General features: G+C 41.3%; 1 protein-coding gene across 1 annotated transcript; it reads right to left on the bottom strand.

Annotated features, from left to right (window-relative positions):
• Positions 1-12,788: 12,788 nt before the first annotated feature.
• On the bottom strand, positions 12,789-232,775 carry LOC125885939 (voltage-dependent T-type calcium channel subunit alpha-1I-like). Its single transcript, XM_049571799.1, has 36 exons — positions 232,542-232,775; positions 221,139-221,272; positions 191,885-191,982; positions 177,154-177,313; positions 165,814-166,156; positions 163,631-163,723; positions 147,086-147,425; positions 146,602-146,999; positions 133,387-133,538; positions 130,619-130,804; positions 129,142-129,259; positions 128,138-128,293; positions 125,559-125,640; positions 121,854-122,020; positions 112,601-112,671; positions 111,863-112,364; positions 111,112-111,212; positions 105,977-106,100; positions 105,121-105,189; positions 95,126-95,304; positions 93,387-93,513; positions 90,290-90,415; positions 88,913-89,002; positions 84,966-85,158; positions 82,036-82,187; positions 77,848-77,957; positions 73,238-73,371; positions 67,438-67,508; positions 56,334-56,412; positions 54,355-54,476; positions 50,099-50,548; positions 31,785-31,925; positions 23,768-23,902; positions 21,199-21,373; positions 17,651-17,865; positions 12,789-15,275 (listed from the first exon to the last, which is right to left on the bottom strand). Exons 1-36 carry the CDS (start codon positions 232,632-232,634, stop codon positions 14,607-14,609), a joined length of 6,555 nt encoding a protein of 2,184 aa, XP_049427756.1. The 5' UTR covers positions 232,635-232,775; the 3' UTR covers positions 12,789-14,606.
• Between the last annotated feature and the right edge of the window lie 41,723 nt (positions 232,776-274,498).

A 274,498-nucleotide genomic window follows, 5' to 3' on the forward strand; every position in this document is an offset into this window, starting at 1 on the left:
TGAGGTACTAACCTAGCCAACATTTGTATGTGGGGCCCATGTGGGTAGAATATGAGCTGAAAATGGGCCCTAAATGGAACTGTACATGGGTTCGATGATGGCCTCATGCCACTTGCCCACTTGGGTTTCATGCAGGGTTACACTGGCTGTTAGGTGGGCCCCAAGTGGACAGCCTAAGCAAGACCAATCTTGGTCCCAGCTTTAAATTCTATGTGGGTATGACATGGCCTGAAATATAGGCTATAGGTGGGTTTGTCCCAGGGTTCCATAATGGCCGGATGGTGGGCCCCAACTGCACAATATATGCAAGACCCATCTCGGTCCCAGCTTTAGATTCTATAAGTTGTAACGGGTCAAACCATTGCTCTTTCATGGTGTGTTTTTTACAAAAAAAAAGGGGGTAGAATTAATATAAGTTATCTGATGTATAGCAACACAATCTATGTGCAGGTAATATTCAGTATAGGAGTACTGTTTGTTTCTGAGCTTTAGGCAAAATATAATTAAACCACATTGTGTGGTCTGCGGGGTGCACTGCACTTGATGGGTACTTGAAGGCGACAGGAAACATATGCATTGCATTGAGAATCGAGGGAGGCAACCACAGCTCATTTTTTCCCCGGGGCTCCCTGCTGTTTTAATCCAGCCATGCTTACAAATGTAAATGTGTTCTCATTCAGACCAAAGACAGAAACCATATAGGTGTGACTGCATGCTTTATTTCGCAGTGTGATTTATAATTATCTCCATACATGTTCCTTGTTGGTGCCACATGTCCGCTGGAAGATTTATGAGAAAGGTTCCACTGCTTTGTTATCCAGAAATGGGGAAATGAGCAGAAAATAGAGTTAGAATTAATTTCTATGGGGGTTTATGTGATAGCAAAGCTGTGTCAAATATATTTCACCAATGACATTTCTTTTGCAGTTGGCAGCTCCGGAACTGTAATGGCCCAGGCCTGGGTGAGATCAGAGAAGAAAATAAGAGATGAAAGGGAGCGAGTGGCATCAGAGGGAAAAGCGGAGGCGCTTAATGTGGATTTGAGTGTAACTGAGGATGGATGAATGAATGGGGGGTTAAACAGGGAAAAATAAAAAGTAAAAGAGAATATGCACATGGAGGGAACACAAGAGGGAGAGCAGTTAGATGAGTTTCTGGTATACTGTGTTAAAGTTTGTGATTTCACGCTGTCTGCTGCAGGTGTAATGTACAGTATATATATATTTTTTCAATGTTATTTGACACTGTTGTTAAGCACTTTGGGTACCTTTGGCTTTTGTAAAGGGCTATAGAAATAAATGTTGATTGATTGATTGATTGACATTTACCTTAAGAATGCTAACATGCTCACAATGACAAAGCTAAGATGCTGATGTTAAGAGGGTTTAGTTTAGCATGCTGACACTGGCTAATTAGCACAAACAGCTTGTTCTCAATCCCAAGTCGTCAAGTACCATCCCTCGGTGCGTGATAGACACCAAAGGCACCCTTTAGCCTGTTAATGAGACACGTCAGGCTTCATGCTAACTCAAATGTAAACCCATCCATGGAAAAATTGACGCTGAGAGTGACTGACATAGTATAGAGAGCAAGAAAGTCCACATAGGGTGCAGGGAAGAGGTGGATGGGTCAAACAAAACATGACTTTCACCCAGGAGACCACAGTTAGTGTCCCATTTAAAACTACAAGTAAGCGTTGCTTTGTGATATAACTTATGTACTTATGTTCTGTTGTTTTAGTGTAATGTTACGTAATTTACGCACAGTCTTCATGCTCTACCTTTACTCACATCACGTATTTATGTCAGTTACATCATGAAATGAACGCATGTATTTTAACCTATAACATGATCCTTTTCTAACCGCGAACATTTCACATTAACGACATGTTACAATGCGTTCTGGCTCTGTGTCACATAAGCCCTGTTTCCTCCAAACAGTCCAGTTCAGTTAAAGGGATAGTGCACCCAAAAATGAAAATTCAGCCATTATCTACTCACCCATATGCCGAGGGAGGCTCAGGTGATGTTTTAGAGTCCTCACAACACTTGCGGAGATCCAAGGGGAGAGGAGGTAGCAACACAACTCCACCTAATGGAGGCTGATGGCACCTCAGATTCAAATGTCCAAAAACACATAATTGAAACAGAGTTCAGATGACGTTTTCAAAACAGCTGTTATGTTGGGGCTTCAGGACACTTGGATCACTACAGACGAGCAGTATGGAGATATTTTGTGGTTTCAATTATGTGTTTTTGGACATCTGAATCTGGGGCGCCGTAAGCCTCCATTAGGTGGAGTTGTGTTGCTACCCCTTCTCCCCTGGGATCTCTCTGTTGGGTTACCAAGCACACTGATTTGGTACCAAAAGGTGGAGCTAAAAACGCTGCAGTTCGTTAACTGGTATATATAGAGCTGTCACACTTGCTCAGGGCTGAGTTGTGGCTGGTTTAAGGCTATGTAATCACTGCTCATGGCAAGTTTTCCATGCATTAGTAAACTATAAAAATGAAAGGATGTTTTGCTGCCTCTTGCAGCAGCTGTATACTGAAAATCAGTCTTGACCAGGTTATGTGAGCTGAACATATTTTAATCCTCACTTGGAGAAAAACCAGAACACTTCGGATACCAAACACAAACCTGTAATTTCTAAAATATTTCATCAAGAGAAACCTTCACTCAAGCCTGGTTTTTTTTTGTTCTGAAAATGTCAGTGTACATCGAGAGCTGGATGGAGCAGCAACAACAACCCCCATACATAGAAATGCTTAATAGATCTAGATACATGTCCGTAGGCGGTACTTACAGTTCTACAGGTACTATAGTGAAGGTTTTTGGTGGAAACAGGGCTACAGAGACACTAGCCTAAATGGTGCCCTATGCGTTGCTATCACACGCCAAGGGGTGTGACAAGGCATTGGTATTTGATGACCTGGGAATGAGAAGAGGTTGGAACTAACCACAAAGTACAACTGAGGCTGCTGGGAATGTCATAAGTTTTGCAGGTATTTGGACATGAACCAAATGATTGGACGTACGATGATGATAATGTGCTTCATATAAAGTCTGGAACATCAGTGATGTTACAATGCATCCAGTGGAGGAAATGAATGCGCATACAAAATTTCTTGGCAATCCATTCAAAGGCTGTTGGATCATTTCATTTAAAACCACAATACCAACCTCAGGGTGGTTCCAGAGGAAAAATCAGGGGCTCCACAAAGTCAGTAGGGTTCATCCTCTGGAAACTGTGAAGTACTAAATGGCATGGTGATCCTTTCAGTAGCTGTAGAGATATTTCACTCTGGAACAAAATGGTAGACCACCGGCCAAGAAACTAACACTGCCAGAGCCACTGATGCCACTTGCATGGTTAAAAACAATTATATTGATGCTGAGAGTTCTAAAACAAGCACTGGTTTCCTTATCAAGTCTTTAATCATGTAATAATATTGCTTTGGAGATAAGAGAGAAAATAAACATCTGACATCATGAGTGCAGAGCCAGAAAGAATAAATTTAGTGTCTGAAATTCCCAAGATCAAAGTCTAATCAAATGAGTGATATGAGCTCAGAGCCTCCATTGTGATTAACTTTGCCTGGGTCAAAGCTTTTCTGTCTTGGAAAACAGACATTTAGAACATTCCAAAAAACAGTCCAATTCTCTTCATCTTACAGCAACAAAAACACGCTGCAGGGTTTTGCAAAAAATCCAGCATGGTTTCTAAAGAGACCGGAGATTTTAAAGGCGGACAAAAAGAAAACAATATGAAGCAGTAATATCAGAGCACAAATCTACTGACTACAGTGTATCAATATTTGCCAAGGAGAGAGATTATTTCCCAGGATCCCATTAGACTAAGTACAGCAGAAAAGACAGCAGAGACCATTTCTTATTGTGTGTGGACACTGGGGCAGCACGATACCAGCTGAGGAATCTGTTTGCTGAGCTGAGGCTAAATAAAACTGGGGGTAAAAAGCTCTTCCTTCAGAGTGGTTATATTTTTATCCAGGTAGAGAAAAAAAAAGCTGTATCAAAGAATCAAAAGCCTGTGTGACTTATTAGAGGCAGTAACTGCTCTAGATCCACAAACGACGTCACGTTTTTAATGCATGAACTGCTATCGCTCTTTTGATCCAACCCAGAAAGGAAACCAGCAAATATTCTAAGTAATAGACAGCTGAAGGTGTTACACTGTAATCTCTGTTCAGGAAAAAAGAGCAGCAAAGCACAGGCAACCAGTCTTTGCATGTGATCAAACACAAAGAGGTAGAAAGATGCCAAACAGCAGCATATGGATGTTTTGCTCCTGTAGTCATTTTATCTGATGATATGAAAGAGGAAGACGAGGGTGTTTGAAGACTGATTGGGCAATACAGGTGTATGTCATAATATGTACTCCATGATTAAGACCAGGACTAAAACATGCCATGAACTAATGTTAAAAGAGCCTTTCTGAGGGGCTTCTGCATGAAATTTAGATACAATTTAAAACATTTTTTTTTTGCCTTTTAAATGGACAATATTAGTATGTGTAAGCGCTCCAAGAAAGCTGAAAGAAAATGGATGGACAGCTATTTTCATGATCTATCAATTGTGAGGGCAAAGTCAAAAGTTTCATACAAAAGCAGCTGAGGGGACGGTGGAGGAGGTCAAAATATTGTACCTTCAAATGGAGGCAGTATTTTAGACAGTGGTGGTCTGACATGTGGACGGAGATTTTTTCTCACTATTTCTATCATATCTTAGTCTATATTACGGATTTGTTCCATTCCACCATCATTTCATTTATTTATTTTTTTGCTGTCTGTGATGGTTGCCTCTGGCTCGAACTACGCTTCACTGCCTCCAAGATCTCCGGTGGTACTGCTCTATTTTGTGTGTATCCATAAGCTTTCAGAAAAGGTGCACGAATATGGACGAAATGAATGCAGAGTACAGACAGAAGGTTCCGTCTGTCTCCATCTCTGTATTTAACGTTGAGCATAAATGAGCCATAACTCTGTTTGTGGTCATCTTCACAGAGAAATGAAACACCCTTCATTAAAGGATAACTTCGGTATTTTTCAACCTGGGCCCTATTTCCCCATGTGTATGTGTGCGTATGATTCATAAGTACAACTCGTTTTAAAATTGGTGTCCCGTATAAGTTTGCGCATTAAAAGTGCTTTCTTTCGCCACTATATACTGTATGTAAACAGCATACTCTCAAATACTCTCAAATATCAAGAAAAGGTTTTACGCTCTCATGAGGTGGTTTTTCAGACGTGTCAACATAGAAGCATATTGCAAAAGTATAATGGAAACACTTTTTTCGCAAATGTACGTCACCAGACATTCAAGTCCTCTGTGAATTCCTCGTTCACGATCCTCTCCCAGAAAACCTTTATCCATGGTCTCTGCCACACATAAGGACTTTGCCTTTGGAATACCACTCGCTCTCTTCGTCTTCGATTATAGACTGCTGCAACAGCAGCAGTGGCAACCGAGATGATTGTTCCAGTTCGCAAGAGATTTGGAATGTCCATCTCGCGGGACGAGATTTTACAAGAATTACGGCTCATACGCAAAACACATTTTAATGGAAACACCTGCAAGTCGCAATTGTACTTTGTCGAAACTTTAGGAATATCGCATTTATTTTGTGCAAAACTGTAATGGAAATGCGACTACAGTCAGTCCCTTTTCTCTTGTCACTTGCCAGATTGTTAATGTTACTTAAATCTTTGATTTCCACCCACCATACCTGTCAAGTTGGTGGGTACCCCCAGCGCCCACTCCACTAACTTGATGTGGAAATGAGTGGTAGTCTAGAAAACTGGCGAGTTTTTGGTTTTTTTTGGTTGTTTGGGGTTTTTTTGGAGGGCGCTTGTGCGCCCTCACATAGATTGCGCCCTGGGCAGTCGCCCACATTGCCCATAGCAAAAACCGTCCCTGGGTGTACAGGAATTCTAAAATAACCACTTGTCAACCAGACCCACTGTCGACACTAACCTTGCGACAACTGCCACCCAGGCTACTGCAGGTGGCAGTTCTCGCGAGGCTAGTGACAGAGTTCAGATTGGAGAGGGAGAGGAATGTTTTCTTTTTTAAAATTATATTATAATACGGGAGATTTACGGGAAAATACTAATACAGGAGGACGGTGGGAAAGAGGGGTAAAATACGGTAGTTTCCCGGCCAAAAAGGGAGACTTGACAGCTATGCCACCCACCTGTACCTGTGCCCTTAACATAGAGTAGAATAGAATAGAATAGAATAGTCCTTTATTGTGGAGACTGTACTTGCATACAAGCTTATGTGTCCTCACTTTGTCAATAAATTGCTTAACTCCTCTTGTCTGACTAGACTTTCTGCATGTACGCTCTTCCCCTGCTGCCTAACAACCACTCGCTTGATGGATAGTACATACTGTGTATTTGGGACGTAGCCATACTGTAGGCTTAAATGTCAAAGCACCTTGTGTCTTAGCACCCCATTATTAGGAGGGAGTGAGTGCAACTGTCAGTACAAAGATGTTGATACCAGAGCTGCATCCATGTAGGCACCAAGTTTTGATGAAGGTGGTCATTTGTGAGAAAAAACAAGAAGTGTGGTCACAGTTCACCACCACCATGTGCAAAGTACAAGACCCAACATAGTGGAGTGCAAATGTGAAGCATAGGGATCAATCTTTTTTAAAAAAATAGCTTATAATGTGCTCTAAACTTCAAACATAAGAGCTTTAGCAATATTAGTATCATGATCCACAGCAGAGTTGGGAGGCTGACTAAGGCTGTGGGCCTTTATGGTGAAAGAAATACCCAACATCCACATTATCAGAATCACCGGGCTGTGCTGATGGCCAAACCCTTCCATTTACCTTTTGTCTTAGTGCCAGAGTGCCGTTACTGTCACGATCAGCTCAGATGCTTCCTCAATAACAGAAAATTGGGTGCAAAGGAGCCGGACAAATCCTCTGGGTGCAACCTGATATTTAGGACAAAATACGACAACAGTAATAAAACTCCACCACATCATTTGTGTCTACATCTGCCAACAGAAACATTTTGTATGAACACAACAATTAATCTCCTTAATCTACATTAATTACCAATGTGTGTTGTACAGGTGTTGCCAGCAGTGAGCAGGTTTTTAGCTGTCACGCTGTGTTTGGTGACCTCAGCGCATGTCAGTCATAACCCTAAAAGTGAACGCTGTAGGAAAAAAAACAACAGGGTTAAGAATGAATTAAGCAAGACTGGTTAAATCGTGAAATTTACATTTTTTAAAGGCTATTTGTCTGACGAGTTTGTGCTGTGTATGGATTCAAGTTAGTTTAGGGGCCGAGCTCTACGCTGCCTCAAGGTAACGAAAATTGATTAGCTGTGGAAAAGAGGAGAGAAATAGCAAAACACTTCCCTGCTTAAAGCCCCAAACACAAAATGCTAAGAAGTTAAATGCTCAGTCTAAATTATTCATTCAGATCAATTTAATTTAGCAGGATGCCACTAGCAATCATTTTGGATATTTGCAGCTAGCCATTCCACTTGGGACAATAAGATAAATTAAGATTTTTGACTGTGAATGAAGACAGAACAGAGACCAACATTAAACTTTTACACAACCTTGGAGGGAAAAAAGTAATTTCTAAAAAAGACAAACTTCAGGAGTCAGAGGGGTTGAAAAGCCATCTCACTTTTATATGACACTAGAATGACATTTAAGGAAACAGAAAAAAAAAACTACATGCATTTTGGAGAAATAAAATTGGGTCGGGAAGATGGACGGGCAAAAAGAGAAAACGCACACTCCAACACTCTGGAATACATGAATACATCATCATCCTTTCAGTGACCTTTGAATCTTGGTGACATTTTATTCTAATACATGAATTCATAAATATAATCTTCTCTCACCATATTGTCTATCTATACGAGTCTCATACATCTAACTGTACATCTACTGTAGCATATTGCATATCTCGAATAGAGGGGGGGTAGTCAATAGTCATTTAATACTCCAGCTTCCCTGTGGAAGGGAGATAATATAGTTGAATGAGAATAAGGAGGGGAATGAAGACAAAGTAGAGGAAGAGATAAAGACTGAGGATTCTTCTGTCTCATCTCTACTGAAACATCCTGCAGTGTTTTGACGTTGACATCTTTGTATGATATGTGTGACTGTGGATGTATGTAACATGTCCTGTATGTGCTTCATTGTGCTGTATGTGTGATGCTGTGTATGAGTGCATATAGGTCCACCTGAGGTCTACCTGCTCTGGATTTGACACAACTATATTATATAATGGGTCATTACAATCTGTCAAAATGTCTGACAAACAAGTGCTTAGAGTCACACGTTACACCAATCTGTACCACATTGCTTGCCATAGTATAGGGTATCTTCTAGTATCTTGCTACACTCAAGCAGACCTGAGTCAAATAATCATTTGGGTTTAATGCAGCAAACAAAAACTGTGAATCCCATCTTCTGAATTCCTGAAAGTCTGAAACACCGACCACACACTGAACCTGCTGCTGGGCAGCATCCCCAAGTATATCATCGGCTGCTAAAGTACAGCATGTTCTGGGCCATTAAATGATGGCAGAGGGTTATAAAGGCAGTTTGATGTCATTCAGTTCACCCTGAATCTCCAGGCTGGTCCCACAGAGCATTCTTGAATTGACCAAAATAACAAAGCTGCAGTGACTGGACCACAGAAATAAAATGACTATGAAAGACAGAAGAAATATTTGCTGTAGTCATTTGATTCGTGCAAAACAAAATGGCAAATGTTGTTAGCTGTTATGGCGACAACACAGTGGTGGACCATGAAGTGTTTCACGCTCACTAGTTTGATTAAGCATAGTGTTAGTTCAGGTAGGACACGATGTCAAGCTCAGCTCACACCCCAGCTACATTAGCTGATCTCAAACAGTCCAATCACCTGATGGAGCAGCTGATTGATGGAAGGGAGTCAGCTGATAGATCACAGGATTCCTTTCTATGAAACCAATTGGTGAATCTCATTCAGGGAGCCCTATTTAAACTGCTCTGGCCTGCCTACTGTTGCTGCTTCCTCTGCAAGCTGCTTTGCAACCTGCCTCCACCCCAGCTCCTCCTTTTCATGCTGTGTCTGACTTATCAATGTCATTTCTGTTTGTCATTGATGCTGCTCTGTTCTGTTCCTGGGGCCTTTGCTGCTGCTCTCCCTGCCTTAGGCTTTCCATGTAGGCGCATGGAAGGGCAGGGAGGTTTGCTCTCTCTGACATAAGGTTTTCAGCATAGACCTGAGGAAAGGCAGAGAGGCCCCAAAACAGAGCCATACTGCCAAATATAATACTGCAAATGGAAATAGTTTTCTTTGACTAAAGCGTTCGTGACTGAACTCTGTTTTAGCCTGTTCTTATGACTATTTTCCTTCTTAAACAGAGAAAAAAAAAGTACACCAATCCCAGGTTCCCTCGTTCACCTAATTAAGACTAATGTCAGTTTAAATGCCTTGTTAACTCATTGTAAAATACATTTCATTCAAACTTGACAGAGTTAAAATAAATCTCACAAAAACCGTCTTAGTTAGTCCTCTAGATAGTTAGAGTACGGTTCCAACAATTACCAGCTTTGGTCTGATCAAAATAAATCCTTAATTCACAGAGTTACATTTAAAAGGTATGCTGGCTACTTGCTGTTTATCCCGGCGGTCTCGCTCTGCCTCTCAGGAAACAGGACAAAAACACTAACAGTGATATTTTAAAAGTATTGAATTGCTTATTTGAAAAGTGTAACATTAATACTCCACTGCTCATTTGATCATTAATGCAAAACCTAAGTGAGTTCAAGACCTGCCCCAAGTCAGTTTGTCGATACAGATGTTTATACAGAAGTTAGCCCAATACAATGATTGCAATGGTTCACATAAAAATAGCCACTGTTCCAACCATCTTGCTTATTGATTTGAATGGGAGTGTCTGCTCTGTTTCATTTCTATGGATTGGAAACTACACTGAACCACACCAGATTCATCTTTATAGTAGTCAGTTATTTCCTGACTTTTCTTTGCTGTGGCTCTGTTGGAGTTTGATTCAAAGGCCAAGTGTGTTGTGATGGCAACAGGCTAAGAGAATTAAACCAGTGCTGTGCCTCAAGCACCACTTACAATTCCTATTTAGAGTGCACTTAGAGTGTTTACACTTATGCACTGCACCATACACCAGTATGGTAAAATGCAGTGCACTTTGAGTGCCTGTGTGGTGTATTCATAATGGCCAAAAAGTTAAGTGTGGAACACTGGACACTTCTCAACCTAAATGGACACCATCTTGGCTACATAGTGGAAGGAAAGGAATCACCAAACTTGTAAAAATGGCGGCAGAGGAAGCTGCAGCGATTGCATTTGCTCCGTTGGGCAAGCAAAAAAGCTTGCAGATACTTTGATGAGCGACGATTGTGGTCAAACGGTTGTGGTGACACGCACTGTGGTTACAAATTGTCATTCAAAAGAAGAAGAAGTGATCAATTGTTGCGATCGTTATTGCCAGTAAATGTACAACAGCATTGCATCCTTAGCTGTTAAAATTCATCCATTACACAAGTTAGTACATAGTGTACACAGGACACTACATGGAAGTGTACTTAGAATCTGAACGGAGACAGTACAAGAGTCTACAGGCGTGCTAGCAACTCTGTGAGGCTGTGCTTGGGCACAGTGGTGCTTTGAACTGAATGCTAACACTAGCAATCCAATGACAATGTTGATGTTAAGCAGGAATAGTGTTAAGCATGTTCATGAACTTAGTTTGGAATTTTAGCATGCTAACATTTGCTGATTAGCACAAAACAAAAGGTACAGTTAAGGCTGATGGGAGTGTCATTTAATTTTGCAGGAATTTGGTCATAAACAAAAGTATTGGATGTTGGAGAAGATTCTCAGTCATCCAGGCCATGGTAATCTTAAGTGCTATATTGTAGGCAACTTGATGTGCTTGTTAGTCCTGAATTCAGTTCAGAACAGAAGAAGCCTCTTAGATGAGAGGTGAAATATCTTCAAGAATCTCAAGCAAGTCCAGCTGTCTATGATACAAACGCCAATCCATTTAGTAGATGCTGAGATATTTCAGTCCATAAGACCTTTCAACTGCTGGTATTGCTATGTGAAAATTTAGGAGATTACCAAAGTTAGGAGGGTCCATTCGCTGTTTTTCCATATTCATGTGCTGTCGAGCTTATTACTCGGCACGTCAGCCCAGCGAGGCAGGGATTTGCGTCTCCATTATAACAAGGCTACCCACTTGAAGGTGTGTCTTCGATGACAACTTGTCTTGAGTGGATGACGTTTAAATCTACAGCTTAAGTTTCACTTTATTTTGCTGCAAGTGGTTTTCCATCACACAGCATGGCAGGTAGAGGAAGTTCACCTGTTGGAGGTAAGCTGTTTACAGAGGTGCAGGAAGAGCCTGATGTCTGTATATGGGGCCATTATGGTAGCAAAATAGCTGCAAATGCATATTTCAATCTGTGTGTGCGTAATCAGATATGTAAATGTGTACAAAAATCTCCAAATCTGTATTCAGATTTGCAAGTGTAAGGCGATCTGTAAATCTGTACAGAGATCTGTAAATGCGTACAGAGATCCATAAATAACAGATTTGTAAATACCTATGTCTTCAGCTTTAACTCAGTCGGGCCTCTCAGTTGGCTCTCTTTGTACACCTGATTTTTGCTACTCTTCTGCCCTGTGAGATCCACAAATGTGTAAGAAGATTTGTGTGTGTAACTCAAGTGTGGGTCACCCTGAGCACAGGCTGACAGGCTCAAGCTGGCGAGACCTTCAGATTGTTTTACCCTGAGCACAGGCTCACAGGCGTTAGTTTGCTGCACTGTTTTGTTGTTGTATGGACAGGCTGCAGCCTTGAGGCCTATGGATTCTTGTTTGCTCTCTGTAAGTACATGTTCAGGTTTTTTGCATTAGTTGTCATGATTAACTTAGTATTGCCAAGCTTTGTTAAAATAAAGTCAGTAACTCAATCTATGAAGACGTTGTCTGCTCAGCCTCAGCTCACCGAGCAAAAGCTAGTGGGCCTAGTAAGCTAATTAGCAAATTAGCTAATGTTAAGGTACATCAATCTGAAAATGTCGGTGCCACAGAAGTACAGAAGAATAACTGTTCTAGCTGAACAATAATAATTAATTTAATGAATTGTTAGCTAGCTTTTGCTCGGCTGAGCAGAAAACGTCTTCATAGATGAAGTTACCGACTTTATTTTAACAAAGCTTGGCAATACTAAGTTAATCATGACAACTACTGCAAAAAACCTGAACATGTACTTACAGAGAGCAAACAAGGATCCATAGGCCTCCAAGGCTGCAGCCTGTCCATACAACAACAAAACAGCGCAGCAAAGTAGCACCTGTGAGCCTGTGCTCAGGGTAAAACAATCTGAAGGTTGCGCCAGCTTGAGCCTGTCAGCCTGTGCTCAGGGGGAGGCACACTTGAGTTACACACACAAATCTTCTCACACATTTGTGGATCTCACACGGCAGAAGAGAAGCAAAAATTACGTGTACAAAGAGAGCCAACTGAGAGGCCCGACTGAGTTAAAGCTGAAGACAGAGGTATTTACAAATCTGTTATTTACGGATCTCTGTACACATTTACAGATCATTGTACAGATTTACAGATGTAATACACTTGCAAATCTGAATACAGATTTGTAGATTTTTTTTTTTTACACATTTACATATCTGATTACGCACACAGATTGAGATATGCATTTGCAGCTATTTTGCTACCATAATGGCCCCATATCTGTAGCTCTTCATCTAACATCTCATTGTGACTGTTTTTGCTTCTACTCTACATTTTTTTGTTATGTAAAAGCTTTTATAGTGAAGCAGCAAGTTTTCATCAACAGTAACTTAACATGATTGCTAGACATCTGTAAGCCAACATGGAACAGCAAAGGCAGATATGTAAAGTAAAATCAGGGGTGCAGAAGAGAAAATAAACTCTGAACCACAGAGATTCAGTTAGAAGCTTTTACTGAGAGCTGAACACAGAGACTCTGGTCTCCTGCACAGTCAGAGGTGAGTTGAGTCTCGCAACACATGCTTGTTTCAGTGGGGAAATGGAGCACCGTTTGATTTGGCGCAACCATAAGTGGCAATGGGAAAGTCCTAATTTTCTGGACACCATGGAAAACAAAATTTCATGGCAATCCATCCAGTAGTTGCTGAGATATTTCTGGAAACCAGGTTGGTGGGCTGATTGACAGATCAGCGATGCCATCCCTGGAGCCATGCTGCATCATGGTGAAAGCAGAGACACTGTTGATGTGTTGCGCAGAGGGACAACTTGGAGGACTCAAGGAAAACTGTAAGACATCAAACTGTCTCTACTGTTGTGAAACCTATAAAGTTATATTTAAACTTTTTTATAATATTTCATTTACCTACTGCCTTGCAAAGTGTATTTTCTACCTGTGGGAATCACTGCTACCCATCTAACATGTAAGAAAAGGGTGCAGCTGCTGAGAAAATCTTTAGATGTGTAGGATATACCTAATTTCGGAGTTCTCCCTTATCATCAGGAAAGCCTTTTAAAATAATGGATGTACCTTAAAGACACTTTTAAACAGTGTGTTAGGTTACAAGTGTGTTATTCGCCAATAGGTTTTGGCCCAGGTCTGCACTCAATACATTTTAGCCCTTTCATGGGTATGTACAAAGCACAAAGAGTCCACTCTGAAAGTGGCCAACGCTCCACTGACAACCCACATGTATTCTCAGCAGCAGTCACAAATCCAGTCTTCTATTCAAAGAGGCCCTTTTGTCAATTTTCAGACTAGCCAGGCTCCTTGCTTGTCTCGGTCTCCCTCTCCCTCACAAACGGAGACAGACGTGTGTACATTCACACAACTTCAATACATTGAAGTTGAAAAAGAACACAGAAAATATACGACCTTTCAATTCTCTGTTACCCAACATATCTGCTAAAGAGGAAAAAAGGTTGGTCGATGCTACTGTTAGCGATGGTTATTACAAAAAACACTGTACAAAGTTCAGTTCTTCCTCAAAAGAAGCTTCAGTTTGCCATCTGTCCAATGTTGACAATACTGTTTTTGCTCAAAGGTTGAGGGCACGTTGGGTCAAGCAATTTCTGTTTTTGAAATTGATTTTTTTTTATATAAATAACATCACTTTAGTAATGTTCATCAATCACTGTAATTTTCAGGCCTGTCTCCCTGATGGCTTTCTAAATATTCTGTATTTCAGAATGGCTTAAATGTAAAGCCCAGGACTGCCACATCTTTCAAGGCTGAATCCCGGTTATGCTAAGAGGCTAAGCCCCTTGTCAATATCGTTAAGTTCTTTCAAAAAGCGGCCACATATCCTGTGGAAAAGAGAAGATGTCAAAACTCAGAAGCAACTGTGTTCTTTTGAGAAATGACTGATCCCAAGCAGCCAGATCCGGACAGGAAAGAGAGAGAACAGACGATTCAAAGACAAGGGAGAGTTTCAGAATCGGGTTCACGGGACACGTATGAAAAGTCTCTTCGTCCTGTTGAGCTCAAGGTCCAGAAATGCAAATGGTTAAAGAGTTTCACTACAGAGAGGCAACAAGTGTTTCATCTATTTTTCCTTGAGCTTGTGTCTGTGGGCCGGCTGCTGCTTTTCATGCTGAAGCCTGTGATATCACTGTCCTCCCCCTCACCTCTCGCACTCCCCTCCGTCCAGGTGTTGGACAAGTAACCGTGGGCATCAATGCCGCAAAGGTGGCGGACATCTTTACTCCGGGCCGATAGATTGGTTTGGTCCAGTGAGCCTGTGCTGTTACATTTCTTCACCAGCGGGGGCGCCAGAGAGCCTGGGGTGAGCAGTGATGTCAGTGAGAGGCTGTTCAGTGTTTCTGACAAGTGTTCGCTGTTGAGGGTCTGGCGGCAGCTGTCCCCACCCGTCCCCGTGCCCACGTCCTCATCTGAGGGGTCCATGGAGTCCTGCCTGGGGCAGCCGGGGCTAGTGCTGCCACCACCGCAGCTGCTCTGGCTTCTTTGATGCCCTCTGGTGGCTTGTAGGGTAAAAGTAGTACTGCGTCTCTTTAATAAAGGAGGGCCCTGGTCTCCTGTGGCCGGTCCCTGGGGGTGTAGGGGGTGAGTGGGGAGGGGGCAGAGGTGAGGCATGGGGAGATCCAGATCTCGAGGTGGGGACACGCTGAAGCTGAGCCCTTCCTCCAGAGTGGTCTGCAGGCTGCCCTCTGAACTGCCTGTGGCCAGGGAGGAGTCACTGTGGGACGGGTGCTGCACACAGGAGGAAGGCGGTAACAGAAAACGAAAGGAAGCAATTAGTCTCAGTAGACAAAGCATGAGTGGTGGTTTGCATCAACAGGACATATTTTACTAATTTTAGGATTAATAATCATTTAGCTAAACTTCATTTAAAATGATAATCCCGCTTTAAAGATAATCCCATCTGTGCTGCCAAAGCATTCTCACTCCCAACTCGTTAAACACCAACGCTTGGTCAGTGGCTCTACACTTCAAACTATGACTCTCTAGGTACCCCTACAGTGTCAGTTTTGGATGCCCAATTACGCTTATTACATGCAATGTCCTCTGAAATATGGTTTTGTTTGCACAGGACATGTCTGTTTCCTGCACCTTTGATGCATACAGTCTCTTTTCAAAATAAACTTTAACGTAGGTTTCATTTCCAGGTTTACTTCCTTAGGTTTAGGCAACAAACGTATGTGTTTAGGTTTAAAAAACCCATCACGGTTTGGCTCAAAATAAGTCACATGAGTGACTTAGTCTTGCTACCAAAATAACACTTTTGGTTTCACATTGGACACAAACAGTCGTCTCCTGGGTAAAAGTCCATAGTCTGTTTGACTAACCCTTCCTATGCGGACTATCTTGCCCTTTCATACCCAGTGCATCTCAAATGGATGCTAAAGGGTGCACTGATACATCGGTATCTGACACCGAAGACCACTGCTCAGCCATTGGTATTTGATGAGTTGGGTTAATATTGCACAATTTAAATGAAATACTGCATTAGTACAATTCAGTTAAATAACTTAAATCAAAGTTGTATATCAGCTTAAATCTCCATAATCACGGTATAAGTTACTTGTCTTGACAGGTGCAACAGGAGAGATATCAATAAAACATGGTCTATCTTTGCACACACAATCTTGAGAAAAGGTCAAATCAAGCAAAAAATATAAAAAAAAAATACAATACCTGTGCAAGTGAACCGCTGGCATTTCACACAACTAGCGCTCAAATGTCCTTTTTTGAAGAACTGTCACGTTAAAGCAACAGTATTAATGACAAAAAGAGGAAATAGCTCCAAATACCACAAGATCCCATGTTTGCCAGCAGGTCCAACTCTTGTCTTTTAGTTTCATTATACTTCTGTTCAAATTATATTCAGAATCTGATAATGATTCGTTTCCTTAATTTGTCCAGGGACTGCACTCGTTTTGGCTCTTTCCATGCAGCCTGTCAATGCCGCCATTGTTGAAGGGTTTTTAAAAAAGCACTTTCACAGTTCAAAGTTAAACAGAGATGAGAGTTTAAATTGGAATTTGAAAAGGTGGAGAAAAAGGGCGGATTTTGAATTAAAAAGTTTGGTGAAAACAAAAATATCCCTGGTTTAAAGTTCACCCTGATTAGTGTAAGCCACTCAATGTGTCAAATAGCATTTGTTTCATTGAAAAGAGTACACTGGGGCAGCAGGGTGTTCGTCATTATTCTTAATCCCAGCACTGTTACCGCCACACTGTCAGTATACAAGACCACAGGGGAGAGGAAGAGATTAGGAAAAAGGAGAAACGGAGGGATTGGCAGAGAAAGAATCAAACGAAAGAGGACAGGAAGAGGAAGCTTTGAGAGACAGGACACTGGAGAAAGACATAAAGAGATAAAGGAAATACAAGAAAAGGGACAGAAGAGAATGTGAAGAGCGTGAGCCAAGAACAACAGTGTGCACAGAGTCGGTATCAGGCTCAGGGCTGGCCAGGCTAATTAGCTGAGTGCCGCAGAGCATTACTGTAGCAGCTGAGGATCACAGAGGCACTCAGGCACAAGCTAAACAAACCAAACAGGTAGAGGAGAGAGAAAGAAAACTCTGTCTCCATGGTTACACAAGAACAAGAACTAAAATAAGGGTCTTTTATTCCCGTTTGTTTCATGCAGAAGCCGACACAGGGGAGGTGTTAAATCCAATACGAATGACATCATGGTTTTAATTATAACTAAATAATTTATCGGGAGTTTCACACAACAGTAGGACATCAATGGAGAGTGGTAAATGTCACACAAGTTGCCAAGAGGATGTTGCAGCTCAGTTACTGCGATAAAATAATTTTAAATCAGTATTTTTGTCAATGACTAGTATCTTTATCACTGTGCGTAATCATGTGTTACAGTATTAAGCTTCCAGATCACTGTATCTGGACTCATAATCTCAGTCAACATTTTACCACATTCGGCAGATCCCATATGCCTGAAGTGTTTCTGATGCATGACAGCTTTGGTTCATTGAACATTCTCTCAGGAATTATCTATTTCCACTGCTCCGTCATGCCACTGATGTGTAACAAAGACAAACTGATGTCAGGTCCTTTTTTGTCTACACATCCATCCATCCATTCATCTGTCTATAATACCTGAGAGCTCAGGGGCCTGCTGTTGGCTCCGGGTGAGCGGAGGGAGGCCCAGGAGGCTGGGGAGGGCAACCTGGATGGCCCTCTGTCTCCCGGGCTAACACTGCTCCCAGGGCTGCCCGGATGAGCCGCGGCAGCTGGGTGGAAGAAGTCTGCTGGTAGGTGGAAGACGGGTGAAGACCCGCCACCGCCTCCACTGCAGCTTCCTCCATCCCCATCTGAAAAGAGAAGGTTATAGTTTAATACATTTCTGTCAGTGCTAACATGCCTGTTTTGGTTTTAGTGTATCTTACAATGATTAGCATTTAGCTGGATTCAACTGATATTTAGGAAATTAAAAGTCTTATTATAGTTTGATCTTTTATACGGGTCTCTGAGATGGAGACTAAAGTGTTTTGGTTTTTTTGGCAGGAAACGTGTAATCATGTAAACAAGTCCTTCACGTCCTCAGTAACACCATGTCTACCACAGTCTGATATCGTGTGCTTCTGAATAATCCCCCTGATTGACTTTGCCTTTTATCGCTCCATCTGTTTCCGTGATGACGGTCATGTTACTGAGGGCGATGAGCCATCAGCATACCATAACATGTCATTCATCAACATCTATGTGTCTGCATTCATCTAACCTCATCTATCACCGCTTTAATTGCAGTGGAAGTCAATCAACGGTGTGGCATATGAGGCATGTCCTTGCGCGTCTGTTTCGGCTCCAGAGACGATCGGCAAAAGCCTCCTCTTATTTAGATGATACTATCAATGTCACGTCAAAGTCAGGGTTTAATAAAAGCGTGGTGGTTAAATACCAGTGAGGGTCACAAAGAACACTGATAAGGATAATAAGGAACGCTGATGAAAGCTAACCCTGAGAGGGATTATGTTAATATGATGGGCGATGTGAAAGATTCAATTGAACCATTTTGCTGCTGTTGGATGAAAAGTGATCTACAAAGAGCAGGTTTTACTTAAAAGTAAAACTGCTCAGATTCTAATTTACATTTTCATTATAGACATTACATAATGGGAATCTATATAGTGGTGCAATAGTTTGAGCCACTCATGAAAAGTATCTAAAAAAGTGTATTAAAAATTGATTCAACCTTAACAAGCTGCATTAATATAAGCATGATATTATAAAGAGTTTACGTTCTGTATTCTCACCAAATTGCATGGTGTGTCTCCCTGATTTTTTTTTTTTACACATTGATTCTTTATATCTATCTAACTACAAAGCAGTGAATCTCTGTATGTCTGTGTGTCATTTGCATATTTTGGGAAATGTTCATCCAGCCTCATTCACACCGGTGGGTTTATTGCTGGGGACCAAAGGGCAAGCAGTGTTGAATTTGCTATAATTTGGACGTGCAACGCATTCAGTGTTATAAAGTTTGAATAAACAACAGTACAGCCCTTCTGCTTTGAGGGGCATTGGGGGCGGGGCTTCAGGGCTTTGTGGGGAGTCATGCCCTGCTAAGTGCATTTTTTCCTGACCACGATTAGCTTTAACTTGGGTGTGTTTTCCTTTGACATACTGTACTAATGTAGCACACTGATAATGTTACTGCCGGCACATTTTACTTCATAAACACAGTGGTTATATCAAAGTAAGCCACGAATACATCAATTTGGATACTAATATTTCCACTAAGAGTGTTACACTGGTGTTTTTGACTGCGAATAGCCATGAAACGCGTTTTCGAGGGTTAGATTTAGTCATCTGTGGGCTGTAGGCAAACACCACTGTTGGAGCCATGTGTTTGATTTGTGTTAAATGCATTATCCCGCCACGCAACTAGGTGGTTTGTGTAACAGGCTGTGGCAGGCCATGGTATTTAAGGTCATGCCAGTTAGCGCAGGTGTTGCTGGTGGTGGGAAGCAAACAATTTTTGCTCAGATTAAGATTTATATGGCTGCACTTATTGGAACTTTGTGCTGAAACCAATCAGAACTTATATGGACATTACGGACACTGGTGAGAAAATGAATGTATGATGATAAAAAGCATTAGTAAATATTGGGAGTAGTTTCAGAGTACACGTCCAAACAATTCAGCCAATTAGCATCCATCCATCCATTTTCTGGGTGGGCTGGAGCCTATCCCAGCTGACATTGGGCAAGAGGCAGGGTACAACCCTGGACAGGTCACCAGACTATCACAGGGCTGACACATAGAGACAGACAACCATTCACACTCACATTCACACCTATGGACAATTTAGAGTCACCAATTAACCTGCATGTCTTTGGACTGTGGGAGGAAGCTGGAGTACCCACAGAAAATCCACGCTGACACGGGAAGAACATGCAAACTCTGCACAGAAGGGCTCCCACACCCAGGATTGAACCAGGAACCTTCTTGCTGTGAGGCAACAGCGCTAACCACCACACCACCGTGCCACCCAATTAGCAACCAGTAGCGGCTGAAGTATAGGGCTAGTCACGGCAATCGGCTTGCTTTCTTTTCACCCTTTCTCTAACTGGGAACACTGGTAGACTTCTGGCATTGGTAGTCCAAGTAGGATACTTCTTTTTTTTCCTGATGTAAAACAATTGGCATTTAATAGTCAAAGTATCAACACCACACAGTAAAAGTCCCACACTAAAATTTCTACTTGAGGTGAAGAGTGAAAGAGAGGCATTATCAAGGTGGAGCTTTCAATTCTAATATCATGCTGGATACTTTAAAGCAGTGGTTCCCAACTGGTTCAGTTATGGGCTCCAGATTTATCCTTAGTCTTTGGTTCAAGGTCCACGGAGTCTAATATTTTCTGCATCATAACTCGTTGAGAGCTGTCTCTGTCAAGTGACTGTATGATAGCCGCTCACTCCACAGCAGGAAACTGCACTTCAGAAACACAGATCACCAGTTGGGAGCCACTGGTTTAAAGAATAATAATGCATCTTATTTTAAGTGTGATATGTTGTGAGTTAAAATCTGAATCTGCAATGTAACCACTAGCATGTCCCTGTTGGGTAAATGTAGTTGTACAATGTTTTCCTCCGTGGTAGAATGATACAGTGAGGAAGCAGTATACTGTTTGGTTGCATACTTTCTAGGTGCTTTGGGGGTCTTCTGTCTGTTGTTTCAGGGTACAGTGGTTGAGAATGGCAACATAATTCAGTATTTTCATATCTAAACATCATGTCGGTGGCCTTGTGGGTAACCTGTGAGGGTGTGATGTGTACTTCATGGTGTATGTGGAGGTTAGCAGCTCTCTTGGGTGTCATGGTGAAGACAGCAGGTGGAAAAGAGTGATGATAGTCGGCAGAATTAAACGTCTAGATAAGCTCAGGGCTACTGTTAAACCTCGTGAGAAGGCCATGTTTATTGTTTTGTGGTGAAGACTGCACTAAAACCATTGCTGGGGAACGGCACCCGAACGCCTCACCATCCTTTCTTCTGCATAGTGGTCCCGACTGCTAGAAGCTTGTTACCAGCTAATGTTAATAAGTCATTGTGTTCCCAATGTGTTGATGTTGAATACAAAATAATTTGACATAACTAAACACAGTGTCTCAGATGTTGTGCTACCATCATGCGTGCTACAGTACCTGTGTAATGTGCCGGGCTCGGCCGCTCAGACGAGGGAGGATTCAACTGAGGATGGACGCCCACCTCAAACAACTCCTGGATGCTCTCCTCACTTCCTGAGCTGGCGGGATGACGCCCCGTGTAGCCCCCCTGGATGGGCAACTCCTCCGAACTATGGGAGTCACTGCTGCCCCTCTGAGAGTATGAAACATGATGGGAAAAAGGAAAGAAATTGAAGGTAGATGCATGATTGAAAGAGAAGAGGACAGACAAAGAGATGCAGGGAGAATAAGCATGATATCCAGGTGCACTGATGTTCACCGGAGCAAGAAAGATATCACACTGAAGCCTTTCATTTCGCCTTGTCATAATGGAAATCTGAGTACAATTTGTTTCCAATTTCAAAAAGCTCCCTTTTCATGTCCCCTCCTTTATCCATCTATACATGCCTGATTAAAATTGGATGTGGTAAAAAGAAAGTAACGGCAGGCTTCAAAGCTTCAAATTGCTTGGCTGTTGTTGTTGGTTGTAAACTGGATCAAATGAACTGGCCTTCAATTACACAGTGATGAATCAGGCCAGGTGGAGCCACAGTGAGCTGAGAGCGAAGTGTTCATGGGAAGATGGAGATGTGAAAGACACACACTCACACACACTTATCCCAGCATGGCCATATCAAGAGCATGGAGGGAGGCAGGTGTTTTAATCAGGCAGTAAAGCATGTAAACAGTAATTAATGATGATTAGCAAGATGGAAGGGCTTTGTTGATGTGAGCTGTGACTCCCTAAAGACAAGCACTTGTGTGTATGTGTGCACGATTATTACAGCTAATGTTCATTTTTATTACACATGTCAGGGTTTGATCTCACAAAAGCACCTTTAATGCATGACTGCTTTAAATAAAACTGTTTGAAGATGATGAAACATTCACAGGTTGGTATGATTTCCAGTACAGCGCAGGCTCACACACACATCTCGACAATTTCAATTGAACATCTTATCTGAGCAGTCTTGACATTAGTACGCTGCCACTGTAACAACCTTGACTCCTCTGGGAAGACTTGAGAAAACTTTGGAAACTGGCTGCAGGGATCTGCTCCCATTAAGCCACAAGCGTTAACACCGTTGTTAGGCGATGGGGCCTGCCTTCAGTGTCCAAGTTAATCCCAAGGGTGTTGGATGGATTGATTTATATAGATGCCACTTGACAGGCATCACCTACCCAAACACTGCTACAGACCAGAAACGCCCCCTCATGGCAACAGCACTGCTCAGTGGCAGTGGAGCCCCAAGGAGGACAATAGGCCGTGCCGCACCTCAAAAACTACTCAGAAACAACCTGAGGAATGTGATAAGGCATCAACCTGGCCTCTAAATTCCCCAAATCTGAATCTGATCAAGCATCCCTGGGATGTATCAGCACTGAGGTTCTGTGTCCACGCCTCTACAGGTCAGAGCAAAGTCGATCAACGCTGAGGCCTATGACCTGTCAAGGCATGGACATAGGACCTCTGGGGAGTGCCCCGTGGTCTCTGGCACCAGGGCATTGGTGGCGGATCTGTTGAATCCTGTAGGTGTTGAGTTGCGGTACGTCCAGTGGATGCTCAAGAAGATTGGAATCTGGGTAATTTCAAAGCCAGGTTGACACCTTGAGATCTTAAGGACCGTCTGTCTGTCTGTCCTTCGCGTATCTTGAGAACCATTCATCTGATCTACTTCACACTTGGCGAGTGTAATGCGGGGAATCCGAGAACGGCCAGCATCAACTCTTTGTGCAATTACGACACATGACAAGTTTAACATATTAATAACCTTTGAATAGACAAGCAAAGAGCGTTACGACAAACATCAAAACATTGACCTTAAAACTGAAAGTTTTCTTCACTTACCTGGAGTCAACGAGCACGAGCCCATCGTCTACAGAAACAGCATCACTCTACCATTGCAACTCAAATTGTGCAAGTTTGCCTTAATAACTTGGAACACTGATAACGTTACTGTCGGAAAAATACCTCTGTTAATTAACTCCATGCTCTACTTTGTAACAGTGGTGGTTATGTCAAAGTGAGTCACAAATATGCATATTTAGTACAGTACTAGTAGCCATAGTAGCAAGTACTTTTCAAGGGCGGACTTAGTCATTTGTGGGCACCAGGCAAATGCCATCTTGCTTTACTTATCGTCCTTTTTCGAACTGGGAATGTTGGTATTGGCAGTGGTAGAAAAAGTGGCTTTGACTCCACTGAGGCCATAAAATGTTCTTGTGAAATTTTGCACAAAAATGAGGCACAAACTCTTACATTGCTAGTAGACGTAACTACGTCATGGCAGGTTTATTGCTCAGGATTCAAAGAAGCACAGTGGAGAGTGTGAAGTTGTTCTAACAGGCATGTTAACAGGCACTGCACTAGTTCCACTGAAAGTCAATATATGATATTGAATTTTCACAAAGCCTGAAGTATGTGGATGTGTGTATTGTGTGTTTTTGTGTTCACACATGTTGCCACGTGTCAGCTGTATGTAAGACTAAAACTTGTGTGAAATGACAGTGAATGTGTGTGTAGGTGTGTTTCTGTGTGCGTGGTTACCTGGCTGTCTCTTACCAGCAGCTGGTAGCTGCTGTGTTCGTCCAGGCTGAGGTCATCAGGCAGAGCCGGGGACGACGACTTGTCTGACAGCTGTTCTGACATCAGTGATGCCTGCTCCACCTCCGCCAGCTGGATCTGTCCCACAAACACACCGTAACCAGTCAATCTGCATCGACAGTATGATTTGTCAACAGGTAGTGATGTCACCTCATCTTGCCACTGAATCAGAATAAGAGGAAAAGCCGTGTACAAGATGGCATCACAATAAATATATGCACACTATCAGATTTAGTAAGACAGTAATTCTCAGACTTCTTACACTGCATACCACCTTAGAAAATATTAGGCTCTGCAAGTGCCACCGCTATGATCGATGTTAAAATACAGGGATCATTTATTGTTGACTGTTGTCAGTCTCAGCCATGCTGTACAAAGTAGTAGCACTAGAATTGGCACTTAAACTCTTCTCCCCCTCATCAAGTGCTGTGGAGACTTCACTGCCGCTGCTTAGTCGCCTCGAGCATTTGTGCTTGTTTGACTGTCTTCCACTTCAGTTTCAACAGGGCTACTCCAAATATTGTCCTGCTGATCTGCACCTCTCCTCCTAATAGTCTCTGTTTGGGTGTTTTAAAACCATTTATTTTACCTCCACTTACCATCACAGTTGAGCTCGTAACTAATCGTGGACAAATGTGCGTGGTATGTTCATGAACATCGCCACTGAACTAATATCAAAACAAAAATATTTGCACCATTGCACTATTTTAATAGCATTATATCAAGAGATTCCTCAGTGTACCACTAGAGTGAGCCCCCCTTTTCCACCAAAATAAGAATCAGAATCAGAAATAATTTATATTATCATTATATAATTAATATGAAATATAATTAATTACATATATTTTTATAATTGCAAGCTAATATTGATTTACAACAAAAAAACTATACTGATTCTATCTTAATAATTTGCCAGAAAAAAATTAGTGAAGTTGGTAAAAAATAAGAAAAATAAGACACTATCAGGAGCAATGACAGGCTGCATCCACAGTCAGCACAGTCTTAATTACTATTTAGCACGAGTACGCTAGTACTCCGTCTTGGACAGGGTTTTTTTTTTTCTTTTTTTTTTTTTTTTTTGAGACCGACCGGACCGCATATTCGGGCGGAACGTACGCAGAGCAGACGTCGCGGAGGTCCGCCCTGTAAAAGTGGATGTCCGCAAGCCCTGTGTGTGCAAAGCACTACTGTGCGGACTCCGCTCCAGGCACCAGTGTCACACAAAAGACTGTTCGGCATGTATTTTTTTCACATCGCGGGTTTTTTTTACATGGACATTTTTACACGTAGTCCGTTCCACTTATAGTAAGCCCGAGTCTGTGAGCACCTGTGTCTGCCTCTTCACCAAGCGCACAGCGAGCAGGAGAGAGAGGAGGGTGGGGCGGGGACTGAGCTAGGGGGTGCGAGTGCGCATGCGCCGAGGCCTGACGCGGAGTCAATAATGGCGGACAATTTAGTCTCGACGAAATCAAAGAATGCGCCACTATGGCAACACTTTGGCTTTGAGCCAGATGAAGGAGGCAACCCTTGTTTGCACTGATTGAGTAAGCTGCAAAATTTATTTGTAAGGAATAAAAGAAACAACGTGTTACTGTCACTCTGTTGTCCTAACATAGTTTTTTATTTTAAATGAGTCAATTGCGCCCCCAAGTGGCGAAAATCCGGTATTACAGACTTGATGCGTTTTTTTTTGTTGTTGTTGTTGGGTTTTTTTTTTTTTTTTTTTTTTTTTTTTTTACAAAAACCGGACCGTTTTTTTTCTCATACCGACCCAACCCTAGTGTACGCAAGGTTTTTTAAACACAGGAAAACCTGCTAAAAATAGGCTATACACCCGTTTCCCACTGTCAGTAGTCTAGAGCCACGTACACGGCTCTGCAGGGGTCCAGTTTTCAAGATCCGCCCCGACCCGACCCGGCGATGTACAAACCCGCACCCGAACCGCAAACCCGCGCATCAGGCCAATTAGTATCACAGCCCAGTCCAACCCGTTGAAACATGACCCGCAGCCCTATTTCAAACTCAGTGCAGACTAATTTGAATTACTGTTTGAGTGCTGCTTGGGCAAAGACAGATGGTATTTTGTGGTGGTGCGTCATTGCATCGTTAGGAGGTGCGTTCACCCAGGTGTTGTGTTTCGATCAATGCCAAGTGTTACCGGAGCCGGTAAATACCCTAGAGCCATTTCACCTGGGGATGAATGTCATTGTAACCTTTCCCATTGCAGTAAAAAGCCAGATGTTAGCAGATGTTAGCAGGTTTTTTGTGCAGTGGGAAACAGTGTAGTAAGCAACATAAGCAGCTTTGATCAATCAAACACTGGTGTAAGAGAGAAAAAAGACATTTATGTTGTCACATGTCAAATGCAGCACCAAAATTTAAATGATTGATGGTATGAAAATGTCATGTATGTAAAATAAATACTTATTGAAAGCATAGATTCAACAAAAATCTTTAACTCAAAGTCTATAGTGGATGGAGGGTGGTTTGAAGATAAATTCAAAGATTACCAACATTTTTCACCTCGCTGTGGGGAGAGAGCATCAAATAAACATGAGATACAGCTTTAATTTTGAGGGCTGAGGGAAAAGGAACAGAAAAGAAAAGACAAGAAAGGAGAGGGGGTAAGAGGGGAATAAAGATGAATGCACTGCATAAGAAAGAGAGGCCACGTTACATTATATTATTTTCATTCCAGCCAACCTCCATTCACGTCAATACCTTTTATTTGTGGAGAGAGATCAGTAAATATCCTGCCATAGAGTTCCCGGGCGAAGTAGTCATTATATGATCGTTGATAGTAATTTAATGCCAGAGGCGCAAGAGCTACCCAGTTAGGTCATACTTCTTCATATACGTCCTAAAATCTAAAAACCATTGACAATAAGCTGCTGTGACACACACACACACACACACACACACACACACACAGAGCTACAGATTGAAGTATGTAATCTGCACATATAAAAGGTTGAAATCATGGACTCACCTTCTCTCTGAGCTAAAATTGGTTTTAGTTCTAATGTGTGACTGATGGTCTCACATGACAGTGTGCGTCATGAGTGAGTACACGTGGTGAGCAACCCGTTTTAGAGTGTAAATCATTTGAAATGTATGATTGCACCTTTGAGATAGACATCGCATGATTGTACAAGGCAGAGAAAATGTCTGAACCTTCTTACCAGCTCCTGAAATTAATACAGTGCGAATTCTTGACAGCTAAGCCCTCCAATATTGGATTTAGCTATTTTCTTTCTTTTTTAAATACAATCTGGGTTTTAACTGTATCTGATTTACTTTGAATGAAAATGAAAAAGTGCGAATCAGAATGATCAGATTTCGATAACTTTGAGGGATAAAAACGTTATTTCGTCAGCAAGTCCTCAGCATCTTTCACTCAGTACTGTCAGGATCCAGATGTTTGTGGTCGAAGGCGGTGCACATATTGCATAGTGTGTTGAAGGACGAGGACACTGTGCACAGCAATGTTTTTTTTTCCAATTTGCTCAAAACGCACACAGCAGTGCTACAGCTGTGAAAATACTATTACAGTACTGTACAGTGTCTTGATTGCAATGCAATGGCAATCTGCATATCTATTACAAAGACAACACAGTCACCTTCCTCTCACCTTGCTGGGCTCTTAATGGGAAAAACAGTTTTAAAGGTCCAGTGTGTAGGATTTCAGGGGAAACAGTGGCAGAAATTGAATATAATAAGTGTATTTTCTTTGGTGTATAATCAACTGAAAATAATTGTCACGTTTTCATTAACTTAGAAGGACGAGGCTATAAATAAAGCCAGTCACATTTTCACATTGTCCACCAAAGTTAGTAGCCCCTCCCCAACTAGCAGTGTTGGAAAAACACAAAGTTTTGTAACATGAAGCTGCTCTATTCAGTGTTTTTACCAGTTTAAGTCACTGGGTCTGTCTGAATTGGAGAGGGAGAGACCTCTGTGGATAATTTGACTCCAGGTTAAACCTCCTGAATGTCTGGATCAGAAATAAGGTGAGCACACAGTTACAGGTGCTAGGGAACACAAATTTGTAACGTGAACCTGCTTTATTCTAGGGCTGCCCCCGACTAAGAATTTTCCTAGTCAACCAATAGTCGTCATTTAGGGCCATTAGTCGACTAGTCGCCTGCATGTTTACGATATTAATTTAATTATTAAATGATATATTCTGGTGGTTTGAGTTGAAGGTGTGAGAAAGAATAGTATCAGTAACATTGTTAACACTGTGCTACATTACAGAGAAATACAAAACCATACTAATGAACCTTCATTAATATAGGCCTATATTTTATCTCCAAGTGCACGTCACACACTGAGCGAGCCGCCTGTTAATGACGCTGTGGGCTAATGGGCATGTAGCTACTTCCATGTTTCAGATGATACGTCATGTTTGTAGTCGACCAATGAAGGTGAGTTTACATATCACCTTGGGTTCGTCCTTCACCTTCTCAAAATGATCCCACACTTTGGATTTCCTGCCCGACATGTTATTAACTAGCCTGTGGAATAACCGCAGGTACCAGCCCTGGAAATTAACCTGACTCCTGTCTGACTGCTGAGCGTGGACACTTCCTGTGTCTGTCCTTTCAAAATAAATTCCCATGGTCCAGTCATATAGGTTTTGAGTTATTGTAGCAGCTCCTAATAGAGTTTCACGTTTATGTGTATTTTTCTTTTTTTTTTTTTTCTGTGATTAAGCAACCAATGAAATCTTGCCCACTAATGATCTTTTTGGTTGACAAACATTTGGTCAACTATTTGGGGGGCAACCCTACTTTATTCAATACTTTATTCAAACTTCACTTGGTCCATTTGTCTTGTGAGGAGAAAGGAGACCTTTGTGGATAATTTGACTCGCCTCTTCAACAATGAACGCTAAAGGAATTCTAACCAGGAGAAGTTTCAGCTGATTGCAGTCTGTACCCTCACCACTAGATGCCACTAAATCCCCCAAAATCTTACAGACAGGACCTTTAAGGGATATGTCACATATCGTACATCTGAACAGGGTATTATCTCAATCTTAGGCATTATGGATTGCACGGGACTTCATTTTGAAATCATAACACGTGATACAATGATACCTTGAAAAAATGTTTTTGAATTTTCATCATAATGGAGCTGAAATGAACACAGCAGTAGTCTCATTTCATCAAAGCAGATCAATATTTTCAGCAGTTTTTCTGACATTCTGACCCAGAACAACAATGAATACGTTGGTATGTAACAGGTTAAATATATACAGCTCTGGAGCATGTGTAGGAGTATTCACAGCTCCTGTTAAATATGTGTTGCGTCTTTTGAGTACCCTGGCTTTCTGTCTGGGGATAGTTAGAAACATGTATAAATAAACTGAATTTTCTGGAGGACTAAACAACCTGGGGGAAAGGAAGGTGATGGGGATTCATTGAGGTGTTTGATCTTATACAGACTTGGGGATTTACAGATGCATTTGTGGGATTAACGCTCACATTCTCTGCCTCCATGTAGTGTGTAGACCTCCACACATTAATGAGATTTAATCATATGAGCATTTTCCCTCTATTTACTCACTTTGCATACCGTGGTTAATGTGATGTATTGCCACATATATTTATAGAACATGTTTCTTGCTCCCTTTCTATGTATTTCACACAGCAGTGTTTGTATTTTTGTTGATTTCTGCAGACATGGTTTGTGTGGAAAATCAAACTGCTTTGAAGCTTTGAGTTTATTTTTTGTTTATTGTATTTTGTGTGAATTTTGAAGTGCAAAACCTTCTCACTGGGGCAGCACCCTATACAAGTACATCAGACAGGTTCTCAAAAGTCTTTAAAAGTTTGTAAATTTGAGGGAAAAAATCAAGACCTTCAGAGTTTTTGAAAATAGACATAAATAGACAAAGGTCATTGGAAGTGCATGAAAGTATTTGTTCTGTGCGAGAATATCAATTTAAAGTCTTTTTTTATTTTCTTCTAATTAATGTGAGTAAATAGGCTCCATTCTGCTGTCTACATATGTGACTACCTCAGTTGCGGAAACGTCAAGAGCATGCATTAGTGATGGAAGTTGAATGATGCAAGTTAAATAGGGTCAAGCAAGAGAAAAAGCTCCACCACCAGCCACACCTGGAAAATGTAAATTCCAGTAATCATGGCTCATCCAAGACATTTACAAAGACTGACTTGTTAAAGATAGGCAGAACATCCATATCAACAAAACTTCACACCATGGGCAAAGCAGCTTGGATGAGCCATGCTGCTGGAGCATCACACAGGAAAGCACTCCCCAGTTTAACTGTAATTAGCCTTGATTCGTGTCACAACTATGCCATGATGGGTCCTTGAATTTGAGAGCATTGGGAACTGGAAAGACTTTAAAAAATCTTGAATGTGATGTTAAGGAGGGTGTGGGGACCCTGATTAGAGTACTCTTGTCTCTCAGTCAGTCATTTTTTCCATAACCACTTATCCTTTTGGGGGTTGTGGGGGGCTGGAGCCTATCCCAGCTGACATTGGGCGAGAGGCAGGGTACACCCTGGGCAGGCCGCCAGACTATCACAGGACTGACACATAGAGACAGACAACCATTCACACTCACATTCACACATACAACCAATTTAGAGTCACCAGTTAACCTGCATGTCTTTGGACTGTGGGAGGAAGCTGGAGTACCTGGAGGAAACCCAGAGAACATAAAAACTCTGCACAGAAGGGCACGCTGGGTTCAAACCCCCATCCTGTGTCTGATCCAGGAATCCTCTTGCTGTGAGGTGTCAATGCTAACCACTGCACCACTGTACCGCTCTCCCCAGCTTAACTGTAACTAACCTTGATTCGTCGTAAACAGGGAACTGGGTAAGACCTTGAAAAGTCCTTGAATTTGATGTTTAAGAAAGTGCGAGAACCCTGATTAGAGTACTCTGTCTTTCAAATTAGCCATTTTCCTGTATCTCAAAAATGAAACAATATTGGTAACATTTTTCAGATACACTTTTACTCCCCATCTAGAATGACAGATTTCCCCTGCACTGCTGCTCTTGTTGCTGCTAACTTCTACTCTTGTCCTGAGGACAGACTGAGGGAGACAGTGTCAATAGATCAATCAGGACTCCCTCGTACTGCAGCAAGAATGTGATCCCTCACTGGCTCCCCACTAGCAAAGGCTTTTATGTAACCAATAACTAAGGTTGATGAGCACAAAGCAGCCATGCAGAAACACAGAAACCAGGTCTCTGTGCTGGTGTTCAAGTGTTTTCCCCTGCACCACCCAGACGCTTCAATCAGCATGCTACAACATTTTTTATTAAATATTAACTTGCACATTGCATTTCGGATGTATTTGGGGCTCAATGTGTTCATTTTACAGAAACACCTGGGAAAGATGAACTTCATCAGACAGAAACACACTTGAACCTTCATATCCAAATGTTGGATGTTGTTTCTGCGCTGCATGTTCATGTTGTATGCAAATTTAAGTGAGGACAGGGATGCTGCAAATCAGGGATGCTCAACTTGCTTCTCCCAGGGGCCACTTTTCTAAAATGTCGGAGGCCAGTTGATAAACAAACAGTAATTAAATCACAAATAATTAGCCTGGACCTCTGTCAGGGGCTTCGGCGAATCCTCCCCAGGCACTTTTTTTGACAAACAAGCTCTACTTTGATGCTTTTTTATGCACCTTGGTACCTTTATTACATTCAAAGTACATTGACAATAAAAATAATGATAATAATCCCCAGCGTGCATCAATTAATATTCATTGTGAATCAGAAGATGGTCATCAGACCTGCAGGCACCCAGCTCTAGATGACGCAGATTTTGTATGATTTACAGTTGTGAGCTGCCTCAGGTTAATCCCACCCACTGGTGACTGAGTCAAGTAAACTAAGACCAAGAGCTTGTTAGCTAGATGAAATAAAGAGAAGTGGTGTGTGTGTGTGTTTCTGTGTGACCCCACTTACCTCTTGTGGATGACTCTTACAGTCCTTACAGACAGGAGGCGAGCAGTAGTGGTGGAAAACTGAACCAGACAGGTTGTCAATCATGTCCCCTTCCAACGAGTCCTTAATCAGCAGAGACACACTGTCCAGCCACTGGCTCTCCTGCAACACACACACACACACTGCACTGACCTTTTGATCTGTTAATAATAAGCACAGAGAACAGTACAGTAACATTCAGTAAAACTCCAGAAAAGGCATTAAACGTTTGTAGTGGAAAGCCACAATGTGCTATGTATACATATCATTGTTAAACCAATTAAAGATGCAATAATAGCTGCTATGTGCAGTGAGTCGGGAGGGCATGTTGAGGAGGAGGAAGAAAGTAGAGGAAGAGGAATACGATGAAAAAAGCAAGAAAATACAGCAGGGTACAGCAGCAGAACTGCCTGGACCGCCTGTAATTCACACAACACAATGCTTGATTCGGAAGAAGATGTTCATTGTGCATCACACAGGTCTTTAGCTCACAGCCTTTGCCACCAATGGCACGTCGTGATCATGGTGAGATACCCGCAGAAACGGATCAATCAGAGGTGGCTTCACACCAAGACTTATGCGACCACCAGGGTTGCCATAAGAGTTGTCCGTGCATGTAAAGGCAGACAAATAGACTCCAATTGACCCTTCGCTAAGCTGCGCCTCATTATCATGGTCCATCAGCTGTCAGAGCTAGCATGGAGGCCACACTGTAACTGACTGCACACTTGGGAAAAAAACAGTAGACAATGAATATGAAGGGAAACATTGCTGATATTCAACCAGCTGTGTGTTGTTCCAGTGTGCGCGGATGAATGTTGTTAGGCTTCCCCCAGAGCTTCCCTTCTATCCACAGTTGGCAGCACAGTCGGAAGTCAAACAACATTAATCTGCACACACTGCAACGACACACAGCAAAGTTTCCCTGCTTCCCTTCACTCGTTCCTGTACAGCAGGGTGAGCAGCATGTGTATACATTCAGTAGGCTACCTTCAGTAGCTAGCTAGCTAACCCTACACTTTTCAGGGTCTGATTTGAACAGAGATGAAATGTATACCTCCCTCCAACCTCTGGAGGTAATGTGTATCAATAGCCCCTTTTACACTGCCAGATTTTCAGCGAATGTTGGACCGTTTTGCCGGCAAGCTGCGAGCGTTTATACACACAGAGCCGGATTGGCGAGTTGATCAGAGGGTAGTCATATTGGTGGAACCTTTTTGGTTAAAAAAGAATGAGGCGCCCTTCCACCACGGGAGGGGCTGTTGATGACTTGTGGGAGGAGCTGTTAATGATGCTGCACGTGCGAGCCACTGGCGGTGGATAAACAGGAAACAGCTGATAGCAGGAATTAGCGAGCAGCTAGTAGCAAGAGGGAAACACAAACCTGACAGACACTGTAAACATGAGCAACTGGGGAGACAAGGAATTGTGCGCCCTCCTTGCCCTCGCAAACAAAGAGGCCATTAACTGTCAGATGACGGGGACGGTGAAGAACGGACCGACTTATGAGAGAATCGCTGAAGGACTGACCAGCCGTGGCTTCCCTCCCACGTCACTGTTTACGTCACACGCTGAGCTACATGTTTTGTTACTTGCTCACGCCCCCCATTGCCCCGAAAAAGGCGCATTCTGTATGAACAAAAATAGGTGCACTCCCTGATTTTGTTTTTATACTGCCAATGCTGAAAGAAGACTGATGGGCTTTCCTGCAAATTTGCACAATTCCTGTTTAAAAAGGGCTATCTATACACGTGAACCAGGCACAACATTTAGCTCCAAATCCTTAAAACCAGCTTGAAAATCATGAAAATCTGAATCAGTTGCATTAGAGTCAGTGGAGCACGGCCATGTTGTTGTCAGACTCTTGTCCTTGGAGCTGTTGCTACACTATGATTGGACAGTCTGCGTCGAGGGGCAGGACTTAGCAAAGGGTCAGTTATGTTATGTTGCACATACTGCACTCTCATGTATTGAACAGCAAGTAGTTTGATGCACATATTATATGTATTTAGAATACACCAATGCTCGCCGAGCCTACAGAATTTCTTAGCATTTTGGAAACAAATCAAATGAAAGCTTCTTTTTCAACTTTCCTTCAAAATCTGTCATCCCAATCTTGAAATTCTATGTCTGTAATCCACACAGCACATTGCCTCAGTAGGAATCAGCATGTTTATACTGTATCACCTAGTGCTCGAACTTACAACCTTAAACTCTAAAGGCAAAGCATGATGTTATTGAGCTGCTTACCAAGTGAGAAACCATAGATTGGCTTCACACTATGACTTCAGCAATCACAAAATTCTGACAATTTTTGTGCTTCATCTGGAAAACATAGAGATGTCTGTACTTTATACTTACAAAAACTGATTGCTCCACAAGTGACACATTGATGTTTAAAGATGCTCTATTTCCACTGACTGCAATAGTTCAGATGAGAATAGAATTTAAAATACTGTCAACAATTCTGTTTCTGAGATACAACTCTTCGCTTTCTGTCCATGAATTATGTGAAGAGATTGATGCCACTGTTTCCTAGCAACCATTGCGGAGACCTCAGGAAGTCACTGATTTCAGCCAAAAATTAGCCCAGATCGTAACCCCTAGTAAAATGGGAATTGTTGTTTATGTGCTCCATTGTCTGTACAGACTACAGACTTATTCTACACTGTATATTGTATATTGTGTCCATTTCTCTTCTCTCCCATTTCTCTCCTCTCTCTTAATCTTCCCTCCCTACTTCTTTCGTACAACATCTGTAATGACTACATCTTGTGTTATTTAATTAACTGCAATCTGTTAGAGCAGGTGTTATTTTCAGCCGCCGCTGGCAGGTGCAAAACAGAGATCAATGACTTTTGCCTGCTTTAAGCCGAGCCACAGGGGCAGATAAATGTCAGTGTTGTAAGATTAATTGCATGATCTCTTAAAAATCTACACTGTTCTAGGTGAGCTGTAGATGGCTTAGAATTCCCACTGTGTGGCACTGAAGAACCTCAAGTACCTGGCAGATTCCTGTGTAGAGATTTTACACAGTCAGCAGGATGCTTTGGCGAAATCCAATGAGAAATTAAATGAGGGAAAGGTGTCAAGGGATGGATTTGGACGATAAATAAGGAGGAGTTAAGCTGCTGAAAGAACGTTTCTCACTGTGCTTTGCTCTCCGTCTTTCTCCTTGTCTCTCTTTTCTCCTCCTTGTCCTCTATTTTTACTCAGGTTTCCCTGTGCGGGATCACTGGCTGTCCTGGGACCCTCTCCCCTGTCTGCCTCATTCCAGGTGTTTGGGATCTGGATCTTCATCTCCTGAGAGATTCAGGCTCGACTCTATCTCTCCCTTGTGTGCTTATTTACGTTCTCCTATCTGTGCAAATGGTGTACCTGGGCTTTGACTACTGTGTTTGAGTAGTCTGTCCTCTTTCCAGGTGTCCATGTTGGAGAGGAGGTCGTGTGGCTCAGGTCTTGTCTGTTTGGCGACGCCTGGAAGTTGCTCAATATACTCCCTTATCCTGCGTCATTTATTATATGTTTACAATCTATCTATAATTTTGTCGGCCTGAAAAGCCAAACTGTACACACAGCATCGGTGGCATGTCTGTCCAGGGAGAGGGATCCGCCTCTGTTTCTTCCATTTTTCCACAGTTATTCCTTTATATTTTGTTACTCGCTTATCCGAGTCTTGGATCTAAGCTTAGAGGGTGTCATATGCTGCACAGATTTTAAAGCCCCTTGAGACAAACTTGTGATATGATATTGGACAACATAAATAAAATCGACTTGACTGTTCAGTTTTTTTGCAAAAAAATCAATTTTTGGAAGTGAAGCTCACTCAACCTTGGATAGACTGAATCTGTCTGTAGTGAACTTCAAACGGCATCATGACTCTGACACTGACTATGTGAGCAGTTATAGATAACAAGGCAAAAAGTAGGTCTTTAAAGACAATAAAACAGCGATACTCAACTTGCTTTGCTCGGGGGCTACTTTTGCAAAATGACAGGACACCAGGGGCCAGTTAATAAACACACAATGATATCTATCAGTATACAAATTGCCTATTTTCAGCCTTTCAACCTTTGCACTCCTCACTCATTTTTGCTAAGAGGCAAATCCAGTCGCAGTAGTCGCACACAGATCGGCTGTATGCAGGGGTGTTTCTCTGGACCTCTGTCTGGGGGTCCAAGGGATCCTCCTGTGCACTATGGCACCTTGTTGACATTCAAAGAACCAAAAAAAAAAAATGAATCAATGAATCAATTTATGTTCACTGTGGATTACAAAACTGGTTGACACACCATCCGGCACCCTGTCACAGGCCAGATTTAGCCCACAATCCACAAGCTGGGTATCGCAGCAGCAAACCAAGAGCAATCCTTAAATCCACACACAACATCTTCCAGATAGAAATGCCTCCATTCTGTAGCCTGTTTCTATAAAAGCTTAGCTTTTCTTTGTCATCAAGATGAACACAGGCCCCAGTTACATGTCCCAACCTCTACATTGCATGTATTTGACAAGAATGTGATTCACCCAGGACAGACCATCTGCCTAAGACTATAAATGAGTTAGTAATGGCAACTTTGGGGTCCACTGTGGAGGATATAGTAGCATCTAGAGGTGGGGCTGCAGAACTGAGAGTTCTCCTGTGTTAAGCCTGTAGGACAGTGATCAACTTGTGGCCTGTGGTCCAAATCTGGCCCCTGATGGGCTACCGGATGGCCCCCCAACCATTCTTTGTAATTCACAATGAAAATAAAGCGATTCACACTGGGGGTTTTTGTACTTTCAATGTAAATAAGGTGCAAGAGATGCAAAAGCATCAAAGGTCAAGAGGTCAAGGTGAAATGCCCCTGCATACAGCTGATATGTGTAAGATTACTGCGACCAGATTTGCCTTTTAGTTAAACTGAGTGAGGACAGGAAGCATTGAAAGGCTGGAAACAGGCAATTGTTATACTGATAAATATTACTGTTTGTTAATTAATTGGCTCATGGTCTCCTGTCATTTTGCAAAAGTGGCCCCTGAGCGAAGCATATTGAGTATCTCTGGTGCAGGAGAAATACGGTGGCCGACGCAAAAATAGGAATGGCCCTATCTCAAGCCAGTGTTGGTTTTGTTTGTTCTGGGCTACATGACATGGAAGAGGACTTGCTTATGATTATTTAAATATCTCATTCTAAGGTAACAAAAACACAAAGGTCCCCTTTTTAAGGTGATTATACACTAATGAAAACACAAATATTCCATTTCTGCCGACAGAAGTCCCTCAATCCTACACACTTGACCTTTAAGACTGCCCACGTTCGACAGTGTTGAGGGAAAAAGTAATACACAAGCAGGACTTGGCAGCCAGACACAATGTGACAGGTTTTAAACACACAAACAGTTACTGCTAATCATCTAAATCTGTTTAACCTCAAAGTAAAATTACAGTAATTGCACCCTAAGTGTCTGCAGTAACCACTGTAATACATCGGGTCAAAGTTGAACTGTGTCTGTAAAACATAATAGATGTTTTCAATGAACAGCTGGTGTAATCATTTTACAGTTTTCCTTTGTTTACTCCTTTGAATAAGTTTGACCCGAGGGCTTGTTTAATACCTGTCTGATTGTCTAATGCTCAAGTTCCTTTGCCCGTCAGACTTCTTTTCAGTGACTTTGCAGCAGTTCAAGATTGCAGTTAACCTGACCAACACCACGTTGTCATAGCTTTGGCATCAATTGTCAAAGTTATTCAAATATTATATAAATTTTTTGCATCCAAAAACGAAAGCTATTAGTAAGAAGGTGGACTTAAATTTGGCCTGTATTTCATATTTGTTGCATAATTTAAATACTGTACACTAATTCATGTTTGTGTGGTGTTTTTTATACTCTTTGGATGAGTTCTTTTGTTCACGATGCTTACATTATCCTCTTACGTGAGAGGAAATACAGCTGGAAGCAAATAAACGCCTCTCAGACTGGCCTCTGTGTTTGTCTTTCACATGCATTTTTTGTTTTTAATATTATTACTCTCCGTCAGATCGGTTTCTGAGTCAACTGTTATCTCTCTCTCATCTCTTTCATGTTACATTTTTCCAGCTCACCTTTTCCTGCTGCCATGTCTAAAGTTTAAACTGCTTGCTTCCCCCCAGTGCCTGATCTTTCCTACTCCGTCTCTCCATGAGAGTTACTGCTAAAGGGTGCAAGGTGAAGAGGGCAACCACAGTCGATAGCCAGACCTTGGCAGCACCCACTGATGTACTATACGCACACACATAGACATTGTTTCGAGTGTCGTGTGATGCACAGTGAGGGGCGAGGCAGCCTGATTGATTGGCCAAGCTGGGAGCCTTGGTTGTGGTAAATAGTGCCCATGACCCCTTTTGATTCACTGCACTGCCGTCTGGTTCTTATCCACTCTGAACCCCACATTGTGGATACTCTTTATTTTACAGACATTTTATGTACAAGATTTTTCATTCAAATTATCTGAAACCATTCTTCTGCATATCTATTTGAAGGTCATAACTACTGAGTCAGTCCTTCAGTATTTTGAGAATATCAAGGATCCGCTCTGTAAAAGAGATTTTGCCATGATCAAAGCTGCTTACTGAGACACAAAAATGTCACTTGCTGCCTATTGTGAAACAGTTAGAGCATCACTCAACCACGGCTCCACATGCCTTTTAAATCTGTTATATGACAATACGAAGTGTTTACAAAATTTCCATTCGTTTCTGTATCAGGATCGGCATCAAAAATAATCACTTGGTTTTTGACCCATGGTCCACCTTTCCAGCATATTTCTTTAAAATCTGTTCACAAGTTTTTGAGATATGCTGCTAACAGCAAACAAACAGGACCCAAAACATAACCTGTCTGGTGGAGGTGCAGTAATAAGACCTATATTATGAATGCTGTTGGAAAAATAATCTAACCGGGATTCATGCTTCACACACTGGATTCTATGATAGAATTGCTACTTACTACTTATTACCTTGTACTGCTGTTGGATAAGGACTTTAAGTAACAGATTTTTAGCTCCTCACTCATACAGTCACTGTTTATCACTCATTATCATAACTGCCCTGTTACCCTTAGGCCTCATTTTGGATGCAGCACACTATATTTATGGTTTGGAAATCGTTGCTGTGGCCCTCTGTTACTCACTCAGGTCACACACTAAGACATGCTGATGCTATCGCCTGCAGATCAACACATAAATAATAGTTCCAACTCACATGGAATGGATTATGATTATTATTATTATGCAATGGTAGAAAATATAGAGCTGATATTTGGTATCCAGGCTCTGACTTTGTCACTTAGCTCAGCAGTGAGTGGGGAGTGAAGAGGATAATAACGTGAACTCAGAGCCTATATGTGGATGCAGGGCTGCCTCATTAATGCTATATGAAAAGCAGCAGTAGCAGCAAGTGATTAGGGAAGGAAGAGCGCTGGCAGCTTACGTACACTGTCACAACAAAAAGAGTATATTGGATATTTCATAGTGAATATGTTTTGTGATTGTAGCAGTGGGTTTGAGTTGTCTGCCTGAGCTAGCTTGCAGGCTTTGCTTCATTTATGTGCCACTCATTGTTGTTAACAATTTGTCTGCAAGGGGACACACGAGGACAGCAGCGATAGATCACATGATTCCTTTCTATGCAACCAATTGGCAAATCTCATTCAGGACGCCCTATTTAAACTGCTCTGGCCTGCCTACTGTTGCTGCTTCCTCTGTAAGCCGCTTTGCAACCTGCCTCCACCCCAGCTCCTCCTTTTCATTCTACATCTGGCTTATCAATGTGATTTCTGTCATTGATGCTGCTCTGTTCTGTTCCCATGTAGGCGCATGGAAGGGCAGGGTGGTTTGCTCTCTGCCTCAGGCTTCCCACATAGGCATGTGGAAAAGGCTTTCTGCATAGGCCTTGGAAAGGCAGAGAGAACAGAACAGAGCCACACCACCAAATATAATACTGCAAATGGAAGCAAAGTTTTCTTTGACTTAAGTGGTCCTGACTGAAATATGATTTCAGTGAAATGCAGCTGTCAGTTCCATCAGTTTGTACATTCAAAATAGTGTCGTAATGATAAATAAATGTTAGGGTTTGGGATTTCTTGACTCAGTATCTTTGTGTCCTGAAGGTAGAAGCTCTTCATGAGCCTCTCAGTGCTGACCTAGGGTATCTGGCACCATCTTTCCAATCTCAACAGGGAGAGAAGGCCATTATCTGTGTGGTTGGGATCTTTAAATATTCACCTGGCCTTATTTTTACAGCGTCTGGTGTAAACATCATTTATGCAGGGTAGAACAGCACCTATAGCAGGGGTCAGCAACCTTTACTATCAAAAGAGCCATTTCTGGCTTCTTTTTTTAAATTCTGGAACATAATACATATTTGCGCTTTATAATAAAATCAACATAGCTTATTAGATCTAAATTAGCTTATCAATATTAGTAACAGTAATACGACTCTGCAGGGGGCTATTTATGATTATCTGGTACTTAAACAGTGCAAAGTCGGCGGTGAAAGCAAAGAAATCTGTCCACTTGCTGTTAAGTTTCTGTTTTCCTGAGGCACCAGGTTGTAGACGTATGATGCACACTTCAGTTGATGGAATGTTATTCTATTTTTATTTTTGATTGTATAGGCTGCACATTTTTAAACCTGTAAAATACAAGAACCGCTGTGGGCCTACAACAATGAAAAATGTTCTTCACTCCCATATCATTTTTGTAAAAGCCACACAGAACCACTTCAGAGGAGCGAAAGAGGTGCATGTGGCTCCAGAGCTGCAGGTTGCCTACTGCCTATTTGAGTCTGATTGCAATGATCCATGTGGTAAAATGTGAATTTTGCCTTTGTGCCAAGACCACAATTGGCAGAAAAATGCCAGAGAGAAAAAGAAAACAGAAATTTTCACACCACAAGCTACAGGTCCTGATTGACTCCTCAAAACTACACGCAAGGAATTTGATCACTTGAACGTTTGGGTGTGTCATCCCTTATAAATGTAGTTCAGTTACCACCATCTATCTGACAACACTAATAATTATTTCACTGTAGCTTCGTGTGGCTATTAGCGCTGATCTTTGTGAACTGGACTGTTTTTGCAATGAAGCTCATTTGTACATAAAGAGGCCAGTGTTGGTGTGTTTAACCCTTTGCAGGTGCTTTAACAATGACATGGTTTCCTTTTGTCTTGTTTGTGCAGATTTAGTGACTGCAGAAGCTACACAATCCTTTGTGAAATTGCACCTCAATCTGTTCAGCTAAAATACTGCTGCACTCAGAAGTATTCTGAAAATGTACAATCAAAGCTTTTTAAGTTAACAGAAAAAAAGTGTGAAGCCTAAAAAAAGATACTTGGAGACGACATTTGACACATTATGTATTTGGTACGTGAGACTATCCACAAATGGAGCTGAAAAGTTTCCTGCAAAGCTGAATCCAACCTTTGTTTAAAGGTCTGGCTCCTTTGCACCCATCAAGCAGACTACAGTTAAAAATCACCAGGGAGTTGTAATTTAGCACTCTATAAAAAGTGTTTGTCTCTGTTGGTGTCTCTAACTCTCACTGTCTGATGCACTGGAAGCTTTGTATTAACTGATTTCAACTAGTGTGTGTCCACTTAATGACACTTGATTTCCTTTTTGTAAATGTTTTGTTCACAAATCAGCATGATAATCTCCAGCTGCAGCCATCACAAAGTTAAGTGTTTCCATCCAGCAGTAATCTGAATAATACTGGTCGGCTTTGTTACGTTCCATTTTTACATAACTTGGATAGACATTTTCTATTCTGCAGGCCCGGAGTTAAAGGTGAGACTTGTATTCTACACCTGAGCTCTTATCTTCATTATTAGCATACAGCCGAGACAAAAGGGAGAACTTCACATTTTGGCAGGGCGTCGTTTCTTTTATGGACTCTGGACTTCCTCATATGAGCTGTACAATAAACAGTCTCCACAGGGAGCATAAATGATCTCCGCAAAGAGATGGTGTGCGTGTGTACAAAGTAATAAGACTGAAATAAGTTGTTATAATGAGCATTGTGTTTCTGCTGGCTTGTTTGCCCTCTCCACTTGTACACTTGTGTGTACCGCTGATTTGTGCTCTTGTTTGGAAGAAACTCAATTTGTTTATACTCACAACTTGTTTTTCTTATTCATCCCTGAGAAGAGAAGTAAATAAGGCCGAAATGCTTGACTGCCTCTCAATCACACTTCAAAATAATTCAAATCTTACAAGGCTGGGATTTATTTTTGACTTTAAAATTTTAATCAAATAATTTATGACAGAGCCATTCAGGGATTTGGTGACAGTATCAGCAAGAAGCTGTAATTTCCCCTTTGTAATAAAAGTTGTATCCATTAGGATTAGGTTTCTATGGAAATAATATAGGGCCAAAAGTATTGTAGCTGTGAATGACCATATCTAAATGTGTGAAAACTTTTTGTATGAAAGCATTTAAATGTGAAAAACTATTTTATTCAAATGTTTGAATGTGTAAAATGTTTTGATCAGATTTAATTTTTTAATCTGTAAGGAGATGTGTAGCTGTGCATGACATTTCGTGAACAAATGAGAAAGATTTTCACAAAATTTTCCAATAATTTCTCGCATCCTTGCTCTGTGATTAAAAAGGTAAAATACATTCACCAGCCACTTTATTAGGTACACCTTGCTAGTACCAGGTTGGATCCCGTTTGCCTTCAGAACTGCCTTAATTATTTGTGGAATAGATTCAACAAGGTGCTGGAAACATTCCTCAGAGATTTTGGTCCATATTGACATGATAGCATCACACAGTTGCTGCAGATTTGTGGGCTGCACATCCATGATTGTATGTATTTGTACTATTTGGTTAAATTTGTACTCATAGATTTGATCTGTAGCTGTAAACTTGGGATTCAAACATACAATCTTTTCATCTACAAACATAAATGTGTAATTGGAAACTTTTTTTCTTAGCTGTACACCTCTGTGCAAACTCTCAAACATTGGAAATGATTTGTGCAGATCTTTCTCATTTGTTCTCAAAATGTTATACACAGTGATATGAAATCTATTTGTTCGGATATTGAATTCATATGATCAAAATATTTTTTTTCACATTCAGATATACTGATGCGTAGATATGATACTATAATACTTTTGACCCTATTTTACTCCCATAGACTTACCATAGACTTCTGTGTGTTTAAGTTTACAGAAAGTTTTATGTCACTCTTAAGTAGTTGTTACTGTTTGTATTTTTCTTTGGTGTACTTATTTCCCTTTAGCCGTAATGTTTGTCATGATTCAGGTTTTATTGGATATCTTCTTTAGGAAAAACAAATCTAAATCTCCATATGAATGCACAAAAAACAGCTTTATTAAGACAAAGCAGTGTGCTGGCTAATCAGAATAGCGATTTAAAATACAGTGCATGTAGAAAGACCCATGAAAAGAGTTCCTCCTCTATCTCATCCCTCTTTTTTACGCCGCTTCTGGTTAAAAATACCAGTAGGCTGACAGACAATGAGCTATAAGCACAATGAGACTGTGGCGGAGCCTGCCACCCACTCACTGTGTCTTCCAACCCTTCCGCAGTCAGCCTTTCTCTCTGTTCTCTCCTCCCCCTTCTTTCACCCATTGATTCAGTGTCATTCTTTAACATGCATGACATATACATTTTCTTTTGTCTGCACCAAAGTTAGCATGTTATACTTGGGTTCACTGGGTTCAGACTGCACAGTTTCAAACTAACCAAGCCTTAATGGTTAAAAAAAAAAAAAAAAAAAAAAAATCATCTGACCAGAGACCAGATAATTTAGCTAGACGGGTGGACACACATTTCAGTTGTTAGGCTGATAATAGTTATGACAAGTGATCGGAAAGTCGGAAGTCTGAGTCTATTTCAGCCTTGGCGACATGGTGCTGTTGGTGGGGAGATACGATCACACAGAGCGTAGCAGTAATTCTTTTTTTTTGCCACTTGGGGGCAGCAGAACAAGCTGTAAACACAATACTGACATACTACATTCTACTAGCTACTATATTCTTTTATAGCTAGCTATTCTATATTCTAGCAAACAGCGAAATAGAGCATAGCGTTAGTTCAGGCAGGACACGATGTCCAGCTCAGCTCACATCCCAGCTACATCAACTGATCTCAAACAGCCAAATCAACTGATGGAGCAGCTGTATGGCGGAAGCGAGTCAGCTGATAGATCACATGATTCCTTTCTATGCAGTGAATCTCATTCAGGGTGCTCTGGCCTGCCTACTGTTGCCGCTTCCTCTGCAACCTGCCTCCACCCCAGCTCCTCCTTTTTTATGTTGTGTCTGACTTATCAATGTCATTTTCATTTGTCATTGACGCTGCTCTGTTCTGTTCCTGGGGGTCTTTACTGCTGCTCTCTCTGCCTTAGGCTTTCCATGTAGGTGCATGGAAGGGCAGGGAGGTTTGCTCTTTGTGCTGCAGCTTTCCTTGTTTGCATGTGGAAGGGCAGAGGTGTGTGCTCTCTGCCTTAGGCTTTCCATGTAGGCACATGGAAGGGCAGGGAGGTTTGCTCTCTGTGCTGCAGGCTTTCCTCGTTTGCATGTGGAAGGGCAGAGAGGTGTGCGCTCTCTGCCTTAGGCTTTCCACATAGATGCGTGGAAAAGGCTTAGCACATAGGCCCGAGGAAAAGCAGAGAGGCCCCAGAACAGAGCCATATCGCCAAATATGATACTGCAAATGGAAGTAAAGTTTTCTTTGACTAAGTGTTCCTGACTGAAATATCATAATTTGCTGCAAGTAAGAATTAATTCATCTTATAATTAATTTCACCAGGTTTTCATTCAGAAAATGGCGTCCCACAGCAGAGGGGGTGAGTAATGGTTTAAGGAGATTATGATTTGTGACAGGTAACTGCGTGGTGACTGCTCCTCTGCAGTGTGTCAGGCCTGGATAGTCAATGGTTTTCTTTAAATCCTTTAAGTTGTAAAGAAGATTTTGTTTTCTTCAAATGTGTGGTCCTTTTTAAGGTGGTGTACATGTCAGGAAGATTTCATAATCCTCAGAATTCTGACTGCCTGCTTCTTTTTTCTTTCTTTTTGTTTACTTGTACTTCTACTTTTAATACTTAAATATCATAAAATTATTTTGACCCTTAAGTAATAATAATTTGAAACTTTTACCTAATATTCTAATAGGTGACTTTAACTTCTACTAAAGTCATTTTCTGGTAAGATTTATTTACTTTTATTTCAGTATGGCTGTCATGTAATTCATCCACTACTGCTTGATGAATTTCGATGGTTGCCTAGACTCCACTGTGTCCTGCATTTACTGAATTTCATTCATTTGCTCAGTATGGGTTGCTCTCTGTGCATGTTGGTGGTAATGTTTGGGTTTCTTGTCTTGAATGTCTTTAATAAAGGTATGTTTCCAGCTTTAACATGACAAATGAACTTAATCTGCTGAAAAATCCAGACCCCATTAAGAAATAATACATGAGCATTAGTGCAGACAGCCTCTTTGTTGTTAGAGGGTATAAGGCACAGCTGGCAGTCAGATGCCAACAGCCAGCTCCTTCTACTGCCACTAATCAGTGTTCATGTTTACGGGGTCATTTCTAATGAGCCACCTCGCAGTCTACTTGGCACTGTTGTCACCTGCTCAAACACATTAAAGGTAGGGATTTAACATTCCGCTGGGTGCAAATGCACCTTTAGTTACTTCCCACAGCCAGTCAGTAAGTTGCATCGAGGCAGTAAGCCATTCAGTGAGTCAAACACAGCTAGTCACTCAGCCACTTGCTGCAACAGTCACTTGCTTTCCAAACTCCCAACTCCTCACTTTCTCCCTCTCCTTATGTTACCCCCAATTTAAATTTAAATTTGTTCTATTTTTCCCTCTCTACATTTCCTGATTTCACTCATTTCCTCCGCCTCCCCTTTGTTTCTGCTGTTGTTTGTTTATTTACATGTTTCTTTCTTTCTGCCTCAGTGAGCGTACTTCTGAAAATACCTGTTCTCAGCTGCAGGTGCTATAATTTTATGTGAGTGTGATTACGGATGTGGCTTGTACCGACTTGCTGTTTGAGATGCAGCAATCAGGGAGCTGAAGAATGAGAGCTACGTCCGCCATGGCCCCCCACTCATGGTATTTTTAGAATGATGGCGACAGCGGCCATTTAATATCCCGCACGTGTGTTTGAGTGTGTGTGCACGTGGATTCTCTGCATACATTTATGTGTGTTTTTTAACCACGTTTGTATGCCTGTGTGTAAAAGTCATTAACACCTTGTATTTGCACAACTAGGGCAGCAGTATTTCATGAATAAGAATAGCTCCAGATGTTGTGCTATGCCACAGTGTCTGGCTGGATGTGCAGCACCAACTGTTGCTGTCGATGACGTAAATTAAATCTTAAAATAACCAGGATAAACCTGCCAATCATATATTGTTTAGTTCTGTTTTCTATGAGGCTTGTTGGTGTTGATGCTCCAAGTCACATTAACCAAACTTAACCACACAAGTATGTCATAAACTTGTTTCAAGCTGATGCATGTCACCTGTCATGACATGCATAATCAATGCCCCTAAATTGCTGAGACTACTTGTGACATGTACATAATGTTTATTTATTTATTTATTTTTTTTACATATTTTTATTTTTATTTTTTATATACTTTATTAACCCCCCTGAGGGGAAATTAAATTTTTTCACTCTTTTTGTCGAAAGACACACACATGCACAAAGGGGAGAGATGTCAGAGTGAGGGGGCTGCCTTTGTCAGGCGCCCCCAGTGGTTGGGGGGTTCAGTGCCTTGCTCAAGGGGCGCCTCGGCAGTGCCCAGGAGGTGAACTGGCACCTCTCCAGCCACCAGTCAATGCTCCATTTTTGCTGCTAGCTACTGCCAAGTAGAAGTTGAAGTTACAGTTTACATCCATGTCTGTCCAGACTCCTTTGTAGCCATGACTGTTCACAATGCTTCAAATACGGATGCTGCTGCAAAGAAGCTACAAATTGTAAGGTGCAATCACACAGAAAGGCAGCCTTTTCTAATTCTTTTTAATGAGCAACTTATGACAACTGTTTTAATTATTTATTTCATTAGTAGTTGTTCAGTATATACATTATCAGAAAAGAGTGACATGCCAGAAGTTCTGTGAGCCCAACATGACATTTGCAAGTGACTTGTTTTGTCTGACTAGCAGTGAAAACAAAAAGCAAAACAGCAAATCCTCCATTTGAGTGGCAGAAACCATTGATTACACAGGTTGATTAATTAATTATTTCAGCACTCATTGGCTAAATTTTCTGTGTTTGACACTCTTGGTGAGCCAGCAGTGTCTGTTATTTCGCTGGATCAGACTCCAGAGGGACAAAACAACGCCTCTCAGGCTGTGACTGTCACTGAAGTGGCACAACACTGTAACTCATAAAATGCAGATTGGTGATCTTATGATTATATTGTGAAAAGTGATGTTCAATGGCTCATGACTCATCTGTTTGGCACAGCTATCTGAATTCTGACAGGATGTAATGCTGCAGGGAGTGTGCAGTTAGGAGATCATCAAAGCTTATCAGCTCGTCACTCATGATCCCACACGATTAGCTTGTGGTGAGAACTGGCCATGGTGTGGGCTGAACCAAAAGTTCCAGTATCGTGCACACAAGACAAATATTGGAACAGAATTCTCTGTGCATCTTCCACAATCATCAGGTGAATCAGATGCCTCTTGGCTCAAGGAAAGCAAACTTCCAAGGGAAAAGGAGGCACTATAGCACACTCATTGATTTGCAGTTTTTAATTGTGCAAACAGACACAATTAAAGGCAAATCAATCAGTGTGCTCCAGTCCCTTTTATTTCCCTTGGACATTGCAAATGTCTGTTTTGTCAATGCTACTCAGTCTTAAAAGGAAACTAGCACATTTTAAAGCCTGTATTTCATTGTTCCCTAACAGATGTATTCAAATGAAAGCAGACAGCTGCTGGTAGCCCCATAGCCACCTCCAAATTGTGCAAAACACTGCAGGTATGGCCTTATTGCAATAGTTACCTGTGGTGTTCAGAATTTATTCAAAATTGTTACTGCTTGTTTTTCAATCACTGAATAGCATTGTCCCTTCTTACAGTGCAATCTTATCCATTACATCCCTGCTCTCACTCTCAGATCTGCAGACCAGCTTTTTTATTTTTTGGCTTGAGACAGAGTGTAGTAGGGCATTTGCTCTTGTGGCTCCACAATTGTGAAATAACCTTCCATTGGGAATCAGTCAAACTACCTCATTATACTATTTTAAATCTCATTTGAAACGTATGTAAACTTATTTAAAATACATTTAAATTCAAGTTTTTCTCTGTTGTTTCATGCATTATTTTTTCTCAGTGGTGTTATTTATTGTCTTGAATTTATGTTTCTATTATTGGCTGTGTTAAACTTATTCTATTTCATAATTGTGCTGTGTATTTTATGTTTTCATGTCCGTGAAACACTTTGTAAACTTGTTTTTGAAAAATGCTATACAGAAACAAAATGTCATTTACTATGAGTAGTTAAGCAAGAAGAAGATGAACTGATCTACTGTACATGCTTTTAAACATTTTAAGTGAGGTCAGTGTATTATTTTTGTTTTGTACAATTTTAGGGTGAAAAAAGAGGAGAGGAGCACCATGCAAAAATTTCAGCACCCCAAGACATTTGAGCTCTCAGACAACTTTTACCAGGGTCTCAGACCACAATTAGCTTGTTAGGACTACGGCTTGTTTACAACCATTGTTAGGAAAGGCAAGGTGATGCAAATTTCAAAGCTTTATAAATATTCTGACTCCCTAAACCTTGTCCCGTCAGTCAGCAGCCATGGGCTCGTCTAAACAGCTGTCTAGCACTCTGAAAACTAAAATAACCGATACTCACAAAGCAGGAGAAGGCTATAGCAGGATAGCAAAGCATTTTTCAAGTAAATGTTTCCTCAGTTCATAATGTCATTGAGAAATAGCAATTAACCAGAGCTGTGGAGGTCAAGTTGAGGTCTGGAAGACCAAGAAAACTTCCTGAATGAGCTGCTTGACTGCTAGAAAGGCAAATCAAAACCCCTGTTTGACTGCAAAAGACCTGCAGAAAAATATATCAGACTCTGGAGTGGTTGTGCACTGTTCAACCGTGCAGCCACACCAACACAAATATGACCTTCATGGAAGAGTCATCAGAAGAACCTTTCTTGTATCCTCACCACAAAATTCAGCATCAGAAGTGTGCAAAGGAACATCAAAACAAGCCTGATGCTTTTTGGAAACAAGTCCTGTGGACTGATGAAGGTAAAACCAAACTTTTTGGATGCAATGCGCAAAGATATGCTTGGAGAAAAAAAGGATGCAGGATTTCATAAAATGAACAACTGTTAAAACAAGGGGGTGGATTGATCATGCTTTGGGCTTGTGTTGCAGCCAGTGGCACAGGGAACATTTCACAGGTAGAGGGAAGAATGGATTCAGTTAAATTCCAGCAAAGTCTGGAAGCAAACATCACAGCATCTGTAAAGAAGCTGAGGATGAAGAGAGGATGGCTTCTATAACAGGACAATGATCCTAAATACACTGTGAAACCCACAATGGACTACCTCACGAGGTGCAACCTGAAGGTTTTGCAATGGCCCTCACAGTCCCCCGATCTAAACATCATTAAAATCTGTGGATAGATCTCAAAAGAGCAGTGCATACAAGACGGCCCAAGAACCTTAGAGAGCTGGAAGCCTTCAACATGGAAAAATGGGTGAAACTCCTCCAAACAAGAACTGAAAGACTGAATAGCTGGTTCCAAAAAGCATTTAAGAGCTGTGACACTTGCCAAAGGGGGCGCTACTAAGTACTGACCACACAGGTGCCCAAACTTTTCCTTTAGGCCCTTTTCCTTTTTTTTGTTATCTTAAAACTGTAAAATATTGAAATTAAAACGTAATCTTGCTTAAAATTGAGAGAGATGTCTGTTTAGATGATCATCAGTGGTAAATCACTGGTACATACAGAAATGTCCAGTAATAGGAAACATAAAACATATGAGTTTAGTAAAAAAAAAAAAAAAAAAAGACCTTAATGTCAGGTATGATATCAATGATATACCACTTGAACTAATGTCACAATGATCTGCATAAGTAGGGGAAGTTACATGGTTTACATAAAACATTTATTTTTCTAAAAGCTATTTGTATGGTGCCAACATGCAGAAACAAACCTGAGAGCACAATATCACCTCTTATCTGCATTGTTAAAAGTAGAAGTGGAGTTCCATCAGCAGTAATTATTCTCTTGACTGTCTGAAGGTCCACTTACCTGAGCAGGAGAGTAGAGCCGACATCGACGGTGTGTGTGTCCCTCATGAGCTGCACCGCCTCCTCCTGGATCTCGTAGTGGTGCAATCACCCCGCTACTTGTACCCCCGACTGTCCCCACTGTAATTGCACTGGACGCTCCTCCGCCCACGCCGGCCCCGCTCGCAGCGGCACCTGTTGCTCCAGCGATGGCGCCAATGCCCCCCATCATGCAGCAGAGGCCCCCCTGAGCCAGCTCCAGCTCGATCTCTGCGTCCATCTCAGCGTCCTCCTGCGCCTCCTTGTTGGAATCGTCCAGGTGCTTCATCAGCACGGCCACCACCACGTTGATCAGGACAAACTGGGCCGTGAGCACGAATGATACAAAATACATCGGGGAGATGAATTGTAGTCCAGCATGGCAGCCATAATCAGTGTCAGGATGACTCGGTGGGCACTCCCTCAGTGTGTCCTGGTGGGTGGTGGAGTATTAGGAGAGTTTGGGGTGAGTGGGGAAAAGGGAGGAAGGGTCAGACGAAGGGGGGGGAGACAAAAGGGAAGAATAGTAAGATATTAGCGAAACAAACCGAACTTTTAGTAGGTGAAGACAGTGATAGGCTCAGGGTCTCCTTCTTTTCTGCCTTTGCTGGCACATCGCTATGTTTCTTTACATGTTACTTCCACCGTTGATGAGTGGAATGGCTTGAAACTCAAGACAGGACAGGTGCACAGGTGTAACCTAAAACAACCGTGATTGCTCTGTTATTTTCAAAGGTCACAGTGAGCCATGACGGTATGGTGGTGAGCATGCATGCACTGATCGAAATCACTGATCAAAATCAGCAAACATAACTGGTTGTTTTTTAGAGGTCCGTTACAGTGTTTCTTGCGGCTTTTTAGCCCCCAAAACCCGTCGCTATTTTTCCAGTGGGAATAGTGCCATGAAAAGCAATTGTTATTACTGAGGTGCAGCTGTGTTTTCTGCTGGGATACTGTCATGATGGAGACATCACTACTTCTTACAGCAGGAATTGTGTCCCTAAAACTGGGTATTTTAAGCCAAAATATGATCTTTTCCTAACCCTAATCATGACCAAGTGGATTTTGTCCCTGAACCTAACCACATGTTAACCACAGCATTATTGGAACATAAGGTTTCAGGGTATCTGCTACATAATAAACTGCAAATGTTACATATGCCTGGTTTGTAGAAATGTACAATGCCAGCATTTGTTCTGGCAACTGGGTTGACTAATCAACCATAAACGTATTGTTTAATAACTACTGTGATAAAAAAGCAGCGCAGCTACTCCTCTATCCCATCTCCGTCCCTCCTACCTGCGCAAGTCGGAAAGAGGGACGAGAGAATGTGTGGAGTGGGTTTTACACACATCACACCAATCAAGTGAGCCCCTCTCCTCGCCCTTAAATGCGCCGTGCGAAGGTGTAATGAGAGTTTACTCAATTCACCATGGCAGAAGAGAGCAGCAGCATCAGACGGCCAAACTTCTCAGGAGGTCCAAGCTCGCTCTCTCTTTCTCTCTCGCAGTCTCACTCTGTTTCTTTTCTTTTGACTTTTCTAAAATGACAGATGCTGAATATATACTCCCTATCTGATGCTGTGGCTGTTTGTGGTTGGCTGAGAGCAGCTGTGTTAATCAAATCAGGTTGGGTTTCCATTACGCGTGCCAAACGTGCCAAGCAGTGCCAATCCCCTTTGATCTGACATCAGATGTGACGGGACAGTCGATATAGAGATACATTTATGTGCTGATTGCAGGTAGTTGCATTGAATAGTTTTTTTTGGGTATTTATTGCATTGTTAATGTGCCTGATATTCTGGAAACCTGCCTATGAGGTTTTGGTGACGTGTGCACACTGTCCGCCGGTCAGCCAAACTTCCACTGCACCAGCTGAGCTCCCCCTACGCTGACAGTAGACCTGGTTTCAGCTGACGAGCTTTTAGCGCACCTTCTGCGAAGCCTTTTGGCACGAAACTGTCACTGCTCCAAGTTGGATCTGTCGACACCTCCCCCTGCTGCGCCGTCACACCCATCTCAACGCACCTCGGTCTGCCAAACTACCAAACTGAGCGCGCCTCAGGTTGCGCTGCTCGAAATTAGCTCTGTGCGGCGTTGGCCACCCTGCGCTGCGCCGGGAAACTTGAGCCCTCAATGTTAAGTAAAAGAGACTCATACAGAGTGCCATAGAGGCAAATTGTATCGTCTTTACGGATCACATTGTCAAACTTTTACAATCTTTCTCATTCAAGGCTCGAGGCCTGACAAATTTTCTGTCCGTCTTCCTCTCGTTTACAGTCAGTCACTCTCTCTAAGAACCTAATCAGCACTGATTAACTTTCTCTCGGATATGGGCTGTGATAACATTTTAAGAGCTCAAGGTACTTGGGTGTGATTAGAGAGTGAGACTTGATTGAGGTGATAGATGAGTGAATGACGAGGAGGACCAAATTGTGCAAATTTTAATCTTTATTCATCCTTCAAAGGTTTTGTCGAGTGCTCATTTACTTTTTCAACAGCATCTTTGCTAAAGGACATGCTCATTACTCACTCATTTCCCCTACTGAAATATCGTCTGGTCCTGGGATCTGAACTGAAGACCTTCAATTATTATTCTGCTTCTTGGCTCATGTCTGTTCTGAGACTGGTGTAAAATAGGTTTGGGCAGATCAGAAAATTGAAGAATATGCACATATGCTTCTTTAAACTCTCAAATAGCACTGCTTTAGACTCCCTCCTTTCTGATTGACCCTCATCTGAGAACATTTGTGCTGCCTCGACTGCAGGAGATGAGGTGACAGTGAGGAAAGTGAAAACCAATCAGCTTAGTTGATTACATAGCCCAGTCCTAATGACATAGAGATAAGAGTGACATGAACATGTCCTACTGCAGCTGTAAGCCAGTTGTGGAAGAAGTAGTCAGATCTTTAACTTAAATAAAAGTAGCAATGCTACACTGTAGAAATACTCTGTTAAAGTAAAAGCCCTTTATTCAAAATGTTACTTAACTAAAAGTACAAGAATTATAGTGTAAGTGACCTGGCATAAGCTCTTATTGTGCGAATATATGGTGTATGTGACCTGACATAAACTTATTTTCCTGACGCGACCTTAGCTAAATGATCTGGCTAATTCTGGACAAATTTGGTTATGTGGGGAGAAGCAATTGTTCTTGTAGCTAGTTGTTTGAATAACAGGAGAGCAGGCGCTTAAGTGACAGGAAACACCTTTTAATGTGTATTGGAAAGCTGTAGGTGTGTCAACTGATACTGCTGGAATTTATATAAAAAATATATAAAAATTATATCATATTGTAAAGTAAAAATGTACAGAATATATCTTTACATGATCATATATCATTGCATTCTAATTATTCATGCATTATTGTTTACTTTTAGCATTGTGATGTTGAAATGCTGTGTAAATTGCAAGACATAAGTGCCTTTTTAAAAAAAAAAAAAAAAAAAAAGCTAGGAAAAAAGTCCATTAAACTTTATTTCTAAATATGATAATTGTATATTTAAAATGATGTTACAGATTATTAGTATTTTTTTTAAGCTAGTCAGTTTCACTTTTGTGTTTTTGTATTATTTTTTTCTTTTCTCACTAATTTTGTGATAATTTTGTGGTCATTTCCTCTTAGGTTGCTCCTATTTTTTTTTTTTTTTTGTTTTGTTTTTGTTTTGGAAAAAAAAAAAATCAACCCTATTTGCTCAGGGTTCAAATGGTTAAACCATTCCTACTGCTGTACCCACTGTAACTTTGAAAGGGGACCTATTTTACTTTTCCTTATTTTCCATCATATATGTCACAATGTCAGATGATCGTATTAAACATGCCAAAGTTTCAAATAGTGAGTTAAACTTGTGTAAAAATAATCCCTGTGAGCCAAAATCTCAGGCTTCAGTCAGACAGCTGGTAAAGGTGGGTGGGGGTAATTTTAACTACTTTACATACTGCTAGCTTGTACATTTCATCCATTAATACATCATATTGTATCATATTGTATCGTATCGTATCGTATACATCATATTTCATTTGTTGATTAAATTTTCATTATTACTTAATCTGCAAAGTAACATAGTTATTGAATAAATATAATGTTGTAAAAAGTACAATATTTGCCATGGAAATGCAGTGGAGCAGAAGTATAAAGATGCAGAACATGACAATGCACAAGTACAAATCACTCAAAATTTTACATAAATATAGTACTTGAGTAAATGTACTTTCCACTACTGCTGTAAAACTGAAGTACCTTCATGATGCCATTCCAGTTGTCGCCGGTGGAAACCTGGAAGAGTGTGAGGAAGGCCATTCCAAAGTTTTCAAAGGTGGCATGTCGGCTCATTCCTTCACACGGGTAGTCAGCGTTACACACTGAAAGACGACATGATGAGGAAAAGAAAGGGTTTAGAGAGATAAACATTGGTTACATCAAAGTTTTATGAAGGTTGGTCAAAGTCGTTGCTAGAAAGTTTGCTTTGTTCTAAATTAGAGACGACCCAGATGTTGCAAACAAAATGTACATAAAGGAACAGGATGATATTGTTTTGCAGCATTTAATAATGCAAACATTATGGGCCCTATTTAAGTGATCTATAGTGCATGGGCGAAAGTTCATGGCACAGGTGCATTTGTCCATCCCCACTTTGTATGTTAAAAGGTACATAATCTAGGCACAAAGTAAGATGCAAGGGGCAAAGAGCTTATATTTAGTTCCTTTATTAATCAGCTGTGTGTTTTGGGCATATCACAAATTCAACCAATCAGAGTGTCATCTTCAATTCCCTTTTTAGAGCAGGTGCTGCTGCACCTGGAGCACTGCTACATTGTGGATTCTGCAAATTGGAGAAGCAAATGGTTTTCCGCTGAGATTAATGCAGTGATGTCGGTGCAAAATAGCAAATATTATGGGACATTTTAGCAGCAACACTAAAAAACTCTAGTTACAAACTTGACAGAAGAAACAGAACGACTTTAGAACTTTTAGCTTCTGGAAAAATCAATAAAGTTGCTGCTCCTCATGTGTAAAAATGCGTCTCTCTTCATTGGGAGTCAGAAAACAGCTCTGCTCAGCTCTCTGCTATATTCTCTTTTTAAAAAATGTCATTAATATTTTCCCCATTAATAATCTATTACTTCACCCACCTGCAACCTATCCAGTCATCCCTGTGTGCGCAACAAGCAGAGTGTATGCATGTTGAAGGCCTATATAGGAGCATCTTATTATCTGCTTTAAAATAGCAGGAGAATACTGTGCTGTTCTGACCGTAGACTAGGATTTGTTGGTCAATGGTGCAATTGTATTGCTGCCTGAAAACAGCAATATGTCAACATTGTGCCCTACCACACCTCATTTTAAGACCTACACGCCCATGGCTTTACAGATGGGACATTTGGGACCAAGACAATGTGGCCACTGGCCATGAAAATGACTACCGTGTCAATCTGAAACTAGCAATGACAGTTGTGCTACACTGTGTGCAACTTTAGGCTGGTTGTAAGATAGGGCCCTATGTTTGCAAGTGTCCAGCTGCCACATGCCAAAAGTCACATAGCTTCACCACAGTTCTGGAAACCTGTCAGTCAGTCAGATTAGAGATTTAATTGATGGAAACAAACCTAAATGAAGTCCCTATGACCTTGACTAAGAATATTGGACATGATTATTTGCAAATTATTTTCATTCCGGTGTTCATTACACTTAATTCTTCGGCTGATTGATTGTAATTACACATTGGCTGATTTTGAGTCAAGGACATTTTCTTCATTTTCACTCACAGCAGAGAGCTGGATCAATTTTTAAGCTCAATTGCATCTGTTTGTTTGCTTGTTAGCAGGTTTTGTCCATGATGTACAATTTAGAAGATTTCTAGAAACTGTGACAAATCCTGAGAAACAGTTTGTCATGAAGAAATGGACAACCAATTAACATTTCATAGTGACTGGTCAAAGAAACACCATGGCAGTGGACATAATTTTTTAAATGAGACTGTGGAGAAGTTCCCTCTATTTGACCAGCCAAACACAAACTGGGAAGCTAATTTTCAATTTAGACTCAACAGTGTGGTCTGGCAGAGGGGCAGCCCTGATGGCTGCTGAAAACACATGATGCTGATGAGCCACATGGTGTTGTGATAACTGGTGACATGAGTGACAATCTTGTTTTGGGAACAGTTATTAAAATGTTTCTGTCACTTGATTAGCAACAAGTCGGTGGTAGAGCAGACTCACCCAGCTCTCCAAACAGCTCCACTCCCAGAGCTGCGTAGATGAAAAACAGCAACATGAAGAGCAGACCGAGGTTTCCCACCTGTCACACAAAAAGGAACATTCACACGTTATTCTGACGGAGGTAACTCATTGTGTTCACTGTATTTAATCAGGTGTACTTCTCTAGGTACAGTGGGTCAGATTATGTTGATACTGATGGTATCTGAGGTTAACACTTTGAAACCTGAATTGAAGTCAGTTTTCTTGTGATGCGTTCAGATGCCTTTCACAAGTATTTAAACCTAACCCTAAGAAAATACATCTGTGGAAACATGGGAAAAAAGGCAATGAGTAACTTGGCATGAAATGTCACACGAATTGCAGGATAATCTGAAATCTGAAATAATTCAGAATTATCACAATAATATATTTAAAAGAATGTTATAGAATTTGTATTTTTAAAGCTATTTTTCAGGCTATTTTCTTGTTTTTTGTTTTGTTTTTTAATTAATTTTGTGCTAATTTCAATTTTCTTTTTTTTTTTACTTATGTGCAAATTTTAGGTCATCTCTTCTTAAGTTGCTCATTGCCTTCTTCTCATGTTTTTTTGGGGGAAAAAAAACATGTGTAATGAGTGTGGGACCTATTTTGCTTGTCTTATCTTCCGTCATATATATATATATAAAATATCACAATGTCAGATGTTCATTAAACATGTGAAGTTTCAAATAATGAGGTAAACGTATGTAAAAATAAAAACCATTTATTTTTGTTTCAGATAGCTACTGACTATTTGAAAAAAGGAAAAAGAGAACTATGTCAGAGGGGTTTGCCTTTTTGAGGACATAAACAGCAAATGGCACTGTTTTTAAATTAATAGTATTCTTTTTTAATCATTTATCTTTGAACACAGATATATTTCCAACATGGTAATCTGAATCACCTGCAAGAGCCCACTCTCTATGGGCTCCTCCACCCCAGGGGCCCCAGTGCAATCACACTGCTTGCACTATCTATATTTATGTCCCTGGCTTAAATCATGATCATATGTTGTTGTCCTTGGCACCAAAAATAAAAAAGATTCCAGTGTTTTGCCCACTGATTTATCATCTTTTCAAAGGTTTTAACAGGAATTACTGAAGATAGCTTAGGGGGCGAGAGGCAAGTGCCGATAAAAGCATTCACTAGGGAAACAAAATTCCCAGTTTTTCTGAATGAATCATCTCAGATATCTGAGAAAAATTCCGCTCTGTTTTTATAATTAAGGAAATTATTATTGCAGAACTATGAAAAAAGTCTTTGTTGAAAAGAAATCTCCTTTATTTATTTATTTTTTTAAAGGGACATTGTGTAGAATTTCAGTTGTTTATTGGCAAAAATCAATGTCTGCATTCATAAATATGTCATCGTTGGTGTATTATTACCTCCACCAATAATCTGACTTGTTCTCGTAAAAGGAGAATTCCAGATTTGTTTGTACATTGGGCGGGTATGTCGTTTGGGGGGTTCCATAACATTTAGCCATCTTGAAAATACATCCACCAGCAAGGGACATATAACACTACCAGGGAGTAGCCCCACCTTCTGTGTTTTCGTTGAGAGCCAGGCCAGCGCTGCGTGACTGAGAAGCCAAAGGAGAGGAGCAAGAGGTGCTTCGCTACTGCCCCGGCACTACTGCAGCATGACAAAGCCCCACTCTTTGAGCATAATGCAAGATCATGCATATGCAGCATCACAGGAGACAGAATCCTCGTCACCAAGAAAGCGCAAAAGGGAATCAAAAAGGCAACGTGACGGGCGAATTCACAGGCCAGTGCCGCAGTGATGCGAGAAGAGGGATGAGGTGTGAGGTTGAGCCACTTGTCAGTTGTCAAGATGTGATTGGTTTGTTTCGATTTACACCCGCCCCAACAGTCCTACGTTGTAAACACAGCCAGCATGGTGAGGATGGGGTTTGTCAGCTCACGTCACGTGTCTGTGTAGGAGCCTGAATGAATACTCCATGAAGTATCGGATGACATGATTTCATCAATGTCATCATAGCTTTTTGGTACACAGCAGCTAACGTTGTTGCAATACACGGTTGACACAGTGAGGTGCTAGAGTGCGCTATCCGTTTGAAGGCAATATATGAGTTTTAACGTTAGATGGGAGAAATTCCTACACACTGTGGCTTTGAATTAATGAGATAATAATACATTTCTCAGATAATAATCCCATTAATTCAGAAAAACTAAGTAGTTTTCTCTCATATGAACACATTACGCTTCCAAAAATTTCACTGAAGACGTTACAAACTACAACCAGAGAAGCTGCTAAACAATTCATGGTGTGTCAGATCTTCTGTGAAAAGAATCTCTCACTGTGTGGCCCACCCAGCTGCATGGACAAGAATCTGGACAGAAAGCCTGAGCTTTTCATGAAATATGAAAACAGGCTTATTGGTGCTCATGCATTTTTTAAATCCTGCAGTAGGTTTTGGATGGTTTTTTTTTTTAAGGGCTTAAAGGTCATGAAACTAAACAGGCACATCCAAGATCCTGATACGACAAACATTTCATCGAATCAGACACAGTTGCAAATAGCAAAACTGGAGGTTAACACACACAAAGCAAGCAACCACAACAAAACTCCTTCCTGCCTCAAATTAAGGATAATCACTCTCTTACACAATTTGGGGAAAATTTTACTCGCTGAACAGGCATGAATCCACCCGTATAGAGAAAGCATTCCCAGATAGTGATACGTATGCGTTGTAAATGGCTAAAGGACTCCCTGGGGTGCAATAGCAGGCACTAAGCAGAATGCCATTAGCTAAGTCACCTCACAGGGAAGGCAATGAGGTGCTTTCAAATAAATGAGTGTAGAATTCCATTATATAGGCAAATAAAGTGAGAGTGGATTAGTAGAAGGATAACACATATAGCTTTTATTGAAGGAGAGGGTGACGCTGGAGAAAGAGAAGAAATAATGAAGGAGGGTGAAATGGGGAAATTGGAGAGGTAAGGCAAAGCCCGAGGATAACTTCCTCTCTCTTCCCAGTTGTGCATGTTGATGTTTCCTGGCGGATATTAAAAGCAATGACTTGGCCTGAAGCAGTTTGCAGTATGTAATGTAAGCCCATCTGATGTCTTTAGATCCCTCAAGCGAGGTGTGAGAGCACACCGCAGAGATGGGGATGCTGTGGTATAAGAAACAGATCGTTGGAAGCTATGGAAGCATTAGAGCCGGCAACTAAGCAGCAGAGACTTGTGAGAAAGGACTTTGATATTTATACCTTTGGTTTCCACAGCAAACAAACTTGAAGTGATCTTCAGACTTTTGAAACAGTTTACTGAATGTGTTCTTTTCTGTTCTTAGAATTGAACCTGGATTAAGTAATCTGCATCATGGTGTGGCACTTTCTTTCATGCAAACACATGAAAGTGTATTCCATACTCAGTCCTCTGGGTAATTGCTTACACTTTTATGATGGATCTAATTTCCAAAAACAGGAGACTCAAAGAACAGTTTTTTCCAGTTTCTATTGTCAAAGGTGACCAGTTCTTGCTATCAAGCTGCAGTGGCTTTATTTTTTGCAGCTCATGTTAGAGCTTCAGTTATCTGCCCAGACCTGATTGAGCCTGACCCAACCCACTGGGTTCAAGCCGTGCTGGGCTGCATTTTCTGACAATTCCCCGGGCTTGGATCAGGTTGGGCTTGCTTTAATTTCCCAGTGTTTTGTTTGTTTTGTTTTTAATGCAGACCCTATAGCCAGTGAAATGTCATGAATTATGTATATGGTATGTGTTGCCAACAACCTATTCTGACTCCTGCCTCTCATTAATGAGGAGAAATCTTATACAGTCTCTCATAAACATGTACTTTATGGCGTATGATAGTTTTCAAGCTGTGTTGTGCATTTTATAAGACAGGATGTTGGAGATCGTGTCACAATGTTATTACATTGTTAAAATTTTAGTTGACTAAACTTGTAATAAATGTTTTAATATACACTCACTGGCCACTTTATTAGGTACACCTTGCTAGTACCGGGTTGGACCAGCCGTTGGAGTACAGTGAACTCATTGACTGTGTTTACAAGGTCTTTAGTATCCCGGTTTTGAGGCTTATCTGGGATATGATGTTTACATGGAACACAGAGAAACCCGGTTATTCATATCCCTGTATACATGATAAATACCAGTAACCCATTTTCTGATCACTGCATCCTATCTGCGCAGGCCTGTGTTACGTCTTTTACGTCTTTTGTTTACAACAGATTGAGCGGGAAATGTGATATATTTATTATATTTAGAAGTAAGACAAAAATGAGACCTCTGTGGCTTCTAGCGGGCTTAGCGTTAGTAAATACTCACGTCGCATTACAGCTATGGTTCATCCACTTCATCTTCAGCAATGGGAGGAGAGAGCGGCAACAAATATTGCATTTCTGTGTCTTCTGCTGTCTAAACACGTAGTTATGTTGAGTTCTTTCATCATTTTCAGGCAAAATTCAGTCTCTTTGTCGCTTCAAAAATGTGAAGCTCTCGTTGCCGCCATGTTGCTTGTATATCTGGTGTGTCACTCTGGTGCCTGCGCACACGGCGGGCAGCAGTCAGAGATCAGGATAAGATGTACACATGCTCCAGTATCCCTGCTTCTATTGGAGTACTCCAGGTGGCAAAACCGGGTTTCTTGAAACCGGGAAAAGGGCATAACCCAGTTTCTGAATTCGGGATATGGTGTTTACATGCACAAACACAAAAACAGGATACTTAAAAAACCCAGTCAAAACTGAGATACTAAAGACCTTGTAAACACAGTCACTGTCATGTTCAGGAAACAAGTTTGAGATGATTTGAGCTTTGTGACATGGTACGTTATCCTGCTGGAAGTAGCCATCAGAAGATGGGTACACTGTGGTCATAAAGGGATGGACACGCTCAGCAACAATACTCAGGCAGGCTGTGGTGTTTAAACCATGCTCAGTTGGTACTAAGAAAACTTCCCCCACACTATTACACCACCAGCAGCAGCAGCCTGAAAAGTTGATACAAGGCAGGATGGATCCATGCTTTCATGTTGTTTACACCAAATTCTGACCCTACCATCTGAATGTGGCAGCAGAAATCCAGACTCATCAGACCAGGCAACGTTTTTCCAATCTTCTATTGTCCAGTTTTGGTGAGCCTGTGTGAACTGCAGCCTCAGTTTCCTGTTGTTAGCTGACAGGAGTGGCACCTGGTGTGGTCTTCTGCTGCTGTAGCCCATCTGCTTCAAGGTTGGACGTGTTGTTGGTTCAGAGATGGTCTTCTGCACACCTTGGTTGGCACCAACAACCATGCCACATTCAAAGTCACTTAAATCACCTTTCTTCCCCATTCTGATGCTCAGTTTGAATTTCAGCAGGTCGTCTTCACCATGTCTTCATGCCTAAATGCATTGAGCTGCTGCCACTTGATTGGCTGATTAGCTACTTGCATTAACAAGCAGTTGAACAGGTGTACATAATAAGGTTGTTGATGAGTGTATATTTTTGAAAATTACATCGGAGATTCAAAGTTTGTAATCAGGCTCGAATCCAAAACTATCTCTGTGGCTCAGGCTCAGGTTGGGCCTGGACAGCTCGCCTTTTTGTTGTAAACATCTTGATAAACTTACTTTACTGTCTCCTATCTCAGGTTCAGGGACATAGCACCAAATTCTGGGCCCAACACAAAAGCAGTCTCTGTGGGCCCGCCACCCTTCTTCTCTTATACCATGTCTCTCTCACACTTTTAATTTTTTTTCTTCTTTGTAAGTTTGCTTTCCTTCCTTCTTTCATTTTTTTTTCTTTTTATGGAACCTGGTTTTACTTTCTTGGGGAAAGACATGAGCAGCATAAACAGTCATGAGCTGAGCATCAAGATGAATCTTAATGCAGGGGCGGACTAAACCATTTTGTGCCCTTAAAAGATGAGCGGGGCCTTTGGGAACTTCCACTACCTGTTATTTCAATACAAAGCTCAGTCTTTCAACTGATTTATTCAGCCAACTTTAATGTAGTTATGGCACTGATTATTCAGAAATAAAAAACTGCAAACAAAACCAAACTTTTCATTCCAGGGTTTTTGAGTCCCCCCTCCTGTTGGAACCCAGTCCCACTTTCCTCCCCACTATGACACCCCCTGACAGTGTTTTGTTGTACTCAGGACTAGGGATGTCCCGATCACATTTTTTCTGCATCCAATCCGATACCGAGTCCTTTATTTTAAAACTGAGTCCAATACCGAGTCGGATCCGATACTTTGCAAAGCATTAAAAAGAGAATAAAAAGAATGCATCCAAGTTGTCCCGTAAGGTTTGTTTTTTATTTAAATAGTATCCAAAAAGCTTAACGGTGGTTCAGCAGCACGAAATATAAACAAATTCTGAACTGTAAACACATTTTCCCTCCAGAGTTGCCGTAGGGCTGTGGTAGGCGAGGTCCCGCTGTTTGGTGTGGCTGTGCTGCTCAGAATAAAGAGAGAAGCGGTGGCCACTGAACCTGTTGTCTCGACTCCTGTCCCTTTATTGCTCATTAGCTGCACTCGGTTAGGCGAACCCAGGACGCTCGGTTACAATACACTGGAAAGCGGAGGCAACAATAAACAACATAGATGAAAAACCTGGCCATTTTTGTTGTTTTGATTCCTCCGATCTTTTATTACCGATTCTGATTTTGTAAAAATAACGTGATCGGTGCTTATACCCGATCCGAGGTAGCTCAGGACTACTGTCTGTATTTCAATTGCACCTCAGGGACATTTAAGTGTACCTTACGTCATCTTACCTTACCTCTCTCCGAAATCACAGAACTAGAGTGCTAAAACTCAAATTTAGGATGTCATAGGGTATAGAGTCTGCAGCTGTTGTATCATGGTTCCAAAAGACCTTTTCCCCAACAAACAAAACAGAATATGAAGTCTCTCAGAAACAAATCTATCAGTGAGTTTTTGCATCACCATAGATTATGGGAGACAGTATTTATATAATGTCTAGGTTGGAAAGCAGTGAGCCTACCTATATATTGATAGCCTATTGCGAAACAGTTTGGTGTATACAGAGTATTTGAAGGATTTGGCCAAAGCACAGCTGGTAATTCACAGTCTTTTTTGATCACATTTGTTCTTTTCTTTTTTTTTTATGGCGGGGTACTTTAGAAAAATAAGTCATGTGTGCTAATGGTCATGCTGACCCACTCTTAGCTCAAAGTGTTTTTTGTTGTGGTCTAAGCCTACACAGCAAAAACAAAACCTGAAAAACGCTGAAATCTGTCCAAATGAGAGAGCAGGGACTGGAAAGAAAACAAGTTAAAGTGGATGGAAAAGGGACTATTGATTCAAGGCACAACTGAAGCGGGGGAGATTTCTGTGACTGTAATTTTACCTCAGTGTGTGAGCCTGTGTTTATTTGTGTTAATGTGTATGTCTGTGTGTCTGTGTGTGTTCAGAAATCCTCCCAGAGGGCTCCAGACAGCAGTGATGTGGCAGTAGCGCTGGAAGAATCTACTTCTGGCTGTACAGACTCCTTTATAAATGTCTTTAATAAAAAGCTGTTTTAAAGAGAACAGTCGGTCCAGATCCATTAGCTTGTTTTTCTCAGGTTTTTTTGAGTTTTTTTTAGCTTAAAGCTTTGTTATGTCGGGGAACGGCAAAGAGAGGCAGAAGTTCAGTCACTTCTTTTTTATATGCAAAAAAGATGAAGATGCTGAAGATAATAGACATGTCATTTTATCTCAATAGCTATGGCAAAAAGTAATGAAGCTTTTGCTACAAAAAAAGACAGTTGAAAGAGATACTATAAAGCATCTTTATCTTTAGGGCTATATGCAGCTTGACAAAAGGTATTTGTCAGTTATCAAAAAGAAACCCAAGAACTTTACAAAATCTTCCCTATGTTTTTTTTTAATAATAATAATGATAATAATAATAAAAAAAATAGAAACTATTTGAAAAAATAATCATACATTTGATACATGGAACATACATGCATCTTTATGTTGTTATTTCTGTGGTGTATCTATAGTTGTTGACTTTGTGTGTTTTCATTTTTGTTTCTGTTCTCAGATCTGTACATTGCAGGTCATGTTCATGTTTCCTGGGGTCTTGCTGTCAAAGTGAGGCAACAGTTACACACATAATTCACTAATAAACAATAAACTAGAACCAAATTATTTTAAAGGGAAAGTTTGCCCATCTTCCTTTTCCACTGGTTAGCTTGCTTTGGCTGCACCACTCTGCACACAACCAGGATCAGGTGGGAGCTAGCTAGCAGTGCCGCAAAACCCCTTTAGCATGTTTAACTGTTAGCACCAGTTGCCATGTTGACAGTGCTAACAGCAGTGCTTAATTTGTAAAATTAGAAGTAGGGTAACACTTTGGGCCTCTGAGAGAACTCCAAATGGAATGGTTGTGACATCTAGTGTTGTCACGGTACCAAATTGGGACCCACGGTACGATACCAGTGAAAGTATCACGGTTCTGAGTAGTATCACGATACCACAGCAAAAATGAGGCAGATGTGCCTTTTGTCATTTATCAAAAGATAAATCACTTTTCTATAATACATCAATGGTATTTCAATAGAATGAATTACTTATTGACTTATTCATACTTCAAAAACAGCATCAATAAGTGATTAACATAGGGGGGATCAAAATAAAATAAATAAATAAAACAAAAATCAACCAGCCACCCTCCTCCTCTGACAAGTAAAGAACGGTCCCTTCATAAGTAAAGAACAGTCCCTAAAGTGCGGTTTGTGGGCCGTTACCTGCCACAAAGACAGAAATGTGAACGGCTCGTTTCTCCTCTGACACGCCACATACCTGTGTGCTGCCATGGCTCGGCTGTCCAGGTACTACTGGGCAGTCATGACACCAACCAAAGAGGAAATTAGGCTACTGGACCTGGAGTCGGACTTCACTGTCACCGGTAAGCCGTTATCTTGCGCCGCGGAGCCGCCGTAGGCTATTTGACCGCCATATTCCTGTCTGTGACCCCTGTTCAACCCACAGCTGGCAGGATTCGCCTTTCGTTTCTGCTGCTGGTTGAAATCTGTACTCGTACTGTGTGCTGAATGATTTATTTTGCTCGCTCAAAACTATTTTTAGTCGCAAATGTGAGTAAAATGCTCGCACGCAGAGCTCTGTGGAAAACAAATCACTGCCGACAAGTAAAAAGAAATAAATAATAACTTTCACTGCTCAAAGATACTCACATGTCTGGAAAACAAACCACTACAGCAGCATATTGAGTGCCAGGTGGCCAGCACGTGCCGTTATTGACCAGCGCGTGCCGTTATTGACCAGCACGCGCCATTATTGGACAGCACATGGACACTCACCCTCTTGCGATTGGACTTTGAACTTATCCCACAGTAGTGGTACGTGGGGCACCGTAGTACTACGGTACTCCACCCTGCAACACTAGTGACATCAGCCAATACTGTATGTAGTTTTTAGATGTGAAAAGTTCTAGACCCATGCAAATTAGTTCTGTAACGCACCAGGGCCTTTTCTGAAAAGATCCTGGTATGCGTTCCAGTACGTTCCGGCTCAAATTAAGCACTGGCTAACAGTGCTAATGGTACAAACAGTGATAACATAGTGAGAAATGCTAAAGGGGGTTTGAGGCTCACAACTGAGCTGCTTATTCACTGGGGCGACCTGGGGGGAGATCAGAGAGTGGGTACAATGTTTCTGCAGCAATGCAGGTGGGTTGGGCCAGCCTTATCAGTGGACATTGCCGAATGAGTGACGCTGCTAGCTAGCACCTGACTTGATTGGTGCGCAGTGCAGGAAACTGAAGAGAAGCAAATATTATCTATACTGTAACAGGTTTGAATATTCTTGGTGGTTAACCTAATAATGGTTAACCTTTGACATGTCTACTTAAGTGGGAGGGAATGGGCTTGTAGCTGAGAGCTAATGACAGCACAGGGAACTGAAGAGTACTGAGTAACGGACGCATCATTAATATTGATCTTTTTATGGGATTTCTTGACAGTAACGGAGCATAATAAAACATTACTTTCCTCGTCTTTTACACCAACTAAAAGCACCACCATTTATACATAGTAACGACAATGGGTATGTCATCTGTGGTGGGCTTTACTGGACAGATGTTTCTTTATTAATGTTGAAAGTCACTTATGATTAGTTGGGCAATCTGTCAAGCCAAATATGCCAAAGACACATCATCATTTATCTGACAAAAATCCTTTCTGCCACTAACTGGTCTGCGCTTAATCTTTCTTAAACACATTAAATACAGTGTCTGCTTCAGGCCAAGGAAACACAGCTAATTCATAAGTGAAGTGATGGAGGCAGACGAAGACAAAGAGAAGCCCAGACAAGGACAGAACAACAGGTCATATCTATGGAAAGATGTCCAGCTGCAGAGGCAGTCAGAACACAGTTAAGGAGACTTAACAGAAGGAAAACACAAGAAAAGGAGGACAAGGAAAGGAATGAGGCTCAGGTATAAACAACAAAAAATCTCACTTTCTAGTATGCTGATGGTGTTTCCCATTTTTGATGAAGTCTCCATCTGTTGCACCATATAATTCAACCACTATGTAAAACAAGCTTTCAATGACATTCTGGCAGTCCTATTAAAAACCCTATTCATAAAAGTCATTTACTGAGTTCAGTATATAGTTATTGCATAGCATGACAAAAGAAAACGTATGCAATTTCCCTGGCTGAATACTGCCAGTGCAAAAATCCACAGTATTCCAGAATTCCCAGAATGAGCAAAAACTTTGAAAGGCTAAAGAACAAAGAGCCTTTTTGTGAACCAAGGGAGCAGAACTTTTTAGCCGCTCTTGTCTCGTTAGCAGCAGTGGGGATGAAACATCTTAAATTAATGCCACAGAGGTCTTTATATTTCCTGAATAAATGAGAGGAACAGTGGAAAGTTAACAAGGTGTCGTAACATTGAGGGCAAAAATTTAGTCATAACCTGACTTCCTGAAAGTCATAATTCTCAGGGGTTTCTATCGGTGCTGATCGTTTATCATTCCACAAATGTTAATTAACTCCTGGATGTCCTTGTGATAGGAGGGAGGACGTCTGTGTATGTGTGTGTGTGCATGTGTGTATGTGTGTGATGACACATACCTGAGGCAGAGCCTGGACCACTGTATCTAGCAGAGCTCTCATCCCGGTTGCCATTTTCAACAGCTTCAGCACTGGAAAAGGAGCACAGAGTAAAACAGCTATAGCATGTCTGAGTGTCTGAGTGTATGTGTGTTGCTTTGGTAAGTGTTTCAATGATAAATAACAGCCAGTGAGACTCTACTGTACAGAAGGAGAGAAAGTGAAACAAAGGACAGAAAGACAAACAACACCACAGAGATAGAAGGAAACGATCAAGATAGATAAGAGGTGGGAAGAGAAAGAGGAGGAGAGACATAACAAATGATCGATAGATGGAACAGGTTCACGGCTCTCCATTAGGGACCCTACGCAATTCCCTGCGGTCCAATTTCTGGAGGAACATGGCGGACGATGCGGCTGGTAGCAGAGAGAAAAAGGCCGCAGCCGTATTCTGTTGGAAATGGCAACAGCCGCTCAGACAATAAAAGCTCCTGGGAGATGGAGTGTGTAAGTGTGTGTATGTGTGAGATAGAGAGAAGGTGGATGCAGTGGTGGTAGTGTATGGTTAGGGCAACTCTAAGGGCCCTATTTAGATGGTCTAAAACGCAAAGCGCCAGGCGTGCAGTGCATGGGCGTGTCCCAGTCACTTGCTAGTTAGACAGTGCGTTTTCAGACTGTGCGCCATGGCGGAGAGTCTAAAAGGGTTGGACTTACTCTGTGAATTAGTCATGGGTGTGTTTTGGCGGAGAGCTAGTTAGATGGCAGATCTACCAACTGGAAAGAGTGAGCGTTTTACAGCTGAGGAGACGATAAATGTATCTCGATATCAACTGTCCCGTCACGTCTGATGTCAGATCAAAGGGGATTGGCACCGTTTGGCACGTTTGGCATGCATAATGGAAACCCAGCCTGATTTGATTAAAACAGCTGCAATCTAATAAGTTCACATCCCTCTCAGCCAGCCACAAACAGCCACAGCATCAGATAGGGAGTATATATTCAGCATCTGTCATCTTAGAAAAGCCAAAAGAAAAGAAACAGAGTGAGACTGCGAGAGAGAAAGAGAGCACGCGCACGAGAGAAACGCTGAAGGAAGGGCTGGTCCCGTGGCTGCACCGCCTGGTCTGGCTGCGCGCTGGCTGCAGAGCTGGGGTCATCCTCCTTGTCATCCTCCTCCTCCTCCTCCTCCTCCTCCTGACAAGATGATCTTCAGTTTTACGTTCTAAAAGCTTCTTTTTTTTTTTTACATATACATTTGTACTTGCAGGGCTATAAGTTTACGTTTTTAGTTCACAGAAGCTGGTTATTGTTGTGTTTCTGTCAAAATAAAGTTTATCAAACATTTTCACATCTTTGATTTTGTGATTTACATGCCAAAATGATCTCAATTCAAGTGGGAAAGACAAGTTCATTTTACAGGCTATGCATCATCAGCCTGTGGAGGTCTGCTCGCAGTTCCGTTTATTCGGACACTGCAGCTTGGACCTCCCGGATTATGATGATCATTGTTACTGCGATTAGATCATTCTGATTAATGACTGACCATTAAGACGTGTTTCTGATAAATATTTTAATGTGCACAATAATAACCTTTCACATTGTAATCATATTTTTATTTGTTATCTTTTGCATATGTGTGGCTGCTCCGTGTGTGTCTGAGCAGAGTGCACGCACGTTGTGCACCCGCCTAGAGACGCATATTACTAACTTGTTTAACAGCGAAATACTGCGCCATTGACTTTAGACCAGGTTTTTGTTGGTCGCTGGTGCATTTGCTTTTTACGTCGTCTAACTAGCAACGCGCTATGACTGCGCCTGACCACTCCTCATTTTAGACCAACACACCCAGAGAAGATATGTTACAAATTGTAAGTTTCATGTGCATCATATCAACATTTCTAAGGTGAGCTAGTTAAGATTACATGTACAACCCCAGTTCCAAAAATTTGGGACACTGTATAAACATAAATTAAACAGAATTCAATGATTTGCACATCTGTTTTGACTTATATTTAGTTGAATGCAGTACAAAGACAACATATTTAATGTTCAAACTATTAACCTTAAGTTTTTTGTACATTGTTGGGACAGGAGCAACCAATGACTGGGAAAGTGGTGAAATGTTTAAATCACCTTGAACATTTTGCAGGTAAATAGGTTACTTGGTAACAGGGGATTGTATCACTGCCAGATTTTCTGTGAATGTTGGGCCATTTTGCCGGCAAGCTGCGAGCGTTTAGAGACACCAGATTGGCGAGTTGATCTGAGGTGCCCAATTTTCCGCCTCGTAGGGTAGTCATATTGGCGGAACCTTTTAGTTTAAACAGACCGAGGCGGCCTTCCGCAATGGGACGGGTTGTTGATGACTTGTGGGAGGAGCTGTTGATGATGCCGCATGTGCAAGCCACTGGCGGTGGATAAACAGGAAACAGCTGATAGCAGGAATTAGGGAGCAGCTAGTAGCAAGAGGGAAACACAAACCTGACAGACACTGTAAAGATGAGCAACTGGGGAGACAAGGAATTGTGCGCCCTCCTTGTCATTGCAAACAAAAAGGCCATTAACTGTCAGATGACGGGGACGGTGAAGAACGGGCCAACTTATGAGAGAATCGCCGAAGGACTGACCAGCTGCAGCTTCCCTCCCACATCACTGTTTACTTGCTCACGCCCCCCATTGCCCCAAAAAAGGCACATTCTGTATAAACAAAATTAGGTAGGTGGCATTTTGCTGCACTCCCTGATTTTGTTTTTATACTGCCAATGCTGAAAGAAGACTGATTGGGCTTTCCTGCAGATTTGCACAATTCCTATCTAAAAGGGCTACTGAGTACGAAAGGCACATCCTTGATAGGTTCAGTCATTCACAGACAAGGATAGCATAAAGTTCACCACTTTGTAAAAAACTGTGTCTGCGAATAGTCCAACAGTTTAAGAATGTCATTCCTCAAAGCGCAGTTGCAACGAATTTAGGCATTTCACCATCAACACTTCATAATATCGTCAGAGCTTCAGAGAATCTGGAGAAATCTGCGCACATTTAAGAAAAGACCAAAAACAATAATGAATGCCATGACCTTCAATTCCTTAGACGGCACTGCATTAAAAACTGTGATGATTGTATAGACTATATTACTGCATGGGCTCAGGAACACTTTGGAAACCATTGTCAGTAAACACAGTTCAACGCTACAAATGCAGGTTAAGACCATGCAAAGTGTAAGCCATATAACATCCGAAAACACCATTGCCTCCTCTGGACCCGAGCTCATCTGAGATGTATTGGCACAAAGTGGAAAAGTGTGCTGTGGTCTATTAAGTCCATATTTCAAACTGTCTTTGGAAATCATGGATGTTGTGTCCTCTGGCATGAAGACAAAAAGGACCATCCATACTCGTGCAAAGTATCCAGCCAGTATCTGTGAAGGGAGTCTGGGAGTATGGGAGTCTTTTAGTGTCATTGTGGGTAATGTGCATATGTGAAGGCAACATAAATGCTCAAAGGTACATGCAGGTTTTGGAGCAACATATGCTGCCATCCAGATACGCTTTTCTTTCAGGGACGTACCAACTTATTTGAGCAAGACAATGCCACACCACATTATGCATGTGTTACAACAGTGTGGCTTTGTAGTAAAAGAGTGTGGGTACCAGACTAACCTGCCTGCAGCCCAGATCTGTATCCAATTGAAAATGTATAGCACATTATGAGGAGTGCAAAATATAACAGAAGCCCCAGATTGCAAGAATAAGAAATAATTTCACTCTCAATACCCCAACAATTAGTGTCCTCAGTTCCCAAATGCTTACTGAGTGTTGTTAAAAGCAAAGGTGATGTAACATTGCAGTAAACATGCCTCTGTCCAACTGATTTACAAATGGTCATTCTTTGGGTATTTAAAGTATCCCTTTAAATATGCACATAATGGTTTCACACATTACATAATGCTGAATGACTCAGGCTTAAGCCACCAGTAGTGGGCAGAAAGTCAGCATCCTCACCAGCTGGTGATCCATTAAGAAGACATGGAAATGAAGGAGCAGCATTGTTTGGGTTTGTAGGCTACAGTTAGTAACCTAACACTATGGTATAGTATTATCAATAAAGAAAATGTAAAATGAAATGTTATTTATAATGACGTAACCTTTGCATGGTTGTAAAGCTTACTCTAAAAACTCAGTATGCATTACTTTTATAGGAGAAAATGATTCGTGGATGTGGAATAACTTTAAGTTTGCCTCTTGTAAAACTGTCTCATGCCTCGTGACCTGTAAACCCACATTATAATATGATTAGCAAATGCCTTGCCTCTAGAAATAACACTTGGTTACTGCCATGGATGCATTTACATGTAATTCATAATAATTATAATACACTGTAGGTGAAACTGGCATAGTTTTGTTTATGTAAAACAACGAAAAAGTTATGGATATAAATTAATCTGTCATAGCTTATAACAACTATTAAAAATATTCATCCACTGAATCCCTCCTTCTGTTCAGTGCATTTTTAAAATTCAGCTTTGTGAAAGAAGCAGATGATGGTGAAACATTTTAATATTCTTATCCCCCGGTCTCACAAGTAAGTTAACATTCAGGCAGTGTGTTAGAAAAAAAATGTTATGAGAGGAGAGGAAAGTCACCAGTAGCCCTCACACTCATCATCAAATACCCCACTTGCTTGTTAATTATCACCGGCTGCTGTTTGATTACCATATTACCCGTGGGTCCACTCAGTGGTCCCTTGGCAGTATCATGGAGGGCAGAGGGCAACGGTAAGGGTGCGAGGATTAAGTGAGAGTGATGTAATTAGTCGTTATCCTCCTCAGTGTGAAGTTAAGAGGAACTGGTACTGCCCAGAGAGCTACTCCTCTAATTTCCTCTGAATTATAAGAACAGAGCTACTAAATTAGAGACATATTAAAAAAGTAGAGACACTGAAAGATAGACAGGGATATCAGCTTACCTTCTTTTTTAGCACGAACAATGAGTGAAAAGTGTGTAATGTTTGAGTTTTAATGAGCCTTGTCTCCACCTTAAAAATAAATTGGAAAAGGCTCACAGTCTCAAAATGCAAAAAATGACAACTGGAAAAAGGAATTAGTTTCACTTTAAAAAGAAGTGCGGTTGTTGTGGCCAATGGGTGTTTTTGCCTTCAGAGAAATGGGTAATTGGGTTTACACTAACTAAACACTGTTCAGTGTTTGCATACTGAGATGCTAACCAAATCTACCAAAACAAAAACAAGCAATAAACAATGTTCAAATCTAAATCTTTCCCTTGTCTTACGAAAGTAAGATTAGGATAATGATTTTTTTACAGCAGTGATGCCAGCAATGAACAGCGACTTGAAATTTATCTTTGTAAGTGAAAAAAAAATATCCCAACTAAATACCTCTGGTTGCTTCTACTTTGCCATTTTTGTGATGCCAGTCGAGCTCAACACTTTCTGAAATCATGTCTGTTAAACTGCTGCAAGGCTTTTAATGTGAATTATTTCTGCAGGAAGCATTGAGTTTGAATTGCTTAACACCAAAAGAGAAAATGGAAATGCAGAAGTAAGAGGAATTAATTAGTGAAAGAGAAAAGTATTTTTATCCAACACATTGTTGTAATCAGTGAAATTAGTGCGATGGAGATGCTCATTATTTCTAAATTATCAAAACAAGTAAATATAAAGGAAGTGTTGAGCTTGGATTAAAAGCAAACAGCATCAGCAGGTGATTAAAACGAGAGCAGAGCAGATGTGAGAACATGGGTGTGCAAACCATGTTTATATTTAAAATTCGTCTTTTTGTGTGTGTCCTTGTCTGTGAGAATACCTCTTGCTATCCTGAGTACCCTCATGATCCTGATGATGGTGGGGTTGATGGGAAGGGAGGCGTTGATCTCAATCTCCTCCAGGGTAATGCCCATTACTGACAGCAGAACAATTGCCAGGTCCAACTGGTTCCACCTACACAGACACAGACACAGACACAGACACAGACACACACACACACACACATTTCTATATTACAAACAGTGGACTATGACGCTACACTACCAAGTGTGGACGTCTATTTCTGGTCATTTTAGGAAAAAAGAATCTACTTTTAAAGGATTTTTCCCCACAATATTACTGCAAATGTGGTCACACAGACACACACACACACACACAATGATTTTTATATCTACCATAATCTGTGGAATTTGTTCATAGTAAAGGTACGACATGAAGAGACTGAGCATGAATTTGGAGTCTCACCTCTATATGTGGCTCAGCACTTCATGGCTGCACATATCAGGGTCTGTGTTATGTTAATTTTTTCAATGAATATTAATGTTCTACATCAACTTCATGCATAATTTGCACGATTCTTCCACAACTGAATTGGCAGAAGAATCTGTATCATCCCACCATTACCTGCAGGTCTGCTCCTTTGATGAATATTTATGTTAATACTCGAAGAACACCATAACACTATGCAAACCTTGCCACCTCTGAAACATCACTTCCTGTGTTTATTATCTTGTCTCTTGTCATGTCAAGGCTGAACAACAAGCTGTGTGTTGAAATGTTTGAACGTGATCTTGGCTGCTACCACTAATGTTGACAGTACATGACACAATGAATGATGTCACCTGGACCACAGGAAATTTCAAGAAGGCCAAGCAAGGTCTCTGCTCCACTTACATTGATTTAGTGAACAAGCCAAAAGGCGACACCAGGGTGACAAAATTTACAATTCAGCAGATGTCAATGGGCAAAGTTATGGATTGTTTTTAACATCAGATGCTTCAATACTTATGAATGAAGTCATTTATAATTGTGGTATATTAGAGTTTGAACATTGCAAAACTTTGGTGCAGCCCTTTAGAAAATACACTCCAGTGCTGTCTGACATTTGAGCGCAAACAAATCAATCTCCAATAACAATGATTTTGAGAGTCATGTCTCTGTTAGCCAATATTTTTTGCCTTGTCACATAGACAAATGCCAACACACCGACAAGAAATAAGAAGGCACTCTTCAGATGCAAGAAATAATTTCATTTATTACATATCCTAAAGGTGAGAGAAGAAGTTGTGCTGAAGATGGTCCTATGACTGAAACTTGTCTTTTACATTTTTTACACTTTGTCTGATTCTGGATATTTAAAAAATGGTTGTTTTTCCACATTTGTAGAGTGTCCTCATGTTCTTTGTTACACTGCGGACTGTTTTTCTATGTGATTGTTCTTTTCTCTATCAGCAGCTCACAGAGCTGTGCACAGGACACAATACTCATTTTAAAGTAAACTCAGATTTCACGTGGCCCAATGCCATATTATAAGCAACTGAGAAAAGTCAGAAAAATGTGTCCAGCTGTTAAAAACTTCCCTTGGTCAATTCCTCCTCTTAGTCAGGGATACTGGAATTGCTTTGCCCAGTGGCCACTTTTCCAAAATGACAAATGGCCAAATGTCAGTTAATAAACATTTATCAGTATATTTAATAAAAAGATTGCCTGTTATCAACTTTTTGATGTTTGTTGTCCTAACTTATCTCCACTGAAAAGGCAAATCTGTTTGCAGATGCCCTGCACAGGTCAGGTTTATGCATGGGAATTTCTAGGATTTGACATTTGAGAAACCTCCCCTGGCACTTTCTTTTATAAACAAGCTGTATTTTTGTGCAGCCACCACATTCAAACTACAAAAACCCTTGTTTGAACCTTTTTCTTTTTCACTGTGAATTAAAAATCGTTGACAAGCCACCTGGCACGCTATTGGACCTGTGGATATTAACTTAAGTATCCCTAGTGTAACCTCATGGTTAGCACGGACAGTAGTCTAAAAAGCAGCTACACTTACTTAATTACAGATTTTCCAGATATGGCAAAGTTTATTTAATATTTAACTTGATTTACTGCAAAATTGCTGCCTGGGGTATGTTCCTTCACAGTTAATGCGTCTTGTCCTAGATAATATCTTGGTTCCAGAGCAGCAGAACTGGCACACACCAGACAAACACACACACACAAAGGGTCGCCTAATAAAGGGGTCGCCTAATAAAGCCAGGGCTTTCCAAAAACATACAAGAGTGTAATGGCATGAAAGCACAAAGACATAGGAAGAGAAAGTAAAATTAAAATGAAGGATCGAAGGAATAATATGGCTAAAAATGCATCTGTTTGCATAAAGAGGAAGACACAGAGAGAGAGAAACAGTAAGACAGGCAAAGAGCATTTGAATAGCTCGGAAGAAACAATTTTGAAAAGAAGGGGGGCAAAAAAAACAAAAACAAAACAAAAGCAATTTCCTCCAGCACAGCCACAATTCTAAAAATGGATTGGAAGCAGCAATAATAAAATCTACATAGCAGGGTATCTCAAATAATATTCACTAACACAATCACAGCTGCTCCACAGGCCTGTGCACTTGGCAGAGAAAGGACCCCCTCACTGGATTGTAAAGGTGTTGGTTGTAGATATTGAAATCTATTAATATTCCAAGGAGTTTCTGCACTTGCACAGTCTCAATGTGAATCATTTAATAACTCATATAAACAAAGTAAAAACAGTGTTTATATGAGTTATTTTTAAAAATAGAAATAGGTAAACATTTAAGTCTGAGTAACAACATTACCACTTGTTGTCACTGTTATCAAAATGTTGGTGTAATCACTTACTTTAGTTGTACTTTAGCTATCAGAGATCCAAATGCCTTTATAAACACATTTGATTCATTATCCATCTATCCATCCATCCATTAATCCATCCATCCATACATCCGAGGACCCAACCCTCTCTTCTAATGTGTAGCCTTATATACTACTAATTTGACACAGAAAGTATGTTTTGAATGGATAAAGTTTTTTTTACCATCATAATGAGAAGAGTTACATAATGGTGATGTCGAATGCATCTGCAAAATGTGCACTGGCAGTGTCTTTTATTTGTTTTTAGACATTCACAGCAGCGAATACCTCAACATAACAATTGAAATCTGGCTAAAAGCACGAGACAGGAACTATTTATTCACAAAAACTATCGTCTCTCTTTATAAGTGTTTTTGTTGCCTTAATTTACAGACTAAAGCCAGAGATATACTTACATTTAACTATTTAACATGGTGGCTGCCTCGTTTATCCTGCATCTGTTTGGAGTGTTGATTGTGCACATCAGAAGTTAACGCAACGTGTCCTCAAGATACAATATGTACATGAACGGTAGGAAAAGTGTCGGGGAAATATGGTGATCTGACAGGGTTAGAAGGCACGTCAGCAATGACAACACTGGTGGGAAGTTTTGAAGACAAGCTGACAGACCAATTTCACCATTACCCACATCTGCACAATGTGTCACTGCTGCTGCACTGTCAAAACAGCTGGTTACAGATCACAACCATTTTAGAATGTCCAAGTTCTATACAGTCTCAGTTCTCTGGTGTGCGCTCTAGCGTAATCTTCTAGTAATATATCATCCTAATTGGACATCAAATCAACAAACTTCAGATTGTTCCAGATTTCCCCAATCAGGATGTCCTAACCTGCTCTGTGTGCTGCAAACAGGCTGAGCAACATGTTGCTTTAAAAAAAAAAAAAAAAGCTTGCCCTGACTTCACAAAGCTTTGCGTACCACCAACCTGTTTTCAGAACAACAGCAAGCTGCTGCTTGGGATTGATCAGGGCTGGATAGGCTCCCAAGTCTCGACATTTTTTACCACTCCATCCGACACAGTTTGCTTGCTCGTTACATGTTAGGAAGAGGTGTTACACGTGTAGAACAAAGGCAAGTATACGAACAATTCTGTTCATAACACAATCAGTTGTCGACACAAACAAGCACTTAAAAATTAAGTATAACCCTGGTCTCCAAATCTGAGTCCTGTGCTTTGTACCTCCACCATCCACCCAACCACTTCCCTAGAACTTACATATGGTAGAAAATGAACAGGCAATAGGGTTGAAAGAGTAATCTTTATATTCTACTGGCTGGATATTTACCTTTTGGGACACTGAAGGACTCAAGTTTTGCTGCTTGAATCTGTGATCTCAATATTTGATGAGAGTCGTAACATGCATCAAAAGCAAGAGCTCTGTCTTCAAAATAATCTTTTAGCACCAATCCAATCCTAAAGATTACTCATGCCATATTATGGGATTTATGGGTGTTGATGTTTAAGGCTACCCCTCGCTGCTATTCAGAGCTGCCAATTTGTGAAGTAGATCCTACATAGTTCAATGAATAATGCAAGAAAATACATCCCTGTAAGGAAAATATATGAACCCCTACTGTGGGATATTTAAGAATGTGGTATATACCATCATATGCCAGGATAAATTTGCAGGGATTGTCCCGGTAATGGCAAAGACACAGTAAATACTGACATAGATACAAGCAGCTTTATATACCTCACCAACACAAATGTATACAGTCTCAATACAGCTGGGGGTGTCCCCTCTGTACCTGTCCTTGAAGAAGCGTCGAAAGCCAAAGGCCACCAGTTTCAGAGTGGCCTCAATCACAAATGTGGAGGTGAAGAAGTAGTTGCAGTACTTCAGAGCAGTCTCCAGGGACTGAGGTAGAGAGAAACAAGGGTTGCAGAGGCACAGAGGTTAGAAAAAAACAGACATCAAGAGGATTAGACAGTGAACGTATGTCTCCATCTCTGATCTTAACAGTTATAAACTAGTAAATTATTCTGTTCTACCACAGTTCATAGCATAACCACGTCTTTGTTCTCTGCACGGTATTGTAAAGTGATTTGTTGTTTAACTTTTGTAATGTCAATAATAGAACCTTTGTATTACTGAAGAGATGAAGAGGGGAAACACAACCAGTAAGGATGTTCAGAGAATCTGTTCTGTCAGTGTGAGAAAAGTAGTTTGCCAATAAATTTCTTTTTATAGATGAGAGCTTAATTGAGACAGACAACTAAATTATGTCAGACTCTGGGGAGGAGCAGAGAACATTTTTTTCTACCACACTGGTATTAATGAGTCACACAAAAATGACTTGTAATGTGCAATGCATATAATCAAACCTTATTATTACAGTCATCGCAGCCAATTTAAGGAAGAACAAAAAATGAAACACTAAGCGTGGGATGTATGTTTATGCACAGTTGAGTACAGGCCTACTGTGGTCTATGGTCAGTTCAAGTTAGTACTGTAAGACGTTACTGTTTTTAGGTCATTTTCAAAGAAATCACATCCAGAAATTACTGCAATCTTATGACTATTTGATATCATTCATATCATTAGTCTGTCCAAAGACTATTATCAAGGCAAAGCTTTTCAATAATTGCAGTTACATGGTTAATAATTAGTCAATCTGAGGGAAATCATTCTGATTAGAGATCCTTTCTTAACTGTTAACATGGATGCCAAAACAATGATCTGTTAAGATGTGCGTTTAAATGCCCCAAAGCATGTAATCAGATTATAACTCATTTTACTTATACAGTGCTTTTTTTTTTTTATTTTTCCAACCTCACAGAGAAAACTCAACTCATTCGCTAAATTAAATATAGTGAAGCAGTAGTTCTGCCTGTTAATACAATTTAGAAGTCAGTCATGTACATGAAACTGGTTATCTTCTGTAGCTACAAATTAATTTACAGATATTCCTTAACGTTTCTTATGTCCAGCAACTCGACACTACAGCCTTTACCAACAATGTTTCATAAGGCAATGTATTCTCATAGAACAGTTTGTATATATATCCTACGAAAAATGCACGCACAACAATGCATGTGATATCCTACAGATTTGCACCCCATGAATGACGTTATGTCTTTAACGTACAGTTACGTTATTAATGTAAAGTTACAGAGGTTAGCTTTTAGTCTGTTAGTCACTGCCGTTGGTTATGTGATAGCAGTCTTTTAAAATACGTGGAATATGTACGAATTTGGGTCAAATACTTTTCGTTGGAAAACTTACAAAAATTTGGAAGAACAGCCTGCATAAGTCTACTGTTTCACACATCAGATATGTCATCTAATGTTACCCCCATGTGGGGCAAACATGCACAGAAATTATGTATTTATTCCAACCAGACAGAAACCATCAGATTAAACATTAACATGGTTAATACGTGCTAATTTTATCCTATTACACAGATTATCAAAGGTTTACACCGCCCTGCCTTCCGATCAGGCTGGATTACTGCAGTCTCTAATGATTGAGGTGGTTACATGACACGCTCTTATTCTGATTGGTCTGTTATTCTGATTATTGGTGGAATATTGTGGTCCATGTAAACACAGCTATTTTAGAGAGTCATATCTTTTAAACACATTCATAACCAGAATGTGTATTCATCTGAGGAGTTTTCATGTGCTAAGTTTCTGATGTTGTACAGTCTCAGTCGAGCTATATTTAACTAGTGTTACATTTTAGAAGTCACTGTTATTTGCTAGATGACAAGATTGACCACTCTAATGTCTACATGGTAAATCTGAAGCTACTGCCAGCAGCTGATTAGTTTAGCTTAGTTATGCTTGTAGCAAGGACAATTTGCCCATTTACATTTGGGTTTTTGTAAGGATTAAAGATGTAATGTGTCAATTAGTGATCTTACAGGGTTTTTTTTACATCTGGACTGAGGATGTCAGTTTTGGTTAGTGTTGGCCTCAATAGCCCGATACCCATGAACTGTTAAGATAGCTGGTTAATTTTAAAGAAATAAATGCAAAACAATGTAAAATACAAGAGACCTTCCATGTTGGCCCGGCACTCCATTAAGTCATTGACCTTAAGCGCTGCACTTCAAAGCACTATCCATCAAGAGGTGGTGAAATGTTGTTATTGTTTCCTTTTACTGACTTTACTGTTTGCTTTGCCGGCAGACAGCTGACTAGCTGCATTAACATGCGAAAACATAGTGCCCACTGCCCACCTTCTGGTCTCCACTTGTTAGCTAACGCTAGCCTCTGCACTCAATCTGCTGCAGCTAGTAGTGCCGTTCATTTGGAGACCACCGTCGGTAACCGTGTTTTGGCATCAACATGTCCTATGATCAGGACAACACTACTGCTAAAACATGGTAGCCTCTCTTGGGTCCCCCCCGTTCCCACGTCACACCAGTGAGTAAGCAGCTCAATTTTGATTTGCACATCCCCTTTAGCATCATTGATAGCTTATTCTGTGGCAGAGATTTCTAAAGTTGAATGGGGAAAGACGTTTAAACACGGAGATCTGTAGAGTTTATTTAACACACTGGACACGGAATCTGACAAGCGTTTCCTTGTAGAGGTGTACTGCTACAAAGACAAAGCCCTGGCAAAGCTGCTCCGCAGACAAAAATAATCTTATTAGTTGACTTTCTCAAAATCCCCAATGTGTGAATTCAAAGAACAAGAGTATTTTAGAGCCCAAGCTTACTACCATACATTTGAATAGCCTTGTGAAGCTTGAAGCAACAGTGCCAACCTTTATAATAGGTTTTCAGCTACTCTACTGTTTTCACCGGGCTTCAGTCCAGTGTTATGTGGCAAAGGAACCTGCAGGTCTGTAGCCTCGCATGTGTGGGCATTTAGACGTCATTGGGAACTCAAATAGTTGTTGACTTGGAGTGTCAGAGTTGGTAAAAGCTTGTATGAACAGACTGAGAAGGTAAAGCTAACAGAAAATAATAAGCGGTGTAGGTTGTCTGTGTGCAGCCGGCCACATACGCTGCTAATATGTCATACCTCAGCTCAAGCAGATTTAAGTTTTGGTTCAACACTGAGACACAGTAGCCTCCAGACAAAACATGAGCGTACAGCGTACAGAGCGTCTTGCGGATGCAAAATTTGAGGAGAACTAATTATCATCTTAAAAATAAAGAATGGTTTCTCCTTCATTTTTAAATGGGCTCACTTAGAGTATTTTTTCTTCTATTTAAGAAGTTCCATTTCCATTTCTTTCATTTTTTTCCATTTCCTTCTGCAAAGGAAATAATAACTAATTGTGAAATAAGTTATAGATTATTCTATTTCAATACTACGCCCTGAAGGCATAATATTTAAATGTGTTCTGATGTTATTCAGCAGGACCAAATGAAAAATTTAATTTAACCCACGTTTTGCAGCCTGTAGTCTTAATAGCTTACTGCCATTGACGTGGATTTCATCAATCCAGGATGTAAAGAAAATGTTCTTCTTCTTCTTTTATTCTTACTTTTTGATTTACCATGTTATATCTGTTGGTACAGCTTTGCTGAGACATAAGCTCATGCAAAGCCTTAGACACATTTACCCAAGAGGACGATGAAGTATCAGAATCCGGATATAGCTGCACTGTTTACTGCTGTCAAACATTTACAGGCCTATTTTTTCTTTAAGTTTAACTCAAACTGGTTTCTTTTTCGTCCTCACGAGCATGTCACCCTCTGAGTAACGTTTTATATAACTGATACCCCAGTCTGCCAGATTGTTTGTATTCCAGCACGTGGATAAATGTTTTGGTTGTTGGCAGTTTTTGCTGCTGATTCAGAGCAGCAGGCTGGCAGTCTGCCTCTGGGAGTGCCCACTTTTTAAAAAAAAAAAAAAAAAAAAAATCCTGCCCAGATGGTACACCGCCACCCACTCAGGAGCCCTTAAACATGTCTGTCTCAGTCCAACACCCACACCCTGACTATTCCTCTATCCCCATCGGGAGATGTGTTCACCTGGGGCTGACTGTAGTGCTCCAGAGACATGGTGATGACATTGATACAGATGATAAAGGTGATGACCAGGTCCAGATAGTGACTGGTACACAGAGTGTGGATCGCCAGGCGGGCTTGGCCGTATGACGCATAATAGGGTAGCTTCTGGGCCTCTGGAGAGAGAAAAAGCGAAGAAGAAAGAAACAGAGAGAAGAACAACAAGGCAAGGAGGGATTTGGGTTGTTAGAAGGCAGTAAAAATATGATGGAAGGGATAGACAGATGGAAAAAAGGAGTTTAGATGTAAACAGGAGTAGATGAATGAGGAAATGAAAGCAAAGAATCAAGGAAGCAGCAGAGGAAAGACAGGAATGATATGGGAAAATGTGTATCCAGGAAGGAGGGGGATAGAGGTCAAGGGGGCGGAAAGCAAAAGAGAAACAGATATTTGGTTTGGAAGAGGAGGAGAGTGTGGAGAAAGCAAAACAAGGTGCAAGCAGAATGATTTATTTAATGATTTATCTTTTGCCAAAGGGGTGAAAAACAAGGGGCAGAGCAAATGGAGAAAAGGCGGAGAGGCAGATAAAACTGTGAGATAATATGAAGAGAAAAAGTTTGATAAATGTGAGAGGGAGGTTAAGGAGTTTTAAATGAGTTGAAATAATGACTCACTCAAAGTCATATCATTGAGGATGTGTAATATGAAAGATTATGAGTCTTGGACACATGCCATTTAGATTGAATTCAGGAAATAATACAGTCTTTCCAAAGCTTCAAGTCAAGTTTTACTTATTATTTTACATATTAATTAACTTGTGGAATCACATTTTAGTCCAAAGTGGCAAACACACATTTATGTGAGAAGAAATTAGTACTTCTATGAAGATATTTGTACTGTATACCGCTTGGATCTCTAGAAGAGGGGTTGTATGAGGTACTTATCCACAGTGTATTATATACAATAGATGTTGGTCGACACTACCCTAGTTTGGAGAAGCAGGCAGGTGTATCACCCCGGAAGTTAAGCAATGTACTTCTGCGCACAGGGGCAGCAGCAAACTGTATTTTAGCCATTTAAAAAATCAATATCAGTTGAAGTATATGTGATATGAAGAGCCTTTTCCAGGAGCTGAAGCCATTATAACACTCTGAAAAGCCAGACTCCAATGAGAAAAACAGTGATTTAACATCACTGAACACAGGGGCTGCTGGTTTACTGCTGCTTTGATCAGTTAGTTTATGCTATTGAGTGACTTTGCTGTTTAAAAGGGTTAGTCCAATGTTGCACAATAACACAATCAAGCTAACTGATTGTGGCAGTGGGCGACCAGCAGTGAAAATACTGTAATTATAGCATACAATTATGCCGGATTCCAGCACATTCTCAGTCCAACCTCGTCACATATCAACATTTGGTCGGATACGATGTGCAAGGTACCCTGGATGCGTTTGTTGTTGACATTCCAGGACGCCATGTTAAGTTCTGCCTGTTGCATTTTCTTCTTTCAAAATACACTTCTGTTTTCACAGGAAATGTACAGTTTGCATTGTCTCTTTAAAAATGAATGTACTACGTTGCTTGAATACTGCAAATTGCCGTTTATTTCCTTCAACAACAAACGCACACACACATAGTTGGGTTTAGGAAAAAACAACAGGCGCGACATTACAATCTTGCGGTAAGCAAACAGCAGCCTCCAGGGTGAAAGTCAGTGGTTGTTGGACCCATCCACCAACCCTCCCGCCTTAACTTAACTTTTCTTGTTGGCCTGCTGTGTCTCCCCATGACGCCGCTGGGCAATGTGTAACAATAACGGGGTCCAGCTGTGTATCACGCCTGCGTGAAAGGACTGCTTTTTTCGTTGGTGTCTGATGCCAGAAGCCACTGACCAAGCACTGGATTTCTACGAAGTTGGAGTGAGACCAGGTTGCAGATTCACACTGGAAGTGGAAGCACCATGAAGCGCACAGATTTGCTGCTTACTTGCTTTTGGTGCCCACGTTTTGGAATGGGCTGTTACACTATAGCCCCTTTTACACCGCCAGATTTTCAGCGAACGTTGGCCATTTTGCTGGCAAGCTGCGAGCGTTTAGACACACAGAGCCAGATTGGCGAGTTGATCCGAGGTGCCCAATTTTCCGCCTCGTAGGGTAGACATATTGGAGGAACCTATTTGGTTTAAACAGAACGAGGCGGCCTTCCGCAATGAGAGGGGCTGTTGATAACTTATAGGAGGAGCTGTTGATGACGCCGCACATGTGACCCACTGGCGGTGGATAAACAGGAAACAGCTGATAGCAGGAATTAGCGAGCAGCTAGTAGCAAGAGGGAAACACAAACCTGACAGACACTGTAAAGATGAGCAACTGGGGAGACAAGGAATTGTGCGCCCTCCTTGTCCTCACAAACGAAAAGGCCATTAATCGTCAAGTGACGGGGACGGTGAAGAACGGGCCGACTTATGAGAGAATCGCCGAAGGACTGACCAGCCGTGGCTTCCCTCCCACGTCACTGGTTACATCACACGCTGAGCTACTCCAACCTGGGGCCATGCCAACCCACATCTACTGTATGTACTACACTGATAAGAACTTGATACAACCCAACTTGAAAAGATCAAAACTGTACTTCTCTTCTCCACTTTTCCTCCACTGATTTATTGATCCCCTCTATTCCTTTTGCAAAAGGACTCCCATCCCTTCCATTTATCCATATTTCTGTTGACTCTTTCGTCCATCCTCCCATTCACCACCTCTTTCCTTCCTGCTTTCCCAACACTGCATTCCTTTTTTCCATTTCACCCCAATTTTTCCTCCAAATCCCTCTCTTCCTCTTTTCCCATGCATTTTTCATCCCTTCCTCCTGTACTTCAAAGCCTCTACTCCTCCCTCTACCAATTCTCCACCTCATTTTCTCCAGACATCATTCTCATTCCCCCCCTCCCTCCTTACTTCTCCTCTTCTTCTCCATTCGACGCTGGCGTTTCTCCTCCCGTCGCCTGGCCTCCTCCACCTCCTGGTGCTGGCGACACTTGTGGAAGTTCTCCACCACCACACCCACGAACATGTTGAGGACAAAGAAGCTGACGATCAGGAGGAAGGAGATGAAGTAGAGCAGCATCCATGGATTGTTGTTGGTCAAAGGCTGGAGGTGAAGAAGAGAGAATTGGAAGAGCAGAGTGGGGAAGGTAAAGAGAAGAACAAAGGAAAAGAGATAAGACAAGGGACTACTGGTATGGTAGATCGGTGAAGAGGAGTGACGAAAGGAAGCACTAGCAGTGTAGAATGTGCAAAGCAGAGAGGAGAAAGGGAGGTTATCAGGGCAAAAATATCGCCAGGAAAAGTAAAGAGCAGGGTAACTGTAAGTGAATGGATAATGAAGAGGAGATGAGGAAGAGGAAAGTATGAGGAAAAATGTAATTTATTGGAAAGAAGACGAAAAAGTAAAAAAAAAATCTGAGTGAGATGAAAAGAAGAAGAGTGGATGTGCAAAATGTAGAAGGCAGAGAGGATAGGAAACCCTGAAGGAGCCAGGATGGAGCTCAAGGTTGCAACAGCCCCCACTGGAGCCCTCCAAGCCAACAACAGCAGGTCTGTCTTAATCAATGGCACCCAGCACAGGGTGAACATGAAGAGGCAGAAGTTGTTTGAGTTAGTTATTTATATTAAATTTACACAGGTTGAATATTAGTAGACCACATTAGGAATTTATGTCTCCATGGATAAAGGCATATATACAGACTGTAGTGACAGTATATCAGGAAATGAGCAAAGACAGAGATGGGTAATGACCGGCAGTAAAGGTCCCAAGTTGAACTTTAACCGGGGATGTTGTGGTTCATGGCAGGTGCCTTAAACTCTGGGTAACAGGGCATCCCAACACAATATTCAATACATGGAAATGTGTCAAGTAATTTGATGGGAATATATGTCATACACATTGACTCATATCTATATCTGTAATAAAAAAATACTTCTCCCCCAAATAAACATTTTGTTTCAACCTAGTCTCACTCCGAAGTTGTTGAAATCTGACGTTTGGGCAGTGATATGCGGCGTCACACAGTGACGAAATAAACAGTCCTTTAACGTCAGCATGATAAGCCGCTGGTTGTCGTTATACTTTAACAGCGTTTGGCAGCGTCAGGAGGAAATGTGGCCGGACAAGGACTAAAGTTTTGAAAGTCTCTGTAGGACGGGTGGGAGTGGTGGTGGATGGGTCCAAAAAACACAGACTTTCACCCGGGGCAGCAGTGGCCGCATCCCATTAAGGGATCCCTCTGACTTTAATTCATCTATTTTTTCTTTATTTGGATCCTTTCTTCACCACAGGCATGCAAGAAAAACAAAGTTTACAAATTCAGCATAACACACAGTAAGTAACTGATATACAAATGGTCATTTAGGGGGTGGAGTATTTCTTTAAGGGTGCTTTCAGACCTAGAGTTGTCTTGCTTTGGTCTGAATCAGGGACTAATTTTGTTACAAAGTTGCATAATTGCCTAAAATTGGTTTGTGTTCTCACAGCAGCATTGAAAAGCATACTAGAACAAATGACTTGTGTGAGAAAGCTGCTCTTGATTGATCAGAATTTCCATGTGGGAAAAATCCAGGAAGTAAAGCAAACGTTGAAGAAGAGTACACTTGCAAGATAAATGTGACACTTTCTAATGTCACAATGGAGGGACAACTACGCAGGTTGATTTTAGCGCTGCTCATCGTGGACTATATTGCTGTCATTGTTCATTTTAGTCAAACCATACAGTTTGAAAACGAGGCGCGGCTCCAACTAGAAAACAATGTTTTGATGCATTGGATGTGCTGAATGTGCATATTAAGGCAGTACAGGAGGAGGTGCACATTAATAATCCTCCAGGACTGTAACATGCTCATGTTTAACCCAAACAATGTGTCATGTGACTGCAGTTGGTTCGGACCGAGGTCGGAACACCTTCTCACCACAAATGAACTGCACCAGAGTTCGTTTGTAACCTGACCACCTCTACAAGAAGGTCAGTTGTTTTGGTGCGCACCTAAGTGTGATTGCTGTGTTTACACCAAAATAACTGACCTTCCAAACAAACCACACTTAGGCGGCAAGTTCGGTTGAACTGAACCAAACAGGGCAGGAGTGAAAGCAATGAATTGAATGCACAGGTAAGCAGAATTTCCACTGTTTTGCTTGCTTCATATGTTTTGATATTGTACTCTAACACTAATTACTACTATGGGATGAGATGGCGGCTCAGTGGTAAGATCTGGTCCTTACTGTAAGGGATGAGTGGAGCTTGTACGTCCTTCCTTCGCCTACTTTGATTTCATCACACAATCCAAAGACACCATCACACTCACATTAAATTCACATCTTTTTCAGAAATGCTTTACAGTATTAGCACAGATACATAAATCCAGTCAGCTGCGGTGATAAGGAAACTACTATTTACTGTGCTGTCAGTAAATTGTCAGAAAAATTCTGGATTAGTTTATCACCACTACAAATTTGTCCAGTTTTGAGAAACATTTGAAATACTACTACAAGCCTCTCACGGTCTTCAAATTAACCGACCCAATCCACAGCCAGTATCGTCCAAAAATCCAGGAGCTGCCTCTGGAAAGAAAGGATGACAATGTAACCCAAGAAAAGGCAGAAAAGGGAGACAATGTGAAGAACAAATCAGGATGCTTGGATGGTGGAGGTAGTCATTGCAGGGAGTCATTACAAAACAAAGACCAAGTTCAGGTGCAATAAAACTGGAGATGAGAGTCAGATTTTCAATTTGGAAGTGCGTTGGGTGTTGAAAGCGCAGGGTGGAGTGCAAATAGGATTAGTCATTCAGAGCCATGTTGGACTGCAGCGAGGTTTTTCCCCGAGGCGGGGAAACTGAATCATCCAGAATAATGCCCTCTCTTTAATAGATTCCCTAATAGATTTTCAAATAAAATGAATTCTAAAGGGAATCTGTTCACTTTGAAGCCGCTTCAGAAGACTAATTTGCATCATGTCATCGTACTTTGACGTCATGTGGGTGAATGTGTGCATGATCTGTGAGGTTGAGGGGAAGTTTACTTAAATTTTGAACTTCTGTGAATCACTGCATTATACGTCAGGATGGCAAGACTATATTTTGCAACCTAAGAATCTCTGACAGCAATTTTTATCTTGGGTAAATTGGTGGAAATATTGGTTATGAGTTGTACTTTACCTTTCACATGAAAAGTGTCTGAAATATTCGTGTCAAGGATGAAAAAAAAAACCTGAGAGAAGTTTAATCCCTGGCTCTGCACAGCTGGCTAATTAGGATGTGAAGAGTGTGTCTGCGTCAAGTTGGTGGTTTTGAAAAATTATGGAAATTATTGGAGACACCCCCCCCCCAAACTGACGTTGGAAAGGTGAAGGGGGAGATGGTCTCTGAAGCTTTACAACTGACACGTAGTTCTGATGGAGTATAGTGGCAGTTTAAAGATGATGACATGCAGCAATGAACTGTATACTACTTGGCCATCCTGCTTTAACTCAACTTCAAGAATAAACTGAAGAGTGAGTATTTTTCTGCTGGAGCTAGTTGAGGTGTTTTGGTGATCTGATCAGGAAGCCTCCTTGTGGAGGCGTTGTGCGCTCATCCAACTGGGTGGAGATTCCGGCATGACCATAAGGCCAGATTTCATGTCCAATCTGGCCTAAAAAAGCGTGGGATTCCCTAGCAAGTGCTGAAGAAAGTGACTGGAGTCCTCGGCATGTGGGCTACTTTGCTTATTTTTTTGCTTTTGAGAGCAGGATCAGAGAAGTGGTGCGATATAGAAGAGTAGACTTTCTGTGTGTAGTGTTACTGTGTGTTGAGAGAAAGTGTAGTTAATTTGCACCACTGTTGTATGTGGCTGCAATTTGTTTCTGTTATTACCTGTTGGTCTATCCCCACTGCATCCAGTCCGTGGTACATGATGTTGACCCAGCCGTCTTTTGAGGCCAGCACAAACAGGGACATTAGAGCCTGGAGGAGACACACACACACAAACCCACAAAACTTTACTTAGCTCTAAACTGGTTGATGCTACTGATTATTATAAATGTGATGAAGTGCTTGCCATTAATATATGAAAATAACATAGTAACAATTTATAAATACACATTTCATTTTATGACTCAAAACGACTGAAAACTTTGAAGCTGAGCATTGATCTGCAGTATCAGTATCTCTCTTACTTTGTTAATTCATTACTTAAGCAATGAAGTTCTTTGTTTATTTCTTCCAAACAAGCTGCTAGATTCAAACCCTTCCTGTGTGCCGGAGAACTTTTACACTGCAGCCAGTGCAGCACAGCACAGCAGGCCAAGAAGCTGTCAGGGTGGTTTGAGTCCAGGGCAGGCTGTTAGATTAGCATTGATAAATCTGTTGCTTCAACTGCTGTCCGTGATGCTGATCAAAGGCTGGTTTGCAGGATGGGAGAGACGCCCTTCAGTTCAGTAATACAGGCGGCTGTTTTGACACACGCCACTCGGTGGCAGTGTATTTTGGCCTTACACAAATGGGGGGAGAGTGCGCAGCAGCTTGCGGATTGGCGCTGTAGCAACTAGACTTCAACCGGTGCAAAGTCTGACCCAAGACAGATTTTAACTACCTTTGCGGTCTGCCTGAGTAGAGTTTGTGTACCAGGGCCGTACCACAGACAGACCTGCCCATGAGCGTGCCTTCATGTGATATTAATCAGTAATACAATATACATGAGATAATTGACCTTTCGCTAACCGCACCCCTTTGTGATGGTCCGACAAGCTGTCGGAGTAAGCATGGAGCCCTGAAAATGAAGGAAATCTGAAACAGTTGCATTAGAGGCAATGGAGCACAGCTGTGTTGTTGTTGGACCCTGGGCTGAGCATCTGCATCTGTGGGTGGGACTTAGCGAAGGGTCAATTATTTCAGCTAGGAAAAAGTTTTTTGTTAGAATGCTGTTGTAGGACTTCACTCAAAACTGCTTTTTCCAGTGTCAAGAAAATGGCATTTTAAATTTCTTTATACATTAATAGTTGAAAACATTCCTTTTTAAGAATTGTAATACAAAAATCTTTTTCCGTAGATTTGTTGTTTTGTATTTGTTGCATGTCTTTTAGTAATTTCCCGTGCGCTACACAGTATAGGAGAAATTCTGTCTTATTGCGTATGCTCATTATTCTAATTTTTATGATATATATGTGCATCATTGTTTGCATTTCATCCATAATTAATACTTTCACAACAATCCAGATAGGTTGACAGGGATCTAGTTTCTCTCTTTTGTACCTGTCCAAGGTTGTCAAAGTTGTATTTGTGGTGAACCCATCGATAGTTGGCAGCCAGGCAGTCAGATTTGTTAGTGATGTTCTTCACGTCGAAACCCACACAGTAGTAGAACTTCCCTTTGAAGAGCTGTGAAGGAAAACACACACGGAGAAGGAAATGAGAGACACAGGCGCACAAAGATGCATTTCGATGAAGTCATGACAACGCTCGCGCTCGCCCACTTCTTTCATGCAGCTTTTGAAGTAATTTCATAATTAGTGTCTGTAACCAGTGTGTGGATGAAGCCTAAGTGGAGACTCCAAAAGCACTTGATATCAACAGTGTGCTTTTCCTCCCGAGAAAAGATGCTTTTAATTCTCAATCACACTGAACACTTCAAAGAGGGAAGTGAGTAAAATAATGCATAACAGCAGATGCAGAATGAATAATAACGTGAAACGATGTGGGGAAAAACAGGATGGGATTGACAACTGCATGCAAAAGGAAATGCACGATTGCACTGATGAAATAAAATTGAGAAAACCAAGTCAGTTGTACATTTGCAAAACTTATGAACTCACCGTAAACAGAATAGCTATAGCTGTAGAATACTAATGATATAGCCTGTTGTGCAGATGTTGTTAATACTGGAGCATTTATGACACATATCAGCTGTTTCTGACAGCACAGCAAAGGAGATTTATCATAGGAGAGATTTCAACTGTTTTTTTTTTTTTTTACTTTGTTGTGTGAAGATAAAATATGATCTATTAATTAATAGAGTATATAGTAGCCTGTTTCTATACTGTGCCTTGAGATTTTTTGTTGTTTAAATGTTAATGATGATATTTTAGGGTTAACCCATTCTGTATTCCTGGCCCCCATAAGCCATGTTCCACTGTATTTTGGCATTTTTATGATATTTCATATTTTTCTGAGACATTTTGATTAGCCACACTGTTCTCTAAATATTCTTGTGACAAAGTTTTTTGCTCAAAATTTAAACGGGAAGTTGATGTATCACTATAGTAGAAGCTGGGGTCATCCTCCAAGCTCATCGTGTCTCTTTGCTTCTGACTCGCCTAAAGGATAAACACCTTTATGAGCTAGCTCGTCAAATTATCTTGTATTTTGGTTACACTGACGACTTAACAACTGTGGACTGTTTGCAACTGAGCACCATCAATTTACGTCCACTAAAAGTGTGTGTTTTTGCCACCGACAGGCTCAGGATATTAGCAGTGATATCTTTTTTTGCTAACCAGGAACAGCCTTGAAATCGCCATCGCCAAACACACCAGACTCCATTTACATAGACAGTAATTCAAGTGTGTATAGAGCCAGTATGTTTTCATATTTAATTGTTCTATGGCTAAGTCCCGCCCTCAAACGCTATGAGCCAATCACAGTGCGTATAGCCATTCCCATACACTCAGACATTCTCTGCCTGGACGTCCATTGAAATGCATTACAGAAAGTCAGTTTTGTTTGGTTTTATGAGCTTTTTTCTGAGATTTGAATTTTAAAAATGGACAAACGGTGTGCATGGGGTACATGCAACTCCGTTACAAGGTATCCTGAGAGGCTGGGTGACGAGGTGTATTTTTTACCCTTTAAACCACATCTCAACCGAGAAAAGTGTCTCCTTTGGATAAAGCTGTGTGGTAACGTTAGACCACAACATCAACTCAACGTGAATAAGATTAACAATGATGCCTACATCTGTTCTAAGGTAAGTCAACATTGTGTTTGAGGCAACATATTGTCACTTTGCTGGAAAGAAATATAAAGTTATCTTTAACATCTCTAGCTAACGTTAGCTAAAGTTAGCCTAACGTTAGCTCCTAGCTGCATTGTTCATCATGTCACCTTGTTTGCTGGAAGTTCATTAGTCTATTTTGTTCTAGTTTTGTACTTTGGTGATCGTACATCATTGTTAGCTGTTGTCCAAAGGGCTCTAGTTAAGCTAACGTTAACTTCTGGAGCTTAGCTTCATTAACTTATCTGTAATCGCAGAGATAACAAAGGTTGGCAAACGTTATGCTGAATGATTGAGTGTAAATACTGTAGCACCAAACTAACGGAGAGACACTCTTGGTAAAGATGGTAAAAAGGCCGTTATCCTTTTCTCATATTCTGAGCCAAAAACCTTAACTTCAGTGGCACTTTGATGCACCAAAATTTGAGCCTGGTGAGTTTGGCAATGGTGATTTTGGGGCTGTTTCTGACTAAACAAAATGGATCTTACCCTTTAACGAAAAGGTCTGCTTCCGTAGGGATCTTATCCACTATGTTGCGAGACTTTTAAAAAAACAATCTGAGTATGTAACTGGCAAAAATGTGCACTTTCAGTGGATGTACAGTGACAGAGCATATTGGCCTGAGTGGTTCGGAGCAGCTTGTTTCGCTGCTGCTGCGCTCTTGCTTGCTACTAAACCAGTTTTAAAAAATGTTATTGCAGTTAGTCACATAGACACAAAATCATACAGTTACTCTTTAATTGAAAAACAGGAATTGACCTTGGCTGGAATGAGGCTTTAACTTAATCCAAAGTGTGCTGTATGTGTTTGCCTGTATTGGATTGGTAAGGCTGTGGCTCATTATGTAATCATCTGCAGGGATATGTGGAGGGTAAAACATTCTTTTAAACTCATCCAGTTCTTAGCTTTGGCAGGAAAATTACCCACACTTGCTGGATTTTTGGTAATGTGTTACCGTAATACCTTTTCCTGTTGGATTCTGCTCTAATTAGCGTTCTTAGCTGTGTTGTGAGAACGTGATCTCATTGTGGGTGCTAACAGAGCCATACAGCCTCATCTCATGTTCTTCACAGTTCATGTTTAATGATTTAGTTCTTGGCTTTCATTGTTGCTCTAGATGAAAGTTAAGAGCATAGTAATGGTCTGGCATATTTCGATGGTATGAAATCTTAATGGAGCCATGGTGAGCATAGGGGTCGCTATGTTAGATCATATCGCTCAGGTTAAATTAAAAAAATTGCAGACAGTCTGCGTAGATTGTTAAACACTTGCTAGATCGCCTGATTAATAAAAGACAAGGACAAAGAAGTGAAAGCGTACCATGGAGAATATACAAATCAATATCTGACTGTGTTTACCTGAACACCAAGAATACCAAAGATGATGAAGAAGGCACAGCAGATGAGGACGATGTTGCCGATGGGCTTGAGGGATGTGATGAGGGTTTCGACTACCAACTTAAGCCCTGGAGCTCTGCTGATCACCCTGGAGGGCAAAGGGAAAGACACAGAGAGAGATGGTGAATGAGAAAAAGAGCAAGGGATACAGAGAACGACACAAAAGGAGACACGGAAAAAGAAGGACTAGGACATGGAGCTTCCATTGAGTTCAAAATCAGAAATAACACCTTTAGCAACATTATCCTCTCCAACAAGTTCAATTTTAACTGGTGTTTAGAGTTATGTAAATGATGCAATGTCGACACACTGAGACTGTGTCGGGTCCAATGGTGCACTTTGGGAACTGACTGTATTCCCCTAAACCTAAAATGACCTAGGTAAATCTAATTTGAGCCCTCTGAACTGTGGTTCACAAGCTGCTTCCATCTCAGCTATAGAGTCTTACTCTTAACTTATAAACTTTTGAATGGGGGCCAAATAAACAACGTGAAAATATCTGGGGGCCATCTGATTCTCGCATTAAATGTTTTTTTTTTTTTTTTAAAAAAGTGAGACAAATGCAACCATTTTTATTGTTTAATGAACTATTACTACTTGATGCCTGTCTACAAACTGTATGATAGTCCTCATGATGGGTAAAAATGTGAAGTGATCTTGCTCAATTAACCATTATTGTGTAAAGGGCCCATATGGTACATTTTGAAAGTCAAGCCAAGAGTCGATTATAATTGGTCTGCGGGCCACAATTGGGCCCCAGGCCAGACTTTGGACATGCCTGGTATAGAGTAATATCATTAAATACAGAACAATATTGATTAAGATGAAAAGATCGATACCACTCTCATATTTGTACAGATAATATGAAACTACCACAAGTAGCCTGTTTGATTGGCACATGGGAAACAGCGAGCCTGGGTCCGTCTAATGATAAAAAAATTAAAAAAAACTACAAACCAGCATCTCTAAAGGTCACTAATTGACATGCCATATCTCATTTGTATGATCCATATAAAAAAACAAAATGTGAGGATGACAATTTGACAGTTTAATGAGGGGTAATGACTATTTCCTGGGCTGGAACCAGTAACAACTGGTAGGTAACATAGTAGGTATTTTCCAAAATGATAAATATCAGTGTTGTGTATGAATGTGTTTACAACTAATAATTGCGAGCATGTGTTTTTACAGCACCTAAAAATGTATGGGACCCACCATGCCGTTGTTGTGTTTCCCCCCCACCTAAATCCAAACCAAAACTCTTCGTACACACGCTACGCATTTTAACAGGAGGGAAATAATATTTGATGAGGGAACAGACTTCAACACAACTAGTGCAATGGGCAGTTTAGACAACGCAGCTACTGGTACTGCTAAAGCCCATTCATCTGGATATTTATAGGATGTTTTTGCACAAATCAGTACAGGAGAAAAATCTCATATTCATATGCAAATTGTGTTGCCAGGGTCTAAAAGAAACAAGTCTGAATATAAGCCACGTTAGCAATGAAATTGAAGTTAAAGTAATCTGAACAGTCTTGATATCTGTGAGTGAATGATGATCACAAGATTTTAATTTATTAAAAAACAAAACAAAAACTATAACCACTATAATGCACGCTACTGTCAAATTATTTCTTTTCAAATCAATCCAAAATGATCATGTTATTACAGAAAACATGGCAGTTTGTCCTTCTAACCTGAGGGGGCGCAGCGTCCTGAGCAACCTGAGTACCCGCAGAACCCCCAGGATCTTAGCCCCGCCCGCCATGGACACCACAATGTCAATCAGAGACACGAACACGAGGAAACCATCGAGAATGTTCCAGCTGCTCCTCAGATAGGCTTTCTCCCCCAGGTACAGACCCATGGACACCACCTGGAGAGATAAAGGGAGACAGATGCAGAATCCAGCACAGGTAAAACGACAGTGGCCAGATGCATGCACACACACACTCTCACTCTCTCTTTCTCACACACACACACACACACACACTTTGATATTCAGATTTCATATTTAGCTTCTCAAACAGGTATTTCATTTCACGTCAGCTGCTTTCCGGAGGAGAGAAGAGGAGACATTTGAAAATCACAAAGATGAAAAAAATATATATATTTGAGGATGAAAGGTGTGTGATGGAGGGAGAGAGGTGTTAAATCCAGAAGAGCTACATTTCTTAGGAGATGAAAGGAGGGAAGACAGACAAGCAACAGCTCTTAAACCCCAATATGAGAAAATGAATGTTCAAAAGGAAAAGGAAAGGAACAGACAAGGGGAGGAATAAAGGAAATGAGGGGAGGAGGGAAACGGAAAGGCGATTAAAAGGAAAGCAAATCTACTACAATTTCTGGCAGCAGTGGAAATCTCCAACACTGGGCTGACTACCAGCACATCCACATTCAAATTACACTTCAGAGTGGTTAAAATGATGAATCTGCAGCAAAATCAAAGTTTGTTTGCATGGTTAACTGGCTTTTATGTTGACACTGAATTTTGCCGACTGTACTGTAACTGAGGGAAACGTCTGTGATAAAAACTTCGAAAGAACATTTCGAGAAAAGGCTTTACTCTGTTTGAATTCCAGTTAAGACATACAGCATTTTGGACTGCTGACATTGCACTGTGCCTCTTCAGCAGTCTGCCCAAAATCCTCTTACATCAGACACTTCTACACCGCCGGGCCACACAAGACAAAATACCGAGAAGGTGTGCTGTTGTTGTCACTGGAGCTGCAAACATCACATATTTCTGTTTTGTCTTAGATTTACCTGTCACCTTCTAGCTACAGCTGAGATGGGAGGTCTCGCTCAATACGCAAGCCTAATGGAGACTGAACCAGAAGGAAGGAGGACGGGAATATTCTAGATACGAAAAAAGGAGGGGATGGGTGAGGTGGGGGAGATCAACAATTTTGTGGAAACAGTGAGACAGCTATCAGTGGGTGGAATGAGAGGCAGGAGTCAGGGGTGGAGGAGAAAGGCAGAAGAGGCACAAAGAGAAAAACAGAAAGTTTTGGAATCAAAAAGAGTTGCTGAGGTTGGAGGAAAAGTCACATGGCAGATGTTTCGACATCATTTGACATCTTCAGGGTGCTTTCATGGCAACAACAACTTGATGTTCTTGTCATGTCGAAACAGAGCAAGCGAAGATGCAGTGGGCTGGTTTGCCTTGTTTGGCAGAAAAATGCCACCGGAGAGATATGTGGAAGGATGGGAAATTCTGGAAAGGTGGGATAAGTGGTGTTTGGGAACACGGCGCAGAAATAATGATGGCACACTGCTGCAAAATAAACCGCTGAAAGTGTGTCTTTTGAGTATCATATAGGTGACACCTGTAGGCTCTGGAACTTTACAATAGATTCCAAAAGTGATCCAGAGTTGTTACTGGAAACGTGTCAAACCAAACTAACTCATTTCATCCATGGCCACATAAAACCAAATTTACCTCTTCTCCTGGCATATGTCCTTAGACTGTCAGCTGCGTTGATGCAAGCCAGTCCAGTGTGTCATCATGCAGGTCGATTAGACCAAGATCACCATTCGGTGGCTGGTATATGGGGCAGCTGCTTATTATATGTTGTACAGTTTGTAATTGATCCCCGCATTTGCAGTGGGCTGTCCGCAAGGCCCCATTTCTGCATTGCTGCACTGAAGCGTCCTACACCTATCCTCAAGTGGTTGAGGGTTGTCCATTGCTGTCAGGGCAAGATGCTGGCCAAGGATGTCCGTGGGATCTTCAATAAAGTGGTGAAGCCACTGACTTCCACTGGTCCCTCCATCTTGCCTTGACCCAGGAGGCTTTGTAGGTGACAGTTGGTATTGTGCGGAGCAGTCCTTGGGCATGTGTGGCAAAGGGATGTCGGGACTTGAGGCGCGTGCGTTGTGGTGACTCCGTAACGATCTTGTGGAGGAGGTGGGATTCACTTGTTAGTGCCTTTTGGGCAAGGGCCAACATAATAACAGGACATGTTCCTATAGAGTGCCGAAGTCACGCCCCTTCCGGTAGAGTTCATGGGACCTTAGATCAGAAAAAATATGAATGGCAGTGAATGGGGAGAGAAATATTATCTTTTGTTCCTGTTTGAGTTGCGATATGAAATCTAAATATGTTGTTAATGAATTTAAAACATACATTTTAAGGTCAAGAAAGTCATACTTTGTGGTAAAACTGTTGAGATATAAGCTTTTTAATTAGAAAGACTCAAGAGTACACAGGAGGAGGTCGCGTATGTGATGTCATAGCTTTTGCTCGCTGCCTGCAGCTTGGCCTCCCCGCTGAAATTCCACTGTTTCATGATTAATTGATTTTTGATTGAAGATGTCTGTGTGTTTTGTGCCAGGCTGCAGTCACTCCAAGCTGCTGGAAGCGAGCTAAAGCTATGACGTCACATACGCGACCGCCTCCTGTGTAGTTTTTCTAATTACGTTTTTTTCAAAAGCTTATATCTCAACAGTTTTACCACAAAGTATGATTTTCTTGACCTTAAAAGATAATATTTCTCTCCTCATTCACTGCCATTCATATTTTTTCTGATCTAAGGTCCCATGAGCTCTACTGGAAGGGGCGTGACTTCGGCACTCTATTTTCCCGTTCTGCCGATGCTGCATAAATGGAGCATTCCGAGCTAACTCTTGCACTCTTATTAGGTTCCTGTCACTCTGCTTCGCGTTCTAGAAATGCTTGTGTAAAACTCTGCTACTGTATCATGTGCTGGCAAGCTTTAGCAACATATCCCACCTGTGAACAAACACCCTGACTGTCACTGCAGTGACTCAAAGTGAGTGACGACAGCAGCAGCGGTGCAAGCACGATAACAGATACTGCAATGCCAGCTGTTGTCAGGACACTCTAACTCTATAGAAATAATGTAGCAGCTCGGTGCCAGAGGTCTGACAGAGACAGAAAAAGAGGAGAAATAAAGAAATGGAATGACATCAACACAAGGTGGAAGAAAAACAAGGATGGATAAGTGAGAAGGATGAAGAAAGAAAAGGGAGTTGTGCATCAAAACTAACTGAAGAAGTCAGTTTGCAGAATTCTTTATAGTTGTGTTTAGGAACAGACAATCTCACTGCCTTGTTTTGACAGCCAACACGGTCCAAAACTCTCACTATAAGAAAATATTTTATCTGTCCTCACTGCAAAGATCTGCACTGCAGCGAGTCACTGTCACATCCTATACGATAGGTCTTTTGTCACGATTTGACAGGCTGGATGGCGAGTTATAATACGTCTGCTCCGTTATTAATAGCAGCTGGCTATACTAAAACCTCTTCGGGACTATTGGAATGCCGTGGGGCCTCCATTAAGCAGATCAAATATCGCCATGATAAAACATGATGCATGGGAAATCTATAGCAGGTCGATGCCAGCGCTGTTATCAAAGCCTGCGCTTCTTCTCTCACACTACCAGCTGTCCTTTAGCTGACAGGGCGAGTATGTCACATTAAATTCAAATTCAAATTACACTCAAACTCCATTTGGAATATCACTTAGCAGAACATATGGCAACTATTGTACATGCCACTTCAGCTTTAGTTTTGCAATCTGATGTTTGAGATGGGATTTTGTAAGCTCACACTGTGATGGATGTCCACTATACTCTTTACACTTTCCCCACAGATATTTCAACAGTACTTTGTAGCCGAAAAGTAGTCTGATGAGTCTGAGTTGTTCCCATTCCAAGAGCATCAAACATGGCAGCGTGGTCAGTGGCCCTTGGCTTCTCTTACTGATGCACGAGGCACCTTAGGTTCCTGTATGAGCTGCACTACTTCATTTTCTTTTTCAGACCATCCTCTGTAAACCCAAGAGATGGTTGTGCGTGAAAATCCCAGTAGATCGACAGCATCTGAAATACTCAGACCAGCCCGTCACCCTTCTGCCTAAAAAACATCCATCTGCCTTTATTAATATGTAACTCAAATGTATACAATATATGTAGTAGGGGGTCCCTGCGCCATTTCTTTCTCAGCAAACGGTCTTTGGCCTTAAAAACGTTGAACAGAAATGTCCTAGCATATTGTTTTGCAGCACTGGGGCCAGCTTATAACATTTAATATTATTAATTCACCAACTTGCTCATTATAAAGCAAATTATTTTGGGATTTCCTCGGTGGTGACACTAATCATCCGGTAAATGAAATTAGTTAAATTTTAGTAAAATGCAAATTATTATATTTTAAACTTTAATCAGGTGCAATTGTAACACACACAGCTATCCAGTGCAACCATGGAATTTTTCAACACAACACCATGCAGCTCTGGATGGATAGTTTGGAAACTCTCAAAGGTACTAAGTTAAAGAAGTAATGAACATGAGTCACTCATTTTTCCTTGAAAAACGTCAGGTACTCACATTAGTTCGCTGCTGGCAATAAAAAAACAAATCAAGGTTCTTAATGGAGCCGTTCTGACCAGCTAACACAAGCTGTGAAGCCTTTGGAAGCACTTTAGCAAATGGCATTCATTGTGCTCATACTTGGAAAATAGACACATGGAAAGTCTTAATTCTGGACACGTCTCAAAAAAGTTTCTCAGTAGTGCATCTCAAAGCCAAAAAGCAAGATCTAAAACTCCCTTTTGACTGTTTCTTTCAGCTCGTGTCACTAAGCTCCTCAGTAAGTGTTGTGAGGCGGTTTTAAAAGAAAGGAAAAAGCATGACACGTTGATGTTGGAAACATCATTTTCTGCTGACGACCGAGCTTCGCACATTCAAAGCTGTGAAAGTTTTTGCAAGTTTTGCCTTGGCCTCAAGCTGCTGTAATATGACGACCTCAGAGCTGAGCTCAGTAACTACACTGAGGTAAGAGATGGACCACAGGAAAACGTAGAGCTGACACCACAGCATGTTATATATATTGTAACTTTAAATTAGGCATGATGATAGCGTAAGCACAGACAGTAGTGACAACACACAACGGCTGCTAAAATGCTTGTATGAAACGCATTCTGTCAGCCCTGCTTAGACCTCGTAACGGTCTGATCAGCTTTAGCAGGCAAAAGACACAGTGTGACAAGAACGAGTCAACTGTGAATAAGTGCGTACGAGTTCATGTGTACATCAGCGCTCATTTAAACGTGTGTGTGTGTGTATGTGAGAAAAAGAGAAAGACAGAGGGAGGGTGCAACGGAGAGAGACAGATCTACACCTCCCTCCCTGTTTCTAATTAGAGTGTGCTGTTCAAGGTCAAACTCACTGTGCAGGTAACACTGTTTACACTGATCACTACCGCTCATGTACCAGTGTATTGGTGTGTGTGTGGGGAGGAAATGAAAACAGTGATGAAGTGTGTCTCAGAGAGGAAACTCTGTTTAATTAGTGCTCCTCAGAGAGAGATCAGACTGACCAGCCTGCAACAGCAGATTAACAGCAACAAGCAGCGAAGGAGAGAGAAGGAGGATGGGAACTGGAAGGAGGGTGAGATACAGTGAGAACAAAATAGAGAAAAAATATGAGAAAATAAAAGAGCACTGCAGGAGATCATTACCTCAAGTGTCCACAGATTCTTAATTACAGCTTTGTGCAAAGAAAATGTCTGACATTGTTGAACCACACTGAGAAATGCATTTATATGGAGTGCAATTACATTTTTTCCACTCGGAAATGTTCCTAAGCGCACAGCTCACATGTGAACTGTGTGCAGATGACGTATAGGGTACCATAGGGTACTTATCTCATATTCCCAATGTCAGGAGATCAGGTATATGTTTAAAATTGTATGGAAGCTGTGAGAGCAATCTAAAGGATGCTTCAGTTTTAAAAATTAATTGAGGAATAAGGAAAAATCCTTCATCTGAAAACCTTAGAGAAATCATGGTGATATTGCTGTAGTAGTCATTAAGGCCATTAACGGAAAGCTCTAAAAATGACTGATTTATTGTGAACTTACGGATGTCTCCAAAGACTGGTTTAAAGTTAGAGGTGTAAGCTGTAAAACATATCAAGGAAAATGTAGGTTAATGGGTGACGGATGATGTGCTGGCAGGCTGGAACAGTTCATGCAGTTCCAGGACATGTGCGACTTTTATAGCAGTGCTGAGGTAACGTATGACCATGGCTTAAATATTTATGCATTTCAGTCATTCACTTTCCATAACCGGTCGCAGAGGGGCTGGAGCCTATCCCAGCTGACATTGGGTGAGAGATGGGGTACACCCTAGACAGGTCGCCAGACTATCACAGGGTTGACACATAGAGAGAAAACCATTTACACTTATATTCACACGTACGTACAATTCAGAGTCGCAAATTAACCTGCATGTCTTTGGACTGTGGGAGGAAGCCGGAGCACCCGGAGAAAACCCACACTGACATGGGGAGAACATACAAACTATGCACAGAGGAGCTCCCCCACCCCTGGGTTCAAATCAGGAACCCTCTTGTGATGAGGCGACAGTGCTAACCACTGCACCACCATGCTGCCTAGACTACGAGTCTATTCGAAATTTAGAATGTATCAGTTGTCTGGACATTTTTTTTTATTACATACATATATATATATATATATATATATATATATATATGTATATATATATATTGATTCAATTCAATTTTTTCACTCTGTTGTCAATTACACACAGGTCCGAACACACAAACAGGACCTATACATACACTAAGTGGAGAGATGTCAGAGTGGGGCTGCCCATGAGCGATTGGAGGGTTCGGTGCCTTGCTGAACTGGCACCTCTCCAGCTACCAGTCCACGCTCCATATTTTGGTCCGGATGGGGACTTGAACAGGCGACCCTCTGGTTCCCAACTGGAGTCCCTTTGGACTGAGCTACTGCCGCCCCAAACGCCTCAATGGTTCCCAACATGGAGGTGGCTGAGCCTGCAGCTGGCAGCTAACGGTGCTAACTCCAGAAACAGTGCTATACACAATGGCAACAGTGCTAAAGAGTTAACTGGGGGAACCTGGAGGGTTGGCACTACGCTTTCATAATGACGCTACCACGTTATCAGTGTAAAGTGGTGGTGATGAGCATAGCCAGTGGGATACACACATGTACTAACACGCAAACACGGCCAGACCGGCTTACCACAACAAACCACAGAGAAGTTCAGATTACAACACACAGAGAAATAGCGTGACTTCATTCTCTGCATACAGAACCTTTAACAACAAGGGTAGGACGTAGGTTTTAAGATCTGGCCTGGGCTTGCTCAGGAACTATAAATGTTTTGGGCCTTATTGTCACTGGGGCTGACACCTTCTGGTGGGTTGGTCGATTGGCAGACTAAATCCCAAGTACTCCTCTGAAAGCATGCTTTGGGGATGCAGTGTTTTTCGAGCTGAGATACTTTGGTTGCACCTGGCTGCTAAGGAATATCCAAGGAAGTAAAAATGTCGGCAGAAGGTAGAGTACTTGCTCTGGCCCTTGCTCTGGATGAAAAGAGCATGTAGACCCACTGGTCTCTATGTGACCAGCAATATTTGTTCTATCCCATTGCTGTTTTTCAGCACTTGTACATGCAGGATGTGACAGCTGGTCTTTGTGGTATTTGTCTTGTCCCTCTTTTCCCTGTGATTGGATGGCTGGGTAAGAAGTGACAGTGATGAGCACATAGTTCTACCCAAAGTTGAACAATTAATACACAAAATGTTTCTTCATTGATCATATGATAGCTTAAAGAGTAGGTAGAACTTTTGTCAACTGTGATTGTCTTTGGCTGACTGCAGCCTTTATTGACAAAGTCTATGTGATACTGGGTTATACAAACAAACTGCAACACAATAACCAGAATAAATGTTGGCATTGTATTTTTATTTTTACAAACCATGGATATGTAACATTTACACATTATTATGTAGCAGATAAATTGCAACTAAATGACTGTCAGTTTCAACAACACTATGGTTTACATGCCGCTGTGTTTAAGCACAAAAACCCCCACATAGTTATGGTTTTGAAAATATCCTATTTGGGCTTGAAATACCTGGTTTTGGTGGCATAAATGGTGCTGGAACAGCTGTCATGTCTCGCCAATAAAACAACCTGCATAGTTGATTGTTGGTGTTGAACAGTGGTCTGCAGCTTGGCAGCCATCTCGCCTGGTGTCACACCATCTACCATCCTCGCCTCCTTCTCCCCCTCCCTCATATACATGTACAAAATCTGAACTACTTTAATTTAGAATCGTATATATGATGCTGTATGTATAAAACCTACAAATGTAAAGTAACCGTGGTCTGCAGACACATAGAATGCCAACATTTTCTTCTAGCGGCCGGGCTGAAACTCAACTAGTTATGGGAATAAATGTTTTTCTTGCTCTTTCCTCATCAGCCCTACGCTGTCTCACTGAGGATATTATTCCTAAATTAGGTCCTTTCAGCCGTCTTGCCAAAGTTAATAACTGTGTTATGATTTAGAAAATAAATGCTGTCACAAGTACATTAGGACAAATGAGTGTGCAAGTGTGAGTGTGTGGTGGAGTCCTGACAACACTACAATACTACAGCTGAGATAAAGCTCATGTACAAATACAAGTGGAAGATTAGTCCCCTGATTTTGTGACAGTTCAATGACAGGACAAATGCTTCATTATTGAGGAGCTGCAAGAGTCACACCTTTGAGTGGAGCACGACACAGCCACTGATATATTATTTGAGATAAGAAAATGAGCTGCAGGAGAGTGCTGCAACCACATCTGAGTGTGCAAATGAAGCAGGGCACAGATAACAATGGAGCTTGCCTGATTCAATTACAAACTGAGGACAAAAGAGCAGACAGATACAGAACTGAATATGGAGTTCCTTAAATGAGTGGCACAAAGAAGATACAGCAAATGAACATATGAGTGATCGGAAGACTGATCCAAGGAATGGAGGTAAATAAAGATGCAATGAGGGAGATGGAGATACGGAAGAGAATAAATAACAAACCCAAGTTCAACCAGGGGCCAGATGCATATATGGGCACATGTGAACTCTGCACCACCACAGTGCAGAGATGATCTACATATCATTGTAGCACACATATCTTCATTATTCCTGGTCATAAATAAATCACTATAGGGTTTCTACCGATACGGAAAATGCCTGGAAGACACAATGCCCTTAATAATGGATGATTTCCAGTCATCTGGAAAGCAGATTAGTGGATTAACAAGAGTGTGAGTGTGTTTGTGTGTGCATGTGTTTATCGATGGGAAGTCCAGGAGTAGCTAAAGGCCAGCTGAGGAGCGATAGCCTTCTAATTAACTTCATTATCTAGCTGCCCATCGCTAATGGGACATGTGCAACTGATTAAACTGTTGTTGTCAAGAAAAAAGACATGGAGAGAGAGGAAGGGAGGAAAAAAGGATGGAAGGCGAGAATAACAGCCGGAGATATGGAAGAAGAAGAGGAGAAGATGAAAGGGGAAAAAATGAAGAGATAAAGGGTGTGAGAGGAGCAAACCAGATATGAAATGAGGACGTGGACAGGAGCAAGAGGAGGAGATGAAGACATAAGAGGATAAAAAAGACAGGAAGAGTGGAGACAAATGATGAACAGAAGAAAGACAAGAGACAATACTAGTAGAAGGATGGAGATGTGAGGGAGAGAGCAGATAACTGAGAAGAGAAGGGGGTGAGATACAAGGTCAAGACAGGAGGAGAAAGAGAAAAGAACAATGGAGAGGCGTGATGAGAGAACACTGAAGAAAGTAAAGAAAGTTGAACGAAGGAACAGAAGAAAGGACATATTACCTTGACAGTCATCTCCGCAACAAAGATGGCAGTAAAGATGTAGTTGGAAATAGTGAGAAACAGCCTTTCCTGTAACAAAAGGAGGGAAGACAAAGAGAGCATGAAGAAGGACTGCACGAGGAGGAGAAGAATTAAACGAGACAATAAGACGTGGCAGCTCGGGAAGAAAGATTGACTGCAGCAGAAGTTTCAAAGCAAGATATGAGACTTCGTTCGTGAGTGTTTTTGCTATTAAATTAGAATTAGATCTTGTTTGCAAATTAAATGCCAAATTTGAAAGAGCTGCTTTCATTTGAACGCTTCAGATGACTTGTTTTGAAAAGTGCCTGTCATTCAATAATTTTGGTGCTGCCTGATTGCTGGGAAGTGGCTTGATGCCAGATCTCAGTGAGAGCTTGGAGCAATGAAGGCAAGGCGTCGTTTTGAAGTAGCTCTTATTAATCAAAATAATTGCTTGTTTATAAATCATTTGTGGGATTTTTATTTTTTTTTTTCGAAAGGAGCAACAGCTTGTTTACAAGAAACAGAATACTTTAGAAACTGGTCATCATTACAACCAAAATTATAATTATGGAGCCTGTTCTAATATCAAATTGAAAGAGGCAGAAAAGAGGTCAAAAGTATTTGGTAGAGAAGAAGAATTTGTCGATTAAAAAAAACCCTCCATATGTATATAGAAATAATGGGAAGAACAGGCTCTGAGGATTTGCAGCCTATATGCCAAGAGTCTCATCTCAGACATGCAGACAGTAAGAGGATAATACAATGTTGGCTTCTATCAGTTACATCACTTAGCACTCAGCATTACATGGTTGATTGTTTGATGATAAGGGATACGGAGAAACGCGGCTCTTACCAGACTGCCTTGCATTATCTTGGGCCTCTCCAGAGCCACTGTGATGCAGTTGAGAAAGATGAAGGCCAGAACCACGTAGTCAAAGAGCTTATGGGCAATAATGGACTGGCAGAGCAGTCTGAACCTGACAGGAGAGAAACAGAGAGGGTAGAGGAAAGAGAGTGATATGCGGAGAATGTAGGAGTTGTTTAAGAGTTGTTTATGAGGGTTTATGTTCAGCTGAAGATTTTTCCATCCTGCTCCGAGAAAACTTAAGGCTGTTTCTTTTAGGAGATACTACAGTGTGCAGAGACTCATACAGAATCATCATTAATGACCGACTAGAATTATGAAAATCTTTACATACCTTTATAAAAAGGTAGTGACCTGGTGTTAGAGATGGAACGCTGAAAAAGCGCAAATATAGCGAGGCAAAACGCCAAATGACAGACTCTGGGGTTGGCATTTACTTTCACTTTCACGAGGGAGCATGCAAGCACAGTCACCAACAACCCTGCATAGTATACCTTTAAGATGCACAACAATACATGGTCTTATGAGTGAAAGAATCACGCTTAGTCAACGTTTTTGAGACTATAATCCTTTTAGTGTTGTCCCACATGGCCGTTCACTCATTCAGTTTCATTCATTTCTGTAACCACTTATCCTGTTTGGGGCCGCAGGGGGGCTGGAGCCTATCCCAGCTGACATTGGGCGAGAGGCAGAGTACACCCTGGACAGGTCGTCAGACTATCACAGGGCTGACACATAGAGACAGACAACCATTCACACTACAGACAATTTAGAGTCACTGATTAACCTGCATGTCTTTGGACTGTGGGAGGAAGCTGGAGCACCTGGAGGAAACCCATGCTGACACGGGGGGAACATGCAAACTCCAAGGATGAGAAAACATTGTAAAAAAATAAATAAATAAAAAACAACTTGTCATAGTTACAGAGATGAATCAATTAGTTGTCCAATATTTGAATTAATCACCAACTAATTGGATAATCTGGGGCGGCACAGTGGTGTGGTGGTTAGCACTGTCGCCTCACAGCAAGAGGGTTCCTGGTGCGACCCCGGCTGTGGGAGTCCTTCTGTGCGGAGTTTGCATGTTCTCCCCGTGTCAGCGTGGGTTTTCTCTGGGTACTCCAGCTTCCTCCCACAGTCCAAAGACATGCAGGTTAATTGGTGACTCTTAATTCTCCGTAGGTGTGAATGTGAGCGTGAATGGTTGTCTGTCTCTATGTGTCAGCCCTGTGACAGTCTGGTGACCTGTCCAGGGTGTACCCTGCCTCTCACCCAATATCAGCTGGGATAGGCTCCAGCCCCCCACGACCCTCAAAAGGATAAGCAGTTAGAAAATGGATGGATAATTGGATAATCAATCAACTGATTGAAATTTCCAGAAAGGAAAAGCCAGAATTCTGTGATTCATGTTCTTATATTTTACCACTCTCTGAAAGTTAACTGAATATCTTTGGACAGTCTTTGGGTTTTGGACAAATCAAGATATCTGAGGACGTTGTCTCAGCCTTTGGGAAAAACTGATCAACTTTTCTTTACCATTTCTTTTTTTTACATTTTATAGACCACCTACAACCTAGACACCAAATCAATTTAATCAAGAGAATAATCAGCAGATCAATTATTAAATTCTCAGTAGCCAAGCTTGATAGACATTGTAGTTTTTTTCTTTCAGTACTGTTTTCTTATTTGGGATTCGTTCTTGTAAGGACAGAATCTACACACAGTCAAGGGCACATTTACGTACATATTTTGTGTTGACACATTTGTGTAGCATCATTAGTTAGTGTGGTTTCTTCAAATCTACAGTTTTATAGTATTATGGGAATTAAACTACAGTACTATTTTAGAATTTATGATAATTTTAATAATTAGTGTTATTATTTTACAAAAAGCATCATGAGCTATTAAAATTAACACTACACTAACACTTAGGGTTAGGGTTACACCAGTTATGTTAGTGGGACTCATGCCATATAATATATTAGCGATTGGTCATGCCAGAAAATATCACGGGCAAGTGGGCCAAAAAGTGACAAGTAAGCGTTCTAATTGAGTATTTAATAACTTAAAGAAAAGTATGAATAGTTCAGTTTCCACCTTCTTAAGAACATGTAATGGACCTGATGTGGACTTTTCTTGGACCTTTCTGAGAACAAAAACACCTTAGGAAGATACTGGTGAATATTAATTTATGTTTTTTGTCTAGACTTTTCTCGAGATTTCTGTAAGTTAAGAAATGTTGAAAATTTTCCTCTGGCATCCAACAAGTATTCAAATGAAACTGAAAAGTTCTGAGTGGAAAATACTTCATGGTGGAACTCCTCAGAAGGCACAGACACACGTCTGCATCCTGTGATAAGCAGCACTGGTGTAGGGACTATCTCTGGATAGACTTTAATATCTTTAGACACCTGCAGTGTTGTTGACAAATCGTCAGCTCCAGAGCCAGTAAAGGCAGTAAGCCTTGAGTGAAGCCCTCACACATCTCATCTCATCTGCCAGCTATAAAGGAAGCAGAATACACCTACTGCTGCACCTGCTCTCTGGGTGAGAGAATCAATGTGCTAATCTGACTACTTTTCCTTCAGACCTGGCAACCCTGTCGCCTTTATCTATCGATTCAGATCTGGCGACCCCTGTCCCCTGATATCGATCGCAAGCAGCAGCATCGCTGGTGTAGGCACTTATCCCACCTGAGACACAACTTCTGTTGTTGGCTTGTTTATCCTTTTGTTTGTTTGTCTGCTTTAATTCTGCTTAGGTGCACTTATTAGAGTAAACACACACATATGCTTATACACACTGATATACACTACACTGAGGCATTCACAAGGCGCACATATGCTCACACATTCCCACATGCACATATGCAAACTTATCCGCAAACACGCAACATGACACTACCAGAGATATGGCCTAATGCGAGTACACACACCGCCAACACACACAGCCCTTGCTTGACAGATGGCACCTGCCAGGATGCCAAAACACAGCCCTGGGGCCTGGCTTCCCTTAAGTGGCTATCAGCACGCAGAGAATCGGGTGAGTGAGCGAGTGGATGACTGAGTGATTTTTCTTTCATGTTGCTTTCAGGGGCCTTTCCACCAGCGATGCACTGAAGGCTGGAACAAAACGTAATAACACAGACAAACACAGACGAACACGCAGACACACACAACTCGGAGCCCAGAGTCAATAACACTGTCTACAGACAAAAAAATGGTTTGGAGGAATCACACAGCAACATCACTTTAACAAGCCATTTGTGAAACCAGAAGACAGCAGTTTTCTCTGTGTGAACAGACAAATGGTTTGACTATGCAGCTTGCTGTTCTCCCATGGTATCAGGACAGAGCGGGTAACGCTTGCTAACATTTGTTTTCAGGGCCATTGGTCTTGCTTGTCGACTCATCTCTCCACACTTGGTTTGTCTGCGCTTTAGTGCTGAACAAACAGGCTTGGAAGAAACACTTTGCCAAAGCAAACTATCACACGTACTGACACATCCAGAGAGATGCTTCCCGCTTTGTTTTCTCACTAAAAGGTTAAACTTTGTTGCACATTTTTGGTTCCGATCAATTCCCACTGACCAATATCAAGTGGACCGTGGCTTTAAATAAAGGTCAATGGGTTTAACATCTCACTCGTTTATTGGAAAGACTTTCCATGAGGCTGGAGATATTGGGGAGGACAGTCACAATGGTCTGTGTAAGTGTATGGTGGACAGAAAGCCTCAGCACCTCTTTAACTATCAGTCCCAACTAAACAAGTAGGGCTGTGCCAAATAATGAATAATAATTCTAAGGCACAACTTAGCCCTTACCTCTCTGTTTTGCGTGGTCACGTCTAGGGATAGGGTGTCCCGAGGTTTGTTGGGATAGGGGGGTAGGGTGAAGTGTTAGGGCGACATGGCCCTCCAAACAGAGTTTTTTCAGAGGCACACTTTAAATCAAGTGTTATGAGAAATCATAACAAGATGAGTGACAAGATAGTGCTGTGGTTAGAATTGTCACCTCACAGCAAGAGGGTTCCTGGTGGGGCGTTCAGATCCCACCCTGGGGTCCCCCATAGGATGAGGAGCCTCTCTGTGCGGAATTTGTATGTTCAACCAGTGTCAGCGTGGGTTTTCTCTGAAGACATGCAGATTAGGTTCATCTGTGACTCTATATTGCCTATAGGAGTGAATGTGAGTATGATTGGTTGTCTGTCTTTATGTGTCAATTCAGTTCTAAATGACTGGTGCGAAGTTGCGGGCTATAAACCCTGTGTGGGTGGAAACCCTTGCAGAGTCATAGGGGTCACGTGAGCTCTTAGTTTCAGAGTTGGTAAGGTCACAGTGTGAGTCGTTGACCCACTTAGCCACCATGTGAGGGTTGAACTGAAGAAGCTTCTTGGATGAGAGGCGAAACGTCTTCAAGAGACACAAGCAAGTCCAGTTGCCTACGATATAGCACTTAGGATTACCATGACCTGGATGACTGAGAATCTTCACCAACTATTTAAAATTATGATAACAATCATGACAATAAAAGTCACTGGTAATATGTTCTCAGTAGCTAACTAGCTAGCTAACATTACATTGTAATTGCTGATATGTGCAAGGCAGTTCCACATTTGGACATATTTCCATATCTTATTCCCTCCTTTGATAGCAGATGATGCCTGAAATTGAACTTAAATCCAGCAGCAAAGTTGCTGTACTTGTTAGTGCTCCTCTAATATCAGTGCAGACTGGCAGGGTGGGAGCACAGGTCACTAACTCTAGCCTACAGACCACCGCTAGTGGCCTGGCAATGAAGCAGTGTTCTTTTTTAAGTTGATGACTTGTTTGATTGATTGACAGCAAGAAACTTAAGTTGTGAACGGATTACGAGGTCCAGGTGTTTTCTATCACCATTAAATAAATGGCAAATCTCAGTGTGATAATACCATTATTGTCTTAGGCCCATCTGTTTGCATAAATACCAGCTATAATGATGACAATACAATTCATTAAATTTAAAAGGACTAACTCATTTAACCCAAAGAATCTGTTTTCTCAAATACAGAGGATGTTACTTGAGGATTTTCTATCATTATTATTTTTTTAGGGTGGTGACGTCAGAAAATGTAAAGACACTCACTTGTTCTGAGGGGAGAACAGGTACACGGACCACTCCTCTCTAGTTTCACACCAGTCTGGCTTGTACACCTCTATCATTTTCTGGATACGGAAACACAAACTCTGGAGGAGGAAGAAGAGAAAGGGGAATAGAGTGAAGAACAATTTCCGCTTTTAGCTCATTAGTGCATTATTAGCTCTTGGTATGAGCGCTATCAGATGTTTTGCTAAGAGTGTCAACACTCACTATGTGCTACAGTATATACAGTATAATATTTATCTTTCCTTCAGATAACCCTTTATTTGATCCCCATTCTATCCATAACGTAAATGCTATTAAAATGATTGAATTTGATTTCTGCCGTGCTTTGAAATTTCATAAAGTGACTCCAAAGTCACCGCAGAGGTTAGACAAACCACTCCTGCTGCCTCATTTTCACAACAGTTCCCACAATGATTGTGATTTATGTTTTGTTTTGGTTTTCAGTATTATCTGGTTCTGAGAACCAATAAAGAATTCCCCATTCATGCACTACAGTAGCATCCCTGAGCTCCTCTCTCCTTTTGCCACATAAACTGCCATTATAGCATCTCTCTTAAATGTCAAGTATCTAGTTTAGCACCTGGTTGCTATAGCATTGACAGATTAAAGTGGAAACATCTTAAGAGGTGATGACTTTTTCATTTATTTGTGGCTTTTATGGCATTTCGTCTTTATTGAGTAAACCTGGTGTTTAAAGGAAGAGCCACTAAAGTAGATCTGTGCCACTCACATAATCTGTCTCTTCATCCAGGTCTGCTCTGTCCTTGCGTGCATTGACTTGAGGAAAAACCTCAGTCATGAGCTGCGTGTGGGGACCCGGTGCCTTGCCGTTACAATCCCGGTGGTCCACTCCTAAACTACCAGCCCCAGACCCTCCAGTGATGGATCCCCCTGCCCCTGCCCCAGACCCAGTCCTCCTCCCATGATCCGGGTGGAAAGGGGGCAGGCCCGGGGGCTGTCCACCTGCCCGAAGCAGCTCTGGAAGCTCCAGGGACAGAGCCCGTCGATCCCTTCTGGCAAAAGAGTGTCTGGAGAGGAACAGCGGGGGCGGAGGCGGATGATGAGGGGGTAGACCATGATGGGAGTGGGGTGGGTGGGAGAGAAGGGACTCCTGCTCGGCGGCATAGGTGTAGGAGTGGGGGGAACGGGTGCTGTGCACGCGGAGGCTGCCTCCCACCAGAGGAGCCCCACCAAACCCGTAGCTCCTCCGACCTAGACTGTTTGAGCTAGACCTGCAGAGCAGATAGGAAGTACAGTTATGAAATATTTAATATCCATGAACAAGCTTTAAAGTATAAATAAAAAGTAATCAACACTTCATGTATATTAAGAGTTTAGTCATGAAGCTAATAGGAGCATAAAACAACAAGAAGGGTTCCATGCAGGTAATTAAGGCTTAATGAAAGTATTAAGAATTCATTAAGGCAATAACTGAAATCAATTGCAGAGAGTCAATCTAATTGTGTACCTGCGGCTCCAAGCTGAGTGTGGAGGGAGAGGGCGCCCCCAGTTGTGGTAGTTGGGACTGCGACCATGACGCTAGAACAAACAAACAGCAGTTCATAGTAATAATCAAATTTGTGTACAGAAAAAAACAAATCAAGCCAAGTGTCAAAGACCAAAGCAAAGCAGTGAGACTGGGCAGTAAACAAGGTCGACATGAATATATCACAATGATTCAATCAAAAACGGTTGAAGCAAAAGGAGCCCAACATTTCCCAGTGGATGTGTGCTCTAATCGTGTATGTGGAAGTGCCAAGAAGAAGATGTAAACTGGCTTGTATAGGGCTGATTTTACTCTTTATCTTACTGTACGTGCTTTAATGTCATCCTTCTTTTGAATTTGTTTCATGTGTTCCATCAACATCAACCTGTACATACATAGGTATATTAGCATCTAACTACAATGGAAGGAGTCTCTATCTGTCTCTATGTACGTATGTTGGTGTATGTCCTTGGAATTTCTCGACAATCATTCATCTAATCAACTTCACACTTCAAAGGTGCATTGCTGAGGACCCAAGGAAGTGAAGTGTCGAGTGTTAGCTCTTGAGATCTATGACACATTGATCTTAAGTAGTGTGTTATGTACACACTGTGTAGTGTATTGAGAGGGGATATCTAGGAATTACCCTGCTGAATGAAATGCTTGGTACAGCTTGGTCGCGACAGTACATTCATGTACAAATGAAGAGAAACCAGAGATGGTATATTAAACTCAAACATTTCAAGCATCAGTGATGTAATGTTTGAAATAAACACTTGTTTTTCCAGCTGTTACACTACTGTAAACCCTCGTATTGTAAGGGTGTGAAACTATGTCATGGCAGGTGTATTGCTCAGGACCTAGGGAAGTGCTGTGTCGAATGTGAAGTTGTTTAGATAGGTAGTTCTTAAGAAAGCTGCCAACGGTAAAACTGGAAGCTAAGCAATCAGCGTGCTCTGGATGGACACGTTTTGGAGGGGCACTGCTCTAGTCAAGATGATGCTAGATAATGTTAGTATATTACAGTGTGTATACTGTTGTAGTGTTAGCCATAATTCTTAAGGTTGTGGCCACAATGGTGACACAGTGGTGCAGTGATTAGTATTGTTGCCTCATAGCAAGAGCATTCCTGGTCGAACCTGTGGTGGGGGAGCCCTTCTGTGCAGAGTTTGCACGTTCTCCCTGTTTCCTCCGGGAACTCCAGCTTCCTCCCACAGACCAAAGACATGCAAGTTAGGTTAACTGGTGACTCTAAATTGTCCGTAGGTGTGAATGTGAATGTGAATGGTTGCCTGTCTCTATGTGTCAGCCCTGTGATAGTCTGGCAACCAGTCCAGTGTGTAGCCCACCACTCACCCCGTGTCAGCTGGGATAGGCTCCAGCACACCCGTGACCCCGAACAGGATAAGCGATTATGGATAATGAATGAATGGATGAACGGCCACAATGTTAAGAAGTCTGATAAGGTAAGAGACACGAAGGGTCAGACCATCAGACATGTTGAAAATAAAGTTCTTGACTGACCAAGTCATGAGGGTGAAAAGTAATATGAATTCAACTTCCTGGTTCAGCTTTGACTATACTGACCATAGTTGTGCAAGCACACTTTTACATTGCCTTGAGTGATAACTACCACAATTTCGGGCAGAGTGGTTTATATACAGTATGTGGATTATTTGGCTAAAGTGTTTTTTTGCCCTGACAGATGTTATTTTAATAATATCACCATATCCCCAGATCCTGGGGATTAACTTACTGAGTACAAAGTTATCATAACCAATAGAAATGATGCCCAAACTAAAGAAAATATAGGACTATTCTTTAATGTGCATTGTCCTTAATGAAAAAAAAAAAATGAAGTTCAACTTTCAAAGCATGTTTGCAGCTGTAATCTGAATATAGTATGCCATGGCTGCAGTAAAGGAACCCCAGAAACATTTCTTAGTACCTGGATCTATTGTGAATATACTCTTCCATGGTGTTAATGTATTCATTTCAATGCATGTGGGATTGGATGTATTTCAATGCATGCTTCACTCTAAATGATTTTTTGCTGTGTAACTCACTCCAAGAGATTACTGCTTGTCTTTAAACCCATCAAAGGTGAATTCTCCTTTACTTGTTAGCCAAATGCTCTTAAGCAAACATCTCCCACCTGCTACAGAGGAGCTGCTTAGTGGATGCCAGTGAAGGAGTGGATGTACTGGGCAGCATCAGCATATAGGCGCCTATAGAGATAAGTGGAAAAAAGCACGCCTGCTACTGTAGGTTAATATTTTATTAATAAATAATTACATGAGTAGATGGCAGAACAAATGGAATATCAACTGGGCTTTTCAAATGAAATTGCAGTGCACTCAGCAGTCTGTCATGAAGTTTAATATGCAAACCCTTAAGTGCCAGTTCCACTTAGAGGAACATAACCAGTTCTGTTTGTTTCCGCATGTCTAACCCTCTAACTGTGATAGACCTAATTATGTGTTTTACCCTTGGTAACGTACATGTCACCAGTCCAAGCATGAGTCGATGCCATGAAGCAGGGACTCTATGCATCCGTCTCTATAGAGACTGTAGTGAAGCATGCATGCTAGCTGTTAAATAACTCCTCAGTCCACACACAGCTGCACTGCGGATCACTCAAGAGGAACATTGAGTGTGTGTTTGTGTGTATTTTGTGTGTATTACTGTCAAGACAATTTGTTCCACACTATATAGCATAAAGCACCATCAAAAGCTGGTACTAATCTACTGTATATTGTGTAGTCAGGCTCTTTCTTTGCTGCCAAACATACAGAAACCGCTATGACTTTTTTGTCCCAGAAAATATAATTGAATATCAATGACTTTATCAAATCAAATTGTCATCACATCAAACAAACTGTTTATCTCAAGATATACTGTACAGCTTTGCACCAATGCAATGTGTTAGTGAGGAAATTGCTTTTTTTCCAGTCAGTGAATTCTGCTTATTGTGCTATATGTTCTATCGATTTCTGTCTACTGCTCACACTGAACTGAGGCTAACTACTGTACTGAAAAGAAATGTCCCCAGCCTGGGTCATTTGGTCATTAACGAAATAGGCCTACTTCACCCAGAAAATGATCATTTGTATATTAATTACTCACCCCATATTAAGATAAATCTATGAAGAAAACTTTGCTTTTCTTGTGTGCCTCCAGTGAACAAAGAATCCAAAATCAGAGAAAATTCCTTTAGCAACATCAAACTCAGGCAGTATAATTCAAGTCTCATTTGTCCATTCATATGCTCACTACTTCCCTAACAGACAGCCCTTTCTGACAGGGAACTGAACACAAAGTTAATTTTATCTTTGCTCTTTTCAAAGCCAAATTTTGTGGACAAAATCAGTAATTTTACCTCAGTGAACATGGGAGCTGCTCTACGGCTGGCTCGATCATTCAGTTAGTTTGTGTTGTTTTGTGAATTTGGAGTTTTAAATTGTTAGTTTGGGTCTATCAAAGTCACACAATAAAGCAAACAAACTACCAATAATGGTATTAGTAGACCAGCAGCTCTCATGTTCAGTAAGGTAAAATGACTGATTTTGTCAACAAAGTTTGGCTTTGAAAGCAGCATAGATAAGTTTCACTTTCCGTTCAACTCCCCGTTGGAAAGGACTACCTGTTTGGGAAGTACTGAGCACATAACCGGACAAATGAGACTTAAATTAGACTGCAGGAGTTGTGTGAGAGTTTGTAAATGGACATTTTGATATCATTTTGCTGTTGTTAAACCCCTTTCATCAGTTCATCAAGAATTCTTTCAGTTTTTGGATTCTTCGTTCACCATGGAGGCACGCGAGAAAAGTTTTTTTCATGAATTCAACGTAACACAGGGTTAGTATTTGACAAACGAATGGTCATTTGGGGGTGCTGAAGTATTCTTTTAATACTTCAAGTGAAGTGATTGAATGGCAAAGTGTTTTTGTATATTATTCTTTTGACCAATAAACCCTCTCCCTTTCACTACTGTTAACATTTAAAAAAAATTAGGGTGCTTTCACACCTGCCCTTTATGTTTCAGTTCAGTCAAACTTAATATATTTGCCACCTAAGTGCGGTTCGTCTGGGCAGGTATGAACACAGCAATCACACTTGGGTGCGTGAGGTGTCTGCTCATCAGATGTACATTAATGCTGATTATTTTTTGGATGCCTTTAGAGACTGCTGTCCACCCAGACTCCCGTTGTTTTTGATTGTAAGGATGAATCCATCATTCTAACTGTGCTGTGGGGCCTACAGCTCTACAGATGCAAACAGGAATCCATGAGTCTGCCCAGATACAAGGGGTCATCCACAGGATACATACTGTACATATAGGGTAATTGCATGGCACATACGCGAAGGCTAAATGCATTGTTTCTCGTAAGGAACGTCTTAAAGGGTTTGGGCCTTATGATGTGCAGTATAGACTCACGGGTAGCTTGCCGAGGAGCAGCAAGGCGCCACTGTCATGTTGTGTTTACGCATGTAGAATTTACATCCAGAACCCTTCTTCAGGAATCTAAAGGAATGTATACATCAGTCTGTTTTGCACGGACAAAGAACCTTCTGAAACTGGAGAAGGGAATGACCACCTTTGGTTAGGAGGATGGCTTTGTATCTCATTATGCTATCGAAATGAGCTAATATTATGAATATGGACGAGGATGTCTTACAGGCCTTAAAACGTGGCGTTTGGGGGGACAGATGAGAGAGAGAGTTTCGAAGACTGGCTGAATCTCTCCCAGATTGCTGCAGAAATCTGAAACTGATATCCTGGCTTGCTAAAATAAAGTTCTTTTTAACTGAAACAAGTCTGTATCAGCGGAGTCTTTTTCTTCACCATCATCTCACCATCTTTTTGTCATTGCAATAACAAAGGCCTGATAGACTACATGCGCAACATAAGACCTTCTTGAAGACGTGGTCTCAGTCCATTTACGGCCTCCATCTGAACCAACTGCAGTCTCATTACACATTGTTTGGGTTAAACATGATCATGTTACAGTCCTGGAGGATTATCAATGTGTTAATGCTTAATATGCACATACAATGCATCAAAACACTGGTACAGCTGTCTGTTTGTAACTTTATAGAAATCTCTCTAATCTCTCTCTATGATACCAAATGTGTAAATCTCTATTTTTATATCTTTAGCTGTATTCTTTTTTATTCTATGTTATATGTTTGCTGTTGTGTCCATGTATGTCTCACTATGGACCCTGAGTCTGAAATAAAGATAAAGATTAAAGATTAAAACATTAATTTCTAGTTGGAGCTGCATCCTCTAATATGTCTTAGGTCGCAAAATATATCATATATTTATACTAGGGCATTAACGACTTAGATTTTTTTCAGGTCGACTTATCTGTCAATAAAGTCTAAGTCGAGTCGACAAGTCATTTGATGACGTCATCACATTGACACGACGGAGGAAAGTGAAGTATCTCCACACATGTGATGTGTGTCTGTCACTCTCAAGGCCCGAACATACTCAGGTGTACTATTAGTGGAGCGGACTCCGCGAGAAATGTCCACAGAGCTTTCATAGTCGAGCGCACTTCCGCGTTGTAGTTTCCTGTAAAAATGTCGGTGAAAAATCCCTGCGATGTGAAAAATACATGCCGAGCAGTCACTGGTGTGTGGAGCAGAGTCCGCGCGGTCGTAAAATCTGAGCTTTGCTCGCACAGGGCTTTGAGTCTGCACGGACGTCCGCGGAGTCCGTTCCATGTACGTTCCGCCCGAATATGTTGAGGCGTTTTCTCAGGCCTATCACCTTCTACGTTCTCTGCAGCCATGTCACTTGTCTTGTTGTGGTCTTGTGTTGATTTCCCCTCTACGCGCCAAGTAACGTTACCGCCCTTTTTATGAAGTGACTATGACTATTGATTAAGTCAAGGATAAAGTATCAGCGTAAGCCAATCAGAGGCAGCGATTGCATTCCGTACACAAGCACACACAGAGAGAGAGAGAGAGGGAAAAAACACTACCTGTCGACTCCTCCCTCCCAAGTCGACACGACTTGTGCCACTGACGTCGACACATCGACACATCGACTTTTCTGTTAATGCCCTAATTTATACTAATGTTACAAATGCATATACTGTAAGTCCCAAAAAAATAGAAGAATATCCAATTAACTTTTTACAACATGTTGACTTGTTTTTGTGACTTGTAGTTCATTTCAAATATTTTTTCTTGTTAAAAAATAAATCTTTAATGCCACTTTGTTCTTTTAATCCCAGGTCTTTACGCATCATCATCATCTTCCAGATGTCATCAGACACATGGACAAATACCCCTAACTAAGCCGCACACCCATTACACTGATGGAATTTTGATTGTGCTACCACACAATATGGCAATGCATCATTCGCCCCGAGTTTCATTTGAGTCCAATCAACAGTGTCTGATATACTGTATAAGACAGTGAAACAAACAAACCACCCAACAAACAGATGGAACTGATTCATAGCTCCGGGTGTGATTTCATCAAAGAGGGCCAAACGCCATCAGAGTTGCTGATAAAACTGCAGCAAAACGTCAGCACAAATCATGAAACAACTTTGTTGACTGCTTATTATTTTTGTACTTTTGTTCCAAGTGATGTAACATGTGCCTTCTGATATCAGTTACCTTGGAGTGTTGTGAAGGAAGAGGAGGAGACTTCACAGTGAAGTGGATGTTGCACACCCACTGTGTTTAACATTATAACCTCTGAGGTGAGAGCGTTGCTAAACGACAGCTTATCATCTCTCCAGTTTTCACTCCCCTCTACCTTTCTGTCACTGCATCACCATCTCTCTGTTCTATTGTACCCTCTCTACCTCTCCCTGATGTTCTCTTTCTCTCTACTTCTCTCACGTTGTCTGTGATTAAATAGAGGAGGGACACAGACAATTAATACACATTGTCATGGCAACTGGATGCTGAGCCAAATCCTGCAGAACTGTTTCAATTTCTCCCTCCCATGGTTTGGGTTCAGTCGGTTCAGCACTGATGCATTCCTACTGTGTTCATGTGATTTAGAATCTTTGCATATACCAAGCAGGAACCATCAGGGCTGAAAAAAAACTGCAGTTCCTCTTATGTCCTCATGAGGCTGACTCCAAGAGTGAGTTACCCCACACAGACCCCCAATTTCACAGCAGAAATAAACATGTTTATAGCCTAGTATGGATTTTAATATAACTTGATATAACTCACCCATTTAAATTTTATTAAGTCTTAAAGTCACGCAAAATTATGGGTGTGGTTGCTTTGAGTGACAGGTAGGTATCATCTGTTGACAAGCTGCTACCACGGCAACATCATTAGTTAGGTAATGTAACCATGGCGTAACCCCAGATTTAAAGTGTAGCTGTAGCCGTTACTATTCAGTGTGTTTTCAGTTCATTAAAAGTTAATTGGAACATTTTAGACATCTAAAAAATAGTCTTTTTGAGCATTTAGTTGGACGTAAACACCCTCTAAGGCAGTGGTTCCCAACTGGCGAGTTGTGGTCCATCCTGAATGGATCGCAAGTGGCTTGCTAAAGTGTCAAGTTTGTAAAAAACACATTATATTTTTATTTTATAGTACTTTGAATTAAGGGCAAAAATCTTTTATTTTGAAGTACTGCTTCCTGCCGTAGAGTGAGTGACAAACGGGTAACTCTTTGACAGAGACAGCAAACTAGCTGGACGACATGGCAAAACTCAAGTACAAGTATGACGCTGAATATATTAAACTGTGTGGACCTTGAACCAATGACTAAGTAGATATCTTCATCCTGTGGCTGGACCAATTGGGAACCACTGCTCTAAGGAGTTGGATATTTGTCTTTTTAAGTAAGTGCATTTATTTTTAATGGTTTCAAACCTGTTATTTTGCTAGGGAAAATTAGCATTAGCATTAACACAGTTAACCATAGTTGTAAATGTATTGTGCTAATCAAGCCAGCAGCTAGCATTAGAGTTATCTCCATCTGAAGATTTGAAATGGATGTTCACAAACCAGTGGTGGCTATGTCCATTATTTAATACAGACTATGACATATAGTGAATATGTTTGTATGTTGACTGCAGGATATGAATAATATATTATCTTAATAAGGAAGACCCAGCTAGCTGTACCGTAGCTGAAATATTTGGATCATCAATGACAAAATAAAAGCGTTTCTTGCATGTTCCACCATTGTTCCTCTTTTAGGAATTTCCTTCTACGACACCCTCTGGCGTTGACAATGATCTCCTGTTAGCCTTTGACTTAAGAAAGTTTTTATGTATGGGGACAAAGTTGTTTTGCACTGGTCTGGCAAAATCTGTTAATTTTCTCTTGTGCTAATCTGCCATGCTTCTTGTATATGTGCTGTAAAATGCAATACTTTTCAATTGATTTATGTCTTTTTATAGTGCATCACGTGTGTTTTACCACAAAGTTGAAGGTTTGCCCGAAACTGGAACCTTTGGTTGAAACTAAGAGTGGTTTTCCAAAGCATGCTGTGGCTTTTTAGAATGATCAATGTATTTTTCCCCATTACATGCAGAAACTGGTAATTATCAGCAGTACAACAGGCAAACCATAAATGTTCCTGTTTAGTTATTTTTATGTTTATATTACAAGTTTTATTATAGTTAAATGCTAGAGCTGCTGTTGGGTGTGATCAAATGCAAATGGGAAACTTACAAGTCTGAAATAGTAAAGTTTTTAAATTCAGAAGCCACAGTATTCACATACCAGTTTCACAGTATCCATGTTTTCTTTTGTTTGTTTTGTCTGAGTTTGATACTTCAGCAAACCTAATGAATTTATTGCAAGTCATGCTCTCACCTAACATTGTATAAAATACAATAAAACTAAACGTTCACTGTGAAGGATTATCCATGCCATGCCAGTGTAATCTGTGCAAAGAGATGTTCATATCAGACTCAAATCAACTAAAACTTACACTCTGTGGAAAGGAGGAAAACTAATTTATCTCCCCTAAAAGCTGAAAATAGTTCTTAAAGTGTTGATTTGAATGCTTGGAAAATGGTTGGCAGTGACGCAAAGTATACACATCATTTGTTGTGAACAGGCTGACATCAGAATGGTCCTTTACCTCATTGTTGAACATTATTTTTTATGAACATGTTTTGGATAGTAACATAAGCCACACAAAAATCCCATGCCGCGAAAACCATCCCGAACTTTATGTTGACTGTTACGTCTGCTAATGTGCATGTCAGAGGAGAAGAGTATGACTGAGTACCAGAGAAAGGGAGCGTCTCTCCAGGCTGCTCTTGCCCAGACTCATCACACTGCTCTTTCTGGACTCCATGGTGAAACTCCGCCTCTCTGAGGAGTAGGATCCCCTGGGCCCTGAAAGAGCCCCCAGCTCCAGGTGACCATTGGGTGTCAGTGTGCAGATCCTTGGGTCTAGAGGTATTTCAACAAAGAGAGAAAGTTAAAGAGTCATTTTGTTTATTTGTGCCATCTATCCAACGTTCCCATGCGGTGTCTATCGAAAGAATTATGAATTCTCATATGCTTTTACACTGTAAGGCATCATCAATCCACAATTTTAGTTCATTGCTTTGATGCTGTCATAAGATTACAACTATTTTTTTTTTTTTGCCTCAACTACTCTCTGTCAAGCTGTACTGTCTAACTTTACTTTACCTAGTAATTTCCCATATTATTCAGAATGACATTTAACAACCCCCAGGCAATGGGTTAAAGTCTGCTCTGGGTTTTAGATGTAGAGAGCCATTGTAGCAATAACACAGTAAGGCTTTTATAAATTGAGAAAGAAGACAGCAGGTTATGGAGGTTAGGAAGTCTGAGTAAATTTGGGCATTGCAACTATAGAAACTTAAAGAGAGCCATTAGATTAGTTTTGAGTTTAAAAGCGCTTTTCAGTCTGGTTTTTAAAAGCTCCTCTCAGTTGAAAAATACAAACGTAGAAATCTACAAAGATAGCTTTTTCTGAGGCACTAACTTCTGGTTTTGCTTTCCGTTCAGTCCTATGAATTTCTCAAGAAATAAAATTCCTTGAAGTGGTTGGGATGATAACGCCGAAATCTGCTCCACAGCTGAAGATATTCCTCAAGTGGAAATACATAAGTAGAATATGACCCTTGGCTCACTTCTTAAGCTTCTTGAGACAAAAGAGAGATAAAAAAGACTTTTTAAAATGTAGAGAGAGGATGAGAATGACAACTCACTGCCCACTCAAAAAAGGAAAAGCCAAAGAACCAAAGGTAATACCTCTGAGCTGTGTAAGTGGACAGACACCTTGTTGTATTTCCATCGATATCAGAACAGACTGCAGGGTTTCATCTTTTGCTTACACTGCACTGCAGAGATCACATCTCCTCTGCAGCAGTAGCCCACTCATCCTGCATAGAAGTGATTCCCCCAGTCTCTAAACTTATGTTTAATCCTCTCTGAACTAGACTGTTTACTGGGTCTGTTGAGGAAGGCTGGAACAGGTTCATTGTGAGTTCTGGATAAAGATAGAGCTCATTCATATTTCAAGACTGCTGGCTATTCTCTGAGTTTTTGTAAGCCTTTGGCGCATAGTGTCTTACTTTTGGTTTTTTGGGTTGAACACATGAATAAGCCTCGCTTGGAAACAAAGACTATGGGCTTAAATGTGAGATGCAACAGATTGTTGGGTATGTTGTTCAGTTTTGACATAAATGGGAAAGTCTGGGATTTCAATATTGGTAGTAGTGGTGAGTCAAACTTATGGGCACAACTTACAGAAACAAAGGATTTGGTTTAAAAATCCTCCACTTCTGCAAACCCTGCTTTTAATTGTACTAAGTAACATAGACATTTGGCAACACCTGAAAGCTGCTTGACACTTTCCTGGATCCATATATCCATGTATAAATTTAGCATCCAGATTGTCCATACTGTAATTCAAACATGTTGGTTATTCTGCACACATGACATCTACTGCATGTAGAGCTGCAACAATTAATCTATTAGTTGTCAACTACTTAATTAGTTACCAACTAATTTGATAATCGATTGAATGCGCTGAGTAACGTTTAATAAAAACATCAATTTTCTGATCCCAGCTTCTTAAATGTGAATACTTCCTCTGTGACAGTAAAGTGAAGGCATCTGGGTTGTGGACAAAACAAGACATTTGTCTTTTATGGCTTTGGGAAACACTGATTGACATTTTTTCACCATTTTCTCATATTTTGTAGACCAAACAACTTATTGATTAATCAAGAAAATAACTGACAGATTATTTGACAATGAAAGTCATTGTTAGTTAGTTGCAGCCCTAATTGCTTCTGCCCAGGGAGAGGAATCCCTACTCTGTTGCTGGGGAGGTTTCCTTATCCAATTCAAGAGTCAAAAGGCCCCGACACACCAAGTCAACGGTCAGCCATTCATCAGTATTGGGCCATTGGTGAGCATCCATCATCATAGTCTGTGCAGTGTGTCCTGCACCGATGACCCTCGTCGGCCCCCATCGGCTGTTTCTAAGCCAATTCAGCATACTGAATTGGCGTCAGAGACAGCGAAACCCAACAGTTAATGAAATCTCTCTTATTGGCAGTTCAGCTCAGCACACAAGAAGTGAAATGGAAGTGAGGCAAGTAAACAAAACAGCTAAAGTCAACAGGGAGTAAGACCAAAACAAACTTGTTACATATGGTTAGATTACTTTTCTCTAGCCACTGAGCTCTTTAACAGAAATGTTTCCTGATGGTTCGCATTGTTCTTCACTGGCATACGATAAATATGGTCTGTTCTTTTAACATGGAATTGTGTTCTTAATGTTCTAACTGGCTAACTAGCATCAAGACAATCTTCTGGTTTACCTTTTTGAGTGATAAATACAGACTGTCACTGACTGCTGGTAGGAGAGTCATTTCCTCTCACATGGGCGCAGAACGTATGAGCTGGTTGGCCATTGGCTGTAGTCTTTCTGGTGTGTTCATGTGCAACTTTGTGGCCAAGGTCTGGAGAGGTGAGGCGACGCAACAGTCAGCTTTCATAGCTACTAATTCTTTGAAGTTGGTTTGGTGTGTCTGGGCCTTAAGGAAACTGGTGTTGTATACTGTACTGTAATTGTTAAACCTCTTGAGGCAAATTTGTGATTTGTAACATTGGACAATATAAATAAAAAATTTGACTTGGTTGTTAAATGAGATTAAAAATTGTCGTGACATTTATAACCTTGCGTCACCGAGCTAAATCACAAATGTGAAGTATTCTGGAACCTTTCAGTTCATTTTCTATTTCCACAGGGCAGCATCAGTGGGCACAGACCCAAATGCCTCTGAATGCAAGTGGATACACTTGAGCAGCAGAACGTGACCTACAACCAATCAGAGCAACGAAATATGAAACAAGCGCTGGGTGATAAATGCAAGTTGGGGTGATACTTGGTTCATTTTCAAGCCGGAAAAAAATTGTGGCCACACAAACTTTCAATTCTGAAATTACAGTTTACCCTCGATTGTGTTTCTGAAAACATCTGAGGCAGAAAACATGCAGTGCAGTAACAGAATCTTGATTCACGTTCAATCAGCACTGCCTCGTTTGACAGTTTATCCTGAGTTTCGTGAGTGTGGTGCACTGAGTTGGACAGAGCAGACTGGACTCAATTACAACCAATCAGAGTCTGACGTATTAGAACAGTTGTGACTGACCCAACCTAGGCCACGCTGGCTATAAATCTGTCTGAACAGAAGGGAGATTGGAAACATCTGCCAGAGCAAATAAAACATGAGCTCGCAGATTCCAGGCTAACATATTCATATTTTATGTTGGGAGAAAAACTCTTGCTGTATTTCAGCTTGGTTATGGGATATAATTATGATTTTAGAGACATTATGTCACAACCTACACTAGATGGGTCAGTTGTTTTAACTCGAACTACTAACCAATAAACCTCAAATAAAATAAATTGTAAGAGTGAGATGAAAACATGCCATCAGCTCACCAGACAACTTTATGGAGTCGTGTTTCTCGCTCTCATCAAAGGAGGAGTGGTCGTCATCCGAATAAGAACGATTGGCGTCACCCTGGAGACAAAAAGAGGAGCGAGGGGCAGACCGAGGAGAGGAAGAGAAAAAAGAGACAGGGAATTACTCAGGGTTCATGCTATGAGGGGGCTTGAGAGTGCACTGTAACAGATTTCACAGATTTTGTTTCAGGACCTTAAATCTCCTGTGTGACACCAGTCAAAGCCACGGACTCTGCTCTCTAACGCATTTGAGGTTATCAGGGTGGCTCAGATCTGTGTTGTGTCTTAAGATTAGATCTAGGAAAAACCCTCAAACAACTAACACACTACTGCCCGAAAGTAACCCCGGTGGTTTGGTTAGGACAATGGAATTCCCATTTGATCTCCACAATGAGAAAATCTGGAGTAAATTGGCTCAATAATACCTAGTATATGGCAGTAATAGATGAGCATTGGAAAGTCAAAGAGCCAGGGGGGAAAGACCTTCAGCGAGAGAAGCAGAGAGAGACAATGAAAGGCAGACAGTGGAAGACTGATGACTGTATTTTGTTTTGGCATTTCAGAAAGATCAATCAAAAGCCTTGTGATTTGTGTCAGTGTTTCCCCTCCAACACACACAGGCCATGAATATTGTAATCCTTTGATCCGTGCAGGAAAAGTCAACTGGATTACTCAACCGCACTACAATTTTCCAATGATACATCTGTGAGTTTGACAGTTGATGGCAGATTGACAGAATCATTTTCCAGTGTTTTCCGCTGAGATGAATTGTTTTGGAAATTACACTGTTGTGTTGAATACACCATTATTATGCTTTGACTGCTGGTACAGCCTCAGATAAATAATTTTGACCAATACTGTAATTATCATTTCTACTGTATAAAACAGATTTTAAACCCTTTGAAAAACTAGGCTGTCTTTGCTCAGTTTTCACCCCTGATAGAGTATCCACAGGCTCATAGCATAGTTAATACATGCCTAAACTTGGTATGCAATATATCATTATTTTCACTCTAGTAGTAGCAATAACTCTATGCATGTCAATCTGCTGAGTACTTTGATAATGAAGATATGCCAGGCACAAGAGCTGGGCTTATTTTAGCTGTAAAGGTCACTGCAAAAGGTTAAAGTCTTTGAGAAACACAGACAGATGGATAGATGTCAGCTGCCCATAGGGGATGACTCCATGCACAGAATGCATGGATGGAGACAAGATAAATATAGAAGAGATGTCAAAGTTTGAAAGTTTACTTTAATAGATTGGCAGGCCATGTTTTGATAAATAATTAATGTCTAAATATTCAGGGTTTCTACACTGTCTTAAACTTATTTTGAAGGACTTTTAAGAGACTATCCAAATCCATTTCCCTCAAATTCAAGGACTCATAGTCTGAGACATGGGTCAAGGTGAATTACTGTCACAACAGTGAGCATTTTTATAATGAGACCTAATAGGCTTTACAGAAGCTCACAGACAGCAATCAAAAAGAGGCTTGAATGTGTAAACACTTCCCAATAGTAATAGTGTGTTACAGTGATGGCAGACGATATTAAAAGAAAATCAATTTATATATATAATATAATATAATATAATATATATAAATTCAAGCACTTTCAAAGACCCATGTCTATTAATGTCTTTTTTCAAAAACTTCCAATGCCTTGATTTTTTCTCTTAAATTCACAAAAATTCAACATTTCAAGGACACCTGGGAACTCTGATGTTAGAAATCTGGTACTTCTTTGGGAAAAGTTATGGGATAATTGTGAAGTAAGAGCCTATCTCAGAATCCATCAGTTATCGTTCTGATGACAACAAGCCTCTAGATGCCGAACCCAATATTTTGGGGGACTTGGCTTTGCCCCACCTTGCCCAAGACTTCCTCTTCTGTGCACCAGTCATTTTGGTTAATCTCTGTAAACAGATATCTGCATATGAATGTAGGATAACTTTTTAAAAAGCCAAAAAAAAGCTATAGTGGATGGATGACAGCCGATAGGTTCATTTGACAATCTGCTACTATCTAATAGATTGCAATTCGGCAGATGCGTTAGGCCTCTTTTTGCTCTCCACAGGGGCTGTTTACCTGCTGCTGTACTCAGACTACAAACTGAAGCCAGCACACTCTGGATACCAGAATCTTGTCCCCTTGGCTACAGGTTCTGCATATGTCTGCAAACATCTGTTTTTAGAGATCAGTAAGAGCTGCTCCATCACTTTACAAGTGTTAAACAAAGATTCATTTTCACAGTATTACAAATTTGGCACTCTGGAGTGAATTATTGAGTTACTGTGAGCTTGTTAAATTGCTGCAATTCTTTGGTTGCTGTTAAAGGGCAATACATGTCAGTGATAATTTTAAATATTTCACCTCTCCTGATACAGGCTGAACTTAATTAACATTTTCAAAAGGTTGGTAATAAATAAGATCAACAAACCTGGCCCCGGCACCCCGATCATCAACAACTCAATTCAAATGCAGACATCAATTTACGACAGAAACAAGCTCACGTCCTGTAAAGTGAAGCCAGTAATTTGCAATGAGTTCCCTTACCTCTGCCTGAAAGCCTTCAACCAAGATGGCCACCAGCAGGTTGAAGAGGACGTAGTTTCCAAATGTCATCAGGGCCACGAAGTAAAGAGCAGCAAGTGGTGAAGTGGCTGCCATACCATTGTACAAAACTGCATTCCAGTCCTCTTGAGTCAGAATCTGGGAAAATTACAGGGATAAACACACACATACAAGGTGTTAAGAGGACACAAGTAGACTACTTCAACAGTTTAATTAAATATGGATTCAAATACAACATATTAAAGTTTACAGAAAATGTAACATAGACTTGTAATCTTTAAAACATTTGTTGCACATAGATTGTTACAGATTGGGATACTAGCATTAAACATGCCTAAAAATATGATTTAGGAAACTTAAAAATGTATTTATAACCAATATGCAATCTTGTACAGCATTAGGATGTTAGATAGTCTCTACATACAGACTCTACATTCAGTGAATGTAGAGTCTGTAGGCAAACCCCGGAGATCTTGCCTCCGGAAGAAGAGCGGAAGAGCCCTGGTTTCCGGTTGTAGGCTGTTTGTAGTCCACGTGATATTGACCAATCACGTTTGAGCCGGCTGCAGTTGTTGCCAGGTTAAACAGTCTGTGCGGTGAGCTAACAAGGCGGAACATAATTGGCGTCACTGCAAACTCTGAATCCATCGCAATGGTTCAGCATATTTACTTAAATAGAAACGGAAGTTGGAAACGGAAATTCGCCTCCTCCGCCCAAATCAAACCAGAATGCCAAAAAATCAGGGGTCTGCCCCCAGAGGCTGTGCCGAATACAGCCAATGGGTACCGAGAATGGAAGTTAGATGACTTGATTTACAGGTAATATTATCTATGCAAATGTGTGCAGAAATATATCATATCCTAAGAAATACATGTAAGTCATCTGCAAAAATGGCAAATATGTCGACTGAAAGTGGAGCAAATATGTAGAGATGTGTGTGAGTGTGTTTTGCGCATGCTTATCCAAACAGTGATTTGCTGATTACCTGGAAAACAGTGACAATAGCCCAGAGCAGGGAGTCAAAGTTCTTCCTGTCAGGCACGGTGTCACCGGTCTCTGTCTTGAGACTGAACTTACAGCCAAAGATGTGCATCCCCAGGATACTGCAACACAACAGCAGAGCTTCTGATGATATCAACATACCATACACTCTAAAAATAAATGATCTGATGTACCTAAATGATGTTTAAAAGTGGATCTTTTTTAGATTTTTTGAAGCATGATTCATGTCAAGCTTACTTTTAAGAGCTTTGGGGTGTTATGGCTTTTCTCTGTCTCTGCTGCTTGTTATTTTATAAATGCTGCCTCTAATATGCAGTTCTGTTATCAATTGTTTTTGTGCTCTAGCTGCAGCCAAACACTTCCTTGGCTGGGGTAATGAGGATGAATGTGAATATTTGAATGTGACTGTACCCTAAAGCCTGGTTACATAAAATGTCATCTACTCCAATGGCCTTGTTCTTACTGTTAAGTACTATACTAAACACTTAATAGTAATGGAAGTGGCCCTTTAATGTGTGCTTAATTGCACACAATTGTTATAGATATAGACAATAACTCCTTGCAGGGAACCCAAGAGCCTGCTTTGTCTAGTACCAAACTGTGAAAACCATTAGAAGTAGTTCTTGTGAATCATGCCCAAAGAAACCAACACCCGAGGACAGCACTGTTGTGGATATTGTTTCCAAAAGTTGTCTTTTCAACCAGGCAATTAAGACGGAGTTAAACTGACACTGACCCTGTCATGATGTAGCAGAACACATGTTTGCACTTACAGCTTGATCCTGTTTGTGTATGTTGTGCCTGAACACACAGGAAAATCATTCTTGTGTGTGTATTTTGATTTCCTCAGGGTCATTTTATTCCCACATCACCTTAGAAAGCAGAATTAAACAAACTGGCTCAAGTGGAAAGCGAAGCTGAGAGGGAGGGAAACAAAGACGGCGAGCACCGCAGCCATTGATCATCCACTGAAAGACCTTTTAAGCCTTTAGAGGGGCTGCTGTGTCAGTACTTGAGCATCTACAAATGTCTGCTTGTTATGTTGCTCCAGTTCTTTAAGTGTCTGCTTGTTAAATTCTAACCAGATCTCCAAGTGTGTGCTCGTTACATTTCACCCAGGGTTAATAGCTGCAGCGGAGCACCGTGACCCTCTGCGCTTCAGTGTCAGCTCTTAAGCAGGTGAGCAGGACTTTAGAAAAGACAGAAACTGGCACAAACAAACACATAAAAGCAGAGGATGAAACAATGTCTCTCTTAGCCAACGCACTGAGGAGACGAAACAAAAGAAAACAAACAAAAAATCACTATTTGAAAGAAAAGGATTCCGTGCCTTGGTACAGTTGTCAGGTAATGAGGAGCAGGAGAAGCATGGACAGGTTGTCTTGTAATCTATAACAGGCATTTTGACGAACACAAACAGAAATAGTATCTATATACAGAAGGTATGTGTATCACCTCACCTGAAGATAAAGATAAAGAGCATCAGCAGCATGCAGAAGGTGGCCACATTGTCCATGGTCTTCATGAGGACCACCAGCTGTCTCCTCAAAGCTGGCATGAACCTCACCAGCTTCAGCACCCTCAGCAGTCTGAAAGTTCTCAGCACAGACAAACCGCCATCGGACTGGCCGATGATCTCACACACACTGAGAAGACAAACACAGATCACAGAGACAGCTAAGATTAAGAGAAAGACTGTTAGATTATGACAAATTAAAGTATAAAAGATGAGATAGGCAGTTTAACTTTGGCGTTATTGGGCAGAAACACCATAATAAACTTTGAAGATATTGTAATTCAAGTGGTCTGACTTCTGAATTTTCTCTTGGCGCTGTTTTCAGACTTTAGAAATGCTAGCCCGTGACAGGAGACTCTGGACAATCACAGATAGTTTTTGTGTAACAAATGCAATTATGCATGCATGGAACTTTGCTGAAGGTCTGATGTAATGGTGGAGAATGCTGCAGAGAAAGTTGCTATTCCAGCATTGACAATAACTGCCACGGTGTGAAGCAACCCAAAAACAGAAGGCCGACTTATCAAAAAGAGAGTCTAAAAAGAGTCTGACAATAAACACAATAAAACACATGTTAATATCATCGAAGCAGAGATGGAGAGATGGAGAGAGAGAATGTTGCTCATAATTTAGCACTCTGCTAACCAGGGCTAAAAGCCCATGGCTTCAAGTGTGCCCTCCTCCTCTCTTCCCGCCACTACAGACCAGATCGCTGAGAGGACATTTCCAGAAACGGGTCTTCAGTCAGCAGCTGAAGCATCTGGAATCCAACCAGCACGAACCCAAGCTACTGGGAACCGACAGCTCTGCCCCCCCACCAGATCGCCAAACTGCCTTTTGCTGCCATACTACAGGTTAGACCCAGCACTGCTGCCAGCCACTAGCTCGCTGTGACACCAAGCAATGGGGGATTTGCACTGACTGGATTTGAACGGCTACAACCACCAACCTAATGTCCATCTCTAGAGCTGCTGCCCAAAGAAGCAGTCCACAGCAGGAGGGAGCAAGGCAAAGGGGAGGTTAGCGAGCTAATTCTTGTCTTATTTGTGATCCGATAAACGCAAGCGGTAAAACACCATAGTGACAGGGGTTCAGCTAAGGAAAATGTTTTAATTCCGCTTCTAAATGCCAGATGTCATGATTCCCATCTCTATATTGGTCATTTCTGAAGCCCTGAATCAAGTACAGTGATTGTTTGTTGTTGTTTTTTACATCAAATGCCACTTTTTAAGAAATACTTTCAACCAATCCTACCAAGTGTTGGGAAAGGGAATGACAGTGCTTTTAATAAATGAAAAAATGGACAGGATTGGTTAAGGTTAGAAAAAGATTATGATTTTGAAAGAAATGGAAATGGAAAAAAGTGAATGGTAATTCAATGTATGTGATGGGCCAGGGCAGACTCCTGCGTGAGTCAGCTCCGTGCCCATCCACCATCCTGACCTTCACATCCTTACAATCCGCCTTGATTCATAATACTCAGTGTTTCATGCATTGGCACTAAATGTTGGCACTGGATGCAATGCATGGATTGGGAGGTGAGGATTCATCTAATATGAATGTCATTCCTAGGATACCGGGCTGCGATCCCAGATGTCATCTGTTCACAGTAAGCCGGCTTTACATTTCTTGACAGCAGGTGGTAACATTAATTAAATTCCAAAGAAGTGGGTAGCAAGAGCAGCAACAGCCCAAATGGCTGAAAAAAGAGTGTTCCTGGGTTCTTATTAAAGTTTAAGAAAGACAAAGTTCAGCATCAGAAAATACAAGGAAAACTGTTTCAGTTGTGGCCCTACTGGTTGATGATAAAATAATCTGTGGTTTGAGAGCATATAATAATGCTGCCTGATGAACTTAAAGTATAAATCTCGGTTCCTCTGCAATCTACAATCAAGACTTAGTGATATCAAACTCTCACTGTTAAATGTGAAGTGCTGATTCATTTCCTTTGAGTTCAGGTATGTATTTATCATTAGCATAGAGCCACTTCCTGTGGTGGAAAATCTGGCTTTAAACAAATTTGTCCTCTAATGAAGGTGTCTATCAAAGGCTCGACTCAGCACACCAAAATGGCATCGAAATAGCATCAGCTCCGCATTGGCATAGACTGAATGGGGCCACTTTTACAGAGCAGCTCAGTATGAATAGCTGAGTACATTCAGATAGATGAAGAGAGGGAAATTGGTAGTGGAGCGAGAGATAAGAAGACAGATGTAGATATGTTCAATCAACATGTATCTTCTGTGACGGGCTGCACATTTGATCTTGTTCAGTTTTAGTTGCTTTGATGTGTATTTGATCTCGAGGTTATAATGGGGATCACAGACAAAGGCGTTCAGCCAGATGAATTCGAAAAAAAACGCCAGCAGATCAAAGGCGCAGCCACTCACCTGAAGCTCCAGGCGCACACAACAAAAGACAAAACCTGTTTGCTGCTGTCTGACGCTTTGGCATCCAAATACATACAGGTGGTACATTTCAATCACGTAGAATGCAGATGACAATTTGACAAAGCATGGCATGAATAATTGAGCTGCAGGATCTCTTTCCAGAACAGTCTGGCACACCAAAAAAGTATCTGACTGAATTACAGCAGTCAGTATCACAGAAACATAATATTTTTGCCCTCCAAAAGCCGCCTCTCTTACTTCCCCTCTCTCTGCCAAGATATCCTATACTAAGTATATTTAGGATTTTATATTGTGTAATTACCTTATGATGACGATGATTCCATCAAAGACATTGTAGGGGTTTCTCAAGTAGTTGAAGGAGCCAAATGCAGTGAGTTTGAGGATCATCTCCAAGGAAAACATGCTGGTGAAGACGATGTTGCAGATCTCCAGAACATTAGTGAGCTCCTCTGGCTAAGAGAGCATAGTGATGGATGAAAAGAAGAAGAGGATAGGAAGAGACAGAAGGGAGAGAAGGAAAGAAGGGGAAAGAAGAGAACAAGTTAGAGCAGAAAGTACGCTAAAAGTACATACCCACATTGCAGACCCTTGTAGCTGTAAGACTCATTACACACTAAAAAGCAAAATTGTTTGATGCATGAACAAACTAGAAGGTAACATGGAGAGTGCAGATCTCTGCCAAGGCTAAAAGCCCTATCTCACAATGGTAAAGAATGAGAAAAATTATTTTGTATTTGCCCCTCTATTTAGATTCGTTCAAAAACATAATGTGTTCTTTTTTAGCTCATGCTACACCTTTCCACCAGGTTTCATAAAACCCAGGCCTATAGTCTTAACATAATCCTGTTGACAAACAACCAAACCAACACACAATCAAACCAAACTGAAAACATTACCCCTCTGGTGGAGGTAAAAATGACACAGCTTCATTTACAGCCAGTTCAGCAAAATACACACTTTGCCTGCGGACGAACTTAAACTTAAGGTTATTTGTGTAACCCTAGTTCTTAGAGTGGCACGAGTGAGATGTTTCACTATACCATACTGAGGCACTGAAATTAATGTTATGAATGAGAACTGAGATGACTGAGCTTATCAAGGTAAGCTCTTGTTGTAAGACTTTGTTCAACTTTAATCTGTCTACGATCTACTTTGGCAGCCTCTGATTGGCTTTTAGCTAAATTACAGCATGCTAGTTAACCTGTTAACATGCTAACATGCTGAATGTTAGCTTGCTGTTAGCCAAATTCCAGTTAGCATCAAGCTCTTAGACGATTCTTGTTATATGCCGATCAGTACAGTATGCTAACATACTGTCAGTGTGTTAGCTAACATTTAATATTATTGATCCCATTGCCTTTCTTGGCAAGACTTGTAGCATTAAAGCACTATGATTGGCCAGGTGTCCATCCTCACATGAGGTAATGGAATAATGCTGATTTTGACCACAGCCTTGAAGCTTTTTCTGCCAGGTCTGCCAGGCCTCTCTGGGGCTGGAGAGGCAGTCATAGCAGCTGAGAATAGAGCCAAAGCATGGAAGGCATGTTGGAGGCTCCACATCCAGGGTTGTGCAGATAACTAGTTCTAGTTTTCCAGCACGCTCTGCAGGCTCTGGCTTGACTGTCAGCTCTGTAGCTCCAGCAGGCACCACTAACCCAGGCTCCACTCTGTTCCTCAGCCAAGGAACCAGAGAGAGGGCTGGAGGTGGGCAAGGTCTGTGCCCATGGTTGAGGGCTCTCTGTTGGCTTTCCTCAAGTGTCCACATTCACCTTAATCTGGAGCTGTGGACTTTGGAGCTGTGCAGAGATTGCATGTTCTCCCCATGTCAGCATGGGCTTTCCAGGTTCTCTGGCTTCGCTGGATTGTCTGTCTCTATGTGTTAGTCTTGTGATCGTCTGGTGACCTGTCCAGGGTGAACCCTGCCTCTCGCCCATTGTCAGCTGGGATAGGCTCCAGCCCCCTGCGACCCCTAACAGGATAAATGACTGAATAAATGAATGAATATGGACCTTTTTGGGTGGAGGGATGTCAAGCCCTTGCTCTTTGAACCTTTGTTTTCTGTGACTGGACAGATGATGTCTTGTGCTCTAGTCAATCATAGCAGGTAGAGTGCGACTTGCAAAAGAAAGCAGTGGAAACCATAATAACGTGGTCTGGATAGAGTTAGCCTGTTTACTTGCTGTGCATAGTAACATGGTTACATTTGCTTAGCCTTGCTACAGTTAGCATGCTGAAGGACGAGTATCTGGACACTTTTTTTTCCTAGGATGGCAAAGGGATGACCCACCCTAATCTTCCTCTTACGGGCTAGTGCTTGATGCTTTTGTTGGTTGGGTTGGTAAGGGTCAGGCAAGAGGAGTGACATTGGTAAGGGTTAGGGTAAGAACGATCAGAGGCAGAGTAAGGCAGAGTAGAGCCGGTCAAGCCTTTCACCTTATGCTTTGGACAATGGCTTTTAATACAACTTAAAAGCCACTGTCACATCCAACTTAAGCGTTGGATGACCACCAGGCCAACAGACCAACCTACCATGTTAACCTTGTCATACTTTTAAGCACTAGCTCAGCAACAAATTAAAAAGCTAGATTAGAATGATGAGGGGAAAAAAGTCAAGGCAGAAAGTAGACGGAAGAAATGAAAAGAAAAACAAGTCAGAGAACGGGATCCACAAACTACGGACGGTCCCAGTCAATCAATACTTAGAGGACATCAGACTATCATTTAGTGTCACTTAGGCTACTCACACACTTACACACATGCAGTGCGCACACATACACACACAACAAAAATACCATGTTTAACTATATTTTGTCAAGAAATGAAAAAGCCAAAGGAAACTACACATGGCTGAGCTCTTGCTTTTTTTCTCCATCTATCTATTGGTCCGTTCTTTCTTTTGCTTCCTCATCGCTTTGTCTAGTTATCAGCCGTTTTACTCACCATGGATCGAATGCTCCAAATTGATTGGTGGAAAGGGCAAGGAGAAGGACAAAAGCTTTTACGCACAACAGCGCCCACACACACACACACACACACACACACACACACACACACATGTTTATGCCAGTAAAAAGCACAAGCAAAGTGTACTGGTTAGCTGCAGTTTTAGAGGATTACTGACAAATACACTGACAAGCAGTCAAATAGCAGGTATTGTTGTTCAAACATTGCTCTGTGTGTCCACATCCCTACTGTCTGCTTCTCTCCAGCACAGCAGCACGTAGCAGGCAAACAAAACATAACACATTTTGCCATCAATTATGGATGGTGGAGACGCTGCCATGAAAAAGGTCCAACATTTTATTCCTTCCACCATAGAAATCCGAAAGACACTTGTTCTCCATACAATGGTCTAGGAAGCCATGATGTAATACTGTATGCCTATTCAAATCCTGGAGGTTACAACAAAGCATTTGTTAATGTATTGTTACAGTGATAAAATTAGCTCTTAGACACACTGCCAGTATTTAAACAACTCCACTCATTCTTTTTAACACTTGAAAATTGGCAGGAAAAGTCGAATGAGTTTATTTTTTGCCTTCCACCGTATGCCTTTACATTTCATTTTTTACTTGCTGTCAGTCTCGAGTTGTTCATCAATTTCTGTCTTTTCAGAGGCAGCTGACACTGTTTGAGTCCCTCTCTCTCTTGTTCTGTCTTACTGCTTCTGTCTGGCTTTGCTCAATACAAGGAAGAACACACACACACACACACACACGCACACGCACACACACACACAAAGGGCTAAATTTGGCACAATCATGATTTCCAGCACATCACTATTCCACAGAGCTCCTCTGTAACTTCAGCAATGGCACTTCTGACATTTCACCGCCCCGGAATCAATGAGCACTGTGTGTTTTGCATTTACATGTCTATCCATGGGCATGTGTGCGCCTGTTTGTATCGCTGCATGTATATATGTGTGTGTTTGTCGGCACTAATGAGTGTTTAGCCGTGTGAAAAAACTGGCTAATGATGCGTGCCCAGCAGTGTCGGTAACGATGTGACGGCTGACCGCTGTTTGCAGACCAGCCGAACAGCGTCGACAGCCCCCGGAGATCCATTACTGCAGTCTCATTACTGCAGACCTGGGAACAGATCTAAAGACGTGTGTTTTCCAGTCGGCTGATGTATGGAACAAGAAAAGAGGAGCGGGGATTTGACATCACACTGAGGACAGTTGATTCATGAGAGTGAACAGTTTGTACTTGTAAAGTGAACTAAAAAAATAAATGAAAAAAGCAATGTCAGTACCTGATGTGAAACAAAACCTAAAAATAAAGCTGGTGCCAAATTCTAAGAGGGTAATATTAGCACATACAAACTTATGTGTGTGTGGCTCCAGGATCTGGAAAAGCAATGTGGCCCTTAAAACCTGCCTCTGTTCACATGAGTGATCGACTCTACCATACACTGATAACCCTTTAATGTCTGTCAAGAGTAATTTGACTGATACAAAATTAACTTTGGCGTGGCTTTTAAAATGCAAAGGCACAAAGGTAATTCCACCTACCGAGCAGCAGTGCGACATGAACAGCACAATTGCAAACATGCATTGTTCAGCAACTGTAGAACTCATGAGCAGAAGTCAATTGTGCTGCTCTGATCTTATTTGTATCAAACTTAACAGAGGTGTTTTGGTTAGGGTCAGTGAATGCGCTCTAGCCTGCTACTCTGCCAGCATTAGAGATGTGGAAATCAGTCATGTTAACCCACTGGACACCGGAATGTAGACTGAAAAAAAAAGCGGCATCAATCTTAGAACCCTCCTTCTTTGTGACTCAATGAAGAAGTAACAATCATAGTTCTCAGGATGCCATTTTTCAGGCTCCTCTCTCTATTTCACAGGAGGCACTTTGTCAGCACAAGAGGAATCATGAGTAACATAAGTAGAGGTCGACTAAAAGTAAACTATCGTTAATGGCTGATAGCAGCAACCTCCACTTGTCATGTGGGTACGGCCATAAGGCTTTTGCACGGACTACCCCACATGCAAATACAAGGTAATGTGTGCTTTAGATAACTGTCATGATTTAGACTAAAGTTAACTCATGTGGGATGGCTTGATGTGTTTATTAGGGGCATAATAATGTTGCTGGTTATAGAATAACATTATGTGCTTTCTCTGTTTTGCTAGCAAGCATAAATTCACTGGAATTAAGTAGCGAGCCACTGGCACTCACTACGCTCCAGCCATGAATGCTAGCTGCACGATCAGCACCTTGGGGAGCTCTGCGGCAGTCCTGACAGCTGTGCTCTGTTATATGATGAAAACAGGTTTGAATAATATTCCACAGATATTTAGTAAGATCTTTCTTGTATTAGTGATCCCACACCTGCTTTACCTCGGGGAGCTTGGGTGCCTGTCTGCTAGATCTGGTTCTGACGGGCCTTCACCTCCCGCACGAGGAGATCCGTCTCCTCAGCTGTAAAACGCTCACTCTTTGCAGTTGGTAGGTCCACCATCTAACTAGCTCTCGGTCATGCGCTCCAATCGCGCCTCTTTTAAAGGGCATGAGAGGTGACACTCTGATTGGCTTCTTGAATGATACGCCCAAAACACACCCATGACTAATTCACAGAGTAAGTCCAACCCTTTTAGACTCTCTGCCATGGTGCACAGTCTAAAAACGCGCTGTCTAACTAGCAAGTGACTGGGACACGCCCATGCGCCGCACGCCTGGCACTTCGCATTTTAGACCATCTAAATAGGGCCCTGAGTGACTCTCTCTCTTAATAACCTTGTCAAATGACTTACTGATTAATCAGCTAAATGTTCAGATTTATAACTGTTTGAAGTTTTCTCCTTGAATTCACGGTACCACGGCATGACTAACTGATGGACACATGGTAATTTTGCGGGTGAAGTGTTACTTTTAGACTCCAATACTAAGGTATTTGAGCAAAAATGCATGTTTCTGGGAATCACTGAGCATACGACAGGTTACATGTGACTTAGATTATACTGCATGAGTTGAGCGAGTTTGTAAGCTGATGTTTAGATATAGTTTTGCTGCTGCTAAAATTGACCCCCAGCCAATCAATAAATCAATATGTCTGCCATTTTCCATGGAGGAAAATACACCTGCACAAATTCAAGGTAGTACAGCATAACTAATTTACAAATGGTCATTTTGTGGGTGAAGTATTCCTTAAGGTCAACACAAAACAGCTGTACGTGACACACACCTGATCATCCGCACCCATTGTTTTCCATGACCCTGACACTCAGGGACAGGAAATAAGCACTTTTGTCAAACCCTTACAATTTCCTCTGTGTGTATGACGAGTCAGCTTTGTACTACACCTGTTATTTGGCACTTGCTAAATTATATGATGCCCTGCGACACAGCAGGAGTGTTGCAGCTACACAGGAGGTTGTGGTGGATAGTGTTGTTGGATGTTGGTTCCTTTTAACCATGACTGGGACCTTTCCCTTACCTTAACCAAATAGTTGGCTTTAAACATAACCAGATCAGAAAACACACACAAATCATGTTTTTATTCAACAACAACCCTATTTTGTTCTTTAGTCATACATACATCCCACAGGACAGTTTCATGACTTTTTGCAACAAGTTCAGCCTTTTACTACTCGAGTGCTTTTAGCATCTGATACACAGCGAGTCCGACCCCTGTTAGTGCAACACCTCTTCACCTGTCTCATGTGATGGTTAACAACCCACAGCCACATCTGTGGTATCATCTATAAATATCAGTAATGTGATAATGGAAATCATAACAAACCTAAATGTCTCTTCATGTTGGCACGTTTGATGTGGAGAAAGATAAAATCTCGTTAATAAGAGCCTTTTCATGTTTCAACCGCCACTTTGGTTAATGCACATATCCATCTTGTTAAGGCTTGTCCCGCTGCCTATTGATTCTTAATCCTCAGGTAGGGTTAGAAGGTTGCATTCATTCACAACACAAATTTTAGATGCAGTGTTTCAGTGGCTCAGTTGCTCTCATTTTCTATTCTAAGACATCCAACTGTTTGATGCGGATTGATTCATTGTCCTCCAAAACCCAATTATGATTTTATTTTTGAATTTTCTGACCCACTTTTGCTTTTGATTACAAGACAGGTTTGGTTTCTGCTGTGATTTTAATTTGCATGTGACAGCAATCCCCCCAAATATTTGAAAGTAAATATGTGGGTGTTATTGAATATTTCAGATGTGGCCGTGGCTGCTCCTGCAACATCAATCTGGTAATTTCCTTGGGTTTTAATCTTGACATTTTGGCAGAGAAAGACAATCATTCAGTGGTGTTGTTTGATCTCCATCCATCCCTGTCAAATCTTCAAAGTGCCCATCTTGCTGCTGCATTATTAATTCCCAAACAGCTGTTAAAGTCTCTGAAGTGTCTCCTCACTCGAGCAATCTATCCTGCTCAATGGGGGATATTGCCTTGTATTTTCAGTAATGTGCATGATGTCATTGTATCTAATGTCCCTTCCAAGACAATGACTGAGTGGTCTGATGACTCTATCACAACAATTATGATCATATTTGTGATGTCAAGAGCAATTCAAGTTGCACTTGCCACTGATGGAATTCATTTAAACCAAGACGTTATCTTGATTGTATGGAATATCTTTTGAGATTTACAACTAGGTCCAGTTTAAAAAGTATTACTGTATTAATGTAAGTGAAAGGAAATCAAGTCATCTGCACACCTGCCATCATTGCAAATACCCAACTGTTTACTTAGTCCATGCCCCATTAATTTCTATTGCTACACCTGCTTTCGATTCTTACTTAGCATGTAAAGAAAACAATGGTAGACTGACTACTAGAAATGCATAGTTATCTTTGAAACAACGGGTCTTTCACATCAGAGATGGACAAAGACAGACTTCTAGATTCTGGCCGGCGATTGGTAATTTTGTTGGTGAAATCACAACTTGCTTATCTGCTGTAGCTACCGAGCTAATGAACTTAAGGTTAGCCCCACTAGTTGGGTGAAAAATGCTGCCTCTGGCTGACTTCTTTAAAGGGACAGTCCACCCCATAATCAAAAATACATATTTTTCCTCTTACCTGTCCTGCTATTTATCAGTCCGGATTGTTAAAGTGTGAGTTGTTGAAGATATTGGCCAAATAGATGTCTGCCGTCTCTTCAGTATAATGGGATTAGATGGCCCTTGGCTTGTGGTGCACATATTGCCAAAAACAAACAAACAAACAAACAACAAACACAATACATTTGAAAAACTCAATAACAATGTCCCATTGACCAGGTTACTCAAAATAATCCACAGACCTTGTGAGCAGTTTCATGTATGAACTATGTATTTTCTTCTACCAAACTTCACCTGCCAAAAGTATCACCATGCAGAAGGAAGCGTGCATCTACTCATCATGCTTTTGACAGTGTGAGAGTGCCCTGAAGCCGTGGCATGCAAAACTGACTTGAAAAGACGCAGTTTACTCCACTTTCATAGCATAATTTCTCACCATGGTCAGTTAGCCTACCCTGCAGGCGTGCTGTGTTTACATGGCAACTCACGTGGGACTCGAGAACTAGCACCAGCACTAGCCATCAGCGAGTTGCCATGTAAACACAGCACACCTGCAGGGCAGGCTAACTGACCATGGTGAGAAATGATGCTATAAAAGTGGAGTAAATTACGTCTTTTCAAGTCCGTTTTGCATGCCGCAGCTTCAGTGCACTTGGATTACGACAGACAAGCCATTCTGACATTTTTGAAATGCATTAGCGGAGTTTTATTACATTTTCAAAATGTGGGTTCCATGCACTTCAAGTATAGCTGTTATTCCGGGAAGCTGGCATCCTCCGATACCCCGAACGAGTTTGTGGATTTAAAAACTACACTGGACTTCTTGTCGAGGGTCAGTAAGTACTGTATGTATTTTCATTCTAAAGTAGCCATTTCTTTTAAGCATTAATGGCGTTCCTTTCAGTTGAGCTCAAACATTAGCTAGCTCAGAGGTGCTAGGTGAGCTGGTGGTAGATGCACGCTTCCTTCTGCACAGTGATACAGTTGGAGGGTGTTGTTTGGTAGGAAAAACTAGTTTCTACATAAAACAGCTCACAACAAAGTCTGTGGATTATCTTAATTATCTGGGTTATGATTTCTGGAAAGAGACATTGGCTGCGAGTTTAAATTAGTTTTTCAAGAGCAGTTTTTTTTTGCCACTTTGAGCATCACAAGCAGTACGCCATCTACGGCTGATATGTCCATCGTTCGGCCACTCACACCAAAACAATCTAGCTCAAGTGCAGCTGTAAATGAGCGGTGTAGCTAGCTACTTGTCAAAAGTCTTAGATTAGAAGATTTATAAACGTTTATAAACACCCCTGGGCACAGGATGAGTCATCAAGCAATTGAAAAATGTTTTACCTGGTTTTACAGAACGATAAAGACTTTTGATGTCAAAAATACTCTAATACTGATTTTTTTTTTCAACATATATTTGGCATATAACAAGAGGCAAATGAACAACCAACACAGGGACACAGCACTGAAACTATGACAAAAACTATATTTTTGATTTTATGGGGACTACAAGGACGCATTTGGCTACTACTGTCAGTAGTATAGTATGCAAGTTATAAAAACATTTAACACCTGTAGCTCATATTTGAGCAAATAAATAGCAATTAGAGCAGATAATGCATTCCTCTACAATTTTGATCTTGTATTTTGGGTTTTGGATCATCAAATCATGTTTCAAATAACTAGTTTATTGTCTAAATTTTCAGTAGCAAAGAATAAATATTCAAACATGTAATGAGTAAATGCAAAGCAAGTTGTTTGGTATGTATTTGGCTGGCATTTCCCCACACTGCTTATCTGCTGTTTCCACACTGACATAAAGATGGACCACAGGTGTAGCAGGACAGGTGGAAGCGTCTCTCTACCGGGCGAGGATCAGAGTGATGAGACAGATTAAGCCTCTGATACCACTGTTCAAACACGGGGAGGCATGACTCCAGTTTGCTAAACAGGCGGTGGAACCACAGACGCTCACTATTTCCTCCACATTAAAGGAGCAAAGTCTCCCTCTGCCTCTCTCGCTCTGTCTCTCTCTATTTTTAGCCACCCCTGAGATGAGAAACGACCCACCACTGCGGCGGTGGCAGGCGTCAGTGGGCGATGGTATAGCGAGAGCAAGAAATATTGATAGGAAGACAAAGAATGCACAAAGCAGAGTGATGGAAAGAGACAGGAAACTGGGAAAAATAAGATAAAGTTGAAAGAAAGCACGAGGCAACATTTCGTAACGCTTGGAGATCCTGATGAGTTTGATCTAAACCAAAAGTGAAATCATGTTCTGTTGGCCTTACCTATATCCCCGCTGCCTAACCTGAGTGCAGACATATCTATCCTGTTGGCTGTGGAATCAGATTATACAGGCGTTATGAAGGCAGATGGAGGAAAAGGCATATAAAAAAGAGAGATGGATTTGCTGGAGAGAGCATACAGAGAAGTTTAAATTGCGGAGGAGTGTGGACATTGAGTGACAGGGGAGACACTGGAAGAGACTGTGGACTCACACTGCAAGCAACATGGTTGTCGGTTCACTCTAAAATAACTCCAGGCAACGAGAGAGAGAGAGAGAGAGAGAGAGAGAGAGAGAGAGAGAGAGAGAGCAGCTCAAGCATCTACAAAATACTAAACAACAACAAATCCTTTATTTTTAACTGCTATGGATTTCCCCCATTCATAAATGTACATTGCTAGCTTGCTGGTACATCCTAATTGGGTAGCAATAGCTGAAGATAACAAGACAAGTTCACATTCATCCCAACATTATCACAAATGGATACAACTTCCCTCCAAGCATTACTAGATTTGTGTCTTAAAACTAAAAGCTGTAAAAGTTTGGGAATCTAAGAATATTTACATTTATGCTCTCACTATTGTTCCACTTAGCAGTGTGAAGAGCTGTTGATAGAGTAAAATCACAAGACTGATGACCATAGAAGTCGAACGTTTCATGGTTTTCAGCCAACCAAACACATCACAGCAGACAATCTTGTAAAATATTTACAACAAGTTCAACTACATGCAACAGTGAATTGATCCCACTAAAAGTGTTGCCTGTGTGGGTAAAGCCTGACTTAAATCTACTTCTTTATGCTATAGGGTCCAACATTCTCACCAACACATTCTCACCCCGCCCTCGTCACATATCAGTGTTTTTCCTTCAACAACAAACGCACATGTTTGAGTTTAGGAAAAAAGAACAGGGATGCAAACACTGCTCTCCCAGCCGAAAGTCGATGTTGATTGGACCCATCCACCCCACTCAGACTTTTGCCACGTTAACTTTTGCTCTTGTTCCACTGCATTTACCCCCGGACGCCATTAACCCAAAATGGTGACCGGCCACGTTATGCCAATGTTGAAGGACGGCTTTTTTCGTCTGTGTCTGACGACGTAAATCACTCTCCTAGCACTGGATTTCGATGACTTCGGAGTGAGACTGGGTTATCCATACAGGCTCCACTGTTGTCCAAAAACTATAAAAAAAAAACTTGTTATGAGCCACACCATTTTATTGGATGACATGTTCCTTTATTACCAAGAACACAGGCTTTGTTTATTTTGAGTTGGTTCCACAATCACTGTCCTGCTGCCTCTGGATATCTCAGATCAAAGTCTAAAAAAATGTCCCAGACAAATACAGGGTTTGTTCCTGTTTGACTAATTTTTGCTAAACACTACAAGGCCCAGTTGTGATTATTGATTTAGGCTTAAAAAATGAAATTAAATATTAGTGAGATTCATGTCTTCTGTAGGAACAAATAGGCTTGAGGCTGAGTGCCATAAGGAGGTCTGAAAGTATTAAGAGATAGGCTAACACATTGTTGGTTTTGGTGTTTTCTTGGATATGTTGACAAATACAAAAAACTTAATTAATCTGTTTCCCTTAAAAATGAAACAAATCTCCCTGGTTATCTTTTGAATGTCTAAAAGGAGTTTGGCTATGCTGATGATTATGTATTATTTTACTGATCATTTTATTACAAAATCCATGTCAGGAATCTGTTTCCTCTGAACTTTACCCAAAGTTTGCCATTTTTTGTGGATGTCCACCAGTGTTGATGGTAAATATAGTCTTTTAAAGCAATGAATTCCTCAATCCTCAATGTTATATTGACGAAGATAGCTTAGTTCACTGCTGAAAAATCCGTTGTTCTTTCTGCATCCACTGGTGTCATTTAACGTGACAGTGACGTAGTTGGAGGCAGGTAGAACTACAGGCTATTTCAGCTTGGATTTCTAGCCTCTAGTTAGTCAGGGGGCGTGCTCTAGATGCAGCTGAAAAGCATCATTTTCTTGTTCTCTTTGCTCTTTGCAAAGTAGCTTTGTTCCAACAGTGAAACTGGCATCCCAAAATATGATCATAGAGGATGTTATGGATGAAGATACAGTGTTCTGGCTGATTCTTTTATTCAGCTGTATTTGTTTATGCAAGAATATACACCGGAAGAAAAGCAGCAGAGAGGCCGGGGCTGCGGCTGCGTTAGCCGTGCAAGACAGTGGTTCCTTTGCTCAAACTGCCCTCTGATGCCAACAGTAACTGAATCATTCTGGAGCAGTGAATTTCAGCGTGGGCAGTTTTGTTGGATGTTCTCGCAGACGCCAACCCTGAGAAAGCCCGTGTGTGTGTTACTATGCATGAAAGTTTCCCTCCACATTTGGACAGAAGTGTGCTGGAAACCTTCTTCAAGATCCTGAAGATAAACTGAAAAGACCAGCAGGGTTGAGAGGGCAGATGACCACTGAGGGATTGTTTTTGTCACTTACTGCTATGTTTTGAAGCTTGCTCACAATGCATCCTGATACTTAGGCACTGCTGCCATGGCTCTATGAGCAGAACTCAGCTTTCTCTGTCAGTACAGTATGCACTGAGGAATTTATTGCTTCAATTGGTTATATTTACTATTTGTACTACTATTTACTGTTTCAAAGATTTGTTAAAATCAGTTTGCACATATATTTTCTTACAGTTGGATTGATGTTGTTGTTATAATCCTTTTGTGTCATGGCTCACGGTTAGGATTTTGGCTTTATTTTGTCCCTTCCTGTTCCTCCACAAAATCCCGAGGTGATATTTAATAGTACAATGAAACACGCATAGGAGACAGTGGGTTAAATATTTCTGGGAGACTGTGCTTGACAATTTTTTAGGAACATTCAGAACTGCTACTTAAAATTTAGTGTTCAGTTTTACTGCATGAGTTGAGCAAAGCCTGCAGAGTACTTGCTGTGTGCCAAGATATCAATATTGGCAACAATGTGTGCCTCATGTGAGTGTGAACATATCTGAAGTGCTGGAAACATTTAATTAAACTGATGAATAGACAGGCAACTGTGGAAAAGAGACATATTGAGAGAGAAAGAGGAGAAGATGACAAAAATTTTGCAGAAATGAGAGAATGACTAAAAGAGGTGAGAAACTAAAGTGCAACAAAAAGACCAAGAGAAGCACTTTAGTTCTGCAACACAGAGGCGAGCTGCAGCTGTCTGTACCTGCTCGTGGTGCTCTATGCCCATGCTTATGGTGTTGATCAGGATGGCGATCATGATGCCTCGATTGAAGTACTTGCTCTCCACGATTCCCCACAGCTTCATCCTGATGTCATGCCATATCTCCCTGCATCCCTTCTTAGGAAGACAGCCTCCATGGCTCCCTGCTCCTTCCTTGTCATTCTCGCCCTTCTCCTTACCACCAGATTGTCCCCCTTCCCTGTCCGTTTCCTCTACAGCTCCTTCTTCTGCTTCGTCATTTATTGCACTGCGAGCTGGTCCAACCCCATCAGCGAGCGACAGGGCTGCGGCGCACTGAGGGCAGCCATCGGTGGCAGACGTGGCGGTGAGGGCCACGGGTGATGCATGGTCAGGTCTGCTATGGTGGGGACAGGGTGGACCTGAAATGTTGCAAATAGAGGGTGTTAAAGGGTCAGCTAAAAAAGCATGCATCTAAATACTACTGCATATTTTTTAAGCTACATACCGTGCCTCGTCACTGCTCTCCTCTCACGTCCTCCCTTCCCATTGGCTTTCCTGTTCCTCCATTCTTCACCTCCTCTTCCTCTTCCGACACCCCGAAAGCCGCGTGGTTTCCCCCGCAGGGTGTTGAAAAGGACCACAGTTTGTCTCCTGGCCTTGCGGAGGATGTGACATACCAGCTGGAAGAGTTCCTCATAGCAGTCCCCGGGTTCACTGGCCAGGGTGGAGGAGGACGAACACTGTGCTCGCTGCTCCTGCATCAGCTGGTGCTCCCTCTGCTTTGTTTCTGAGAACTGGGTGGCGATGACCACGAGGCACAGGTTAATCATGAAGAAGGACCCAACCTGGGAGGAAGAGATATACATGGAAATACAGTTTTTTAAGACCCAATGAAAAGAGCAGAAAATAGATTTATTCCACAGTGTAATGTGTTCCAACTGAAAACACAGTCATGAAATTGTCTGAGCTATTAGCGGTCAGATTCTGCCAGCTAGTCACACTGTATAAAGTACTATCAACAAGATGGCTTGAGGCCAGTGGAGTTTCTCTGCTGCTAACTCCAGCCTGTTAGCCCACTTGGCTGGACAAGTCCAAACACAACACATTATACAATATGGTTGCAAACAAAACTGCAGTGTTATCACTGAGAACACTGAGGATACTGAGCTGTAACTGACTTGAGAGTAAGATAGCATTTTGGTAACACAACCAACAAAACACAATAGTTTAAGGACAGCCACTATTAACCCATTAGAAGAACTGAACTAAAACCTTAACCACCTTGATACTCTTGTAATTCCACCTCCTAATATATGGGAGGTAAAGCTTATACTGAATCCCATTTACACCGAGCAGCAACCTCCAGGGCTGAAAAATGAAGCCAACGCAGAAGTGCCAAAAATTGAGCATAGCTGATGGAACAGCTGATTAATGAATGAGTCAACTGATAGATCACATGGTTCCTTCCTATGCAACCAATTGGCAAATGTTATTCAGGGTGCTCTATTTAAACTGCTCTGTCCTGCCTGCTGTTGCTGCTCCCTCTGCAAGTCGCTTTGCAACCCACCTCCACCCCAGCTCCTCCTTTTCATGCTGTGTCTGACCTATCAATGTCATTTGTGTTTGTCATTGATGCTGCTCTGTTTTGTTCCTGTGGGGTCTTTGCTGCTGCTCTCCCCGCTTCAAGCTTTTCTGGTATCCACGTGGAAGGGCAGGGAGGTGTGATCTCGCTGCTTTAAGGCTTTCAACATATGCACGTGGAAGGGCAGAGAGTTCCACTCTCTGGGCTTTAGGTGTTCCATGTAGGAGCATGAAAGGGCAGAGGGGTGTGCTCTCTTCGCCTTGGGCTTTCTGCATAGGTCCTGGGAAGGGCAGGGAGGCCCCAGAACAGAGCCATACTGCCAAATATAATACTCTAAATGAAAATAAAGTTTTCTTTGACCAAAGTGGTCCTGACTGAACTGCATTTCCTTGAATGGTCACTTAAGGCTGGGTCCAAAAGTAATTCAATCCCTATAGACCCCCATGGTAAAATGCCCAACTTCACAGCAGATATAAAGATGTTTACAGTCTAACCCTGGTATAAAAAAGGTTTTGGTCGACTTAAACACTGTGGATTGTTATATAACACACCTATTTACATTTTATTAAGACTTAAAGTTACACACAATTAAGGGCAAGGCTTTGAGTAAAGCGTCACCACAGTCTATGAGTCAGATCCATGCCTCGCTCCTAAATAGCTCCACCCTCTTGTCCAATTGTGGTCACTTCTGGCTCCAAAATACCAAGATGGCAATGGCCGAAATGCCAAACTTGAGGCTTCAAAGCCAGGGTCCACAAACCAGCGGGTGACATCATGGAGGCTACATTCATTATTTTTAGTCTATGATTCACACACAGGGCCAAGCAATATATCATATTACTTATATATCAATACCCTGATATGAGACTAGATATTGCCTTAGATGTTGGATATTGTGATATTGTGTGATGTCTTCTGTTTTTAAAGACTGCATTACAGTAAATGTATGTAATTTTCTGAACTTCTGTTTTATTGTTTACCTTTAACCACTTAGTCATTATCCACCACCCCTTCCATCCACCCTGCTCGGACTTTCACCCTTTTAACTTATGTTGTTGCCTGGCCGCAATTCCCCCTGACGCTGTTTGGTGCCATTACACAACAACGGGGACCAGCCACATATCATGATGACATGAAAGGACAGCTTTTTCGCCAGTGTCTGACATCGAAAGTCACTGCCCAATCACCAGTATTCAACAACTTCAGGAGTAAGACCATGATGCACCAACATGTTGACCCTAGAATATTGTTGCAATATCAAGATTGAGGTATTTAGTTGAAAATATCATAATATTTGATTTTCTCAGTATCACTCAGCCGTATTCACACAGGACGAGTATTATCATGGAACTTTGTGTGATTTAGTCATACCTAAACACCCTGAAGACTTTACTTTGTTATCACTAACACGTGACATACTGTAACCAAAGCGAGTACCAATTGTATAGAGCTCCAAAGCAGGAGAAGCTTTTTGGCACAGCCCTGGTTCAGTGTTAGAAGTCCCATTCATTTTCTCCACACTGTGGATGTTAGATGACTCACAGTTGGAGTACTTCCACAGATTGGATGAAACTCTTATGGTTGAATCATCAGAACAAAAGATGATCTGTATTAAATAATATCTGGATGTTTGACAAAGAAAAAAGAAAGATAGTACAAGATAAGTGTAAATTTATAAGTAAGTGCATTTTAGAAAAAAAGGGAAAAAAATCTGATCAACAAGCTGCAAATATGCTGTTGACAAAACTGACAATACAGTCTGCAGCTCAGATGAATTTGCTTTTGGATTATTTGTAATATTTGGATGCATTTTGCAACTGTGGCTCTTTGTTTCATCCCTAAGTGCAACAGTGACGTGTTCTGAATACACTACATCTCTAATTTGTGCCTCTGACCGGCATTTTGTCAATAGCAATGACAGCCAAGGCCCATGGGTATTGTAGTATTCATAGCCACTTGCCACACCAAACTAACAGGAAAAAAAAAGAAGCTGAAAAAAACGGGATGTTCTTATTATAACAACTTGACATTAACCAGGATGAAATTACCAGAAGATGTCTTTGTCATGACAATAATAATCATTATGTCAACTTGTCATAAACACAAAAAGAGGTGCATTTCTTTTTATGACAAAGACATCTTCTTGTAATGTCATCCTGGTTAATGTCAAGTTGTCCTTATAAGGACATCCCAAACAAATTTAATGTCAACTTGTCATGACAAAGACAACTTCTGGTAATGTCACTTTGACTAATGTCAAGTTGTCATAATCAAGACAACCCAAACAATGTCAACTTGTCATTACAAAAACCGAATGAAACTTAATGACAGTCATAAATGTTTATGACATGTACATAATGCTTAGGACAAGTTCATGACCGTGTCATGTCATAGTTATGACAATGTCATGTCACTCTTATGTAGATACCTTCAAGTAAAGTGTTACCAAATATTGCTACTGCCCAAATAATTTGTTATATATCGGCGTATCGGATATCAGCAATAAATCCAATATCATACATCCCTATTAACAACCATCAAACTAAAATGGAAGGAGTTGATACAGCAGAGTATCGCAATATTTTGGGTGGCAATATTGTATCAATACATGGCTGTCAAGTATTGTTTTCTATTATTATGTAAATTATTAATATTGCAGATACAAATCAAACTTTTGGTCGCCAACTTGAATAGTGAAATCAATTGCTTTTTCAGTCCACTAGTTACACTCTGCAGCAATGAAGACAACTATAGTGAGATGAACCCACTGAAAACTTTCTTCTTAGATAAAATAGACGCTGACAAAGTTTTCGTTTTGGAACGTAATTAGGGATGCATGATATTGTTTTTTGTTTTTTTTTTGCTGATATCGGATATGCCAATATGCTAATATGCTGATGTGTAACAACTCATTTGATTGATAACTGCTACCAATATCAATATATCCACTTTTGTCCCTACCCAATTTTAGTGATCATCAAGTCTCTTCTGTAGTGAAGTTAACATCATATTATGCATGTATACTCTTATGTACTCTTGTATCGTGATGGCCTATCAGCAGACAGAGTCATGAAATACAATACTTTTCAATGTATGTAATATTCATTCATTGTGCAAAATAAGAAAATGCTATTGGCAGATTTAAATAGCTCATTATAATGCCGGCTGCTATTGGCTGATACCGATAATGCACTGATATTATCAGCATGTTGGCTGATTCTGAGAGTTAATCTTGAAGCCAGTATCAGCCCATACCGATGATGTGCTGATATTATTGTGCATCCCTAAACATAATTTGCAGTTAAAAAGGGAAATAAATTGCACTACATGTTTTCGCAATACTCAGCGTAATGCAAAACTTTTAAAATCAAAACCAAATTGTATCTTGGCTTAAATATTGTTTTAACATTGTATTATGGGGTCTCTGCTGATTCCCACCCCTATCATACAGTAACCATGCCCATGTGCATGACAGATTGTAATATGCCATCTTGACCTAAAAAAAAGTTGTCTGTTAAAATAGCATGAATGTGCGAATTTGCAAACTTATTAATAATCACATGAGGTCTCGGGGTTAGAATACTGGTCATGTGGGAAAAGGGCTTTGAATGCCAACGTAGATAAAGTATTTATGGCCGGCCAAACCTAAATGTCACTTTATTTATTTGAGGCTAGTGTGATAGTACTGTGTGGTCTTTTCCCCCGAGGTATCATTGATAAGAGTTCCATTTCAATTTCATTTGGTTTTTAAGATGTGCTGACTGTTGCTGGTCATGCTATCTATCCAGTTTTCTTTTAAACAAGTTTCAGAGTAGTTTAAGAAATTCACCCTTTTCTCAGCACTTTTGATTAGCTTGAACTTGAAGTGTTAATTATGAAAGAAGCAAGAATATATAAAAGTACAAAAGTTTAAACCTATCACTGTGAGGATAACTCCATGTAATTTAAAACACTTGTGGAAAACACTGGTGTAAGAAAAAAGTCTGAGAGATGACTAAAACCAGGCCTTGAGCCTGATGAAAATGTCTTGGGAGACTTGAGTACATGTGCAATACTCAAACACGAAAGTCAGAAAAAAAATCCATTCTTTACACCCCACATCCTCATTCTTCATCTCTTTCTTTCACTGTTGAGTTTAAACCTGACTCAGTGCTCCATTGTTAATAAAAAAAACAACTAGGTTCAGGGCCAAGTTAAAGATTTTCTATTGCTTAAACCTTTACGATTGTATAAATATAATCACTGCTCAGAGGTGAATCTAAAAACTGCAGGTTTGCTGTGTTGCAGTGCTGCACGTTTGATGTTTCAGGCTCACTCTCTTTACGAGATACAGCAAGTGAAGCAGGAACAGAAGGAGAGAGAAAGGGCAAGGTCACTCAGAGAAGCAGAGCTGATGTGGAAAAAGAGGAGGAGAGAGCAAGCGAGAAGGAAGAGAGGGGGATGAAGTCTAACGCTCTCTGGGCTGTGATCAATAGTGATGGTGAAGCCTGATAACCCACTCTGCTCTCCATCTGAACCACCGTGACAAAGACTATGGAAAAGCTGGATAAAAAAAAAAAGTGTGTGTGTGTGTGTGTGTGTGTGTGTGTGTGTGTGTGTGTGTGTTTTGTGTGTAAAGCTGCTCTTCATTGATCCAAAGCAGAGATTTGCGGTCAGACTCAGGCTGGTGTTCATGCCAGCTCTCTGGACTCAGGGACTGAAAAGGAGTCAGTGGGTCCCAGCGCCCATTCAGCACCCTCGCCGATCCCATCAAATATTTATACTCACACTCTGCTGGAGCCGCTGAAATACAATTAGATTAGTGTGTGGGTCTGTGTGTGTGTGAGAGAGAGAAAGCAATGTTGGTGTTTGCAGCAGAGTGACATAATGACTATGTGTGAGAGGCAAGTGTGGTTGACAGTGAATGGATGCACTGTGTGTGTGTGTGTGTGTGTGTGTGTGTGTGTGTGTGTGTGAGTGAAACAGAGTTTGAGGAGGAGCGAGAAAAAAAGGAGACAAATGCTCAATTCCTCAAAGAACTACAATGAGTCCCAAATTCCAAAGATCCACTCGTCAATATTTTCTAACAAGGAATCAACTTGTGTTGGGCTTGTTAACTCATGAAATGAAATTTCAGTCAGCAACACGTTAGTCAAAGAAAAGTTTTTCCATTTGCAGTATTATATTTGGCAGCATGGCTCTGTCCTGGGGCCTCTCTGCCTTTCCTAGGCCTATGCAGAAAGTCTCTTCCACACACCTACGTCGACAACATAAGGCGGAGAGAGAGCACACCTCTCTGCCCTTCCACACGCTTACATGGAAAGCCTTAAGACAGAGAGAGCACACCTCTCTGCCCTTCCACACGCTTACATGGAAAGCCTTAAGACGGAGAGAGCACACCTCTCTGCCCTTCCACATGCTTACGTGGAAAGCCTTAAGACGGAAAGAGCACACCTCTCTGCCCTTCCATGCGCCCATCAGTTGATGATCAGCTGATGTAGCTAGGATATGAGCTGAGCTTGACATCGTGTTCTACCTAAACAAATGCTATGCTCAGTTTATTACTCATTACGTTTTTTTTTTTTCAAAAATAAAGTAAGCACTTTACTTTTCCATTGCATCCCACAAATTTGTAATTACGTCCTTCTCCTTAAAATTCACACTTCACAGGTGTGCCTCTGTGTGAATGTCAGGGTAATCTCCGGGTAGTTCAGCTAAGGCGAGATACCTTGCAAATGATTTTTCACCTGGGGGTCACGTGTTGCCTGTGACTAATATTTTCTCAAGGATCTGTCTTAAAGATGGAGAGTCAGTCAGAGATACGCAGCATTTCATCTATCACACATCCAGACACAAGCTTCATTAGTTCTTTGTCGCTTGCAGTCTGCAGCTGTCCATGATTAAAATCCAGTATGGGTTGTTCAGCCAGTGTGGGACACCAGCCTTCTTCCATTGCTGCTGAGGGCTCACCTTTGGTGGAGTGTATTTCCTGGAGCTTCATGTTGGTGTGCTGTCATAGTCAGTGTTTCAGATAGGATGGTTGATGCTGTGTTTTTCACAATGGATTGAGTCTTGGTATCACTACCTGGAGCAACTATGTTCTTGTCATCATCCTCCTGACAGAATCAAAGTAATGGAAGCATTTCCAACCACTGATGGTAATCATTTCCACCTTTCAAATTAGCTTACTGCTCAGTGATGTGCATGCATGAGGATTACTAAAACGAATCTTGGATGTGATTGACTGTTGGGTTTTAAATCAGTAGTGAGGTGATAAAAGTAAGGTTGTGACAAATTATTGTAAAACTTAAATTAAAAGCCAATTAAACACCCAGCCCCTGTTACTAGCCTCATGTAGCTTTATGTTTTGACAAATAAACACCTGTCTCAATTAGACTCCTGATCTGGTCAACAAGCAGTTCATTGTTTTTAAATAAGTTCTTCAGATGTATAAAACCGGGTTGTTGGCTGCTTCAAATAATGTGTCCATTCCTTGATTGGCCCCTAAGTTACTACAGGCATATCCCTTTAGTCCCTAAGGGTCCTCAGATCTGTTGGAGCTAGATTAAATGAGTGTTTCATAATTGATATATTATCTGAAACCATTCTGTGTGAAAGAAATTCAAGGCCTATTCCAAATATAGGCCTGTTGATTTCATTTATTAAAGCAAATAATACCCCGGGCTACAAATTCAAGTTTTACAGTACTTGTTCTTGATGTTACTGTAATATTATTAGTCAAATTTTATTAGTAATTGGTTACACAACTTGCTACTTGGAAAAGTGCTCGGGAGCTTTTGAGCCCCTTTTAGCTCATTGTTTTGGTTTTATAGGACATTTACTTTTTTGTTCGGCGCTCTCAACAGTAGGAAGCTGTTTTCAGCAAACAAACTCACGCCTATGGTCAGGGGCACGGTAAGCCTGGATTGGAAAGTTTGGTTTTGTTATTTTAAGGGCTCATCTTGGGGAGGTAGACTGTAAAGACTAACCCAGCGGGGGAGTGTTATGTTACTCTCCCTGGGTCTACTTCCTCTGTGGTAGTATAGGTAAGGTAGAAATTGTTGTGAGGGCTGGTCTTGGGGAGGTAAACTGTACAGCCTAAGCCAGCGGGGGGGTGTTATAGCCTAACAAGGCTTCCTTCCCTGGGTCTACCTCCTCTGTGGTAGTATAGCCAAGGTAAAGGAGGTTGTTGGGTTGGTGCGGGGAGCAGTGAGACCTGGCATTAGGGGACGCCAGAGATCACTGTCTAGCCTCCTGGAGGTGTCGTGGGACCAACTAGATGAAACACTGGTGAAAGGAGGTTCCCACCTGATGACCCCAAAGACATGTTAGTTATCACTGCTCACTGGTCTGTATAGTTAAGCCTTGCCATAATAGCTTATCACAGGGCTTAGGAGGTTATTCACTGAGCGCTGATCCTTTTCTAGAGCACAAACTTCTTGTGTTTATTTGAATTAAAGGAAAATTATATAGATTGGTAGAGAGACTAAACGTTGCTTTGTACTGAAAAAAGAAGCTCCCTGAGGCTCTTCTCACCCCTTAAAAACAAAGCAAAATGGTTTAGTCCACCCGCCCACTAGGATTCATCTCTTAATGCAAATAGAGGCTAGTAAGTGACTGCCTTAGCTGCTGGAACAGCAATGTACACTGTCATGTTTATCCCCAAGAAAGAGATATTGGGGTTTCAAAAACAGAAAAGAGAGAAAGGAAAGTAAATCAAGCACACTGAGGTAAAACAGTTTTCAAAACAAAGGGACACAGGGCCTGGAGTGCACAGGGCCCAGAATTAAGTGCTACGCCCCTGCTTACGGTGTACTTTTTTGCAGCATTAAACTGCACACAGACAAATCTAATAAATAGCTGGTGAAGAAAATTAAAATATCTAGCAGTTTAAGAGCCAGATTTTGTTCAAATAAGTGAATGGAGAACAAAGCAATGCAAAAACCACATCGTGTTTACTTGTTTTCTAACCAACAGAACATCTTAATTAGTCATGTCAGGTCTGTGTGTCTGTGTTTTCTTTTGGCAGAGTTGTGCCCCCTAAGTGGCAAAATAAATATTAAACAACATTAAATGCAATATTACTCAAACTTCAGCTATTTGCATGGACAGCAGGAATTTATCAGGGACTATATAACAACCGAAAATATGCTTTTGCTGTCAAATCAATTTGAGCACAACATTTGTGATTGGAACAGCTGCACCTTTAGGACACCCATCACAACCGGGTTGTTGAAACACACTGGTTTTAGAACAAACTTTTAAACTCAATGATGTGTTCATTTACAGCAACTGTTGTGTCAGTGATAGATTGTTTAACAATGCAGTTAAGCTCCAGTGAAGCACTGTTTATGGCTTACAAATGTTGCAAATGTAATTTTATCCTAATTTCAAATGATGTATTTAACAATTTACTACAAAACCCAATTCCTGCAATAATGGAAAGTGATCTGAAGTGAATTTTGGGGACAAAATATTTCCCAAACATTTGCCACAGTACTGCTGTTACATCACAGCATCTCTGGGTATTATTGTCTCACAAGTCAGTCACCTGTTGTTGTTTTGTTTCGTTTGAGATGGAGCTGCGTAGTAAAAGTAGTAAAGGTTATAGATCAACTAAACCCCAGACAAGGTTTGTCAGCTCCTGTCTAATACACAGTGAAACAACCATGTGCCTTAACCCAGACTCATGTATGGGCTGAATGTTAACACTGTCTTATACACAGTGAAACAACCATGTGCCTTAACCCAGACTCATGTATGGGCTGAATGTTAACACCAGGTATAAGTGAGGGCACTTACACTGTGTCAAATCAAAAGGCTTATCACACTGCGCAGCTCTGTAACAAACAGGTTGAGGCTGGCATTTCTGAATGTTAAACCTTAATTCCACAGGGCCAAGCTATTTTCCACGGAAAGCCTTTAATTCCACTGAGTCCTCTTGTCTAAGCTGCTCTACATGATGGTAATCAGTGTACAGCATCTCTCAAACTCTATCCATCTTTATCTCACTTTTTTCATCTGTCTCTCCATCTGTCACATACTCTCTCTCCATCTTTCTCTCATCACTGTTTTCATCTCGTCTTGCACTCTCTCGTATCGCTCACTCTTCACCCCACTCTACCTCCCTCCGTCGGTTCAATTCAATTCAACACGCTTAATCTGCATGAATGTTACGTGAGTGAAATTGTCAAAGTGTCTATACACAACCTGAACCTCTCTTCCTGTCTCTGTCTTTCCTCTCTTTCTCTTGGTTGTCGTCATTCGCTGTCTTCTATTCCTCAATGCTCCGTGTCGTGCGGTGTTAAAGGAAACATAATTAAAAGTCTCGTCATCTGTCTGCTAGTGAGATGAGGACAAGCAGGGATATGAACTGAACTTTTAACACTTAAATCACTTTCCTGCACTAAGTCTGTTTATGAGTTGAGCCTTGAAACACGCTGCAACGGAGCAGACAAGATCCAGATTGTCAAAGCTCGTCTCTGTGGGAAAGAAAGACAAATGTGCAACAATTGCAGGGAGTCAAATCATGCTAGTTTACAACAATTTTATGCATGACTAATTAGAATATATTCATCTTGAAAAACATTAAAAAGGTTGGATCTACTTCCTCATCAGGCTTTAGTAGATACTCAGAGGGAACATTTTTGATTCAAATCAAGCAATCAAGATGATTTTGATTCAGAATCTAGAGGAGGGTTCAAGTGGACTCTTAAACTGGTGAAAGATTTTAGGCATGCATTTACAAATGCAGATGTGGTTAAATGAACAACACTAGTAAAAATACGCCTGCTGTGCCTTTTACTGTTGCCAGGAAACCACCCCATCACCTCCTTACACCAACCTTCCCGTGTAATCAATCTACTGTTATTTTCCCAAGTAATTAAGGCAGAGGGTACTTGCTGTAGCTCTGGTTGAGAGTGAGAGGCTGTCAGCAAATAGTTCGTTGGGCACAGGGAAACAGAGATCTGCGTGGGTACATGAGACCCTAAAAAAGAGGGTGGATCATGGGGAGTACCACCAGTTGGTCCAAGAGCTTCGCCTCCATGATGGCCATTTCCAAGCATATCTTAGGATGACCCAGGGCAGTTTGACAACCTGCTGTCCATTGTTGGGCTGTATAGCTCTGGGTATCCAGCAACCGCTACCACCAGTTTCTCCTCCGTTGTTTACCAACTGTAAATTTGTTGTTGTGACCGCCACAGAAGGCCCGCCTCTCAAATCACCAGACTGGACAATGGGAAAAAAGGTGACCAAAAAAAGAGATGAAGTTGGGTGCTTTTCTGCTGTGATTTGAAGTCTTTCAACTTCAGGCATATCACGGCACAAAAACCACAAGCAAAGGGCTTCATTCTCATTCAAAACAAGTACAAAAAGGCATCTCCAGCTGCTATAATGATCGGGGCCTTAGAGTGCACGTCTAAAATAGCAGTGGTAGTGATGGCTGGCTGATGGATCTAAAATATTGTCATTTTTTTCAGAGACAAAGTAGCCAAACCATTAAATTACAAATTCCAGGTCTGTCACATAATGCCATTGGGTCGCAGAGATCTTTGTTCACATAGACTTCCATTGTGAAAGACACATCTGTGAATCAGAGGACACATTTTTTTGGAGCATCACTGTTACGGAGTATAGTTGCACTTTCTACACTGAAAAGTCACCAAAAAGCTTAAAATTCACACATGCTCCAGTATGAATATGATCGGAAATTGGGGAGAAATTAAGAACACTAACAACCAAAATTACATGTCTCCTTGACTGTAGTGACGGCTAAATAATGTAGAGACTTGCAGTAGTGACCTTCAGTTTAGGTCACAGTACAGCATTGATGACATTGGACTGTTTTCATTTTTTAGATTTATTTTAAAATGGTTCCTGCCCTCTTTACTCGGGTTTTAATGTTTTATGTGTGTCTTCTATTTAATATTAAATGCATCATGTAAACAAAATGTGCTGTACAGTATAAACTTCCCTTGCTCTAATACGAATACGCATTTTAATTCTGAGGGTTGGTGGACAGAACGGCATAATGTATGACATACTGTTAAGCCTGATGCTGTGATCAGTGTGTCTGCTCCAACCATGTGAGCCCGGAGGACACACTGAGGGATTCGCTCTAATTAATATCATTTCATTTAACATCAAAGAGGGAGACCAACATGTGGTCGTTTCCTCTCTCCTGCTCTCCAATCCTCTCTCTGATTTCATGCCGGCACTCCAGCCCATCATCACCACCTCCTGATTCCTTCTCTTCATTGATCCATCCACCCCTTTCCCACTCCTCCTCCACTCCTTCCCTCCTCATCACCCTCACTCTTAAGCTCACTCACCACCCCCCCCTTCCCTCTCGCCTTCTCCATTTCCTTCTATCCCTCTTCCCTCTATTTTCTCTTCAATTTCATCATCCTTTTTCCATCTCTTACTCTCCACCAACCCTTACTCCAGTCCTCAGTAATTTCCTTCCTTGCTTTCCTCCTCACTCCACCCCTCCTCAATGATGTTTTCACATCAAAAGGCAACCATTATATGACAAATCAACTGTGGCAAGGCAATCTTGATGCAAAAGATAATGTTACACAGCAAAAATCTGGAAAATAGTGTGTAAATGTGTCCTTTTCCATGTGTGTGTGTCAATAAACTTGTTTTCTGATATAACTATTATCTGTAAGACTGGTGGAGCTAAATAAGTAGGGATGGCTACTGGAGCAGTCCATGGCATAAAAATTATACTGCCGATCGAAGCACTAGTGGCAGTTACGGCAGTAAAGCATAGGCAGATAAAATGAAGACATAAAGCCAGGTTCAGTTGGCCTTGTAGGTTTCTGCATGCCACAAATATGTTACATTTGCATGTTTTATATGTATCATATTAACGTGTAATATATATGCTGACTTTGTGATAAGGAGGTAGAGAGGATGGCGAATGGTGTTTAACCCAGGCAAAATGCCTGCCAAGCTGCAGCCATATGCACACAACTGTTCAAGACCACGGAATAACAAAAGTGGTTGTGTTTAACTGAATCACCAAACTTGGGTGTTTTGTAGCAACCCGTCAGTATGTTTCTATCCTCTTGTTAGGCTCTCAACTTGGGTGTTTTGTAGCAACCTGTCTGTATGTTTCCATCTGCTTTTTAGGCTCCGAACTTGGGTGTTTTGTAGCAACCAGTCAGTATGTTTCCATGTGCTTTTTAGGCTCCAAACTTGGGTGTTTTGTAGCAACCAGTCAGTATGTTTCCATCTGCTTTTTAGGCTCCAAACTTGGGTGTTTTGTAGCAACCAGTCAGTATGTTTCCATGTGCTTTTTAGGCTCCGAACTTGGGTGTTTTGTAGCAACCAGTCAGTATGTTTCCATCTGCTTTTTAGGCTCTGAACTTCGGTGTTTTGTGGCAACCTGTCTGTATGTTTCCATCTGCTTTTTAGGCTCCGAACTTCGATGTTTTGTTGTGACCTGTTTGTGCTTTTCCAGCAACTTTACGGCTCCAAACTTAGGAGTTTTGTAGCAACCTGTCAGTATCTTTCCTGCTGCATTTTAGTCTCAAAATTGATGTTTTTTTTTATCAACCATCTGTTTTTTAGGCTCAAAATGTGGGTGTTTTGTAGTGAATCATCAGTATGTTTTCATCTACTTGTTAGGCTTCAAACGTGCATGCTTTGTGATGCCATATCTGTGTTTTTCCAGGGGCTCTATAGGCTCCAAACTTGGGTGATTTGTAGCAACCCATCGGTATGTTTCACTCTGCCTTCTACGCCCCAAACTCGGGTGTTTTGTAGCAACCTGTCTGGGTTTTTCCAGCGGCTCTTTAGGTTCCAAACTCGTGTTTTGTTGTGATTTGTCATTGTCTTCCCAGTGGCTTTTTAGACTTAAAATGGGTGTTTTTTGTTTTTTTTTTAACAACTAGTCAGTATGCTTCCATCTGCTTTTTAGGCTCTAAATTGGGGGTTTTTGTAGGGGTCCATCAGTATGTGTCCATCTGCTTTGTGGGCTCCAAACTTGGGTATTTTTTTGTGACCCATTAATGGTAGTGGTACAAAAAGCAGTTATTATATACAGAGACATCATTACTTTTTATAACCAAGTGATATTTGTGCCTAAACCTAACCACACTACAATCACAGCACTGAAATGTAAAGTTTCAACATACTCCTTACACAATAATGTGCAAATTTAACATGTCTATGGTTTGCAGAAATGTATAATACCAACATATTTTCTTGTGATTGAGCTGCCAGGTCTCTGCTCTTTGTTTTATTGAGAGTAGACTTTAAAGGCAGCTTAAATGTATGTTAGTTCAGGGCTAGAGAATGGTGTCGCCTGTCATGGGGCCCAGTAGATTTACGACAGCACAGCCTGATACCCACTGCAGGGCCTAGTGGTAGGTCAAAACATCATTTCACATGAATACTGGGCTTCCACAGGAATGCTAACCATGCTTTTGGCACATTTTACTGTGCATTGATAAGTAGATTTGTGTTCGCATGCCTGCTTGCACGTGCATGTGTGTGTTTCCGCGTGACTGAGAATAATGTGTAGAGTGATGGATGCATGAATGATACCCAGTATACTGCTCAGCGAGAAAAGGAAGATAAAACGAAGGCAGGTGGGGTGTGGATGAACGGAGCCAGGAGGTGGTAGAGATAAAAGGAGGGAGGTGAAGAAAGGAGGTTAAGGAAAAAAGAGTGAGACACAGAGGGTGTAAGGGAGGCAAAGGGGGATGAACGAGGGAGGGATGGAAGGATGTGTTATCAGACTCAAGGCTTGATAGATGGCGAGAAATGATAAGAAAGGTAAGGTGGCAAGTAGCAGAGATTGGCAGATTTAAGGAGATAGACAGATGTACAGAGTAATGGAAGACAAAACGAAGGAGTAAGAAAGGAAGGGAGTGTTGGTGACACAAGAGGAGAGGAAAAGAGAGGCAGAGCTTGTACTTGGATCTGAAGGCAGGCAATTAAAAGTGTAATAAAAAAGACAAGACAGCCTCTGGGTTAGGGAAGTAACCAGGACCGGCAGTCACACTGCATTATGATAACACTTACACACACACACAAACACACGCACACACACACTCTGACAGGCTAAAAAACTGAGGGGAACACGCATCAACGCTTACATACAAAAGCATACACACACACTGCAGCACACATGCAGAGACAGAAGCTAAAGGATTGGAATTAAAAAGTGTTTTATCAGAACAAAAGGGGGATTCTCCAGGGATTTCAGCTCAGCTTTCACTACGACACTGACAGCCGTGTATGTGTGTGTGTGTGTGTGTGTGTGTGTGTGTGTGTGTGTGTGTGTGTGCGTGCATGTGTGCGCAATAGCATGCAGGTGAGAGAGAGAGTAGTGACAGCCTTTCATTGTAGTCACCTGTAGCTTTGCAACAAAAACAGGGAATCTAAAAGTATGTAAATTGGCTGACTGCAGAAACTACATCTTCCCTGTGTGTGTGTGTGTGTGTGTGTGTGTGGGTGTGCAATGAGATGTGTACCTGTGTGTATGACCTCAATATTATCTTCTTTGAATTTTGAGTGGGATTGCATTGTTGTGATATAATTCTATCATGCTAATGCTGAATGATTATAAGTCAATTTTCATTATAAACCAACAAAATGATCTATTGAAAAGTTTATATCTGACAGTACAGAAGCGTATTGCATTCACTTGACAAATAAAAGCCCTGTTTTTCTGAGTAATTTTCTCTGTTTTTCTGAGTAATTTTTTTCTGTTTTTCAGGGTATTTTTTTTCTGTTTTTTCGTGGTAATTATTTTTGGATCAATAAGGGTAAGGCACGTAAGTAGTTACACACAGGGTATGATAATCTAGCTATGTTTTCGACTGCATCCTTCTAGTGTAGGCCTATCGCTCAGTGTCACAGGTTGTAAAATCATGCCCACACACATTTGTCAGCTAACGTTGTTACAACCTGTTACTAACCTAACCTGTTACATTGAGCAATAGGCCTACACTAGAAGGTTGCATTCGAAAACATAGCTAGACTATCATACCCTGTGTGTAACTAATTACGTGCCTTACCCTTATTGATCCCGTAGGTGAAATTGTCTAGAAGCAGGAGCACGGATGCAAAATACATCCATGAGCAGGAGTCACCATGGATGCAGGGGTCACTTGCAGGTGCCAGGTGGGAGCTTATCGTGAGATTTTCAAGTATCTCGTCTCCTAGTTCAGGAAAAAAAATTACCACAAAAAAACAGAAAAAAAATACTCAGAAAAATAGAAAATATTACCACGAAAAACAGGGAAAAAATTACTCAGAAAAACAGGGCTTTTATTTGTCAAGTGAATGCAATACGCTTCTGTATGACAGAACTGAACAGCTTCGTCTGATGTGTTTTATTAACTTATGTGTGATTTTGCAATTTAATATATATTTTTTTAAATATTCCTCTCACAACATTATGATGACATTGATCACCCAGCCCTACAGTATGCGCACTTCCTGTACTGAATGTGTATGACTATAACTTACAATAATCAGTAGGATGAAGTAGATGAAGTTGTAGAAGGAGTGAGCATCCATCACATAGTACATGATCTCCACCCAGCCTTCAAGAGTGATCACCTACAATCGAGGGGAGAGATCACAGTGAATAAACAATAATTTCATGCACAAGAATTCTGCTCTATGGGTTGAAATACACGTGTTAAAGGAAGAGTTGCTTTCTGACAGGAAAGTTAGATAAGAACATCGATACCAATCTCATGTCTGTCTGCAAAATACAAAGAAAATGGTGATTTTACAGATGATTGTGTACTGAACTATTTCTTGATCTGAGTCTCCAGTGGTTACCTGACAAGTGCTCCTGGTCAAGGAATAGACACATAACCTCCCTATGTAACAACGAATTGTTTGGTTTTATGTAAGCAAATAAGATGTAACATACTGTATTACCTAGTGAGCTTTTGAGATGCTGTTACCTTTGGACAGAGCAGGGCTAGCTGTTTCCTGTTTCCAGTCTTTGAGCGAAGATAAACTAAAGTGCTAAAGTGATATTGATCTTCTCTTTTAACCCTACACCAAAAAGTGGGAAATTGTTTTCCCCAAATAACTTATCATATTGCACAGTCCTGAGCTTCAATGCAGCTTGAATTTAAGAAGCATTTTATTTTATGCTGTTATAGGGAAAGTTTCATCCTCTTTCATCATCATCATTATTATTTTCTTTCTGATTTTTGCACAATGTTTTCCAGAGACATGTATCACCAAGCAAACAAGGATATGTGGACCAGGAAGGAAAGGATATATGGAGATACTGTTAAGCTCAGTGCAAGTCTAAAATTTAGTCAACTTCTTCATTTGTCCTGAACTGCCTCCATGTTTTATGGAGCTGCTATATAGATCATTTCATTGAAACTGGATTGCTCCATGTTTACTTCCTCTCAGTTGATGAGGTTCACATATGCTGACTTCAATTCAATGTTCATAGTGTTCACCAGAAAGGTGCTTATGATGCTCCCCTCTTGTGGTATTCACCGTCTCGTAAGTGGAACTTTTCTTAAAGCTCAGAGTTCATATGTTGTTTGCAGACATCAGAAATGGACATGGAGGTTTATTTTCCTGCATTTTGCTAGGCTGCTAAATTGTTAGCCTCTGTGGCTTCTAGACAGTAGCACTCACGTTCCCATTGCCTAGCAGCAATGTTTTCACAACTTAACCACTTGAACAGCAAACATATGGAGTACCAGTCCATTCTCATTCAGAAGTCATCAAATACTGCTGCTTTGTCAGTGATTGTGGCGTCAGACACCTGACAGCAAAAGCCACCTTTCACAGCAGTATGATACGCTGCTAGGTGGCATCAGTTCATAACACTGCCTGACAGCACCTGTTGTGGTGGTTGGATATGCTGCTGGACGGCATCAGGTTGAAACACTGCCGGTAATAAAATAATATGAGGTGCTGGAAAGTCCCTGAAGGGCGGGTGGGAGGGGTGGTGGATTGATCCAATTAACTCTGGACGTTCACACTGGAGCCCCGTGTTTGCTTCCTGTATGAATGTAGAGGCAAATCATGATGTCTTTTTTTGTAATCCTAACCACATGCCTTTGTTGCCTAAACTGAACTACGTGCTTTTGTTGACGTCCTGGCGTTGGTTGCAGAATCTCTAAATGTCAACAGCAGTCACAGGAGGATACCTAGTGAGTAATATGTAGACGTGAAAGGCCACTGACAAAAAGGCAATATGTGACGACTTGGGATGAGAACGTGTTGGGGGTACACTGCTTTCCATGCTGCAACCACAAGCTCACAAGTTCCATTTGAAGGCAACAATACACTGGGAAACATTCAAAAAGGAAACTGAAACCCATTTTTAATGTTTATGTTGTCAAGTTTGAAAGTTCTATATCGATTCTGTATTCCACCTGTCAAAGCTGTTTTGATATGAACTTTTGCAGTGACAGGACATTTAAGTTGCATTTACGTTGCTGCTGTCCATGAAATGATTGCTGAATATACTGCAAGGTTTTTGTTCTATGGAGCTCTTGGGTATGGCTCATTTAACATTTTGAGCCCACCTACAGTAGAAAGTTAGAACCAAGGTTATACACCATCATCAAGTGTGAAAATCTAGAATCAGAAAGTGGTTAAAAGGTGGGTTTGGACCAAAAACAAAGCAGCCTGATCGGTACCAAGTTTACCAAAATCCTCACCTGGAAGATGACAATCCAGGCATAGGCGATGTTGTCAAAGTTGATGGCTCCTTTGTGGGGGTTGCTGTACCCAGTGTGACACCTGGTGTAGTACTGGTTCCAGTTGACACAGAGTCCTGCCACACTGACACTGCCATTGGCCAGAGGCTCGGGGCTCAGGCCCAGTGACTGACGGTACAGGGCATCGTCTTTGTCCAGGCAGCACGCCCTGCCTCCTCCGCGGCGGGCAGGGACATCAGAACAGGACATGATGCCATTGTCAACTGGCAGGGAGCAGATGAAGGGTCGCTCGTCATCTTCGTCAGCCATGTAGTACGGCCGAGGCAGAGTGATACCCGTAGTGCTGGAAGTGTAAAGGGAGAAGCTAGTGAGTCCCATGTTGGAAGGTGTTGTCTTACATTAAGGCATTGACAAAAAAAAAACAAAAAAAAAATTGAGTGGCGAAAATACATGTTATTGCTGACCCCCATCCACTGCAGTACATTACTAAGCTTCTGTGTTGGTACCCCTTGCCGACTCGCCAAACTGGGGGTGTGCCAACCGCCACCCACTGTAAGTAACACACTGACTATGGATAAATACCCCATACAATCCCACAGCCAAAAATCCAACAGTGGGGCAGCAGTAGCTGAGTCTATTTGGTTGGGAACCCGAGGGTCACCGGATCAAGTCCCTGTCCTGACCAGATATGGAGTGTGGACTGGTAGCTGGAGAGTTGCCAGTTTGCCTCCTGAGCACTGCCGAGGTGCCCTTGAGCAAGGCACCAAACCCCAAACTGTTTGGGGTGTCTGTCCATGGGAAGCCCCCTCACTCTGACATCTCTCCATGTAATGCATGCATTGGTCCTGTTTGTGCATGTGTGTGTATTCCAGTCCTGTGTATATATGACAACAGAGTGAACAAATTGAATTTTCTCTCAAGGATTAATAAAGAATATCTTCAATAACGTCTATCTTCTTACTATTAGACTAAATTGGCCAAATAATTGTGAGAATCTAAGTTGGCGGCCACTTAAAGGATGTAAACATCATACCAACCAATGTTTTCTTGCGTAAATTTGATATTAAAATACAGGTAAGACTAAAAGTACATTTAAAAAGCTGTGACATTTCAGTTCTAAAATTCCAAAGTGGAGTCAGCTTGTTTCTTTGTCTAGTTTTAAACAGTGACTCATAGTCAAGGCTATGTAAAAGGTTTGTGATATACTGCAAATTGAGGCCGGGTGTAAACTATGACTGTGCTTGATGAGTAATCAGTAAAATCTGAAAATCAATTTCAAGCCCAGCAAGTGCAGAGATGCCATAAATAGAGTTACGCAATACGTGTGTGTGTGTGTGTGTGTGTGTGTGTGTGTGTGTGTGTGTGTGTGTGTGAATAAAAGCCGTTTTTCTATGGGTATTTTACACAAACCACTTGTCCTTCATGGCTATTTTCAACATTTGTGTGGTGTGAACTGAAAGCAGAGAATATAATGATCGCAGACAGAGAGATGAGTGGATGAAAGGATGGAGAGACAGAGAGAGTTAGCGAGTGAAAGACACAGACGCGGGGAGATGATTATGTTTGTAATGGTAAAATTGAAAGAAAATGACACCAGAGACACAGACGGAGAGAAACAGAAAGGTAGTGATGGAGACACGTTAACTCTGACACACCAAGCTGATACAGTCGGCTTTCTGACGGAGACTGTCAGCTGTGTGTCTGTGGTTGACCATTTCCTGTACTTTTTGTAATGTGTCCGGCATCGTCGACTGCATTCTACTCATATTTGTTTCTATCAGTTGGAGATAGCCTGTGTGATTGGCTGTTCAGTCTAGCAAATCACCAATTTCACCCATTTATGTGTTATCTTATTTTTTGTTTCTACCCAAAAATTGATGCTATCTTCCAAGCATAAACTACTGAATCAAATTCACAGAGGCGTGAAAATGGCTGCTTAGTTTGTTTTGTTTGTCTTTCTGTGATATTCTTTGGACTGCAAATACAGGATCCTGACAAGTTTATTCCCTCTCACACCCGCACACAACATACATGCAGCCCAGCTGGCTGTCAACTGGAGTTTTTTTGAAAGGCGTTAAAGTGCAGCCTTTAACGAAAGAGGTGAAGCAGCACGAAGCTTCACATAGTGTTTGATCAGTCGGGCTTGTCAGTGTTATTTCTTTGCAGCTGATTTGGTATGTCAGGGCTTTTACAGGGAGACTGACAGAGGAGTCGGCCAAAAGGAGCACCTTCACTTGGTTAAGTGAGTTCCAGAGAGAGTTCAGCTTTCGGCATTCAAATATGGAGGTGAAAGAGAAGGAAGGAAGGCGAGAAAGAGAAGGAAGACACACAAGTATGCAACAGAGGCCAGGACTGAGGAAAGCACACTGGATGATGCAAAGAAGAAATAATATATAAGAAAGGAGGAATTGTATACGATAAAATGGATGCCAAAAGGAGGAGAACACAGTAAAATGCCATATAAAGAAAGAAACAAGAGAAGAAAAGAAAGACAAGGACAGAAGGAAGCCATAGGGAAAGGGAAAGTGTAGAAAAATAGACGACGAAATTGAGGCAAGTCAAAAAACAAGAAAGAAAAGATACAAAACAATAAAGGGAAGGGAATAAATCAAAAACTGAATCAATAACTGAAAGAGGGATAGCAAGACGGGGTAAGAAAAACAAACAAGAATAATATACGAGGCAAAAAGAGACGAGAGACAGTAAATGTGTTTGCCTTGCCATTACAAAAAGAGCAAGGTAGGCGCTAAAGACAGAGAACAGCTCTTTGTGATCTCACTTTAATCTGAGAGTGGGCTGCTATTTAAAGGGCATGCCGGAGAAAGGGATACAGATGAATGCAGACGTTAGCTAGCAATTACATCTGACCTGGTATTTGAGAAGGCTCCATGGAAGCGGCGTTGCGAGTACTACCCTGTCTCTCACTCAGTCTACGTCTTTGCCACACTCTTTGTATCTCTTTCACCAACTCTGTCTCTCTGTATTGTGCTGTACTGAATAGAAGCTATTATCAAGCCCCCTGACCTGAGGAGAGCCACAGCCTTTTTTAGATTAGCTGGCAGTGTAGCTCTGGATATTTCGGACCAGGTTCACCTCTTTTTTCCATCACATCAGTGATGAAATCCTAACCCAAATGTTTCACAAGCATGTCTTGGAGTCCAAAAAAGGTATTTTGATATAAATGTAACTACCACTCATATAGCATTTTGGTTGGTGAGTCTATTCAGCTTTTATAGTTAAAGGTCAACTCACGGAGGATTTTCTATGCATTAAAGAAAAAGTAAGACATTTTAGGAAGAAAGCTTTTTGCACCTAAGAATCAGAAGAGAAGATCAGACAAATAATATCATATTCCTGTTCTCAGGGTCCTGTTTCCCAAATCTATATGGAAAGTGAGAGAATATAGGACCACGGGAAGATAGGGCCATGAGAATATAAGACCCTGGCAACATATGACCCTGAGAACATAGGGTTATGGAAACACAGGAACAACACAGGAACTGGGAAAACAATAACCTGGGAACATAGGACTTTGGGAAGATAGGGCCATGACAATATACAGTAGGACCCTGGGAAAATAAGACCCTGGACATGTAGGACTCTGGGAACAGAGATACTCTCCCCTACTAAACTTTTAGCTTGTTATTTTTACTTCACGGAACATTTATTGTATTGTTTCCACTGGTCTTTGCTTGAACCCCCCCCCCCCCCCAAAAAAAAAAAACAACCCTAAGCTGCCTGACCGGCACCAAATGTCCAACCCAGTCTCACACCTAAGTCCTTGAAATCCAACACTTGGGCAGAGACTCCCAGGGTCAGCCACCGATGAAAAAGCCACCCAGAGTCATCAGGGGAAATGCGGTGGGACAATAATGAAAGTTAAGGCAGCAGAAGTCCAAGTAGGGACGACATAAGAGGGGGTGGGTTGGTCCAACAACCACTAACTTTCAGCTGGGAGGTCGGTATTCGCGACCCGTAAGACTGTAAAGCCAAACCCCGATCTTTTGTCTGAAACCCAACCATCTGCTTTTGTTCCCTTTACCCAACCACATGCGTGTGTTGGCCAAACATAAACACGTGTGTTTGTTGTTGAAGGTAAAAAAATCAATTTGCGGGGTTGTATCGACGTAATGCATTTATTTTGAAGGACACTTTAGGCAAACTGTACATTTGCTGTGAAAACGGAAGTGTAATTTGAAAACAGACAACGCATGTAACAGGCTGAAGCTGACGTGGCATCCCAGAATGTCAACAACCAAAGTACCCAGGGTACCTTGCATGTCCTATCTCGACATGGAAAGCCCATGACCACATGTTGATATGACACGAGGTCGCAGTGAGAATGTGTTGAAATGTCAGACGAGAAGGAGGTGGAACATCTATTAATGAAAGAGACATATATTGTTTTTTTCTAGGCGAGTAAATATTGGACTTATATTTCTCAGGGGGTCAGAAATTCTACTCAAAATGAAAAGTAATGTGATTCTGGATGTGTGTAAAAGGAAATGTTAGCTAACTCTTAAGCCAGAAAAACTTAGAACAACTTTCAAAGGCTGGGTTGTGGGTTTGTCAGCCTGTTGTGGAGTGCTGCTGACTCTCAAGATACCACCGTTCTCTTCCTCTCTTCTCCTAAATGCTGAAGTCTTGTTCTAGTGCATCATTAATTGTGCACTTTGTTGAACAAGACTGTTGTTTATGTGATCACTTTGTATTTGTTTTTCAGGGCTTTATTCCTGAGAGTGCAATTAAGTGATAACCACAGTGGCCAGTTTCTTTCCTGGCCAAGCAGAGCTGATTAACTAAACAAAACACAGGGCTAAAGCAGCCAGGAGAGTATGTTTCCAGCTTTATTTAACACCTAAATGATAAATATGTGTTGTATAAATGTATAAATTAGTGTTGTAATACTAATTAAATCATTTATTTTGGTGTATTACTTGCATGTGATTTTTGCTACGCACTTTTGAGATTTCCTGTTGTGACATGTGGATCTCAAGCGGCTGATATGCTCTGCTTATCAAACTAAGTAAAAGCAAAGGATGGTATGTAATTGCCACTTTATGGTGAAAAATGATAATTATCAACAAACTCCGCTCCTCTCTGTACGCCTTTATGAATCTTCTTTAGAGGAAACAACACACGGGAGGGCAAGTAAACACTTACAAACAAACCATTTTCAAGTAAACTGCAACAGATATTACTGGATTTCATAAGCAGAGGATTTTAAGTTGGTGGAATCTGACTGTTTTTATAATATCCTGGACCACCACTGTGAAACTGCTGCATTTCTGAGACTTATCCAGCTCATGCTGCCAGGTGGGAGATATCAGAAGCTACAAGTGGCTGTGATAGGCTGTAGTTTTAATTAAAACTTTAAGGTGGTATTTGTTTTATCACTGAGCAGATTGTGCATCCGATGTGATATGAACCTTGCATTAATTAAGAAAATATATATCAAATGTCAAATACCTCTCTGTTCATCTCTCTGTTCCCCTAGGCCTCCTGCTCAGCACTCACATTTCAAAGACATTATCTCAGCAAAGTTATATGGGAGTTTAATTGTTCAATTTCTAATAGCACTCTTTGTGCCAAGAAGAGAGAGGCTGCATTACAGCGTGCGTCCTTATGAACATGTTCCCAGATATGATTTCCTGTTGATCACCTGTGACTTCTGCTGTCTGTATTTTTGTCTCGTTGTTAACCAAAGGCCAGAAAATAAACATCAGAAAAACATGACTGTCCACCCACTTATTCTGCTCTTCTTCCCAGCGTACGACCCATCCACTAATCCCCACCTCTGCACACGACCGAGCCAACTTCCAGCGACAGCAGAGCTCATTATCAGATTGGACATCGGCTGTGCGTTTCTGTATACTGAGGTGATTATGTCCGCCACCAGACAGCATCAGACAGACAGCAGTCAGTTTGCACCTGAGGAGACGTTGGACTGATGACAGCAAACCAGCCAAAGGTTTGTGTTTTAGACCACTCTCTTTTGTTCATGGAAACACTCTGTGGTCTGATTTAACACCGCCGTGCATGGTTTACATCAGCTTTGTCGTCAAGAAAAAAATAATAATCTTGTGTGCATGTTTTTCCAACATTGGATGACATTACTGAAATTAACTCAGGTGGGTCAGGACATCCGATGATTACATCCCTTCTCCATCTCATCTCTGAATTGGTTACCATGGTGATGGCCTACCCCAAAGCCTCTCATCAGATCATTATTTTCTCTCTGGGCTCGGCAGCAGGGACTGCAGTCCAGCCCACTCCTCTGTGCAGCCAAACTGGCCTAATCAAACGCTTGGCCACGGATTTGGTCTCCCCGGGGCCCTCGCTCACCACCGACCGAATCCCAGTTATTGTCTGAGCTCTGTTTTCACAGTGGTATTAGCTGTACTCTTAATCATAGAGATATTTGGGAACAAACAACACCTGCTGAGCTTTCAGCTCCTAAATTGGACTTACTATTTTCTTCTGCTGTCACCAGGGGACATGAAGAGAGTCATCATAACCCATTACTGATGGTTATTTTATTCTATTTTATTTATTCATTGCTAATTTTAAAGAAATTCAGAGAAGTCACTCTGCTGTCCCCACACTGAACAAATACTCTGCAGAACACATGCATTAACACTCAAATTGAGACAGCATCAAAGCATTTTGATATGTCTAATCTCATCTAATCAGTTTTCCTTCAGGGTGGTGTGGTTTGGTGAACCATATGCATCAGTGCTCTCAAAACCAACTGCTTGACATGACCGAAGGACATAACACTGATTTTCTAGGATAAAACTAAGATGACAGTAAATGCACTTCCAACTACATAATTCCAATTCTTATCAATTTCAATTTTTTGTTTAAAAAGACCGAGGCGCCCTTCCGCCACGGGAGGGGCTGTTGATGACTTGTGGGAGGATCTGTTGATGACACTGCACGTGCGACCCACTGGCGGTGGATAAACAGGAAACAGCTGATAGCAGGAATTAGCGAGCAGCTAGTAGCAAGAGGGAAACGCAAACATGACAGAAACCGTAAAGATGAGCAACTGGGAAGACAAGGAATTGCACGCCCTCCTTGCCCTCGCAAACAAAGAGGCCATTAACCGTCAAATGACGACTTTGCAAAGTCAGTTTTAATAATACAACTAAATTTGTGGTTGTTGCGACTTGAAAATTGATCTCTTTCAAATGGCAGTTTTGTTATAAGCCACATTATATCGTATCTATTAAGTTATCTTGCAAGGGAGCCATGATGTGGTTCATGGAGTATGAGAATGTAATCAAACGTAGCTGTGTGCAATCACCAGGGCATGCACAGTTTTATGGGTTGAAGTTGAAGGATTTTGACTTATTGACTGCTGTTGCCTCTGCTACTGCGCACAAATAGATGTGGTATTACAAACAAAAAAACACCCAGACAAGTGAAGCACAAGCAGAGAGTGTTTTGGTAGCCGCCCTAAATCGACAATAGCATTTGCACTCCTCTGACTTTGAAGCAACATGACAGAGGAGTAATTGAATTTCTGACACTTTCACCAAAATAAACAGCCCGCAGCCACCGAGATACAGAACATTCGTCCTGGAAATACCATGCAATACCATCGCAACAATAACGCTCTCACACATGCACCAAATAAGATTTCACCCCACAGAAAGGGACAGAGGCCAAGTGAAAAGGTGAAAGGATATAGAAAAAAGCAAAGAGCCTCCTGTTGTCAAACTCTAAAGGTTAGAGGTAGCAGGGAGATAAAGGTACAGTACACCTGCTTCGCATTATTAGCATCCTAAAGCTTAGACCTTCTCAGAAACCCAAGATACCCTGCTGGGGCTATTCAATAGTCTTTCTGTCAATGGGGGAGTGTGACTGTGTGTGCATGCATATATGCACATCCTCGCAAGTGTGTGTGCTTTGGGAAAGTGTGCAGAAAAGGAGGATATGTGTGACTGTATGTGTGTGTGTGTGTGTGTGTGTGTGTGTGTGTGTGTGTGTGTGTGCGCGCACACACAGCAGGAAGTGATTCTTCACACACACACCATGCAGGATTACACAAAGTAAGAGTAAAGTCAATTGAAAAGAGTAGTGGAAAAAAAAGAGATAAAAGAGATGTTTCATTGGAAGAACACAAGAAAACAGGTCAGCGGGTCCAACTTGTCTCCTCAAATGAGACAACAGAGGCTGATTCAGTGAAACTAAGCGAGACTGTTGTTTCCCCACAGCACAGCTTGGGGTCTGGGCCCCGTGGAGAGTCCTGAAAACTCTTAAGTGATGTTTTACTTCACTGATGCGGAGGCAGGGGAGTCATTTGGAAGAATAGTAACTCTATGACAAATAAAAAAAAGTGGAAAAATATCACTGTCACTTGGTGACATTGGGACATTCTTATACATCCTGTGTACATCTACCAGCCAACGCTGCCTTCTTTTAATCATAACCATGATCGTTTCCAAATCTTCAAAAAAAAACTCGAAACAAAATCTCGGCACAACAGCATGACCTTGAGTGTGATTCTGCTTTTAATCAACATTTCTACAAGCGCCAACAAGTTAGGATTTCATTGTTTAATCTTTTTTTTTTGGCTCTACCAACACAAACATTTCTGCAACTGGACTGCGACTGAACTGTTGCCAAGCAACACAGACATTCCTGCACACTGGCTTGCTATTTTGTGTAGGTCTAGCTGTCACTGCAGGCGGGCTACTTTGTTCATTTACCTGGATGTTTCCATTTATTGTGCAACAAGTGAAATGACAGTCTGCTGACAGCTGCTTTGGTGGCACATGTGGATTCCGATGAGTTGACAGCTTGATCAGACGGCATGTTGCAACCTCGGCTGATGTCATATGAGCACAACTGGAGGTTTGCAGTAAAGTATCCAGGCTTCCGTCCTTGCCTTTGTCCTCTTCTGAAGACAGTTCATGATTTAACCCTTCAGACTCGGGCGTAGAAATGGTCTGCCACTGCATATGTTGGTATTATTATAATGTAATTTATTGGAATATCTTCAAACGCTTCACATCCCTAAAATCTGTGCAAGCTAAGCTAAAAGGGTGTGTAAATCAATAAACCATACAAATTGATAAAAGTATTGAAATTATGTCAGAAATGTGAAAACAAAAAAACAATATTCATAATACTTGAAAAAATAAACACATAAAACATGTTGATCCAAAATATTTTTAAATGTAGAAATGTGACAAAAATATTACTTAACACTCCATAAGTTATCTGAACTATGTTATTTTTTTTTGTTTTTGAGGAGTGCTCATTTTTATAAGCAGAGAGCAAAGCTGTTTTGATTTGCAGTAGAAATGTTTGGTATGTCATGTCCCAAAGATCTGTACAACCTAAAAGCTAAAAGGTTATGTAAGCCAATAAACCATGATAATTAATAAAAGTACTGAAATAGTGTCATAAATAAATTTAAAAAATTCACCATTGTTGAAACTGTATAGCATAATGATGTCATTTTAGATTTTAGATTGGTTTTAAAAAGCATGAACAATCTCCTGCAGCCATTACGGGATGATATTGTGACGTTGTTACATCTTATCACCATCTTTTGGACCGCTTGTAGGATAATGTCATGACATCATTCCAATAGGATAATGTGATAGCGCAAAAGACAGATGTTTTTGCTTTTTGTTGCAAATAGAATTATTGCTCTAGCTATTATAGATTTTTTTTTTTTTTTAAATTTTAGATCAGTTTTAAACATAAGTGTGAAAACAGCAATCCCCCATGGCTGCCCGTTGGAGGTCCGTTTTCAGAGGGTTAACGCAAAGGTTTTGTATTTTTTATTTTTGTGGAAATATGTCCACCTTTGGGGTCCTTTTCAGTGGGTGCGGTTACATGATGGCTTCTCATTCGCAATTGAATAAATCTGAATGAAATCATTCGGAATTAAAGTCTTTCCAGGTAGTTTACATGGGAAATATTTATTCTGAATGAGGGTTTACACGGGAGATCAGTTTAATCGCCTTTATTCGGGTCCACACAAGGTTTGGGGCAGGGAAGGTTTCTGATTGGATAGGGAGCAGGGCACATGTTATGTGTTTACGTTTGCCGGAAGAAAACACTGTAGTCCTCGCTCCGGATAACAAGATTCTTGACGACGCCGTTCTTAGTGCCTTTTTCGGGCTTGTTTTGCTTATATTCTTAAAGCAGCAGTACGACAACAACCTTATTCTGCTAATGCTTCGTCTGTTGAGCAGGAAAAGGGAGGTAGAAGACTGTGCTGTGGAAAGCGGTGAGTGCAACGAGTCCGACTGCTCTATCTCAGCCCGTTGCTATGCACGCTGTATACATCATCGCGCCAGAAGGGCAAGGAAACAAACATGCGCAGAAAGACTGGTAGACCGGAAGTGCGAGAAATTCTTTCATTCGGAATTAGAAACGCAATATTCCAGCCCCTTACATCGGAATGAATTTTCAATCATATTGGCAATTTTCATTCCGAATTAGGTGTTTACAAGATCACTTTTAATAGGAATGAACTTTCATTCCGAATGAAAAGGGAGTTAAACTGTCCATGTAAACGCACTCAGTGTAATCAATGGTTTTGAGTGATGTTGTACTCTGTATGAGCACCCTTGGAATGCCTCTTTCATATCTCCCCCCACATATCTCACTTTCTTTCTCATTCCTATCTTTCTTTTCTCTGCAAAACTTTTTTGTTAGAACCACATGATTACATGGAGCAGAAGTGCCCATAGCATCCTGCATCCATGCTAAAATGATTTTAGCGATCTGACACAGTGTAGCAGAGATTGCAAAGGGGGGGTCGACAAGGTTGGGAGGGTGAAAGAAAGAGAGTGTCGGTTTTTAATTAAGTGAGAGAATTGACTCAAGAGATAATGATATTTGCTTTGCGCAAATTTGGGTTTGCAATCAGCCTCATTATATTAGTACTTGAGAGAGGGAGGAAGGGAGAAAAAGAGAGACCTCATTTCTGTCTATGATAATATCAGTAAATTGAGAAGATGATGTAATTTTCTTGTGTCACAATGAGAGGTGGGGTGACAGACCCATGAACAGACACAATCTGACACACATACGCTTAGGTAAAAGCGCATAATGTGGCAACAGTGTGTTCTCATGCATGTATACTTGTGTTTTCACCAGCTAAAACTATCACACATTTGCACCATTACACAAACAACCTGGCACAGCATGGAAACACAAACAGAAATAATAGTGTGTACATATTACACACACTTGCAGATTTTAAAGCTAACAGACCAACGTCTCAGATCCTGGAGCATGACATTGTCTCACACTTCTCACGATTTCTTTTTCACACACTGACACACACAGACAGACCAGACGGTGACTCACAGTGTAAAGTTCTCCTCTGGGTAGCAGCGGTTCCTCAGCAGCCCTGCCCACAGCTGCACGCCGATAATGCCGAAGATAAAGAAGACGAAGAAGCAGAGGAGGAGGACGTTACCCAGCATGGGTAGAGTGTCCAGCAGCAGGTTCACAAGGATTCGCATGCCTGAAAAGACAGACATAGAAAAATGACACACACGATGTAACCCTTACCCTCCATCCAAAATAACTTACTTTCACTTCTTCTCCTCAGCTAAATGTGACCCATCTATAATCATAGCTTTGAACCAGCAAGTGGATTGACTATCTGAAGTTTTGACACTTTCCCTGTTGGCACAAAGGTGAGTCCAGCAGTACTTAGAAATCCAATTTCTTCGAAGGACATGGCCTACAGAAATATAACCCTCAGCTGACTGAAGGACAGTGAGCTGAACTTGTGCTTGTTCCCCATATCAACAAAGTGATAAATGGACTGTACTTGTAAAGAGCGTTTCTATTCTTCTGACCACTCAAAGTGCTTTTAGACTACATGTCACATTCACTCATTCGCACACTGGTGGTTGAGGCTACCATACAAGGTGCCACCTGCCACTCAGTAACCATTCATTTGCACTCACACACCAATTGAACAGACACCGGAACAATTTGGGGTTCAGTATCTTGCCCAAGGATGCTTCAACGTGCGGGCTGGAGGAGCCCAGGATCAAACCTCCAATCTTCCAATTAGTGGACGACCCGCTCTACCTCTGAGCCACAGCCACCCCAACCTGCTCAAATGGTCTACGTAGGCAGGTTCTGTAATACTCTCAGGCTGCATACTACTTGTTCTTTTGAGAACGGTTTGCGTCTGATCATTGCCAAGAAATAATTTAGAAAGCACAGCAACAGTGAAATAAAAATTTGTGGGTGGTAACCATAAAGCATTTTACAGATTCCATTATAATTTGCCTTTATACAAATTCCTCATCTCACCATTGCACCGACTTTGACAGAGCAGCCACTGAAAAGGAACGCAGACAGTCTACACACACATTAGCCTGGCTGACCAGTCAGCTCCATACTCCATATTTTTTTGCTCTCAGGAAATCCAACAATTTGGTTTTCATTCACTGAGCTGAAAATGACAGATTGTTGTGTGTAAAGAGCCATCAACTGATTAATATTATGCTGCCTAAGGGCATTAGGTAAGTGTCAAAACTGAGTGAGCTGAGCACGTGTTAACAAATAAACAAAAAGCTAAATCTTACCATATGTTCAGACAACGTTTCTGACATGTACAGACACACACATTGATTGTGACAGGTTCCACCCTCTGCTAGACTCTATGGGTAATACCCACTTCCAATCAAGAGCACGCATTTGCCCACTGAAATCTGCATAAATATAACCGTCAAATCAAAATTCCAAGGTGTTTGCTTGCTAGAAGGACACAAGATTGATGAAAAGGCTCGGGCATGTCTCAGTTGTGTTTTAACGGATTCCCGTCTGGGCGTGATACCCCTACATGTTCTTCTGCTCCTTGATGGCCCAGGAAAAGAGTTGTGTAGGGTGTCTATCATTGTCTTTCCACCGCAGGGTGTCCATTTACTGGGCTCCACCCACTGTACCCAAGTCCAGTAGAGGGCAGAGCCTGTGTGAGATAGAACAAAGGTTATGGTATTGTAACCCTAGTTCTATAAGCACAGGTGAAGCCATCTACCTGGGTACGCTGTCCTTCCGCTAACCCTTTAGCCTGTCAGGATGTGTGTAGCTAGGTCAATGTTACGTCACAACAGGACGGTCATTCATCAGGCTCCACCCAATGAACCCATAAAGTCTGGTAGAGGGTGGACCTGTGTGAGATGGAACAAAGGTTACAACACTGTAACCCTAGTTCTATTAGCACAGGCACATCCACCTACCCAGGGACACTGTCCTTCCTACACGACTTATATATTATATATACTGTATATACTGTGGGGTCTGCATGTATTCAAGTAGACATGTCCAGATTGGCTAGAATAGAAAAGAATGCCTTTATTGTCATTACGCAGTGCAATGAAATTAAAATGCCATACCTGATCAGTGCAAATTTACCCATACCCACATGCACACTTAAGAGAGCAACATATAAAATCACAGATGCACTAAAAACTACTTAATAAATATTTAAAGTCATAAAAAAATGTATTGCCCAAGGGCACCATGGTAGAATATTGCAATATTGCACCTATTAGTTTATGTGAGGTGGTTCAGCTTAGCAGCATTGCCAGATCTAATGGCCCAGGAGGAAGAAACTGTGTTCAAGTCCTCCAGTGCCTTCCAGAGGGCAGTAGTGCAAAGAGTTTATTACAGGGGCGGAAACTGTCCTTGATCCTCCTGGCTCTACTGAGGGGCCGAGAGCTGGAGATGTCCTCCAAAGAGGGCAGGGGACAGCTGATCACCTGATAACCCTCTGGAGGGCCTTCCTGTCTGCGGCAGCATACCGCACGATGATTCAGTACGCCAGCACACTCAATGTTGGAGTGGTAGAAGGTCACCAGCGGGTTGTCTTTCAATCCGCTTTTACTGAGCAGTCTTAAAGAGTGCAGTCCCTGCTGGGCCTTCTTGACCACTCCTGTGGTGTTCGTAGCCCAGGTAGGTTCCTGGGAGATGGTGATCCCCAGGAACTTAAAAGTGGAGACCTTCTCCACTTTATCTCCATGTATGACGAGGAGTGCTGGATCTGCTCTGTGCCTCCACAAGTTCAAAACCATCTCTTTTGTTTTCCGGTGTTGAGCGCCAGGTTGTTCTTTCTGCACCATTCGGAGAGTCTGTGGACCTCATCCCTGTAAGGCGACTCATCTACCCCCATTAGGAGCCCCACAACAGTGGTGTCAGCTACATTTATGCAGATTTTTGTGGGCAGACGCATGCTTGTGATTGGAGGAAAGCATTACCTAAGGAGACCAGTAGACGGGGGAGCCTGTGCTAATATAACTAGGGTTACAATATCATAACCTCTGTTCTGTGTGGGATTCTTTTTTTTTTTTTTGTTCCTGTGCACTGCTGCTTCAAATCCCAAATGCAAACCAATAAGAAAGACGTGTGGACCAGCAACAGATTCAGATTTTTCATGTCTTTTCATAGTAAATGGAAGAAACACATCTGTATAATTTGTGTACTCGCACAAAGAAACACACACAAACACACTCTAAAAAGTCTCATCTCTCTACCTCTTTCTCTCTTTCACACAGATACATTCTCTCTCATCCCTCCCACTCTTTTGCCCGTGCAGAAAATTAAGGCATTATGGCAGCATTTCCATATAAGCCTTCGTATTATCATAATTAGCTAATCAATCCCTAATCTCCACACTAATTGTGATCCCATGGCCCATTAATTTGGCTCTGATCTGTATAAGGAAACTAAACCAGGGGTTAAACTCTACCTGTAAAATAGATGGGGGATTGATACAGCATTTAGCTGACTAATCAAGAGTAAGTGGGCAGGCGGTCCTCAGACCCTCTCCCAGGGGTCCTACCAAATGTTGGTATGACTTAAGATATTTCAGTCTGAAGAAGTGGAAGATAAGTAAGCTGTAAAGTCTTGAATAGCTTTTAATGATACTTTTATACTTGACTGGTGTGTATTTAAAATAAAAGACATCAAATATGTAACATTTCCATGAAAGTGGACAGGTGTATTTTAAATGTTATGTATGTACTCTGTGGGAGTTATAAAGTATTCACCTATTTGTGGATGAAACTTTCTGGTGTCATATCTCCTTATGTGAAATGTTCTTCAGCACTGAATGTGGTGGCCAATCACAACTGGTAAATGCACGTCTCATGAAAAATTTAAATCCCCCTCAAAGGATAAGATTTCACTTTTGTTGGGAAAAATATATGTCCTTCCTCTCTCATTACACATAACACAGTTATGTAATTTGTGTTTTTAATGTAAATATCTAACCATTTGTGGGTATGAAACCGTTAGTTGTCACTGCCAGTCAAGGCTAAATATTTTTTTAAAAAGTGACAAAAATTTGAAAGATTTCCATCAATGGCCCTATTTTAGCATTCTATTTTTCTAATTAGTGGAATTATGGGCTTCAAACACACATGCAAAATGTTATTCAAATCAAGTAAGTTTGATCTGGATCAAACTAAATTATACTGACTTGAACTCTACTGGAACTGAAGTTAACCCCGGCTGTGTTGGTGCCAGATAGTACACATCACAGAACTCGATTTCCTTTGAGAAAGTTGAAGCAGATGTCTCTTTTTCTGTTTTCTTTTCAGAATGATCAAGTCTGTTTGAAGTTAGCAGCGACTCACAGTGCTGCAGTATCACTCAAGACACTCTAATATTAAATTACAATTAATCAACAGCAATGATAGTAAACTTTATGTAATGTTTCCAAAAGAAAAGAAAAGATAAAAAAGACAAATGCCAAAGAGACATAAAGTATACAAAGCAGGGATACATAAAAAAAAATAAAAGGGCATTTTATGGCAGTTTTTCGCCAAAGTTCAAGATGTAATTAAAAGATGAAAAAATTTAAAATGGTTTCCTACAGGAAGTAAAATCAAAGTTATATCTAAGTTAAAGTTATCCTGGTTATTTGATCATTAAATATTGGTTAAATGGAATAACAAATGTTTGCTTTGCTTTAATCATTTCAAACATTTACAGCAGACTGCGGGAGCATCTGTGGACGGGGGGAGGGCAATGTTAGGAGCAAAGAAAAAGGAAATGAGCAAAGTGCAAACTAGATTAGAAGTGAGAATAAACAGAATAAAAATGAAAAGAATAAATAAAAAGAGAGGGGCGGCAGAGAGAAAGTGTGCTGTGGCTGTTACCTTGGCTGCTAATACAGCATTTCCCAGAGGGGTGGGTAATGTAGTAAACAGGCCCAGTCCTTTAAGCTGTGGCCAGTGGGAACCAGGCCTGAATAATTTCCATTAGCGTCCCATTAACTGACTCTTCTGTTCACTTCACACATCCTCCACTGAGTGTGTGCACATTCAGTCCATATGCGTCTACAAGTGTGTGTATGCGAGTGTTTGTGGCTTTGTATTGGTTGCGGTTTTGCGTCATTGCATTTGTTGCCTGTGCAGTGTGTTTGCATATGCTGGTGTGTATGTGTGTCTCCTGCAGCATGGAGATTGAATTACCCCTGAGATGAGCTCTGTGGTAAATTGTCTTTAATAAAGGAGAGAATTGCTTCTTTATTCATCCAACAAATAAAGAGGAGTGAAATAAGTGGCTTTTGGCAGCTGATGCTGGCGCAGCGCACAACTCTGTTTGTTATAAACTGACCCTTTTATCCTGGGACCACTGTGGCTGGTAGTTTACCAAATAACTTGACACTTTCATTTTTATATAATGAATAATTTCCCTGTCGATATTTTATAAAGCATTAGGATGTCGTTTTACACCAGTTCAAGAAAGCTTTTATGCTTTCATGGACTGACTCTATCAGCGTTGCATCAAGTGTAGGGAAAGACATTGCTTATCAACAAGATGGAGGCCTTTTTCACAGAACACATTTTGACATGTCAGAGTTGGAAAATAGTCGTTTTAAATAATGAAATTATGCTGGCTAAATTCTGTATAGGTGCTTCAATCTCAGGGTCCTGGAATTGCTCGTACTGACTCACTGGCACACTGTAACGGCTTACTGGGACATGCTTTTGGCAAGTCAAAAATGTCTGCTATTAAAAAGGCCTATCATTTCAGTAAGGCAAGTAAAACATTTTGGGAAAGATTGTGGTTAAAGCCTATGTGTACAACAACCTAGGTTTACAACTATGATGTAACAATTATGGGAGACATGAATATCTGTAAACAAATTTCTGGGCAATTCATTAAATGGGTGTTGAGACATTTCAGTTCAGACCAAGCAGCTGATTGCCAACCATCCAGCCATGCTACTAGCACAATTAAAAACACTGGTGCCATTAAATGGATAAACTCATATCTAACAAACAGGAAGCAAATTATACGTATCGGCGACACTCAGTTGGTGTTCCTCAAGGTTCAACACTGGGGCCTATTTTGTTCAGTTTGTATAGGACTGATCTGCCTTTAGTCAGCCCATATGTCAATACGGATATGTACACTGATGACACAGTTTTTTATGTGCATGCTAAAAACAAACAACAAGCTGCAAACAAATTAACTGCTACCATGGCCCATGTATTTTATTGTTTCAGCATTTCCTATTTACACCTCAACATAAACAGAACTGTATGTCTTTCACACGAATAACAACAGAGACTCACCAATCGTTTGTTTTTGTTAAAGGAGAAAAGTTTAAGTTGGTGTCTGATTTTAAATACTATGGGATCATTCTACATTTCAATTTAAAAAGCATATTAAAAAAGGTAGCCAGTGCTATCAAATTTAACTTTAGACATATAACACCATACCTAACAACAGAGGGAGTGGCCCAGAACAAACAAACCAAACATTGGCTCTTGATAGGGCCATTTACCTTTTCACGTGGCTAATGGATAGCAGCCCGATCGCAAAGAGCATCAACGCAAAAACACAGATTTTTAAACCTGAAACTGTTTATTTGGTATTTTTACAGATTGAAATCACCAGGTTCATCAGTTTTGGAGAGGAGGAGACCTCAGCGGATATTTCAACTCCCAGTAAAAAATTGTTATAATTTGTAACAACCTACCCAGGGACTTAGCTCATTGGCCAATTCTGGCACATTTACATTGAGGTGAAAACTGATAAGTTTACTTATGTGCACTGTCACTGGTGAATAAATAAAAACAATGTTGGACAATCTCCCATCTCCAGAATGAAAGTTGACAGATGTCTTTCCAACCGCAACCTCCACCCTGTTACTTTCTGCCTTGCTAAATAAAGGGATCACTGCTCTCTGCACTTGCTCTGAACATTTGCACTGACCATTAATTGTGTGCCAAATAGTTCTCCAATATCCTCCTACAAACAGCCACATTTAATTTTGCTTTCTCCAGGAACAGCTGTGAGAGCTTTTGGCTAGTTATCTTCAAATGAAGTAATCACCATGGCTAAACAAGGATTCACCAGCCAAAGGTAAAACCTACAATGACATTTTTGGTAAACAGGCTGCCATTTTATTCCAGTCTCTCAAATGAGCCTCAGATTTGTCTGCATTAATGGCTGGCATATTGAATCCATCCAATTACTCCAAAAGTCTTGAAGGTACAGTACACGGGACCGTGACAGCTTCAAGTGGTATGTGTGTTTTGCCGTCTTCCTTATACTCAAGGTCTGAGGGAAATTGCAACATTGGGATTTATGCCTCAGCCAACAGCAGTTCATTAAAGTTGAAGACAATGTATTGCAATATTGTCTGTGTGTGTTTGTGTATGAATAATTGTTGTGATAGCAGTGCTTGTCAATCCACCTGTATTTCAGTACACAAAGTAATAATAAAAAACACAAGTGCAGTGGTTGGATCGCCTCATCCTTTTCTCTAAGATCTAATCATCTCCCTTTTCTCATCTGATCTTCCACTTTCTGGTCCTCCGTCCTCTCTGTCCCTCGCTCATTTTATCTCCATCTCCCTCCATTCCTCGCACTTGTCTCCTAGCTCTATTCGTCATCGTAATAGCATGCTCATCTGAGTCCCCCCAGCATCTCTTCCCTCATCATCCCTCTCTTCCTCTCGTCCATCTTCTCCCATCCTTCATGGAGCTGAATAATCCCTGCCTCCCTCCCTCGTTTGTCTCTCTTTGTGTCTCTTCTTTTCCCTTCTCACCTGCTTCTTCTTCTATTTTATGCTTCTTTAACCCAAAGTCAGAATCCTTATTGAAATATTGCTGAATAAACCACAAAGAAAGCATCAATCTAGTGCAAGGGGAGGTCTTTTTTCTATTATCCTTTCTATTGTACAGAATGTTTGACTTTCTTACACTACTTCTTTTCTGGCTTGTTTCTAAGCTGTGTTACAGATAGGCCGGTACAATACATTTTGCCTTTAAATGTCAAAAAGGAAGCTCAGTGAATAAAAAGTCACCGCTACTCATAAAACTCCCAGATTACAGCTGTAAACATGGTGTAGACTTAAATAACCTGTTTGTGTTTCATCCCAGCAGAGAGCCGTGCAACCCATTCAATTGCAAATTAAGTCCAACTTGCACAAAAACATTGGTAGCCATTAGGGATGTAGCCTAATGAAGGTCTGAAACACAAACTTGCAATGCAAAACCTACAGAGTGGAACATTTTATAGATCGCTTTTGTTTAGTATTTGCTTTATTACACTGTGGAGTGCAACGTTAAGAATGTTTAGTTTCATGGCTTCTGGTGAGCACAGCTCCTCTCACACTAAATAAATATCTCTCTTTATATACATGTACATTCTAACACAACAACAACAACTTCTCACACCTCAACCAAATAGTGACTGTTTGTCTTCCAACCACATGACTTATGCAAACAATGACTCATGGATGTTTTGTAATCCGTCACTTATGGTTTGCTCGAGATAAAGGTTCTTTATTTAAAGTTTGACATGTATTAATTGCTTTTTACTGCCAACCGGTAAACAGAATGAAACGTACCTTAAAAACTGAGACCATCCTCAATTTTTGTGGTTGTCTTTAACAGCCTGCCTTCTATGTAAAGATCCTGGGACAAATTTTGTGGTGATGTTATGTGTGCTCACAAGTGCCTTGCCTCTCAGCTCCGCTATAGTGCTAACAGTGTGCAACACTAGCTAACGTTAGGTTAGAAATGGAGTCTGCTAACATAAACAAATGACCAGCATTTTGCAATAGTGGCTCAGTGATGGACCTTCATTCATGGTGGGATTTCTTTCGTCTACGGTCCATATCCAGAGCTGCCATCCAAACTCCTTCCAGGGAAGTAATTTGCAGGTGTTGGGAAGTGGCTGAAGGGCCGCGGGGTGCACTGGCTTATTTTTCTCTCATTTTCCGTCTGATAAACAATAAATTCATCAAATAAAGGTCCCCATTTCAGAATTTCTTTGCCCCTAGTGCTGAAACAAATCCTAGAGGACAAACTTACATGTAAAATATATTGCGATAAACGTGGTTTCAGCTGGCTAATGTTAGCAAATGTTAGCTTGCTTTCTAACGTGGAGAAATTGCGAGCTAGCTAATGTAGCAAAAAACTGTGCTCAGTGATTAACATCAACTAATTCATCCAGACTTCCTGGGCTAGTTTGCAGTTGCTTTACCAACACCAGATCCATGCAGTGTAACTAAGTTACAGCTAGCTGAGTAGGCTAACTAATGAGCTAACTAAATTAGCTAAGTGGCATAGACCTTCCGCTGGCTTCTCCATAACGTTACCTGATAAACTAATTGGCAAATGACAAGATAATCAGTATTATGAAGCCAATGGTCAAATGAAAAATAGGAACTTCACAGATAGTTATGATCTAAATATGATTGTAAGCCAATTTATTTTCCATTCTATCAACATAATGCTACTTGACATTCAGTCAGTCATAATGCATGTCACGTTGGGCAGATACCCAGGTCCTCGACAGGACGATGACTGCAGATTTCACCAATAACAAGGACTTTCTGAAAGTTACACACAGGGCAACCAAAACTACCCTGATAAGAACTGAAAGGTCATGGTCACGCTTGAGGTTATAGGATTAGCATTATGATGTTCAAACAGTGGAGGGAGCAGACAGTCAGATGGATGGAGAAATAATGGAGGAAAGAGAGGCAGAACAGACAGAAAGAAATAATAAAAAAGGATGAAGAATTACAAAACTGTTGCTCTCCTTTCACTTGAAAGTATTTCAACAGAGCAACAGACAGGAGAAACAAAAATATAGAAAAGGAGACAGACAGAGGGGTACAGTGGAGAAGGACTGGCAATGTTATTGGATATGATGACGCATCAGGCACATTAATGTCTCCCTGTGACAATATGCATGTTTAAATGCCCGCCATGTGTGTGTGCTCATGTATGTGACAAATACGGAAATCACCACACATTTCCCTGTGAACAACAAATTCGCTCCACCTGCTTTCAGAGAAGAAAAAACTAAATTGCTCGAATAGTTTATGTTGCAGATTTATGAGCAGTGGGAGGTTTAGCAATTATACTCATGAAGGAAGCAAAACAACATTAACTTCAAGCACCAGCATATCCGACTTAGAGAGTACTCATAGCTTCTTAAAATTATTGCCTGCTAGGTGCAATTTAGACCCATAAAGCACAAAAGCAAGTAGAAGCGAGCTCTGATTATTCTCATCAAAAAGGACAGAGACTAAGCAGCTCTCTCGGCAATGCACTTCACAACGTTTGAGCATCGCTCCAGTGATGGGTTTGGGTGCTGAGGAGATTTTGTCCAAATTAGAACAGCTCAGGGTGAATCAAATTGCTTTTTAGGAACTTAAATAGCCCTGTGTGCTTGGTGTACTCTGGGATTTGTTTCCTCACACAGGATCAAACTACTTGTGTAGCTCACAGTATACAACACACCGGCTGAACAGAGATGAAATGTGACCGTAGTGCTGAAATTTTACTCTTTCTGTTTTTATTTTTGTGCAGATGTCCATCACTGTTTGAAAGACAAAATCAATTTGCCCACAAGCGAAACTGCATCTGCACCTGCAAAGCACCGGGCCAGCTCATAGAAACAACAGGTACACAATCAAAATTACATAATCACAGCCAAGACAACGAGGCATTTGGGCTGCATTTGGCAGTCAGGTGTGTGTTGACATGCATGGTGCTGCAGTTACAATGGTGCTGATTCATGCGGCCCATTTGATCCAGAATGAACAATGGCATGGCTCGGTATCAGTACAGCAGCATTTGTGTCACAATCAATACCAGGACAGGAGGCATCTGCAAGCAAGATGGAGCTGTAAACACCAGACCCAGTCTCACAATCATAAGAGTTGTTTTTCATCCATTCAGTGCAGATTTTTAACTGAAACTGAGCAAAGAATGGTTAAAAGAGGAGGTGCAGTGTCATGACAAACTAATGAGTACTCTAATCAGTAGTTGGAGGACAGGATTTTTGATAAAGTTAACAGAAACATATTAGTGTTGATGTCTAAAATCTGAAGGTCAGTGTCCTAAGAACTGAATATATATTGGATGATTCAGCACTTCACATTTCTTAGTCTATGCTTAAAGGGACAGTTCACTCCCCAAATAAAAAATACATATATTTCCTCTTACGTGTAATGCTATTTATCTAGATTGTTTTGGTGTTAGTTGCCGAGTGTTGGCAACATCAGCCATAGAGATGCCCAAGTCTGCACACTCCCAGATACAATGGTGCTGGATGGCACTCAGCTTGTGGTGCTCAAAGTATCAAAAAACTACATTTGAAAAACTCAACAGCAAAATCTCTTTATAGAAATCATGACCCGATTCCTCAAGATAATCCACAGACCTTTTTGTCAGCAGTTTCATGTGGGAACTTTTTTCTTTCTACCGAACTATTACACCCACTACCTGTATCACTGTGCAGAAGGAAGTGTGCATCTACTCATGGACGAGAGGCTCATGTTCATGATGGCATGAGATTTTTTTTGATTGGTGTCCTCCTTGGCTGAGCTAGGTGAGCTAGCAGTAGATGCACACTTCCCTCTGCGCAGTGATACAGACAGTGGGTGTAGTATGGTAGGTAGAAATTTGTTTATTTGTTAAATTTGTTAATTATCTTAATTAATTGGGTCATGATTTCTGAATTACTGTTGAGTTTTTTAAATGTATTTTTGATGCTTTGAGCCTTTCATCCATGAGTAGATGCACACTTCCTTCTGCGAGGTGTTATTGTTAGTAGGTGTAGTTCAGCAGAAACAAAAAAGTTCCTACGTGAAACTGCTGACAAAAAGGTCTGTGGATTATCTTGAGGAACGGGGTCAAAGAGACATTGCTGTGAAGTTTTTCAGATGTATTTTTGGCGCTCTGAGCACCACAAGCAAAGTGCCATCTAGTTCCATTATTGGAGAGAAGGCAGACATCTCTATAGCTGATATCTCTAATACTCGGCAACGGACACTCTCTGTCCCTTTAACACTTAGTGCAAATGCAGGAAGTGGCGCACCCTTACTGTAGCAAGGTAAAATGTACAAGTACGTTAAGGGTGGGCTGGTGGATAGGGCAGTGTATTTGTACTCTATTTTAGTTGTAATCTTTCCCCAACTTTAACCAGGTGTTTAAGTTCCCTAAATCCACCAGAGCCATAGTTTAACTGCCACAACCATGAAAAACCCCTGAGTTAAGCCATATCGTAGTTGCCGTGCACAGATATTGTAAACAAGATTATAAAAAGCTTTGAAATGAAACACTGAAATGTTGTCATTGAACATAATCCAGGGTTTTGCTGAATTCTTCTTACTTATGTATCTTGGTGATTGCACTTGTTTTTCCCACCGTACAAAAATTATTAAAACTTCAAACTAAACTTTAAATTGCACCATCATCCATATTTGAGACGCTCAAAATCGTAGGGAAAATGTCTGCATATGTCTGAGTGTCTGTACTTCTCTTTGTTCATTTGTTATTGTACTTCAATATAGAAAACAGTTAAAGAGAAGAAAAGCTGAATTAATGACCAAGGTGACTTCACAGACTGTAGTTACTGTAAAGATAAAATGTCTTCACAGTCATCACTGTGGTCCTTGTGAAATAAAACTGCTGAAATACAGTGCAGTGTTCTTAGATGTTTCCATAATTACAAAAAAAAAAAAAAAAAATCCAATTCACACTCTGTTTTTCTCACCTGATTATTTCTACAATACCTGTGGAGCAGCTGCCGACTAAAGCATGATTCAAGTTTATACAACTAAAAAGAAAATTCCAATGCTGCATAGGGAGCTACTTCCAGGGCAACCTGCCAGCTGACCAAAGCAGCTGCCTATTCATGTGCGCATGCTAGTTTGTTTACGAATGTGAGACCTCAGTTCATTGTGGATTTGAGGAAAGAAAAGTTTGGAAAAGTTTGTAACAACTGGGTAAATGGAATGTGAACCAAGGCTTCAGAGTATACTAGTAAGCACCCATTCACATCCTCTTTATGACCTCAGCCTCTGCTAGGAAACACAAAGCTCTTGCTGATACCACTGTGGTCAAATCAACACACATAATTTCATCTAGGATCGACTCAATCTGATATACCGACTAAATCCATTTGTCTTTTGTTTCTGTTTCATTTTACATTTATTTTCAGTATCTTCTGCTGCTACATCATGAAGCTTTCAGACCTCTCGGATCACCTGGGCCCAGCATGCTTTTAGTTAGCATTTAGATTTTATGCATCGCTCATCTGACAAACTCCAAGAAAACTTCAATCAAGGCTTAAGGCTGTTTGCTACTGACATTTGTTAATTGAAATGTATATAGTCCAAGCTTTGGAGGGGTTCTCTGCCTTTTAGTTTTGCTCGACTTGTTCTCCTGTTTTGTAGCTAGTCAGGGAGTCTTGTTGTCCGGTTCTATAAATCAAGTGAGTTTTTATTTACTGGTTAGTTTGGGTTTTCTTTTGTTGATTAGGCCTTAGGAGATTTCATTGGTTGCTTAGTCGCAGACAACAAACAAACAAACTCTTTTCGGAGCTTCCCCTTTTCAAAATAATTTTAAACCTATATGACTGGACCGTGTGTGACTTTAATTTGAAAGGACAGACACAGGAAGTGGTCACGCTCAGCAGTCAGACAGGAGTCAGGTTAATTTCCAGGGCTGGTACCTGCAGTTATTCCACAGGCTAGTTAATAACATGTCGGGCAGGAAATCCAAAGTGTGGGATCTTTTTGAGAAGGTGAAGGACGAACCCAAGGTGATATGTAAACTCATCTTCATTGGTCGACTACAAACATGACGTATCATCTGAAACATGGAAGTAGCTACATGCCCATTAGCCCTCAGCGTCATTAACAGGCGGCTTGCTCAGTGTGTGACGTGCACTTGTAGATAAAATATAGGCCTATATTAATGAAGGTTCATTAGTATGGTTTTGTATTTCTCTGTAATGTAGCACAGTGTTAACAATGTTACTGATACTATTCTTTCGCACACCTTCAACTCAAACCACCAAAATATATCATTTAATAATTTAAATAATATCGTAAACATGCAGATGACTAGTCGACTAATGGCCCTAAATGACGAGTATTCGTTGTCAAGGAAAATTCTTAGTCGGGGGCAGCCCTACATGGTATTGTAAAAAAAATATATATATATAGTGCCACGAATCAAATTTTGATTAGTTGTATGATACAGTGATTAAAAATCACCTCAGCTCTATAGGAATCAGCTCAAAGCCAAATCCCACTCTGACCAACATGTCATAAGTATAGCTTGTTGTCATCTAATCTGAACGTGTTCTCAGTTGAGGTATTTCTGGCTCAATGACTCATGTTCAGCACTTCAGATAGACAGCAGCTGTCCATGGTGCTAAATGAGAGCCACAGATGGCATTACATTAATGAACATCCTTTCATCTCTCCGTTTTCACATGTATACATTTATATATATATATATATATATATATATATATATATATATTTTTTTTTTTTTTTTTTTTTTTTTTTTTTTCTCCTTCAGCATGAATTTAAATGTTACAAACAGCAGAAGAATCATCTGATGACATATCAGTGTTGGCACCAACTCTCTGCCTCACTTAGTCAGAAGCACAAAGCTGAGGCCGTTTATCACGTGAAGGCAGCCAAAGTTCCCTCTCTCCTTTTGGCTCCGGATTGTATTATGATGCATTGAATTAAGTTTAGTAACAGGAAAACCCAGTGTGACGTGATGTTGTGACTTACTTGGCACCCTGTTGATTGCTTTGAGAGGCCGCAGTACCCTCACTGTTCTGATGGCGGTGAAGTTGACGTTCTGCAGGTCCAGCGAGTATTCAACCATCCTGGAAAACACACAGAAAACATACAGAAAAACTTGGTAACAAGTCTATGAAGGGTATCAAAGAAAATAAAAGCTAGGCCAATGCAAAAAGACAAACATCATAACCTATGTGATCACGGCAGAGGAATATATTTCATCTCGACTTCCAAGTTGTGTTGATTTAATGTACTCCTCCCTCTGTGTTTCTTTCAAATAATAAGCTTAAACAGAAGCGCACACACACCCTTGCGCAGTCGGGGTCCTGCTGTTCACGGCCTAATATGAATTAATGAGCTGGAATTTGTGTACCTAATAAAGCAAGACATTCAAAGAAACAGGGGTCAGCGGTAGACTTTGCAACATTAGCTTGCAACAAGAAACTGCCTTTAAACACAGTGTGAGACAACAAAACCATCGATTTGTTTGCAGTCTAACATGAATATTAATGTGTGTAGGTGTATCGCTTTACATAGCAATGTTACAGAGGGCTCCATTGGCATTAAAAGCATCATTTTGACACAGATGGAGGAAGATGTCAAAGCACCAGTGAGTAAGTGCAGTAGACTTCCTGCATCCCCGAAACTGGATATACCTTTTAGCGCATGTAGCGAAAGCATCAAAGTGTATCCTGTCAGTAGGCAGGCGTGCACAAGTATGAGAGGCGTGAGATTAAACCAGCAACCATACGATGAAAGCAGAGCCTTGTGAAGGAGCAGAGATTGGAGGTGGAGGGAATAAACAGGCTTGAAGTAAAACTAGGTGCGGAATAATGGAAACAGAGAAGGGAAGCAGGGAGTGAGGAGTTTGCTATTTGACCTATTTCTGGCAAATTCATTACAGGGAAAACATACTTTGCCTGGAGAATGGCAAAAAAGAGAGATAGTGAGAGTGCAGAGAAGCGGGGAGAGGACAGAGAGAGAGAAAAGAGGAAACAGGAGAATGACAGGAGACGGAGAACTCGTGAGACGAGGAAAGGATAGATCAGAAACCAACAAGAGTAAAGCACCAAGGGATGATTAAGTGCTATATAACGATGGCAATAAAGCAAGATTGAGAGAGGGAGAGGGAGTGAGCCTGAGGGTTTTATCAAGTGTTGGAGATAATTACAATGTCAGGAGCAGAGGCAGAGACAGGAGAGCAATATGCATATACCTGGCTGAATAGAAGAAAGCTGCTCTCAGGCTAAGAAGACGTGGGAAAAAGAAAAGTACAAAAAACTTCGGCAAGTTTCAGGTATTTTACACAAATATTCTCCTCTCAGATATATTCAGCACACCAACAAGCTCATTTCAGTAAGAGGTTGGAAAGCCTACCAGGTGATTTTTCAAGAGTTTAAAAAGCCCCAACCAATTATTCACTTTCGACCTTTAGACCTGCGCATTTGGAGAGGAGTCTTTAGATATTTTTTGACAGCAAAATAGCAGTGAAATAGACAGTAACATAAAAATCCTCCAATTTCCTGGTGCTCCAGAGGGAGTTTCACAGTTTGAAATTGAATCATGCAAGGTTTCAAAGATGGATAACACGAACAAGTAAGGATGTAACTCAGGAAGTTGAAAAAAAGAAACACATGGTCATGGTGAACTCCTGCCAGGATCTGGGAAAATAAAGGCACCGCCAACTTCAATTAAATGTCAAATTAGGACAGTACCTCATTCAAAAGCTGGAAACGTGACCATTTCAAAGTCGAAACCTGCAGCTGCACTTTCCTCCCACATTTACTCAAAGGTGAAATTCCTCAACAGAACAGTTTTCTTTATCCCTTGCAGTCCAGCAACCAAACCTCAGTTCAGTGACCAAAACTCTGCATATGCCTCAAAGCATCCATAAGGTGTGGATCCAACTCACTGAGCCATGAAATATGAATTTCCCCTCTTGCCAGCGTATTACCGTAACCTTGGTGGTGACAGGAGCCGGCTGAGCCCTGATTCTGCTTCAGGTCCCCCTACAAATCAGACAAGACTGTGCTAGTAAAACATGCCAGCCGTGAGACGTCAGGTCGGAGTTCGCAGAATACGTGGATACAGCCATATTTGTGTGTGATCACAGAGGTTGGTTCTTCAGTGTGTGGTCATGATCTAATCTGACAGGTAGTTTTCTATGGTGGGTGCAGAGAACAGAGTGAGCACATCATCCATTTCCAAATGATAAGGAAGAAGAAATATATTGTATTTGGGAGTTTAAGCCAAGGCACAGGGAGGGCTGAGAGGGGGTACATTAGCAAAGCAAGATATGAAATCCTTAATATAAAGTTAACAGTGAGGAAAATGTTTGAATGTTATAAAGTTTAACCATCCGTTTTCCAAAGAAATGAAGAATGTGGTAAACACACACATGACCAGGTGCAGACCAGCCCAGCTGCCAAAAGAAAATTGTACATCTCTGTCAAACCACTGATTGAATGCACTGTAATGTTTTATATGTATCATGTCAATGTTTTGTAAGTGACATTGTATATAAGCTGACTGGAGGGGATGATGGATGGCGTGACACCTAAGTGAGATAACTGCAAAGCAGCAGACAATGTAGACCTCTGTGTGAGACCAGTAAACAACACTGGTTGTTTTTCAGCGAGTCATCGCTGTGTTTCCAACTGCTATTGTGCCCCCAGAAGTTGGCATTTTAATCAAAAGACATAATTTCCAAACCATAACCAAGTGTTTTTTGTGCCTTAACATGGCAACATAGGAATAACAGCGCTGCTTAAATGTAAAAAAAAAACAAACAAAAGTTTTATATCCATGGTTTTCACAAGCGTACAATGCCTACATGTTCTCTGGCAATTGGCCTTTCACTAAGCCCCGCCCCTTTATGATGGTCCGACGAGCTGTCAGAGTAAGCATGGAGCCCACACTGTAATTAACTGCACTCCCGAAAGAAAAATGATCAAATCTTTGGAGAAATGAAAGAGTGATTCCAGAGAGAAGCAGACAGAGGGGTCCACAGTCTGTGTTTGAAGGATATATCCAGGATGTCAAACTGACTCAGCAGCAACAACAGGTTAAAAAGACAAAGATAGTTAGAAGCTAAAGCCGAACTATAGGCTACAGATCACAGTGTAAAAGTGAACCACCACATCACTGCTGATCGCCACACAAGACAATGAATATAAAGGGAGACGTTGCTGATATTGAACCAGCTGTGTGGCATCGCAGTGTGTGCAGATGAACCGTGTTTGGCTTCACCCCCGTGCTGCTGCCAGCACCTGGACCTCCTGGGGAAGTCAAACAGCCTTCACCTGCGCTCACTGCAATGGCACACAGCGATGCTTCCCTTCACTGGTTCCTGTACAGCAGGGTCGGTGTTTGTTTCACTGCTATAATCACTACAAAGTAAAAGCAGCATGTGTATACATTCAGTAGGCTATAGCTTCAGTAGCTAGCTAGCTAACCCTACACTTTTCAGGGTTTGATTTTGGTTTTGGAACAGGGAAGAAACGTATCTTTTTCCAACCTCTCCAGGTAACGAGTATCATTAATACACGACGTGCCCCAGGCACAACATTTAGCTCCAAATCCACAAAACCAGCCTGAAAATGAAGGAAATCTGAAATGACTGCATTAGAGTCAATGGAGCACAACTGTGTTGTTGTTGGACCCTGGTCTGGGCCGGCCTGATGCTACATTATGATTGGCCAGTCTGCATCGGGGGGCGGGACTTTGGGTTGTGCAGATAGTCCCATCTGCAGTTTATGGAGGTCCCCTATTTAGTGAGTAAAAATATCTTAGGCTCTCATATTGGCATTAAAATTACAATATATATATACATATATATGTATATGACAAATGACCCAGAACAGATCAACTCTTTTTTTTTCCTCCAAAATAATGAGAAACTGTTGTCTACAGTTTGTAGGTACAGGATCATGGTGCACTGTTAGTGATATAGACCTGTATGTGTGTGTGGAGGTAAAGATAAGTGTTAATAGTTCAGCTGGTACCAGGAGCTTAAGGCCAAAATGAACTGGACTGACTGTAAGTTCAACTGCACTGCGTCCTCCCTACAGTTGTTGATTCAATAAATGCGTTATAGTACACTGACAGGACAGGTGCGTGTGTGTGTGTGTGTGTGTGTGTGTGTGTGTGTGTGTGTGTGGCCCAGAATGTAATAGGGATCTGTCATTTTGAGCAATTTTGTGCAGCAATTTTAGATAAGACGGCTAATTTTGACCACACAAACACATATGGAACACACACACACACACACGATTGCAAAGACAGTCTATTATACACACTGGCACAATCAAACACACACTAAAAACATCACCCCCGATATACCCTAGTTTTTCACACACTGAGCAGATGTACAAAGAGATAACCTCGGTATCACACCCAAACACAAAATCACACACATGCACATGCACACAAAGTAGATAAAGTACTGGGGGCAGACTGTGGGCTCTCACAAAGCTGTGTCAAATCAGAACACAGAGGCCACACACACACACACTTTCTGTGTTTCTCACACCAATACACACTCACACTCCAACTCAGACATGCACGCTCCTAAGAGTGTAGTTATGTAAGCTGGGAACCCACACACACTCTTACAGTACAGGCCATCACTCTCAGACACACACACACACATACACAAGTCAAACTAAATTTAGTGTCTGTCTGTGTTTGAGTTAGGGCTGCTCTCTAAGCAAACAGCTTCATGAAAGGAGGAGCGAGATCACTTCAGTTCCGAAGCGCCGTTGGAGGGAGGGATGTGGATTTTTAAATGGTTCTTAAACATCCTCCTTCTCTTTCTGGGGTTTACTCTCTCTAGTGTCTCTTCTCTTGAGGGAGCTGCTCTGTCTCTGCCGTTTACTTTACCCCCAGAAAGCACTGTCGCAAGTCGGCATTATGAAATATTCTCCCAGGAGCCAGCAGAGTGGAACAGTGGGAGAGTTTTTCTTCAGGGTTTCCCTGCTTGTTCGAGGGGAAGGCTTTGAATGTTGGATATAGGCTAATGTAAGGGGCAGGCTTCGAAACACTACATACGTTTTATGAGTACATCTGCAGCGTTGAGTTAAAAATTTCATACTGAAAGCCAAAGTGGAAATTACAATTGCAAATGACCACGATTAATATTTGATAAGGTTGTTGATCAGTACAAATGACTCCACACGTTACAATTCCGTATTCATGCTCAGGATGCCTCAGATTCAAACAGAAGGAAACTCAATGTTCTTTATCATTGAAAGGTGATGTGCTGCATAATGTTTTCTCCTCTTAGTAACTGTACCCTCGAGAATACTGAGGGACACATTAGAGTGCACATTAAAGTTAGAAAATTGGATGAGAGTCTGTGTCCGCTTGGAGCCTCTCTTCACAGCACTTAGTCTCATGTTTTTCTTTAATTTCAATCAAATGAACCTGGTGCTCCCAACAGTGGCAATTATTTTTGCCATGGCACAGCGCTCTTCAAAAGCTACATTCACATCAGTCGGTGTCAAACACTGCACTCCATAAACAGTGTGTGATGCAAATAATGTCTAATGTTTTTTGATTATAGCACAATTATTATAAGAGTAATAACGAAAGGAGAACCCAGCTAATTATTATCATTAGTTATATGTGTACTACAAGTGACAATACTGACATGCAGATGTTTGGCAGTTATATGTTTACCATGTTCACATATGAAGCTCAGTGTAAGTGGGGTAATCCCTAATCTACTACGTCTTTACCACCCTCCTAGAATAGATGACATCATGATGGGGTCTAATCGCCAAAGACATTTCACATTTCTTACACGTATGTGCACTTGTACATCAATATTATTTTCTCTCAGAACAAGCCTCTCCTGATTGAAATCAGTTTAGTGTTAGCATGCTAGCATTTGCTAATTAGCACTTAAAACAATGCTGATGGAAATGAGTTTTGTAGGTATTCGGTCATTAAGGAAGGTACTGGACAAATTAAAATTTTGACCTGATGATGGCCCTAGACAAAATGTCAGGTGATCTCCAAAGTTCTAACAATTCAATCTCTGGGGAACATCAATGTCTGACCACATTTACCAAAACAAATTCAATGGTAATCAGTCCAATAGTTGTCAAAACATTTCACTCAGAACCACAAATGTTGACTTCATAATGGCGGTAAAGCAAATGTCAAGCCAGTAGAATTTATTGCTTGAAGAACATTAATGCATGTCCACAATTGTTTCTCCAATCTAATCTGTGGAAAATCCTCAAGCACCCTTTACCTGCCTCCGGCCTCTACCCAGAGTCTATATGTACATAGTAGCCAGCCCACAGGTGACGATCCTTTTCTCTGGAGAACTAAGGAGCATGTGGACCGGCCTGATCCTATCATTGAATAATTTGAACTAAGTATACGAAATGTACATTTCCTTTGACTTGAGTCTGCTGACTGATTGCAAATGGAAACATTGTATGAAGTGTTGTTGTAGGGATACCATTACAGATGGATGACATTACATAATTACTGAGCTTTGTTTTATTTCACATTATACCTGCTAAACACCAGCTTGTTAGTATGCTGATATTAGCCTTTAGATCATTTAAGTATGATCTGTCGACAAAGATGACTGTGACATAACATTACACAACTAGTTTGACTGCGATTTGCAGCCAAACAGTCATCGTAATGTTACTCCTACATACATTATGAAAAACCAAAAACTCCAGAGGTTTGTCATGCTTGCGGATGCTGGTAGAGCGGAGGTTAGCACATCGTTATGTATCTGCAACTGGCAATGACACTCTCTAATTATAGGCCCAATTAGCCTGGTCTCACTCTGACGTCGTCAAAATCAAATGTTTGGTCAGTGACCATACATCGTAAAAAAAAAAGCCATCCTTTTACATCGGCATGATACGTGGCTGGTCGTCATCATAGTTTAACCTCACCCAGCGGTGTCGGGGGGAACGCAGCAGGACAACAATGAAAGTGAAGGCACCGGAGGTCAGAGTAAGGCGGTCAGGAGGGGTGGTGGATGGGTCCAACAACTGCTGACTTTCACTTGGGAGGGTGGTGTTCCCTTTGCATAAGGGAACTAGAACATCAACAACCAATGCATCCAGGGTACCTTGCACGTCGTATCTCGATGTGGAAAGTCCGTGATCAAATGTCAATATGTGATGAGGTCGGAGTGAGAATGTGTTGAAAAGATACACACTACTGTTTATGTACACAAAAGTATGCTGAATAATAGATATGAAACTGCTAAGTATACAGTTTCCAATGTAACGCATATGTGTAGCCACAATGCTAGCATGGCTGAAATGATCAAAAACACTGCTAATACACTACAATATTTGTATATATTTAAGTTTGTGAATATTATAGTATTAAATATTACACATGATGCTGACCTGATAAAATGAGGGGATGGAGACTAATTTATCACCTGCAGCTAAAAGTAGGTAATGATGGTCAATCCTGAAAAATCAGCAGCTAATCGCTCTAATTATACAGGCCAAATTCTTTTATAAAAGCTCTGAAGCACGGTCGTTTATCTGCTATGGTGGATGAGACTCACAACAGTTCCAGACACACACATTCAACAGCATTAATAGCAGAAGTAAACCTGCTTGTAGTCACATTAAGGTGCAACATATATTAGCAAAAAGGGTTTATAATTGGCGAACAAATGCCTTGGAAAGCAAAATAATGCAGCTGAATAGATTCTGTACATTTAGACCATTCTTCTGGCTGTACACTGGTCTAATAGGCAAGAATAAACTAATATGGCAATTACCAGAGAGCACTAAATGTCTCACAGTCCAGGCCAAACTCCTTCTGGAGAAGATGGCATTAATTATTAAAAAGAGATTAATGGATGCAGTAGATCTTCTGTCCCAGAAGTGGTTTGCAAGTCAGAGGCACACACGCACGCAGACAATGAGTTTGCAAGACACACACTCATTTACAACAGCTCTGACGCGCTCGTCTCCCTCTTTACCTTTTCCCGTCTGTCCTCCTCTTTTATCTTTTCTACTGACTTTTCCACCTCACAAACTCTCTCTTAAATCTCCTCCTTTATTGCTCAAACTCTCTTTTTTTCCCCCTTTTACATCTTCATCCTCTTTCTTTCTTCCCTATTTGTTTTGTCCCCTGTGTGTGTGTTTTCTCTGTGTGTATTATTTCCATTCTCACATTCCTGCAGTGTGTGGTATGGTGTGAGAGCTCTAATGAGCTACTGTTACACCTCCAGTTGAGTACAGATACTCATACACATGTCCCCGTGTGTGTGTGTGTGTGTGTGTGTGTGTGTGTGTGTGTGTTATATGCACGGACATGTGAATATCTTGTCAAATATGAAAGCCATCTGTCTGCTGAAGCTGTTATGGACACATTATCTATCCTTCTTCCTACATGTTCTCCCCCATCTCTTCCTGTTAGACTCTACACTCATCATATTTAAGCCTCTGACTTTGCAACATACTGCTATAAAATAAAATACACAGCGGGAGAGTAAGTGGTCCAGTAGGACTATGTCCCCATAAACTGGACTCTTGGTTAAGGTCCCACTTTGTAAGGTAAACATGAACCTGTGTGATGATAAAGAGAGGTCACAATGTAGTGTAACATGACTGAAACAGTTCAGATGATTTAGGAAATGCCTTTCTATTTGTTCTTACTGTTAAAGCTGGGGTAGGTGAATTGAGCAAAAATTGCATAAGAACCTTTCAGCATAGTATAGTTTTCATGCTTTAGAAATTCCCTTCCATGAAGCCTGATTCAATGGCGGAGAATGTTGCAGAAAACGTTGCTATCCAGCACTGGCAACACGCCTACATACTGCAAAGCAACCGCAAACAGGAGGACAGGCTCTCTTTTAGATGCTTTTTATACATCTGACAATACATGAAAATAAAACACGTCTGAACATCAGCGAGGTGTTTCAGAGATGGACAGGAAATGTTGCTAATTGTATAGCTTTCTACTAACCGGAGCCAAAGGCTTGCTGATGCAGCTAATTCAAGTCCATGTTCATGTAGCCAGCATTAGCTTGAGCCCTAAATCACAGCGTGTCATCTCAAAGGGCTTTACAGGCTCACAAGGTTGCAAAGAAAACAGGATGGTAATTCTATGGTATATAACAGCACTGGGATCTTTATCACGATCTGAACAATGAAATCAAAGACTTTTTCTTTTGGACATTGCTAGATTTTAAGAACCAACTTCCTGACAATCATGAAGCCACTCTTACAGAGAAGCTGTGCAACCTTTAGCCAGCTACAAGGACCTGAGCCTGAAGCTGCAGCACCGAGCCATCCAAGCGAGGAGATGCTGGTGGAGGTGTGAGGGGAAACGAAAATGTGGCAATGAAAGTGTTCATGTTCAGCTAAAGGCTAACTCCAGCTCTCCCAAATGTTTTCACAACAAATGTCTGCCCCCTGCCTAGTGAACCAGACTATCTCAGACTCACTATTTGTATTTATATTTCTCTATCATTGCTCAACATGTTTGTACCTTGTCTTGTATCTTGTTCTGTACCTGTTTTTGTATCTCACTTTTGTTCCTCTATGCACTGTACTGCACTATATATAGATGGATGTCATTTAAGTCTGTGTTATCTCTTACAGGTTATGAGGGAGGGGAAACTGCAGGAGCAGGGATGTATTTTCCAATTTTCAAATGACTTTAATGAAGAGCTTATCAGTTTCACCTGAGTGCATTTAGAAAAGCATTACAGCAAACACTGGCAGCAAAAGAAAATGTCTCATCAAGCTCCATTAAATGTGTTGGAAAACAATGTCAAAAGTAAGTAGCTATAGCCTGTTTGAAAAGTCAATAGATAACTTATTTATAAATATTGTGTGTATATGCACAACATCATTACACAATGATTTCCATAGCCATTGTAGTGTAGATGACCTGACATGACTTTGACCAAATTTGGGCAGGTGAGGAGAAGTGATTGTTCCCAGAACTGGTTATCTAAATAACAGCAGCTTAAGTGATGGGAAACACCTTTTAATGTGTGTGTATGGGAAAGATTGTAGGTGTGTCAACTGATAGTGCTTGTGTGTCAGACACAGTAAATTGTCATAATGTACCAATTATTTGGCTTTCTTGCGAGTAAACCCTCAAATGTCCAGTCCTATGTTTTGCATCTGTTTATTCCACAACACCAAAAAAATGTTGCAAGATTTAAATGATTTTCAGAAAATGCCACTTGGCCTTCACCCCTTCTTCTAGTTTTTGAGCTTAGCTAGGCTAAACACATACTGGACGTAAACCCCATCTCCTCATGGAATGCACAGATTATTATGATCGTTCAATACATCCTACTCTCACCTTCTTCATAAAAGATAACATCTACCCACAATGTCGAAGTAGTCTTGATACAAGTTAGCTTCATTTTCACAGAGAAAAAACAAAAATAGGAATCATGTCATTTACATTTCTGTGCTGGTAGGCTATTTTATTCGAGGCAACATTTAATCTATGTTTTTAAGGGTAAACACATTTTAAGTGGGATGGCCTGTAGATGTAGCCTAATTGAAGTTTTGACCCACTCTATGTGCTTTTCCAGATATGCTATTCGGTCAAAGTGCATCCATCATCAAAGTAAATGTATGACACCCAGGAGGCATTTAAATAGATGTGAGGGAAATATTCACCACTCACGGGGGCAGCCTGCACATTTTAGTACTCATTCACTCACTTAACACCATGCCAGATTTATATTTACGGGGAAAAATAATTGAAATACATATGAGAGTGCCGGACTGAACAAACAACGACTCTCACTTCTGACCACATAGGTTGACTAACAAAGGAACAAAAAATAACCTGGCAAGAAGTTACCAGTTTCTATATATATTGTACATTAATTATATGACATTATGACTTTATCTGAGGATAATCAGCCATGAATACACATCTGCTGAGACAGTTGGTGCTATATGATACCAGACTGATTCCCAGGCCTCATTTACTATACACTTAGTGTCAAAAACCATTCAGCCTCATTAACCTCATGCATCATCTTCCAATTAAACTAATTAGTGTATGTGCATATGCCAATATGTACACCCAAACACACACTGCACAAATGCATACATGCAAAAGACTAAGCTTTAATAAATGATCCATTGCATTAGATAATACAGTGCGAATTTGTGTTTGTGCATATAGAGTATATAGATACAGTATGAAGACACATACATGCATACACACTACACACCAGTGTATTGGATAGCATGTTTCTGCACCACAGAAATTGAAAATTTAACACCTTTCATATTCTTGAAATTAAATGAAAAACAAACAAAAAGGGGGAAAAATAAAAAATCTTAACAGAGCAGTAGCATTGCCTCATATGTAGACACAATTATGGACATCACACTTACAAGCACAACCATACTGCTGCAGCATGGTTGATGAATATGTGACACCATATGATGTTGATCCAAGATGGTCTCACTCTCATCCTTTGGCATCATGGTGCTATTCTGTTTGCCTGCTTCTGACAGTTTGTTTTTCTGGTGTTCTGCCGATGGCAGTGCCAATCATCATGTGCCATTATTATATATTTAATTATGTCTATATTAGCTGATTAGAACATACCATGTAAATCAAAGTGACTGTGCTTTCATATTGTAATGTATGGATATTGATCTATGCAATATTTAGCAATATAATCTACTGATTTGGTTGTGTGTAATTGATGCTTATATATATATATTTTGCTTTATTACTTTATTTTGTGTTTATGCATGTACAAATTAAATTCAATTTAGTGGCATCTAATGGTGAGGATGGAGAAGTGACAGTTCTCTGGTGTGCCAAGTGTGTAGGAAAACTACAATGGCTGAACCAGTGTTTGGTTTGTCAATTCTGGACTATCAAAGAAACAACATGGGAGACTCCGTTATGTACGTACAGTAGACATAAACGACTCATTGTAACATAACGAAAACACAAAGAATCTTATTTTCAGGTGATTATAAACCAGATCTACTTTCTGTAGAAGACAAAGGACATTTTGAACCTATCGAACCTACTGCATCATCAAAACAACCCACTCATACATCTATAAGCAAACACCTGAAGACACAAGGGCATCAGGGATTTGATGAGACATCGACAAAATACTCCAAAACTCCTTCATGGAGCAATAAATTCTCAGCTGTCCACATAAAATTAGCTTGCATTTGTCCTTCTCAATGAGCCTGCAGACTGTTCTTTTTTACTGAGTAATGACTCGATGATAGAGTGCCTGATTGAGCACTACAGAGCAGAAGTTCTTTCCTTTTAGAGCTGACAGGATGGTACATTCACTAAAAACAATGAGATGCCAGCATATGCTATGCGAATCAAAAGTGGTGCACTGACTCAAAGGTTTTGTCAGCGTGGGAATCTCAGATTCAGATACAAACCATTTTACCTACCAAGAGAATTAACCTCTATTACATTAGTAACCACCCTGGTTCCATAACTTGAGAAGTCATTGGCTTTGATAATGGGAAATTTCAGTCATAGTGAATTAGAAAAGTTTCTGCTGGAATAAATGCAGCAGGTGAACGTCGACACTAGAGAGAACACACAGTAAAAACACTGCTGCAGTTCGATACCACAAGCAGACAACACATTAGTAAGAGTCCACCCTCGGGGAGTTAGACCACAAGTTGATCATTCTCATCTCATCCCATCAATCAAAGCAGTTCTCAGAGAGAAACACTTTGTTAGACGTTGGTTTTAACACTTGGTTTCGGTTGGGTGAACTTCTTGAACATACTGCAGTGGTCACTGCATCTTAGTCAGCACCTGCTGGCTGAAATCTTTGGACACAGGGCTCTAGTGTGAAGAAGGACAATGCCATTTATAGCAAGTTGGCATTGATTTTTATTCCCTCCAAATAGGCCCCATTGCCTCAATATTGGGAATGTTTAACAACTGGACAATTGGATTGATAATTGCTGGTTGACTGTTTTGCCATGACACATTTTGTATAGATGAATCTAGGGCAGGAAGGTCAGCATAAATAGAGATTCTGTTTTAAGTGTTGTGTTCCAGTCCAGGGAAAAAAGCTGACTACCATAACTAGCACCTCAACCCCTGTATGAGCGTACTGATTTGTAAAGATAAGTTCCTGACCCTCACTGGATAGTGAATAAATTGTTGAAATAAATTGTACTGCTTTGTATCTCTTTTCTATAACATTATTGACCAAAATTAAGTTCCCTACAGACAATTTAGAGTCACCAGTTAACCTGCATGTCTTTGGACTGTGGGAGGAAGCCGGAGCACCCGGAGAAAACTCAGGCTGACACAGGGAGAACATGCAAACACGCACAGAATGGCTCCCTCCTGGGTTTGAACCAGGAACCCTCTTGCTGTGAGGCGACAGTGCTAACCATTAATTCTACAATATATATCTAAAGTACAATTTTTACAAAATCATCAAATTTGCAAATCAAACTTTGGTGGTCATTTAAAATAATGAATATATAGTACACGGTCCTCTGTAATAAATGTTGAAATGCACCTGTTTAATCACAATGGGTGATAAGTAGTTATTTTTAACCTCGTCCAAGAATATGATTACGCCCAGCCAATATTTCGGAAAACTATATGAGCGGACAGCACTTATTTCTGTCAATGGAGAGGGAGGACATTTGATATACAGTACAGGCCAAAAGTTTGGACACACCTTCTCATTCAATGCGTTTTCTTTATTTTCATGACTATTTACATTGTAGATTCTCACTGAAGGCATCAAAACTATGAATGAACACATGTGGAGTTATGTACTTAACAAAAAAAGGTGAAATAACTGAAAACATGTTTTATATTCTAGTTTCTTCAAAATAGCCACCCTTTGCTCTGATTACTGCTTTGCACACTCTTGGCATTCTCTCCATGAGCTTCAAGAGGTAGTCACCTGAAATGGTTTTCCAACAGTCTTGAAGGAGTTCCCAGAGGTGTTTAGCACTTGTTGGCCCCTTTGCCTTCACTCTGCGGTCCAGCTCACCCCAAACCATCTCGATTGGGTTCAGGTCCAGTGACTGTGGAGGCCAGGTCATCTGCCGCAGCACTCCATCACTCTCCTTCTTGGTCAAATAGCCCTTACACAGCCTGGAGGTGTGTTTGGGGTCACTGTCCTGTTGAAAAATAAATGATCGTCCAACTAAACGCAAACCGGATGGGATGGCATGTCGCTGCAGGATGCTGTGGTAGCCATGCTGGTTCAATATGCCTTCAATTTTGAATAAATCCCCAACAGTGTCACCAGCAAAACACCCCCACACCATCACACCTCCTCCTCCATGCTTCACAGTGGGAACCAGGCATGTGGAATCCATCCGTTCACCTTTTCTGCGTCTCACAAAGACACGGCGGTTGGAACCAAAGATCTCAAATTTGGACTCATCAGACCAAAGCACAGATTTCCACTGGTCTAATGTCCATTCCTTGTGTTTCTTGGCCCAAAGAAATCTCTTCTGCTTGTTGCCTCTCCTTAGCAGTGGTTTCCTAGCAGCTATTTGACCATGAAGGCCTGATTCGCGCAGTCTCCTCTTAACAGTTGTTCTAGAGATGGGTCTGCTGCTAGAACTCTGTGTGGCATTCATCTGGTCTCTGATCTGAGCTGCTGTTAACTTGCCATTTCTGAGGCTGGTGACTCGGATGAACTTATCCTCAGAAGCAGGGGTGACTCTTGGTCTTCCTTTCCTGGGTCGGTCCTCATGTGTGCCAGTTTCGTTGTAGCGCTTGATGGTTTTTGCGACTCCACTTGGGGACACATGTAAAGTTTTTGCAATTTTCCGGACTGACTGACCTTCATTTCTTAAAGTAATGATGGCCACTTGTTTTTCTTTAGTTAGCTGATTGGTTCTTGCCATAATATGAATTTTAACAGTTGTCCAATAGGGCTGTCGGCTGTGTATTAACCTGACTTCTGCACAACACAACTGATGGTCCCAACCCCATTGATAAAGCAAGAAATTCCACTAATTAACCCTGATAAGGCACACCTGTGAAGTGGAAACCATTTCAGGTGACTACCTCTTGAAGCTCATGGAGAGAATGCCAAGAGTGTGCAAAGCAGTAATCAGAGCAAAGGGTGGCTATTTTGAAGAAACTAGAATATAAAACATGTTTTCAGTTATTTCACCTTTTTTGTTAAGTACATAACTCCACATGTGTTCATTCATAGTTTTGATGCCTTCAGTGAGAATCTACAATGTAAATAGTCATGAAAATAAAGAAAACGCATTGAATGAGAAGGTGTGTCCAAACTTTTGGCCTGTACTGTATATTTGATATATATATATATATATATATATATATATATATATATATATATATACACACATTTGACATATATATATATATATATATATATATATATATACATATATATAGTTCTGCCAGCGTGAATCAAGATCAATTATGATCTCCCATCTGCTCTCCTCACCAGTGTAAGATTTGGCAGCTTAGACTGTAAGGGGGAGACAGTTATGATACATACTGAAAGCATACGTTTAATATATGAAGGAACGCACATTAACAATATAGAAATGTAAGCACACATACACATGAAAACAATACCAAAGGAGAGAAACAGATGGCATGTATAAAAAAGGCAAATGAAAAGACAGAAACAATCACACACACACACACACACACACACACACACACACACACACAAGGATGGATAAGCACATTTCTTCAGACACAATTATGACAATTATGACACTAACATGACATGATCTTCACACCTCACACAGAAACTGATTGGAAACAGGCAAAGAGACATTTTCACCATTCCAATGTGTCTTTTGCTGTTTTCACATCAAGTTATCCACCTATTACCAATTTCTATATACACTGAGAAATTCAGGACTTTTTAGAGACAAATAAAATCAACATTAGTGGGACTAATATTAGTGAGATGGTGAGGGTTGTCCCTTGTCACCAATTCTGTTTGTAATATCCATGGACAGGGTCTTGAGGCGCAGCCGGGAGGAGGAAGGGGTCTGGCTTGGGAACGTCAGTATTGCGACTCTGCTTTTTGCAGATGATGTGGTTCTGTTGACGTCATCATACCGTGATCTCCAGCATGCACTGGAGCATTTTGCAGCCAAGTGTGAAGCGATAGGGATGAGAGTCAGCACCTCCAAGTCTGAGGCCATGGTTCTCTACCGGAAAATGTTGGCTTGCCCTCTCCGGGTTGGAGGAGAGTTACTGCCTCAAGCGAGGGAGTTGAAATATCTTGGGGTCTTGTTCACGAGTGAGGGTAGAATGGAATGTAAGATGGATCAACTGTTTGGTGCAGTGTCTACAGTGATGCGCCAGACCATCGTGTTGAAGCGGGAGTTGGGCCAGAAGGAGAAGCTTTGATTTACTGGTCCATCTATGTTCCAACCCTCACCTATGGTCATGAGCTCTGGGTACTGACACAAAGAATGAGACTGTGGATACAAGCGGTCGAAATTACTTTCCTCCGTGGGGTGGCTGGACACAGCCTTAGAGATAGGGTGAGGAGCTCGGACATCTGGAGCTCAAAGTAGAGTCGCTGCTTCTTTGCGTCAGAAGGGGTCAGGTGAGGTGGTTAGGGCATCTGATCAGGATGCCTCCTGGGCGCTTCCCATTGGAGGTGTTCTGAGCATGTTCCACTGGTAGAAGGCCCCAGGGTAGACATAGGACATGCTGGAGGGATTACATATCTCATCTGGCCTGAGAACACCTTGGGGTCCTCCAGGAGGAGCTGGAAAGCATTGCTGTTGAGAGGGATGTCTGGGGTGCTTTGCTTGGCCTGCTGCCCCCATGGATTGCCATCCCCATCATTGGATGAATGGATGGATTAGTGAGACTGAATTTTACACTGTCTGAAGTACTTTTGGAAATTTCTGGAAAAGCAGATGAAGGAGGGACTGAAAAATAAATTAAACCTTCAAGCAGTTATGTGTAGGGCTGCAACTAATGATTATCTAATTTTTTGGTTAATCTGTCAATCATTTTTTTGAGCAATCAATTTCGTTTTTTGGTCAATAAAATGTCAGAAAATGGTGAAAACGGTCTTTCAGTGTTTCCCGAAGCCCAAGATTATGCCCTAAAGATATCCTTAACTGTCATAGATGAGAAAAGAAACTAGAAAATATTCATATGGCATTTAAGAAGCTGGAATCAGACAATTTATATTTTCTTCTTCTTAAAAAAATACTCAAACCACTTGAGAGATTATCAAATTAGCCGATAATTATTTTATTAGAAGACAACTAATCGATTAATTGTTTCAATCCTAATTTTAAGTGCCACTGACATGAGACAGACTCTCCCTGTTTCCAATGACCATAGTTTACAGGAATTTTATAAAGGGACTGGGAAAAAAAAATCTGTATTTGGGCTACCTGTTCTTGATTTTTAAAAAGAGAACGCATGTGGTTATTCTGACTGAAGCGACTCTCAAAAGCAAAATCAGTAGGTCTCCAGAACTTTCTCACACTTCTCCTTATTTTCTATGAACACAACCACATTCTGATCTGTCTAAAGCAAAAGGGGACCCCATTATAAACTGCACTGAGCAATGTCCTCTTCAAATCATGTAATAAGATCTGAGATAGCTGTAAAAGCTAGTAACCCTGTATGCCTGAGGGACCAACTAACTCGTCTTAAGTCTCCTTTAATGACTAACAGAAGCCTTTCTACCCTGGCAAGAATAAAATTATCTGTGAAACATGGGATCATTTGCCACTGTGGTGAACCTCTCAACTGCTGAACTTCTGTGCAGCATCGCCCATCAGGAGCCAATCATGCAACCAGCATCTATGGCTGTAACAATGGTGGCAAGCAACAGCAGGCAATTATCTGGCTCAGATTGCCCATTGAACAGTGGTGGTTCTGCTAACATGGGTAATACTCAGAGCAACAGTCGAGTGAGCGAGCAACAGCCTGAGCAGCAGAGGACACAGTCTGGGTTGTCAGTCTTACAATAGGTTTGATAAGAATGCATTTAGGGCTTAAAATGTGTAAATTTATGAGCCCTGACATTTCTCCATTAATACGCTTTGATGTCCCTTCCTGTCTCTGCTATATTGCTAATATTTTTCATTCATGCTCTCTCAACACATCGGCGTGTCTTTACCTCCTCTCCCGCTCCCTCTGCTGAGTGTTGGAGACAGATAGAGGGCGTGAAGGGAGGGAGGAGGAGCTGAGAGAATGAATGGATCCTGAGAGAGGAGGTGTAAAGCTGGGCCTGCACTCACAGATAGCCTCTCCAAAACTACCCCAGATGACAGACTGTCACAAAAGGATACACACACAAATGTTTGAATATACAGTGACATACACACAGACACAAGCATACAATGCGTGAGGATCATGAGGGGGCAGGTTCCAGTTATACAAACATTTTAGAAGCAGAGTTGCTTTGAATCCAAGGCCAAAATAATGGCTGTTAAGCTGAAATGGATGGTGGAAAGTGTGAAAGGGTGAAAGTGAGAGAGGAACTGCAATTCAACCTAAGCCTAGGTCAGGTACTTGCTCAATATGACCTTTAAAAGCTTAAAAAGCAATCCTACAGACTTATAGCTAATATAGTAAGCTGTAACCTGCCTCCTCTTTAAGATCATTGGCCACTGATAAGTCATTTTCAATCGAATATTTAATGTCCTGTATGTTTTGATAAGAACTTGTTTATCCACGATTGCCATTTCAGCTCTGAAAACTGGTTCTTGCACTATTTACCCAGAAGTTAATCCAAGCCAAGATTTCCCTTGCTTACAGTGCAGTTTCCAAAAATGTTTCTACAACTAAACCTCCAATCTCCTCATGCAGGCAAGGCAAGAGTCCTAATGCTGAGCAATGGCAGGTGCCAACAGTAAAAAAACAAAAGCAAACTGCTGCCTTCTCTTGCTTAACCTTCCTTTTTTTTCTTCCTCTTCCTCCCTGTCCACTCTGCTGCAGGCGAACACAGTGGTGCAATGCTCCAACAAATTAGGATCAGAGTCACTCATCGGAAGTAATGTTATTACCGCAACCAAGAGCCAAGAGCAGCTGTACATATAATCACTACACTGGAGATTTGAATATGGAGAGACAGATATCCTATGGCGCTGGTTGTGTTGTACATAACGGAACTGCTATCATTATCTCTGCTGTAAGAAACCTCAGAGGAAAAACTGGGAATAAATAAGGAAATGGATTCAGTTGTTCAGTAAGGAAAAGACCAACACTGGCAATATAGGTTTCACTGGGTAAAGTTATGTAATGTTGGTGAAGCATGTGCCAGACAGGACTTAAAGAAGATGTCTGAAAGTAACCATGTGCACATACAGACCCACTGAATCAGTATCAGCTTGCAGAGCACAAACCTTGTCCTTCAAGGACTCCCTGATGGTCTTACATGCCGGCTTTTACACATTAATGTGGAAAGGCTTGCACTCTTGATTCCAGGTCTAAAAGAGATCGATCCCTTTTTGTACCTGAAGTGGCTCTTTTATAGTGTTTCGTCAGAGTGCAGTCTTTTTATTCTTATTTTTTTCCATAACACCCTGGGCTGGACCCCTGGACACCTGCACAAACCTACAAAGGAGTGAGGTGGGAAAAAACATCAGGAAGCAGTGTGCAAAAGACTAATGCCTGCACCAGATCTTAAAATACTGCCATTTATTCATCACATGACCCAGACCCAGAACACGCTGGAGGGATTACATATCTCATCTGGCCTGGGAACGCCTTGGGGTCCCCCAGGAGGAGCTGGAAAGCATTGCTGGGGAGAGGGATGTCTGGGGTGCTTTACTCGGCCTGCTGCCCCTGTGACCCAGCCCCAGATAAGCGGACGAAAATGGATGGATGGATGAAATCATACAAGGTATAACTCTTGTGAAATGTAGTCCCTACAGCTCCTTAAACTTGCGCACTTTAATTTAAATTTGTCCATATTTCCAGACTGGCTGCAGTGTGTTGATGTGTTGTGATGGTTCAGGCAATCCATGGTTGGGGAATGATTTAACTCTAGTTTTGGGTACAGTTGCTTAGTAGATTTACATGTTTGCCTTTCATATTTTTCGATATTACATTGTAGCCATATGTTGAAGACCATATTGACTGTTGTACACACAACATGTTCTAACACCCAACTCGTTAAACTTGGCAGCTTGCACAATGGCCATAAAGACTCTGACACACCAGCCAACGGTTGGCCATTGGTCAATGTCGGGCCATCCTTATGCGTTTGTTGCCCTAGTCAGCGCGGTGTGGCCCGCATCATTGCCCCTCATCTGCCTCTATTGGCTTTTTTTTTTATTGGTCAGTTCGGCATATTGAATCGGTGTCTGCAATGGCAGAACCTGTCTGTGAATGAAATCCCCTGATTTGCAGTTTAACTCAGTGCACAAGAAGAGTAATGGAAGTGAGGAAAGTAAACAAAGAGCTAGGTCAAGAGGGAGTAAGAAATGAACTTGTTGCACAGTGTAAGATTATTTTGTTTTAGCCATTGAGTTCTTTAGCAGAAATGTTTCATGATGCTTTGTGTTATAGTTCACTGCTGCCATATAAATATGCTTCATTCTTGCAGCATTAGTTTGTGTTGCTAATGTGCTAAGTGGCAAACTAGCATCATGTGCAAGATTTTGGCTGAGTTACATGCAACGTCAGGCGATGCAGTGGAGGGCCTTCGTTGCCGCTAGTTCTCTGAAGTCAGTTTGGTGTGTCTGGACCTATCTGCAACCCTCCCCTCTGCCCTGCTACAACTTTCTGTTCCATTATTGCTGCAGACAGGATTACATTGGAGTTAGCTGAAAGCCTGGGGCATCTCATTCAGACGCTGTAGGGTGCTTTGTGTGTCAGTAACAGAAGCCGAGGGCTACTGACCAGGCTGCTGTATTTGATGCTGTTGGAATGAGAACAGGATGAAACACATGAACCCTTAAATATATGAGGTGATGCTAGAAAGAAAACAAATAAAGAGAATGCCTTAATACATTTGAAAGTACTGCATAATCACTGGCACATGTTGGATAAATCTAAATTACAGCTGCAACCTGGTTGCTGCAAACATGTCCTGCATCAAACCAGTTGGGCAGGTTACCAAAAGACACATTTTAAATGCTCTGTGTCTACATTAATACATTCATTTAGACTCCATCACTGACAGGGGAGGTCATCTTAAAAATCAAATTGAACTGTTTTGCAAAAAGAAAAAAGAAAAAGCAGTGATCGTTCATTTCAAATGTCTAAATGGCCAAGCAGCATGTAAACTATGTAGCCAGGTCAACAACTTACTCAATGGAATAAAGTGTTCATATGAGTCATAATGCACCAGAATACAATATGTGAGGCTTTTTGTCGGAGTTTGTTTGTTGAAATTCATAAAATGCCTGACAAACAGGCATTCAGCAGGGGGTTGTGCCTAAGACAGAATTCACTCAAAGACCAAACTTTTGGGTTTAGTGTTGAACACCTGCCTTCACCACACCAGTCCACACAAACAAACATCATTCCCACACATTGCTTCATACAATCTGGCTGTGCGCAGAGGTCTGGTTCAGTTGTACAGGCAAGCTAAACAGAGCCTAGTGTGGGACTCATGCTGCTTCTAATCCCCTTCCTGCAGCTCGCCTACTGTTTGTGTTTGCAGCACACTAGTTCCCAGGGGTGCAGCGTTTTATCATGCCCCCTCCCATCCTTGCTGCTACATGCGCCGCATGTGGTGGATGTAACACTGGGGAATAATTGGTGGTGGTATCTCCCTGGAACGCATGCGCTGAGCATTGGGGTTTGGCGCGCAGGGACGAGGTGACAGATCTCTGAGGCTGCTGCTTAAAGGATGACTGAAGGAAAAACGAGCAGAGGGAGGGTGAGGAAAGACATATGCACTGAAACTGTGGGATCAGAGCGGAGGAAACGGACCAGATAAAACATTACGAGAAAGCAAGATGGTGGCAGCAGTATCATCTCTAGCCTAAGGGCTGGAACAGTGTGCTTGGTGACTTAAGATTTATGGAAAATCTAGAGAAACCAGGGCAGTAAAAGTGAATGAAAAATGTTCACCTTCCCTTGAGGGAAAAGAAGAGGAGGATGAAGAGAAACGAAAAGGCAGAGGAAGGGAAAATGTGTAAGATAGAAAAATGCAAGTTACATAAAAAATGGTGGAAAGCTACAGGGGGACGACGGGGAGGAAAAATTTAAAAATTAATCTAGGAAAGATGCAAAAGAAATGCATAAAATTGAGAGCAAGGATTTTCCTTGACGCAATATTTAAAACATCTATTTGAATATTAATTAAAAGAGGGCATTGGGGCGGGAGAAAATTTCAGAGGAGAAAGATGTTGAGCTTATATCATGAAATGTGGTTTCCAGTGTGGTTTGTGGTGTTGACTTTTTCCAAGCACATGTGTTTTGGAAATCACATTAGTCTATGGAAGGTAAAGGACTTTTTTTAAGTTTTGTTTGGCCATCTTCTCTGTGTTAGCATTTTTGAGATTCTTGTCACAGGATTAAACATGCACCCCAGTGTGGTTTTGGTGTGAGAGTGCAAAGTTGCATGACCTATTAGGCAACTCATAGTATATAAGTAAATTAGTATATGTAATTGCACATACTTAGATGAGTGTTCTATGACTTTAGCAATCTCAGAAACCACCGGCTATCGGTCTGATGGTGATAAACCTCTGGGGCCAATGGCCAATATTTGAGAAATTCAGTGTACCCAGCAGATATCCAGCCAAGACTTCCTCTTATGTGTGTCAGTCATTTCGGCTAATCTCTATAAACAGATATGAATGCAGATGTTTCTTGTAGAAAAGCCACTAAAAAGCTACATCATTGTCAACTAACAGTCAGTTGGTCCAGAAATTATATTACAGCCAGCGCATTCTATTTCTCCATACAGATCTTTTACCTGTAGCTGAAATGTGATTCAGAGACTCAGACTACAAACGCAAACTAGCATGCTTACGATACCAAAATCTTATCCCATTGCCCACAGATATTTTCCTATTTCTTTTTCCATATGCAGACATCTGTTTATAGAGAGTATGACTTTCAATGCAATAATTATGTTGGACTAGTCCATGCCCATTGAGTGCACAGTTGCTTATGTCAAGTTTCACATGGTGTGTGTTTGGGATACAGGTCATAGGAATTTGCAGATTAAATAGTCAACTGAACCCATTAAGAAGAGCAATGTATTCAGACAGAGTTTTTGTGAATTTGACAATTGCAGTCACAGTGATCGGTCGCATTTTAGCCATTTTTAAGCATTTTTCTGTTGTTATAGCGCCACCCAGTTGCCAATTAGAGTTAAATTTCTCCAGTCACCTTGAGGCATCCTGTTCTACATATCTACCAAGTTTAGTAAAAATCCATATGGCGGTTAGGCCTAGATAAGAAATGAGCTCTCTAGCGCCCCCATTTTGTTTGATGGGGTCAATAATGGAGGGGTCCCCTCAGATTATGTGTGGTCATATGCCTACAAAGTTGCGTGGTGATGGGTGAAACCCTTGATATGTTATACACCTTTATGTGATGAGCCACGCCCTCTGCAATATTCATTGCCTTACAGAAGCTCAGTTTTAGTAAGTTTTCCAACTTTTGCCAAGAGGGAACTTTAGATATTGGTCCCTAGATTATGTTCACCCAGTTTCATGCAGATCGCTCAAACTTCCTAGGAAGAGATCCATTTTAAGTGTTTTTCAAAAAATTCAAAATGGTGGAAAATCTATATAACCGGAAGTTATGGGTTCTTGAGGCAAATGTGTTCCTCATGAGGAGAGGCATCTCTGTGCAAAGTTTCATGTCTCTACGAATTAAAAATTTCAATCGGTTGCTATAGCACCCCCCTTTGGCCAATTGATGTAGTATTGCTTCATTCACATCCTCCCATGACCCTCTACCACTGTGCCAAATTTCACATGGATTGACCAAGTCAGTGAGGAGAAAAACATGGAACAGACACACACACAGAGTTTTTGGCATTATATAGTAAGATTAACTGAGGGGGGACTTATAGTATACAGCTTATCTTTGCTCGGTATGAATTTGGCCAATTGGTGAGTATCTGAATGATGACTAAAAGCCCTTGAAACTTCATTGTGTTGTTTTTGACTATTCCTAATTGTTTTCCTGTGCACAGTATGTCAAAGTTAATTATAATGTTTGGAAAGACTCCAACATAATGGAAAATGTCTCTTTAAAAAGCTTTAGCCAACAGGAGACACAGATGAGAGATATTTACACAGCATCCCCAGATAACCTGGTGGTGTCATCTCCTTTAAAGGGATCTGTTTACTGATGGCGGGGGGTACAACTGTGCATGCTAATCGTCTCTTAATACAAACTGGAGAACATAAAAATGATAGGATGCAACTTGATTGTTTTGAGTCATCAAATCATTGTAATTACTTTAATTCTTAGGTGCCAACAGATAATTTGGTATCCCAGCTTTGGAAATGTCTGCTTGTTTATACAAATGTCTGCTTCTGTTGTGTTCTTTCTTCTGTTACCAACTCATTTTTGTTTTTTTTTTACTATCTAGTAGAATTGCTGGTTACACTGAAAGCCGACCAATAAGGTTGTGACGCTAGTGGGAACGGTCTTGTATTAATTCCTGACACCAACATGAGTGATGCACACATAAAAGAATAACATGTTTATCATGTCTTTGAGGAAAGTAATATTTTGGTTTACAGCGCTACAGCAGTTAAAATGATCAACTTTTCCTGCCCTGTCAGCTGGTGGGATATTTGGTTGCAACAGAAATCAATAATATGCTCTTCTGTAGCAATAAAACACCTGTACAGGATGTTGCATGTAGAAAAACAAGTGTACAGTTTGATGTGGAGTCAGAATTATTGTAATGGACATTTCTACATCCATTACACAAAGTAACTCATTCTGTTGCCCTAGACTATAATACATGAATTGGTAGCGTAGGCATGCACCTAAAACCTAAAGTGTCTTTGATGCCATTTATCTGTGGTGCAACAACAAAGTAGACCAACAGCAGGATTCTGTGAAGGTGGATATGTGATTTTAGCATGAATTCAAAAGATAAACTGCTGTGAAATCCATCTGCAGATAGTATACTGTCAACTACTGTGTAAATGATTTGTACAAGGAATGTACGCACATTCAAGATCTTTTGGTACCTATTGTAACACATATACAGATTTCAGATTGCAGAAATTTACCATGAGCAATCAAGGTTGCATCTATCCCATAATATAACTACGCAACAGAGTTGGGTCCAATTCTGGTTTTGCCAGTCTGGTCTGGTGTACGAGCTAAGACCAGTTTGATGTTATGCAAACTTGTATTGCATCAGTAATAATATAAGCTATGTGACAATGAGATACACATAGTCTGTTTAAAAATGGACCAACAGAGCCACTCATGTCTGACAGGCCTTGTGCAATTTATTGCTGAGACAAGCACCGGCAAATTGAAGGAAATCAAATTTCATTAGAGGTGGGGGAAGGGGATGTTTGCGGGGGTGACAGGATGAGATATGGCAGAATTAAGCCTAGTTCACATTACACGATTTTCACTGCGATTTTGACGTCGCAGAGGATCTTGAGAGCCACCTTGGGTCGGAGGTGAGTCGGCAGATAGTCTGCCACAACGAGTCCTCATGTGTGAACAAGCCTACGAGCAAGTCGCCCCCTCTGCTGTGACTGGAACTGGATATCTGGCATGCTAGAAAACTGGAGAAGGCTGACACGACTGACAAAGAGCATCAGCCAATGAGAGGCGAGATATGTCCCACATCAGCACGCAGGAGGACGGAAGAAATGTGAGGAGGACAAGCCAGCCGGCAAGCAACAACAATGGCGGCGTCCACAGGATCACGGGGAGCATGCTGTGTTTGGACCCAGGCCCTGGAGGCAGATCTGATTCAACACTGGGAAGAAGGTTTGGTGACGTCACCGTGTTATCTGGGGCTCTGTTGGCGAGGGCTCGGTGGAGAAATCTTGTGGTGTGCACACACAGGTCATAACGCAGTTGGTGAGACTCCCGATGACAGAAACACACGTCACCAGGTATGAACACTCAAAAGATTAGGATAGTCTCTGCGACGGAAAATCAGGGTGAAAATCGTGTAATGTGAACTAGGCTTTAGTCTCTCAAGAAAACTAAACATTTTGGATTTGAAGCTGACGAAATAGGTGTTCTAAATAACTGTTAGCACTGTTCTTAGCTGGACTTTTATTGGATGACTGTTTCTATTTATTCCAGCTGCTTGCTCTGAAAGCACGTCAATGGACAATTCAGGCTCATTAATGAAGTTGTAATGAGGTACTATCTAAATGATACCTTCTTATTTCACCACAAAAGCCAAAATAAAGAGGCAGCTGGCTGGAGAAAGATCACAAGGGAGCTGAAAGCTTCTGGTAAATGACCATTGCTAATAACCTACTTGCTGATCACCACATTGTATTTCCAGTATATATCACAATAGTGATACATATTGAAAACACACAAAAGGTGTGCAAGTAGACTACTCACTCACCCATCTTTCAAGTGGTTACATATCCAGTCTGATCTCTAACACATGGCTGATAGCTATGAGGTGCATATTTGAGAGATCCAATGTGGACAGAGAGCTCCAATTTAATACAATGCCACCATAGCCTGTATAAAATAATGGACGTAGCAGATGCCCCACAATAGTGGGTACTCAGGAGCGGCTGCTGATTCAAGTACGCTAACTGGTAAGATTTGGTTTATTGGTCTGTTTCAGTGTTTTGTTTAATATGAAACCAGTTTGAAATTTTTACACCGGCCCAACCCTACAGTGTGAGACACCTCTTTTTTCATTTTGTTCCGTCCAGATTCTATGTCATTATTCATGCCAAATGAGGTCCATTTGCACTGCGGACTATACTATTTTTTTCACAGCAGACATTCTGACTTCTCACATCAGGAAAAGCACAGGTATTAACGACAGCTCAGTTCCATTATGTTATTCCAATGAGCCAGCATAAACAACACCAGGGCCTCCCCTCAGTGGAATGCAGCCATCATTAGTTATTAAATATATCTCTTGCTTTTGACAGTGCAGTATGGATGCTTTACTTTTCCAGCGATGAAATGTCAAAAATGTCTGGTGTGGAAAAAAAGCCTGTAATCAATCATTTCTTTATGAGCTATTTGTGACAACTGAGAGGATCCATAAAGACAGGAGGCAGAGTAAAGTGCTGCATGACTTGCTGTCATTTCACCAGAACATGATTTCCCCATGGGGGTCCATGTAGCACCAATAATGCAGGATGACAGTCGCCGAAACTGTCCGATGAATGACTTACCTGTCAGTCTAGTTGACTTCACATTTCCTTATTGCTGCAGTCAGTGTGTCAGTGTCTGTATAAGCTTTATAAATATAGGTCTGAAAGCAACCGTGTCTCTTGTCATTATTTACAATACTACAGTCAGTCACGGCCTGTAACTTACAAACATTTGCATCCTTTGAAATCCTAACTTGTAATAAAAAAAGACATTTACAGTCCCTGTCCTGATCAACAGATGAGACATGAAATGATTTTAAGAAAGGCAAAACTTCTCTCGCTGGCAGAGCATCACTCAAGACAGTGAAATAAGACGTTAAAAGGAAACTGGAAGCAGTGGGAGAAATGCACTGCCATCAAAAAAGACTGCAACACAGTAAGATAGAGACTGCACAGGCTACAATGTATAATGCACAAAATCACAAAGCAGAAATCACATTAGCCCTTCTTAAACAGGAATTGTGCAAATTTGCAGGAAAGCCCAATCAGTCTTTTTTCAGCATTGGCAGTATAAAAACAAAATCAGGGAGTGCAGCAAAATGCCGCCTACCTACTTTTGTTTATACAGAATGCACCTTTTTCGGGGCAATGGGGGGCGTGAGAAAGTAACAAAACGTGTAGCTCAGCGTGTGACGTAAACAGTGACGTGAGAGGGAAGCCGCAGCTAGTCAGGCACCGGTAGTCAGGCGGCGATTCTGTCCTAAGTCGGCCCGTTCTTCATCGTCCCTGTCATCTGACGGTTAATGGCCTGTTTGTTTGCGAGGACAAGGAGGGCGCGCAGTTCCTTGTCTCCTCAGTTGCTCATCTTTACAGTGTCTGTCAGGTTTGTGTTTCCCTCTTGCTACTAGCTGCTCCCTAATTCCTGCTATCAGCTGTTTCCTGTTTATCCACCGCCAGTGGCTCGCACGTGCAGCGTCATCAACAGCTCCTCCCACAAGTCTTCAACAGCCCCTCCCGTTGCAGAAGGCCACCTCGGTCTCTTTAAACTAAAAGGGTTCCACCAATATGTCTACCCTACGAGGCGGAAAATTGGGCGCCTCAGATCAACTCGCCAATCCACCTCTGTGTGTATAAATGCTCGCAGCTGGCTGGCAAATCGGCCCAACATTCGCAGAAAATCTGGCAGTGTAAAAGGGGCTGTTGCTTTATACAAACAAACGGGATAGGGTTAAGGTTAGGGTCACGGGTAGGGTTATGTTTTTCAAGGGCTCATTTGATAGTGTATAATTTATTTCCCAAACATGTACATTGCCAAGCTGGGCAGATTTTGAAGAATAGTTGTTAAATGTTGCTCTTAATTTGTCAGTTTAAGTGATTTCATTTCACCAGCCAAAGAGTTTTGGCTTTAAGTCAGCAGGAACATTATGACTGTGTGCCAAATTTATGACAGGGTAATTTCAGCTGCTTTATTAAATTACATTGTGGCAATTAGCACAACTGAATTGTGTCACTGTTGTGTCATTGTCAGCCACGTCCCAGGTGATAGCCTGTGACTAATAACATGTCAATATTTAATGTCATGTTTCATATTTAACACTGACATGATTGGCCATGGTAGCACAATAGACCATAGACTGTCGGGACGGCAAAGATAGCCGGGGCCAAAAAAAGGGATTTGGAACATGGCCTTTAAATAGACCCATGGTAATAATAATTAAACATTTGAACTTTTAACTCATTCAACCATGCTTCATTTGGAAGCTGTAGTTCGAACACACAGAGAGACTAATAATAGGCTTATGATTAGGAAAACACATTACTGGGAATGAATAAGCTTCTGTTCCCAGTTAATCCCACATATGGGTTTTCTAAATTTGGTGTTTACCCATTCTGCTCTAATTTGTACTACACTGTTTTGGTCTGTTCTGCAAATCACTACGCAGTGTAAGATGTATGTTTAGGAAGGAAACATGTCACTGTTCATATGTGTGAGTCCCCTGACAGACAAAAGGGATACAATGAAGGGAACAGGAGGCCCTCACCCTGCCATGACGATGAAGAAATCCAGTCGGTTCCACGTGTCCCCGAGGTAACAGTGTCGACCAAAGATTCCCAGGGCGACCATCTTGATAACCATCTCCAGGGCAAAGAAGATGTAAATGAATGCATCAAAAGCCTGTCAGGAAGACAAAGGGAGACAAAGAGACAAGGTGTCAAGAATGGAGAAAGAGGAGAATGTCGTCTCTCAGTTCTTTGGGCACCACAAACAAATAGCCATTCATTGCCATTGGAGGTGGAGACGGAAACATCAGAGAACGACTTTTATAAACCTAAGAGGGTGACAGTGAAACTAAGCAAAGGACTTTACATGAGAAAATATATATTTCTGTAATTTAAGTGAACCAACTTTTTCAATCTCAGTTACTACCTAAGAGAGAACTAATGGTTTTTGACCAACTGGATCTGGATGGACCATATTTATTTGAACACAGAGTACACGGATGCAGAGCTCATTGAAACTGAAGAGCAGACGAGGAGAGAGAGGAAGCAGCAACAGGCAGAGGAACATGTCCGAATACAGCTAAAGGTAAACACAGGCATTCATTTCTCCTTTCCGTTATGTTGTCGGATAATTATACTAACAATCCGAGCCTATCTGTGTGAAACAAAATGCACTTTTAGTGGACGTATTTTGACGTTGTTTGATGCTGTCTGAGTGCCCTATTATTTAATATAGTGCACGCTCGGGCTGCAGGCAGGTCAGCCCTAGCTTCAACATCCTATCACTCATTCAGACAAAAGTAGATTGGAAAATAGGGCCCAGGTTGAAAAAAAAACATTAGTTCCCCTTTAACTAGGACAGGGTAATATCCGGTTGAGACTCCACAAGGAGGTCTGAGATGAATCTAAGGCGGTGTTTACATTGGACATGGAAACGCGGCAAAGCGTGTAGATTTTCTATGGAATGCCTGCTTGCTTTCAGCGTCCGTGTTAGCTGATTAGGCTGTCCACACTGGGCGCCAGGCGACTGCTGACGGGCAGCTGCCTGGCCGTTCACAATTAACAAACTAATCGTGGCACTTCTCAACTCATGGCCACAGGCCAAATACGGAGCCTGGTGGCACACTGACCATTATCTAATTCACAATCAAAATAAATTGAGCTTGTTTATCCAAAGAAATGTGCCAAGGGAGGATTCCCCACACCCCTCAACAGAGTTCCAGGCTAATCTGAGAATGTCCTCAAATCATAGAGACGCCCATACATCCAGCTTGTTTTTAACGTTTATTCTTTTTTTTCTTATAAATATAATTACTTGTTTATTAAATGGGCCCTTGCTTCCTTTCATTCTGCAGAAGTGGCCCAGGTGAAGCAGGTTGAGTATCCCTGATTTAAGAGCCCTAACCACATCATTGCTTTTATCCTGCTAAATGACTATATGAATAGGGTTACCATCTATTGGCTTCTAAAGACTAGTCATATTGTCTCAGCCTGAGAAAGGAAATGCACCCACAAGAAGACATTACTTTGTGTTACATAAGGGGACACCTGCAAAAAAGGCTGAGAACCAATGTAATAAAACATCTGATGTAGGACTTTGAATATGATTTGATTGTTGTCACAGGTTTCCTTTTTTTATCTTTTTAAAAATGTGTGTGTGCAGAAAATAGTACAGTACACCAAACAAAACTACAGCAGCAAATGGATTGCTCTGAATGCGTAGCAACATGCTGATTGAAGAGTCATAACTTGGAGTCAATGGGTCATCCTGCCTGCTGTCAACAACACACAGTAGCAGGGGGAAGATGTTGTGTTTGTTTGACTCATCTTTATCAAAAGGGCAATTACGGCCAGTGCCATGATTTGTGCACGAGATAATCTCGTTCGAGCAACATGAACATGGGGCTGTCCAAATCCTTAATTTATCAAGTTTGTAAGGAGCCTCGAGTGCACTTCCTGCAGACTAAAAAGTCTGATACAGTTACAAAATTCATAGCTTTTGCCAGTTACAACTTATAAGGTAGACATAATTTTGATACAAAAGACAAACACTTATTTTTAGGTGTACTATGCAGGGATTGTTGGTATTGCAGGCCTCTACCTGCTTGGCGTTTCATCTTGCTATGTTTGCATTTTTTCTGCACTGTGTCTGTAAATTTCATTGTTTCCAATTGGACGCGTGCTATCTATTAATTAAGTCTCAACCCTACATGTGTGCTGTGAAAAGGAACATCCCAATCACAGCAAAATAAGAAGAACCTATCACAAACTTATCATCCTGACGTGACATGAGCCAAATGATCTGGCATGATTCTGGCCAAATTTGGTTATATGAGGAGAAGCAATTGTTTTCCAAGCTGGTTGTCTGAATAACAGGTGAACAGTAGCTTGAGTGACAGGAAACACCTCTTAATGTGTACTGGAAAGCTGAAGGTGTGTCAACTAATACTGCTTGTTTGACACTATAAATTGTCATGATATACCAATTTTTTGTCTTTCTCATGTGTAAACCTTCAAATTTCCAATCCTATGCATTTTCCTCACACACTACCTACTTTCCCTCTTTATTCTACAACAAGAGCAAGGACTCTGTAGATTAATACACTGCTTCACACTTCTAGTGGGTCATAAGTGATGACTGAGAGAGATGACTTTAGTATGAGAGTCTATACACTGTTTGTTAGGAAAATCCAGGACAGAATAAATGTAAACAAATCATTAAAAAATAGATAAATCTTGGCATTGGTCACTGAAGTCATTGATCTAAAGGCCTATCTCATTTTGCATTTTATCTCCTCAGTGTCCAGCTCCCTTTTAGAGTCTGTCTATAACAGAGCTGAAACAATTAGAAGATTCATTGACTAGCCAATTAATTTTCAGTTGATTGATTAATTACTACCACAACAACAATGCTGGTGATTTATTAATTAAATTCAAGTGAAAAAAAGAGAAATATGTGCTGGTTCCAGCTCCTCAAATGTTTCTCTCTGTCTATATTTATCTTGAGTTTTGGGCTGTTTCTGACCAAGGAATGTGAAGACACCACCTCAGGCTCTAGAAAATTATGTTGCACATATTTCACTATTTTCAACATTTTACAGACCAAACATTAAGCAGTTAGATGAGAAAATAATTGGCAGATTAAGCAAATGACTTTGGCTAAATTTCCAAGAAATCAACTCAAAGGCACCTTGGGGAAGAGGTGGGTGATTAACGTGGAGTGTTTCCAGCAGTAGCGTAGTGAAGGTAATCTGTGATCCTGTCCTGCATCTACTTATATGAGGCATACTGAGCCAAGACAGAGTAAACTTCTCTCTTTCCTCCGTTCCTAGCCGTGTCTCCCTCCTGGGCATCTCTTCCCCTCCATGTTTCTTCCACACCTTCCTGCCAATATATTGCTGCTGCCTGTCTTCCTGCAATCATTGTATCTTCTTTCTCCTATGTTTCCCTGACAATTTAATATCTGGATCTCTCTCTCCAAACCTCCTTCTCTCTATTAAACCTCTATTCGCCCCCCCTCCTCCCCAGTTGAGCTGTTTGCCCTAAACGCTGGGGTAATGGAAAATAATTTGTTTGAGCAGTAATCAGCGATAAGCCCCACATCGACATCCCCCACCTCACTCCCAGCTTTAATCAAGCATCTAATTAAAAGAAGAGAGCAAAAAATCCAAATAAATCAACGATCTCAGCTTGCTAATGCGTGTTATTGCTGTTGTGAGCAAAAAGCCTAGATTAGCTGGTGTTCTTTTCTGTGTATACAGGGGGATTAGAGATGAACTGACGCGCTTGGCGTTGCCTGTAATTTGATTTTCAGAGGGAAGTACTGCAGGCAACACGATCTGAATCTGAACCACTGATGTGAATCTTTGTTTTGTCACTTGTCCCCCGCTGAAAAGAAGTGTCCTACTCAGCAGTCCTGGAGGAGTTTGGAGAGGCAGGACTCGCCTGCTAATGTGGAAGAACGGTCAAAGTTTGCAACCTTGACCTTTGTCAAACCGGAAAGATGGACGAGGTGCTACCTTTGTAAAGTTCGCTGAACCGAGGAGGATGTAAACTAACTAAATGTCAGAAAAACATTCCTCCTCTGACATTTCCACAGATCTTGTCTCACACCTCTCACTCTCTTTTTGTTTTAATACCAGCCTTCTCGTACCTTTCCTCTTTCATGTCTCTTCATCTCTAAACCTCTGCTCTTATTCATTGCTCTCAGTTTTTTTCATTTGTCACTCCTCATCTATCAATCTCAATTATTTCTTTCTTTTTCTTTATTCTTTCTTTTTTTCTTTATTTGTCCTTCTTTTTCTTCTCCTTTTTCTGTTCAATCTTTTTGTTCTTTGGCTGGTAAGAAAGTGTAGGAAATGAGTGTATTTTATTTTGAGTTGCAAGTACAGCTTGATTCATACTTACATTCTGAGGCTGATACTGATATTGGAGAGTTCAAGAAAATCTAATATATTTGTCCATATTATTTTTTTCCACAAACACATCATATTGACAAACAGACTAATCTACAGCCAGCATGCTGACCGCTTACAATGAAAATGTTAAATCAAAACAAGCTATTAAAGTCCAAGGGTTAACAAAATAGTTAAAATTAATTAATTTACCTTTGCTGTGAAAAGGTGCCCCATGCACATTTAAAAGGGTAACTTGCCTAAACAAAAGACAAAAAACAGGACTAGGAGTAAATTATGCCTATTTGTGTGTTGACTTAGGCGGGATTTATACTTGTGTGTCAGCTCTATGTAGAGCCTACGCCATTGTGAGCATTTATACTTGTGCGATGGTGTGTGTCTTTGTCTCTCTGCAGTTACACCTCCAAACACTAGTCAGCGGCGGAGAAATGCTGTAAAGAATTAGTTGATTCAAAACACACATTAAATATGATTGAATAGTGACAATTTCAAACACAAGTACATAAATTGGCTCCATTATAACTCGCAGCATTCACAGACAAAGCATTTGTCTTTTGCTGGACACATTTTCCCCACAGATACAACATGCTAATATTTTTAGCACAAGCCGATGGTATTTTACATTGTATAAATTAGCCTAGCAGCTAGCGGACTTTTCCTCTACTCATATGAAGCCAGGGACATCAGCAACATTTAACAAAGGTAACATTACAACATTTGTTTCCATTACAACTTGCAGGATTCTTTGACAAAACAACTGTCTTACACTAAACACGTTTTCCAAACAAATATAACATGCTAACATTATTAGCACAAGCCTATGGCATTTTAGATTGTATAGATTAGCCTAGCAGCTAGTGGACTTTTCCTCTACTCATATGAAGCCAGGATAAATCAGACACAAGACTTTAAATGTTATTTTGTGGTGGCTTTATTATCTACACAATTTATTGTTTTTTATCTGTGAAATTAAAGTAAATAAAAGCTTTGTTTCCACTGAGGGGGAAATGGTTTCAGCTTACAAAAATAAACAGGAGGTCTGTGTCGCTGTGACATGTATTTACATATCTGGGGAAGTGTGCGTCAGGTTACAGTGTAGGGTATGGCGTAGGTTATACGTCAGCTCAGAGCCTACGCTGTAGGTATGGCATCAATTCGACGCAGAAGTATAATTTCTACTTCAGCGGGTATAAGAACAATTAAGAAAAGTTGATCTACCGAAGGGCGGCACGATGGTATGGTGGTTACCACTGTCACCTCACAGCAAGAGGGTTCCTGGTTTGATCCCGGGTGTGCAGAGTTTACATGTTCTCCCCATATCAGCGTGGTTTTTCTCCGGGTACTCGAGCTTCCTCCCACAGTCCAAAGACATGCAGATTGGAGATAGGTTACTTGGTGACTCCGTAGGTGTGAATGGTTGTCTGTCTCTATGTGTCAGCCCTGCGATAGTCTGGTGATCTGTCCAGGGTGTGCCCTGCCTCTCACCCAGTGTCAGCTAGGATAGGCTCCAGCCCCCCTGCAACCCTCAAGAGGATAAGTGTTTAGAAAATGGATGGGTGGATGATCTACAGGAGCATGAATATTTAAAAGTGACACAGAATGCCTGAGAGCCTTATTTTTATATTTTGATTCATCACCTATCGCCTCAATTTCGTGTTTCCTTTGCGAAAAGACATTTCCACCATAAACTGGTGCATGAAGCTTCACCAGAATGCAGGAAATAAAGTGTTTAATGCTCAAAATATCCTAAGGGAGGATATCCAGACCCCTTACTTCTGTGTCCCCACCATTGTTGAAATAAAACATTCGCCCTTTCTCAGATACAAATCTGACAGTTATCAGAAATGCTTTAAGGTCGTGTTTGGAAGGGGAGGAGAGGAAATGGCAGACCATTTGATGTTTTATTACTGAAGCCCTGTAATGCACATTGCTACACAATGGTGTAACAAATCTATCTAATCAAAGAGCAAAACATCATTACATAAGAGGAAAACTGATGAAAATCATTTAGCTCTCAAGGTTTAAAACCTTTCACATCTTCAAAGCATTTTTTCATTCCAACTCAGCAAGTGATCAGATCAAAGAATGCTGCTATTATAAAAGACACTTCAGGACAAAAGTTTCTCAGCCTTGGTAGGACCCATGTCCAAGCTCAGGCACTCGTTTGCACTTGTGATTTGTGTTGAAGGACATTATTTGCATAGAGCTCTCTGTCTGAGGACTTGTTATTGATTCTCTCACATTTCCTATTCAGGGAGATAAAAACAGTCTTGTCTCTACACAACAGCGTGTGATGTCTATGAAGATTCTCACTCATCCAGGTCACAGGAGAGCTGGAGGGAAGTCAAATGCAAATTAAATTGCAGTTTGGTCTTAAAATGTTTCAACACACATTGTGGAGGGGTTAGAAGTAGATAAAGCCTCGATGATGAGTTGTGAAGTGTATGTAGGACCAAACTACTATTACATTGACTCTAACTCTCACAGAACAAACATAAACCCCTTTTACACTGCCTGTTCAAGGTGGGAATTTCACGTTCCACCTCACCATTCTTTATAAGAGGTACCCTTGCAGAATGAGGAGACAGAGTTCTCTTGGGGAAAATAACCGTGCCACATTGACATCTATTTACAAGAGACAGCGAGCAGGACAGGATGATAGACGGGACAAGTGTTATGTTTTGACAATTTCTTACATGTGCAACCTACCATCGGAGATTTAAGAAGCAACTTGCAGCAGTTAGCAGCTAACTCAAAGAAGGAGAATAGCAGCTGAAAATGTCTGCAAATTGGGGAGAAAATGACGTCTGGAAGCTCCTTAAGCGGGATTTAAACTTCTGCGTCGAATTGACTCTGTGTCTACGATGTAGGCTCTGAATCAATGTAGAGCCTACACGTAACCTACACATAGCCTGACGTGCACCTCCCTAGAAATGGGGCAGCAGTAGCTCAGTCCATAGGGACTTGGTTTGGGAACCGGAGGGTCGCCTGTTCAAGTCCCCGTCTGGACCAAAAATATGGAGCGTGGACTGGTGCCAGTTCACCTCCTGGGCACTTCCGAGGTGCCCCTGAACACCCCAACCACTCAGAGCGCCTGTCATGGGCAGCCCACTCTGACATCTCTCCACTTAGTGCATGTATAGGTCCAGTTTGTGCGTGTGAGTGTTCGGACCTGTGTGTAATTGACAACAGAGTGAAAAATTGAAAACTGAATTTCCCCTCGGGGATTAATAAAGTATATAAAATTAAAAAAAATAATAAAAGTAATGTCCTGTCTATTTACGTAAGTTGAAACCATTTTGTTGTTGTCCCTGGCTTCATATGAGTAGAGGAAAAGTCCGCTAGCTGCTAGGCTAATTTATACAATGTAAAATGCCATCGGCTTGCGCTAAAAGCATTAGCATGTTGTATTGGTGGGGACAATGTGTCCAGCAAAAGATAGATGCTTTGTCTGTGAATGCTGTTACGCCATGTTTACTATGTGTTTTGGGTTTTTGGAAACAACTACACTTTACAGCATTTTATAGAAACTCCAGGGCCGACTAATTTTGAAGGTGTAACTGCAGAGCGACACAGACACACCACTGTACAAGTGTAAATGCTCATAAAGGCGAAGACTGTCTGCATAGGCTACGGCGATGGCTCTGCATAGAGCTGACGCACATGTATAAAACCTGCATTACTCTCCAAGCAGAGGATGAGATCAGCCGCCATAAAGCAAGGATGGTAAATGATTGTTATCGGCATGTTATATCATTGCAGATGCATATGTTACATACCACTAGAAGCCAACGCTACTGTGTGACATGTCACGGCTCTTTTGCTTCTGGGATGCCATCTAAAATCAGACACTGAGCTGGTTTTATGCCTGCCTTGTTTGGCTCTGTATAAAAAAGCAAAGCCGGCGTAATGAAGGGTCTTCGTTGCAGCCCTATCGTCGAATTTTTGTGAAAATGACTAAAGATGCAAAAACAGCAGAGAATCTGGAGTTAACTTATGATGCAAACCATTGTTTCCCACTCCATCCATTCATCCATCCATCTACAAGTGTATACTAGCTGACTAAATAACTAACTAAGCTTCCAGAGGTCTTTAAGTTCACATTTGTTAGAGCTTATAGATTCTGCTGGCGAGGCACCATTGAAATCATGGTATTGAACAATGGATTTCCTGAGAGGAGAGTATTGACTGTGGCACCGTAGCGCTCTAAATCCATGCTGATATTGAATAGGGTCTATAGATACTTGGAGGAGAAATTCTATTAGGTCCAACTCACCAGCCACCTCCTCCAGGGAGCCAAATCAATCTACTGTGTGTGTTGGCTGTTATATGATGAGTGTGGTGCCTTGTGTGTGTTCGTGTGAGAATGTGAAAAAAAACAGGGTGCCGGGGTGATTCAACAAGAGCTTCACACCGGCAGACTGAAGACATACGTGCACACGCTCGCGCACAGATGTTACACCCACTCAGGCCACCTTTGACATAAGTGAGAAGGGATTTTGTGTCTTGCCAGATGACGAGGAAAGCTGCCGAGGTGCCGTACGTGAGGAAGTCATGCTCACTGCACCATAAAGACCACATGCTAGCAGTGAGTCACTGCGTGGAGTTACAGGCTCCAGCATGGAAGGGGGAGCGCAGGGGGAGCGAGACAAGGAAGGAATACAGAGAGAAACAGTGGGAGATTGTATGTGCATGTGAATTAGTGTGTTCTTTATGTGTCAGTACAAGTAAATAGATCCATGTGCACACTTCCTAGAAGCACACTCTTTGCTCTGTCAAGGGCTGTATTTGCATTTGTTTATCACGTATGTGTTTGTTTGTACACATGTTGTACACAGCTGTCTTTGTGTGCTAATGTGACTTTATTATATCTGCTTTTGTGGGGGTTATATATAAAATATGTATGTCTGAGTGCAAGTGTGCATGTTTGTAAGAGTATAAGTGCTTTTCCATAGCTTAGATGTGCATATGTAGAGCCTCTGATCAAACGTTGTACGTGATCCTGTGTAACTAAGTAACTTATTTATAGGGCGCTTTCAAAAGCAGTAGTTAGAAAGAGCTGTAGAGGAGGGAAAAACAAGACTCTTCAGACACCCTAATGGCTCTGTGAAGCTGTAATGTGCATTGTAAATAATGCCAAATTGTGAAATAAATAAAAGTTAAGGCCCAAAGTTGGATCATTTGCAGTTGTGGTGATATAAAGCAAATAGTAGCCAGAGGGTGGTGTCAGCATCAAATATCAATAAATTAGAATTATCGCCTCACGGTTGAATGCCTACGCCAACTAGTCAAGTTGCAGTTTACATCGACGTCTGTCAAGACTCACATAATATATGAAGTGATGACTTTGAAGACACTTAAGAAAAGGTATTAACTCTATTCTCTGGCAAAACATGGATGCCTCACAAACACTTTCTACCCAGCAGCACAGAATCTACACAATCAGTACAGTTTAAAGCAGCTGTGCGGAACTTTTTACCATTTGTGTTTACAGAGAGTGTTGTTCAAGTAAGCAGTACGCAACGGGCATTGCTGAACACCGAACAGTTTTAGCAGATGTATCTATAAGGACTTGGTTGTACTTTCGATGTCATGGTGGATAAAGAAGGAGCACCATCTAAAAGAAAAAGAACAGAAGAACAGAAGAAGGCTAAACGGGACAGTGATAGGGCTCGAGCCCAAACGAGTGTAAACCTCGGTTGGGCATTCACCAAGTGGAGAGAGCCGAGAGATTTGAAAGGTTTTAAAACTGATCCCGAGTTGGCCCTTTTCCTAATCGACAGGTATGTCATTTTTGTTTTTATTTAGAGAATATACCGCAACTTGTTAGACGTTGTTTCATTTCAACATATGACAACATGGAAGTTATAAGCAAGCTAAATGTAACGTTAGCTGATGTGAACCGCTTTTGTCTAGTAACGTTACAACAAACGCCACAAAATTATCTGTGACTGTGACCATGAACACAAATACACAGCAGGCAGCTGTCCTCAGTTTATAAGAAATTCAGAGCTACACCAGAGCATTTATGATTTTCCTCTCGCTCTCCAAAACAAATGCATGCGGTAATTGCCGGTTGCAGTCGAGATTTTACGAATGAAGCCGAATGCTGGCTGCAGTCGGAATTTTACGACACCAGGCTGTGGGTGTCCGCTTCAACCAAAGGGGGCACTATAATCAACAAAAACGTAAAGTTCTGCACAGCTGCTTTAACGTGGGCACCCGAGATTAGTGTCACCAGTTCAGGATCCGATCAAATGTCTCCCATTCTGTTCCTGAGTTATGGAGTTGAATAATGGCCAAATAAGTAATTTTGCAGAACATTATGATGTCACAGTGAGGCTGACCTTTTGGATATAAAATGTCATCACTTCAGCATTTTATCCCGTTGACATTTGTGGAAAATGTTGTCATAATTAGTGTTTGAATTCTTGAGTTATGGCTAAAAACATGTTTTGTTGTGAAGACCTTGAAGAGGTGATCCAGCTGTGCAGCCGTCATTAGTCACTGCGATGTCTCTACTGAGGGTAGGAAGTTTAATTTCTCAAAGTGTGTGTTTCTCAATTTCCCCTTTATTGCATCTCTTCCTTGAATCTTAAACAGAAGGGACTAGAATGCAACTAAGATAAATGCAGAGATAATGAGGAAACTGGATAAATCAACGGACAAATCAAACAAACCAACAATGCTTCCTCTCCCTTTGCACAGTTGGGGCATGAGCAAATCCATTGGGATTCATCCTATTGGGCCAATTTCATGCCAATCAAACCAATAACTGTACAGATATTTCAATGTGGCTCAAAGTAGTAGACCAACAGACTAAAATTGCAATCCCTAGATGGCATTAGTATGTGTGAAAACATTATAACAAAACTACACAAACTCCAAAATACAGTCATCGCCATCAAGACAATAAAAAGGTTAAAAATGTGCTTAGATTTGCTTCTGTAACATTTTCTGGAAGGTTGCTCGAAATCTGCTAAAAAAAAAATTGTGTGTGTGTGTGTGTGTGTGTGTGTGTGTGTGTACCTGCAGTATTTGGCATCGGTCTGAGGAGCAGTCGATGTTCTCACAGGGCTGGTACATTCCCAGGGTCACACAGTTCAACAAGATCACCATCATACTCACACGTTCGAACCATGTGGAAATAAAGTGTTAAGGAGAAAAGCTTGTAGAGTAGAAACACAGAACAAGATGGAATCTAACAGGACAAAGACCTGGTGGCAGTTTCATTCATACTTTTCTTTATTCATTAATTGATAATTATCTCAGTGATGAATGGTGAGATATAGGTGGTTCTGGGCACATGACAGAAATCAAGGCGAGTGACAAGAGCAGGACCCAGAACTCCAAATAGTAGCTAGTATCACAGTATGTGTAACGTTCATAAAGTTCATCCTCTGGTCTTACTCTACAGGGTCAAATCACGTCCTTACCAGCACTTGAACTTTTATACCAAAGTGCTTAAAAACTTTATGGCAGTCCCAAAGTTATCATTATTGTGAAACTGCAGTGACTGTAGCAACACCAAGGCAGTGAAAGGTGAACCCTGCAGGGTCCAATTCAGCCACAAAATGTCACAGTTTGTTTCAGAGTAAGACTTTGACTTTTAGGGCTGCCATGATTTTTTTTTTTTTTTACACTGTAAGGTTGTTGTTAAAGTCCCCCTTCAGACACATTTTAAAACACTAATATTTTGTTTAACATGGTTGTTGCATATAAAAATAAAAGGAAAAAACAAAAAAACTCTGAAAAGGGGTCGGAAGCATGGGAACACTCTTTCTCCATTATGAAAATTTCTTAATCTGGTCTCTGCTCACCTCCGCTGCTTGCAGTAGGTTTTGCTTTCTGCTTTCTCTAGTGATGCTCACACTCGACTGACTGCTGACAAAGGAGTTTGCATTAACATAGCGAGGGTAAGCGTTAGAGGAAACATCGGAGAGATTCAGCCTTAAATGTTTGACCCACAATCAGATGTTCACTCATATCAACATCATATTTCATATTGCTGGAAAAACCAACATTTTTTCCTTTAAAGCCACAGTGTGTAAGAATTTCTCCCATCTAATGCTGAAATCATATAATGCATTCAAACGGATAGCACACTCTAGTGCCTCACTATTTCAAACGCATATTGCAACAATGTTAGCCGCTGTGTTTCATTGATGAAACCATGTCATCCGATACTTCATGGAGTATTCATTCAGGCTCCTACACAGACACACGCGATGCAAGTTGACAAACCCCCTCCTCACCATGCTGGCTGTGTGTACAACGTAGGACTGTTGGGGCGAGTGTAAATCCAAACAAACCAATCACGTCTTGTCTTTTGACAACTGACAAGTGGCTCAACCTCACACACCTCATCCCTCTCCTCGCATCACTGGCCTGTGATTGCATTACTTTTCTCCCTCAGCAGCTCTCTCCACCTGGGAAAGGCTACCCTGATGTTGACCCTCGTTTTTTGAATTCACCGGTCACGTTGCCTTTTTCATTTCCTTTTGCGCTTTCTTGGCGACGAGGATTCCGTCTCCCGTGATGCTGCATATGCATGATCCTGCATTATGCTCAAAGAGGGGGACTTTGTTATGCTGCAGTAGTGCCGGGGCAGTAGCGAAGCGCCTCTTGCTCCTCTCCTTCGGCTTCTCAGTCATGCAGCGCTGGCCTGGCTCTCAGCAAAAATGGCAAAGGCGAGGCTACTCCCTGGTAGTGTTATATGTCCCTTGCTGGTGGATGTATTTTCAAGATGGCGAAATGTTATGGAACCCCCCAAACGACTTAACTGCACAATGTACAAACAAATCTGAAATTCTCCTTTTACGAGAATAAGTCAGATTATTGGTGGAGGTAATAATACACCAACGATGACATATTTATGAATGCAGACATTGATTTTTGCCAATAAACAACTGAAATTCTACACAATGTCACTTTAAACAACTGTAGTTGTTTAACTTTCCTGAAAAAACAAACAAACAAAAAAAAAAAACATTTTACATGATTTCATTTGAATACATCATCAGGTATAATTTACCTCTGCCCAATACTCAATAAGTAGATCTTGAAAGCATCATGATGTACCTCAATGCAACCTCCATCAGCAGTTACTACCAGCCACCGGCTGCTAACAGCCAACGTTAACTAGCTCTCTTCCTGCCATTTTTAACGCAGATTTGTTGTTCGCTAAAGGGCATAATTTAGCAAACAATAAGTTGTGTCCCCTGGCGCTTTGATGGTGAGTCTAATGCATCCTTTCCTCCAAAGGGTGTCCCAGGGAAGAACTGTGTTCGTCCCAAACATCAAAACCTCCACTATGCTAATGCTAACTCTGCTCTCTGTACTGACAAGTCTGCTCTGCACTGGAGGTGTCAGGTTCCTCCTGCCAGTATTGAGTTGAAGTCTGTTCCCCCACCTGCATGTGTTTCCCGTATCAAACAGCAACTGGCTTTTGTATTAGTGATGCACCTAATCTAGCATGCCAGGCACACATTTGACTCTCAGATCTTAGGGAAATGCACAAACATCATTCACTTCAGTAGAGGAATGTGAAAACATCTCTCTAGTGACAAACTTTGCACAGACAAAAGTCCAAGGTCAGTCTGTCAAGGTCAGACATTTTCAGGGGACATAAACAAAATAAAAACATGTTTGAGTGGAGAGGGACTTTAAATATGTATTGTTTGCAGTAGCAATGAAACACATAATGTGTGATGTTCACAATGTGTACGCTATTAAACTAGCGTTTTCCATTAAGCTGTATTACTCCCCTGATACTCGCACATGCATGCCCAAAGACATCCAAACAAGCTAGATGCTGATGCATTTCACAAACTCAATTCTACTCTTCTCCTATGAGGAAGTACCTATCTCACTCTGACTACTCAGAAAAATGCTGCAGAACAAATGTCAGACAATATCTGTGGTGATGCTATGAGAGCACAACAGCATGAACAACATTTGTTTAGAGAAAAGGTTAACGGAGCGAGCAGAACATGCAAAACCAAGCTGCATGTCGGAGAAAAAAGACCCGACAGAAACAAAGCAGCCGAGTGTGACGGAGTGATTCAATATGCATTTTCTGTGCGTTGAGGGAGTGAGTGCACTGCTTGGCTAACAAGCGTGTGAAGGAGGATGTGCTGTAATAGCCCTGGAGGTCCAATCCCTCCCTGAGGCTATACAGCGCAGGATGCTGAAAAGCTCCCCCAGCAGCCTACAACACACAGCCTGCAGGATGGAAGAAAAACGGGGATCCTGCTCTCCTCTGAGCGAACCACACCGCACGTTTGAACAGACAGAATTCCCAGAAAAGACTCAATTCTCAACATGCTTCTCTTGGCCTCGCATGAACCCTTCCAGAAAGAATACTGCCGATATCACAGCATGTACAAAGATAGGCTGTGAGTGGGCAAAAAACACATGCATACACACAAACACACAGACAAAGCCTCGCACACATGTACACAAACACCCACTTGTCAACACACAAGAGCAGGAAAGTACACATACGCAGATATGCATGTGCAAACCAACCTACATGTTCAAAAACATGAACGCTCACACTCAACCACCCACACGTGAGCGCACATTCACACGCTCTCCCTCGCACACACACATTTGTGCACATTGAATCTCACATTGAATCAATGTGTGTCAACTGATGGGGATCATTTAAAGAGAAATATTCAGCACCACAGGGAGGCATGTTTAATATGGTTGTCCCACAGACTAATAGCTTTAAAATAGACATTTGAGACAAGGTAAAGATTTGTCATCTAATACTCCATATACCAAACCAGCATCACACACAGCAATTAATACACTGCAGGATCCTTTTTTAATTGGGTTATACCTTTTAAAAGCACTGCCTGTTGAGTTCTGGCTATTAAATACACAGTGGGGGGCACATGACACATGTATACACAAACAAAGTCAAAGGTTTGGGCACACTTTTTCATTTAAGTAAATTGAATCTGTGTCCAAGCATTTGACTGTGTATGTACAGAGACATGCAAAAGTTTGGGCACCCCCGGTCAAAATGTATTTTACTGTGAATAGTTAACTTAGTAGAAGATGAACAGATCTTCAAAAGGCATAAAGTTAAAGATGTAAGATTTGTGTATTATTTTTGTTTATACAATTTTAGAGTGGAGAAAAAAAGGAGAGGAGCACAATGCAAAAGTCTGGGCACCTCAAGACATTTGAGCACTCAGACAACTTATACCAGGATCTCATACCATAATTAGCTTGTGAGGACTACGGCTTGTTCACAGTCATTGTTGGGAAAGGCCAGGTGATGCAAATTTCAAATCTTTATACCCCCCTCGACTGGTTTAAATCATATCTCACTGGCCGCCCTCAGTTCGTTCAGTTAAAATCCTTCACGTCCAAGCCATCTCCCCTCTCCTACGGTGTTCCCCAGGGTTCTGTCCTCGGTCCCCTTCTCTTCATTATCTATCTCCTCCCCCTTGGCCATATTTTTCGAAAAAACAGTATACAGTTTCATTGCTATGCGGATAACACCCAGTTCTATCTCTCCACCAAAGTTCATAAGATAATGACAAAATTACAGTTACCAGGAACTGTGGAGGTCAAGCTGAGGTCTGGAGGACTATGAAAATGTTCCCAGAGAGTTGCTTGTAGGATTGCTAGAGAAGAAAATCAAAACCCCTGTTTGACTGCAAAAGACATAGAGGAAGGTTTATCAGACTCTGGAGTGGTGGTGCACTGTTCTACTCTGCAGCCGCACCTGTACAAATATGACCTTCATGGAAGAGTCATCAGAAGAAAACTTTTCCGTGTCCTCACCACAAAATTTAAAAGCTTGCAAAGGAACATCAAAACAAGCCTGATGCTTTTTGGAAACAAGTCCTGTGGAGTGATGAAGTAAACCAAAAATGTGATGTCCTCATGAGGACACAGAGTCTCAGGAGGATACACTTAAAAACAGAGGGCATGAGAGATACAGGACAGACAGACTTCTACTTCTGATATCAAAAATACCTTACATTTATGAATGTGAGGTATTTTTGATGTCAGATTTTCACTACATGATTTTTGTGATTAAAATAAGTCACAATAACAGAATTACCGCAATATCTAGCCTGTTAAAATTTAAATCTAATTTATCAGTCAAATTCATTTTTAACTTTGTTTATTATGCTGTCTCCTTTTTGGTAAATACATTATACTCAATATACGAGTGTAGGAGGGTGACGATGGAGACAAAGTGAGAACTGAAAGAAACAGAAATACTTAAGGGCTGCTGGATTATTCACATGATATCAATATTTCATTTTTAAATATCATGGTATCTTCAATTACAGTTGATTGTGACACCCCTGCTTACACATGAAACAAATATTCAAATTCTGTCATCATTCCACAGGCAGGCACACACTGCAAGCTAACACACATTCACACACTACACTTTTGCCACTTCAGCTGTTTTCTGTAGCTAGCCCCTCCTAATGAGGACAGAGATATCATCCGCAGGTGTCACTGAGCTCATGGTGAGACCCTGCAGGCGGCGCCTGTGAACACAGCACCTAAAAAGTGCAGCCTTTCCAGGCAGATACACACTTTAATGTGAATATCATGGTTGGATAAAACTGCAGGTCAGCGCTTTCTTATTTCTCCCCAGTCCAAGTAATGATGACAGCCTTTGGGCTAATGCTATAAGGATTATCTCGGGGTTATTTCCACTGCCAAATGCATTCTTTAAAAACAGCCTCTGCGTGCTGCCAGCTCTCCAGTTTAGCTTCTCATGCACGCTGCCTACATGAGCTGCCTTTAACAATGTGCAAGTATCTGTCTGTCTCTCTCCACTTCTGAAAAATGAGTCAATTAGTGTAGGTGCCTTGGAGGAGGCTCTGTATCTTTTTTTCTTCCTCACACACGCACACACAAGTATACTGCACATCAACACTGCAACTGGATGGAGAATGAGGTGAAATTCAAAGCACAAAGCTTTATTACAGACAGAGTGTTCGAAGAAGATTAACTCAGAAATTGTTTTATAGAACAGTTTCACCTCTGGAATTCTTTAACCTTCTTCTGTTTTAACCAGGGAGTGATTGCAAAGTAGGGTAGTGTTTGTCAGCATGCTCTGCTTCACATTCATCCAGCGCCTGTCACTCACTACTGGAAGCTGCCGGGAACACCTACAGTATTTCAATGTGGGCCACTGAGCAGCTCCATTAAAATAGTTGGGAGTACAGTGCGACTGATGGGGCTTTCTGATAGCTTTCTGATGAATCAGTATTTTAGGGTTTTTCCTGATAGATTTTTTGTCATTGGCAAGGTGAAAAGCCTCTAAAAGAGAATTTAAGCAATGCTGGCACACATGAACCCTCCAATAATATCTATATTAATGGAATTTTGAGAGTAAGGTAGGTGTCAAAGATTTTACATGGCTGATGTATATCACGATTACTTGCACAATAAGCCATCAATATTGGTCCAATCTTAGCAAACTGTCCAGTACCTTGCTTAAAGACACTTTAATGCTGATTGTTAAGTCAGGCAAAACATTTTCGGCTGCATGTAATGATGAATTATATTTTGGATTCATCCATAAATTATTTTCTTAATTAACTGAGCCAATAAGATGTCAGAGGCATTTGAAAAATTGCAATCACAAGCTCTTTTCGATCAATAAATCCCTTAAACAATTATTAAATACTCTTCTGTTGGTTAACTGATTAAATTGCCTCCTTTCAACCCTTTAAATGTTTTACATTTATTTCGGCATGCTGCAGTTTGCCTGGCAGCCCAGGTTCCACACCTGCCGAGTGAGGGTACGACAAGGTTTGATCCAAAGCTCCGGGAGCAGATTCACTTACATCATACAGCTGGCAGGAAACAAATCCAAGACCTTAAAAGGGCCAGATAAAATTCAGTGGCATCAGAGACCATTACCCAACACATTTGGATGTGCCGAAAGCATCAGCGTGACAGAGCTGGAAAGAGCTGGGAGGCTGAAAGCGTGCGGCAGCGGGGGCTAAATGAATTCTTAATACCGCACTGCGTGGCGTCACTCTTTCCAATTCTTTCTCGACGTCTCTCTGCCTTTTCTCTCTCTTGCCTTCCCTCTCTTGTTTTTATTGTATCCAAAGAGACACGCAGGAGGCAAACGACCTCCGGTTTCCATGGCAACCGATCGACTATCAAATGAAGTAAATAGTCACAAAGAGAGGGGAGAAGGATAGAGAGAGAGAGGGATAGAGGAGGAGAGAGGGGTGAAGTTATTTTGGTTGGGGGCTTTGGTGTCCTTAAGTTAGATCCCAGCACATCACGAGGCCTCAATGGCTGTGTTAATTCCTCTGCCAGTGTTAATGAAACTATGCTACTGCAGGAGCTCTAGCTGTGATTTAAGACAGAGGGACAGTGCCTTTAGAAATATGATGATGGGCCATGAAAGAGTAATAAAAACTTTGCAAAGAAACCTCACTGCCTCAGTTTCTGGTGTGGAGTTTTACTCAGCAGACCAGTTAATATATCTTGTTTTTTAACCCACACTGACACAGAAATGCAAAAGCAAGACATTGTCAAATTCATGATGAACTATTTTGCAATACCGCCTCAACCCGACCTGTCAACATACACTGAACAAAAATATAAACGCAACACTTTTGTTTTTGCTCCCATTTTTTGTGAGTTGAACTCAAAGATCTAAAACATTTTCTATACACACAAAAGACCATTTCCTCACAAATATTATTCACAAATCTGTCTAAAATCTGTGTTAGTGAGCACTTCTCCTTTGCCGAGATAATCCATCCCACCTCACAGGTGTGGCATATCAAGATGCTGATTAGACAGCATGAATATTGCACAGGTGTGCCTTAGGCTGGCCACAATAAAAGGCCACTCTGAAATGTGCAGTTTTGCTTTATTGGGGGGGTCAGGGGGGTCAGAAAACCAGTCAGTATCTGGTGTGACCACCATTTGCCTCACGCAGTGCAACACATCTCCTTCGCATAGAGTTGATCAGGTTGTTGATTGTGGCCTGTGGAATGTTGGTCCACTCCTCTTCAATGGCTGTGCGAAGTTGCTGGATATTGGCAGGAACTGGAACACGCTGTTGTATACGCTGATCCAGAGTATCCCAAACATGCTCAATGGGTGACATGTCCGGTGAGTATGCTGGCCATGCAAGAACTGGGATGTTTTCAGCTTCCAGGAATTGTGTACAGATCCTTGCAAAATGGGGCCGTGCATTATCATGCTGCAACATGAGGTGATGGTTGTGGATGAATGGCACAACAATGGGCCTCAGGATCTCGTCATGGTATCTCTGTGCATTCAAAATGCCATCAATAAAATGCACCTGTGTTTGTTGTCCGGTTACGACGACAAACTGCAGTCAGTTTGTGCAGAAATTCTTTGGTTATGCAAACCGATTGTCGCAGCAGCTGTCCGGGTGGCTGGTCTCAGACGATCTTGGAGGTGAACATGCTGGATGTGGAGGTCCTGGGCTGATGTGGTTACACGTGGTCTGCGGTTGTAAGGCCGGTTGGATGTACTGCCAAATTGTCTGAAACGCCTTTGGAGAGGGCTTATGGTAGAGAAATGAACATTCAATTCACGGGCAACAGCTCTGGTGGACATTCCTGCAGTCAGCATGCCAATTGCACGCTCCCTCAAAACTTGCGACATCTGTGGCATTGTGCAGTGTGATAAAACTGCACATTTCAGAGTGGCCTTTTATTGTGGCTAGCCTAAGGCACACCTGTGCAATATTCATGCTGTCTAATCAGCATCTTGATATGCCACACCTGTGAGGTGGGATGGATTATCTCGGCAAAGGAGAAGTGCTCACTAACACAGATTTTAGACAGATTTGTGAATAATATTTGTGAGAAATGGTCTTTTGCGTGTATGGAAAATGTTTTAGATATTTGAGTTCAGCTCATGAAAAATGGGAGCAAAAACAAAAGTGTTGCATTTATATTTTTGTTCAGTGTAGAATCTGTAGCCTGACCTGAAACCACAAGTCCTACAATAACCATTATCACAAACTGGCTCAGAGTATGTCACAAGAAGGGAGTCCACACAAAAGATTTACTTAAAACAAGCCGAACTTATTAAACTAAGATTAACTTAAATAATCAATGGAGTGTGTAGATCAGCAAAGTCAGTCATGAAAGCCATGCATGGGTGAGTGTCAGGCGTGCTGTGGAGGTGTTGAAGGTGCAAACCAAAACCAGTGATGCTCAGTGGATGTCAGGTGAAAGGAAGGGAGAGACCAAGTGAACAGATTAGACAGCTTTTATAGCTTGGAAGCCCAGGTGAGCCTAATCATGGTAACAACCCTCCCATGTCAGCCAGCTGCCTGATGAGACACTGGGAGGGGTGTCACACCATGCACTGTTCAAATAATTCACTTTGGCAGCATGTTTAAGGAATAGACTGTGAAAATAATGAATGTAGGTATTCGTTTTGGACTCCCATTCAGAAGCCTTGAGTTTGGCATAACCCCCATCGCCATCTTTTAAAGCCAGAAGTGACCATATTTGGGTGAGAGGCTGGAGCTGTGTCATTCATTCTTTCCCTGTGTTTTGAAAAGGAAGGTTGCCACCTCTGGATTGCTCACTGAGCATTGAAGTTTTCCCAGTAATTTATTGACTTTGTTTCAAGAGAAAAAACTTGCCGGAAAGTGTTGACTTGATGTAAGTTAATGTGCTGCTCTCAGCACATTCGACAGACAGCCATTTATTCCAACAACATTTATTGCTTTAGTCCTCCTTTTTCTGTTCCTTTGTTCTTCCTTTACACATTTATCTCACCTAAAACTGTTCTCGAGCTGCCATCTATCTTTCAGTTGCTCAGTCTCTCTACCCCTGCCTCCTCTTCCTCCCTCCATCACTGTATAATATTCAGAGGGGCTGGTGGGTCTTTCTTCTTTCTTGGAATTTTCCATCAGGGGTTCTTCGATCCCGTACAGCTGAGTGGACAGAGGGAGGATGGATTGATTGTGTGTGTGTGTGTGTGTGTGTGTGTGTGTGTGTGTAAGGGGGTGTGATGGTGTGTACATGTGTGTATGTTGGACAGCAGCAAATGTCATGGGATATCACACGGTGATGCTTCACAGCATCTCGTGTCAGCTCCTCTCTTCCCTTAGCTGTCAGGTTAGAGGAGTGGACACACACACACACACACACACACACACTCAGACACACTGATGGTAAAGGTTGTATGGATAATTGTCAGAATGACAATAACAACAGAAGCTATTACTTGTTCTATGAATCTCTCATTGCTCATCAGCCTGCTGCCTTCTGGGCTTTCAAACAGTCATTTTGACTTCACTCTTAATTAGACTGAAAGCGATGTTTGGTTAACAGCGTGATATGAAGCTCTTAAACTATGAATCATTAACACATTAACTTTACAACACCAGTATAATTACTATTAACAAATGAGACCGTCACTCACAAGACTGGCAGCCTCTACCTATAGTCTGGCTAAAGCTGACTGTGTGCTACAGTGAATCGTATCCCTTACAGTAGGTTGGTAAAATCTTAATTTGTTGGTCAGCACTTTAGATCCTTTTATTTGACTGTGCAATGCCCTTCACCTCCCCAAAAATATACATATTGAATCTGGGTTAAGATGAATTATGTTACATGATGGTTTTATGATGCCCTATCTATAAAATTGCAGGAATAATTCATAGAAAGAGACATAGATCATGATTCATATATGTACAAATGGAAAGATGTGGATGGATGCAAATAGATGTGGGCTCGCTGCAGGCAGAGCACATTGTGCCAAGATCCTGTGTGCAAGTTGAAAAGGTACCAGAAGAAGAAGAAAAAGAAGGAGGAGGGGGTTTAGAGTAAAATGACAGAAAACTGGAAGTCTTAAGTTTAACATCAGTCCAACTATCACACAAACACACACAGGACAGTGTCTATGCATATGCGAGGCAAACCTATATCAGCCTCTAATGTTGCATTTTGCAGTGTGTGCCAACAAACTGGAGCAACATGCCTTGTATTAGGAAAGATGCTTGACTGATGAGGCATTTGACATGAACCAGACTATGTTTGTTCATGTATAGAAGGTATGCGTTTAAGTGTATTTATATATAAACTGTGAGTAAGCTATTGTCAGGCATGCCTTGTTTGTAGCTAACACTGCTACTCACTAATTGTGCAGGTGAAACACAGCCAGAGAATGAATGAGCCTCCACTGAAACCTTGGATAGCTGCGGAGAAGACAGGGACAGTTTTGACTGCTCTTTGTACATGTATGGCAGGACTTGGAGAGACGTGTACGTATGCAACAGCGTTTGTTTGCAGTTATGTCTGGGGTGAGGATGCGTGACGACGCCTCATACATCACTGCCATGTCAGTGGCTTAAGCCAACACCAACAAAGAAAATCTCCTGCTCTAAACTGTCCCAGAACGCAGAGTAGAAAGGTCTTGAGTCAAGGGTTAGCTTTTCCCCATTTTTGATATCGTAAGTTTTGATGGAATTCAAGCTAACGCTGCCACTCGTCTTTGTCTTTCCGCCACTCAGTGGGCATAACCGCAGTGACTTCCGCTTGCTGTGTCGTCACGTGCATACCCTGTATTGGTATTGGTATTGGCATCGTTGTTGTTGTAGACGATCTAGCCGTGCATGCATTTTACAACTATTTAGTCTCTGTGTGTGTGTATCCTACTGGACAGGTCATTGCTGCCACTCTGCACTGCACTCATACACCAATAACCACTGATATCTGGACAGCATCATTGCAAAAGCATAGCACCCATCCTCTGGTGCATCAGCTACCAAGCTAGCATTCCGTGTCTGTCACATCAGGCACTGCCCACATTTAGCAAGACTATTGCCTCGGCAGGCAGTGGTCCCTGACCTGCATGTTCTCATGTGTTACTGTACCTTAACACTGTTAGCTCTGTCAGCACTGTTGCCACTCTTAGCAGTGTTGGCACTACTGGACTACTGCAGAACTCCATGTTGAGAGCTGTGTGCAGGGAACCTCTGAATCATTGATTCACTCTGAATATTATAAAGAGCTCCTTTAAAATTAACGTTATGCTGTCAGAATGCTCAGCTGGCTGTTAGTGTCTCTTCTGATTCTCTTACAGCTTTCTGGGAAGTTTTGTCTTAAACTTAGAAAATATAATGCTTCACAAAAGATCGTTCTGTTTCCCATTTTTTTGCAGGTCAGAGGTCAGGGATCAGCTGCAGGCTAGTTTCCATTAAAGGGAAATTTCGGTTTATTTCAACCTGTCTCCTATCGTCCTAAATTTGTTTCAAGTGACTAGTGACATAAAAATAATAGTTAGCATGTTAGCCGTTAGCCTAGATACAGCCGGGGCGCATAGTAGTGTCAGACCTATTAAAACGGAAGTGAACGGGCAACCTTCAAGTGCAAAGTTAGTCCACTAAACAAGCTTTTTTTCCCACAAAGACCGCCTCATATCGTTAGGATAAATGTCAGAGAACATATAGAAAACAACATGTAAACGTGTTGTCTTACCTTACCAGTGTGCTGCCATGTTTGTTTACCATTTAGCTCTGCTTTCCAAAGCGTGACCGAAATATATCTCGCCAGCTCTAGATAAAGCCCAGCTGGATACTACTCCAGGTTGAGGTGTCTTGTCCTCGGTCACATCCAGACCTTGAAAATAAGGCTGCAACCGGTCCCATTCCTTGCAACAGAGGCATTTCTCTTCTGTGGGCACTGGGGCACAGCATTCACAGGTACACCACCAATCTCCAGAGCTACGCAGCCTTGCAGCAGCCATTCCTCATCTCTCGTCCTCTACCTGTTGCTCCTCTCTCTCTCCCTCCTCCTCTGTTCTTCAATTTCACGAAGCTCTTCGTCAGTGTATTCTGGCTCAAATAAATAAGGGCGGCCATCAAACTCTGCAAAATCAAATTCCTCCTCCACAAAGTCGAAGTCTGGCAAAAAGTCAGCCATTATTCTATAAATCTTTCATAAAATAAATGAATGAACTTTTCAGGCTACTGTCCGGTTCTGCCTTCCAGCTGTTGCTGCTTGTTCTCACGAGATTTCAGGCACGGTATGAGATCGCTGCTTGTTCTTGCGATATTACGTCCGTGCTTTGGAAAGCAGAGCTAAATAGTAAACAAACATGGCAGCACACCGGTAAGGTAAGACAACACATTTACATGTTGTTTTCTATATGTTCTCTGACATTTATCCTAACGATATGAGGCGGTCTTTGTGGAAAAAAAGCTTGTTTAGTGGACTAACTTTGCACTTGAAGGTTGCCCGTTCACTTCCGTTTTAACAGGTCTGACACTACTATGCACCCCGGCTGTATCTAGGCTAACGGCTAATATGCTAACTATTATTTTTATGTCACTAGTCACTTGAAACAAATTTAGGACGACAGGAGACAGGTTGAAATAAACCGAAATTTCCCTTTAAAATGGGTCTTTGAGTTGAGCAGAAACTCTGATAGGGTCATCCTGCAGCAGGTCTTAAACTGTTTTACTGGCTTTTCTGACTGTGAGAGAGCCTTGAAAAGACATCCCCATTAAATAACTGATTAAGTTTTCCTCACATAAAACATTTTTTAAAGAACTACTCAACTTTCCACCTCCTCAAATCTCTGACTTCTCTCTCTGTCTGTGTCTCCCACTCTGTTTCTCTCCCAGATGGCCGGTGCACAGCTGCCACAGGATTCCTAAAGACAAGCTTTGCCCTGTTGCTGTGGCAACCAGCGCTGAGTAAAATATTAGGAAGCCTCTACTGAGCGTGCATGCTGTTTGGGTTTGAGAATAACGCACTTTTGGGCTAATTAAACTCTCAGTTTGTCATTTGCTATCTTGATCGAAGACCCATTCTGTAAAGTTTACTGATGAGGTCTTAGTTAGCTGCCATTTCTCCGTTGAGACCACCATTTGGTTTAATAATGTGCTATCAATCTTATAAGAAGCTGCTACTTAAGATCCAACTCATTTGATGCTACAGGCTAAAAACTGTGTGCACACACATTCCCTGTAATAGGGGACCTGTGGTGCTGGTGCGATTATCAGATTAGTTCATTTAAAAGTCCATCTCCTCCTGGAAACACACCGAGGTAGATAAACTGCAGCAACAGGCAGGACTGAAGCCATGGAAAGGGATATACTACATTCCACTGGTTTACAAACAGCTGCCAGCCAGGTGTCTTTTAGCAGTGATGGCAAGATACAATAAATAGAGGGTGCAGGGAAATACTCAGTGTGCAATTACAGATAAGATAAAACAGGAAAAAGACACCAACATGCACACAGAGTCTTCCTTTAGACCATCTGGTGGGATTTTCTGTGCTTTCCGTTTTGGTTTCTTGCTTTTTTTTTTTCCCTCCCTCCCCTTCTCTATCTCGCTTTCTGTGATGTAGCATGGTGGTAATATGATGCGGACGTTCAAGTGTGTAGGTTTCCTCTCCTGCCCACGACCACTGTTACACGCTATTTCCATCCACCAGCACTGCCTGGCTTGTGTAACTGAGAGCAAAAACCAGAGGAACAGACTGACCACCGATTACGCAATACAGCTACTGGCAGAGCTAAAAATACTGAGACCAGTGGGGAAAAAATGAAAAATAGAAAAAGCAAAATATTATTTTGTATTACCACACAACAAAACAATCCAATAAGAAGTCATGCTAGAGTGTACGATATGCGCAAACAACATCTGCAGCGTGGAAGTATCTGTGAAGATCTGCTCATTTTTCACAGTCAATTTTAAAACTGACATAAGCTGCTTTCATTTGGCGCTGAGTGCAGAAGACATAGCTACCTAAATAGAGCAGGGTAATGAGAACAAATGATGGAGATGAACCTAGAAAGGAAAAACAATCAGGGAGGAAAAGCAAGACGGAGAGATGTGAAGAGGACAGGAATGTCAGGGAAAATAATTTCCTGTGAGTAGATGAGAGACAATTAATTAGTCAGAGCAAAAAGCACGTGTGTGTGTGTTGTGCATATCTTGTAGGTAGTAATAAGCAACAGTAAACACATAAGCTTCTAGATTCACAACAGTTAACTAGCAGCCTGTTTTCTCCCATTTCTGCTGGTCCACACCGCCATGCTGGGTGTGTCGATTTTGATGTAGGTGTGCGATGAGTATTCACCCAGTGTGCAGCTTTGACTGCAGCTGCAGCACCTGGTACAATAATATTATAATTAGCTTGATATTATAAAGTGAACTAGTGGTGCTGTTTCAGTACATGTTGACAGGCTTTCCCCACGACAAACTGCCTTCATTTGTCACGCAGTCATGCTGAATAATGTTCAGCTGCCGCCTTCATGGAAGATATTATTCATAATCAAAGGCAAATTTTATGTGAAGGCTTTTTGTTCTCGTGCACATGGGACTGGGACTGGGTAAATAAGACTTAGTGGATGTGTTTCCTTTATCTGTTTCTCCTCAGAGTTCTGTCAGCTGCTGTAGATAAATATTTGTTCATCTGGAGGGGTTTAGCTGTAGAGCTCCAGGCTCAGGCCTACCTCCTCCGTCAGACACTGCCCCATCCTGAGCTTGGAGAAGGAAGGCAATTGTGTATGCCAGAGACGATAATCGGAATACAATTAAAGCATGTGTTCAATAGCTTGAATTAACCACACAAACTCAACCAATAACACAAAGCCAAACAAAACCACCTTGATATTTTGATTGAGGGAACATAACATCAAGCACTTGTACTGAACTTATGAGTTTACCTTTGGAACCAAAATTAGCCCGACACATGGCACCTAATTCCCATTTCCACCGCAAACAGTATTCTGAAATGTGGGTGGGGTTGTTGTTACTCACTGCTCTGTCCAGCACTCGCTGCATCTCGTTTATTGTCCACAGAACGACGTGGCATGCCAACATTTTCAGAGCAAAACAGAACAGGCTGCAGTGAGAGTATCTCTCCATTGGTTCTCTAGAAATAATGGGTTTGTGTATGTAGTCCTTCGAAGGCAAGCTCAGGGGTTTAGTGTTGCCGGAACCACAGGAACGACGCTTGGTGACACCTTTTTTCTCCAAGTGAGGATTAGAATATACACAGTTCTACATAATCCACTTTAAAAGTTGCCGACAATCAGCCCAGTGAATAAATTCTTTTTTTCTCAGTCCACAGCTGCTGTAAGAGGCAGCAAAACATCCTTTCATTTTATAGTTATAGTCCCGCCCCAGTGTGAACAGTGGTTATATGAGCCTGAAAACCAGCCACAACTCAGCCCTGAGCAGAGTGACCATCCGCTACTAACCAATCAACAGACTGCAGTGTTCACAGCTCCACCTTTAGTACCAGATCTGTGTGCTAGGTACCCCAACAGAGGGGGGACCAAAAATGGGGACAGTTAGAAATGGTTCCACTGGTACCATCCACAACTTCTTACAGTGGAAACAGAAAAAAGTGTATACTGTACTGAACTGAAAACTAATTCAGTCCCCAAGAAATAAAACCTTTTCAAGTTATTCAAAAGACAAAACTGTACTCAGCCATGACAAGTAAATAAAGTGTACATTCAGCTTTTATAGAAGTGCAATTGTTAATTCAATTTCGAACAACATTAATCAAACACTGCTATATTTCACACACCAGTGAGCACTACTCTAGGCCTATGTGCCTGATTCTGTTAATCAAACTGTTCTGTCAAAGCTGTGCTGGGTATGTGTTTTCAAATGGCTAAAACCAAGTCTATATAGTATGCAAGTTTAACAAAAACATCCAAGATCAAGGCTCACAGTAGTCAAGTCCACGTGTGGTCTTAGGTCCTCTTTTGTATGACTTACATAGTGTGTGCCCACAGGCCAAACCGACCCACATTCCTCAATCACACCTCCCCATACTCTACGTCTCTTTTCTCCTCATTGATCTCCCCTTTGTATCAATATTTCCTCTTTCCATACACATCCATTCCTTTTGGAATCCTTTTTTTAAATTCTGCCTTCTTTCCCCCGTCTCTCCCTCTTTGAGTTGCAGTAACATCCGTCTATTTCTGTGTTGGGAGGTCAATTAGTCCTGAGTTTTCAGAGTGAGTTTTTGAGTATACTCCGTCTTCTGTATTTTTCCATTGTTTGCCATCACCATAATTTGGCTGAGACATAACAAGTTGACACATTAATATTCATGATCTTAACAAGAGGAACAAAGTGTGGTATCTGTGGGGATAAGATCACTTTCAGCAGGGACTAGACTAGACACTTCCCAAATTGAGACGCTAATTTCGGTTCACAGAACAGAGATACACAAACATGCACTCGTACACACACACACAACACATTAACACATGCCAGTGAGCAGTTCCCACGATAACACTATGCAGATAGCAATCACTGGAAGCGAGTGCTAATGACTGACTAATGATGGTTATTTACCAAACTTGGGAGAATGGCTTCATTTGGGTTTGTCTCAGTATTTTCAGTCTTCTGTCTGGAAGTTTATAGCCAATGCCCGATTTTTTTAATACAACTAACATCCCTAACAATAAATGTAATTACATATTTTGTGACTCATCAATCATTTGTTTGGTCTAAATGCGCCAAAGATTTGTCTTCTACAGTTGCAGAGGAAAATGCAATGTCACTTGATTTCTTCTCTCTGATCTACATATCACAACAAGTGTCCTTGCTGCCCAGTTCACTGTATTCCCCCCCTTCCATTATCATTATTATTATGTGTGTCCACCTTAAAGTTGTGTGAACAAAAGTTGTTGAAAAAATGAGGCTATGTATCTCTGCTTCCTCGTTCTTCTGCTTCTAATGGCATCATCAACTAAAATTTATTGATGAGGAGTCTCTAACTGTGGTTACACTGTCAAACTAGTCAGTGCTGATCAAATGTGAATCAATATTCTGTTACTGCATTGCGTAGTTCACGCTTCTAATGTTTTTAGAAAGTGTACTGTTTAGCTGTGACATGAGAGTGTTTGCTCCAGCCGGTACGTGGTGCTCAGTTTTGACTTGACTTTTTTCAACGTGGTGGGCAGGTCACAAACTTTCTCATTAACATACAATGACTCAGTGATGTGTGTGTTTAGAGTTGTGTTGTCTGAGACTAATTTATAAACTAAAAACTGACTTGAATGTCATTAAAAGTAAAACGATATTCATGTCAATATTCAGTCCCATTTTCAATTCTGTCCATTATTTATTGTAAGTTTTGTTTATTAGTTTATTATCAGTTGTATTTTTGAACATGAAAATACCAACAAGCATTCAATCCATCCAAGGTTCTCAAGCACAGGTCTGGGGACCCCCAGGTGTCCTGGAGAGAGTTCCACAGGGGTTTATATTTACTGTCTAATTTAGTATAGACATGAGCCCAGTGTGAGTAAAGCCCAGTACACACAGTGCAGTTTTGGGCTGTCCCAATAAAAGATGACCATTGTGAATGAAACGTGGTGAGATCTTTGGTCGTGGTTCTAAAACGGTGGTCCGATGTCCCACAGTAAGAGAGGTTCAAGGATGGCCGTGGTCCCATTCTTACCATCAAAGACAGCCTGGGATAAAATTCTGACAGTGAGTGCGTTTACATGGACAGTTTAATTCCCTTTTCATTCAGAATGAAAGTTCATTCCTATTAAAAGTGATCTTGTAAACACCTACTTCAGAACGAAAATGGCCAATGCGACTGAAAATTCAATCCGATGTAAGGGGCTGGAATATTCCGTTTCTAATTCCAAATGAAAGAATTTCTCGCACTTGTATACACTCATTCCTCTTTCATGGCCGGGCTCCACCGGGCACGTCAGCGGCGTGACACGTTTGCAGCGCGAGTCCCGTAGCAGCTCGCCCCCCTGTTAATCAATTACAGCGGCTCCACCGGCAACGGGAGCGGTGCGACAACCCCCATCTGTCGCGCGACAACTCTCTATTTTACGCGGCTCTTCTATTCTTGTTGCGCTACGCTCCCCTACGCGACCCTCCAGCAGATAAAAACTACATGAAATAGTGTGCTAAATGAGCACAATGTGTTTTTAAATGAATGAACCATTATCAGAGGTGATATGCGATGATTTTTTTTCATGCATTTACCCATGTTTATCCGTGATCCTACCGTTTAAACTATGGATTTTAATACAGTTGAAACTGTTTATTGTATATTGTATTGTAAATATATGTAATAACTTAGTTGGAAAATGCTTTAACTTACCCAGTTCATGCAGCCTACATGCAGCCTCTCGGCTCAGCAAACAGTAAACAACCCTGCTGGCTTCTCTACGTGTCGCTTCCGTACGCCGTCAGTGGAGTCCAAATGAATACGCCGTGACGCTACACTGACGTGACTTATGTTTGCAGCCGGTGGAGCCCGGCCGTAAGTTCATTCCGGTCTTTCTGCGCATGCTCGTTTCCTTGCCCTCCTGGCACTATGACGTATATAGCGTGCATAGCAACGGGCTGAGATAGAGCAGTCAGACTCGTTGCACTCACTGGTTTCCATTCGCCACAGCATGGTCTTCTACCTCCCTTCTCCTCCTCAACAGATGAAGCATTAGCAGAACAAGGTTGTTGTCGTACTGCTGCTTCAAGAATATAAGCAAAACAAGCCTGAAAAAGGCACTAAAAACGGCGTCGTCAAGCATCTTGTTATCCGGAGCGAGGGCTACAGTGTTTTCTTCCGGTAAACGTAAACACGTAACATCCGCCTCGCCCCCTATCCAATCAGAAACCTTCCCTGCCCCAAACCTTGCGCAGACCCGAATAAAGGCGATTAAACTGATCTCCCGTGTAAACCCTCATTCAGAATGAATATTTCCCATGTAAAATACCTGGAAAGACTTTAATTCTGAATGAGAAGCCATCATGTAACCGCACCCATTGTCAGAAATTTGGGATAACCAGCTTCCTATACGACTGCTGTTACCACCTACGTCAACTTACCAAACATTAGAAATACAGGATGAAATGATGCACTGGCACTAACCGCAAACAACCAGGCAGATGGTAGCTCACCATGGAGGCAAAACACGCTAAAAGAAATGTGTGGAATCCCAGCTAAGACGAAGACCTTGAGTTGTGGCAGCAGAAGCTTTGCCTGTATGATGAGTCCTCTAGATCTTACCATGATTGCATAGGAGTTGCCAGGTGAGGAACCTAGCAGCTAGCAAACGCACACGGACACACAGCAGTATATAGTGCCCACAAAACTTTAGGCTGTTTAATAATGTGACCTTTTAAGTCATGGGCCAAAGTTGGAGAAGTAATAACTCGTGCAGCATCCTTGCACACTCAGTATGGGAAGCTATTGCATCGTACGTCACAGCCTGTGATTCAGTAGGCGCTGTCACTGTACAGTCTGCAAACATTAAACTTAATGTCGTACCCAAGTTTATTAGATCCATGTCGCACAGTGTAGCTGCACTGAACTTATGAGATTGCTAAAAAGTCACAGTCTGTAGGAGGCTTAATAGGAGCCCAATAAGAGTGACTTATCTGATCATTGGTTTAACTCGCTCCAGGGTTATCTCCTCAACTGAAGTTGACAGTTATATAATTCTGGTCTTATTAATTTCTAACAACCAAAATATTTTCAGATTGAGGTCCCTGCAGAGAAGAATGAGGAATGCCTCATAATAACTATAACAACAGGAGTCCAGTCAAAGTCTCGCTGGTGAGTTAAGTTATCAAAAACAAGTTTTAGTCAGTGTTTGGTGCTTTGAGGAAAGCCAGACAGGACGTTATAAATATCTCACACAAGCATGCAGGACTGAGGGAACTCATAACCAGCACGGGGTCAGACCACCATACATCACCATGGCGACACAGACGGCTGTGAGGTGCGCAAAAGCAGAAGCGAGGGATGAAAGGCATGAGGGAGGCAGGAGGAAGGAAACAGAGACGAAGAACAACAGAGATGATGTTAATGACGCCACACACACACACACACACACACACACAAGTGTTATTCACCCTTTAACCATCTCTACAGGATCCAGTGTGTTATTTCAGTGCCTGCAGGCCCAGTGGGCGATGCCAAGCTGACAATAATACGTATTGGCAGCAAGCAGCATGAAGGCAGAGCAGCAATACATGACATCAGCACGGGGCTGTCTGGAGCAGGAAGAGGGGTGGGAGGTGAGGGTAATTGCAAAGAGGATACCAGAATTTAGTTGTAAAACTTAAATAAACTAATTAATTTCAAGATACAGTCTTATAATTCACAAGACTATTTGTGGGACTTGCAGCTTCTACTTGCTTCCAAACTGTGATTCATGTTATTTGGCACCGGGTTGGGCTTTGCTCAAATTTTTGGCATAGATTTAGAAAAAGTGTTGTGTTTTGATCGCAAATGTAGATCAAATTTCAGAAGCTGTACTAATGTCAGCTGGTCAAAGTAGTGGGAAGCCATTGAAGAACTTGAAACATGGTATTACCTCTAACTTCTTCAGATAAGCACACCAAGAGTACCACCAAGAAAAAGAAGGCAACTCGGTACTATCCTCGTGACAACATTCATGGTCCTTTTTTAGAATCACTACTAATGCGAAACAGAATCTTACATATTAAATGTCAGATTTAGGGACATCTATTGGCAGAAATAGGCTAATATTCTGTTTTTTAATTAGTTTATAATCACCTTAAAGTGATAGACATTTTGTTAACTTAGAATAAGTTGTTTATATCTTCATATGGAGCAGGTCCTTTTTCATGGAGGCTGCCATGTTACAGTAGACCAGAATGGACAATCCAAACTTCAGTTCTGCGTTTTCACATCAGCCTCCGTGGTTCTTCTACACACTTGGCACACGGGAAAAGTTTCAGTTCTGCAACCTTACTGCTAGATGCCACCAAATCCTACATGTGTCACGGGTTCGCCGTCTCAGTGGCTATTTTTCATGCTGGTCACAAGCTTGATCACTAACTGTCCTGCCACACACATCTGCCCTGCAATCACCTCATTCCCCTCATCTGAGTTTTCCCCGCCCATCTCCTCACCTGGATCCCATTATGCTCATCAGTCACTCCTCATATACTGGCCCAGATTCTCATGCTCCTTGCCAGATTGTCTAGTGTGTTTGCCTAGCTTTCCAGCATTCTTTGCCTATCTGTCGACTCGCCTGTTACCTGTTACCCCTGTTCCCGGTCTGAAGAATTTCGCCTAGTCCTTTGGTTTTGTCTGCCTGATCTGCCTTCCCGCCTGGTTTGTGACCCCGGCTTGTTTTTGGACTGATTAAAGAATACTGGACTTTGCTCCTGTCTGAGTTCGTGCTTTTGGGTTCCTTGGTTCTGAGTCATTACAGCATGTTGGATCTTTAAATGACAACTTTACCTACATTCCCTTAATCCTCCCCCTCTAATAAGTGATATGTGAAAATCTCACACAAAACTTCTCACCATAAACTATGGTAAATATATGTCTCCAAAATCTGACAACAAAGAGAAAACCATATCTTGTTAGCTCAGTATCAGTAGAAGCTGATAAACTACTCCATAGACTGCAGCATATAAAAACTCTTCCTTGTGAAATTTATGATACTGAGGTCCGAGTAGAGGGTGCAGTCAGTCGGAAACTGTTCAAATATCCCCACATTAGCTCTGCTAGCTAGCTACAATTTTCAAGAGTTAGCTATTTTCTATTAACTATGTAAATATGGAAACATTTTTACATTGCTGGTTATATAAAAATATACTGTTAAAAACTGAGGCTTACACATGACTCAGGTACTCTTTTATATTGGCAGAATCAGTTGTTTTTACTGCAGTAACTGGTTGCTGGCTTGAAGTCCACAAGACTTTTCTAGATTTGCTAAAGCCAAAGATGTGAGATCCAGTAACAGACCCTGAGATGGCACCCATCCAATCAAATGAGAAATGCTCTTCTGGCGCACATGTCTACAAAGTTTCTAGCTTTCATGTTTCCTTCTGGGGTACGCAGCCTACTGATTATGCGCAGTAGTGTTTTCTTCGCTCACCACACTCTCCACGTCCAAAGACTTTAAGATTTTTAAATTGCTTTTCTCTGCTGGCAAACAGTTCTACAAATATAAAACCTCCATGGATCAAAAATTCATAATAGCAAGAGTCATAGATCACCTTGTTTGCAATTCAAGCTTTCCTGTCAACAGTTTTATAAATGGTTTTTTTTACAACATTGATCTATGGAGAAAATCTTTCTGGATCCCAAGTGATAGTTTTTGCTGCAAAACTGCAAATTGGCCCTGGGGAAAAATTGGAAGCAAGGCTACCATTTTGTATTGGCTAAGGTAATTTTAGAACTGTACATATGGCATTTATTTTGTCCATTAATATTCTGATGTCAAGTCCAGTTAGATCTAATTATCAATAACAGAAAGATTGGAAGATAGGTGCAGATGTTGTTTGGTAACATATATTATTATTATTACTAATTAATTTATTTACTTTAATTCGTAATTATATAACCAGTACTCAAAGTTGTCTTTAACGTGTGTGTCCAGTACATCACAGCAGGAGAGGGAACATTTAATTAAATAAGGGTTCACAAAGGCACTATATCAACAGACATTTACGCAATGACCAACTGAGAAAATCCCAAGGGAACCCAAAATAAATAGTAAACCCGCATCCATCTAGCTCCATCCTCAATCAATACCATCCACCTGATGGCACAGAGAACTATTGATGTCGCCATTGAGTTATTGATCGCTTCCTTTAAACAAATGACCTAAATATTATGGATGACATTCGGCACAATAGGGCCAGCCACGCCGCAGAGAGCCACAGAACTATAAGAGGCCACAGCAAAAATAGGGCAGAATTGATCCTTGAAATTGTGATGAGGTAGGTGAAATTTTAGGCCAAGAAATAAAGGTGGATATGGAGGTTAAGTGAGCTGTTTTTGTTTAGCCGAAATCCACCTGCAGGCACAGAGGAGTCTTGGGTGACAGAGGGTGTAAAGGACCATCTACCTGACCTACAGAATATACAGATGATATGGTATCAAGATTAAAATTGATTTTTGCAATAAAGGGAGTAGAGGAGCAACAAAAAGCTGGTTGTTTATGTTTTGGCTCTCTGGGGACATTGACAAAAATGCAAAGTTGAGAGAACATATTGCCACTTTATCTTGTCGGCCTTTGCTTTTGTCATAAAAAGGTTTTCTTTCTTCTTCTACCTCTGCAACACTTTGAATCGTTCCACTATATGCCAACGCAACAAACTGAAAGCTTTAGCTTCAAAAATGGTTGAATAGCAGAGACATTTAAGTGACCTTCTAATGCGTTATTAGTGTATAGTGCCATAAAAGTGAGAGGCTAAATGTAGGACTATTACTATTAAATAAACCTTGCAGAGAGAATAAGATACTACTATAGGTTACCAATTTGAAATTAATTTTATAACTCTCTGTCTCTCTCTGGCTTACTCCTACAGATGTTACCCTCCACTCACACCAATGAGAGTTGGCATATTAAACGAAAAAGTACCTATGCTCTGTTCCATGGCCCTTGGAAATTTTATTAAGCCATCTCATTTGTCCGTGCCATCGCCAACACTGCCTCTTAACTGCTGTAAGAAGTGAAACTTATAGATGTAATAGAACGCTTAACCGGGGAAAGGTCGACCGTTAAAATGAATTGCAGCTTCTGCCAAGGAACAAATTGTCTATTCAGTAAAATGGGATCTGCCAAAGAATGTCGTGGAGCCTGCGGAATATATTGTACAACGGTGTCCATTCCCAAATAACTTATCTCCATTCTGGAAAGAAACTCCTGCTTGTATTTCAAAATTAAATTATTCTTTCCACAAAAACCCCCTTTGTTTGCAGGGACATACCTCACAATGACACATAACTTTGCTCATGGCACACATCCTCTTTTAGATATGTTTACGGTTAAAGGTTAGTAGGTTTTTGTTGTTAATTATATCTTACATTCAGGTATTCAACGCTCAAGGCAAAGGTAAAGGTCATTTATTGATGAGGGTGAAGGTTAAAGTTCCATAATTTAAAGGTTCATATTTAATGAATCAAAAGCCCTCCAATAGTTAATGAATTATTGTATCAGCGTGCATAGGTCTCTTTTAAAGCAGGACTTTTCACCTTTCATTGGTTATATTCTCATTGGTTATGGTGATTTTAACAGTCTAAAATGAAACAAGTTGGTTTTCTAACACTTAATATAGTAATTCCAGTGTATTATGGTGGAGAAGTGGTCAGGGAGTGATTACAGCCAAACTAAAGAGCAGTTTCATGGCTTTAATGCCTAATAACAGGCCTTTATGTTAGAATGCAAACAATGGCTACAGACACTCATGGACACAAACAAAACACCAAGCGGCAGAGAGACAGGCAGACTAAGAAAGAGGTGTTTCGGCATGTGTGGACTCATTAATATACAGATACAGCACTTTTGTGAAATTAATCAGAGGCAAGTTTTAGTGTTTTGTCAGTTTTCCTTCTCTCTTGCATTGTTCCTCAAAGTGCGGCCCCCCAGCATGACAAAAAATGCATGCATTGTATTGTAATCACTTGCTGTCCCTTTCACTAGTTTGCCTTTCAATAGCTTACATTTAATACACTACTGGGTGACTGCATCAAACTGCACCCCTTCACAACTGTCAGGTTAGTGATGTCAACTTGTAGAAAGCTACTGGCTGCATGGCAGCTAGTGGCATCTTACGAGTATCACAGTAACCACATGCTGTCATCAAGGCTAGTGCAGTTAGCTAAAGTCAGCTATTTTGGTGGACAACTTGCAACTGCACTTGTCCTGCGTGGCCCTCGATCATATGCTGGCACCCTGAATTGGGACTAAGTCATCAAAACTTTGAGCCCCCATGCTCCATTGTTAGTAGACAAATCAGCCTGTGCTCATTCCCAACTCATCAAATACCAATATGTCAGCGTTAGATACCAACACACAGAGGCACCATTCGTGGCAGTATGATACATATCACGTGGCAGCGGTTACTGACGCAGCAAGAAATAACCAAACTCAACAAATACCACTGCTTTGTCAGTGATGCACAAAGGCACCTTTCGCAGCATTATAAAACGTAGCGGCTAGCTGCGGTTTGTAATGCTGCCAGCAACTACATAGTATAAAGAAGAGGTGGATTTGTCAAACATACTCCAGACTTTCACACAGGAGCCCTCTGTTCTTTTCCTGTGTGAAACCAAAGTCAGCAGACTTATTTTAATGAGCGTGTGCTAGTATTTGCATGCTACAGTAGTGACATATGTTGCATGACGTATGTCACATGATGTGACATACGTTAGTAATAACTATACTTTTTTTTAAGACAAGCCATGGCAGTTGTTTTCTAAACCTTACCACATGTTTGTTGCCTAAACTTAAGGAAATAAACCTAAAAACAAAGTGGCCCGCAGAAGCGGCTGGGATGAGAATCAGCACCTCCAAGTCTGAGGCCATGGTCCTCAGCCGGAAAAGGGTGGATTGCCCACTCCAGGTCAGGGAGAGGTGCTGCCTCAGGTGGAGGACTTTAAGTATCTCAGGATCTTGTTCACGAGTGAGGGTAGGATGGAACGGGAGATTGACAGGCGGATTGGGGCGGCGTTAGCAGTGATGCAGGCACTGAACCGGTCTGTTGTGGTGAAGAAGGAGCTTAGCCAGAAAGCTAGGCTCTCGAGTTACCAGTCGATCTACGTTCCAACCCTCACCTATGGTCATGAGCTCTGGGTAGTGACCGAAAGAACGAGGTTGCGAGTACAAGCGGCCGAAATGAGTTTCCTCCACAGGGTGGCTGGGCTCAGCCTTAGAGATAGGGTGAGGAGCTCGGACATCCGGGAGGGACTTGGAGTAGAGCCGCTGCTCCTCCACATCGAGAGGAGCCAGTTGAGGTGGTTCGGGCATCTGGTAAGGATGCCTTCCGGGCGCCTCCCTTGGGAGGTGTTTCGGGCATGTCCAACCGGGAGGAGGCCTCGGGGCCACCCCAGGACATGCTGGAGGTATTACGTCGCCCAGCTGGCCTGGAAACGCCTCAGGGTTCCCTCGGAAGAGCTGACGGAAGTGGCTGAGAGGACTGTCTGGACTTCTTTGCTGAGGCTGCTGCCCCCGCGACCTGGACCCAGATAAGCGGAGGACGAGTACAACTACAAAGTGTTTCACCTACATTGTAAGGTTGTTTTAAAAAAAAAAGACTGCATGTTGCAAGTGTATTTTGAAAAGACACAACATATATAAATTGTGTAAACTGACACGCCATCCAAGAACATAATTAAAAATGAACGCAGGAGGGTACCTATTGCATCATATTTTGAAGTTAAAGTCCACTGACAAAGCGGCAGTATTTGATGAGTTGGGATGAGAGTGCGTTGGACAAATGGAGCTCAGCATAAGTTCAATCAGGAAGACTTTCTTCATACTAAATCCATTCACAATTCTCTCTCTATCCCACTCTAATCAGCTGACTATGGGTGTTCCCTTTCCTATTTAGCCAATCAAACTTTGCCATGATCTCCTTCAGCCATTCATGCTGCTGCTGCCAAACTTTAACTCTGTTCTCCTCTCTGCTCCTCTCAGCTGTCATTTTTGGCAGAACTGTTGCGCCCTCCTCCACCTCATTCACCTTCACCCACCTTATCCAGAGCCCAGGATGAGGTCATTACAGCCCACTCCTCTTCACATCCAGATCCTCAGCTCCCTCTTCATCTCATCGCCCTCTTCATCTCATCACCACCAGGTTTAAGACTCCATAGGGAGGGATCCCTAATCTACTACGTCTTTACCACCCTCCTGGAATAGATGACATCACGATGGGGCTAACTGCCAAAGACTTTTCGCATTTCTCATACTTACATGCACATGTAAATAAATATTTTTTTCTCTCAGAACGAGTCTCTCCTGATTGAAATAAAATTAGAGCTGGGTAAAATCCAAGACTCATCTATAGGAACCTAAATTTCATCAAGAGAATATTCATGATTTATGCATATTCCATGCCATTCCCAGACTTTTCCAGGTTTTCCATGACCATGGGACTCTCATGCCTTGAAATGCAGCATTGGCCCTGGTAGTTTGTCATTTGAATACTTAGACTTTATAATAATAATAATAATAATAATAATAATAATAATAATAATAGGTTGTGTGCTGTGTGAAAATCACTTTTTTAAATACGCTGCACACACACCCAGACAGACAGAGAGTGACATTGGCCATTCTCATTTTTGTTCCACCAAGACTGGCACAGGCAGCGATTGGTTGTGCAGTGTTTTGACTGCTGTCACTAGCAATCACTTACAACACACACACATTTACACAAACCCTCTGTTTTTCCCCCACAAAGACACACATAAATATGCACGGCTGCATACATATCACACATGAATGCTCTTATTCTCTCTGTCCCTCACACCTTAGTGAATGTAAAAGCATTGGAAAAAAAACAAACAAAAAAACAAAACAGTTTTTGGACTTTTTCCACACATATTCTTCAACACACACCATCAGTGGGATTTCCTCGTGGATGCCTATTCCCTGTCTACATCACACCGTTCTGTCAACATGTGGCAGCAAACATTTCAAAAGGGAGGAGAGGGAGAGCACGAGGAGGAGGGGGGGGTTGAAAAACAATACATGACGAAAAAGAAAGAAAGAGAAGAGTAATACACAGATGAGTAAACCAGCTTATCAGAGGAGGACTGCCTGGCAAAGAGTTTAAAATATATACATTTTGGCTTGTAAGAGGCTTTTCCAGCTGCAGTTTTAGCTTGTGGACGACATCGTGGTGACACTGAAAACAACAGTGATTAAAGTGCAGAAGACAAACAAGAGGAATAGTGGCGATAAGCACTTCAGCATTGAAGGAGGGACGGGAGAAGGGTATGAAAATAAATAAATAACATAATGCTGGATTCTAATTCTAAAAATAAACTGAAAGACTGAATACATGCACGGACAGAGGAGGCAAAAGAAAAGAAGAGAGGACAGCTCCTTGTATGCAGCCTTTCCACCAGTTTGATGGGTAGGTACAGTGACATTAGCATAGCGATTAACAGTCACATTAGCATAATGATTAATACCAGCATTAGCATAAGCACAGCTGCTGGGAAAGCATGGGAGAGGGGCAAAGAAAGACAGGGCAAGACAGCAATAGAACGAGGGAGTATGAGAAATAATGAGTGGCAGAAGAAACTGGAGAGGATGGAAAATGAAGACAGAAGATGTCTTCTTCCTCCACATCACAGCTGTTGACAGCTTCAGCACTGTCCATTGTAACATGTCTTCATAAATAAGTTTACCCTTCATCCATACTACATGCCCAGCCATGAGAAAAGAGTGTCCCAGAGAGGGAGATGGGCTGTCAGTTCTGTTCCCCGAGGCAACACACCCACAAGCCTTGTCCATCTCTATAGGTAGAAAACACTGACCGCTGCATACAAACACTCTGAAGAGGCTAAGCTACGGCCAAACAACCCACACTGTTACTCTAAACCTGTAGATACAGTGCATAACAACCTCAGGCATACTTCATCCCCCCCAGTGACCATTCATATACCAATTACTCTCACCATGTTAAGATAAATTTGTGAAGAAACTTTTTCTTGTCTGCCACTGGGGAACGAAGAATCCAGAAACCAAGAAGATTATAAATGAATTTAAGTAATAGGGGGCACATCAAACAACAGCAAAACTATATCAAAATATTTGTTCAATGGCAGTTTTAGGGGAGGGCCAGCAGGGGCCAGTGCCCCCGTAACTCGGAGTGCGGCCCCCGCTGTGGCCCCCCTGCCGAAGAGTCGGAGGGGCGAAACTAAATTGTCTCAACCAGTTGCCGGTCGGACCACTTAAAGTGGCGCACCCACCGAAAACATCAGGAGAGAATTGTGTGGCTGTATTTAAGACAACTCTTAGCCTGCACGGCAACACACAGCACCACTGAAGCAAGCTCTGAAAACTTTCTCGTTCTCATTTGGCTCATGGTAGTTGCATGTCACATCATGTTGATGTAGCCATGTGAAATACGATCTGGAGTTTTCATGGGTGTTTTACTGTGAAAATTGACCGGATACTCTCGTCTTTTCTGCACCTGACTTCCTGTTTGACTCATCTGGTCTGTGCAAACTGACGTGCCGTCACGCGGCGTCCATCAGAAATAGACCCGGCGCATGTTTTTAGCAGAGCGCTGAGTCGCTTCTAGGCCGCAGCTGGTTGACCTTACAGTTTACATGGACTTGAATGGCTGCTATTAGCTCCGGCGCCCACACCTCAGCCGGATCGCGCACACCATGGATCCAGTGGGTTGCCATGAATGGGCCTGTCCCAGAGACATTCAACTACCAGAGGACTTTTGAAATCTTCTTTTCGAAGCCGCGTAAAATTAAATGCTCTGATTCAGGGTTCCATACTAGCAAATCATGAGGGAGGGAAGCAGTAATTTGTGTCTGTTTGTGTGAAATTAATTTAAGTCTTACCTTTTTGTTTTCTTTTCGTATTGCGTATTTTGTATTGTTTTGCGTATCTGTAACTGTGTTTGTGAGTGAGAGAGTTTTAAAAGAATATTTTGTCTGCACATGATTTAAAATATTAAAATAGCCCTCCATTGGTATGTTAGTCATTTTTCTTTTGATTACTGAAATGTTTAACCACTAATCCTTAGCCATATTTTAAGTGTAACCCTTCACCATAACATAGGACTAGTGTTTTTATCAGTAGAATAGAACATTTTTTCACACATAAAAAGCACAAATATGTTGAAATCTAGACATATTCTGCCATCATAACTTGGCTCTCAGAATTCACCAGATTGAGATATATATATGTACATACATACATACATACATACATACATACAGTACAGGCCAAAAGTTTGGACACACCTTCTCATTCAATGCGTTTTCTTTATTTTCATGACTATTTACATTGTAGATTCTCACTGAAGGCATCAAAACTATGAATGAACACATGTGGAGTTATGTACTTAACAAAAAAAGGTGAAATAACTGAAAACATGTTTTATATTCTAGTTTCTTCAAAATAGCCACCCTTTGCTCTGATTACTGCTTTGCACACTCTTGGCATTCTCTCCATGAGCTTCAAGAGGTAGTCACCTGAAATGGTTTTCCAACAGTCTTGAAGGAGTTCCCAGAGGTGTTTAGCACTTGTTGGCCCCTTTGCCTTCACTCTGCAGTCCAGCTCACCCCAAACCATCTCCATTGGGTTCAGGTCCGGTGACTGTGGAGGCCAGGTCATCTGCCGCAGCACTCCATCACTCTCCTTCTTGGTCAAATAGCCCTTACACAGCCTGGAGGTGTGTTTGGGGTCATTGTCCTGTTGAAAAATAAATGATCGTCCAACTAAACGCAAACCGGATGGGATGGCATGTCGCTGCAGGATGTTGTGGTAGCCATGCTGGTTCAGTGTGCCTTCAATTTTGAATAAATCCCCAACAGTGTCACCAGCAAAACACCCCCACACCATCACACCTCCTCCTCCATGCTTCACAGTGGGAACCAGGCATGTGGAATCCATCCGCTCACCTTTTCTGCGCCTCACAAAGACACGCGTGTTGGAACCAAAGATCTCAAATTTGGACTCATCAGACCAAAGCACAGATTTCCACTGGTCTAATGTCCATTCCTTGTGTTTCTTGGCCCAAACAAATCTCTTCTGCTTGTTGCCTCTCCTTAGCAGTGGTTTCCTAGCAGCTATTTGACCATGAAGGCCTGATTCGCGCAGTCTCCTCTTAACAGTTGTTCTAGAGATGGGTCTGCTGCTAGAACTCTGTGTGGCATTCATCTGGTCTCTGATCTGAGCTGCTGTTAACGTGCGATTTCTGAGGCTGGTGACTCGGATGAACTTATCCTCAGAAGCAGAGGTGACTCTTGGTCTTCCTTTCCTGGGTCGGTCCTCATGTGTGCCAGTTTCGTTGTAGCGCTTGATGGTTTTTGCGACTCCACTTGGGGACACATTTAAAGTTTTTGCAATTTTGCCGACTGACTGACCTTCATTTCTTAAAGTAATGATGGCCACTTGTTTTTCTTTAGTTAGCTGATTGGTTCTTGCCATAATATGAATTTTAACAGTTGTCCAATAGGGCTGTCGGCTGTGTATTAACCTGACTTCTGCACAACACGACTGATGGTCCCAACCCCATTGATAAAGCAAGAAATTCCACTAATTAACCCTGATAAGGCACACCTGTGAAGTGGAAACCATTTCAGGTGACTACCTCTTGAAGCTCATGGAGAGAATGCCAAGAGTGTGCAAAGCAGTAATCAGAGCAAAGGGTGGCTATTTTGAAGAAACTAGAATATAAAACATGTTTTCAGTTATTTCACCTTTTTGTTAAGTACATAACTCCACATGTGTTCATTCATAGTTTTGATGCCTTCAGTGAGAATCTACAATGTAAATAGTCATGAAAATAAAGAAAACGCATTGAATGAGAAGGTGTGTCCAAACTTTTGGCCTGTACTGTACATACATACACACACACACATACATATACACATATATATATATACATATATATATATATATATATATATATATATATATATATATATATATATATATATATATATATATATATATATATATACATATATATATACATATATATATATATATATATACATATATATGTATATGTGTATATATATATATATATATATATATATACATATATATATGTATATATATATATATATATATATATCACATATACATATATATATATATATATATATATATATATATATATATATATATATATATATATATATATACACACACATATATATATATATATATATATATATATATACACACACACACACACACACACACACACACACACACACACACACACACAGCCTGAAAAGTTGATTCATTTATTTAATAATTCATTTTATAAATAGAATAATGACTGACTTTTTGGAGAAGGAATTTGATTTTGCAGAGTTTGATGGCCGCCCTTATGTATTTGAGCCAGAATACACTGACGAAGAGCTTCGTGAAATTGAAGAATGGAGGAGGAGGAGAGAGAGAGAGAGAGAGGCGCAACAGGTAGAGGACGAGAGAGGAGGAATGGCTGCTGCAAGGCTGCGTAGCTCTGGAGGTTGGTGGTGTAACATTACCTGTGAATGCTGTGCCCCAGTGCCCACAGAAGGGAAATGCCTCTGTTGCAAGAAATGGGACCGGTTGCAGCCTTATTTTCAAGGTCTGGATGTGACTGAGGACGAAACACCTCCACCTGGAGTAATATCCAGCTGGGCTTTATCTAGAGCTCGCGAGATTTCAGGCACGGTATGAGATCGCTGCTTGTTCTAGCAATATTTCGTTCACGCTTTGGAAAGCAGAGCTAAATGGTAAACAAACATGGCAGCACACCGGTAAGGTAAGACAACAAGTTTACATGTCGTTTTCTATATGTTCTCTGACATTTATCCTAACGATATGAGGCGGTCTTTGTGGAAAAAAAGCTTGTTTAGTGGACTAACTTTGCACTTGAAGGTTGCCCGTTCACTTACATTTTAACAGGTCTGACGCTACTATGCACCCCGGCTGTATCTAGGCCAACAGCTAACATGCTAACTATTATTTTTATGTCACTAGTCACTTGAAACAAATTTAGGACGATAGGAAACAGGTTGAAATAAACCGAAATTTCCCTTTAACTACATCCCGATTGGCTGTAGAAACAGGCGACGTGCTTTACGTTCTGAAACCAGCCACTGGCGATTTGACCAGCAGAGTCACCATCAGTTGGCTTGAATCCAGCTCAGACCGGCCAGTTCACACCACTGCAACTTTTGTCTGCAACATTCTAAAGTGGTTACGTCTCATCGCGAATCATTGGTCTAAACTGGGCTTTATATATCCAGTTGTCTGCTTGGTAATTCCCAATCATATTATACTGCCTTGCTGTCAGACAGCCCTGGAAACTTAACTTAGAGTGAAACTTATACATGATCTCTTAAAAGCCAGACTCCAATGACAAAAACAGCAATTTTACATTGCTGAACATGGGAGCTACTGGTCTACTGCCGCCTCAGTCAATAAGTTCTTGGGGTTTAAAAGGGTTATTTATGATTCGCCAAAGTCACACAGTAACACAAACAAACTACAGATAAAGGCAGCAGTATACCAGCATTTCCCATGTTTTGCAAGTTAAAATGATTGTTTTTGTCAATGGAGTCTGGCTTTTAAGAGAGCATAGAAACATTTCACTTTAAATTACAGGTCCCTGTCGGAAAGGGCGGCTTGTTTGGGAATTACTGAGCATACGACTGGATAAACAGAACTTTGATTGTACTGTAGAGGTTATGTAAGAATTTGTAAACAGATGATTTGATATAGTTTTGCTGGTGCTAAACATGGACCCCTACGACTTCAATTCATCAAGAATCTTCACCAGTTTTGAATTCTTCATTCACCAGAGGCCATGTGAGGAAAACATCTTCTTCATGATTTCATTGTAACACAGAATGAGTAGCTGAATAATAAATACTAATTTGGGGTCAAAGTCTTCCTCAACTCATTCAGACCCGAATAAAAGAAAAAAAATCTTAATGTTGTGAGCTTTTTTTTACATTGGCAAGAGCTCAGCAGAAAATTTATTTTGCACCCTGGAGGCACAATGAGAATTAACATGTCATCCCCACTGACTGATGAACTGACTGGGTCAATCAGTAAGAAATGAGTTAGGTTAGTTTGGGGCAACAATGGTACTTCCCCTTGGGGATTCTGAGTGCTAGAAAGCAGCTGTGAGAGATGCATCATTCTCCAAAGTTTCAGCAAAATACAAGTGATAATGTTGCACCACCTGGAGTGTCACTACCTGGAGGTTAGGTGTGATTGAAAATGCCAGAGTAGAGCAATGATATATATCTTCACTGAATCAGATCATGTAGATTCATATCACTGGTAATAGCAAATAAAGAAGGCGATACATTTTACCACCCCTAGTGCAGCACAGCAAAAGCACAACCGAGTCATGACATGCAAAAAAACCTTACAAGTTCAGCTGGAATTAAGGTGCTTTCAGACAGTGACTGATTGCCGCTGCCGCCTCCGCTCTTTTCAATGTAAACACAGCTATGGCACCGTGGTCAGGGGCAAGGAGAGGGAGGGAGGCTGCATTCAGAGTTTATGATGATTCAACTTTTTCAACTCGCTCGCTGTGTGACCATGACAACTGCAGAAACTACAGCGGGGGAAACGATGCAGGAGCTGTATTTGAGTTCTTTGAATTATACACCCCTTCACCAGCTGAGAACACACAGATCGATGACGAGGAACAGTACTGGAGCAACGGGAGACTAGAAGTCTGATTATCCTGTCTGGAAAAATAAACAGCCTTTATGATACTGGTTAGCAAATCTTGCTAAGTTAATGCTGTCATTTCTTTTATTTCAAGATCCAAATTGCTCTATTAGGCTGTGTGATGAGATTATACTGGATAGCAGCAGCTTGTATATGGAGTGGTAGGATGGGAGATAGCTGCGAGCCATCATCGTGGCTTCGTATACTGCTGCTACTGATTTAAAATACAGACCACTATGGCTGCAACCAACCTGTCTGAAAGTGCTAAACGTCAGGGCTGGGTATCAGGTATTGACCAAAATAACCCCATAATGAGTAGTATCAAAACCTCATTTGATCCTATTTGTACTCAGATCTAGAAAATAACGGTTTTGCCCGCAGTGTATCAGTGCAAGTGTTTGTGATTGGCTCTCTGCCACAGCAGCTGCAACCCATAAAGTTTGTGGTGTGGTGAAGTTATATTTGATGGAGCTGGCAGGTCAATGTGCAGAGATGCTACCAAAATGTTCAAAAGTATGGCTTTACTTGTAGTAGGAAGTAGGAAAAAAGGCGGAAAATGAACCCACTCTGTGGACTATATATGAGGTGCATACTTCCATCTGTGTCACCAGCGATGAGAAAATACAGTGAGTGCTGGATACAGCAGTGAGTGACAACAACCCTGCCAACATTTAAGGGTACTGTTTGCAGTGGAAATGCTAAGTGGACCTAGGTTCTAGGTCTCAGATAAATCTCTCTGCAGGTCTATACAGAGAAGGGTGTTATTGGTAACCATAGGTCGTGAGGGGGCGTGAAGAGGGCCAGGTACATAAATTCGAACCTTAAACAAGATGATCGGTTGATCCAATTACTGGCAGGCACGTTTGAAACAGTAAATAAAGAACCTGTCAATAGAATATTTAAAAGCCATAAAAGTATAACAGCCATGTGTTAATCTCTAAACAAACCCCGGGCACATTTATTTCTGTGCAGCCCAGAGAATCGTGTTCCATCCTGAACACCCCAGTGTCGATTAAAAATCCTCCAGGATGCAACAAAACCGAAAAATCAGACCAAAGCAGATGGAGGCTGCACAGACATATGCCAAGTGTGGAAACAATGCAATGTCATCCTATAGTGCTCTGCCAGACTTAGTCAGGTCCTGTCAAGTCAGGTTTGTTCATACGGACTGTAATTACAGTCTCAGAGGCCTTCACAGGTGTATGATTAACCAGACCATTCAAAAAGAAGATGGAAAAAACATTCATTTTATCTTAAAATAAAAATAACAAGTGGGCAGTTTACCAAAACACCAGTCTGGCCAATCAGGCTTCTGCTTTGTCAGACTATGTTGCGTTCAAATGCTGCAGTTCGCAACCTGGCGAGACGCTTTGCCTGCCAAGCACTGTTCAGCGAAAAGAACTACCTTGAGACATCATTAAAAGAAACTCCTGCAGCCACTGCCAGGAGATTAATTTAACAATTAAACTGATTTTGTTGAGCCTTCGTCTTCTATAAGATAGACCAGTTCAGCTGCATCCAATCCAATCATCATTCAATCACATAAATCAAAGGGTATTTTACAGCCGTCTCCTTTTGTCTAATAATTATTCCAAAAGCTGGCCATTTGCATTAATTGGAGCTGAATCTCATTGTCTTGATGGAGAGTACTGGAAAAAGCCAAGATAGAATATCCATTAGCCAACCTGATCTACAGGACAACAATTCCCCCTTCAGACACTCCATCTAACTACAATGCAAGGAATCGCTGTCTGTGAATGAGCGTGTCCTTCACACATCGTATCTTATGAACTGGTTGGTGCACTTTGGACATGCACTTTGGACACATTAATAAACTTTGAATAAACAAGCAAACAGCAGTCTGTGGCTCTGTGCAGCAGCGGGGTCGGGGCTTCAGGGCTCTGCAGAGAGTCAAGCATGTCTCACTATTTCTCTGGTGTTTCTGATGGCAAGTTGCCACGACTTAGGCGGGTTTTTCTTTGCCACACTAACTTAGAAACTAATAACATGACAGCCAGCAAAATATCTCCACTAATTAAATGCATGCGAAACATTAAACCCTTGGTGGTTATGTCAAAGCAGGCAACTAAAAAAGTAAAGGTTCACAGTAAAAGTAGAAATATTAATAGTGCACGGTGAAACTCCTGCATTCAAATTTTTACTTGAAGTTTAGAGTAAAACAGAGGCAGCGAAATGTATTTACGTTTACTTAACATCCATTCATGGTGGAGCTTTCAGTTCTATTTTAATGCTGGAGAGTAATACATTACATTTAATTGTTATATTTTGTGAGTAAAATCTGAATCTGCAATGTGTAACATGTCTTTATTACGTTAATGTAGTAGTGCAATGTTTTCCTCTTATGTAGATGCACACTGTTAGTAAGTAGTATACTGTTGAGTTCCATGTCTGTTGGTAGCCTGGAAATCCAGACCCAAATCTAGAAAGATTTAGGGTCTGGCTATGAGTAATGCAAATGGACCAACTCAAGGGGCGGCACCAAGCATGCATTTGAAAATATCACTGCACGCAATTGGATAACACTACGACCAATCAGAACAGTACAAGGGGTGATGTATCCAGTGCACTACCAGCGGAGCTAACTGGTAGATTAGACTCTTGCCATATCCGGTTGGCAAAACAGCAAAAATGTCCCTCTTGTTATTTCGGGGTACGATGGGCCTTATTTACCAATAAAGTTATTTCTTAAATTTGTCCTTAAAAAAGAAAACATCTACATCAGATTCCTGACATGGTCCTAAACTGGGGAGTTGTTTGCACCTGTGTTTGTATAATGATGAATGCCCTTGTCCTTATAGGTTGAAACTGTGTGCCAGTTGATACTATTTAGCACAGGTAAACACCCCGCCAATTACCATGGAAAGACATGAGACTGCAGGGCCATGTGCACAAAAACTTCAATGGTTGTGAGGTGGAGGCACTTCTGCAGGCTGTGAAAGCCAAAGGAGCTGTCATATTTTGAAGCATGGGATGCTAAAAATATGGAGAGCAATGCTTTCCAGCTCCTCCTGGGGGACCCCAAGGCGTTCCCAGGCCAGATGGGATATAAAATCCCTCCAGCGTGTTCCGGGTCTACCCCAGAGCCTTCTACCAGTTGGCCGTGCCCAGAACACCTCTAACAGGAAGGGCCCAAGAGGCATCCTGATCAGATGCCTGAATCCCCTCAACTGACACCTTACGAGGCAAAGGAGCGGCAGCTCCACTCCGAACTTCCTCCAGATGTCCAAGCTCCTCACCCTGTCTCTAAGGCTGAGCCCCACCATCCCATGGAGGAACTCATTTCGGCCACTTGTATCCAAGTTCTCATCTGTTCGGTCACTACCCAGAGCTCATGACCATAGGTCAGGGTTGGGACGTTGATGGACTAATTAATTGGAAGCTTCGCCTTCTGGCTCATGATGGTCCGGCGCAGTGCCCGCATGACTGCAGAGGCCGCACCAAACCACCGATAAATGAAATACTTAAAGGTTCAGGGTGCCTTTTTTGTCATTGTACAGTAAGGCATACAATACAACAAAATTTCTAGTGCACTCAGTTACACCCTCGTTTGAGACAGTATTCTGTCCCAAGTCAGAAGGAGCAATCCACTGGTAGAGAACCATCATCTCAGATTTGGAGGTGCTGACCGCACCACAGTGCATGCTGAAGGTCATGGTGTGATGAAGCCAACAGAACTGCATCATCTGCAAAAAGGATGAGATGCAATTCTGAGGTCCCCAAACCAGACCCCTTTCTCCACCTGGCTGCGCCTTGAGATTGTAGATGTTGCATATCATATTATACAACTGTAGAATTGTGTCATGTCAGCATTTGTGTGTCATGCGTTTTTACCTTTAAACAAATCCCAAATAAGAAAACAACAGGAAAACTTCGAAAGTGGGTGTTAAGAATAAATGTATTCTTGGTGGATGAAAGAGGCCCAGCTTACTTTAATATTTTTCATACGTAGACATCATAATGAATCAACAGCTGTTCAGATCCAGGTGAACTGCTCAGAACCCAAAAGAGTGCAGCGTAGAGTGTGAGGCTGTTTGTATGAGCGGTTTACAAGAGGCCAGGCACTCAGCCTGCTCTGAACAGGCACCATACGAACAGGCACTGCACTAGTTCATTAAAATGCAGTTATCTTGATGTAATGTATACATTTAACACTTGAAGCTCATATAATTTTAGTGGCAGGACCTTGTCCAAATGGTCCATTACAGGCATCAGATCTCGTTAAACTGCTGCCAAATGCCAAACCAATCCGCAACTAGACCTAGTATCACATGACCTGTGGGCTCAACAGGGGGGGGTGCTAATTAGAGGTAACACTCCAGAAAAGCAGATAGGTAAAGCACTAATCTATCAAATAGATTTAAGCTTTTTTTCTATTCACACACTCTTCTGATGCAGTGAATATGGCTTTGTGTGAATGTATCTGCAGATATGTGTGAACGTGAGAGATTTGTGTGAGAGTGTGTGTATGTGCAATAATGCCAGTGGCACAGAGGGCCACATGTGTTGGTCCAGAGGAGATTGAAAGTGAATTGGAAGCTATTAATCTGACCTTCCCTTGCCATCAGATTTGGTTTGGAGCAGAATATATATTCACTCCACACGGTCTGTTTCTCTTTTTACAGCCGGCTTCTCTTCTCTCTCCGTCTGTATCTTTCTCTGTATCTCCCTCCTGCCCTTCCTTCATTCCAATCCACAAGTACAGGTTTAGATGTGGAGAGCAGCATTTTACACCTCAGCCTTTCAAATGATCTCTATTATTTCCTCCCCCATGCTGCTCTGATTATCCCTTCTCTATGTGAATGAACTCGGCTGTGTTTCTGCATGAGAGCTGGTTAACACGATATTTGCAGCTCCGCACTCCACTCTATCTTCACTTTCAGCCCAGCATCAGTGGTATCACACAGATGTGGATACAATGACAGTACTCCCTGTTGGAAACGGCTCTGTTGTACAAAGTAGGGTAGAGAAACCACAGGCCGTGACAAGTTTGCCTTGACGTTTCATTTCGTATGCAACTTTGCAGTTGATTCAGCATGGGAAATGTACAATTTAGCAAAAACAAATAGCAATTTCACAAGGATGGTGAGACTGCTGGTAGCAGCTCGGTGCAGAAACCGAAATCTCAAATCCGACTCAAGTATTTTTTCTAAACCTCTTTAGTCGCGGTCCTTCCATTCAGTGAACGGAGTCTGTTGTTTATAAGTGCTCCCCAAACACCACTTTCAACATAATTCTACAGGGATGAATGCCTTTGGGTAGCAATATGGTTATAATGCAATGAGATATGAGATTTTTACTGTTCTTATATAAAGCATACTGCAGCAAATAGTGGCTGGACAAAACAAATTTGCCCCTTTTTCTTTGACAGCAGTTTATGCTGCCTTTCCTCAGGTCTGCCCATCCAACAGGAAGGTTTTAAAGAGAACCACCATGTATTTCAAGCTGAATTTAACATAGCTATTTATATTCACTTTGAATTAAATGACTCCTTGTAATATGAGAGGATGGACAGTAATGTAGATCCTACTGAGAATTAACCATTCTGAGTCACTTGCGGTAAATGAGCTGATTTTTAAGTTTATTTTGGATGCTATGTACTTATATTTTCGCAGGATCTCTAAAACATTAACTTGAGCTATGCTTTAATTTACTGATATATGTGTGTACATCAAGTAATGATATGAATACATATACATAATTTGTAAAACATCTCTACTTAATTGTCAGCCCAGTGGCCAGAAGAAAATGTTGGCATTGTACGTTTCTGCCCTGCAATAGGCTGGCAACCTGTCCAGGGTGTACCCTACCTCTCACCCAATGTCAGCTGGGTAAGGCTCCAGTCGCCCTGCAACCCCTAATGGGATAAGCAGTCACAGAAAATTAATGAATTGTATGTTTCTGCATACCATAATACATTACATATATCAACATTTCCAAAGCGATGTAGTACATGAGCTGACTTTGTCATCTGTAGGTTGAAGTGATGGTGGATGGGATGTCACCTAAGTGAGGCACCGGTCAAGCTACAGACCACTGGAGGACACTGTTTAAAACAACTTTAAACAGTTGGTTTTTGGCGACCCGTCACTGTTTTTAAACCAAGAACTGTGCTATGAAAAAGTGTTTGTTTCTTACCAAGACATCCCTATTTTAACCCAATACATGATCTTTCCCGAACCGTAACCAAGTGGTTTGAGTGCATGTTACCCACAGTGTTGTTGAAGCATGAAGTTTATATGTACCCACTACACACTAGCCATGTTTCCATCAGCCTGTTTAGATGCGCATCTAGACGTATCGCATCAGAAAATTATGATAGAAACGCCAAAATTCAAATTAAAATCCCCTGATTTGCACAAACTAAAAAACGCTCGCTTTAGCCGGGTTTTGGTTGATTTGAAAAAATGCTGATTCGCAAAACGGGGGATGGAAACAGTTATGTTCGAATTAAGTCTGACGTAGCACACCTCTCTCCATGGTGATATCCACACTCCGGGTCGGGAAGGCGGTAATGCATTTACAAGCTGGTTGCCAGCCGCTAGAAAACGAAGAAGAAGAAGAATGTGAGACTTGTTTTGTTTCTGGTTCTGCGGAAAACTTGCGCGAGTTCATAGTTTTCACCAAAGTCCGTACATTTAATGGAAACACACAGGATTCGTATTTCTTTTAAAGCACATTTCCCAATGATTTGGATCACCTTTGGATGGAAACATAGCTAATAACATACAAATGCAACTGTATCCATGGTTTGCAGAAATGTACTACGCCAACGTTTTTTTTTTCTTTG

The sequence above is a fragment of the Epinephelus fuscoguttatus genome, linkage group LG3 (genome assembly GCF_011397635.1).
Source record: "Epinephelus fuscoguttatus linkage group LG3, E.fuscoguttatus.final_Chr_v1".
NCBI classification, from domain to species: domain Eukaryota; kingdom Metazoa; phylum Chordata; class Actinopteri; order Perciformes; family Serranidae; genus Epinephelus; species Epinephelus fuscoguttatus.

What these genes read in the sequence shown, in the direction of transcription:
- LOC125885939 (XM_049571799.1), bottom strand. Translation starts at nt 232,634, where the DNA reads ATGATGGTGATCTTGTTGAACTGTGTGACCCTGGGAATGTACCAGCCC. An exon ending in AGCACTACAGTCAGCCCCAG is followed by an intron (nt 77,958 to 82,035) that starts GTGAACACATCT and finishes TCTCTACCTCAG; the next exon opens with TCCCTGGAGACTGCTCTGAA. An exon ending in GGCTCTACTCTCCTGCTCAG is followed by an intron (nt 31,926 to 50,098) that starts GTAAGTGGACCT and finishes TGTGTGTTGCAG; the next exon opens with GAGAGCCAGTGGCTGGACAG.